Raw genomic sequence first — 288,358 nt, forward strand, 5'->3', positions numbered from 1 at the left:
ACCCTTGTGCAATCATGTTCACACATCTGCAAACAGTTTAGCTCGTTACAGAAGCTACGAAACTAGCTACAAAGCTACAAAATACGCGCACAAAATACACGCACTTGGGGGCCATACATCTTACTGAATTCCATTTTGAGTTGCTGCAATGAAATTTCAGCAAAATGGACTAGTCTGCCGCATAATTTTTTCACTGTAATTTTTGGGGTGTCTTTGAATTTAGCCCTCTGTAGGTTGATAATTATCATTTCCATCAAATGATGGGGCATCCTTTTGTTCCTAACACATCACCCAGTCCATATCAGTATAAATAAACAGCATAATTATTTCCCCATTGAGATCTGATGTGTTTTCAAAGTGTTCCTTTAATTTTTTTAGCAGTGTATATATATACACTATACATATCTTATATATCTTTGGAGTGCTTACATTTCTAGATTTGTTCAAGTAAAGGCAGCTATGTAAATATGACTAAGTAGTACCTAAGTAGTACCTTTCTTTGATTATTATTTATTATTATTAATGTGCTATATTGCTTCTTATTTTTCTACATTTTCAAAATGCAACTTTATCCTCATCATGTGTTTTGATACTTTTTCAAACCTTTTACTTTTGTCCCCTAAGAGTATGGGTTGAAATAGGTAATCATAATGATTATTTAAAATAATCTTTTTATTTAGTAATGTTTTTTTGCATCACTTTGCTTCTTTGGTTACTGTTGTTCAGGATGCTTATAATGTTTGAAATGAGCGTTACAATAAATAGATCAAATAAATAGAGTACACACACACACAAACTCAGGAAAGATGAGTAGACAGGAAACACACTGTGTTTCCTCAGCTTTATGACATCAGATTTTTCTTACACAGCAATAATGCTAATTTCTCTTTGGAAATGTTAAGCAAATATCTCACTCTTATCTGAAATATGCAGTTGATGTGTATGATTAAAAAGGCCATCACTAGAAAGTCTATGTTGAATAGCAACCTTAAAAACATCACCACAACAACAAAAAAGATGATCCTGAAAGCAGCACTGCTTTGTAGATGTTGTGTTTCCTTCTTTGAAGGTATTCATTATCTATATCACCATATTTGTTTATTATTAATTAATTAGTTTTCCATTCCTGCTTCTTTAGAAGAGCTTGTATATCCTAATTTCTAAGAGACTATATAATTTTATCTCCTGAGTCACACTCAAAAGCCTTCAGTCACAGGACCATACTGGACTTATCCATGTTTGGTACTTGGTTGATGCTATTTCTTTGTGTTACTGCAGTTAGAAGTGAAGAGAAAATAATCAGTGGTTCAAACAAAGGCATAGGAAGACTCGTACTTTTAGGGAGTAGGAGCTTGTGACATAAACACAGGAAGGAAGGAGATCCCATGGTTCAACCTAAGTGAGGAAGCCAGATGTTTCTGAAGTAATTTCCATTATAAAAAAATAAAACAGAAACTGGAACTGATGTGCATGTAGCTTGAGCAGACAGTTTGACATTCACACAAACAAGGGGACAAGAACAACAGCCACCCAATCAAGTACGTTAATAGGGCTACATAAAAAGAGCATTTCAAAGAAGTGCTAGGTACAAACAATCGAGTAGGGTATAATGATTCACTTTTTTTTATACACCCGTCTGATAGTGTTTAGAAAATAAGTTACCGTAAACAAGTTCACATGTATTATTCCATAACTCAAATTGTGAGGTTTTAAATATTTTCTTGTTAAATACATTTTGGACACTTGCACCTAAGATATTTTAAATCTGAACCAATGATACATAAGAGATAACCACTTATATTCTTTTTAAAATATACATAGTTGGTAACTTTATTAATTTCCATAATACTTAATCTGTAAGTAAATATTGACTATGACATGAGATGGATTGTCATATAACAGTCCTAACAGGGGCTTGTATCATGCAACCTTGGAGAAAATCAGTTACCTATAATGATTCTTATTTACATTCAGCTAAAATGATACTGAATAGAACAACATTATTCATATTACCTTAGTTAAAATAAGGTAATTTAAATTGAATAATAATAATCTCTTTTTTTTTATTTTGTTAAATGATTTGTCAATATAGCTCTGGGAATAGATGTCCCAGAGCTCAATGACAGCCCAACAGATTTGCTTTCACAAGCAGACAATTACGACTGTTGCCATAAGGTTCTGCTTAGTACTTGTGTTGAAACTTTATTGAAAACTATTTTGGGAGTATAATCGAATACAATGGACACTGAGACGGAAAGGGAAATGAAAAAGAATAAGGGTATAAGAACTAAGGGGAGGGAGAAAAACATAGAGACAGGAAAGTGTGCATTAAAAGAGGGAAAAACAGCAAAAAGAGACAACACAGAAGATATACAGTAACTCCTAGAAGTCTGCTTCCACACCTGTATGAGACGCGAGGAACAGAAAACAGAGAAAATAGCAGCAAAAAGGAGAGAATTGACAACCAAAGTGAAGATAAAAAGCTTCAAAAGCGGGTATGCATTAGATATCCATGTGTGTTGAAGTCAAAACCTATGGTCATTAAACAATATTAGTCAGGATGGTATATACCGGTAGCTGCAGCTTATTATTAGTGTGTATCTGTGAGTACCTGGAACCAAACTCACATGGTATGTATGCTTGGGCGTGCACATGTATATAGGTTTTACAAAGCTTCTTCTGCTTAATAGCAGGTGTGGGTGACCCCAGCTGCGCCCTACAGGGCCCAGGATCAATACATAGGTAAACCTAGCCGCAGATATCTAAAGGCACCCGTGATCACTGGGATACAAGGAGGGCAGACATAGGGATGGCTGCACCTACCTGAGGAGGGCAGATGAGGGCATAAGGAGCAAGACCCCCAAAGGGTTCAAACCCCAAAGCGGCCCAATCCCTGAGGTACTCAACCCCAGAGGCCATAGTGCACAGATCCTAAGGGGCCAAGGCAGCGAGCCCATGGGCTCTCCCTGTGGCTCTCCCTGTGGCTGCTCACACCCAAGGTGGATCCAGATGAGACCCCTGGGTCCAAGATCCGGGGACGCACCACCCCCAAGTGGGGACTTCACAGGGCCAGGAGGTTTAGGCCCTGCCCGCCAGGCACCATGAATGGAACAGCTCCAACCCCGCATTAAGAGAACCATGAGCGCCACAGGCATAGCTTTCTGAAGGTACTGGTGTGGACATGTCTCCACCAGCTTTGGCCTGCTGCTCTGTTTTCAGAGCGTTTTCAGTTTCTGTTTTATTCTATCTCTCCCGCCTATCGTTGTAACAGTCATGTTCAGACATAATACTATTTGCAGTTGCTATTCACTGCGTAAATAGTAGCTATGTGGTTGGAGGACAGACAACAAACCAGTAGCACTCAGTGAATTTTAACCAGCAGCTACATTGATGGATGTTTAAGTAAAAATTAGGAGACTGGTTGGTTAATAAAAAAATAGAGATGCAACCGAAAAATCAGTTTGTTAGACATACAGAGCTTTTTCAGCAAAGAAAAACGGCAACAGAGTGTAATTTTGTACAAGTTAGTATTATGGTGCAATAAGTTCAACAAATCATAGAGTTTAAAGGTTATCTTCTTATTTACTACTTAAAAAAAGCTTGGCTTCATAGAGGACCATGACTCACAGTTACAGATTAGAGAATGAACACCTATCTCCCGTTTTCGTATTGAAATGACATAATAAGACAGCAGAGCTTTTAGATATCTTGAAAATCAGTTTTTTTTGGCATCATTATATTAGTAGACAAATTCATAAAGCTCCTTTTAAGCAGAGAACAGATACACAAGTAGGCACAGCTGCAGATTTAAAGGTGAAACAGATTTACTGGGTACGCAACCTGCAATAATATATATCTCCAAGTTTACCAGAAAGTGTACAAGAAAAAAAAAAACACTATACCTTTTTTAAACAGTAGCATATATTTTTTTCTTTTGTAATCCAGCCTAATTCAGACTCAAAAATAGCCGTGTCAGGCAGCCAAGAGGCAGATGCAGAGTCAGACTCACAGGTGTGACAGACTTAAAACTGAAACGTAGGATACATAAACAAATTTAAGCACAAACATCAGAATAAAATCAGATCATCAATCTTTTTTGATATTCACTGATGCAGCTTAAAGGGAAACCGCCCGTCCCTCAATCCATCCATCCATCCACCAGCATCATAAGCTTAATATACATACATAAATACATAGACATTAGATATGATAGATTAGACATAGATAGATTGAATGAATATTGCCCTTTATAAATTATGTGTTAAAAGGTATCTAACTATCTCTCCTGTGTTTGAAACAATATGAAAGCCTTCAATATAGATATGGTTGGGTATTTTTATACCTAATTTAGGCCTTGTAACTGTAACTCCAACAGCCACCAGCCTTAGAGTGTCCCCACCAACTTTGATCACAAAGTTACCCCTTGATCAGTAGACACAGGTACCTATCATCAGCGAGAAACATAAGAAGGAGGAGGATACAGACCCTGCTCATTCTTGGGGCCCAGGGCCGCTGGAAATAATTTTGATCAGGGTTTTTTTTTGTTTTTCTTTTTTCTTTTTTTGACAAAAGACCCATGAGCCTATAAGCCTATTTAAAATACAACACATAAAAATAAATAAATAGATTGAGATTCACTACTTTATTGTCATATACACTTCAGTGCACGCAACCAGGGTCTGTAATACACAGACATCCTTAATCACATTAATCAGTTCTCGGGTGTATATATGCGCTATTACTTAAACTTCACAATAAAAAAAGACATTCAGTGCCTTAAAGCCAATTTGAAAGCCAGCATTCATGAAGGGATTGTCTCTCTTAAATTTGTCTCTAGGTATGACTTTTTTTTTATGTCTGCTTTCAGACAATCGAAACACATAAAGTAGCCACCTCCATTTAGCAAACCAAGCTGGTGCCACAGAGCTGGAGAATGTTTCATTGCCACAGCGCCATGCAGGAGATTTGAAATAGGATGGCTGGAAGGGCTTTTCTAACCCAATCATACTGATGCTGGGCTGGGCCTGCTGGTGAGACTGCCATCGGAGGCTGGCAGACAGTCTCCTCTCTCCAGCTGCTCTCCGTTGTCATGGTTGCAGTTTTAGTGTTCTTCACTGGTGGTGGTTTTCCAAAAAAATCCGAATGCATTTCTGTCATTACACTCATGTAAATTTACTAGACTGTTGCCAGTGAGTGAGATACCTCAGTAACCACTAGCTTGCTTGATGTAGCCATGATAACGTAACTTCCATGAACTTCTGTTGATTAGGCCTAAAAATAATTAAATTAAAATCCAAATACACATAATAGAAAAATAAAAGAAATTTATTAATTGTTCAAAGTATTAAACATAAAAAAGTATCCCTCTCGCCACTAGGGGGTGCTGCATCACCCCCAGCACCCCCCACTTTCCGCGGCCATGTTGGGGCCTGTAATGTTCCAGCAGGTGGGGGAGACAAACACTTGACAACCTGAAGTAGACAAAGACACATTTATATTCATCTAGTCACATTCCCACCCATACGGACATATACACGCACTCAATGGAGATGCACACAGGGGAAGACACTAAACATCTTAGACAATGACTCACATCCTCTCCACAACATACAGGTCCAGCAGACGAGCTCCATTCAGCAGAAGACTTTTTTTACCCAGATGCAACACACAGGAAATCATTCCTGCATTCCTGCCTGTGGTCATCAATCTCTACACCGCCTCCCTCAAGTGATTCAGACCCCCCCCCCCCCCCCCCCCCCCTGTAATTGACATTTATTCATTCCTTGCAATGTTTTTGAACGTCACTATCACTATATTTGGATATATATATATATATATATATATATATATATATATATATATATATATATATATATATATATATATATATATATATATATATATATATATAAAGTAATTTCCCTCTGGGATTAGATTATTAAAGTATGTCTTATTCTGATTCTGATCATCTTACACTCCTCATACATTCACCATCCTGCATCCTTCCAACTCTACGATCCAATCCTCCAAATGGAAACACACCCACAGACCCAGGATGAGATCCCCAGACCCCCCAGTGTGGGAAGGGGCTGGGATCAGGGGGCTGAGACTGGAAACCACCAAATGGAGGAGAGCAGCAGCCCCAGACCCATCCCAGGGGGGGCACCCCAAACCCATCCATAGCACCCCCCACCTTTACAGATAATAAAAATAATAATAATCTCATATAATTTGGTGAAATTAGATATAGTTTATAAGATTTAATGATTGTTGTTGTTTTATTTCACTGTAAATTGAAAGATCTTTATAAAATATTTATGAAACATCTTAGAACACAAAGACTGGACCTTAAACGTCCCTTATTGGCAGAAGGGTTTGCATTAAGTCTCGTCAGAAGTTATACTTTAATATAAGACTTGATACAAGAGATGTCTAAACGACTACAGAGCAAATGACTGAGAAGAAGGAAGGGGAAGTTCTGCCAGACTGAGGGGGTTTCCCATCAGCCAGCCGCCCCCGTGTGCTCCACGCGCTCTAAACTGCTTCTCTCCAGATGTTGCAGCTCGCAGACATGAGCGGACAGCTCGAGGAAACGCTACTGTCATGACGCGCACGGATTTAAATCCTAATCAAACTTTTTAATTTTGTTTGGACGCTGATCAGCTGTTTCCAGACCGCAGAGATGGAGTACTGGAGGCAATGTGCGATGTGGCTGATCGGCTGCAACGTCCTGCCGGCGAACCACCGGGTCACCGCGGACACGGCTAAGGTGTTCGACCTGGCGCAGACCCTGCGGGACGGGGTCCTGCTGTGCCAGCTGCTCAACAACCTGAAGCCTCACACCATCAACCTGAAGGAGATCAACCTGAGGCCGCAGATGTCCCAGGTACTGTAAGCTGATCTTTACTAGGCTGCTGATTGTAACGCGCGCAAAGGAAGTGTAAGAAACAATCACACTTAAAATAACTGTTTAATTAATTTAAAGTTTTAATGTCAAACATCTTAAGTCACTTTGGATTAGCTTCCCTAATACATTTCATATATGCAGCAAGAAATTTTGTAATTTCTGCAGATGGGGTCAGACAAAAAAGGGCTATTATAAAGAAAAACAACTATAAAACCACTATATATATATATATATATATATATATATATATATATATATATATATATATATATATATATATATATATATATATATATAACATTTTGATTAATTGTTAATTGGAATCATCATCAACTGATTTATTAATCGATTTATCGTCAACTGCAATATAGAAACTCTAAAGCATGTCTATAGCTGACAGATCAACCCACTTAAAGTAGTAATTATGCAAAGATTATAAAAAATAAAGCTTGAATTCTATATTTCAAACATTTTTCTCTGCTAAATTTGAAGGTTGTGACTCAACATCCAAATGAAACCCCAAATTAAGTTGCTCAAAAATATTTGACTATAAAAAGAAATTCAAAACAATTATAAGAGAAATGTAAATGCAGTTATGGGGTCTGTAGATTCATGGAAAATAAGGTTAAATGAGAAATCATGGTCAACTTTCAGTATATAGGGCTGGCTAAAGAGGGATTAGTAAGGGGTTGTCAGTAGTGGCTTTTTAAAGGTCTGTAAGTATGACAGATTTTAAGTGCCTAAATATCATACTGAGATCAGCTGATCTGAAATACTTCCTTTATCCGGGACAAGGTATGAAGGAAGATATGTAGTTTATGATCTAAATAAGGAATCCTTTTATCATCGGAAGGTGGAGACCGGAGGTCACACACATTAAAAAGAGGGGCAGAAAAATAGAAAATACATAATAGAATTATAATAATATTAAAGTACTTTTTATGCAGGTTAACATAAAAAACATCCACATTAAGCTTGGTTAAACAAGAAATACTCATTCATTTACATTTTTTTCCTCAATGTAGCTTTCCTAAATTAGCTGATTTCTTTTGTGTGTTGCTGAACTGTCTTGAGACAGATGCATTAATTATCAGAATTGTTGTTGGGGCTGTTTATAGTGGTTTAAATTTCTAAATCTGTAACAATCATTGAAGTTTATTTTGCAAAAGTCAGATGCAATGAAACTTTCCTTGGCCTTCTTCTTACAGCCACTGGAGAGGTCTGATAAAATCCTGACTTTGATCCACCCCTCAGTCAGGAAACACGTGCCATTTGTGCAGCGGCAACTTGTTTGCTTGAGAAAATGTTTGAAGCCAAATAAAAAATACTTCTTTACATACAGGGTGTGAAGTAAGTTTTAAGCACATTAACATTTATCTAACAACATTTGAAAGCAATTAGGAGTTTATTTGGCTGTTGGTTATGACGGTCTTGTGTCAAGAATTTGCTGTTTTGTTTTCAAGAATGAAGTACGAGATAAATTCCTCTATTTATTCTTCCTTCACATTTATAAAGCCTGACAGTTTTATAAATAAAATGTTTTTATAATAATGTGATGTTTTACCCTCCAAAGTGCCAATAACACAATGATATTAAAAAAGTGTAATTTTGACCAAATTTTCCCAGTATTTCATAGGCTTATCTAAATCCACTTCAGCACACTTTAAAATAGCTTCACAGAAATACCTTCAAAAGAGGAGTCTTGTGCAAAGAGGCAAATGCAACTGAGAACAAAACTGTTTTAGATGTTTAAAAAGCTGGCAGAAATATTATAAGGACTACCTGGTCACACTTTTAAAGGACGCAATCGGCTCCAATAGTAAAATTCAGAGCATAGTGGTGAGGAAAAAAAAAATTTCAGTGTATTCAGATGCGATAATTGATATGTTACTTCATGACCTAATATTAAGGAATGAAGAGGACAGAATTGAGAGGCATATTAGGATGGCACCTGGACAGTTTATTGTGTATAACATATACGTATAACATGAAAAGAAAGAAATTTGTTTCTAGAAATTACTAGATATTTTGGCCTCGTGGTTAGAGCAGTGCATGGGTGCTCTGAGAAGTTTGCAAGTACCCGGTTCGAACCCCCCAGCATAGACTCTAGGTCTCTGAGCAGGACCCTTAACCCCCCAATGCTCCCCGGGCGCCACATAATGGCAGCCCACTGCTCCCCAAGGGGATGGGTTAAATGCAGAGAGGGAATTCATCTAGTGTGAGATCAATAAAGTTCAATTATTATTATTATTTGACAAGATCCATATGCAGGATGTTTTAACTTTAAAGACAATCTTTTTAATTTAAAGAGACAAAAAGCAATATTGTATGTTTTAGCAAGAAGGTGGAAGTAAATGCTATAAATCTGAATCTTGTCAAAGTTGAAAAGCTTAGGTGATTCTAACTAAAAACTATGAAGGATCTGTAATCATTACAAAACATGGAAAATCTAGGATTTTATCTGTGTGTTTTGCAACAGTACTATAGAGCTGGCATAGGCCTTAACACAGCTCTTTGTTTTTTTTTTGTATGTAATGAAAGGGAGAGACTATTTTTGAAACTATCATTTGGGAGTAAATCAGTTGATATTTGTCCTTCACTGTGTTAAAGATTCTTTTCCCTGAAAAGAGATCACTCGGGACAAACTCTTTAAATAACACTTTATAATTTATATTTATTAAATAACCAGGAGACATGACAACAGATTCTGATAGAAATTGGTGATTGGGAGCTGCATTGCATTTTGGATAGTTTCCAATTTCACAAACACTTCTCACTTTTTGCTCTGTATTGGCCATGTTTTCGTCCCAACATGTTCAAAATCAACAAGCAATATAGATGCATGTTCTGACAAACTCAAACAAAGCCAGGTTGTTTAATATGATCCCAACTCATTCAAACATATTGCATTCTTAATATTTGCTAATAGCTTTTAGGGCGCTCTTTGAATTTCCTTCACAGTCACATGAACAGGAAACTTTAGAAGTGGTAAAGGTTTCTAAGAGTATGACACTCTGGTGCAGCAAACATATCATAAGGTATCATAAAAAAGAAATACAAGGAAGTACATCTAATAATAACTTGCGTATGATTAGTTGATAAAAAGAGGCAAAAACAGTTAAGTTTTACATCCAATTAGAACAAATAAAGGGGAAAATAATTAACCGTGAATTCCTTTCTTAGTGGGGTTATATGAGATACTGTTTTCATGACCGAATTGTAATCTTTATAACTATGAATTGCTGTGAGTGGTGTATGACCCGTCTGCTTCATCTAGGTCCTTTATATCTTGTTCACAGGCTTTTAAAGAGAACCCAAAGTAAAAAGAGCCAAACAAAAGTCCTGTGTCCTGCAGCTGTAGGTCATATGAGTGTATAGCTAAGAGAGGCATGTGTGTCATTGAGCTCCAGATTCGCAAATGGCATTTTCATTGTTCTCCCTCCTATTTGGCAACAATTAAATTCAGCAGAAAAGGGGTGGACGGTGTTAAGGACGATGAATCGGTTCAAGTCGATTAGGAAATTAAAATATACTGTGAAGTTAAAGTGTTACTGAGAGGTTTTGGTGAATTATTCGGCGATCAATACATTTCACCAGTCTTTTGTACAAAGAAATCCGAGTAAATTGTAGAAATGCAGAATATAGATATATAGGAAATGCATTGCCTTTGTAAATCACGGCATGCACTGCATACCGATCAGTAGCATTAAATACAGTTGAAACCAACTCTTACATTTTATTTACCCCCTCAATATTTCATCCACAGTGCTAAATATATCAACCCACAGTAGCTTTTTAAAGATAATTCACCAAATAATCTGTAGCTGTTTCTATTTTGTTCTACTGGATTTAGACAACAAACTGCGCAAGAGCTGTGCCTAAACATAGAAGTATGTGGCTGTTGCTTGTGCAAAGACTTTGTGTTTCAAACACTTCCTCTGCAGAATACCAGGGCCCCCAGGGGGTGGTGGAGTGATTACAGGCGTCTCCACGATGAGCCGATGAGATAAAACAGTCTATCTGTACTCAAGAATCTTCTGCTTTTGCATTTGAAGAGATTGAGTAATAACTGTTAGAAAAAAATAAAAAGGCATCAGAAAATGAGTTAATTTTTATATTATCAGAATGAATACAAATATATGTTTTAGCACAATACAAAATGTGTAGATTATTCAAACAAAATGTCAAAATTCCTGAAATTATAAATCATAACCATGACCTGCCTTCTCCGTGACACTTTAGATCCTCGTAGGAAGTGACACCAGAAATGGCTTGAGCTTGAGGTTTCATTTCATGATGATAAACCTTTAGTTTTCACTTTCACTTTGGAGTTCTTGATGCTTTGACGATCTCTATGACAGTTCATTTTATTTTACCAGGGCAGGTCTAACTTCATTTTGTATGTAAGATTATTTGAACCTAATTAGAAAAAGAAAGATTTTTTTTCACTTGAAAGCTGAAAACACTTTATCCAGACAGACTTTTATGTATTTTGTATAACAGAATGACATAAGGTATAAAATAATATTAAAAAAAAAAGGAAAAATAAACACAAAACTGTCTAAATTCAAACAAACTTTGAAAAAAAGCCTTCTTTACTCTAAATATTTGAAATTAAATAGAGTGCATCCAACTGCCTTTATAGGCAACTTAATGAAATTAGGATTAAATAACAGAAATTAATTTTATATGTAAGGATTTTTTTATTCTTAATTGCCTGAAATGAGCACAAAGTTTAATGTGTAGCGATAAACATGAGAAAATTATTGACAGAATGTGGTTTTCACATTGAGTCATGAAAAGCAAGAAGCAGAAGATTTCATTTAATTTTCTAGTCTGATTCATGTTATGAAAACCCAACACCTTCATTGTGGAGTTACAGTGTAAAAGTTTCTCCACCTCAGCCTCAGAAAGTAGAAGTCGCAATTACTAAACAAGTTTAACTTATTAAAATGACAATATTACTATAATTTTTGCTGTATATACGGTTTGTTTTAAACGATATCCAATCTGATTCAGCCTGATGGCATGTATATGTAAATGATTCTGCTGATTTTCTATATAACTCTGTGATAGTTTTAAAAAGTACTGAACATTGATGGAAATGGAAAGTGATCTTTAAAAGCAAGGACACTCACAAAGCAACTGAAACTCGGGTGAAAGAGTTCACTGGAAATGCTGTTGATTCTAATTATGAGAAACTTCAATTTACTCAGAATTTCAGATTTACAGTTTTAAATAAGCATCTAATAAGAATTCGATCCTAGCACGGGTTAAGAAACATGTTTAAGACATTAAAAGAATTTACAATTAAATGCAAGAGTACAGGTGTAATGTGTATTTTCATAATTAATATTGATGGATGTCATTTTCTTCTTCTTGTAGTTCTTGTGCTTGAAGAACATACGGACTTTCCTGTCCTCTTGCTGCGATACGTTTGGGATGAAGAAAAGTGATTTGTTTGAAGCCTTCGATCTTTTTGATGTCAGAGATTTTGGAAAGGTAAGAAAACCACTTATCATTCTATCTGTCTGCTGCTCTATCACTCAGCCGGTCTCTGTCCCATGCATTAGAGGTTCAACCTCTCAGTGATTTAGAGATTTTCCAGTCTTTTACAAGAGAAAAAAATACACAAAGATTTAACAGTAAATCTGTTTCTAAAGTAAATTTGTGATTAAAAGATAAATAAATATATTTAAATTATCGATGTACTGTTATGAGCCTTCGGACACGGTGAAAAACCAACCGCAGTGGTGACATTGCTTCTCACCTTCAGTTGCAACCACAGTTCTGAGCTGCACCACGATCACTGTGATGTGACACGATATTAACGCTGCTGCTATATCGAGTATCTCCATTTAATAAATAAATAAATACCTTTTCAGTGTTTAAAATGTTTGATGTGCTGCTACCAACCAGTTGTGATCTGCTGTTTTTGAGATGCACATGTTCCTGAAGACAAAAAAAAAGACACAAAAGTTTCTGCATTGTTAACTATATTTTGCCAGGCTTCACCTGTCCAAGCCATGGATTAAAAGAGTGTGGGATTTATTGAAGGGAATGCGACATTGACTAAACTATAACATTTTAAAGTTCATATGTTAGACATACAATTAATAAAATGGGATACTTCTTTGGGTGATCATCATAGATCAAGCGTTTAAAAGTTTAAAATTCTGAAATCCCTAACTTTTTTTTTTTTTTGTGGGGGGGGGGGGGGGGGGGGGGGGGGGCGGTTGGGTTAACAAAAACAATTAGGAGAAATTTATTGGTACAATTACTTTGTCTTTGGCAGTCAGACCTCAGCAGGAAATATAGCACTTAAATTTGATAGATATGCATGAACAGGAGCAAACAATAGGGCTGTTCCCCCCAGGCCTGAAACTGGTGGTGGAGTGGAGATAGATGAAGTTGGTCAGTCTGTAGACTGATGGTTAGTGAGATGGTATGCTGAGCTTTATGGGGAGATCCAGTGGATAACAAATGTTGAAAGAACCTGTCCATGATGAGCAAAGCATGAAGCGATAGTGGAGAGGAAAAACTCCCTGTTGGGAAGAAAACCTCTGGCAGAACCAGGCTAAATATGGCGGTCTTCTGCTGGACCGGTTGAGATGACACAGGGAACGCAGTAGGGCTGCAACAACGAATCGATAAAATCAATAAAAATCGACTTTTAAAAAGCGTTGGCAATGAATTTCATCATCGATTAGTTGTGTCGCGCGATTAATGCGTCATCCGCCGCCGTCGACTCCCACAGGAGTCCCTGTCAGAGCCGCCGGATGTTTACCCTCAGCGTCCAGACTGCAAATGAAGCGCGCATGCGCCGGGATTGACGGCGCAAATTGATCACAATAATTAAAATAGCCTGCGCTATGTAAAGCGAAAAAAGTTGTAACATGCAACTTTTGTAAAAACAAATTAACATGGCACGGAAGCACTGTTATGATGCAGCACCTGAAAAGAAAACACGATAGAGCCTTCGATGGCAGTGAAGAGAGCTGATCAGCAGGATGAGTAACCATGTTTGTTTAGTTTTAAAGTGGGGAAACGTAACGTTAGTTTCCCAGGTAGCTCATCTGATGCTTTCCTTACCTTGTTAGTAGGTTACAGACAGGGATAAGGTTGGCTACTTATTTTACTTTTAATTTCATTTGAATTAGCTTAAAGGAAAATTCCGGTTTTTAACACTTTTAGCCCATTTTCTGTAGTGTCCAGGATGAAATCGAATGATCGACACCAAAATTTTGACGATTGGTCCTGTCTGCTATTTGGCTCATGCAGAATCCCCCCCTGGCTGCTTCAGAATGGCTTCCATAGTGCATGTCCGATAATGTCCTTAAAACAACCTTAAACGTTCTTTTTTTAAAATATGCTACTCACCGGGTCGTCAGCGCTGTTCAATGACGTTCCAAAAAAAGTTTCGTGAAGAAAAACCGTTCCTGTCTTGTTTTATTTAGCATTTTGTAAATCCCAGAACAATTTTTTCCGATACATCACAACCGCTTATAAACTTCCGCTTCCCGTTCGAATCTGAAGCGTTGCACACTCCAGACCACTAGTTGGCGACGGTATCCTCTACCGTCAAACTCAAAGTCCAATATGTCCTCCTCAAGAATCCACCTTTCGTATTCCATTTTCAGAGTTTTTTAAAGTGTTTAACAGAGACGTTAGCACCTCGACGTCGGAGTACACAGAGTGAAGCATAAACACTTGGGCCTTGCGAAAAGACTACAACTAAGTGTAAACAGGCCCCATTTCCGTTTCCGGTGGCGGAGGGATATTGACTATTCCAACAGAACTCAATGGGATTTAAAAAATGCTAAATAAAACACTACAGGAACGTTTTTTCTTTACGAAACTTTTTTTGGAACGTCATTGAACAGCGCTGACGACCCGGTGAGTAGCATATTTTAAAAAAAGAACGTTTAAGGTTGTTTTAAGGACATTATCGGACATGCACTATGGAAGCCATTCTGAAGCAGCCAGGGGGGGATTCTGCATGAGCCAAATATCAGAGACAGGACCAATTGTCAAAATTTTGGTGTCGATCATTCGATTTCATCCTGGACACTACAGAATATGGGCTAAAAGTGTTAAAAACTGGAATTTTCCTTTAAGCAGCGTTTATATTTTCGTTATAAATAAATTAACTTGCAAATTATGAGGGCAAGGCTTTTAAAGTTTAAATCTTCTGGCAAAGATAAAGTAAAGAAGATCCTGCAATTTATGGAATTAAAGCAGAATAAAATCCAGCAAGATCAGTAATATGTCAATTAATTATATTTGCCACATTCCCATGTAAATATCTGTCTTTGGACGATGTGTTTTTCAGCACCCCTAGTTCTCTCATTTGTATTCCAAATACAATTTATAATTTGAATCACAGGGCTATTTTTATCTCTTTGGTTAAGTATTTTCTCAAGTAGCAACTTTAACTGCTATACTTTCCTGTGTTAAAAGGCAGAACTCTTCTAGTCTAAAAAAAACTCATTTATTGAAATGCGGGGACCTATTGTTTGAGCCCTTTGGGGGCTTTTAAAAAAAAAAATGCCTGTCTTTTTTTGTGCTTTATGAAACAAAGTACCCTATATTTTGTGGATGTACAGCTACATTTCTCATGTAAGTTTGCGTAGTTTTAACACAAACATTTATTTTTCATATTGCACCAGTACAGTTAATGAGCAACCTGTACTTGTGTGCTTGTTTGTTCCATCTAAAATGTTTATTTTGGAATAAAGAGGTTAATATAAAAAGTATTTTTTGTCCGATTCATCGATTAATCGAAAAATTAATCGGCCAATTCATCGATTTTTAAAATAATCGTTAGTTGCAGCCCTAGAACGCAGTAACAAGTATGGGAGGAATGACACTCTAATGTAGCTTTAGCTACGATGGTGGAGGAGGGGCTGGAGGTGGGTTGAAACTGTGTCATCTGAATGAAGTCACACAAGCGCATCCGCCGCCTGCACACAGGACCAGACAAGATCGGAGGCCTTTTAAGATGAACTTTGGATGCCGATTGGCTTTCATGGAGATGTGGTTCAAAGCTAATTGGCTGTGTCACAGGTGGATGGATGTAGGTGACAATGGGTTTCTTCAGTTGAACTTTCACCTAGACTCCATATGTTATTTTCCTTTGGATTAAGATACATTTTGCATAATTTTTTTTCCCTCTGTCCCCAACTCTCACCCCATAGAAAACTTGGAGAGTTTAAACATATCAAACTTTCATACCAGATTAGACTGCTTACTGAATACGAGTAAAGATTCAAGTTCTGTTTTCAAATTGCAGTTTTTCACAAGAGTATAATTTCATCCTACATACCAATGATCTGCCGTGGCAGATATTAAGACACCCTTCTGATACCTCTTCATTGTCTTAATGGTCTCCCCTTTCCATTTAGCTTTAACGGTGAGCAAGTGGAGCAGGTGGAGAGGCAAAGGGTCATGCAAAAGCTAAATGGAAAAGGGAAAACATTAAGAGAATGCACAGGGACCAGAAAATGCTTAATAGAGTGTGTAAAATAAGGTACAATTTAAAAGGATTAGAAAATGCAAGGTGGGAAAGAAGCGAAAAGGGAAAAGGAATTACATTTATAAATGTTTAATAAGGGAAGGTACCTATAATCAGTTTTATAAATTGTGGTTTTTAAATCTCAATTTAGAAATAGTATTTTAGAATATTTTCTTTAAAGCTGAAGCATTTAATAATGGATTAATAAATACAATTTACAAATCCTCTTTAATATTTTAACTTAAACAGGGGATTTAGAAAATGCTTTTTTAGAATACATATATTAAACCACCTAAATCTATAAAATGGCAAAGCAGATGAGCAAAACTAATCATGCTTTATACATATCTTTACAAATATATATATATATATATATATATATATGACAGGCTAAGATTAAAGTGGGACCTTTTGTGAAAACATTGTCTTTGGCAACAGCAAATAGGTTAAAACACAAGATTCATTTTCCTAATATATTTTCTGTTTTATTTATAGGTGCTTTTTTTTCTCTCTTGATCGTTTTATTTGTAGATACAGTCTGAAGACTGTATTATGTGAACAACAGAGGTATGTGCGGCAATCTACTCATAATGTAGTAATAGTGAAATACAGATATATTGAAACAAATTTTACATTGAAGACTAGAGCTGTTTTTAACCAGTAAGCCCAAATTTATTAATTAAAAGTTCTTTCATACCTGCAAATTTTTATCTTATTTTTGCTCATCACATAAATAAATGTGCATTTTAACCATATTTTCGTGTTAAAGGGAGTCAAAAAACAAACAAAACAGATTTGTAAGCTCTTACATAACAGCTTTAATCATTTAATCCGATGATATAGGATTTAACCATGGTTTTAATTACCCTTTTGTGGTCTTAAGTTTTTACTAGTCATATGTGATTGTAGAAGTTTTGACAGTTGTGCAGTAATTGGCTGCTCATTGTGTGTGTATATATATATATATATATATATATATATATATATATATATATATATATATATATATATATATATATGTATATGTTATTTTTTAAGGTTTACTTTTAAAATATTTTTTCTCTTTTTTTGGTGTTGCCTTATTGTGGTTACTGTTTTCTGAGTGTAAGCACATATTCTGCATGACCAGGTCAGTGAGTTTTTAGTGTCTCTGCCTCGCTAATCGGTGGACTCCCTCTGCAGGAGCCTAATCTAATAATAATCCCTGAGGAAACCACACAGGCCGAGGGCTGCATTGTTGACAGCGTGAGTTCACTTGATGAGTAACTTGTAGTCAGTAGATCTGGAGAGCTCTAAACACGTTTCCGCCAGTGCAAACTGGTTTAAATATTTAGAAATTTTCATTTTTTTGCAGCCGTAAATCTGCCATAAAATGTATTTCCCCATGTGGCTAAGTTTCAGTCATTGCATAAAATCCTGAAACTAATATTATATAGAGTCATTGCACACAGTGTTACTTTTTAAGCATTAACTTGTTTTTGATTTGATGGCAACTTTTTATTCCCCCAAAACCTAGTTTCTTAGAAAAAAAAAAAAAAAGATTGCATAAGGGAGGCTTGGTTTGGTGAACATCATTTCAAAAGAATTCAACATTTCATTTTATCTGAAAAGAGGGCTTTGAATCAGTAAGCAATAAGCTATTGCCCATTCTCCTGAGCCCACTTTAGTATATAGACGTATAGACTTTGTTAGCAGTTGGTTGAAGCTGAATAATCCGTGGTTGGTGAGTTTCCTCCAAGCTCATAGATGTATTTTGTTTCAAAATTTTCCTAAGGCATCTCTTACCCCTGTTAATTGTTTTTCTTTTTGCTCTATTTCTTCCTTTCACTAAACTTTCCGAATAATATACTTGGAAATAAAACTAAGCGGTCAGCTTCTATTGCAGCAGTCCTCCTCATAATTATTTATGCTTCTATAGAGCCATAATACTTATATCTTCGTGTTTTAATGTAAGCCAGTATAATATCTGAAAATACTTATTTATATATTAAAAACTGTGATGAAAATGTTGGTACTGATTAGAGTTCACACAGATCTTTTAAAAAATGTTATTTCTTTTATGACCACAATGTCTGATGTAGTAAACATCAGACATTGATAGTCAGGACAGTTAGTGTCAATCTAAATATTATCTACATGCAGAGCATTGAACCAAATATTGTATCCAAAGAGTTGTTTGCAATTGAACAGTTTTCCTCAAAAAAAAAAAAAAAAAAAAAAAAAGAATTACATCAATAAATAAAATGAGTGTGCAGCTTTGTCATCTCCAACACTGTACTTTTCTAAAGTAATTAATTTGGGGTTTTCATTACCTGTAATAGCCATAGTTATAAGACATATTAAGAGACAACTACAGTTGAACTACATTCTTACACTCCTGGCAGTGTTTCAGTTTCCCTTAAAAAAAAAAACAAACTTTAATGTAATTTAAAGAAGTTAAAATGTAGTTTTATAGCCACGCCTCAGTAATTTAATTTTAGCATGTATTCCTGTTTCTTTCCTTCAGCTCAGTGTGCTGTGACCTAAAGAAGCTTCTAGTTAATCTGGCTTGCTGATAATCCCAAAAGGGAGCTGCTGCCTGCAAATATGTACAGTACATCCAAGCTGGGCCGCGTAATCTCAGTCATGTTCAAGGGTTATCCATCAAGCGGACATGGCTGTGGTGGAGAAGGATTTCTCTGTAACATAAGAAAATAGGTTTCCGCAAGTTGGACTGGGAGATTGAGCTGGATTTGCCCCAGAAATGGCTGTACAGCTGAAAAAGAAGTGGTCAATCTCTTCCTTATTTTGAAGATTCACAAGAGAACATTGTAAATCTCAGGCAGTTTAATCCACTTGGGTTTGAGTTGTGCCAAGGATGCCCCATTGACTGGACATTTGTGCGCTGAATATCTAATGAGAGCTCTCTAACCTACATTCCTCTGAGTTTCTACACGCTTCTGTGAATACATGCAGCCGCCTGAAGGCTAATGGCTACTGAAGAGAATTGAAGAGGCAAAATATTTGTTTTTTCTTCTTTTACTATGGCACACACAAACAAAGAAAACACACATTGAAGCTTATTTTCATTTTAATTCTTCAAATATTTTTTTTTTTGTGTGCAAATTTAAGTAATCTTTATATTAAATTAAAGTGACTTGTTTCTGCACCAAACCTGGCCAATAATAGGTATTCTGATTCTGAAATACCTCTTGGTCTGCCTTTTAATGTTAAATCACCCATTTTGAACATTAAACATTTTTTTTTTCTTCTGTAAAGGGTATTCAGAAAGAGAGACCCCTAGTGTGTTAGATTAATCATATTATTTGACAGGGGAAAATTTTCTATTGTATTTTTCTCTCTTGTCCAATTTCATTCATACAATATCAATAATATGGAGAATTTGGAAGACCTACATTTCTGTTATTCTGTACGACAACAAATTGTCCTGAAACGCATTTAAATGACTCATATAATCCCATTTAAAATTTTCATAATCTTGTTTTTTGTTTTCTTTTTTTGTGTAACAGCCCCATAACTAAAGTGGTCAACCAGTACAAGGAGAGATAGTTTTAGACAAAATATAAATTACCTACCATTGTAAGAAAAAAAAAATCTGAAATGGTCTTTTATTATTTTCAAACATGTTTTTCAGTGAAGAAATAAACCTGCTGGTATTTTAGCATTGAGGGTTTAATTGTATAAATTAAAGTAGCTTTACTGTAGATAAGTGTCTCTCCAGTTACTAAAATCGACGAGATACAAAGCCCGAATTTAACAAAAGCATGAAGTAAATTCAGGCAATTGCTTTAAAGTGGAAACGAGCACCAAACTGCACTGGTATAACTTAATTGACTGTGTTTTACAGGTTGCTTGATGACAGGTAGAGAGTTTTAATGTTATATTGTTGTAACCTTTATCGCACTGCCCTCAGAGTTGGAGACACTTTGACTAAATAGGCCACAGTAACTAAGGTGGTTGAACTGCACTAAGGTTGTGGCTTTGCATTTCAAGTCACATGCGGCTTTAGCAGAAAGACTTTGTGTTTGAGAGCAACTAGTTTTTAAGACATTTAAGAAAAATCAATCAATAATACAGTTTATTTTAATGATCAGATTGCCCTCTACACTTAAGGCTATAATGTTAATACACTAATTCCACTTTAAGTGTTTCTCTTGAATAAGTTTTTATTTTGACGTATGGCAAAAATAAGAGCCCACCTTTGTGGCCTGTCTTTGCTCTCTGTTTCTGAATGATTACAACAGGTTTGTTAGGGCTGTGCATTCATAAAAAACGACAGCACTGCTAATTTAAATCATCTTGCATTCTGAGCAAATATGTATTTAGCTATACCTAGAAAAAACATCCTAGTTACTTTTCTTGCTGTGATGCCGATTTCCTTATTTAAAGGTAGTGTGCAATCTGGTTTCAAGAGTTTTTCAACTTGTCCACCTATGTGAGGCAAAGCCACAGCTTTTAAACAGGAAGAGGAGGTAAACTGCAGCTGCTTGTGTTGTTAGATCGAATCCATCTTCATTTTCTTTTAGTCATGTTTACAAATCCAAACCCTTTGAATAAACCCTTAAACAATGTAAGTTAATTAGATTGCTTTCTCTATATTAGGGAGTACATTGTTAAATAATCAGAATGACAGTAGTAATGGCTGAACTTACTAATTAGAAACACAATTAATTTAGGGCTTAAACTAATGATTATTTTGCCAATTGATTAACCTGTTGATTATTTTTTTGATTTATAATCGGGATAGCAAATGGGTCCTTAAAGAAGACTTTCTACAAATTTAAACCAGGTGAAACTAAAACTTTTCCACTTGAGGAGTTGACAGATGCATATTGGCATTTTTTAAATGCAAAATATTTATATATATATATATATATTTTTACAACCTTGGTAAAATTGCTGCTCAAAGGTGGGTTGCTCTGTCCGCTAAATGCACATTTTACAGCCTTTATACTCCAGTTAATCCAATTAATTGTTTCAGCCCTAGATTAATTACCAAATTGAATTTGATTTAGAAAAAAATGTGGATAATATCACTTAAACAAGATTTTAAGATATTTATAAGGTTATATGTGTTTTTTTGTTGTTATTTTGTGCAAATTAAAACCTTTTATTTCTATTTTTAATGCTTCAATGCACCATTAAAATGCAAGAAAGAAAGGAGGTAATATGACCATATCATTCACTTTTTGCACATATATAAATCTCTATTTTAAAAGCCATTTTTAGACATGTTCCCAGAGGCTGTTATAAGACCTTTAATGTGTGCCACAGACACTTGTGCACCAACCACCATCATACTGACACACATAGTGTGACAGATGGGTATCAGTTAGAGGTAGCATGACCATTTCCTGGAGAGGCTGCATGTCTCTGTGTCGGGGTTTCTTTAGTCACGTTTATGATTTGCGTTTTAATTCACTAACCCAAGGAAAATAATGTAGCTCACGTCTTTTTTTTTTTTATTTTGCAAATTTTCACAACATAGCATAATAGGCAACTTCCCACATTGGTAGCTTTATCTCATTGGGAACAGCTATTAAATGAATTTTTTAATAAATTGGAAAATCAGCATATTGTTCTCAAAGCCGTTTCCTACATCTGAGGGACTTTTAATGTGGCATGGTCTTTGGTGGAATTGTCTGAACATTTGTTGGTTTAACACTGTAGACTGTTATCTGGATATTTTTACACCTATTTCCATCAGATATTTGAAGGGTTAACCTCCAAATAAACATATAAATCACTTTCGTCAGAGGAACTGCGATAAAGTAAGAAATGAAGTAAATAATTGTAATTTTAGCTTTTTTTTCTCCAACTGATGAATCAAGTAAAACTAAACATCAATATACAGGTCATTCTGGCTGAATGACCTGAAAAACGTACTAAACAGTGACTGATATAATTACCAAACTTAAATATGTGTTGTCACACACCTTTGTTTCTAGCTGAAATGTTATATAACTTCTCATCCAACCATCACTGGACAGCACGTCGCAAGAGTCTCATCTTGGTCGATAACCATGTTTCTAATAAGACGCTGCACTAAAACTTCACTTTTTTTTTTAGACATTGACTTCAAAAATTTTCAAATTATCCTAGTCCTTAAATTGCATTTACAATTTCATTGATTTCTAGACACGAAGTCCAGATTTCTTAACCCTTTGTTTTCCTCTGTGCTGTGTTTCACAGAGGTGCCAACTTCGTATACTTTTAAAAAACCACAACCCCATTTTAAATAAAGTTGCCACACCGACCAAACTGTGAATGAGAAGTTTGCAACAGAAAACTGGAGTTTTGACTGAGGGAGATTTGACTTAATTAAAACTACTCAATCATATTTTCAGTAGCAGGAATCAATCAATCAATATTAATTTAAAATCTATTAAAAAACAGTAAGAACACTTTTTTCTGTTCAGGCAGCTTTCTTGTTATATATGTCAGTGAAGGAGTGTGTATTTCCTCCATTAAGGCATAAGTATAGGTAATCAAAGTTAGTTTTATATTAATAATCACTTACATTTACTTACCCTACAAAATTAAGAAGCAGTGTTTTAGAATAAGAAATAAATGTAAAAGATATTTGATCAGATGAAAACCTTAACTTTTAAATAACCTTTTCACTGTTTGCACCATATATATTTGTCTTTGCACTGCTCTGAACTTCCATATCAATGTATTTTGCACCATGCTTTTCTCCCACAATGTTTACTGCTGCACTTTAAAGGTGTTTACAGCACAAGTATGAACTATAATAACTACTGTAATTAATTATGAGAGGATTGTGAAAGAAAAAAAGGAGATATACAATATTTAGACCATTTTGGGAGGCTGGTTAGTCCCTTATCTCCTTATCAGAAGAGGCAAAATTCTTTGCCTCCTGTATGGATCTGATTGTATTTCCTCTCATTGCAGCTCTTTTGTCCCATATTTCACTCCTATGTATTATTTCAGCTTGGATTTAATCCCTATACATAGTTGTTCTTTGGCACGGCGGTTGCTCCTGCGCCTGAAAGCCTTATGACTTGACTTAGGTTTGACAGTCATAAAAAAAGAAAAAACTATTAATATCTTATTAATATCTAATATGTACTCAGGAGTGAAAGCAAGCAAGTATGGAAGTTACAGACGGCAGCAGTTCTCATAGAACACTTGCTGCTAAGATATCTGAATAAAACAATATTTGTTTTTCCTTTTAAAATGTAACTTTATCTCACATTTCCTCATCACACGCCAGGTCTCTCATTATGCTGAGATTTATAGTGTACATCGAAATATCTGCTTTCCAAAAATGATTAAAAGGAAATATACACCTGAATTTATTTACTGTGGAACAGTAAAGGGTGTTTCTATTCTATTCTTTTCTATTCTATTCTATTATATTATATTTCATTCTATTTTATTTCACTCTATTCTATTCGATTCTATTTTATTGTATTTCATTATGTTCTCTTGTATTTCATTCTATTCTATTATATTCTATTTCATTCTATTCTATTTCATTCTATTCTATTCTATTGCATTCTATTCTATTATATTTCCCTCTATTCTATTCTATTCTATTCTATTCTATTCTATTCTATTCTATTCTATTCTATTTCATTCTATTCTATTTTATTCTATTCTACTTCATTCTATTCTATTCTACGAACCAGTTTAAATCTCTGTCTAGTTTTTTTTCTAAGTGAAATACCTATTTCTGTTTATAATGGAAAGAAAATGTGGACTTTTTTAACTTTCGAGAAAATAAAAACTGGAATGCAGCTGTTTCTTACATGCTAAGGCAAATTGACAGTATTTAAATATAGTTGTAAGTCATTATTTAGTTGTATTTTTGTATATTTAGTATATAATTAAACTCCTGAACTACAACATTTAGTGATGGAATGCATTTGATTAGAAACAATTCTTTTAAACTCAGCTTGAGACATGACTCAAACTTTGGGTAAAAGACTTTAGACCTGAATTGGACTTACTGAAATTAGTTGCAACACCTTTTGGTAAAAGAGATTAAAGGCTTTTTAATCATCTTAGTATTTATTTCTTTGAGTTTAAGTTGATTAAAGTGGAACAAATATTTTGTATTATTTGCAGAAACTTTTGCAAATAAATTTGTATTGTATTGTGTTCTCTAAATGTAAGATATGATAAACAAATGAACATATCATTTTCTATCAACAGGTCATGGACACTCTGTCAAAGCTTTCTTATACAGCAGTGGCTCAGCAAGGAGGATTCAAGTAAGTTTTATATATATATATATATATATATATATATATATATATATATATATATATATATATATATATATATATATATATATTTATGTCAGTATTCAAAAGACCTTCTACTTGCACATCTATTTTATTTCCATTCGCTGCCACCTCCACCTCCTCCTTCCCTCCTTACGGAAACTGCAGTGAAATTTACAGCCTGGAGTTACCCATAAATTTCCATTTCGATTCAATATAAGAACTGAAAAAAAAGAATAAAAATATTATTCTAAATAACCAACTTGTTTATTTAACATTTCCTGAGGAGTAAGCAATACAAAAAAAACCCTAACTGCTTTGTTTTCCTCCAGAAAGGTAGAAAAAAACTAAGAGCCAGACAGACCATTAATCAGACCATAAAAACCTATTTATGTTGATTTAAATTTTTACAAATTCATCTCTGTTCAGATTTTATGAAAGCATATATGTTTTGCTAAAGCTTAAATACATTTATAGGTAAAAAAACGCCACTTTTCGACCCTCAATAGATGAGTAAAGTCCTGCTGCTTTTACCTTCCTTCCAGGCCATTTCCAATGGAGGAGAGCCTGAAAGACGAGGAGATTTACAACAACCTCCAGGACTTGATTGAGTGAGTGTAAAGGCTCCTCTCTGTAAGCCCGTTAGCTGTTGATAGAGTGTTTATTTTATTTAGATGCATGGGCAGTTTGACTTTCTCACCATCTTTTTTTGTTAGACGCCAAGGCTGAAGCCTTGGTGGAGTTTCCCTCTTACTGTCAGAGAAATCAAATTAGTAATTTGTCATGTTTTTGCTAAAATTCTTCTGTACAAACCATATTAAGATTCTAGTTGGGAGCTTTTTGCAGAGTGTATTTATATTTTTTTTCCTGCCACATCAGTGTTACAGATCAGTATGTATGAATCCTGAGCTGTCCTGTTAAAGGGTTAAAGATTATTCCTTCATACCTGCATGCTGGTATGATATGAAGTTATGATAAACAGCTGAGCTTTAGAAAAATAAACTTTTTGCTATATTTACAAATATAGCAATTTTTTAATTTTATTCACACAGCTTATATAAGTACAAGGTACCCTACTTGTGATAGATGTTTTGCATGATCAGACCTGTTAATGTTTGTGCATGCATGTGTGTATGTGATAGCGAGAATGTTCCTGAGGATGAAGACGACTTGTATGCAGCGGTATACGGGCTAGAAGACGAGTATGCTGGTGGCGAGATCTATGAAGACCTTATGAAGACTGAGCAGCATGCACCATTGGTACAGCAATGAGTCAGACAAACACACACATGCACCCACACATGAGCACTGGTATGAAAACTTCATATTGGGTTTATCACTAGTGTACATCAACATCAGAGTAACTTTAAACACTGACAGCTCTAAAGTGCTTATTTGTTATTTAACTTCCACGTAGGGAATGTGTTGATTATTTTTTTTGCAGATGTGAAAAGAAAGTACATTCTAACAGGTAAAGTGTTTTACCACTGTTACTGAGTGGGCTTTTTCTGTTGTTTCTTTTTATTTTTTTTTGTTAACCAGAAATCAACTTCCTGGAAGCTTTTCATCTACTGACACTGTGTTTTGTGTGCTTTTTCATTGTGAATCCGAAACCAGGGCCATTTACGTAGATTATGTCCCCTGACACTCAGCAGGTCTTCCTCTTGCAGAAGTGCCACTTCAACGAAGGGACACTACAAAAGAGGCATCCATGATGCTATTAAAAAATAAAATCTGATTATTAAAGCATTCATGACAGGTCCCTTCATAGTGATTATTGTTTAAAAGCCACAGGCTGCCACTAGGTGGAAATGTGTTGATTTTAAAGTGAAGAGTAAAAAATTGGGATCTCAAATAGATATTACAACTTGCTATCTTGCTACGACATCAGTTATTAAAACTTGTGAGATTTGATTCATAGGAACAGAAAGTGCATTCAAACCCCCACCCCACAACACAGACAGACACACATATCAATGGCAATCCCTATGGAAACTTTGCTCTGTTTTTCCATTCATTTGCATAGCCTAACCAAGATCCTAACCATTACCAATACATCCCTCACTCTATCCTAACCTCAATCCATACCTTAACCCCAAACATAACCCCTAACCTAAAAAAATTACTTTTCCTCATCTAAACCAGTCTTTAGTCCTCACAAAGTAGGACAATCATTGGAATTTGGCAGCAAACTGTCCACACAAAGTAGCACATTTGTGTGCGGGTGCACGCAGACACACACAAACCCAGCATTACCGCAGCAACACTTGTATCTAAACTTAAAATACACAAATTATCAATACCATATATTTTCTGAAGGCGTTACGGTAGTTACTATATTAATGCTTATATCTCTACCTCTATATTTCCATAGAAAGACCATTTTTATTCATGGAGCTATTTGAACTAACATTGCAGGATTCTATCAATGTATTTCAAGGCTAAGAGGTAGCATAGTGCTTAGAACGGGGGCACTTGTGTCTGATACATGCACTATATTGTCCAAAGTGTATGTCTGTCTGTATGTACATGAAGTTCGATGCCATCCTGCTCTTAATCTACAGGGTTCAGTTTGTTGATGGACTCTTTTCTCACAGTAGCAGCTTTTAACTATTCTGTAAATGTCTTCCAAAAGTCTAAGGGGAGAACTGCATTCTTCCCACTAATTCATCCCTAAAAAGTTCTTTAGAGTTTAGGTCAGAACTCTGTGCAGACCTGTCAAGTTTTTCCTTACCAAACTGTATTCTTATGCAGCCATGGAAGGGGATTCAAATTCCCTGATATGACTAATCCGATACGTTTGGCTATATATATTCTACTCGATTATCCATTGCCTTCTTGTTTTAGGATCCAAAAGTGATAAAGTTTGTTTGTTATGTATCAAAATGTAAAGACCACCAGAATTCGTTTGTGTGATAAATGTTGATTTAATTGTTTAATCACTTGCAAACTGTTTGGAGTTTTTTTCCCCTCTATATACCCAATAGAAAGTTACATTTCTCTATCACTTGGTGTCATTCAAACAGCGTTTTCTCTTGTGTGTCTTTCTAGAAACAGGCGGAAGTTGATGTTCGTAGCTGCTGTCTTTCAGAGATTAAACAGACAGAAGAGAGATACACAGAGACTCTGGAGTCCATCGAGAAGGTGCTGCACCAACGTATTTATTAAGTTACTTAATAATATCACACATTGAAACAATCACATTATTATTTTTTAATTGTTATGATAATTCTTCATGTCACACTGTCACACTATCGTCAGTCATTAAATGATTAATCTATGTGGTTTTAATTTAAGTATATAATTATTTTGAATTATAAGCAAAAAATGTGAAGCATGGCAAAATAAAATTTTAGTGATGGTTTTATGAAATTTCTTTTTTAGTACTTCCTGAATCCATTAAAGAAATTCTTCTCTGAGGCCGAAATTGACAAAGTTTTTGTCAACATTCCTGTAAGTCAAATTATATATATATATTTTTTTTTACCTCTTAACCAAATAATATGAAAACAATACCCCCTTTTTTAAATGCTCATTGCTTTTTTTCTCCAATGCAGGATTTGGTAAAAGTTCACAAAAGCCTCATGGCCGAACTGCAAGACTCCATCCTCAACAAAAACGCCCTTAATCTCTACCAAATCTTTATCAGCTATAAGGACAGGTACTAAACAAGTCTGACACAAAGATAAAAAAAAAAAATTGGTTTGATTATTAGTTCTTTAGTGGGTGTTAAATGAAGATTCTTAAAAATTCTGAACTGTAGTGATGTGTCCGGTTATACCTCTCACATTCATTAACCACAAAGTTCAGTGAGTTTTACTTAAGGTTTATGTGATGATAAAATTAGAAAAGTGTGACATGGGTTTTTGCTTAAGTTCACCTATCATCGCACCCTACATCTCTTTTTGAAACCACTCTGCATCACTTCTGCCTTATATCTCACTCATCTAGGCATATCTGCAAGCAAGAAATTGCTGTTATTTCTTCAGAACTCAAGTTCAGCCATACCAGGTTGAGCGTATTTATGAATAGTTAATAAGGCCTTTCTGTGTCATAAATCTGTTAGATTTGTATAGATTTTTAAAATAGCTTTTATGTATTTCATCATGGCCTTTGCTATATGTTTAGAGTTGCATTACTCAACAAAAAACTCTGCTTCATGTTTAAGTTCTGGAACCTTCTATGATCTAACCCCGGAGATTCCTAGAACTGAAACCTAGAATATTTTCCAGACACTTAAGTGCCATCCTTTAAAAGTAACCATAGGCCTTCTTGCTGCTTTTTCAATTTATGCTCCTTTTTGCTTACCTGTAAGTTTGTTTTGGTATATTTTCAGTGAAATTTTACTCTTTTAACTCAGATGTTTAGCCTTACTCATGGTCCTCTGTTTGCATACTATTGTTCCCTTAAAGAAAAATCTCTGAGGCGTTCACGTAACAGCTCAAAAGAGGTTGAATCACACAAGGATTTAGTTGATTTACTAATTAGAAACCCCTTAAAAAACGAAATTTGTTGCATCGTAATTTATTTAGTAGTAACAGCGTAAAAATTACTGACTTATTTATAAAAACACTTTAAGGCCAATTATCAATGTATTTTAAAGGTAATCCATATAAACTATCCCACTATTTATTTCATTGTTTGTAATTATAGTATGAAATAAAGACAATTTACTGTAAAAGTAGGATTTCTGTGTCAAAGCACATAGATCTCTGGTGGTTTTCAGGAAGTTTTGGATGCTTTACAATAGTGTCTTTAGTAAATCATCCTTTCTTTCTGATTTTATAGACTTCTCATATATGGGATATACTGCAGTCGGGTGGAGATCGCCATCGCTGTCTTAGACCTTATCTGCAAAGAGAAAGAGGATGTTCGCCTGAAACTAGAGGTGATTTTACTTTTGAAGACCAGTTTTATGAAACTCCTTATGCTCCATGTACTGTACACTAAGCACCATTTATTAACCTGTACTGCCCCCTGATGTGTATTTTCTGCATTACACATACACTGGCTTTTTTTGTTTATCAGGAGGAACAAATCTGAAAAAAAAGATAAACCCTGTTTAGTCTTGTAAAATGAAATTACTCCTGAAAAGAACAGACTTACAAACGTAAACATATACAGCATCTGTCACTGTGCAGCTTGGGCTAAACCAATGTAAATGTTTGTTTTGTGTAATTTTGTAGGAATGCTCCAAAAGGGCCAACAATGGGAAGTTCACCCTGAGGGACCTGTTGGTTGTTCCAATGCAAAGAGTTCTGAAGTACCATCTATTGCTACAGGTAGGCCGGTCTAAAGCACTGATTTGAAGAATTATTAATATAAAAATGGCTGATTTTAAATTTTAAGTATTATTGTGGCCATATTTTTTCAGCTGTTTGGTGTTATACACTTCATTCTCACTATATGCTTTTCCCATTTCAGGTTACTACTTTGTTAACACATTAAGTTACAGCTCAACACTTTGAACTAGAATGACCCCCAACAATAGATCTGTTTTAATCTTAAATGGTGGAATACAAACATTTTATTCTGTATCTTTCTTGCTGTTGATATAACAGTCTGAATTTTGGGTTAAATCAGTGTTTTGTAAAAAAAACAAAACAAAACCTTTGCTCTATGAAACTGTTGACTATGCTTGAAGTCACCAGTACCGGTAAGTAAATATCTATTTCAGAACTGCTAGTAAATGTTTTCTAAATATTATCAATTGCCACTGAATAAATTTTATTGTAATCTAATTTAATTTAAACAAAAAACGGTAGTGTTTCAATTCTCGCTATTTGCACTTGGCTGAAGTTATAAAAGTTTTGTCAAGTTTATTTCAGGTGGTAAAATACTTTTGTTTAAGCATCTAAATAAGCACTAGAGGGCGACATCCTCCACTGTAATTTTCCATTTTGCCATATGACGAAAAATAGTATTTCATAATTACTTTACCATTGAATTGTGATCTTGCAGACCAAAGTTTTGTTATTTCCCTAAAACTTTAACATCGAAAAAAAAAGATTTAAGGGAAAAAGTTCCTGTTATATGACCTAACTGAAAATTATTATACATACATTTCTAAATGATATAATCTATGTTGAAATTTGAGAAACTCCTATTGCGCTCACTTATAAAAATTGAAGATGTTTTTTGTGTATTCTCTCTCCAATGCTCATATTCTCTCCACTATTTGACACCATCTCCTCTGGTTTATATAAATCTAAGGTCAGATTACAGATGGCGGAACAGAAAAGGGCAATACCTAAAGAAAGGTTTTAAATCTTTGTGGAGGGTAAAGGCTTTCATGGTAAATGACGTTGATGCAGAGAGTTTATAGCCATTGCTTTGGGAGAAAATGTGTGATGCTGAGGATGAGGAAAATAAAGGCTAACGACAAAAAGCAAGGCGATATGCTTTTTATATTTGTTCATTACATGTAACAATATTAGAAGAGTTGGCTCTCCTTAAATCAGACCTTAAATTATTCTTACCCCCCTTTAATATTTTTATGTATAATAGACCTACAGAGTATATAATAGTGAAAAATGATATATTATCATGATTATTTTCTGTTATAAATAAATAATCACTGTAAACACAATATTGATAGCTTGTGTGATTAACAGGCAGCATATGCCACTTTAGAAATAACAACTTGGCCTCAATATAAGGCAATACTGTGTTGGAAGGTTCGTGTGGAAACAAGCTTCTTCCATTATACTTGGTTTGCATGACAACTGTCATGTGCTAATTAAAGAAAATGGAAATAATTGGCTGTGATGCCACATTAATAGTCACATACCCACTGTGAACCTTCCATTGTATCCAACTATAGGTGGAATATTCTATTATGCTTTCAAAAGGTGGCAGCATTTCATGTAGCAAAAATAAATCTCTATTTCATATTTTTTAGGCCTATGTAACTTTTTCTTACATTCATGGCAAGCTAGGAAACAGTGTGTCACAGCTTTAAGTTTTCTAGGTTTTGAAAACTGAGCCTCCACAGAGTGTAGGGAGGTAAGCCAAACCTTGCAGGAACTTTTCTTTGAAAAAAAAAAAAAACATGATGCAAAGAAAAACACAATTCATGCAACAAAATCTTTTAAAAGAGTGATTATACCTTTTTCTCACAAGGGCTTGGAGCAGTGGCAGCTCCATAGACATATCCTTACGTAGACATATCTCTGCAGGAGCTAAAGATGGGCTAAGCATAGAACTGAGGATGCAATGAAGTATTCTTTACGCACACGGATGTAAACAAAAGCAAGAGTGTACTCGGTACTCTTAAATCTGCAAAAGTTAACAATAAGGTATATCATGAACATATTGTGTGTAGTATAGTATATAAACTATTAAAATACATTCACTGTGTTTTGTTTCCCCAGACCTGTGAAAACAAACACAGTGAATTCATTGTGAATCCATCAGCAACATCTGGTGAATTAAATAATAATAAGTGTAGAATTACTTTAAATAATTAGTGAAATTACATGTTCTGAATAATTAAATTTACAGTAATTCACAGAAATTGACAGTTTAGTTTAGTTTATTTTCACGAGAGTGAAATACACAATAATAGTTTGTTTTAATAGTACGAATATGAAATAAGGTTACCAAAAGCTGTCAAGGGGCTTAAAAAGTGTTACTCTCCATATAAATGTGTAAATCTTGTGCAGCTACATAATTAGATATAAAAACACAAATATGACCATTTAGGACTTATATTTATTATGGAAAGCTCTCCGCAACAGTTGAATTTCCCCCCACATGATATTTTAAAGTTAAATCAAAGTTTAGAACGCATTGAATTTTATTAAAAAAATAGAAATACTTTGAAATTACAGGAGTGGAAATCATATATGAAATAATGCAAAAAATTGTATAAAACACATTTTCATAAATTTTAACTATTTTCTATTTTCAAAGAACAGTAATTTGGATTGCACAGTTGCACCACATATTTTGACAATCTCAATTATTGAAATAAATTACAAAATAATAAATGCTTTCTTAAAAAAATTCTCAGTGATTGCAACTATAAAGGAGGTACTACTGATATATACTTTTATAAATTTAAATGTTGTTTTTTTTTTAAAACTGCTTATGTTTTGTGAGGAAAGAATTACAATAACCACATGTTTCAGAATATTAACTGATAAAGATTATTAATCTAACCCTTGTTGAGGATGCTATGGGGGGCTGAATTTTACAGGGCTAGCTTTAACCCCTCCTGGCGTCGCCACCAGCTGCAAACATGCCCTTCTGAAGTTGAGATGTCATGACAGACCGGTCAGCCAATCAGACGCGAACTGTGAGAGAGACTCCGCAGAATTATTTTAGAGATGGATTTTCTTATAAAAGACTTTAATGCGTTTTGATCTTCCTTAGATAACTCCTTTTGGAGCAAAAAAACAGAATTCATACTCATACTTTAAGACTTCCCCTGTGTGGATGAGAAGTTTATTTCTTTATACTAGTTTAAAAAAGCACATTTTGAGGCGAGTTAAAGAGGTAAAATGTCTGATAAAATGTCTTTAATGTTTGGCCATAAAACCAAATTAATATTATTATGAACTTCTGTTTTATGATGACAGCTTCCATCAAACATTTGCACACAACTAGTGTAGCAAAAATATAATAATTTTATTTTTTCTCTACCGATATATACTATTTTAATAAGAAAAAGAAGAACAAGTTAAATGTCCAATGATAATTTAATCACTTCTTTTTCCCATGAAAAAACGGATTTAAAATAGCCCTGAACTGTAGATGTGTCTGCAGACAATATTATTAGTCGTGTTTAAATAAACTTAAGCTCAGTGTTATGAAATAATCAATCAGTGCTGATTAACTTGCAATGTAAAGTAATAAACATGAAAACTTTTTTTATTGAACTGGACTAAATCAGATAATCTGTTATTAAAACACAAAATTAGGTGCATTCATTCTACAGTAGAGAAACTACTGCCTGAAATGAGTAAGCCTTCACTGTTCTGTGTACAGCTACCTTAACTTACTACCTTAAGTGCTCTGAAATCAGTTACCGTAATTCATAAGAGCCAAGTCTTTCGAAAGAAAATCAGGACCCTGGAAGGATTTTAAATGTATTTGCTCCTGTAATTGCATTCATCTGGAAAAGGTTCAGCTAAGAGATGTTGGTTATCATTTCTTTCTCTGTCAGGAACTTGTGAAACACACTCATGATGCTGCAGATAAGACCAACCTGAAAATTGCTCTGGATGCCATGAAGGCAAGTGTCTGTTTTGAACGGTTTATAATCACAGATATGAAACAGGTTCTTATTTTGTCAAGTATTTTGTTGCACTAGAATCTTATCAGACACTTGTTTTTTAAGTCATGCAATTCAACACATTTAACTCAGACAAGTTATTTCTATATTTACATGATCAGTTGTGTTAACCTGTGGCAGTTGCTAGACATTGATTCAGTGAAATGTTGTTTTTTGTGTGTGTGTTCCCCACAGGATCTTGCTATGTATGTCAATGAAGTCAAGAGAGATAATGAGACTCTGCGGGAGATTGACCAGTATCAGAGATCTATTGAAAACCTGGTAAACTAAAGAAACTTTTAATGGAACTGTCACTTGATATTTTGTATTGTTTTGTGTGGGATTTTTCTTTGATAGTCTAAACCAGGCACCCCCAAAGTGGGACCTCGAGGGCCGCTGTCCTGCAGGTTTTAGAGGTTTCCCTGCTCCAGCACAGATGATTTACATTGATAGTTGATTAACAGGCTTTTGCTGAACTGCAATCATCAGAATCAGCTGTGCTAAAGCAGAGAAACCTCTAAAACCTGCAGGACAGCGGCCCTCGAGGACCGACTTTTGGGATGCCTGGTCCAAACTCAAATACCTGTATAAATGTTTATGACCTTTCCATACTTAACTCTGAAGCAACAGGTAACCCAGTTTTTTTATTACCATTATCTGGTGATTTAAGCTTTTTGATTTTGGTTCTTTTTCAAAATTATCTTAAAAATGTACATTTATAAGCTAAAACAACAGATTTTAGTGCAGTTAGCTTTTCTAAGATTGTGATGCATCTGTAATTTTTGGAATTTACGGGAAAGTATTGGTAGATGCAGGTTTATATTGCCTAAATGTTGAGATTTTAGGCATATAGAGTTCTCAAGAGAAATCAGTATCAGCTTTATTAGTTTTACAAATTAGTGCTTTAAAAAGACCACAAAATGTCTGATCAAGGTATTTCTGGGATAATCTTAATATGGTTTCTTATTTTCAGCAACAAAAGCCACTCCAACAGTTACAGTACTTGATAATAATTGAACATCATTGATCTCACAATGGAGGAATTCACTTCAGCATTTCACCCATCCCCTTGGGGAGCTGAGGGCTGCCACTGTGGCGCCCTGGGAGCAGTGTAGGGTTAAGGGACTTGCTCAGAGACCCAGAGTGAAGGCTGTGGGGATCGAACTGGGTACTTGCAACCTTCTCAGAGCACAAGCACACTGCTCTAACCACTAGGCCAACACTCCCCATAAAATGTAAAATAAAAATACTCATAATATAGTAAAAAAGTTGACCAAAATACAGACTTTTTGATCCTCATCAGTCATAAAATAAACTCAATAAGTATTGTATGTGTAGAGACAGAGCCAGTGATCAAAAAGCATTTAATATCAGCTGCAGACACTTTCCCACCATGATGAAATAATATACATCCATAAATCATACATAGTTAGGGCATAGAACATATCCCATAGACCAAAAAACATCAAACTTAACCCTTTTCTACATATAGTATACTAAAAAAGATCTGGTATCATTTGTGGTGTAGCCAGCAATGTCTGTGTGCAAGCATTTCAAACATTATTTATGGATTACGGAGTTTTAGATGATGCGTGCAAAGGAAAGACCCCTCAGTAATGGTAAGGCAATATAGTAATGGTGTAGAGGATCTTCGCCTACTGGTGCATTTCTGAATGTAACTTTTGGCTACAGGTAAAACATTCTTTACACAAATCTTCAGTGTGTCCCAAAAAGTGTATCAACGCCAACAGACCAGGCATAGTCACACATCATTATGTATATATCATTATGCTTGAATGTTAAAGAGCCACTGATTAGACATTCTTCTGGCAAATAGCAGATATGGATTTCTCTGTGTCTGACATTTATATTATAATATTAACTGATTCCAGTTTTGTATTCTAAGACAGATTCACAGAAAAGTCAACAGTAAAGTGAGCAGCTGTAAGAATATAGTAATTCAAGTGTCAAAGTATATTCCCAAAATACATCAGTGCCTAACTCCTGTGTATTTTTCTTGCAGAATCAGCCACTCGTGAGTTTTGGTCGACCAAAAGGAGACGGGGAGGTGCGCTTAATCTCCACTGTTGACAAGAGGAAACAGGACAGGTTAGTCTGTTTCAGCATTGCTGTCCTGCAGCGTGAAGCAAATTCTTAGACAGTTTAATTGCTTTTTAAAATTTTGATGAGTGAATAAGATTAAGGAACAGCTAATTATTAGTAAAATAAGGGATATTTTTTATAGTATAGGATAAAGATAGAAAAATGTAATACTGTTTTTTTGTTTTATAGGCATTTATTTTTATTCGATGTAGCAGCCATTATTTGCAAGCGAAGGGGAGACAACTATGAGATGAAGGATATACTGGATCTTAACTACTTCAAAGTCACAAACAATCCCACATCTGACAGAGAAGGCAAAAAGGTCAGTGGAATGGAAAAGGAAGCTCACCCCACAATTGTTCTTGCATTGCAAAATTGAGCTTCAGCTTTTGAAGTTCCGTATTCATAGAGGCTTTAAAGTGATTACATTTGCCTTGCTGCACATTAAAGAAGAGAAAATACTTCTTCTTCCTGACCTTATACCTCCCCATATATATATATATATATATATATATATATATATATATATATATATATATATATATATATATATATATATATATATATATATATATATATATATATATATATATATATATTTGACATGTTTCCCTGCTTAAATACACCTGACTTAGATGATTGAAGGTCAGCAAAAGTTTGTAATTCAGCCATCAATGGAAATCAGCGCTTAAACAGGGAAATCCTTGTTTTTAGTTTGATAAAAAGGTTTGCTGCTTGTTTTTTTTTAAATTGATGGATTAACAATAATCAGTGGGACATTCAAAGTTTGGATGATTTATTTGAACCCCCTCCTATGCACTTGACAGTTCTTAACTGTTTTATCTCTGAGCTGTGTGATCCTTGGGCTTCATGATGAACGAATGTGTTCTCCTTCTAACCTCTGAGAAACAGCTTAGATTTAACAATTTTAATATTAAATACACTATTTGACTCTGTTTACTAATGGGATATTTTAGAAGGCAATTGGTTGCACTTGATTTGGTTTGGGGGCGTAGTGCATAGGGGATTGTACCGTTTTTGTAAATGGAAAATAAATACTAAGTATAATTTTCCCTCCACTATAAATGTTTGTCTTATTACATCAAATCTCAAAAATAAAGATAGAAGGTTGTAACTATATTGGGACTAACTGTAAAAAAAAGCTGAAAGAGTTGCATAACAGCACTCATGGGTTTTAGCCAAATTTCCTTTTTTGCCTTGTGGAAACATTCACGGGCCATATTGTAGTGTCAGAGACTTGCTGATGTTGTGTTGATAGATGCCCACAGATGGTGTCTTCTCACTCTGCTGCTGATTGCTAACATGAAAGCGACAGCTTGCCAAAATATGATGTGCTTTTCATGAACGGCAGCCTATTATCATCATCATTTACTCCAATGAGCCATTGTGAGATGTGAGTTGGTGTGTGGTTTGTTCAGTACAGTGATTGGTATTTAACATGTCATGGCTTTGATGTGCTTTTCAGGATAATTTCATTCTTGTGTGTATTTTTTATTTGCCAATATTTTGAAATTAAACATAAGTGTAGTTTTACTCTATGCCCCTTTTCACCATGTAGCAGTGTGCATTCTATACATCCTTTTAATTGCACAAAGGAACACTAAAGCACATGTAGAGTTGTTTGGGTGTAATTTTAACCAATACCTGGAAGCTTACGGCGTGATGTGTGTTTACTCCTCCACGGCTGCTTAATTGTATGCGTCAGCTTTTTGTTAAATAAAACTTTAACTCTTAAGTGGGATTCTAGAGAGCATCAGACATTCATCTATGATTTAAGACCCTGCAGAGCTCTAAAAGACTTAGGACATTGCAGGTCAGCTTAATGACTGTTGGGCAAACTCTACTACTTTTTTCATTACTGGATATTACACAACCAGCTGAAGCAGATCACTGAGAAAAGCAAGGACATTGAAATAAAAATAGATAAGTCTGATGTGCTACAGTGGAACTTCTGAGAGGTCAATAAATTAAAGAAAATATTTCTTTCCTGAAATTGTTTTATGCCCCAATTTATCTTAGTAGCTATAACTCTTGTATCACTGGAAGATAATATACTTGCAGATAATCATTATGAGTGTATACTTTTAGAAGGAATTTGTTTTTTTTTTAAAGCTGTGAACCCCTTCAGTGCTCTCTAAGCTAAGCTCTGGTTAAACTCATATTATAGTTGCAGCTGTCTTGATGTTGAACAAATTCAGCTGCTAACGCATTTCCCCTGTGCTGCCAGTGACCCAACTGCCTGTAACACCAGAGAGGATTGCTGACAGCTTTATGTCAGGAACCTGCCACTTACTTGCCCTTTATGCCTACCTTGTCGTTATTAGAACTGTATGCCTGGCATGGTTATAACTTTAAGGGTGGCCTAGATTGATTCATATTTATTGAGATTCCTGAATATTTTATCAATGTATTTATTATTAATCCTTCTCTTTGGAGCAATGTGAATAATTATATTTCTATTTAGCTGAAAAATCAAGAAACTGAATAGCTGTCTGCTACAATACATTTTACCGAACAGTAACTGTAAAAAGAGCTATAACCTTTTGCTAAACACGGTTATACATCATTTGCAAAATATATATTTTTTAAATTATACATCACTTTCCTTCTGCATTAAAATGAGGTTATACACTATTTTGTGCTGCTCTTTCATAAACCAAAAAAAAAAGAGTTGCAGTTTATAGCTGTCACATATCAACGTGTGAAAAAGTTTCATTTAGGGGTTATGCATACATCTGCAGGTTACTGTAAGTTGTCTATATAATGTGATCTTTACTTTTTTGAGGCTTTATTTTGCACCAAAAATTGCTTTTTTATTTTCTTTTGTTTTTGACTACAACTCAAATGAAAGAAATAACTAATACACATTAATCATTTTGTCAACATTGGCAAAAATGTTGAATTTTATTTATTTTTATTTTTTTAAAGCAAAAGCCCTCACATAAAAGAGGGTTATTGCCTGCAAATGCTTTTGGAGTTTCTGACTGGCTTTTTCAGCTCGACGTTCTCATCACCAGACAATTTATCTCCCAGCTTAAAATGTTTTGTTAAAAATAATTGGACTATTTCAATTTTCATTTCTCTTCAGTTAGGGCCTGTCACAGCTGCATCTAGACTTGCACCTGTTCTCTGGGATTTGAAAATTAGTTGAAAATTAGAACCTACAATAATACCATATCAACTTGCTGTGTGAGACAAATGAAACATGGAAGGGACACCATTACCTAGATCATACACAAGTAGCTTAAGAGGATTTTACTTCTGTTTTCTATTCTTCTTTCATATCTACAGTGGTGCTACGGCTTCTTCGTCACACATCAGCAGGGCCATACAGGCTTCGAGTTCTTCTTTAAGACCAGAGAGCTGAAGAAGAAGTGGTTGGATCAGTTTGAAATGGCAATGTAAGTAGACAAAGGCCAAACATTATAAGAGGTAATATCTAAGGAGGAAATTTGTTCTTTTACCATTCTAGATTGTGTAGTAATATAGTGGAATCGATTTATTTAACCACATAGGGTTTGTAGCGAGACTGTGTAACAGAAACTATGCACAGAATCAAATGAAGGGTATAAATATTGAAAAAAGAAAAATAATGCTCTAGTTTGGTACATCTTCAAAGAATTAGAAGTATTAATTCAAGTTATGCACTTCCGTACTGTCCCTGAGTTTATTAGTGTGTAACATCAGTCAGACCCAGAGGCAGCAGCTCAAACAACCGGTGTCCCAGCTTTGCACAGTCCCTCTGAGTGCTGCATACTCTCTTAAGCCAGCAAGTTCTGAACAGGTTCTTCGGGGATTGAGGAGGGTGGGGCTTTTTAGGTGTTGATGACCCTCTGTAGTGCCTTCTTGTGTGCTGTGGTGCAGCTTGTGAACTATAAAGATATGCAGCACACTCAGTGGAGCAGCAGTAGACAGTCAGCTACTGCCACCTTACACTAGGTTGAGCCCTCTTCACATTTCTATGGTGTTAGAGCTCAATTGGAGGTCTGCATCCATGTGCTGACCCAGGAACATAATGCTGGCTACCCTCCAAACATTGCCCAATAACGGTGATAGGCTGCAGGACAAAGTTGCTCCCCCGGAAGGCAACAATCACCTCTTTAGTCAACAATCGATTTGCACGAAAAGGTCAGTGTAAGCCTGCCTATACCTAGAATTTATTTACTCTTGTTTGCAACTGTGTTGTTTCTGTGGGAGAGAGCTGTTGACTCTTTCATGTGTGCTGTTTGATCAGGTCTTGGCTGTAACAAGCACACATGGCTGACAAAAGTACAAAAATACACAGATAGTTTACATAGCTATGTGTTGATATAAAGTGAGCTTCAGGGCTACTGTAAACTAACTCTGTGGTGATAATTCTGCAGTCCAGTGCTCTGTGGAGATAAACAGTTTTATTTGTGTTGTTCTGTAACATTTGAAGAAGTTTTTTGCTAGAAATCCTCTTTTTCCTCTTTTGTTGATTGGAAAATACTCTCTTTTATACCTTATAATTGACTTGAATGTGTTTTACCATTCTTCCCCACAAACATTTAAAACTTCGACCCTAATAAATACGTACATAAAAGTGAAATATTTTTTTTAAGTTCTGAAGGGATTTGCCTTAATGTAAATTGCACAGAACTACAAGCCCAACTGAGAGTTGCCCAAAACATAATGTGTGTTTGATAGAGTTTACAAAAAACATGTTTCTTCTCTCTAGGCTCTTAGCTGTTTTCTCAGCTGGGTTTTAGTCAGAAATAAGCTATATGGGCTTATGTGCATTGGGTAATGACACCAGAAGTTCCAATTCTGGATGTGAAAATTGTGCAAAACAAAGAAGATGTGACTTCCTTAAGGGAGCACTTTGGTCTCTAGATTGTTTGCTCAGCTCTGAAAGGGTTTCTGTTTATTTTCATCGTTTTGTTGCTCCTTCTATATTTCAGCCCATACAGAACAACATGTATCTCCACTCATATACTTAGGATTATGTTTTCCTAAGTATGCTGTTTTTCTACTTTGTAACAACACTTAAAAAATACATACTAAAAACAATATAGATGCTTATTAGTTCTGATAGAAATGTACCAATTTGGCTATGTCAAATACAAAGTAAGTCAATGAACAGATGTAACAAATGCTGCTGCAACATTCCTTTTTGTAAGATGCAGAGGAAAAGTGTTTGCTACCTTAAAGTCTTCTTCTTTAACTAAATATCAGAACTAAATGTTTTATGTTTTCATGAAAAAAAAAAAAAATATATATATATATATATATATATATATATATATAGTTTTTATTAAGAGAGAAAAAGCAATACAAAATAATCTTGCTCCATGAGAATTAATCATCCCTAAACTTATTAAATGGTTGTGCCACATTCAGGCAAATATTTGACATTAAATGCAATATGTTTTGGATCCTTTTGATGGAATTCTGGCAGGATAGCTTTAGTCTTTTCATATTTGCAGGGTTTTTCAACGTTTTTGGCCCTCTTCCCCAAGTATCCTAAATAGATTTAATTCCAGACTTTGACTAGGCCACTCCAATTTGTTTTTCTGCTTTTTGTTTTATAGCCATACATATGTGGAATTGCAGGTTTGTTGCGGAGAATTCTTGTGCACAAACTATGTGTGCTTGAATCAAGGTCACAATCTATGTCTGGATCTTCTCCTTTTTTTTAGCTAGTTAGTTGAATTAGATCTTTCATTTACCGGAAGTTATTGAAGTCTTAAAGAAGAAAATCAGCTCCAGATCATTACAGTACTTGTCTTCTTGTAGGAGTGTTGTAGTGGTGTCTAAAATGCTGTTGGATGATTGGATACAAAAATAAAAAGTTTTTGTTGATGTGTAGAGATGTGCACACCCCTCTTTTGTATTAACAGCCCACAGTCTTGGATAGATTGGATGTGATTGAAAATGTTTGTTTCTGTTTAAATGTAAAGCAGGTGTAATTGTCCTTATTAGTTAGCTGGGGATTTCACCTTGTATCGCTCCTTTTTGGTACCTCAGTTTCTATCATATAGATAAATCATGAAAACTGACCTAAACTGTGGGATTTCCAACCTTACAACAGGTTAAAGTGTTTTGTATATCTGATTTCTTTACATTTAAGGATACCACTTGAAAGCTGGTCTGACAATAAAATTGCTGCTAATTTCCAGTCCAAACCTTGGTTGGTCCCATATACATACTTTACTACTGGTGAAAGTACATATAAAAGGCTAACAAGTGTCAGATTTACCTATATAATGAAAATCATTCATATTAGTAGAACTTTGGCAAACACTTAAAAAAAAAAGCTTTTTTTTGTCTTCAAATACTCTATAATACATACAATGTCATATATGGGAATTTAACTTTATTCCCGTCAACACAGAGGGGTTAGAGTTTGCCATACCAGCCTATTTGTAGTAAACAATCATTTTCTTTTTTTGTGTGTGTTTTTTGTTTTTAGCTCAAATATCCGACCAGAAAAGGCCAACCATAACTCCCACCAGTTCCGGATGCACACATTTGAAAGAATCACTTCATGTATTTACTGTCACCTATTGCTCAGGTAAGATTTAGCCACCTCAACAAAACTGATATGATTAATTTTGGACACAAAGGTAGGATTCTGATATACCTAAGTGTACTAAATGCTCAGTCTGGAAGCTATGATTAAATTTTGTTCTAGAGTTAATATGTTTAAAGCAAAGCAGGAAGATAATGACATTTTACAGCTCAGTTTTCTAAATAGCTAAAATCCAAATGAAGTATCTACTTTCATAGAGACCTTTAGCTGTCTCTATCCAGAGCTCACCAGTCCAGCTTCTTACTCTTCTTGAGAGCTGAGGGAGTTTTTAGTGTTATTTATTTTATCTTGACAATGTCATAGAAGGCCAGAAATCTCTAAATGTTAAACTGTTTCTTTGCATCATATATATGCAGTTTTGTTTTTAACTCTCTGCAGGGGCATCTTTAACCAGGGTTATGTGTGTCAAAAATGTGGTCTTGGGGCTCATAAAGAGTGTCTAGGTCGACTGGGAGTCTGTGGGAGAACAGGTGAGATGCAGCACGAAATCAACAGTTATACTTTTATTCAAATTTCACACATGCATATATGGTGAACAGTTATTGTCAGACCTGATAAAGATATATATAGAAGTCTTCAAATAATTATAGAAAAATGTTTTTGTAGAGCCCCAAAGACTAAAATATATATTTTTTTATAGTTTTTACGGCACTACTGGCTCATTTTTTTGACAGTAGGCTGACAGGAAAGGGGGCATGAGACATGCAGCAAAGGATCGCAGGCCAGATTCGAACCATGTCGAGGACTAAGGCCTCTGTACATGGGTTTTGCACACTAACCACTGCTCCACCTGCACACCCCAAAGACTAAACTTTAATAGTAGTTCTACAAAAGTGAGCTTTGGATGATATGTTTACCTGCCTTAATGTTTGATATACACTCAAAAAAGAAAATGCTGCTCCAAATGGAATTTATTGCGTTATCTGGTAACAAGTAATTCTATTAAGTTTGCCCAACTTAATTAATTTATTTAACTTATAAACTCAATAATTTTATTTGATTTAATTACTTTTTACTAATTGAAGCAATTTATTTCAGTTAGAGCCGTATTTTCATTTTATTGGGTGATTTTTCAGCAGGGCTGCTTAGTGCCGCAGTGGGTAGCTAGAAGGTTCCTTGTTCGATTCCCGGCCAGGGGTCTTTCTGCATGGAGTTTGCATGTTCTCCCTGAGCATGTGTGGGTTCTCTCTGGGTACTCTGGCTTCCTCCCGCAGTCCAAAAACATAACTGTTAGGTTAATTGGCTTCTCTAAATTCTCATTAGGTGTGAGCGTGTGTGCGAATGGTTGTTTGTCCCATTTGTCTCTGTATTGCCCTGAGATGGACTGGCGACCAGTCTAGGGTGTACCCCACCTCACACCCGTAGACAGCTGGAGATAGACACCAGCACCCCTTCTGACCCCGCTTAGATAAGCATGACTGAAAATGGATGGATTTTCCAGCATCAGTATCACATTATTATTTTAGCATTTGTAAATTTAACTCAGGGCCAGGGGAATAACATAACAAAACCCCTTGCTTGGCTGTTTGTTTTCAATTTGAAATCATTGCTCTCAGTGTAGATTGAAGGAAGTATCTATTTTCTTTAAGACAGTTCCTGATGTAAGAAGATCTGTCACAACTGAGTGTTATTGTTCTCGTGCCTTTCCAAGTTTCAAGAGTAACTATGAGAAATGAATTATTCTGGCTGCAAATACAGTACATAAAGTTGCTTAAAATAGCAATTTACTTGTAGTTATTTCCTGTCTTCACCTCTTCCTTCTTTAAATAGCAAATTCTGTTGTCTTACCTGTTTTAATAAGCAGCTACAGTAAGACAGAGGATGTTACTTTGACTCTAGTTAACAGCAGGCTTATGCTGGTAGAACATTTCCTATGGCTATTTCCTGACACATGATGATAAATATACAGGTGGTTTACTGGAATGATAAGTGTGTTATTTTTCTTATTTGAACAGCATCAAAGATAAAAAGGTACAATGTTGACTGTATAGTCATTTGACCAGTTGTCCTGTGTTGAAAGTCTGTTTCTCTGTATCCCGTTTTGAAGAGTGCCTTAGAGAAAGTGGCAGAGTCATATCATTTTTATAGCCCAGGGAATTAAGAAGTTAAGGACTTGTAGTTAAAAGTTCCTAGACTTTGTGTCATCAAAACATTTTTACAGCAAAAATTTGACATTTGTCAGGAATTGTTAGCGATGCCTCTAAATATGGAGCAGTGATCTTTTGTGTTGTCATATATATAATATTTATTTATATTAATGCTGCGTTTAGCTTAATGTCTGTGTCACCAGATCGGTGCTTTTAGGTACATTACCCTCCAGCTAAAGCCAGCTCAAGAATCTGAAAAGCTTCTCTTTTTCACAACCACTGTGGTTTTTATGCATTCAGAGGCATGATAAGGGGCCAGCAAAGGTTGACAGTTGAGGTTGGGTGTCAAGAAGCCACCATATTCTAATATTGTATTCCACTCACTGTGTCTGTTTCTCACCTGCCTGCAGATCCTGTCAAGCTGAGGCCCAAGGTAAGACCCGGTCTGTTTCTCTTCTTCAGCTTAAGACATCTTAGCTAACGTAACAATTCAGGCATGAAACAGCAGCTGCACTACTATTTCTGTCTGTGGTTAGAAAGGTAATCAACGCTTTTGTTTTTAATATCAACAAAGCTTTATGTGACCTTGCTATTACAGTTATAACTTCCCTGTTTACTCAAGGATGAAGCTGATATGTGGAGTTTAAATTATAGGAGTTTTTTTTATTGGCTACAACTTTTCTTTTGCTTTAAAGTTTTCTACCTTCCAGACCTTTAAGCATAAAAAGAAAATCAATTAAAATTATCATCTTAGGGACTAGAAATCAACCCTTTAAAATATACCTGGTCAGGATATAGCAGACTTTTTGTGCAGAGGAAGCTTGATTAATGAGCTGTATGAATGTATGAATATTTATATAGGGATAAATGTTTTATGTGATGTGCCTCACCTGTCTGTTGCAATAAAGCATTGGTTCCAATTGGTTTTGGTAAAGACCTAATACCTTCTTTTAAAACGATCTGTCCCTATTTTCCTTTTTGGAATCGGATAACAGAGGGTAATTTAGAGGGTTATCCCTCTCCCCAATGACACATTAAGAGCCTCTTGTGCCTTAGTAGAAAGGGAACACTATTAAGACTTTGCACCAGTGTTTACGCCCCTTAAACTTATTAAATATGTAAACTTAGATATATACTAAAATCCCTCCTTTTTAGGTAAAGATTTACTGCTAAACCAGAAGGACTCATTTGTGTTTTCATATAATGTGCATTTGTGTAGAGCCATGGGGGATAGATATAGTCATCCACAGATATCTTGGTTCCATTATGTGATTAATTCATTATTGAAAAAAACTAGCTGATTAAGTGTAATCACATCCAACTATTTCAAGTATCATTCATTTTTAGCAAAATCGAATATTGAATAAGATTGGGCATAAATATATGTCTATTTGAGTCCAATTATATATTAATTAAGCCCTTGCAGAAAAACAGTTTCCTCTGTTAAAAAAAGAAATTCAGAAAGATTGAAACCTGGAACTTTAATGAGCTCTGTGTGCTTACTACTGTATGTATGTATTAGCTGACAAATCACAGCTTTTTTCAGTGCAATTATAGTCAAATTTCTGATTGAACATACGGTCTACAGAAACCTCTGTGGACAATCAGCCATCAGGTTATAGAGGACTAGCTCAGCCCTGAATAGTTCAGAATCTGTTTAAATAGGGTTCCGTTAAATTGTTATTTTTAATATCGTATCTGTAGTAGGTAATAGTTTTAAATCATGGTTTAGTGACAATAGCACTCAGATCATCCCTATTTATATATCATTCAGCCACAAAAGGAATAAAAGACAGCAGGTATTGGCAGCAAATATTCTGACCAGGTCATCAGCATAAGTTATTGGGCCTGTGAGTTAAGAATTTTATATACATCAAACAGCTTTATACAAGAAGGCTATCATTGTAAAATACAGACAGGTGTGTGTTTACATTGATATCAGATAGAGGAAGAATTCAATTGACCTGCATTGAGAGCAAACATAATAGTTCGTTTATCCAAATGAGGGCAGCGTCACACCAAGCATCAGGTACAAGCACACCTCCTCACTGAAATAAAAGTTCCCTAAGAGCTGTTTTCAGACACCATCGGAATTACTTTCTTGCTAAAACTCTTTAAGTTAAGAAAATGCAATGAAATAACCTACCTAACAGTTCATTAAGCAATAGGAGAAAAAAGGTAGAGAACAGCTCTAAGTGTTTTTCCCAATAAAAAAATTTTAATCCCTTTATTGTCCCATAATAGGGAAATTAACTCCCTAGGGGGCTGCCATTGTGTGGCGCCTGGGTTAAGGGTTTTGCTCAGGAACTCAGATTGCAGCCTGTGGGAATCGAACCGGGTACTTGCAACCTTCTCAGAGCACAAGCACACTGCTCTAACCACTAGACCAACACTCACCTCCAACAAACGGATAAAACATTTCACTTTATTGCCTTTAACTGTTTAATCATTTCAACTGCGTGACTTATCAACATGATTGCATGACTCATTCTTCATTTCACTCTAATTCTAAGCTTTTTGTCTCCCTCTCTGCTTTCCCCCCTTTTTTTGCAATTTACAGGAGACCACAGCAGCAGCAGACTCAGGTCGGTATGATTTGACCACCAAAGCAAGCTTGTTAACGTGCCTAGGGCTTCACATACTTTTTTTTACTAATTTCTTTGCACAGCTGTGTAGCAAAGCCTTCACAGACAGATGGAAATGATAGCTGATATATCTTCAGTCAAAATGTGTGCAGTCATGAGACACAGTCAGAATGTTTTTTTTTTAGAAATACAAAGCCATAACTCATTTCTCCTCTAGAGCAGAATGTCCAATTGAGTGAGACATTTAACAAATTTTAATGACCGGATAAAAGTATGAGCAAGGGATCGTTAACCAGAGCGGGAAAGAAAGCCTCTTTCCTTCAGCTCGCCATGGTGCCTAAGCCCTTGATCGCATTGAGATGAATTGGAGTGGGTGGAATGATTATGAAAGCACGCAGGAGAAATACTGGAAAAGAAATGCAGAATGGCTCCCCGAGCGATCCGTGGTACCTCAGCCTGGGCTGCTGAGCCGAGCAAGCCTTTGTTATAAATCAATTTCCATAAAGGCGTTTATGAGGACGACAGCCAAGCTTATTGTTCTTATTAAAAACATGAATGTGAGCTATTCCATTCATCTGAGGTCACAGCCAGCTAATAGTTTCCTTAGGCTGGTTTGCAGGGGAGTGGGAACTGGAAGGGTGATCTGTCTGAGGCGGGCTAGGTGTGAGTCAGCGGAGAGTAAGTGGCTGTGTCTCCTAAGTTGGCAGGGGTGTTTAGTCTTTGCCTCAGCCTTGTGCTCGTGGCTGTGTTGCTCTGCAGTGAAGGGGAAAGATTGTTGCAGCAATTTTAAGGAATCAAAGAGATAGATTTCCCATGATGGTGAATTGGTGCTTTAAGGGTGGGACCGTTTAAATGCCTTAGATCTTAAAAGACATGGAAGAGTTAGGAAGGAAACCACTCAATTAATAACTAATTAAGTCATTTGATATGTTTGAGAAAAATGAACAGAAAATAACACTCAATGATTGTTTTATTAACATTTGGTGTATAGCCTGGGTGTGTTTATCAGTGGCACATTTTTAGTTGTATAAATATAGTTCTCTAGTAATGTAATGAAGAATTTAGCTTTTAGGCATTTCCTGCTCTAGATCCTGATAAAGATACAAGTCTACAGGCATTAGCAAATTCTTAACTGCATAATATCAGTCTAAATATTCCTAAAAGTAAAACAAATATTGTTGATATGAATATATTTAAAATTCCTATTTGATTTAAGAATAATAACTATAAGCACTTCATCAGTGTTAGACATGCTCATCAATAACCTTTGGGACAATGTAATATGCCTATGCAGTGTTGCTTCATACTGACTTTTGCAGGAAAAAGTAACAGCAATGAAATGTGCTTCATCACAGATTTCTTCAGTATTTGAGTATTTAAAAAATTGTAACATCAGAGATTATCTGACTGCGATCAAAAGCCAGTTTTAAAATGATGGTTTTATTTATTAAAAGAAAAAGTTTAAAAGGATTACTTAATGATTTCCAGAATTAAAAAATCAAGTACTAGTAGGCTAAAAGTAGGCAGAAGTAGGCAAAAAGAGCTGAATAAATAAACACGTAATTATCCCTATCTAACATCATTTTAGGATCAACATCACTGACATCAATCAGTCTTTTTTGTAATAATTGTTTCAGGATTTAAAGGATCTCTGAACGGCTACATTATTATATTTTACTGTATTCTTTTAATGTTCCCTTATCTTGTATATGTTTTCTTTTATAATATTAAAGACTAACCACAAATAATTTAACTGGATTGTTAAGATTTCCTACTAAAATACAGAATTAAATCCATGCAGTAGTATTCCTCTGCTTATCTTTCTCTAATTTTCTAAGCTGAAAGCAGAGAATGTTTAATTTGACTGTGTTCCCTGTCTTGCTGCCAGGTTTACCAAGGATGATTGTGATCAGGGACTACAGCGGTGTCCCCAGTCCCCTGTGTGGTCCTGCTCTAAGCATTCAGGCGGGGGATGTAATTGAGTTGATGTTTGCTGACCTGCACAGCTCCTGGTGGCAGGTGTGTGTCACACACAACTCATTCCTGTTTTATGTCTGCATCTGTGACTTTATGAAAAAGTAATATGTTCAGACTCAGTAGACTGGTAAGACACACGCAATATCTTTTCGACATCACTGGCTTAAATCAATGCTGCATTTTGAGACCAGCAGAACTGGTAGTATTAACAAAATATTGCTGTTCCGACATCAATAATTTATCTTTTTAGAAGCTTTTTGTGGTTGTTCATATACTCTGAGTCCTGCCTAAAGAGGTCAGAAACAATCAGAAATATCAGAGATTTGTATTCACTCGGCTGGTCCCCGGCCACATTAAAAAAGGCACATCTCTCCTCTCTGTCACTGTTCAGATTGAATCAGAGCCAACATGAGATGACCTCACCAATTAGTGAATTCAGTTGATTAACAAGGTGCCACATTGAAACAATAAAGCTCCAAACCTTTAACCTCACCATTGGTTGTTTTACTGCTTATTATCCGCCCTGTTTTCTGACGCATTCAGCAAACCTCACGACATCAGCCCAGCAGTTCGGGGACTTTGACCTTATCTGTTTTTGAAAGGATTGTGTTATCAGAGGTCTGCTGGCAGCCCACCTCACTGCTTCCAACTCTGTTTTATGGTGGCTTCAAAGCGTCATTCTCCTTCCTGCTCCAATCAGAGTGCAGCCTTTGCTAGCAGCCCTGCTAGGAGTGACCATTTGGATTTCTGATATCCCAAGATTCTTTCCGTGTTTCTCTGCACAAATTAGAGGACAACGATATGAATGCCAGGAGACGTGTTGTAAACTGGCTGAATAGCAACCAGAAATGCCATGCCTGAGAACTGCATTGTATGCTACCATGGCAACCGTGCATTATGTAGGAACACATAAAAATTATAATATGGTAAAATATGTTTTATTTATACCTGCTTCATGATGATACTGGAAACAGGTTAAGATAAGTTAGCATTGGTAGAGCTGTGTTTTTCTAGGCAGGATACCGCCATGTGGTGCAGTAGTACTCAAGTAGAATTACACTGACTCCTAAAGGTATTCATACTCCTTTATCACATTTTATCTGCAGAAAATGTGGCATATTATGAACCAAGTAGGTGAGGTAGCAGATATTTAAGGATATGAAAATAAATGAATAGAACCAGGGAAGCTAAAACACAGAAACAAGTTCAAACTGTGAACAGAACTCAATCCAAGACAAAAATGAATTAAGATAACAGCTAAAGAAAAAAACAAGTAAAAACACCAAACTAATGCAATTGGTTTCCAAATATAATAGTAACTAAGATATAAAACATATATCTTAGTTTTGTATATGCCTGTATCTGAATACATTCATACATATACAAAACACAAGTGCTAAGAATTGAAACTAAAAAGATCTAAAGATGAAATACCCAGAGAGATATCCAAATAAATCAGAACACAACCAATGGCCCTAGGATGTCGACACAATTTCAAATTCACTTGAAGATAGGCCTCTGAACATTGGTGTCCAATTTACAGCTGCATTTTTTGCACAGACCTTACTTGAACGATCAAAATGAAGCTTTTGAGATATTGATTTAGCCAGCCTGTGTTAGCTGCAGATTTTTCTGGATAAAAGTTGTATTTAAAACAATGTTATTGTAATTATTGTGAAAGTGCATCAGATGGATTGCATATGGCGACAAAAAAACTCATAGGCATGTAACAATCATGAAAAAGATAGACTCACCTGCTGTGCCTGATGTTTTATGCAATATTGCTAGTAGATTTGCTCAACTAATTTTACTTAAATCAACTTTCAAAACAGAGGAGGACACTAACACAAACATAATAAACAATATACAATATTATAAACAGCACTATGGACTGTGGAGCTATGCAATCTTAAACAGATGAGTTTTTAATCTTGATATAAACAGAGGTATTGCGAATATCAGGAGGGAGTAAATTCCAGGTTTTGGGTTGATTACAGCCCTTTTTCCATTTTATACAACATCAATTTTCCCTGTCTTTTGCAAATATTTCTACTTTAATGTTAACCAATACATAAATCTTGCCATATATTTTGTATGATGCACCGCTATTATCCATAAGGTAGTGTTTCAGTCTAAATGTAGTTGGATGTATGGATGTAGTTATTTTTTATTTTTTTTGCAGCCACCAGAATAATTTTAACCAGATTTTGGTCCCTCCAATTTACATTTTCCTGCGTTGTTACACCACTTTAAAATAAAATGAGGCCCACTGTAGCAAATACCTGACACCTTATTTTTTATTTGCTTTTACATATATCTCACATCACTTATTTTTAAAAAGAAATATCCCTTACAAAGGTATTTTAAAAAACAAAGTCTAACAGCTGTAATATTTCTTCCCCTTGGTGATGATACTCAAGAGCCCGTACCAGTTATGAACAAAAAATATTACAAAGACTAGTGAAACAAAAGATTATCAGCTTCATACAAACTATTTTTGAGAGGTTCTATAGTTGAACACAATACGATTTTGGGAGAAACTGAATCTGAACAGAACCTTGTTTGTTTACAATGAAAACTCCACAGGGTGCCTTTAATCTTCAACGTCCCCAGTGGTGCCAGAGGATGGAATTACAGAACACTGAGAATTCATATCCCCTCTTACCCAGAAGGCAATTATCTCCCATCCCCCTGGCATAACAATACAATCAATCACAGTAATTTCATTTGATCCTCTAGCTGCTGCCTGTTTATGCCAGCAGAGTAATAAGTTTAATCTGTATCATACGCTTATCGAAAGCATAACAAATAGAGAAAGGCTCTCTTAAAAACCTTTGATGAAATGTTATTACACAAAATGAATCATAGAGATGGGTAAAGATTTGCTTTCCAATTCAGTTACTGCTAGGGCTTGCGTGGCTCCAAAATGCACTTTATATCCTAATAAAGAGTAGTGAGGAGTGAAGCACGAAACGGGCAGGAAGCTTAACATGTCTGCACCACTTCTTGTTTTCTCAGGCTCACTCAATGGACTTTAAATTGACCTCAGATTTAAACCTGTTAACCCAGATTATCAGGTCCATGTTAACATGTGTTCCTGCTGATGTCTAAAACATTAGTTACATGACAGTGAATTAAAGCTGTGTTAAAACTCACTTATGTTCAAAATGTCTACATAGAAATGGTAGATTTTGACAAAGAAAAATGAACCCTAGAATTTATTTGTTTTTTTATGGATTTTTTAGCCTTTATAGTGACCTTATTATCTTTTCATTCAAAACAACCACAACTCTAAATATGGGGGGTATAAAAAACTTGGTTGAAACACCGTTACATTTTGTTAACTTTTAGGCACTCTCCTGCTTGTTCTCATAGCTCGCACTCATACTTAAAAAGTTTTTTCTTTTTTACTTTTTCCACCTTACCTGGAGTTGCCATTGGTGTCTGAGTGAAGTTAGATGATGCTCATTTCTGAGTATCCACAAAATCCATCTAGACTATAATGCTTAGATTGTTTGCTAGGTCAGAGCCATGTGACATGGATGCGCTTGACGTGACATCTGTCAAACAGAGTGGGAATTTCCGACACAAAGTAAATTTAGGAGAATAAGCTACAGGCTTAAAGATGCATTGATGCTGAACTACTGAGGTGTCAGTCTGCTTGTCAAACAATGTTTTATCGTAAATGGTAAAATAAAAAGGATTTTTTGAAGATATTTTCAGTAAAAAACGTATATAATGTATTTTTTAAGTACACTGTTCTTTTGTTGTGGTGTTTTATTTGACCTCAGCTGTTGTAATTATGAACTCAAAATTTCTGCTCGCTTTCAGACGCGACCACATTTTTAAAATGCTTTTGAAAGGACTAAAACATGTTTGGATATCTCTCTGTGGAAGGGTGCTCTATTGCCACCCTACCTTAAAGCGCAGACATATTAAGAACTAGGGAGGTTGGTTTCACCTGCAGTACGTGACAAAGCCAGCACTTATTGGAGATTCCTGGAAGTCCTTTGTTGCTGTAGGCCCATTGGAAGGCTTCCTAACCAGTTTTCGTCTTGCCTTTTCATTGTATGGTCTTTCTTGGTAATTTTAATTTTGTACCATTTTATCACAACTTTATGACGAATTTCCTGGCTGCATTATATATTGTGCATATTCCCTTGGAAATGATTATGTTATATGCAGCAGTAGTTCTCTGTGGAGCATTATGCTGTGATGGCTGGTGTATTCTGACTCTTATTTAAAATAATTTTAAATCACATGGATAATTTTGAACCGAGCCACATCAGAGGGTGTGTATGAAATTTCCTAAAGCTTTCTATTTCGTAAACTGAGTTGTAGAGGTTAAAGGTGACATTAAAGGTGAAGAGAAACACTTTAACAGAGATTTGTTATGTTGTAACCCTTGTAGGGAGACTGTATCTGCATTAAAATTCAGACGCTAGTTTTAGCTGTTGGGTTTGTGAAATGCATACATTACTTTTTATTATATTTTTCTTAAATAACTATAAATGAGCATGTATTCCAAATGTAAATGCTTCTAAAATAGTGGTTGCATCGGGAGGGTTTTCTTAAAAAAAAGGAAAAAAAAGAAACAAGCATCTGTTATTCTGTGCTCACACTGTTTGGGTATTAAAAGACCTGAATAAGATCCATTATTTAGTGTTAAACGAGGCTTCTGTTTTGATGCAGTACAAATCTAACTGCCGGCAGAGTTTGAACCGTAATTAACTCAGGCTGCAAATTAGATGCACTGCTTGTTGTGTGCTAATTGCTGAGGATTTACCGAAGCGAGAGTGTGTGTGTGTGTTTGGGGGGGGGGGGATTAGTTGTTGTTGGAAAGAAGAGAAAAAAAACAGAAAGTTCTTCTGAACCCAGGCAAGTATAATGCGATTAACAAGCTGCTGCCATTGCAGGGCAAAATTCTGGCGACAAGCAAAACTGGCTTCTTCCCAAGTGATGCTGTGAGGCCTTGCCCATGTGTAAGTGTTTGTATTTATCCAAATCAATAACACAAAATCTTTTGTTATTACAATGCATTCAGCAGATAATGGCCACTATTGATGTCTTAGCAATGAGATGTAATACTTAGAATTGCCTTTTTTTAACCGCAGAAGGCTTATTTTAGCCATCAGTTGTGCCTTGAATATCACATTTCCACTAATGCGTTGACTCTCTGTATTGATTGTTTTAAAACACAAAATAACCACAACTCTTCTATCTGCCAGGTTCCAAAACCTGTCGATTATTCTTCCCAGCTTTGGTAAGAAAACAAAGATTGTGCATGCTAAGCATAATTCATTTTGAATTTTGATATTGATTGTTATTCTCTGTTCTTATTGTTATGTGATGAATCATGGTATAAATGAAGTACCGGGTAGTTGTTCATTGATTGTTCAGGTTTGCAGGGCTGATGGAGAGATACCAGGCTGAGGTGGAGCTTATGGACAGAGAGAATAGCACTTATCTCGTTCGACACCGGAGCAAAGAGTGCAACGAATATGCCATTAGTATAAAGTGAGTTTCTATGCATTCCTAAGTCTTCTATACTACTTACTACCATCAAAACAAAAAGCTGACCAAAAGCATACTGGAATAGAGGTACTTACTAGATGAATTAGATGGATTAAAATAATGAACACATAAAAAATAAATGTAAATAATAATTGAGAGGGGAAATGTTATCATAGGAATGAATATGATTTAGAATGATAAAACTCAAAATAAAAATTACATCTAATAACGCATTTACAAAAATTCAGTTCAGTTTATTAACATAGCATCAATAAACTACACGCCATCTATTTACAAAGGTGACAAACAGTATTGATTATATAAATTGCATTAAATAGAAAAAATCATATAAGCTGGTCATTTGTACAAATTATTCCTTCTTGCTGAATGCAGAGATGAGAGTTAAGAGCCCCATGGCAACCCTGCACAGGATGCCAGGTGCAGTATGCAGCTCTCTATTCAGAAAGACCCCCACTTACATCCTCTTATGAAAATATTGATTTAGTCTTGTCCTTCAAAGAAAGATTCAATTAAATAGCATTCAGCTCATTTGATTTATGTAGCACCAATTCACAACATATGTCATCTCTGTTTTAAATTTAACAATATGGAGCAATACCAGTGGTAAAGCTAGAGGCACCCTAGTACTTTATTGTTCATGTGCAGTCAACAAAAAGAGATATAAATAAGGAGAGAAATTGAACATTATATGTATGATGCAATGGTCATAAATAGCATTGGTATCAACTGTGGTACATTTTTAATACCGTGTTCCAAAATTGAATATGAACAAGATAAACAAAATAAATAGCATAACAGCTTTACATGGAAATTCTTCGTATTGTAAAGACACAGCATGGTGCAAATGCAATAACTGTGGTTCTGGCATTATGGTAAAAAATCTAATAAATAAATAAACTCAACTGTATTGATCTCACCATGGAGAAATAACCTTTCTGCATTTAACCCATCCCCTTGGGGAGCAGTGGGCTGCCACTGTGCGGCACCTGGGGACCAATCGGTTGAACATCCCAATTGGTGAACACGTGAACATGTATCTGGTTAGTTTTCAACCGATGTTTCAGTGTGATTTTAGAACATGAGCTGGCAGTGTGTTCAATGACTGTGCTCCTCTTATGGATGCAAGCATTTGGCCAGATTTGGTCCTATGCCGCTGAACATACAGTAACAGTCTCCTCTGGTTGCCTGGGTTTGTTTGTGTTACATGCAAAATTTATCTTGAAATAACCACAAAAAGCCCACCCCATATCACACAACTTATTCTATTCCTGGGATGTTTAACATTGTTTGTCTGTACAAGATAAAAAAAAAAAAACCCACTGATACAAAAAAAAAAGACAGATGATGATGAAATATGGAATCTTTATAAAATGTTACTTAAAAAATTCTTAGAACCGAACAAACAAAATACTTTGCAAACAAAGTATATTATAATTAACTTCCACACTAACTTAACCCACATCTTTTTCTGTTTTTTTTAATTTTTTTTTTATATCCTTTTATTAAATAATGTTGTACATTAATGGTCTAGCAGGTACAGAGTTCATTGAATGCACTCCAAAACCAAAGGTTACCAGTGTGGCATGTTAGACTGCCACTTTAGGTCAGTCCACCCTTATGCATTTAGAAGCAGCTAAAATGAATAAAGGAACAAAGCTAACAAAGCACACTTTGTTATGGTTTAAAAAAGGCTTTCACAGAACAGCAGGTCTTATGACTGTTCTACCTACAAAATGAGACCCTTCCAGAAAAAGAACAGGCAATAGGATTCCTACTGTTGCCCAGTGTTCATTGATGTGTAGGCAGCAAAGGTGGTGTGACTCTGTAGATTCCATTATACAGCTATTAAATTGCTGAAATCCTTTATGCCTTCCCTCGTAGAAAGTTGGCAGATGACACAATGTGCTGCTGCTTGCTGATTATTAGACTGTACGACTGCAGACACGTAAGGCCTCCAATACTGAGATTATTCCACAACTGAAACTGTCTGTGATGGACAAGCGAGTGTCAGAACTGGATGAGGCAAAAAAAGTCTGATCTGATGAGTCACCTTTGTTTTATATCATTGTGTAAAACAAAATGAATCATGTCAAAGCAATGCAATACAGGAATATGACAAGCTGGCAGAAACACTACAGTGCACTCTCTGATGATCACCTAGAAAAACATCTCTCATCCTGGAATGTATGGAGATGTTTTGATAACATTTACATCCTGCATAATTGCTGTATTGATTATTTTTTCTTTTTATAAGAACATTTATTTATTCCCAGATGGTGTTCTATAGCAGGAGAGTACACCCTTCTGAAAGTGCCATCCCCTAAAACACCAGACATCCTTAAAAAAATGTTTGTAAGCTAAATGTGGTCTGTCCGTTATAGTCTAATCTGAAAATTATGGCTTTTCACCTTTCATTTTTCAACCACATGTAGACATTGTTTGGACATAAATCATGTTGTCTCTTCAATTAGTTTTTAACCAGTGTTTGGTGTAGTTGATGCATCATTCCACATACAATATTTCTGATGATTAGATGATGATTAGATTTTTTAAATTCCATGGTTACCTTTGTCCTTTAAACGTTACATCTCTCATAAACAAGTTTCAGATTAGTTCTAAACCCTTAATTTGGATTTTTCATATGAATAGCAAACTTTTTTTCACTGTGAATTACCCATTGTCAATTGCTAACTCTACACATCCCTATGCACATACATCTCAACAACAAAATATGGAGTACTGGCATTAAACTGTAAGGATGCTTTCCTTTTAGCATTCATCATGAACATAATGTAACTACTGCCCCCGACATGACCTTCAGCTCCATTATAACACCAGAGGTGATCAAACCCAATGGTGGTCTCTTTTGCAGTCTACTGCTGCATTGAGGGGTATCTTGTCCACCTCAGCTGGGCATCGTTTCAAAACATACAGCAAGGCATGTGGTCCTGTGGTTTGCGAAGCAAGCCACTGCTGTATTATTCCCCTATCTTTTTTCTTAGAAGCCCTCTGTTGGCTTGGAGGCTACACAAATATCTGTTGTTGGATTAACAGGAAACAGACAAGAAATTCCTACATTCTTTCTGAAAATCAACTGAACTGTGGTCTACCCAATTGCTTTGACCAAGCACACTGACTGGACCCATCTTGCTTCCTCTGTTGCTGCCTAAAGCTGTAGATCATAGGAGCCTGCACTTTATCTTTTCAAGCTGAAACTGGGCTGAGCCATGGAGAACTGCAGTGGCCAGCCCAGAATCCTTCTCCCCCATCCTCTGCGCCTTCTAGTGGGAAGCTTCTACAAGTAAAACATTTATTGTTTTTGCTACTCTTAACTCATACCTTGGCAGGTTTATGTAGAAAAAGGTTTTAAAGAAGATATTTGCTTAATTTTTTTCTGTTGGATGTTCTTTTGTGTGATTTAAACGCTGATAAACTGTTACTCCCTTCTTGAATTTTGGTCACAGAATTGCTTGAAATTATACCCGACGAGCCCCCACTTAAATGTTACAACCCAGCTCAGCTTGAGGGAAGGGGAGAATAACATTAGCCAGTTAGAAAATTTAAATGTTTTTTTTTTTTTCAGTTTTTTTTTTTAAGCTAATGTGGAAAAAGGTAAACATGAGTCAATTAAAATTGAATACAGAAATAAATTATGTTAACAAAGGTAAAAATAAGGAATGCTCTGAAGCGGTTTTTAGGTGCCTTTAAATTATTTTTTTTTTATTTAGCCCTAGAAGGCCTGCTTGTCCTCCTCCTTTAACTCCAGCACAGACCCCCGGTCTGTCAATGCCCAGCACTGGTGCTTTCTGCATAGGTAGATTTACAAGGAAGTACCTCCGAATGCAATCAACGTTAAGATGCAGCTCTGGGTGAACCAAAGTGATCTACTTTTTCAGTGTTTCTTGGGTTTTTCCAAAAATTTATCCCCAAGTCGATTCAATATACTAAGAACAATTAAGCAGCAGTCTGTAATGTTATGTTTCACCTATGCTTTTATTGTGAAGTGGCAACAGCATGATCTTGACAGAAAATGCTATGTGCTTGGTCAGGTGATCTAAGAGTCTGATAAGGTACTGAATATGTGAAGCTATCATTACAGCAACTAACTAAGGTAAACAGGCCTACTGCAATATTCAATGCCAAGCCCAGGAATTCCATATCATATTATGCAATATCTTTATATCAGGAAACGAGCGGAACACTAATGTCTGCTGGGATGGCTACTTCATCGGCTCCAATTAAAAATGATTCTATCTTAAAAACCATAAGAGCACAAACGACATTTTACCTGCAAAATATCAAGTAGCACTGAAAAAGTAGATAAATGTTATTCATTTAGGAGCTTAATAATATTTAATATACCTAATCTATCATCTTAACTTTTTTTTTTACTGGAGCTGCTCAGTGGTGCAGTGGGTAGCACTGCTTCCTTGCAGCAAGAAGGTTCTGGGTTTGATTCCCAGCCTGGGGTCTTTCTGCATGGAGATTGCATGTTCTCTCCCTGAGCATGTGTGGGTTCTCTCCAGGTACTCTGGCTTCCTCCCACAGTCCAAAAACATGACTGTTAGGTTGATTAGGTGTGAGTGCGTGCATGATTGGTTGTTTTTCCTGTGTGTCTCTGTTTTGCCCTGCGATGGACTGGCGACCTGTCCAGGGTGTAGCCTGCCTCTTGCCCATTGACTGCTGGAGATAGGCACCAGCCACTCTATCGAACCCACTTGGGACAAGTGTGTAAGAACATGGATGGATCATTTTAACTGTAAAAACCTACACTAAACAATAAGTCTATCTTAAGAGTTTTTTCAAGTCTGTGAGGTATCAGCTTCGTGGATGTGATGTGGGCCGGGGTGTAAACATACTGCGTCTGAAATGCAGAGCGGTGAACTCCATGCAGGGGTCATGGAAATCAACGTATACACCGTGCTCAGACTGAACGCACCTTTAGAGGTTTACAGAGTGTCACACTCATACAAATGTGTTCTAAGTATCAACATATCAACAAACCACCCAGCCAGTGAAAACTCCTTAAACAAAGACAGCCACCCTGTCCATGTGAGAGTGCTGTTTAAATAAAAGCAGCTCCTCATGGACTCACTAGGTTAATTTAAGTCCAGGTTCACATCTGGTTTAAATATCCCCATTTGCTGTTAAATCACAGTTGCATATATATTTTGTGGTGTGACTCTGATCAGAAACTTAGATTATTCATTATAATTTCCAATTATAGTTATCAAAACTATTCATGATTAAATAAGAATAATTTCTCATGACAAAGATGAGCAGAGCTTTATTTAAGTTCCACCTTTGCAACAGTGTAGAAGTGGTAGTTTTATGTTTTAATCTGAGAGGAGTCGTTTCAACAACAGGGTTAAATTGGAGTTGATGGCAAGGTGCATGTAGCTCTACAGCAATCTTTAAACAATATCCCAACCAGGCCTTTTCACATAAAAATGATAAAGCAATGGACCGTCTGCCTTTCATTTTATAGTTATTACCTTGTTTATAACTTAAAATTACCAAAGCTTAGACTGCAATTTGCATTTGTAATGTGGCTATGCTTTAGTGAGGCACTGCTTTTTATGTAAAAATAACACTATTTTATTCTAATCTTTATCAGCCTTTACTTATTTCATATAAATCAGGGTAATATGGAGAAAAACTGGAAATGGATTATCTGTTTCATTACCCAGCTATGACTCCTAGATCTAAGAAATACTTGATAGCATTTGATGGCACCACTTATTGCTCTTTTGCTAAAACCCTTAGAATTCCATTTCAAAAAAGGGTTAACAGCACCTTTGAATTGTAGATCCCACATACAGTCGCACAAAGTCCCAATAAAAAGCAGCTTTATCTACAAGCAAAGTGCCTTCTTGTCTCTCTTTTGAAATACAACTTTGTCTGTTTAACTAGTGAACATCTTTCAAGCAACATCAAAGCATGCTCAGTCTTTTAAAAGAAATAAAGGCTCATCAAGTCTTTCTGACCTGGCTTGACAATTGCATGATTATAATGATGCAGAGAGCACTCTGACACAACGTTTGGGTTTTAAGACTATTTAGCCAGTGACACATAATTCCAGCCCATTTATGTTTGGTCGACTGTTGCAGTTACTTATTCCCTGCTTTGATCTAGTGGGCCAGTTTCTGAACAGTCCAATCCTAATTGCTCATCTCAGTGCTTAAGATCATTATCAGGATGGCAGTTTGAGATAATGGAGCTTTACACAGTGAGCTCTTAGTGCCTAGCTACAACTGTTTAATGTCAAACCCCACTACAAGTGATCAGCCTATAACCATATCTCTGTGTTTACTTCTATTTTTGTATGGGTTGCAGCCTTGGATTTTTAAGAGAGGTTGTCTTTCAGAAAACAGACTTTAAAAGTCTGTTTGGTTCCTTAACAAGAAACCAGAAACAGCTTGCTCAGAATTTTCTTTGCAAGTATATTTTAGCCCAACTTAGAACCCTGTACATTTAGTGGTGTTCCCAATAATTATCTGGATTTATGATATTTAACATTATCAGGAAGGGAAATGATTTGAAGCCGGTCTGTGCCCTCTGAGTGCTTTCTAGTCACAGATTGTATTAAATGATTCCCTCTCTTCAAAGTTACACATGAAATAACAATGTAAGAAAGTTTTTTGAGAAAACAAAACAAAGAATCTCTCATATGAGTATTCACAGCCTAGCCTGCAGATCAGAAGTGATCCGAGGTGCACACTGTTTTCACTGATCATCCTTAAGATGATTCTAAAGTTTAGATTGAGTCCACCTGTTGTAAATTCATTTAATTGGACATAGTGGAATACACAAATCAATCTTTATAAGGTCTGACATTTGGAATTAATGTCATAATCAAAACACCAAACATGAATTTAATGGAATTTTCTTTTGACCTCAGGGACAGGATTTTCCTGAAGCAGATATATGTGGAATTAAATGGAAATAAAAGGTCCCATTGAGCACAGTGGCCTCCATCACTAATAACTGAAAGATATGTGATGTCTCCAAGACCAATACAGAATCACTTCCAACTCATCAAATACTGACGCTTTGTCAAGTCCCCGTCACGCGATGGAGATACCTCTCTCTCGGTATATATATTGACAAACAGGCCAAATTACAAGTTGCGGACATTGTATCAAGTGACACACATGTGACCCATGACAAAAATGATTGTTAGTTGCTTTGGGATTGTATGGTAACATTTGTATGTTTAGGGGTTACGAAACAGGTCAGGAAAAGTCTGGTTCTGCTGGAGGAATTCTTCCTGTTAAAAGGGAGTTTTTTTCTCCTCACTGTCACTATAAGCATGCTTGGTATGAGGGATTGCCTTCAAGTCAATGGGTTGATGCAATCAACTGGTTTTCCTTAGATAAAAAACTGAATTAATTAGACTTTATAATCTAGTTGAATTGTCTCAGTAAAGTGCCTTGAGATGTGTTAAATATTAATATTAATAATTATCATTGAAGATGTGTGAGTTTATTACACCTTGGTATTTGCTGCCTGTTGCGTGTTTTAATCTAATTAGGGCAGTTCCTCTGCCTGGATATACGGTTAAAATCTTCATTCTGTATGTGGCAAATATTTGGAAATGGAATGGGAGCGGCGTCCTTCAGCTAAGAACAAAGTGTAATATTTCGATAAGGCTGGAGCCATGGATGTCTAATCATCTGCTAACGTGTATGATGTAAAAATAAGATGAAGTGGCAGACTGGAGATGTATAAAATGCCTTTTTAACTGTTAATCTGGGCCACTTCCTGAGAGGTGAGCCCGGAGGTGAGGAGCTACCTTCTGTATATTCTAAGCAAGTTCTATGATCTGACTAAGATTACAATTTCTATCAGAATCTGTTGCCATGTCTCTTTTTTATTACATATAAGTAATAAAGAGAGAGATTTAAAGAGTTTGTCCTGAGTGTGCTCCTTTGAGGAAAAAGATCCGCTTCAAGATGCATACAAAGAGCCTATCTTTACAGATGGCATGTGTTGTGAATTTGCGCTATATGAATAAACTGAATTGAAACTCAATTGGATGAAGGTTTTTACTTTACAGTTCATGGAAACTGTTTGAAAGCTCCTACCACAATAATGCCAGCTGATTTAAACGTTTGATTATCTTCTGCATATTTCCCATAATCTTCAAAGGTCTGGTAACCTCAGAAGGGTTGTTGTAAGCCAACACTTGAAGATTAATACCGGTATTTGATAACATAATCGTAGACACCTTGGCTGAAACAGCAACATTTTATTAAAATCTATATTTGTATCTCAAGCTTAGAATCATAAAACAACAAAAAAAATAAAATAAAATAAATAGTGTTTCAACATAAGCTGCAGTAAAAGCCCAATGGCTTGTTGGTATAGATGTATTGAGATATCAAGTAATGCAATAATAATTTTGGTAATTAAAACTACCTGCTGTAATTAAAAAAATGTAAGACATGTATGTATTCATCCAATTTAGTTATTTTTCTTAAATTGCTCTTGAATGGTCTGTGACAATGTATTGTTGTAGTGGAGAAATCCATCTTTTTTCTTTTGTTAGTTATGCAAACATTCCTGATGGCATGACAACCAACTATCTTCCTAGACAGACACTCTTTATGGTTCATCCTAGAAACCAGATGGATGTGAAAGAATGTGTAGTTGATCAGCCTCTGTGTTATTTTTTCCTTCACAGGTTCAATGATAAAGTCAAGCACATTAAGATTTTGACCAAGGATGGATGTTTTTACATCGCTGAGAGTCGGCTATTCAAGAGCGTGCTGGTAAAGGTCTTACTTTGTAGTTTTTTTTTTTTTGGCCTCTCAGAACTCTGTAGCATTGATAGCTAAAACCGTTTGAACATCACTTTTGCTGTTAACTACTGAGGCGTATACATCAGTTATACAGTCAGACATGTTTCCTTTTCCCAGCTGTTTTTACCTTTTTGTATTTATGCTGAAAAAGAGCAGGTAAAACATGCCATTATCAAACACCTCATTCTTATAATATCAACAAATTACATAAATAAAACTGAAAAACTATATTATCACTGGTCAACATAAATATATTTGAAAAGGTAGATAAACAGGATGTTTCTAACTAAGTATAAACTACCATTAATATTACTCAGACCACTCCAAAATATTTTATTTCTTCTTCTTTTACTCATGCTCATACAGGAATTGGTGGAGTACTATAAACAACACTCTCTGAAAGAAGGTTTCAGCAGCCTTGACACCACTCTGCAGATTCCTTACCGAGAACTGACCAATGGAAACATGCCTAAAGCAATTAACAAGGTTTTCAACGGTGAGTCGGCTTCACAAACATCCAGACAGAAAGTTTCCTATCTGAATCTTTCTGCCTGACAGTTGGAAACACAGCAGTGTTAGATCATATATAGAGTCAGTTATGTAAGAGATTCACAGCAAAGCTTTTGTTTTGACCTGAATTAAAGATGAGCATATGTGGCTTTACTATATTTAAAGAAAAACAATGAATTATTTTTTGGAAGGCTGTCCTGCCAAATGTGCTTACCAGGCACAGCCAGGGGTGTATTTTTTTTCATGTCAGTATGTCATAGAACAAAGTGTTTTCCTGAAGATTCTAGTTTTAGTCTCATTGACAAACTGCCTTGATTCTCTTTATTTATTTATTATATCTTTTACTGTGCTTTGAGTACAAAAAGTGTGATGGCAGTGTCCACTTGTATATTAGGAGTCTGGTTAAAAAAAATGAGTAAACTGAAACCTTTTTGTAATTTGTTTTTCATATGTAGGTGGATAGACCTGAGGTTAATTATGCTGTTAAAAGTAGCACTAATCTGTGAATCACTAAAGCAACATGTATTTTCAGCTGTTGTTTCTGAGAACTCCTTCACAGTTGTGGCACATCAAGTCGACCTACTTGTAACACATACGATCGGATATTTCAGTCCAGGGTGATTAGACTACATTCCACAATCCCTCTTCATTTTTCTGGTTTTGCCATGGGAACAGCACTCTTTTTCACTAAATAAAGAGGCTATGCTTCTACTGGTTGGTTGGGATTGCCTTTTAAAAAAATAATTTTAAGGATTCTTCTTTGTCTACATAAGGCATTATTACTTATTCAAGCGTTACGTATTCAAACAGATTTATCATCATTTGAATGTCATAAATTTCCCAGAATTTCTAACATTAAGAACAACACTTGTCACTAGTGGGGGCTTTATTGGGGTACACTCCCTACATCCAAATCTATGAAAGTACTTTAAACCTTAAATCTTTCAAATTGTATTTTATTATACAACCACATTAAAGACATTTATCATTTCAGGTTTGTCTATGAATGAAACAGTCCTGTTTTATGTACATCTCAGAGAGTCCTTGGCCCACTTTCACTCATGGTTACTTTTTGGATTCTCTTGGAACTGATTTTTTGTCATTTTGACTGTTCCTCAATCGACCCAAATGTTTTTTGTAACCCTTTCTTTCACACTTAATTGAGATCATTTCAACTCAGCTGCCTTTTATTTTCTTAACTACTTATTTAGTTTCGCCTCGCTAGTCAATATTGAAATTTAAATATGCTGTTCTTTTAGCAACGTTACCAAGTTTTGTCAGAGTTCTAGAGATCAACACAATATAATCAATATTATTTGCTTTCGCTCCTGTTTAAAAGGCACCTTTTTGTTGATTTTTCATAGATGACTTCAGGAAATTAACTCCATGCAGCATGCATAGTGTATAATTGTTGGGTCTGGTGGTGTTTTGTTATCCTACTATACCTATTCCTACCCCTATTAAACAGTAAATCATCTGTCTACAATTGTAATTCCAAAAAAAAAGAAAAAAAAAAAAGATTGTATTTATGTTGGACTGTTTTTTATATTTTCCACATGTGTTGCTATTTCTTTTATGCATGTTAAAAATATTTTATTGCTTTAAACACACATTTGTGAGTATAAAGATTGAGTAAATAAGAGAATTAGCTCAAAACAATGCAGTGCGTCTAAAACATCTATTACATAAATAAAAAGGAGCCTCTGCGGCTCACTGGCCTTGGCAGGGAGGTCCCAGTTAGAGCTGAGTGCCTCAGGCAACCACCAAGAGCTTGCTACTCCAAAACGTCACACCCTGAACTCTGCTTAGCTGTGAGATGGCTTCACAATCTTACAGACAGGACATGACATTTCACTTGGGCTGACTGCAATAATAAAGAAATGGCCTTCTGACATACACCTGAGCGTGAACCCTCAGTCCATCCGAGGGACCTCGGCATCTTCCACTAAACTGGGAAAAGTTTCCAAATATGATCAAATCTGAAAGAGCAGAAGGTAGATGGAAGTAAACCAGCTTAACTTAAGGAGAGAGGAATGTGTAAACAACCATGAGCCGAGGCGATGAGCGTTGGAACAAAGGTAGTGTTGGCCCTTTGTGTGTGTTTGGATGTAATATTCTGCTGCATCCTCGTCCCTTTGCCTCTTTTGGCAGAGTCGGTCTCAGAGCGCATGAAGCGTCAAAGCGCCTCTGTAAGAGGTGCTTTTGTATTCTGCTGCCACTCACAGCACTACCTTCTCTCAAGAAACCTTGACAGAGCCACGGCTGCCTCTGTACTTTGTGGGATGGATTATTATTGCCTTTAGTCGTCCACCCCCGTAGACAAACTAGTGTGGGCACTGTATTCTCCGTCAGGTAAACAGCCTCTGTGGAAAGATAGATGTCATGCAAAAGAAAAATAGATATAATAAAAAGATTTTAATCCGAAAAGAAGGTGCTGTATAGCAATGAAAAGAGAAAAATGCATGCCCAGTATACAGAGATTTAGAATTTGCAGTAAAGCTAATAGAGATATATGTGTGGTGTGTGTGTTAATGCTGAAGTAAGGAAATTATTTGCTGTGTAATGATAAGTTAATATCTGTCAGCAAAATCTAGATTTCAGCTTCATTTGATCCAAACACCTTATTCCACATTTATGTCTGTCATCCATCTGTCACCACTTATCTTCTTCCTTACACTCTTCCATAAAGCTCACATCTTCACACTCGCCTCAGATTCTCCCACCTGAGCTTGGATCTTTGCAATTCATCCAGAGTCATCCATCCATGAGCCTTTTTTCGCCATTTCTTTGATGAGGGCTGTCCAGATAGGTTTGTGTTTGTGTCATACTATCCATTTTAAGATCATGGATTGAATATATACGACTGGACTTGTGATCTATATGATGAGAAAACAAAAGTGATTTGTAAAGAGCAGTATTAGGGGGTCATTTACACAAAAAAACCTTTGATATCTCCGATGCTATAGATTCTTGTCTTGCTTCACTACTGGACCACAGTCATTAGGTTGGCTTTTCTGGATATAAACGTAAAGGATTGTTAAACCCAATAGATTATCCAGAATTTCCGGGCAGTCTCCAGTAAATCATCAGTCAATAGTTTCCTTTAATATTTACATGTGCTGTGTAAAATAACAATTTTGTCCAATGGCTTCACTGTTTTGCCCACTTCTCTTACAGCACTTCAGCAGTATTTTCTTCTTCCTTGTTTGTTTTTTTGTTCTGACTTTGACAACTTTTCTGCGTTCTCTCTCCTCTCTCCACCATCTCACACATCCTCTTTCTGTCAAACTTGTGTTTACTTTGCTTATGTTTTCTCTCTTTGCTCCCACTACGGACACCTCCCGCGTCCCCACCCTCCCCCGCACACACTTCCACCTCCATTTCTTGTTTTGTTTCTCAGTAGTTCCTCCTGGCGGCTGCAGCTTTGTTCCTCCCTCCTCCTCGCCTTTCTGGTCAGGTATAGGTGCAGATTTTCTGCTCTCCTTTTTCTCTTTCTAGCTGTATGCCCATATTTTTGAGTGTTTGAAGCAGAGTTGTTTCAATTTATTTATTAATAAGCAATGTAAAATATTACTGAAAGAAATACAACATAATCGAGAAGTGTATTTACTTTAGTAATTCAATTTAAAGTGTACAAATTCATTACCTACGTAGTGATTTTGTTTATTTTTAACTACGACATGTAGCAATCAAAATTTCTAAACTTAACCTTCTCAGAAAGGTTAACCTAAACTATAACAACACTAATATAGAGATTTATTTGAAGAATGATACGGCCAACAAAACAACAGGGAAACAAGAGACAGTAATTGTTACCTTAAGAGGTAAACCAAAAAATGTCATTGGTACATAAGACTGAATCTTTATAGTGTGATTTATGCAAACATGTGGATAAAAAATTCAGTATAAGAATGAAGTATTTTTGAAAAACTTGCACAAACAACTGAAATAGCTGAAACCACAGAGCTGGGGATGTTATCTTCAACAGCCACCACATATAAAGTTACCCAGGATATGGCAGACAACTTTAACAGTCCTTGCATTAATCCACACCTGAACGAATGATAACATGAAAAGACTTTAAACTTGTTGCCTCTCTACTCTTCCTTTTGTGTGTAAAATATAGATTTCTAGTTGAATATAAAATATTCTCTGGAAATATTTTAAACCACCATACAGAGGTCAAATCCTTATCATATACAGTTCTGGCTTCTGAGACGAAATTCTATAGTTACAGCTTATAATCTGGATCCAATTGTTTGGTGGTCACAAATATCCACATTGTTTGTTAACCTTTTCTGCCATACTCATAGTTTGTATTATCAGTACAATACAATCAAGATAAATTTAACCATCTTAAAATGTGAATTTAGACATTCTGGATTTCTGGTAGATTAAACAGTCTTATCCCTTGATGGTTGTCTTTAGAATTAAATGGGTAAAAGAAATTCAATGACATAAATGCACTTTTAATGTTAACTGATCGATGATATGTGGCACAATGAAAACAGGTAGAATTAGATTTGAATGTAAATCATGTTGGGAACCATCCAGGAATAATGAAGAAATAGCCATAGTGGAAGCAGCAGGGAAATATTTTTCATTTTCAAACTGCTGATATGATGTAAGTGCTTGGTAATACTGAATATATTACAGTGTGAGTTTTATTTGTTACTTGGTGAGCATGAATACCATATGGTGACATGTATATATATTTGTTTACAAGAACACCTGGCGTTGTATGTTGTGCCTTTGTGGGCACTTGGGAGCAGATACACTCCTTTCATCCAGTGTATCTTCACAGCTCTGTCATCTGTATTTTTACTGATAAGGCAGACAAACCTTTCTACGCCTGGGTTCACTTGTGATATGAGCCCTGACCTGGATGTGTGTGGAATAATATTGTATACCCTGATAAGTGAGGATGCATTGCATGAACTGGATTTAGGATTCACTTTTAATAACTTCAGCACCTAGCCACGATAACCCGACCTCTGATCTTACCCTATGCAGTGGACCTCGTCAGACTTGATTGGTAAAGTTGCTCTCCCCTCAAACCACCAAACCTGAACTTTACTGTTGTTTGTTTGACTTTTAATTTCCCTCTACTTCTAGGATGACTTGAGTCAGTGAGTATTATTAGTACGCGTGTCTGATTCTAGCTTTTAGTCTACAAACATTTGAACTTTTATGGTTGTACTCTATGTAAAAGTAAAACAGGATTTAAAAAAAATAAATTACTGTTAAAATAATTTGGCCTTTCTGCGTCTCAGTTTTTTCTCCTAGGGTAGTTGGTATTGCAGTGGCACGTTACGACTTCAGCTCTAGAGATACCCGAGAGCTGTCTCTACAGCAGGGAGACATTATTAGGATCTACACCAAGATGTCCAATGGTTGGTGGAGGGGAGAGGTCGACGGCCAGGTTAGAATTTTTGTTGCTTTCAAATCAAAGTTTTGGTTTTGTGGCTCTTTTTTCTTTTGCTTTTTTTTTTATTTATCAGAGCTGATAGGAATTTAATATTTTCTTTTCATTTCATTTTTTTTTAGCCATTCTAATAAATCTTATGAGTGAAAGGTATTATGTAAAAGTTAGGGTGAAGTGTCTAGTTTTTACAGGAATGAGCAGATTCTTGAATGAGATAGAGTAAAAAAACCTTATCTTCAGTATGCTACCTGCACCATTAGACTAGAGAAATGTATATTTTCGCTAAATCTTATGTATGCATCTTATTTATAAAAATAAAATATATGTCCAAAACAAAAAAACTGTAACACAGCTATCATAAATTAAAGTAAAAAATAACGGTATTGTAATGATCTCGGAATGTTGGACCCAGAATTCGGCGAGACAGGCAGTCGAAAAGTTCAAAGCATTTATTTAAAACAAACAGGAGAGCGGGGCGGCTCATCAGCTGTGGGGCGGATCTCTGCAGAGATATGAGATACAGTTCAGTGACTGGATTGTTGGGCTCTATCACGACTTTGAGCAAAGTCACTGACCTGATTCAAAGTTTAGTCCGTTCTAGAGGAAAATAGTTGAATCTAAATGGGAGGTTAATCCCCAGTTTGTGGTGGGCACCGCCCCCAGAGTTTCTAGAGAGAGAGCGGAGCAGGCGCTAGCCGACGCCGAGCAGCAACAGTGTACTTGAGGGAGAAATCCAAAGCCGGAGTCAGAAGACAGGTCCAGGTTCAGAAGCCAGTAGAATCCAGGAATCAGTCCACAACAGATCAGACAAACAGAGCAGGCAGGGGCAAGGCAAAACCCTGGATCCACAGGGCAGAAACAGGTCACAATCCGGAAAACAGAACAGACTTCAGAAAGCTAGAGTTAGTCTCACCAAAACGCTCGAATAACCTGGTGCTGTTGGAAGGCAAGCACACAACATAAATAGGAAAGGATCCAGGTGGAAATGACCAGTGTTAATTAGCTGCAGAACCAATTAGACAGGGGAGCAAGGAGCAAAAAAACAAAAACAAACCATCAGCGGCAAGATCATGACAGAACCCCCCCTTCAATGGTGGATTCCAGAAGCCCCAACGGGCTGATCAGGGTGATCCCCATAGAAGACCCTAATAAGGTCCTTATGCCGTAATCCAGGAGCTCTCCTTGGGTCCTTAACCTTCCCAGTCTACCAAATACTGGAGCCCCCTGCTTGTCCTCCTAGACCCTCTCTGAATCGGGTGGGTGGAGGTGAACAGAAGGGAAAAAGGACTCCCCTATCCCCATAAAAAAAAATCCACCAGACCCCACTCAGGAGAAAGGGGAGAAAAGTCATCCGGATCAGGCTCCGGGGGTGCTGGGGCTGTGGTTACTGGAGGATCTGGGGTTCTGGAAGTAACCACATTAGTCTTTGGTAACAGAAGAGCTGAGGAGGCAGAGAGTCTGGTACGTCCCAGCCTACGGTAGTTATACGCCTTGCAGGACAAGACCTCAGTAAATGTCCATTACCGACGTTAATCAGCTGCAGAACCAATTAGACAGGGGAGCAAGGAGCAAAGGTAAAAAACCAAACCATCAGCGCTCATGAGATCATGACAGGTATACTCTCTGGTTAGACTGAAAATATACATTTCAATATACATTTCTCCATAAGGACAAAAAAAACCAATGGCCTAGTTAGCTACTATGACTTAAAAGTTTTCATGCTATTAGCTCAGTCTGGTTGCATATAAATGCTTCCTGATTAAATTTTAGTGACCTTTAGTCTTATCACATTTTACTTCTGTTTCATACTTTGCTTTTGGCCTATTCTTTATTAAATGTAAGCAATTTTAGTATTTACCATATTAGGACAACATGACCAGAGGTATAGTGTTTTGCATGTGTGCCATGAGCAAACAAGAGTATTTTTTAATAGAAGGTGTTGAAATAAAGAGGAAAGGTCCAGATCAAGTGCGAAAAAGCATAAAAAATATAGGATGCTTAGGGAAATAAGACAGGAGTATAGCTCTGAATACAGTATAAATAATGGTGTTAAACAATGTGGAACCTAAAGCTGCATTTATACGGAAACAGCATTGAGCGTTAAAAAGGTGTCTAATGCCGCATCAAGACAGACATGCGTCGAGGGCATCAAAAACGTTCTGGAAACGCATTGAGCAAAGTGTGAACAAAAACACATCTGACATGCGTTGCTGGTTTTTTGTGTACAGTGGAAGATGCAGTGGAGAGAGTGACTTTGCTTAATTTGCTGTGATGAATAGGAAAAAAAAGTAATATTTTTTTTAAATGAAAAAAATACACTTCAAAACATCATCTTTGCAGTCAGTTTTTGAGGACTATACCTACTGTTAGTATTCTGTAGACGGTCCCAGCAGTTGAGACCTACATACCGGTTTCAGTTCATACAACAACATATACAGAGTCCAACAAGAGCAGTGGATGCTCAGTGATTCGGTTCACATCACACAATAAAGTTCAACATGATTCTTCTGGAATATATACATATCAAACCACCCCCGCACCCTTCACCGCCCTGGTCTAACTCTTACTCAGTTCAACTCCCTCGCTCCTTCTGGTCTCCTGCCAGTATCCAGATCCGGCAGGGAGTCATCTTCATTCATAAATCTGCCTATACTATCATCATCATCAGCGGTGCTCAGCTCTATGTCTTCTGCCGGTGTATGAGCACAAAAATACATTTATATTAATTCATGTCAATACACTCTCTTATTGCCTCCTTGTGAGTCTCCCCAAGTCTAAATAATAGTTAGAGAAATTGAATTTATCAGTGATGTTACAGAGACATCAACCGTCCTGTTTATTTTGTTGCTGTGTGACATGATTGCTTGTTAATTTGCATGTAGCTGGATGAATGTGAACTGATTGCTCAGGACAAATTTTAATAACTGGTGTGGATTATCATTGTGAGTCTGTCAACTTACATCACGACTGGTCGGAAAACTCTGATTTATTAATTTCTTCTGTTATATATTGATTTATGCTAATTACTTAATGAAAAGTTTGTTTTTACTCCTAAGATGGCCTAAGATGCATTGATAAAATTATTGATTTAGTTTTTCCAAATGGCAATCTGAGGTTTAGTCCATAAAAAGATTAATTTTTTTAAGTGTTTAAAATGTTTTCTTTGTTTTGGATAAATAACTGTAAGTTTTTTTTTTACACAAAAACTAAAACTTTTCTGGGATTTTGTATATTCCTAGCTGCTACTTAGGAGTTTTCTGTTCTGCTTTTTTTTTAGGTGGGTTGGTTTCCCTCAACTTATGTGGATGAAGAAGACTAGCTGCACACAACAAGAAGGAAACCGGTGACATGCAATCACTGCCACCCTTTGTACCTATACTTAGATCTTTCTGATAAAACAGGAACATGAGATGAAGTGGCTCTACCCTTTAAAATCATCCACTGGTTGCTGACAGACTCTCACAAGAAGAGGAGCAGGGGGTTTAAAAAAAAAAACGGGGTTCCAAAGGTGTCATGCAGTGTTGTGGTTCTGTCTGTCATCTCGGTTCCCTCTCACCTTCTCTTATAATTGATGATTGCTTTGGCTGGGGTAACACATGCCCTGTTGTCATCATGTTTCAACATCTGGACAGCTCAGTCATCTAGTCAAAGCGTAGATCCTGCTGACAGTGCACTGCCCAGGTACTTCCATCGAGGGAATATTAGGTGCTCCAACTCAGATTTTGCTATCCTTGACTCTTTGAGTGATGCTTTTTTTAAATAATGTAAAAAGGTTTCAGCATTACTACTTGATGGACTAAGTGTGACTTAGAGGGGAAGAACGCCTGTTTGGAAAAAGAAGCTCATAAAAAAAGGTGAAAACCCACCCCATGTGAGGCTATGGGTATATATTTCAGTTTTATTGTAATTTCATTTCCCTTTGGGATTAATAAAGTATTTTTTAATTTTAATTGTTTTTTTTCCCTTCATTTTTTCTATTTAATTGCCCTTATAAAACATAGACCTAAATAACATATTTTCAAGCATGTGTAACTGTGTTTTATTTTTCAATCAAACTTTCACATTCCTCTAATGTGCATGGTTTCTGTTTTGATAACATAATTTATAATATTTTTAATAATGGGTTTTAAATCTTCCCCAAGGACATGTTTAAGGATTAGAGGACAATGACACACCTTTCTCTCACAATTTGCTTAATCTCTTACATATGGGACACAGGTAAAAGGTTTAACAAAATGTCATCTTAGATGCTTGTATTAAAAAAAAGCAATGATGCATCAAAACAAAGACAAAATAAAACCAAATAAATGGGCAAAAAAATCTCTACCACACTCTGAGCGTTCACTGTGGAAAACAGTTCTTTGCAGTCCAAACATTTTAATGTTAACTTCAATCCATTTTACTGTGAAAATGAATGATCCAATGCTGATGTAATAGTTGTCCACTGTAGAGCAAGGTAACACAAGGGCACCAGTGATGAGTTATCTTTCAAAGGCCAACACCCCGCTAATCATGAGTGTATTATCAATATTTAATACAACATTTTAATTTTACTTTTGACATTAGCACACTTTGAGAAAAACCCCCCGAATGTATTGCATTTACAATAGCATTGCAGGTATATCACAAACAGCTATGTTGGAGAGCAGTAGGACAGAGTTCTCAAATACACCTAAAAAAGCAGAAAAGACAGACATCTGAAATATGCCATAGGGAGGACGATGCTGCATAGTGTAGTTCCCCTTTCTTATTTGTGGAACCATTATTTTAATTAAGCTATTTAAAAGCTGGGAAATTATGCATCTTAATAAATCAAAATGTCTTCAAAAACAGTATCAGTAATTTAATTCTTAAAATTAAAAACTATTATGTTTATACATTACTCACATAGCGTCATACGGCTTACCTCTGGTTTGGCGTTTTTTTTGGGGGGTTGCTGCTTCCCACTCTGCTCTGCTCCACTCTGTTATTTAAAGTGAGAAAAAATACCAGTCTTTCTGCTAATCACCCTAATTCCTCCCAAATGTTTTCCTGCCTATTAATACCTGCCTCTCACAGTCAATCTCTGTCAGATAGTTTTCTTGCCTGCAGTTCCAGTACTCGTGTTCACTCCCTGCCCTCCTGTGCTTGCCTTGCTCTCATTCACCACCTGGACTGCCACTGCCTGTAACCACCCTATTCAGTCTGCAACCATCCTGTTCTGTTCATCATATCTGCATCTCTATATAGATCTTTTAGGCGAAACATTCAGACTTAATTCTTTAAAAAAATACCAATTGACTGCATCTTCACAAATATATACAGTGAGGAAAATAAGTATTTGAACAGCCCACTATTTACCCACTTAAAAATAATGGAGGGGTCTGAAATTGTCGTCATAGGTGCATGTTCACTGTGAGAGACATAATCTAAAAAAAATCCCAAAATCATATATAGGTTTTTAACAATTAATTGGTATGATACAGCTGCAAATACTTATTTGAACACCTTTTTATCAGCTATAATTTTGACCCACAAATACCTGTTAGTCTGCTTTCAAAATGTCCACCTCCACTCCGTTTATTATCCTAAATTAGATGCACCTGTTTAAGCTCGTTACCTGCACAGAGACACCTGCCCAACCCATACAATTAGCAAGAATCCAACTACTACTATGCCCAAGACCAAAGGGTTGTCCAAAGACACTATAGACAAAATTGTACACCTCCACAAGGCTGTGTGAATTGCCAAGCAGCTTGGTGAAAAAAGGTCCACAGTTGGAGCAATCGTTATAAAATGGAAGAAGCTAAACATGAGTGTCAATCCAAATCAAAGAAGAGCTGCAGATCGGGTAACTTTCTCCATTTTAACATTTCTGACTACCTTGGTGTCCTGCAGAAAACGTAATACTTGTTAAGGAATAGCCACGCTTCTTGTGTATCCACGTCTGTAGAGGCCATACTCAACATTACTCTCTGCATCACCTGGCTGCAGACACTCACTATAAGGAAATCTTTTATTCACTTTACAAGCAGACCGATGCCCTTCATTTGGTTTCCTGTTTTTATTATCTTTAGAAAAATCTTTATCCATCGGCATCTCATCATCCCCCTCCAGAGAACATCCTATCTGAACTGCTTTAGTCTGTGTGTTGATGCTGTCAGCATGTGACTGCTCACTGACTTCTACTACTGAACCAGAAAAAGCAGCATGAGAACCAACAACACCAAAACCTCTGGTATCCAGACTAGGAACCCCAAAGTCATCAGGAAGTGAGAGGGCAGAAACTAAAACTTCAGCAGCTGAAAAATCAACTAATATAAACTAAAATAGTGTAATCAAAGTCATCCACTGCAAAATTCAGCACTAAATTTACCTTGTCAGCGTTATTTTTGAAAACCATTAAGACCTGCCTTCTAAAGGAAACATGTTTAAGGTTGCATTGATTTACAGCCCAAAGGAATCAGTTAAACATTTTGTGACATTAGCTGACTATGCCTGGCCAGCTTTCTTTGTACCTTTTTAATACTAATTAATGGAGGAACTTGGGACCAGGGGATCTTTTTGGCCAGATTAACTAGCAGCACCACCTGAACAAAGGTGCTCTGAGTTACCACACCTTGCTCAACAACCATGTTGAGTTTGTCAACAGAAAGATGATGATTCCATTGTTCATTCTTGGAGCAGACTTCATACTTTCACAGCCAACAATTTGTTTGATTGCTAAACAGCAATCTTCCATGAAACAATTAAAACGTGGACCAAGTTTACCTCTGTGTCATAGTGTGAGCTTCTCCAACCCCACATTACCAACTAGGGCTGGGCGATAATTCAATAACAATATATATCGATCGATAGACGTGTGGCGCAATAGAAAAAAAGAGGGTCGATAAAAGTTTGATAAAAAAGAAACGCAGTTTTCCTTCCTTCTCATTGTAGCCTAGCATGTAGGTTTATGCTAGTCACTACTTCCTCCCAACCAATCACAATCGCGGACCCAGGCATGCCGTCACCAAGCGCCGCCCTCTCAAACCAGAACACAGAGCACATGAAGATGCAGCAAGGAGAGGCAGAGGAAATTGTTTCAAAAAAGGGTTTTTGTAGTTCGGCAGTCTGGCAGTATTTCGGTCATGGCAAGTCGGACCAAAAACAAACCACAGTCATCTGGAAAATGTGTCGGGAACCAGTGAAAACGAAGTCTGATAACGCAACCAACTTTTTTTTTTTATTTTTATTTTTTTATCGTCTCTCTCAGCCGCTCACACCCGCAGGAGTACGAGCTGTGTAGGCCCCGACGCGGCTCTCCTCCGAGGAATCTTCGGAAAATATATATATACTTCAGTTCTGGGCAGTTTCCCACGTAGTTCTAACAATTGAGAGAAAAATGCTGAGGGGCCAGAAACTTCAAAGTAATAACTCAGGTTAAAGCAGGAAACGGGGGCGGCGGCGGCGGGGCATTTATTTATTTGTTATATTTATTTTGGTCACTTTAGTTTATTCTTTGTCAGTATTTAATAACATAACTCGGGTCTCTTAAGTTATTTTAATTTAAAACAATTCTGTTATGGTTAAAAAAGTTGGTTAAATAAAGATTTAATTCGAAGTCTGTGTTTGTGTTTTTTATTAAAATTAAATCATTTAGCAATATTATAAAAGTCAAGGCAGAGCTGCACATAAAATATGGTTTCAAATCTTTTCAATAATTATCGATATCGATCAATATGCATTTTTTTTTATCGATAAGCTTTTTTTTCTATATCGCCCAGCCCTATTACCAACTTCATGGGCCGACATGACCGCGGTGAAAACCAGGAGTCCCCGTTTAGGAAACCAGCTGCAACAAATCACACTATCAGCAAAACCAAAAATAAACAAACAAAAAATAAAAAACGTAGAAAATACACTCACACTGAATTGTGTAAGTGAGAGAGAGGATTAATTGGATGTAAAAAAAAACAAAACTTTTTTTCCACAACAGAACAGCATAACAAACTAAGGTACTAAATGCAAAGAATATATTTTTCAAACAAGGCAATCACTTTAAAAAAAAACTGATTAGTATAGGCAAATTGATTAAATAAGGCAAGACCTAAAGATCATTATAATATAATATGGAAATACCCGAAGATCTTAACACAAAATAAAAATAAAAAACAACCTAGAAATTGTGACACAAAAGACAGAGATAAAAGTAAAGTTAGACACATTATGTCTTCAAAACTAAGTATAACTGGAGATGACAGTTTCCTCACATCCCTGTCCTCTCTGACCACTTTTTAGTTACCATTAAGGAATTAATGGTAACTAAACCTCCTCCATTATAGATGTGACTAATCTATCCCTTTTACAGGAATACCTCAGTCTTTTAAAGTATCTGTAATTAAACCTTTACTGTACTTGAGCAATCATCTCTTGATTAAGACGACTTTGTCATTTATAGACCTACTCTACATCAAGTCTTCCTTTCTTATCTAAAATACTTAACAGAATAGTTGCTAAATGTATGTGACCACTTACACCAAATAAACTTTTTGAAGAGTTTCAATCAGCTCATCATAGCACTGAAAAAACTGGTGAAAGTCACAATGATGTTCTCATAGCCTCAGATACTAGACTTATATCTGTACTTTTCCTGTCAGATTTCAGTGCAGCATTTGATACAGCTGATCAAATATTCTTTTAGAAAGACTTGAATATTTTCTAGGAATTAAGGGGACAGCAGTAGGCTGGTTTAAATCTTAATTATCTGACAGATTTAATTTTGTTCACTTTAATGATAAATCTTCTTCATGCTCCAGGGTTACGTCTAGGGTGCCACAGGGATCAGTGCTAGGACCAGTTCTCTTTACTCCATAGCTTTTTTTACTTCAAGGCTTCATTTTTTTATTATTTTCAGGATGCCCACAAACTGTAGCTAAAAGCCTTTGGCTGATCCAAAACGAATGGGGCCTTCCTGTATGTCTGCTTCTGTCTCCTGGAACCCCAGTCGGCCTCGGCAGATGGCCGCTCACACTGAGCCTAGTTCTGCTGGCGGTTTTCCTCTGGTTAAAAGGGAGTTTTCCTTTCCACTGTCGCTAAAAGTATGCTTGGTGTGAGTGATTGGTGTCGAGTCAATGAGTCGATTGAATCGGCTGCTTTTCCTTAGATAGAAAACTTTGTACCAGTCTGACTGTATGATCTGCTTGAATTGTCTTTGTAAAGTGCCTTGAGATGACCTGTGGTGTGAATTTGGTCTATAGAAATCAACAGAATTGTAATTAATTGTATCCTGTTTTGAGTACAACTGAGAGTAAAGTCCAACACTGTAACTTTTTAGCCTGACGTAGTCCTACTCAATTCTAGTCAGAATATGAGTCTGATACTGCTCCATAGAGCTGTGATTATGGGGCGTGTTTTGAACGGACCAGGAAAAAAAATGCCTCTGAACTCAATTTGATAGACCTACAACCAATAAGAGCAACGGAGTGCGTGACGTTTGTTAAGCGAGGCATAGTTGTTGTCAACAAAAATCAAAGCGTGCAGTTGCACGCCTAGAATAAGAAGATGAGCCTTGATCGCGTTTCTCTGTTCCTCTTTTAAAATTAATTTGCTGTCGATATCTTCTAGAACAGACCTAATAGCAGAATCTACTCACCTCAACTCTCCAGCGGCAGCCATTGTTGTTGTCGCCCAAGCGCGCTTTGGTCACGTGGTTGATTACATTACTGTTGATCATCTGTCCATCATCGTATAAAGCCCGCCCTGACAATTTGATTGGATCGCCAGAGGGTGGGCGATCATACTCGCGCTACTATGGAGCAGAGCCAGACCAAACTTCCCGACCTCAAACCTTGTGGGCGGGACTAAGTTCGGAATGGCACCCAGGCTAGTAACTTTTAAAACACTGCTGAAATAAAACTGTAAAGTAAAAAAAAGAAATTGATCAAATGTACAAATCAGTCTTGTATATCATCATTAAAAATGTGTCTAGTATTAATTCCTTAGTACAGGGGACAAAAGAAGGGCCAGGACAGGTTCTACTGGCGCACTGGTCACTCCTGGCCCCTATCTAGAACTATCCATGTATGGAGAGCTTCATGATGACAAGACTTAAGGATATGCTGTATTCATATTGGTAATGCTGTGTATACTCATTTAACTTTGATTTTATTCCAGTGCTGTACTTGTATAGTCTAAAAACTTTCTTTATGGCAGAGGCTTTCATAAATAAAAAAGGCATAAGGCAAAGTCATAAATTCAATTCATCAGTATAACTAACTCTCTTTTGTTTGTTTTTTTAGTAGAGAGACTGAAACTTCTCAGGATTATTGTTCTTGTAATGTTTACTGCCCCTCAGGTGTATGTTTCACTCTTCTCTTCTACTACCTTCCTAATGACCACACTCTGCAGAGGGAGCTCCGTTGTGCCGTAACATTAAAAGCTGTCATTACAGGGAATAAGATTGGCTCATCTTGTACTTTTTCCTAAATCTCTGTTTCTGTCTTAACCAAAGAAGAGGATAGACTATAATAAAGATCTTTAAGATAAACGGCTTTATAAGTTTGCATGAACAGTGTTCATCAGAAGAGATGCTTTTGTAAACGAATGTATTTAAAATAGATAAAAGCAAAGGAGAGAAAGGTGGTCTGGCATCTTTTTCATCTCTCTGAATTATATTCTTAGCATCAGTCTCTGTCAGTCATACCCCTGAATCTTTGCACAGATATTAAAAAGGGATTTAAAGCAAACTGAAGCTGCCCTTAAATACTCTTTCTCCTCCCATAGAGCTTGCTTTTGGAAAAACATAACTTTCATATTTATATTCAACTGCTGACTTGTGAACACCAGTCACTTTGCTAAATCTGAAAAGCAAATCTGAAAATCAAAAATATTGTATTAAGGTTATACGGTTAAATGCTTGAATAACACATGTACTTCCTAGTGACCTGTATACTTTAAGCTGCTGCAGAAAAGCCTCCCTCAAGGATCACTCTCCCACCACCATGTTTCACAGGGATGATATGTGTTTGGGGTAACTGGAAAACTGAAAATTTCTGTATTATGAGTTTAATGTTAAAATGTTCAAAGCAAAGGAGCCACTGTTTTATGACTTATCCCAGCTTTAAGCATCTAAGCATATCCACTGTTGTATTTAGCCTGAGACTGAACTCTGAACAGTGAAATAACATTTTCTTTGCAATTATAAGGTAAACATTTTTTTTGCCAATATCTATATTTCTGTTACTATACATCTATTCTGTAGATGTTTAAATGATAAAGAGTATTTAACTTTTAAGGTTGTGTTAATGCTAAGTTTTTATTTAAGGGGTCGTAACCTAATATGTCACCAAATTAATGTTTAATCATCTTTAGAGAGAGATTTTTTTTAATTTTCAAAATCTTATGCTACAGTGGCCTTTTTTTATCTAGAGTGATTCCTTAAAAGGAATAACTAATTCAAAAATGTGTTAATGCAACAAACTTACATTTTAATGTTGAAATTGTTGCCTATTTGTTGGGCTTTAAGTGACAACTTTCTGAACAGTTTTTAAAGGGAACAAGTAGAAAAACCTATCATGTTTGTCCCCTCTGTTGCTGTTGTAAATGCTGAGCCTCTTCCTTTTTTTTTTTTTTTTTTTTTACTTGTGCAGGATCATGGAGAATGAAGTATATCCATACAACTTTTATTTATTTGGCCTTCTTTGTATAACAAGATCAGAGAGATTAAAGCATATCACTGGGTGAATCTACACACAGTAATGAGGTTTTGCTCTTTAAATCACTTACTGAAAAATCTTTTCTGTAGTACTTACATTTACTCATATGCACATAAATGTAGAGGCTGCTTTTACTGTCCAAACTACCTTTTATGGTCAGTTTATATCCAGATAAAAGGGGTTAGGACGAGAAGCAAAACTCAACCATTCTTCATCCTTTGGGTGTTCCTGAATCTTCAAGGCTCTAACAGGGCTGTTCAGCAATTAAGATTTCCCAGATCAAAGCAGCCTAAATGAGCTAATCCTCAGAGAAATACTGGTCTATCTTCCTCCATCTTCTTATTTCCCCTTCTATCTCTTCCTCACCCTATTTTCCCCCTCTTGACTTATGGCAGAATGTGATGTTTTTTTAACTTGCCAGAAGTAGGTCCTTTAAACATGAAATGTGCATAAACACAAATTAATGCATTTCACTTCATATTCTTAATCACAATTTGCCTTAGTCGGAGAGCATGTTTTTAGAGTTCTTAATAAGTAATCGGAGATCAAACATCTGGAGGCACTAAATGTGAAGCCCACTGTGGTAAATTACAAGAGACTTCTTATTCCACAGGAAGGTGGTTTATTTTTATAACATGAACAGCATACAGCTTCACACAGACTTTTCTTTTCTACTCTCTACTGCCCGCACTCTTCTTCTACGGTCCATAACAATACCAACAAGTAACAGCGCTTCCTAGTGGGCATGTATGTATTACACTTAAACTCCACAGTTACTACACCCCTCCCCTCTTAAGCATTAACAACCAAAACAACTATTCCACTAACAAGCTTATCTTTCATTTAGCTAACTGGAAATCTTTAAGGTAACTAGGCAACCTTATTTGCCTTTTCGATTGTCTCTTAACTGGAGTTACACTCTTTTCAGTTCCTTGTTCAGTCTCTGGGTTTTTCACAGCTTCCACAGCCGTTGGCTCCTCCAACTTCTCCCCACCGAGAACGACCTCCTCAGCTTCCAGCCATTCTTCATTTTTTTCTTCAGACCCACTAGAATTAACAGGGTCAACCGGTTGGTTGCTGTTGCATTTTTCTGGTTTCGGGTAGTGAGTGTGAATCTGATCCACATGTCTCCTCACTATCCTCCCATCCCCAAGCATCACTTTGTAGGACACCGGTCCAGTCACCGACTCAATGATTCCTGGGATCCACTTTGGGCCTAAACTGAAGTTCTGGGTCAACACTGAGTCTCCTGTTTTGAACCAACGTCCCTTCGCTTTTTTATTGTGATCTTTCATCTGTCTTTCTTGGTTTCCTCTCACTCTTTTGCTCAGATCTGGGTGAATGGAATCTAATGTACAACGTAGTTTCCTCCCAAGAAGTAACTCTGCTGGAGATAAACCAGTTGTAGTGTGAGGAGTAACCCTGTAGCTAAATAACACTCTGGCTACTTTGGTTGTCAGGGTGCCCTCTGGACATTTCTTCATCATTCTCTTGAATGTTTGTACACCTCTCTCTGCTAACCCATTACTCGCTGCATGATAAGGAGCAGAGGTTACATGGCGAATGCCATTTTTGTTCAGGAAGTCCTTGAATTCCATGCTTGTGAAACAAGTGCCATTATCCGATACCAACAACTCAGGCAAACCATGGTTACTAAAACTGGTTCGCAGGCACTCAATTGTAGTGGCTGAAGTAGCGGAGCTTACTGGATACACATCCATCCACTTTGAATAGGCGTCAACCAGCACAAAAAACATTTTCTCCATAAACGGTCCTGCATAATCCACATGTATGCGGCTCCAAGGCCTATCAGGCCAATCCCATGGATGCAATGGAGCGGGTGCAGGAATGTTGCGGTGCTCTTGGCATGTGGGACAGCTCTTTACAGTGTCCTCCACATTTTTGTCCAACCCGGGCCACCATACATAGCTCCTAGCCAATGCCTTCATTCTGGACACTCCTGGGTGGCACTGATGAAGCTGCCTCATAACCTGTTCTTGACCTGGTTTCGGCACAATCACCCTCGAGCCCCACAACACACACTCGTTCTGTATACTGAGTTCATGCTTCCTTACTTCGTAGGGGGCAAACTCCTCCCCTTCCCGCTTTGATGTCCATCCATTTCGCACCATCTCCCGCACCCTCGAGAGCACCGGGTCTCTGTCCGTCCATTCTTTTACTTGATCAGATGTCACCAATGTTATGCCAGCGCTCTCCAGCATGAGTACTGTCTCTTCCCGTCTCTCTACTTCTGCTTTCACGGGCAAAGGAAGGCGGCTTAGGGCATCAGCATTACAGTGATTTTTTCCTTCCTTATACACTATTGTGTATTCATAGGCTCTCAATGTTACTGCCCACCTTTGGATTCTAGGGGAGGCCATCTGTGGTACGGCTCGCATCTCACTGAACAGAGACAACAAAGGTTTGTGATCTGTTACTATAGTGAATTTACGTCCATAAATATACTTATGGAACCGTTTTATTCCGAACATCACAGCTAGTCCCTCCTTATCCAGTTGTGAATAGTTTTTTTCCGCTGCGTTCAATGTTCGTGAGGTGAATCCTATGGGCCTCTCAGTTCCATCTGGCATGTGATGTGACAGCACCGCACCTACTCCATAAGGTGAGGCATCACATGACAGCACAATGTCTTTCTCTGGGTCGTAAAGCACTAGTACTTGTGCAGACTGCATCATTTCCTTTGATTTTTCAAAAGCAACTTGCTGTGCTTCTCCCCACTGCCACCTCTTGTCTTTTTGAAGCAGTTTATGCACTGGAGCAAGAATTGTTGACAGATTGGGCAGGAACTTGTTGTAGTAGTTTAACAGTCCTAAATATGCCTTCAACTCTGTCACATTCGAAGGTGTAGGTGCCTCTTGGATTGCTTGCACCTTCTCATGAACTGGGTGCAATCCGGTTGCATCCACTTTATGACCCAGGAACATCACCTCCTCATTCATAAACAAACATTTTTCTCTTTTGAGACGTAGACCAGCCTCCTCCAGCCGTTCCAGCACCATGGCCAGCGTCCGCAGGTGATCTTGGTCATCTTTCCCTGTGAGCAGGATGTCATCCAGGAAAATTGCCACCTGGGGAATGCCCTGCAGCAATCCCTCCATTATCCGTTGGAATATCGCTGGGCTGGATGATACCCCAAAAGGTAGTACTTTGTATGTGAACAATCCCTTGTGCGTGTTTATGGTCACATACCTCTTTGCTTCCTCATCCAGTGGAATCTGGTGATAGGCGTGACTCAGATCCAACTTTGTGAACTTTTGTCCACCCGCCAGCGTAGCGAACAGGTCCTCAATTCTGGGAATTGGGTACTGCTCCAACTTGGATATTTGATTTACTGTCAGTTTGTAGTCTCCGCACAGTCTTACTGTCTCATCTGGTTTTAACACAGGAACAACAGGCGCCGCCCACTCTGCATGTTTTACTGGTTCAATGATCTCTTGGGCAAGGAGACGATCCAGTTCCGCCTCCACTCTTCCTCTCATGGCATAAGGAACAGGCCCAGCTTTAAAAAATCTGGGGACTGCTTCCTTGTCTATGTATATTTTTGCTGGGGGGCCTTTAAATTTCCCTAGTTCTTTATTAAACACCTCCCCGTATTTTCCCAAAACCTCCTCTAAAGTTTCCTTTCTAACATGGTGGATTTTGGTTTCTGGACTCCCCTGTACCTCTACTAGGTTTCCCTCCAGGATGTGGTGGACTTGGGGGGTTGATCTCCACTGTAGGCCTAACTTTTGAATCCAATAACGACCAATCAGACTGGGGCCTGACCCTGCTACGACTACTACCGGTAAGTCATGCACTCGTCCCTTATGATGCACCTTAACTAGTGCTGCTCCCACAACTTTTACTCTATGACCAGTGTAGGTTTTGAGTTGCACTTTACATGGGTGTAGCTTTGGTGCCTCTTTCCCCCTCAAGGTATTGAATACGGAGTGGTTCATTACTGTTACTCCGCATCCTGAGTCCACTTCGAACTGAGCGTCCGTCTCATTAACTGTTAGTGTCTCTATGAATGGAGCTACCGCTGGTACGTCAAGTTCATCTATTTTGTACAATGTGAACATGACTTCCTCTGCATCCATGCTCTCTTTGTCGTCCTCCCTCTGGCTGACATAATGGGCTCCCTGCGTTCTCCCTTGTCTACTTGTCTGCCCACCACCCCCTCTAGTCTTCGACTGACCAGCTGGGCCTTTGGACCTACATACTTTCTTAATGTGGCCAATTTTTCCACATTTGTGACAGGTTTCTTTAATAAACCTACATTCACCCGCTGTATGGTGCTCACCACCACATCTGTAGCAACCTTTATGCTGGAGCTGCTGCCGACTTGGGGTCTGTTTTGATGAAATTTTATGCACCACTTGCGGCGTCCTCCCATGTGATGCTGAAAAATCCAAAGATTGTAAGTCTTTTACATCTTTGCTGGCTGTTTCAATCGCCTGAGCTAACTTCAACGCCTTGTCAAAGCTCAAATCTGGTTCGGACAACAGTCGGCGCTGAATGCGGTCATCTCCGATGCCACAGACCAGTCTGTCCCGTATCATCTCCGACAACTTATCTCCATAATTGCAGTCTTGCGCCAATTTCCTCAGGACAGCAACATATTCCATGACTGTTTCACCATTTTTCCTGTTTCTGGAATTAAACTTGAAACGTTGCACAATCTCACTGGGTTTTGGGTTGAAATGGTCCTTTAATAACTTGACCAGCTCATCGAACGTCTTGTCTCCTGGCTTGGCGGGGCTTACCAGATTTCTCATTAGGCTGTACGTCTGACTGCCCACTGCACTGAGCAAAATAGCTTTCTGCCGACCTGCATCATCGATCTCATTAGCTTCAAAACAATGGTGGAGCACCTCACAATATTCCTCCCACGTCTGGGTTTGGGAATCAAAAGGAGCGGTACTTCCTACCATGCCCGCCGCCATGGTCCTCTGTTGATTTCCACGTCCGTTCTTCTTTTTTTTTTTTAAACTTTGCAATTTAGCCGAGAGGCTTGCTCATTTGTCTGCCGAGGAATCCGCTGTGCCTTTATCCTCGGCTTGACTTTATCCTCGTCGCCATTTATGTGGTAAATTACAAGAGACTTCTTATTCCACAGGAAGGTGGTTTATTTTTATAACATGAACAGCATACAGCTTCACACGGACTTTTCTTTTCTACTCTCTACTGCCCGCACTCTTCTTCTACGGTCCATAACAATACCAACAAGTAACAGCGCTTCCTAGTGGGCATGTATGTATTACACTTAAACTCCACAGTTACTACACCCACATATGGAGAAGCTCGGGGAAATTGCACAAACCATTGGGGGTCGTTTCAGCAGTGAGGCATTTAGGAAACTGTTTGGTGTTGATATGACTTGGCCTGTATTAAAGCAAATGATGAATTAAGCTTCTTTTAAATGAGCTAAGTTGGACTTGCAGTGGTGTCAGAGCAAGCCACAGCTTTAAGGTCAGTACTCATTCAAAGGCAGTCACACTGCTGCCTACTTACCATGTCTGACATTATCATAGAAAAGCAGAGCATCTGCCTGCGGCTCTTGGGGACAGCTCTAACAAGGTGGTGTTGCTTGTCCTCTTTGGCAGGAGGCTCTCTTCTGCGAAACCACCTGCTTGGGTTCTCTTTCCAAATAATACCATTCTCCACCTTTGCCAAACAGGAATGTTATTGTTTGTCGCTGCCACTTTATTTAAAAAACATTTTCTTCATTGCAGCCTTTCGTTGTAAAGATTCTGTTCTGGCTCTGTGGATGTCCTGCAGGATTTTGTGCCAATCACCAGTACCTGATGAAAAACAAATGCACCATCCTCATAACACAATGATTATAATTCTTCTCTAATGAAGTTAAGAAACATATTACATTTCTAATAGATTTTTGTGAGCTAATGGTTGCAAACATATTATCAAACAATACATTCTTCTACAATCAAACAGTATCTAAGGAGCCAATTCATGTTGTCCACAAAAGGTATTGACCAAAATGGTGTGTTTTGGCGATTTTACGCTTTTGATAAAGAAAAGGAGTATTTAAAAAAAATAAAGTAAAGAGAATTCCTCTTATTTCATTTAGAGCTTAAACCAAATGTTTAAGTATGCTGAGTACAAAGACACATTTGACATTAAACCTGACCAGACCTTTACGGTTTTTTATAAGTTAGGACTGCCAGAAGGATTTGTATTTCAGTCAAATCCAGACCATTAGATAATATTCATGTCATTATTATTTGGCAGAATGTGCTCACGCATAAATCTTTAGTTTTGTCCATATAGTATCCTTGTCATCCCTACTGTATGCCTACACATTGACTTTGTTATCGTTAAATTACTTTATAACAATGTTGGTAGTATAATAAGGGTCACTAACCCTTTGGGAGAGCCAATTTTCCCCAGTTTTATACTAAGTCCGATTATGTATTGGGATCCTGTTCCAATTTTTCTCAGTAACGATCTTTCTGGAGGATATCACCTGTTTTGTGTACCAGTCCTTTTTTGCAGCTTTTTTATTGTCATTACACTCTCAAGAAATTAACTCTCTGCTTTTAACCCATCCCCTTGGAGAGCATTGGGCTGCCATTGTGCAGTGCCCAGGGAGCAGTGTGGGGGGTTAAGGGTCTTGCTCAGGGATCCAGAGTGTCAGTACATGGGAGTGGGGCTTGAACTCAGAACCTCTGGATTCCAAGCGCAGTGCCCAGAACACTAGGCCACCAAAGGCAATGGGTTGGGAATCGAACCTCTGGCAACCTGCATTCGGGACTGTTGTTTTGGCTAATAATGCTGGGTGTATGCAGCATACACCCATATGAAATAATGTTGCCACACCAATACTTCACTGTTGGGATAGTGCTGTTAGGATGGAATGTTTTCCGACTCTTTCTTTTTCAAATGTAACAATGGTCAATATCACCAAGCACTTCAATGTTAGTTAAATTGGATTAAAAGGTTCCTTTCAAGATCTATGGTCTCTCTTTCTGTTTCAGTTTATGCATTTTAACCAGCAATTTCATGTTAGTTTTGGAATAATGGCTTCCTTGTTGCTCAGTGTCTTCTCCGCCAATATTATTACAGGATTTATTTCCCCTTGGATACGATAAACAACCATCATCAACACAGTTCTCGTAGCTGTTATTATTGTAATCACTAGACATTTATGGACAACAGAGCTAGCAAGCTTAGATAAGATTTTTACATATGAAACAGTAACCATGGTGTAGTTGTAACATTTCTAAAGGATCTCAGACAAAACAAAGATTAGAAGACCAGATTGGCAAAGACGTCTTCCGCGGTGTTCAGCTGCTCCCTTTAATTTTTACAGCTGCAAAGACTTTCCAGAATCCCACCATGCAAAAATGTAATTCATCTTTCACATTTACAGCATTTGTATAATTATGACAGACCATGGCAAAATGAAGCACAAGTCTACCCTGGACATTTTCAATTATTTACAGATCTTGAATAAGTGGATCTGTAAATTTTCACTAGCCTTCTAATGATGTCAAACTTGTAAAAATTAAAATAAATAATCAAAGATATGACAATTTGAACAAAGGGACTCTGTAAAGAAAATTAAGAGAAAATTGGCTCAAAAAATATTTGACAGATTGAAACAGGCGACATTATTTCAATATGAGGGAAAACAGGATGAAAGATAAAAATGAGGCAGTAACACAAAGCACAGAAAAGATGCAGTATTATCACACAATACGTAGTGTAACCTGCACCAGAATATGTTTGTAAATTTCAGCAAACTCTAAGGCTGAAGTTATCTTGTGCAATTGCACCACATGAAATGCAGACATATAGGAGCAAAATATTTATGAGTTTTGATCCCAATATAATGCTTAAGCCTAAATACAGCTAAAGCTGCTGTTGAATGTTTTTATTGGAGCTCTGTTATGATTCTCCTGTCTCATTTTATTTGCCACTAGTCCTTCATAAACTTATCCTTTCCAAAACAAAGTTTGAAGAATTATATTCATGTTAACCATTTTGGATGTTCAATTTAATAGTGAAACAATAACTTATAAGATCAACTGTTTTTACGTAACAAATTTGGAAAAAGCATGAAGAAAAATAAGAAAAAAACATGAAGAAAAATAGCCAATGTTGCAGCCCACATGTTTCTTCAGTCTTGCTTCTAATTGATAGGACAAATGGAATTCACAGACTAGTTAAAAGCTATTTGATACGAAAAGACCAAAGAGGGGTTTAGTTTTAAAAGTCAAACTTACCCCATGGAAAACTGAAAGGTAATAACTTCAATTTCAATTATGTTGTTTTTTCTTTGTTGATGTCCTCCTGGTTGATGTTTTATGGCTAAAGTTTTGACTGTTACTGTTTGCTACAAGAAGTCAGGTCACTTTCATTTCCTGCCACTCCCTTTATACTGTTAGACAATTCCTCTGTATGTTGTACATCTGCTTTGGAGACAATTTGTGGCCACAGGACTGTGTATCATTTAAAGTCAAAGTTACGGGGCTTGTCCCCTTCAGGTTGGAGGAGAGTTTCTGCCTCAAGTGGAGGAGTTCAAGTATCTAAGGGTCCAGTTCATGAGTGAGGGGAGAATTGAGCGGGAGATCAATAGACAGATTGGTGCGGTGAAGAGAGAGCTGAACAAAAAAAGACAAAGCTTTCGATTTACTGGTCGGTCTAAATTCCTACCCTCAGATATGGTCATGAAATCACAATCATGAGTGAAAAAACGAGATCACAGATACAACCAGCTGAAATTAGCTTTCTCAACAGGGTGGCAGGGAACTCCCTTAGAGATAAAGTGAGTAGCTCTTTTATTCAGGAGAGGCTCGGAGTAGAGCCGCTTCTCTTCCACATTTACTTTATCCAGCTGAGGTGGCTCGCACATCTTTTCCAGGCACTTTCAACTGGGATAGGCCCAGAGGATGATCCAGGACAAACTGAAGGGACTATGTCTCTCAGCTGGCCTGGCAGTGCCTCGGGCTTGACCCAGCAGAGTGGAAGGACGTGTCAGCAGAGAGGGAAGTCTGGGAATCTCTGCTGAGACTGCTGGCCCTGTGAGCCCGGCCCCGGATAAAGTGGAAGACAACTATTAGTACTAGTTATGTGTCTTCTCCAAATGTCTTATATACCTTAGGTTCTTCCTGCCAGTCCGAAGCTTTTTTCGTGTCCAGTTAGCTTCAGCTCAAAACTAGGAGTATGTAAAAAGTTATGCAGTTGCTATAATAATTTTTTTCCCACTTCATCTTCTCCATTCTGTTTGGGTTTATTTTAGTTTCTTTGTGTTCTGTCTCTTTGTAGTTGATTTCTAGCAGTGTTGAGTTCTTTAGTTTCCCCTTTATTGCCCCCTTGTGCTTGTTTCCTTTCCCCTTGGCTTGCTCCTAGTTGGTCTTGCCCACACCTGCTCCCAATCTGCTGATTCGCCATACACCCTCTCTGCTGTCGCTCGGTGCTGTTTTGTGGTTTTGTAGTTCCCTCGTCTCTTGGTTGCCATGTGAATTTTCCCTGATGTAATCTTAGTTTTGGTTCTCAGTATTTTGGATTTTTGAATTTTTGCCTGAGTTGCCTATTAAATCTGCAAGACTCACCTCTGCCTTCTGATTTCTGCATTTGGGTCCTCAAAAACCTCCACCCAACCTTGACAGCATTCCCTAAGCCAAGCGCTATAATAACCAACATTTAGTTCATGGTTCACTGTTGAGCTATGACTTCAGCCCGGCAATATCTGATAGCAGCAGGTTTAAGTAGACATTTACTTTCGTCACAAATGTTTGTTATTGGCAGACACCTAACAAAAGCCAGCATCCAGCAAAAGAAATGCTGTATATGAAACAACAGGCTTGCTGCTTCCAGTCATGAAAATGTAATAAATTCTGTGCCCCATCATATTTTGTGACTCAAGGAGATGCTGTGATGGATTCTCTTTAGTGTACAATGAGTCACAAAATAACATGGACACAGGATGTGGTACAACACTGGTCAGCTGGGGAAATGGGCTTAGTTTAAAACACAAAATTTACAATTTTTAAACCTCAGAAAATGGTTATGTAGAGCATTAAGCAGTTTCTTCATATTATAAAAATAAAATAACCTTTTTCTTATAAATTTTTGTTATTTTTTTCCTGTTTTTCTCCATTTGTGCTCTGCCCAATTGTTCCTACATTGCTCATGTTACATCTGAGTAAGGGCAAACAGCAAGAAATTTACATTTTCTAGGTTTGTAATTTTGGTTTTCCATATCAGAGATGATCATGATGTAATCTCCAATAACAAAGCACAGCCTTCCTCCCAGCAAGCATTGAAAAAGGAGAGATACACACACCCAGATTCTCTGACTGTTACAGTATGAATGGCATATTTATATTATTCCATGTTGTTGTGCTGTGTAACCTTTTTCCCCCTTTACTGTTGCGAAGGCACTCTGTGCCAAAGCCAGTTTGGGCTGAGTTGCAATTTAGTTTTGGAAATAACATCTGAGTTAAATCCATGATAAATTTAACATTAAGGGGAAAAAATAACATCAAGACCTGTAATCTTGTCTGAGAATGAATAAGATTGTCATCTGAGGCTGGACAATGACTAAATTACTGCCCACCAGTTATGTTAAAATTAGGAAAGATTTATTTAGTTTTGGTGGATTTACAAGAAACAAAATTGTTTAAAAGTTAAAAGTATATCTCATTTTATCAAGTTGTTATTCTAGTTGTAATTCACTGCCTTGTTATTTACAACTTGTTTAGACTCTTCTGATGCCTACTGTAACTACATCGTTGTAGATTTAAAATATTTAAACATGTGTTTTTTACAATCTCCTTTGTTTCTTGGTAAGATTAAGGGAAAAGAGCCGTAACATAACCCTCTTGAAAATCTAGTGCCAGAACTTAAATATTGAGAAAGAAGGGGAAAATCATTTTAAGCATGCTCCAGAAAGGCAGCTTAACTCGGTCTTTGTTCTGTCTATTGATTCTGGTGTAGTCTTTGCTCTCGGTGCCAAGCCAGCAAACCACCCACCAGCTGTCCTTGCAATGTCAGAGATGTGAATAGCACTGTGATAAAGCCACATATGGCTTGCTGCTGCAACCTTTCCATAAGTGCCATTTCTTTATTTTGTGGTGTTGCAATGATAGGGTCAAAACACTTTCTAAAGCTTTAACAGAAAAATAAATCTATTCGAAAGGAGAAGTCAGATTTTTTTTTATGATAATAATATAAAATTTCTACATCACAAACAACTAAATGAACAATTTATTTTTTAATATGAAATCCACATTTGAGAAGATCTGATGTCAACTTTATAATATTAAACATGAATAATTTTATTTCAGACAATCCAGTAAAATTACAAATTTAAAACATACAAACAATAATATATATAATTTTATTAATAGTATAATTTAGTGCTTATGTGTGAAAAGAGGTATTAATAACTAAAACTTATTCAATTACACCCTTTCTCCCTCCCTGTAGTCCTTATCACCAGCAATCTTCCTGATTCCTACTTAACTTATGAGTCCATACTATTCCAAAATCTACTAAGTAAGCAGATAGAATACTTTTTTGTACATATAAAAGTACATATACTTTTTTTAATAGAATTATTATCCATAGCCCAAACAACCATCGCAAAAACCTGTACATACCCACATACTGAGACTAAGAATAGCCCTTGATATTCACCAGCACCTCCTCCATCTCATTTCTTTTTTTTTTTTAACAAATTCAGTTTGAGGCTTATTCTAATTCAAGTTTGTCCAAAGTTGGTCCTTGAGGGCCGCTTTCCTGCAGGATTTAGAGGTTTCTCTGTTTCAGCACAGCTGATTTCCATTGATAGTTGATTAAAAGGCATTTGATGAACTACAATCACCTGAATTAGCCGTGCTGAAGCCTAGAAACAATGAGAACCCACAGGACAGCGGCCCTCAAGGACCAATTTTAGATATGTCTGTTGTAATCAGTTAAATGCTTGGACATTTCTTGATTTCTTATGTTCACACCATTTATTGAAATGAACATTATTTTTATGTGTTCCAGCATGCAAGTTTGTTTGTCTGTTTTTATTATCCCTGTAACTGTACTCTCCTTCTCTCTCAACAAAAATAAAAATATTCTAGCTTTTTACATCAAATGTGAAGTTTGAAATTCTACTTGAATTTGTAACAGATCATTTAAGACAGCAGGAATTAATTAATTATAGATTAATGTGGTCACAATAAGCAGCCTTATGTGTTATTCTGATGTCTCGTTTCTGCAGTGTGCATAGTGGTTGAAATGATGTCCTGTAAGTGTTACTGCCAACTATTGCACAATAGCTCAGGTATGGTGAAATCAGTGACCAGTAGAGAACATGTAATGATTTATATTTTAGAAAATGTTTTGCTTCACTAAGATTTGCAAACTTTCTAAATCATTTAGTCCGAGCATGATGTGAGGCTTACAGCAGAGCTATTTGTCAGTTCACACCTAAGAAATGTATTTCATTTACTTGTTCCATGTCTACACCATCTATACAACTATATTTCATTTATAGTTTTAAGTTGACATTTTCTTCAAATTCAAGGACAGTTTGTTATTGCAAGATTGGTTTCTTAGTATGTTCACTGTGACGGGGTTCTATTATGACTTGGTCAAACACATAAATGACTGGCCAATGCCGGAGATAAGTTTAGTGATTGTTTTTTTTATTCAGTGATTTTTTCTTCTGGTGAACAAAGACGGTTGGTGCAAAAATATTTACATGGACATCCAAGGCAGGTTAAAATCAGAAAAAGAGCAGTACCTTCAAAAAAATCAGAATCCATCACCTTCAGTGTGACATCTCAGGAGTCCAACCACAGACTGACTCCCTGTGGAACAGAGGCCTGCTTTTAAAGCTATAGGCTCCACCCACAGAAAAAAAGAGAAAAAAAATAAATAAATAAATAAAATAAAAATAAAAACTAGACAATTACTTCTAATTCACTAAGTAAACAAAAATAATGATTTTGATAATGATGACAATAATAATAATAATACCATACTAAAGAGAGAAAAAAAAATAATAATAAACTTGTAATCAAAAATACAACACTCAATTTAATACAACACACTCTGTACGTTCTGATGACATCACTACGTCATCACGTGACTGCCTCCCGGCGCGCTACAATCCGGAAATAAACCTGTTTGAAAAATAGACGCAGAAAATATACTTGGTTGAAAATAAGCAGGTTAGAATAAATGTTAAATGAAAACCGGACCATCGCGTGTGCACCCACGATGAACGGCGCCAGCCCAACCTGCAACAAAAGTAAGTGATTGCGTACGTGTATGTATGCGTGTGTGTGTGTGTATGTTTGTGCGCATGCTGACACTGACTTATTCCTAAGTCCCAGCTGATGACGGCTCTTCCGTCACATTCACCTTAGGTGTCATCCAACAGCTGCTTTAAGCTCTGTCCTGTAAAAGAAATATTTGTATCATATGCAAACAAAACAAACAGGAATACATTTGAAACACACGCACAAGAAATAAAACAACGTGACTGGCTGTAAGAGGACACTCCGAGTTTACTGAAGAAAACCTGCCACTGACCAGGTTAGCTCTGAGGAGAATGTTACTACGGTGACTGAAACAGGTTGAATAAACTCTCTTTGTGAACCGGAAAACTCAGAGATTCCCTGTTTTCAGGTTTAAACAACTTAAGGTTTTCAGTTGACCTGTTTCGTGAAATGGACCCCTGGTGAATCATTTAATTCAATGAAAGCCTTGCATTTTGTCCTCCAAGTTGCCTGAATTTTTCCCTCACTTTTATATGATCCTGGCCTTCCTGGTGAAGTGGGTGTCCCTCATCGTCAGATGCTCATTTATATCACTATGCAAAGAAATATTTCTCTGATTTTAACAATTGCTCTACTTTCCACCAAAATCTGCTTTATCATGCAGAAAAGCTGCTAAATATAGCCTAAATATTAAAGTGAAAGTTTGAGGTAAATTGCAATTCTTAAGCAACAACAAAAAAAAAAAAAAAAAAACCACACACACTGCATCAATTTTAACACAAATAAAGCGAAATTCGGAGACAATTATGAATTTATTTATTAAACTAAACATCAAAAATTTAGACTGAGATCAATGTTGGACAGCACATTAATAAACCCCTCAATAACCAGTGATCTGAAGCAACTGCTAAACAAGAAAAGAAGAGCCTTCAAGAAGGGAGAATTCTTGAGGAGCATTCAGAATAGTTCTAAGGTCAAAATAAGAAAAAAACAAGAAGCTATAGTGGAAGAGTCTGAAAAGCACATTTAGGCAGGACCATATCAGAGGCATGTAATCAGGGATGAACAAGATCAGAAGCTTCAAACAGAAGGATTATTGGACAGAAATATTCTGGACAGAGCCAAAAGACTGGATACATTCTACAATAGGTTCAGTCCAAGAACAAGCATCCTTCTCTCCTGCCCTCAGCCAAGTAGATATCCCATACACTTTTAACCCAGAGATTCTTCGTTACACCTGAAATGTTATATATCCCCCCTCTGCCATGGACCCTTCCTCTGCTACACGTTTGTTATCAGCTAAATCAGAAGAATGTGCTGATCTCTCCACCTTCCACCTGCCTCTCTCTAAAAGTAAAGAGAAGAAGTAATTGGAGAGATTGAATCTCAAAAAGTCACCAGACAACCACATAGTATTAAAAGCCTGTGCAGAGAAGCTAGTTGGGATTCTGCAGCACCCAATCAACCTTTGGCTGGCTCAGAATATGGTTCCATTACTGTGGAGGACTTTCTGCCTTATTACTGTATCAAGGATATGTACTCAGCCAAGAGTGCTCAGTGACTATAGGTCTGTTGCCCTGAAATCCCACTTCATGAAGGTCTTGGAGGGACTTCTGTTGGTTCACCCAACTAAGCAAACAAGCAGCAATCAGAAAACCCTAACTTTTATTCATAAACATGGATTTGGAGTTAAAGATGTCTCCATACCTGCTTCAACAAAGTCACTATCATTTAGATAAGGCAGACAGCACTGTGAGGGTCATGTTTTTTTATTCTCCAGTGCATTTAAAACAATTCAAGTTGACTTACTTTGTCTGAAACTTCAGAAACTCAGGTGGAGGCTTCAACAATCGCCTCAATCAAAGGGTCAAATTTTTAATGAAGTAGTCAGCAGCACAGGAGCACCACAGGGGATGATACTCTCACCATTCCTTTTAACTCAGCACATGTCTGACTTTCAGTATCAGACAGTCCTGTAATCGGCAGAAATACTAAGATGTCTCTGCAGCCATGTGGTGCATCAAAGATGGACAAGAAGCTGAATACAGGGACCTGGTGAAATTATATATGGCATTATGTGGAAACAACAATCTGATCCTTAATGTGAACAAAAAAGGGAGATGATTGTGGATTTCAGAAGAAACAGGAACAAGATGAATCATATTAACATCATGGTAAAAGAATGAGCAGTGGAAAATACACTGGTGTTAATCTGGACAACAAATTTGTCCAGAGACACAACAGTGAAGTTATCTACAGCACAAAAAGGGACTGAGCAAACTGTATTGAGGAAGTTTATGTCACTCGGTGTTGCAAGATGCTGCAGATCATCTATGTCTGTTGTGCAGAATGTGATCTCTTCTGCTTTCATCTGCTGGGGTACACAACATGACAACAGCTCCACAAGCTGATAAAGGACACCGGCTCAGTTCTGCCAACTCTAGAGCCTCTCAAGATGAGTTCACAAAGAAGAATACTTCATAAAATAAAGATAATTTTGGACAACAGGGATCCTTCCATGCAGAAGAACATACAACATAGCATCTTCAGTCAGTCTTCTCTCGACCAGGTGCAAGACTGTATATCCTTCCTGCCCACAGCAATCAACATCTACAACAGCTCAAAAAGCTATTGAGTTACAACAAAATGCTATTTCCCTTCTGGATTATAAAGTACTTTTTAAATGAATTTTAATTTTAAATTCTTTTACTACTGAGACTCTGAACAGTTAATCTGTGATGACATTACAACCTGGGGCGATTCTAGGATCAGAGGTTTAGGGGTGCTGAACACCAAAAATTCCACAGTTTTCTACATACATTTTCTACATTTTTGAAACATGCTGAGTACCAATTACTGACTCTATTATACAATAATGCATCGTATCCGGGTCTTTTGCCAAATACCGGACAAACAATGTGGACACAGAATTTCTTTTATAAGAATATTGGGATGGATGGATTTATGGATGGATGGATTGAATAATATTCTAACCATTTAAACCAGTTTTCATGAAAGGCTCTTTTTTGTGTGCCAAACTGAGTGAGTGAGTACTAGAACAGTTCTAACTATTTTGGACCAGTAGTGTTATCCCTTAAAACAAAAGGCAGATTTTATGATCCTTTGGCCTGGTGGCTGCTATGCTGCTCTCTGTGTCTTCTTTTCTTTCCCTGTTCCGCTTTGTTTCATCCCCCTGTTCTTCCCCTCATTGTACAGTAAAATTAACCCAGCAGTAAAGCATATAGATGAATAGGAAAATGTGATAAAGATGTCTTGTTTAGACAGAGTTCCACTGATATGTTAAGTTTTTGGAAAGCATTTAATATGGGGCGATCACATAACTTCCATGACATATGTAAAATCATCCACTAAATGGATTTTTTTTTTTTTGCCAGATTTTTTATTTTTTTTGGGCAGGCCAAATGCTGCCAATGTTCTGATTGTTTTCCTGACCTTGTACGTTGCACATACCTTGCTCCTCTCCTACCTTTTTAGCACCTGTCCCTCTTTGGACTGCCAATCATAAAATGGATTGTATTTAACTGGATTAATATAAGCAGGTGTGCTTAAATGTTTAGACACTCTCCCATTAAAGAAAAGGCTAAATTCACAACAACAATTCAAAAAGCAAAAATTGAAAAAAAAAAAAAAAAAGATAAATAAAAAGAAATTACTAAACTAAAGAAAAAATATGAATGTGAAAAATTAATATATTTTCTGACCAGCCATTAAACTGTAATTTTATTACTCACAACCAGTTACTGTTGGCTATAACAAAGCTTCACCAAAAAAGATACAAACCTTTCCAGTAAAGTCACAGCATTTAAGAAAAAGCTGGAGCGATGGACTGTGCGATTTGAATGGAGAAATGTTAAAATGTTTCCACAACTTGAGACCTTTATGCAGAGTTATGACATAACCATTCAAACTATGAAATAAATTATTGCCTCTCACTTCAGGAGCCTGATTGATAGTTTCAATAGTGAAGAAGAATATTAGTAAAATATAATTTTTTAAACCAAATACTGTACAGTTTTTATGCTTTTATAGTTTAGTGCATACAGTATAATAATAATAATAAAAAAAAAAAAAAAAATCAAATTTTAGGGATTCATTAAACCAGGCAGGTGGACCTAGAATTCAGGCGAGTCAGACAGTTTCAAAACGTTTAATGACAGAAATGAAAACAGAACTGAACAGAAACGCGGGCTTCTGTGGATAAGCAGACATGCAGCAGCTGCAGGACGGGGGGGTGGGGCAACACCCCATCACTGACACTCTGGAGGGAGAAACACAGGTAAGTGACCATGATCTCTGATGCAAAATCATTATGCCTGTGAGTCACTTACCTGGTTAAACAGTTCAGTCCATCCTCTCTGAGAAAGGTAGAAATTGGTCTCAACATAGGAGCCAGGCTTACAGGACTAAACCTGATCTCCCTCACATTCCGAGCCAAAAGTCTGAGGGCTCCGCGGAGAAGAGCCGAGACACGATAAGAAGACATCAGACAAACACTAACGCCCTCTTAATCAACTGGCCTCCAAGAGTCAGGACATGAACCGGGGACTTCACTAAACTCAAAAAACAAACATGAATAACAAACTAAGAATAATGATCTAGCCCCAATAGCTGGGCTGAACCATGTATATATAGCAGAGGGAGCAGGTAAATAAGATATATGATAATTAGAGAGTGGGGCAGGAACAGCAGGTGAATTAAGTGAGTACTCATATCAGCTACCAGGGATGCGATCATGATACAGGGAGCTTTGATTTAATTTAGCGGGGCTTAAGCACCCCCCAAAATGGGCTGACAGTGCCTATGGTTATAACATTCAAATCTTTACCCAGTCAGCCTTAAACCCCAGTGGTTTAAAATTAACTGAACTGAATATGCAATAAATTTACTTCTTACTCACACAACAAAGAATGAAACATTTTAAAGTAGAAGTTGATTCATGAATAATTACAATGTAGATTAAAGTTTATGAGGGCTAGAATAAATACATTATTCTTCAAAAACAAGTTATTGCAACATATACCTTTTATTTTTATTTAGTTCTAATGTTATTTATGCACAGAATGCAATCAATTGAAATTTTGTTTTAAAGCAAAAGAGATGTCTGTCTGATCCACCTACATAGCCATGTCATCTGTTCACACTATTTTGCATGTGTTCTTCTATGTATTACAAAATATGCACATCATGCTTTGATCTCGAAGTTATTCATTCTTGCAAAGGAACATAATTCCCATATTACGTATTTTTTGGAATTAACTTTAATTATTACTTCAAAAAGGTTTTACATAGTTCTCATTTATACATACATAATACTTTGAAAAATTAAAGTGTAAAAAAAACCTTCAAAAGTTGGATCAAAGTGTGGGTTATACTCTGCTATGTAAAGCTTACAAATTGATTATGAGGTAAAAAGGGCAGAAATTGCGTCTTTCAAAAAGAATGAAAGCAAATAATGAGATTCTCTGCACAAAATGTTTCCAGTCAAACTTGGTCTCCTTATTCCAAAAGTTCTATACGATTTTAATTTTGTGGATACAAATACTGTGCAGCAGTATATACCTTCTTCTAGCCTAAGTTGATGGTAGAATTTGTAAAGAAACTTTCTGAACAAACAAACTGACAAGCAAAAAACAACAACAAAAAACTTTTATTCCCAGGCAGCGTTGAGTGTTTGAGAACAAGCACAGCGAACAGAAAGAAAGTCTTTCTAACAACAGCAGCTCTCCATATGGAACCAGTCTGCCTTTATTTCTTGTCTTTCAGCAACCAATAGGAAAAGTTTTCTTGGTGACAGGGTCATGGACAACTTCTTGTTGGGTGAAAAATGAAATATGAAAACCTCCAGAACCACGGATTGATTTCTTGAGTAGTTAACACATAAACATCCTGTCGTTCATAACTTCAAAAGAAAATCATTATTATTTTACTTTCAGTCCCTTGTTTTATCAGGTGTTGAAAGTTTTTTTAAAGCGGACTTTAATAACTATTTCAAGCATTAAATCATTATTTACGTTTTAAAGAAATCTAGCAAAATATGGAACCTGGATATACTAGCACTTATTACACATGCATTACAGTAGTGCTATTTACAAGGCTGAATGATGGAACGGTTTAGCTTCTGTCCCAAAAGAGATCTCAGGTCTGCTGCTGGCCATCCTCACCCAGGCTGAATATTGTTATTGATTTGCAAATGAGCTGAGTGCTCTAGTCATGTTGCTGAGCCTCCTCTTTCACCGACACTGAATACCCCTGAATGTCTTTCGTTACGCAACTTTTGTGCTGGTGCCACCATCGCTGACAGCGGCAGAACACAAGGACTGCCTGTGTCTAAAAGTGTCCTCTCGATACCCCCTCCGGGGTCTCAGATGTGAAAAGAGGAAGGACAAGGAACTGCTGCAACACAAATCAGTTGGGAATATAAGAGGTAAACAGAATCTGTTTTTTGTTTGAATATAACCACTCTTAAAATAGCTCTTGCTGCATCTGCAAAAACAACATACAAAAAATTAGCAAACACAAGACAAATTTTCAGTGCTGGCACAAGCATTCTTTGAAGGAAATGCTAAAAGTACAAGTTTTTACAATAGTCAGTGGTAATAGTCAGTGGTAATAAAAACTAAAGCAACCATTTAAGGTCACATTATACCTAACACATATATACCTAATTCACTGACTAAGACCGGCTAGATTTGAGGTGATGTGTTTTCTCTAATTTAATTTAGAACAGTGGTTGGCATGTAAAACAACATACTATAACTATCTATGTTGAGTAATCTCTGTGAAAACCATCCACTTGTTAACATCCACTATACAAATAACCAATCATTGTGGGTTTAAGTGTAGCAGACCAATAACAAACAGAAGAAATGTTTAAAAGGGAACATAAAAAATTATATACCGTTTGGATAATTCTTCTTCTGCTTCAAAATTCTGTAATTTATAATAAAGTTTTTTAAGTTAAACACTTTTTGTGAGGCATTGTAATTTAACCAGTATAGGTTTGCAATCTGCAACCTAAATAATAAAGTTAATCCTCAATATATTAGTATTTCCACTCTCAAAGCTGAAGATTTCCAAAATGCTAGAGTAGATTGTCTACATATTCCTGTTATCTATCTCTTGTAGTCAACCCACAGGAAATTTACAGAACAATTTAAAATCTTTAATTCAGATGTCCCTGAGGTTTTTTCTCTGTTAAACTTAAAGGGATAGTTCGGTATTTTTGACATGAATCTGTATGGCATCCTCATCACCAGCGGCATGCAATCACACTGACTTACCCCTGGCAGCGTCCTGTGAGCAGAGTTATCGTCCACTTTTGGTCAAGCCGAAAGTAGTCCTGCAGGTTTTTAGGTACAGCGAAATAAAACTTTTCTCTTCCCAAAACATTATGTGTTCAAAAGAGCGATATTTTTGCATCCCAAAAACATTGTAGTTGAAAAAGTCACACGTCGTTATCAATTGGTCCTATTTTCTCTCTGTTCGTATCAGTGCGCGCGTCATTCAGACAGCGAGCCCAACAACAGCCATGTCTCCCTCCGCCGCGGATACCGAACTATCCCTTTAAGCAATTCACCTTTGCTTTGGGGTCACTGATGGGCAGTAAGCAGTTCATATAATATCCGTCTCAAACTCCTAAAAAATAAAAAAAAACAAACCACTGGACTTTGTTTCCAAGTTTGAAGACATTTCGCTTCCCATCCAGGAGGTTTTTGCAATTCAAATGTCAGAAATAGCATTGAGTTGCTTTATACAGTAGCTCAACAGAGCCTTGTTTTTGTTTAGAAAACATGCAAATTGAAACGGAAGAACAGGTCCACCCCTTTGGAATGGGGCTCGTTTTGCTTCTTATGTTAGCCTGCAAAGCCCCATACCTGTCTATGTCTCTGAAAAGGGGGGGTCGACTCTACCTTGTTTGTTTAAGGTAGGGCTGGGCGATAATTCAATAACGATATATATCGATCGATAGACGTGTGGCGCAATAGAAAAAAAGAGGGTCGATAAAAGTTCGATAAAAAAGAAACGTAGTTTTCCTTCCTTCTCATTGTAGCCTAGCATGTAGGTTTATGCTAGTCACTGCTTCCTCCCAACCAATCACATTCGCGGACCCAGGCACGCCGTCACCAAGCGCCGCCCTCTCAAACCACAACACAGAGCACATGAAGCTGTGCAGCAAGGAGAGGCGGAGGAAACTGTTTCAAAGAAAGGTTTTTGTAGTTCGGCAGTCTGGCAGTATTTCGGTCATGGCAAGTCAGACCAAAAACAAACCACAGTCATCTGTAAAATGTGTAGGGAACCAGTGAAAACCAAGTCTGATAACACAACCAACTTTTTTTTTTTTTTTATCATCTTAGCCGCTCACAGCCGCAGGAGTACGAGCTGTGTAGGCCCCGGCGCGGCTCTCCTCCGAGGAATCTTCGGGAATTTCGGGAAAATATATATATATATTATCAGTTCTGGGCAGTTTCCCACGTAGTTCTACCAATTGAGATAAAAATGCTGAGGGGCCAGAAACTTCAAAGTAATAACTCAGGTTAAAGCAGGAAACGGGGGGGGGGCAGCGGCGGTGGGGGGGCATTTATTTATTTGTTATATTTATTTTGGTCACTTTTCTGGTCACTTTAGTTTATTCTTTGTCAGTATTTAATAACTCAGGTCTCTTAAGTTATTTTTCTTTAAAACAATTCTGTTATGGTTAAAAAAGTTGGTTAAATAAAGATTTAATTGGAAGTCTGTGTTTGTGTTTTTTATTAAAATTAAATGATTTAGCAATATTATAAAAAGTCCAGGCAGAGCTGCACATAAAATATGGTTTCAAATCTTTTCAATAATTATCGATATCGATCAATATGCATTTGCATTTTTTTTTATCGATAAGCTTTTTTTCTATATCGCCCAGCCCTAGTTTAAGGTTAGTTTTTCTTTCTCCTATGCCATCTATGTTGAGAAAGAAAAAACAACCTTAAACAGAGGGGGTGAATTTCAGCTTTCAAAAACCTCCAGCAATTGAGTTAATCCCTTCCTGCTATCATTGCAACCGCAACCCCTTTACAAGGAAACAGAAGACCCCACCTATTCATCCAGGCCAACAATTCCCTTTAATTACCCCCCCCACTTTCAGAAAATAGACAGGTAATAGACCAGTGGATTGTTTTTTTTTACTTTTTTGAAATGACTATGACCTGGATGACTGAGAATCTTCACCACCCTCTGAAAAATTAAAAACATCCAAGATCACACAAGTATGGGTGTTGATCATTTATTTTTTTTCTAAATAAAAATGAAAAACACACATTTATACTTATCCTTTGTCCATTTATCTGCATCACCAACTCTTTTTTTGATTTTTTTTTCACAAAAAACATTGTTTTTTTTCTTAAGAAATAACCCTTTTTAAGTGTTTTTATACAGCGGATTAACCCATCACAAACAAAATCTCCTTATTTCCAGAGTCTTATTCACAAAAAAGGCTACTGCTTTCTATTAGAGACAGCGACATTTAATGAGAGGCACTTACATTAAACTCTAGCACAATTAGGCATTTCATGACAACCTCAGGAGTAAAATTAATCCCTCCGATGAAATTGGTCTCAGTTCTCAATGTGTCACCCGGTGGGTTGCGACTTCATTTCTATTCATTGACCCTTCATGAATTAAAGCTCATTTCCTGAGCATGCTGCTTTGTGGCAGCTCCCGCAGCAGGATGCTTGGCTTTCATCTGCAGCAGCTCGGAAAACCTTTCCTTTTATTCTCATTTGATTCGAGGATTAGATCTGATTACAGATTTGAGCCGAACAACCTCTGCAACAGCCACACAATCTTCCTTTCCCCTCTTGCTAAATTTACATAAAATTGATGGGATTTCAGCCCAAGATTCCTTCACAAGCACAACAGAGATGTGTTACAGAACAGCCTGCTGTGTTATTATCAGCAACTAATGTTTCAGTGAAATGGTCAAAGAGGATTAAAAACTTAAAATGACATTCAGCTTTTGTCCTTTGTCTGTACTTATCAATCAACATTAAAAATTTTTTTTTTCACATCTTGTCTCAAATTTCATGTTTCTACCTAATATGATTACTACTGTTAACAACAAGACAAAAACATGTTTTTTTTCTTTTGCGCTTTGGTGGAGGTGTATTGTGTGTCCTTGTATGTAAACATATTTTCACAGCAGTTTTCAATCAAAGAGAACCATGTGTCCCATAAGCAACAAAAGCTAATGGCTTCACAACCAATTTCCTTTCCTACTTTTAGTCCGCAACTACTGAAGGACAGGTCAGCAGCAGTAGAAAACAAGAAATACATCTTTTCTTTGTGGGAACAATCATGAAAATATCTGTTTTATACAAAATTAAATACACTTACAGTATTGTACAGTTTTTCTTTTTTTCTGATACAGGTGAGCTCAAGCAATACTTCAAAGCCTCTGAAAATGAGAGGGTCTTAAAACTGTAAGGAAAGATGGATTGTGATACAGCTGGAGCTTTTGGCAAAACAACAGATACCCTGCAGCAGCAAAGTAAAATTACTCATGTCACTAAAGCACAGAAAAAGGTCATGGATGTGTAGAATGTGGTTGGGGTGGGCTAGAGATCAGTTGGAATTGGGTGGCAGTGAAGATAGAGACCTTATAGCAGTAGTTTGTTTTTTCTAAATTGAGGTGCTGTGAAGGTATTACAAGTAGCAGCCCCCTTACTTGTTTTAAACACATGTCATGTTACAATAATCTTCTGAGAGCTTGTCAGAACAGAAAACCTAAAGGTACATTGACTCTGAACATGAATGAGGCGAGTTCTCTGCATGGTTCACCTTCCGTTAGCCGCATGACGCTTCAGCTCCATTTTACAAATGATCTGTGTATTTAATTTGTAAGTTTGAATATCATACATATCTACATGTCATTCGGAAAATTTTAAACTGCAGTTACAGATAAATGTAATTCAGTTTTAACCAAACAAAATCTAACTCCAGCTATCTTGAATAAGACTTTTGAACAGGCAAAATTTAGTGTCACATATAACAGTAATAAATCAAATTTATTGATTATATCTAAAAACACCTTGCCACACAACGGAAACAGCTGTAAATTCCACCCAGCTAGTTTCACTGAATGATCAAGCAGAAGGAGCAACAATCTGCTTGCCTTTATTGCATATTATGTGCCCCATAGATCAGTATATAAATCCAAACAGCAGTGCCTGCCTACTTAAAAATGCTTTGTTACATCTATGCAACTCAACCTCAGGTCACAACATTAAGTCCGTGATTGGTTATTCAGATGTGAATTAACAGAGAAGTTTAGATTTTTAAACTGCAAAAGTTTGCTACGCTCTTTCCATGAGATCACGCACCAGTACTTGCAGTGTCAAAATCGCTAAATTTGCATTTGATATGCATCCCTCATATGGTCCAGGTATGTCCAAAGACGGTCCTTGAGGGCCGCTGTCCTACAGGTTTTCAATGTTTCCCGGGTTCAGCACAGCTGATTCTGCTTATTACAGCTCAGCAAAAGACTGATAATTAGCTGGCAATGGAAATCAGCTGTGCTGAAGCAGAGAAACCTCTAAAACCTACAGGAAAGCAACCCTAAAGGACCGACTTTGGGCCTGCCTTGTTTATGACCCTTGAACAGAGATGGGAAGTAACGACGTACAAATACTTCGTTACTGTACTCAAGTAGATTTTTCTGATATTTTTACTTTACTTTACTACTTATTTTTATGGCGACTTTTTACTTCTACTCCTTACATTTTTACACAAATATCTGTACTTTCTACTCCTTACATTTTAAAAAATTGGCTCGTTACTTTAGTTTTGAATCATTTCAATGGAGTTACTGTTATTATTTTTCACGTCATCAATACCAAATTCAATCTAATTGGATGGGAATCTATGTTGCATTTGATGCACCACTACAAGATGAATCGACAGATTCGGCAGTATTCATTCGCGGCAAATCATTGCAGCTTGGTGGCGGTGGCGTTAGCATAGTAGTAGGGGTGGGTATTGCCAAAGAAGTCACGATTCGATTCGAATCACGATTCACAGGCCACGATGCGATTCTATCACGATGCATCACGATACTTGAATTATTGCGATGCATTGCAATATTTTCTCCTCCATGTTTTGTTTTTGAATGACTCGGCACAGTATCCCGCGGCCGGAAATGCTTGTGACACAAGGCAGCGTGCGTCAACACATTTGCAGCGACATCTACTGGACTGAAAGTTGTATTACACTTGTTTTTGGCTGATGTTCGCCAACCATTCATGCAATTTTATTTATTCATTTTTTTAAATTAATAATGATTAGCCTTCATTTTCTACTCACCCCCATGCTGAACAACACTCTGGAGTACTTTTTTGATATCTCAAATGCATCTGGAGATCTGGGAGGCTTCTTGCTGTCTGCTGACATTCAAATAATGGAAGTCTATGGTGCCCGAGACAGAAAGGTCCATAAAAGTCCACAAAAAACGTGTCAATATTCCTCCATACTGCTCGTCCAATGTATTCCAAGTGTCCTGAGTGGGTAGCATCCAGAATTTACTCGAAACGAAGTCATTTAGAATGTTTTTAGAGCATAAACAGTAGTGTATAGGATTTCCTGAAAGCGCGCGCCTGCGAGTTCACGACGCTACGGAAACCGCGGCAGACCAAACCAGATGAAAGTGCGCATTCAGCTCGGCAAATAACTCATGCTCTTCCTCAACACTGAAGTCCTCAGACATTTTTCTTTCGTTGTTTCTTTCTTTGCACAGGTAAACAGCACATTTCTTCTTCTACGCTTGCATTATCGGCAGAGCAGACGCTGAATGCGCACTTTCATCTGGTTTGGTCTGCCGGCTTCCGTAGCGTCGTGAACGCGCAGGCGCGCGCTTTCAGGAAATCCTATACACTACTGTTTATGCTCTAAAAACATTCTAAATGACTTTGTTTCGAGTAAATTCTGGATGCTACCCACTCAGGACACTTGGAATACATTGGACGAGCAGTATGGAGGAATATTGACACGTTTTTTGTGGACTTTTATGGACCTTTCTGCCTCGGGCACCATAGACCTCCATTATTTGAATGTCAGCAGACAGCAAGAAGCCTCCCAGATCTCCAGATGCATTTGAGATATCAAAAAAGTACTCCAAAGTGTTGTTCAGCATGGGGGTGAGTAGAAAATGAAGGGTAATCATGTTTTGGGTGTACTATTCCTTTAATGGGATTTACTATGCGGTGAATTTGGTTTTCTGTCTGAAAAGGTACTAGCCTTCAACCTGAGAGATTAATCACCATTAATCAAACTCTATGACATAAGTCTTAAACAGGTAAGGATCCTACTACTCATATATCTGTATATCCTCGCTCCAAAAAATTCAAAAATCATTTTAAGAGGTCTCTCTTCACAATAAATATTTTTTCAGAATACTTAAATTGATAACAAGAAAACTTGTGTCTAGTTCTGCAGAGCTTTTCATCACAATCTGGATAGATTTTGCCTAAGGAGAGAATGTCCAGTCTTTATATGAAGAGGCAAAAGAGAAAGACATTTTTACAAAGCAATGGCATCTACAGTCTTTTCCTGTGAGGTAAAAAAGTCTTTCTTTCACTGTGCCTTTCAAGAAACTGCTTGCCCATCTCTTTTCTTCACCCCACAACTTGGTCTTGGAATAAAAAAAATGGTTATACTGAGGACAAACACTTCGTTTTTTCATGTTCATAAAGTTGAAAGGACTGTCTCAGCATTTCTTGTCTTGGGGGTTGATTTCAGGGATTTTGGTTCAAGCTTCTCAGCAAAGAGAAACAATTGAAAGTAGGACTGTTAAAAGGGGAAGGAAAAGTGGATGGTCTACAGAGTGATGATGGAGGGCTGCCCGTCCAGATAGCTGGTCATCACACTCTCCAGGACCCTGGCATCTAGCCCTTTCACACAGGACGCCTGTGAAGCCAGGGGCACAGTGGCACTGCTGATGGTGGTGGCATTTTCCACCATTCTGACAGCGCAGCATCGCATTGTCACATACCCGAGCTGCAGAGACAAAGCAAAAAGGGCAGGGGAAATAGAAAGGAAGGCCTGATTAATAGAACGCTCAGTGAAAGGGGCAGATCAGAACATCAACAAACAGGTTTACAAGGCACAAGTTGCCTCTTCCTCCTCCGTCTTCATGGGTCAGCATCCTTACTGAGTAGCAGGCATATCAGTGAGGACCAAACTAAGAACAGCGATCAGCATTAAGAAAGGTAGAACCATCAGCTGAAAAAAATATATTTTCATTAAACAGCTGTACTGTGAGTAAATGTATACAGTAAGAGACAGTAAGAGAAGAAGACATCTTTCCAAAAAAAGGGTAGCTTTACATATTAAACAAAATAATAATAATAAAACATTTTATTTAAAGCACATTTTAAGACACTTAAGGTCACTGTACAAGAAAACAGTCAAAAATACACAATATAACACATTATACACTATATTAAAAACAGTGGAGGCAGTTAGTGTAGGTATGCAGTCTTGAACAGATCATTATCTGGTACACAGATTTAAACAGAAGTAAATTGTCAAGATTACAAATATCATATGTGAGTGAATTCCAGAGTTTGGGAGCAGAATGGGAGAAAGCTGCTTCCCATGGTGACAATATCGGCAGGAGCTCAACATGTATGTTCTTTTATGTGTGTATGGAAAACTGTGAGTTGAAAGTATTCTAAAAAGGATAAAAAATATTTTTCTCTTTTTTTATTTTCTGTACCCTAATGGTCACATTTATAAATACTAACTGATAGGACAGAACTTCTATTATGTATTTATATTTATTTAGAAATGTATTGCTACTTTATTGTTACCTAATGGGCTACCTTTAAATAACATCAGTATTTTGGTAGACTTTCCTAGAACTCACTGGCTATTGGTGGATGTAACAGCTGTTGCCCAATATTCAGGAAATACCTTGAAAGTTTTGAGAAAGTTCAAAGAGAAGACCTAGTAAGGTTTTAATAATGTTTCAGAGACCAGTAAACTGTTTTAGGAAAAGATCTGGGAAAAAAATGTATAATTTCTGAAAAGTTCAGTTACAAGTCTAAGGCTACGTTCACACTGCAGCCTGAAGTGACCCAAATCCGATTTATTTGCCCATATGCGACCTGGATCTGATCTTTTAATGGCTGTCTGAACAACACAGATCCGATTTTTTCCTATCTGACCCAGGCCACTTGGCTATGTGGTCCTGAACCCGATACGAATCTGATCTTCTCAAATGCGACATGTGTGTGAATGGCCAGGTCGGATTCATCCGACCTGATTGTCATTAATACCCAACAAAGGTCACTATTCTGCGTCTTGATATGCAGAAGCTGCAAGAAAAACAACAATGGCAGACGATGATGCGGAGAGCAGTATTTATGTTTAACCATATTGAAAAGTTTGTGTTTAGATGGTTGGAAAAGACCGCTAGATGTGTGCCGGCACTACCATCCATGTTTACTTCCGTAAACATAGAGCACGCTGGCCTGTGATGTCATTGCGTCCTCTACAGTGCATGCGGGACACTTGCGTTGTATGACTGCAGTTCACACAGGAGATCACTTACAAGCAGCATATATTTAGAAATATGAACGGCAATGCAAAAAGAATCGGATTTCACAAAAAAAATCGGAACGAGCATTAAGGCCTGCAGTGTGAACGTAGCCTAAGAGTGTTATTAGTGGCTTCTAGCAAATTAGCTGCTATTTGTCGTAAATAAGCTTAAGGACTTAACTGGGGAGATTATATTTGACATAGTGATGCTTCACATGCAGTGTTTAAAATAAACAGGTTGTAAATCTAAAATTCTGAATATTACTTTTTTATATAGAATAGAAAATAATTGCCTGTCTGCATGTTGTTTGTCAAAAAATGTTTTTTTTTGTTTCTCTATAAGCTATAAGTGAACAGTCAAACTAGATTTTTGCTCTGTTACTGAAGTGATTAAATCTGTTCTTCTGTTGAATTATGTTAAAAAAATGGTTTGATTCTTTTTTCCCCTGGTTTTAGAAGGACAGGTGACGTCTAAAGGACTGCAGCTGCATTTGAAATTGATAGAATTATTTTAAAAACTGCTAATATTGTGTTGCCATTAGAAACCTAAATATTTCTTGAGTCGATTTCAACCAGCCTCAAGGATAATAAAAAATGATAAAGATGTCTTGATTTATTTATGTGACGATCTCAAGTTATGACAACTTTTCAGATGAAAAAAGCTGTTGTTATTTTCACCTTTCTGGACTAGTTTTTAATAAACAATACTTTATTGTCCATAAATCATATCTTTGCAGTAATGGATAGTCTTAGTACCTGTGAAATCTTTATTTATTTGAATATAGAGTGATGGGTATTACATAAGATGATATTCACCTTATTCTAGGTACCACCTCATAACTCAATTATCTCAGTGAGCCTTTCTTCTGGCAGCAGTGAAATCCAGGAAGAGGTAATGTTTGCTCAAAGATTTCTGTGTAATTGGATATCTCCTCCTGCATAAATAGTAATTATACTTTTTGGTTTTCACTATTGTGGCTTCAAAAAAAAAATTAATAAGGCTGTGGCATTGCGTCTGACTCAATCGTTCGCTTTCATAATCTCTGGTGTTGTTTTTCTTTTTGTGTGTGATGATAAATGCAGTTTCCTGTTTTTAAGTGTATAAAAACGTTATATATAAAGGAATTCTAAGGTTAAATATTTCACCATATTAACTAAGTTGTTTTACCTAAAATGCATCATGCTGCTCTGAACAGCTTCTTCCCAGGTGTCAGCCGTAAATAGAGGTTTGAAATAATGAGGCTGCCATGAAACATTTATATGAGACAATGTAAAATCTGAAAAATATTTTATCGATGACTAAAACCATTTATTTTAATAGTGGATCTGAACTGATAAGAGGAATGTTCTTTAGTGATTCACTTTGGAGAAAATCGCACAGAGAGAAGCCAGCAAAGAGAAAGCTTTATTGACATGAAGAAATTATGACTTTTGATGCTCAGACCCTGGCAAAAAAAGTCAGAGCTGAATGCAAAAGATCTGAGTAAGTATTCTGACACTGGTGATGAATGGAGGCTAGAGAACGAAGGCGTTGAAGGGGTGGAGGAGGGTAGCAGTGCAGGTAAGCGAGGATGTTATTGAATCTGGAGCCTTAAAAGCAGAGATCTGAATGATCATTGGTTGATATGTAGGGATGAAGTTGCACCTGTAGGCTGGAGCTTCCCAACATGATGTGGAGAGGAGTGGCAGCTTGAAATTATGTCTAGGCTTCATTATGCATTTTCAATTTTATATTGGTCTGATGTTTTGTTTAGTATTTTTATTTAGTTATTGAGAGTTTCTGGTGTTGCTCTTGTTTTCTCATGCTTTTTTTGTGCATTTTTTGTCTGGTGAGTACACTAAAGGTATTTCTATTTTTTGAGTACCAGTAGCTGCAGTTTGATTTTGGCTAAATCTTTTAGTTTTAACACTGTATTCAGCTATCCTTCACAAGCCTGAAACAAATACATATTTAAATATACAGCAAAATCAAATAAATTAGATTTCCAGTGTTGATGTTGTATGTAGAAAGTACAGTGTTAATTCAGCACATATTAAGTCCAACCTCGACCCTGCAAACATTAGTTCTACCACATAGTTGGGGTTAATTGAGTTAAATTCAACCAAATCTGTCAAGTGTTGCTTTTAATATAAATTATCATTTTAAAAGTGTTTATATTGGTTGGCTCTAGTTCAAGCTAAAATAACACTTTTGGAAGTATTAAACAGTTAACAGACATTATAGCAACACTCGTAATAGTTGTAATTTAACTCTGAGCAGGACATAATTATCTAATTTGCTGTGTAATATGGCTATTTATTTGCTGTGTTTAGTCTCTTTAAAAATGACCAGGATATAGCCATCCCTTTTTTCTTTCCAAAAAAAAAGCTCTAAGGTATATTTTCATAACCTCAGATTTACATCACCTCCTGAGAAAGGAACCCAGTCTTTGTCTTAACTTTTTTTTTAAATCAAAATACATAAACAAAGACAGCATATTTACTTGATTACACCTTACATACAGAGAAGGTTAAAGCAAGCTTACTTTCATGATGCAGGATAAAATACAGTGGCATTCTGTCTTTAAACTAACATTAATGCCTCAGTTTAAAGAAATTGCTTTATATGACATCATTCACTCCTGAACTCAAGCTGACAACAAGAAAAGACACAGCCAGAGCTAGCTATGTACCATGCAGCACACCCTCTGCAGATATGTGTGCCACACACCTTTGTTATATGTGTGACATTTTAAAAGTGTAAGTGTTATGACAGATCTGTCCTCAGGCCTCAATGGTACATGAAGCAACAGGGAGAAAAACTCTGCAGCAGCCACACAACAGTGACACAAAGGACAAACATCTGATGCAATTTGAGGGTGTTAGTTTTTTATGTCATTTCATCTTGTACAGCTTTCCAATATTTATTCATTGAATGAGAGATTGGAGGCTAATTAGTGTAAACTTCATCTATTAGTAATGTAGATGCATAGTGACTTTAGTAGACCAATGCTTTGAACATGTCCAATTTTTTTATCGTCTAATCTCTCTGAGCTCTTTCAGTCCTCCAGATACTCTACAGCTGAAGTCAGAGAGAGATACAGAGTATCTTAGCATGATAAGAGGCTGGGAGTCACAAATCAATGCCCTTGATCTTATCTCCTACTTCTATACTTTTTTGCAAAAGATCAAGATCAAGGTTCTACTGCATGTGACCAAGGAGGTCTGGTTATTTACATGTATATATGTGTTTAACCTTGTTAAATATTCTATGCAAAAGCAGAACCCCCCACCCCTACCCCATATTATAACAGATAAAAAATATATATTATAAGATTAAAATATTATTCAAGAAGTTTGATAAGAATAATCAGAATACCAAGGTGCCAGAGTCAGAAAGAACTTCTATTTATTTACACATATAAGCCAAACTTAAAGATATCCACTGTGATGTATTTAATACTTTTAAAATGTGTCTATAATAATAGATTAAACAGTGCATTAATCATAATTAGAGAAATTTATTAAATGCAGGATATGCTAATTATATGCTTGGAGCAAAAATAGTGTTGCCTCAATTACAATCGGTCAATATCTTTTGCCATGATGTCAGTGTAAGCTGAAACATTGCATTCAGTCGTGCCTGCTCTTATCATATTAACACACAGGCCTCATCATTAGTCAGTGATTCAAGGCACTGAAGTTCAATATGCACTGCCATTTATGATATACCCCTTGACTGTAGAGGAGATATGATATTATCTCGGAAGAGAGAATAGCAAATCATTTCCATTTTACAGGAGAGCTTTACAGGTAAATGCTTTCTAATCCGAAAACCTGCATAAGTAGGACTGATGTTTGATTTATTTGTTTTTACATGGGATTTTAGTTTCAATATATTTTTTCTAAATAGTAATTTTAGTTAATTGTAAAATATCTCATGGACAAGGTTAACTTTCACTCTCAAAAAAATAAATAAAATCCAGCTCTTGAAAGAACCTGTAACCCTGTTTATTGCGATTCATTTAATATATTTACTGACAACTGGATAATTTTGAAACTAATACATTTGCAAAGTTTCATATTTGCATCATACCCAGCATTTAAATGATGACAAGGTAAAACCTCCATATGTATTAATATGTTAAGCTAGTTAACAACCATTTAAAAGGTTGCTACCTATGTAACATTAGCTAGTTAGTTAATTCCTGAAATAAACCCAATCATCTTTCATTTCTAGGCAGACTTTGTGTTCACAATTGCTCTTCACATATAGGTATTTTGGTCACAAAATCATGGGGGGAGATACATACAGATGACTTTAAAATGACTTTAAAGTAAAATTCCACAGCACTGTTTACTGCTTCTCTTCCTAATTCTATCAAACAGATTTAGTTTTACACATTTCTTTTTATCTTTATTGCCATGATAGAAAAAAAGCAGAGTCAGTTAGGAGATTGAGCAGAGACCAGCAGCAAAGTCCAACATGCAAGGTCTGCACAGGTTAATAAAGAATAAAAGTAGCTGTAGAAATAAACAACAACACAGCCATTGGTTTTTAGTGTAAAGTTAAATTCCACTTAAATTTTTACTCTTCTTGATGCTATTTTAAAAATGTTGCTCTCCACATTTTATTTTATGCTTATTGCAATAACAGAGCAGAGTCAGCAGCAGGGAGAATGATATAGGGTCTTTCAGGTAACGAGAAATTATAACTTCCTGAGAATAACTATTGTAGGGAGAAACCAAGTACATTTTAGCGAAAAGATATACACAGATATTTTACAGGAACGGTGAAACTGAATGTTAGAGACTGATAAATTACTCTCAAAATTTTGCCCCCTCACTTCTACGATGGTGGTTACGCCCTCTGGAATATGGTGTTGATTTAGTCAATTATGTTATTTTTGTTGAGAATGTTATTTTTATTTATCTAAATGTTGTTAAATCAAATTATTAGACTTGTCTTGAAAATGAAAATAAATATAATGTGTACAAAATTAAAAAATAAAATGTTTATATCAATTTAATGTAAAAATAAAAAACAAAAAAAGAGTTAAACTTGGATTTCAACAGTGACAGAGAATCAGTTATATGTTCATTAGATTTACAGCTGGATGTTAACTAAGTAACTGAGACCATCAGTGAAATGATTGGCCATTTTAATTTCTGTCATTTTCTACACTAAATGCTAGTCACACCAGGTCAGATACAGTTTTCATTTTGTAGGTCTAGTCATAAATCAGATTAAGTTGGATAATAGTAATAGTAATAGTGATTTGCCCATTTTCAAATATTTTTGTCATACTTAAATAGAATAAATTCTGTTAACACTTAAAAATGTTTTTTTTTCTTGTATTTCCTAGAGATTACTCCTCTTTATTTCTGATTCTGTGATTGTAATGTGTTTGTTGATAGCTTCTGTCCGCTGCTGCTTTGTGTTTTTTGTTCTTGTTTTATGGTTACAAATAAAGAGTCGAAAAAAAAATAAACACATTTTAGTTGTTTTGTCAGATGCTATTCATCACTGGCTGATAGTAAGATGCATTTGCAACTGTGTCAGTAATCAGTTTGCTCTAACTGTACTGTAAGCCTTCAGATTTTGCTTGAGTAATTCAAATGACTTTAATGGATTGTGGCTGAGGTCACTAACCCATTTTACACACTTCTAGTCTCCAGTTGTACCTTCTCTAACACTGTGAGATGTTTTGACAAGCTCACCCTGCCAACTGAATGCAACTACTGCAGAATTTTTGTAACTGGCAATAAAGGGTTAAATCAGTGGTTCTCAACCCTGGTCAAGGACCCGCTGCCTTGCATGTTTTAGATATGTCTGTTCCAGCACACCTGATTCAAGTCATAGCTCCTCCTCTGCAATGAAATGCTGCAGAAGCTTGTTAATCATCCATTCTTTTCTGCTATGGTGCAACAAGGAAACAAGTAAAACATGCAGGGCAGGGGTCCTTGAGAAACTGGGTTTGGGGACCACTGGGTTAAATCAAGTATAGAAATATAATTAGGTGCAACACTTGTCCGACATAAATGTCTAAAGAGCTGAATGCCATGGTAACAGGATTGAACCATTTGATTCAGGAATGTTGGATTCAGTATTGCATTCAGTGAAAAAAATGTGGGGGGTTGTACCTTTAAGGACTCTGTAAGACTCATTACTGTACCAATACTGCTAATTTGGATTTTCACACTAATTTACTGTCATGATCCTGGCACTGATGACTGGCTTAATTAGTCATTCCATTCAGCTATCTAACTCTGTCTGGTTTCTCATCACTGCTCATCTGATCCACCTGCTCTTGCCTCTATATACACTATATTGCCAAAAGTATTTGCTCACCCATCCAAATTATTGGAATCAGGTGTTCCAATCACTTCCATGGCCACAGGTGTATAAATTCAAGCACCTAGGCATGCAGACTGTTTTTACAAACATTTGTGAAAGAATGGGTCGCTCTCAGGAGCTCAGTGAATTCCAGCGTGGAACTGTGATAGGATGCCACCTGTGCAACAAATCCAGTCGTGAAATTTCCTCGCTCCTAAATATTCCACAGTCAACTGTCAGCTGTATTATAAGAAAATGGAAGTGTTTGGGAACGACAGCAACTCAGCCACGAAGTGGTAGGCCACGTAAACTGACGGAGCGGGGTCAGCGGATGCTGACGCGCATAGTGCGAAGAGGTCGCCAACTTTCTGCAGAGTCAATCACTACAGACCTCCAAACTTCATGTGGCCTTCAGATTAGCTCAAGAACAGTGCGCAGAGAGCTTCATGGAATGGGTTTCCATGGTCGAGCAGCTGCATCCAAGCCATACATCACCAAGTGCAATGCAAAGCGTCGGATGCGGTGGTGTAAAGCACGCCGCCACTGGACTCTAGAGCAGTGGAGACGCGTTCTCTGGAGTGACGAATCGCGCTTCTCCATCTGGCAATCTGATGGACGGGTCTGGGTTTGGCGGTTGCCAGGAGAACGGTACTTGTCTGACTGCATTGTGCCAAGTGTAAAGTTTGGTGGAGGGGGGATTATGGTGTGGGGTTGTTTTTCAGGAGCTGGGCTTGGCCCCTTAGTTCCAGTGAAAGGAACTCTGAATGCTTCAGCATACCAAGACATTTTGGACAATTCCATGCTCCCAACTTTGTGGGAACAGTTTGGAGCTGGCCCCTTCCTCTTCCAACATGACTGTGCACCAGTGCACAAAGCAAGGTCCATAAAGACATGGATGACAGAGTCTGGTGTGGATGAACTTGACTGGCCTGCACAGAGTCCTGACCTCAACCCGATAGAACACCTTTGGGATGAATTAGAGCGGAGACTGAGAGCCAGGCCTTCTCGTCCAACATCAGTGTGCGACCTCACAAATGCGCTTCTGGAAGAATGGTCAAAAATTCCCATAAACACACTCCTAAACCTTGTGGACAGCCTTCCCAGAAGAGTTGAAGCTGTTCTAGCTGCAAAGGGTGGACCGACGTCATATTGAACCCTATGGATTAGGAACGGGATGTCACTTAAGCTCATATGTGAGTCAAGGCAGGTGAGCAAATACTTTTGGCAATATAGTGTAAGATGCTTGCATCCAGTCATCAGGGCCAGATTATTCTTGTTCTCCCTAGCCAGTGGTGAGAGTGTTTTTAAAGTTCCTTGGTGTTTCTGATTTGCTGATACTGACCTTTTTTGCCTCTCAATCACTGACCCTCCCTGTTCCCATCTGATCTTAGTGGTGAGAGCATTTTTAGCATAACCTTAGTGTTTCTGATTACCTGATCCTGACCTGCTCTGCCTCTCAATCACTGAGCCTGCCTGTTCCTGTTCTGATCCATTTGTCTGACCTGTCTTCGGACACCGGTTTGCTCTCCAGGACTGCAGCATCTGGGACACGCTGGGCGGTGCAAGTTGTATCTTGTTGGCAGCCCACTGGCTTCATCCTACCTTGTTCTCTGGACTGAACTTGCTAACTTGTTAGTGACTCACTAACAATAATCTTCCTCCGTTAGATTTACATGGTCACTAACCTGTGTTTCGTCTCTTTAGAGTTTCCTACCTCAGACGTTCTAGCCGCTTTTTCTGAAGACCCATTTGTTTTTAGTAAATGCTTTTTTAATAATCCCACTGTCTGTCTGGCTGTGAATACTGGGTCCTCTCTTTTGAGTCGTGACAATTACAGAGATCAGGTAAGGTTGGTGTACCATAGTGATGTGTTAATTAGGCATTATTAACACTGTTTAACGTGACAGTCATTAGCAACAGCTCCCATATCAACGTGATCAAAAACATGGGTTTTTGATCTATGAACTTGAGAAGTGCCAATGCATAGGTGTTGTTGGACCAATCACTAGTGAGCCCTCTGTCTATCGGTGCGTCTATCTGAGATCTTATGCACAGAAGCTCACACCTTTAGGAGCTGTTCATAATTTTTTGAAGGTGTGCTAGTTTCCCTGGTTTAATGACTCAATGACTTAATATCTGGAATACAAATAAAAAGATTAGCTGTTCTTGTTTGATTTGCTATTAACATATATCAGTATTCACCATGGCCCCTTTGTCCTATCTGAAGTTTTTTATTCATCTTTTTTTTAGAATAACGAATACAAAAAGCGTATTGTAGTTCAATCAGATTATTCTGTGTCAACTTATATAGATAAAAGAAATAAAAATGTCTCACTGTGGCAAACACTCCATTGGGTTATCTTTAAAAGTGAGATAAAAACTGAACCCTTATCTTAAAAATCCTTCAAGTCTAACTTAAAATTTTTACCCCGTTGTAGTTTTGAAAGCAGTGATGCAGGCACGACTTAAGACTCACTACACAGGATATGTGGGCCTGCGGATTAGCAACAGATCAATCTACATAAACCCCCCTGGAGCCTGTTCCCTCTGTCCCTCTCTGCTATTCCTTTTTCCAGCTTCCTTTTCCTTCCTTAAGAAGAAGGCAGAAAGGGTGCACCCCCAGAGAGCACTCTGGGTAATTAAAAAGAGGGCATGATCAAAGAGGTTAGAAGGTTGTGAACTCCGTGATCCTGAGGCACGTGGCCTATTCCCTGCAGTATACTCATAACAGAACGGTATGCCTTGTAAAGACTAGTGTTTCGACAGGTTGAAAGTGAGGTTTGGTCAAGACAGCCTACTGAATGCTACAATTAACATACTAACAATAGGGCTGTTTTTGTTTTCGTTTTTTTTTTTGGCAGCCAATCAATAAGCAGTAAAGTAGTGTTGAGTTGGCAATGTCATGCTGAAGTTACAAAAACCTATGAGCCTACCTTGGTTGCGATTTGCAACACCGAGAGATGAAGCATTTGCTCGATCTGTGTGAAAATGGAAAGGGTATTTGTTACATCAGTTGTCAAATATCTCAGCCTTTTATGTATTTAAAGTGAGGGAGTAGCATGCATAGTCCATTTTTTATAACTGTATTCTATATCTCATCTTATTTAGATCAGAGTTCTTTGAAAGCCATTGCAGGACATTCAGGGACATAAATTAGTTAATGCATAGACAAAGTAGCGCGCATGCAGACCAAGTGTATTTTTCACAACAGAAAGATAGGGAAGTTTATGCATGGAAGTGCCTGTTGTTATTCAGCGCATGGAGTCACCTTCAGGCATCAACATGCGGAGGGATGCGCGGCTGGAGCCACGTCTTCATAAAGAATGGGTTTTTCTTCCCTTTCGCTTTGGGCACATCTTTTTGTGTCTTTGTGTGTGGTTGAGCAAATATTCAGGAGCGTAAAGCAGAGATATTTCTTTGTTGTGCTAATATATTGGGTAAATTTGCAGGGTTCTTACAACATCAAATAAAATAAATTGTAAGCATGAACATTTTATTTTAGAACACTATGTGAAAGTACTTCTCATTTAATAAAATATAGGGTAAACGTGACATGCAACTTGCAGTGCCTTCTAAAAGTATCCAAACCTCTTTAATTTGCATTTGTACAACAATATTTTATTGGGTTTAAAGCAACACATATTTCAGTTTTGACTCAAGTGCTAGCTTAATTTGAGATGACAATTGTGCATATTAAATGCTGGGAGCATATTGATGCGCCATGAGGGAAAGACTTTTCAAAAACTCCCATATGTAACTAAAGCGAGTGAAATCCATCAGTATATAAGCCATGTGACCTTAAGCACCGATTTACGGCTTCCCCTTTAAAAGGAGAGCTAACCATAAATAGTTGCTGTTAAGCAACAAAACAGATATGACAAATACCTTATCAGACATATTTTTGGTTCACAGATGTGGGAGTTAATCTAGAGGGGTAAATGTGACCTTTCCTTTACAAGTAACTTCCTCACTTCTCAATCTGTTGGTCAAAAGTGGTTTGCTGTCAGGTTGCACAACATATGGGAGACCATTTAGATTTACCACAGTGCTGTGTTGCTAATTGCTTCCAGAAAGTTGCATGTCAAGCACCCCTAGTGGCTTAAAGTTACAGTGTTGCTTTAAAACAATAGACCAAGTCAAACTAGTATCTGAAAAATGTGACACGGCCCCACTGAGTGCTGAGCTTTTATTTGCATCAGCTTTTTAGATTGCCCAAAGCTATTACTTCGAATTGGATTTGGGCTGCATCATTTCAAAACATAAAAAGGCATATAAACCATTTCATCTAACAAACATATGTTTGGCGCTGTGTTCAGTTAATGTCCTGCTGAACATTAAATCTTCTATGTGGTCTTTTTTTTAAACAATTAATTGGTTAGTCTACCAGAATGCTCCATTTGTCTCCCCAATAACTCTGACTACCTTAACCGACTCTTCTCAAAAAAAAAAAAAAATCTCCATATAATGATGTTGCTGCCAATAATGTAGCGGTAGTGGAACATTCAGAGAGTCGGCTTGAACTTTCATCATCTTAACATTTTCCATGTTGGTTGCAAAGTTCCTCTTTGGTCTTGACTGGCCGGAGCACTTTTTTACACTTTTTATAACGTCTTGGAATGCACACCCAAAAGTTGTGCTGTTAAAAACCATAAAAAATTGCATTCTGTTATAAAATTGTTTAATAGTGCCAATGATACTACTTTGTAATCATACTTGATACTACTTTTGTCTAACACATACATTCTGGATGCCATACATTTTAACCTTTAGATGAAACAAAAAAAATCTTTTATTTAAGTGAACAGCTATAAACACTTGTTTGATGCACTAAAACCCTCTTTTGTTAATTTGTACAGCAAAAAAAACTATGAAAATCCATAAAGATTTCTAATGTCATCATTTACATGCTATTTTTTAAGCTTAATAACATTTCAGGTATTTAACTATGTAATTGTTTTGTGTTCATCCTAAAGAGTGCGCAGGTGAAAATTATGTTAAGCATAAAAGTAGGTGTGTTTGCAGGAATGTTGCATATGTTTTTATTGCTTTGCAATACAAGTTCGGCATCATTTGTGAAAATTTTGGAAATAAGGAAACTCTCTTTTTATCCTATTTGTTACTTATCTCAAAATTGTCAAGACTTATAATAGTGTGCTCTAATTGAAATGCACAAAGATGTGTAGTTTTTTCTTTATGCATTGGTCCACTTTGATGACCAAGAATACAAAATTACTGTTCTACATGTACACCCAGTCTAAATGAGTGTTATTCAGTGAAAGACATGCTGATCACTGCTTTATATGTACCACAGTCTCTCACACCAACATCATCAGTCGAACAAGAGTTAGTCATGGCTGGGGGAGGAAACCCATTAGTCAGCATGCCAATTAAAAAGCTTAAACAACTTACGCACTGTTCCATGATTGCTGGGAATGCCTGTGGAAAAAGAAGAGGGGGGAAATGTTTCAATCAAGTGTCAGCTTGTTTCACTTTGATACATGAGTCACACAGTTGAAAGAGAACCAGTTGGATGTTTTTTTTTCTTTTTACCTTGAAAAGCCCAATGTCAGAACAGTTATTAGTTTGTCCATAGTTTGTGAATCTTGTCCAAACTTTTACTTTTTACTAATTATAATAAGTGTTTGGCCAGAGACAACATGTCAAAGAATTAAAATGCTTAATACTAAACATACATTTTTTCTCCTATTCATAATTAAAGGGTGAGGTATTTCGTCTAAGCTGGATCTTGCTCTGCTCTCCCTGCAGCAACCGTTTTCCCATATGTATTATCAATATCTGGCTGTGGTTCTATTATCTTTGTACTGAATAATCGCCATCAGTGAAGGGTTCTGATGTCCACAATTAGTTTAATCCCTGACCTTTTTTCCCCTGTCTTCTATGATTATGTTCAGGAGTTTCTCAACTGCTGGAAGCAGAAAACCAGCACAGAGGCTAGAAATGTTTAGAATTTAAGTTTTAGTTTACCAGTTATTAAGTGAGGCCAAACAATAAAACACTTGTTCTATGTCAGGAATGGAGGGCATACAACCTTGCCCTTTGGAGGCATTCTACAATTTGATCAAACTCCCTCAAACACCTCTTAACCTCTGTACCTGCTCGGCGGCAAAACGAGATAAAACTGCTGGCAAAGTGGACTGTCGAAAAAAAAATGGTGTAGTGAGTTTTCTTCTACAACAGCAATATTCTCTTTGAGAAGAAAAGTTATAGTTAAATTAATACCAACATGATGTATGATATGTTGGGGTTCAAGCACACAGATGCAGACAGTTAAAGGAACAGGGAAGCATTGATCCATAAATAATTTCTATGTTACAAAAAGTAAAGGTACACAAGCTCTACAGGTAGCTCTATGTAGGATGCTCAGATTTCAACGAGCAGTTTGCATGTCAACCGGACAAAAAGAGAGCACATAAAGTTAGTCACAGTAAAAGCTGAGCCTATAGCTATGTCAAGGTGAGACAGGAAAAACAATAAAAAACAGGCCCAATAGGTCAACTGAGTAAGTCTCAGCTGTTTTGCAGAGATGAATGGAGAAAGACTTAAACCTTTAAATGTGCAAAGTAGCTATCTTAAATACAGGTGTGACTCTAGCAAAGAATGGTTCTACAAAGTGTTCTCTTTGTGGTGGTGATAAAGGATTGTTTAAAAACATGGATGTGTGCTGATTAAAATTGAAAGGCTTTGTGGAACGTTCACACCAAAGGCATTTTGGGCATCAAAAACACTTAAATTTAGACACTTGGTCACCTACACTGGTCTGCATGCTTTGACGTTGTGGATGCTCTGCACTCTAGCCGCTCTGTTCTTTCGCTACAACCTAGAGAGCAGCTTGGCTTTATTCACTTAAAAGAGATTGAAAAATAGTTTTAACACATTTTTAAGTGAAATAGTTCACCTCAAAACATCATCTGTGCAGGCAGATCATCAGGATTATCATCCTACAAAAATATTCAGTTCTTGTTCAGCGTGCTAGATCCTTCGGATATAGGGGTGCAACAGCGTTGGGCGTCCCCCAGTGAAAGCTCTCTGAAGCTGAGCAGGCTGTTGGGGATTACCCGCTACATTCGGAGTGGCTGGAAGTAAATAAGAAGTGTTTTTAAGGTTTGTGGTAAAACCTGCAAGTACCAGAATATACAATTGAATATTTTTCACCGACAGATTTTAACATTTTTAGTTTAATGATAAACTGTTTCGCTATAGTTGATAAAAAATATTTTAGTGCACTTAGGATTATCCGAACTCGCCCTGTGTCAAGTTCAACCCCTTTGTATTTATTTATTTTTGATATGCACACAGCAGCGATCATGGCTTGCAGTGATCGCTTGCTAGTTTCTGTTTCCCCAAAAACTCCTGGATTAGCTTTTATGATTTGTTGATGATATGCGTCAAGCTGAAAAGGTTCTGATTTATGAACTCCAGCTTTGAAAGCTCAGAGGCTGGGACGCTAGGATGCTCTGACACTAATAACAATAAGATGGGCCGCTCTAGATGATCAGCCGCAGTGCAGGACCTCTTGACACTGCTTGACGCGGTCCTCGAACACTTTGCATGTAAATCGGATGCTTTGATGCCCAGAATGCATTTGTGGGTAAACGTACCTTTAACCTTTCTGATTTTATTGTGTAAAAAAATTAAATAAAACAATCAAAACCTCCTTATGAATTTTTTTCCTGATATATATCGTGTTCATTCCAATTTGTACCTATTCTTCTTCCTTGCATGGACTAGAAAATTTTTAATGCATTAAATTAATAAATGTTTCAGTTTTGAGCACCTGATTACTGATCAGAGTTAATCAAGGAAGATTTGGGCTAATTCCAATCTCTAACTAATCAAACTATGTTAGTCATAATCTTTTTAAAGCCTTACAAATAAATGCCCTCAACCTGGGCTTTAATCATGGAGTATATGGATGGCGTCATCATATTTATGATTTAGCAAGTAAATTGAAAAATAAATGTATTTCATAAGTTCAAAACCTAGCACGGGGAATTTAGACATACATCATATGTTTAAGGCATAACTTAAAATGAAACTTTTTTTGTTTTACTTTTTAGTACATTGCAGAACCACTTAATATTTAATTCCAGTCTTTCTTAGTCACTTCCTGTTCCTGAACATTACGTTCTTAATACAGAACAAGACTCCTTTTTTTCTAAAAGCTCAGCTTCATTTTATACCAGGTCTCCATGCACTAGGATATAAATATGTAATAGACCCTACCCAGAGATTAATGATTGTCATGATAAAAGAGGAAGACTTGCTGACAGATGAAACCTATTAAACCATAATTACACGTTGCATGTTCAACAGATTTGTCCTCACAGAGACTCTTTACATTTAATATCTTTATAAGAAGCAATTCATGTAATAGATATGGGCATGTTAAGGGTCTACATCTGTACTCAAGAGAAAAATAAGCATAATTCAAGACAAAATGTGCACATTCAACACCTGGGGGAGCAATATTGTTGCGTCACTTCCATAATATTGCATTTCATGCCACAGCCAAACAAGCGCTAATATTGCTTTTGATATGGCAAGACCTTAGTTTCATCAGTTCAGGGCAGATGCGTCCTGGTGGTGGATTTTTTAATAATCGCCTGTCAATCTGACGTTGGGCCTCACATTGCAGGAAAGCACATAAGACTGAGGTTGTATGGGGGTAAATCCAGCAATATCTCCTTAGAGTTCACAGAGTTTCTAATAAACAGACTCCCACATGCAGTCAGATATAAGTGCATATTCATAACAACACTTAAATACCAGTGCACAAACATGCAGATGATTCATGAAACACATATTCATACAAATCACTAGATAATTATCTAATTAATCAACAGCAGATTTGAAAACAATAATAGGAAAAGCGGGGTTACAGCAAGGGATCAATAGTAATATAAAATACCCTTCAAATCTAATCAGAATTCAAGTCAGATAGTCAAAATTAGCAACTGGAGAACCTGCAATAAATCTATGAGGACTGCTGCTGTGAGGTTTTCAGACTTCAAGGCTGTAAAAAGGCGAAATCAGGGACTATCCGGCTAGATTTTCAACCATCTGGCCACGCCTGGCCATCTACCTCCGCAACCCTGCAAAGCTGTGTTAGATTTATCGAGGCAATGAGCCTCCCTACCCCCTGGCATAGGATTTGATAAATGTGACTCAACTCCTGTCTAACATCATAATGGAGATAATGCTAAAGAGCACTTTCTGCCTCTGAGATGCCTTGCAATATTGTATTCTGAAGTTTGACCTTTTTATTGTAATGATTAAATAAACAGTTGACCAAAGTTCGAAAAGGCAAATCAAATTTGTACAATGCTATTACGATTTAATAAAAAGGATAGGAAGTAATTCTATTAAGAGGTGAATATTCAGATATTTACCGGCCTAGTAAAACTCTTCCTCATCTTATTGACCTTAGCAATACAGAGGGAAACCATATAGTTTTAAAAGGAATAGTGGAACCAATTTTAACTACTCGGTTTCTGCCACTTAACCACTGTTGGCTAGATCAATAGAGATAAAATATCTGCCTTAACCCAGATGATTTGGCAGATATTTATATGTGCCAGATATATACAGTATATCACAGGTTGTTTAAATAAATACAAGCCTTATTGCGTACAAACTCTCAAATTACTGACATTAAAGATTCTCAAAGATTCTTAAACCATTTCTCCCATTAATCTGGCAAGAATAGTATAGGTTGATTAGCTAACAAACACTTTAAAATCAGTCATAAGTTGTTTTGTTACCAGCCTAAAACTTCATGGTTTTTAAAACTAACTGCTGTAAAGGTTTCTTGTATCATGTGGCTTGGGATGTCTTTCACTGCATTGCATTATCATATGAAATTATATATTGATATTTTATGTGTAAGATAAGTCGATGTCCAAAATTTGTAAAAGACAGCTTTGATTTTCTACTTACATATATTTGCGGTTCCTTTGGGTATTGGGAGATAGGAGCCCACACTCCAGGCTCTTCCGTGATAGTGCCTCTTGCAGCGACTGCAGTCTGGCCCTGTGGTGTTGTGTTCACACTCACAGCCCAGCTTCCCCTTGTCAAACACACAGCTGTTGGCATGCAGGTTGCACTTGCATCTAAGACAAAGGGAAAGCAATAAAAGACAAAGGCTTGAATAGGCTTTGAGCTGCATTCACACAATCAATACCTTCTACAGGGAATATACAGTCAGCCCTCACGGCAATTTTTATTTATGCCTTTCAGAAATTGGGTAAATTGAAATCCTCATGGGTTATCTGAGATAAATCATGCCTTCTCAAAGCTTCATTATACTCTGTTTAAAAAAAGAAAACGAGGCATAATCTGTTGGCACCCCTGTGGAGGGAACCGTATTATGAATAAGGTCACTTTTTTGAGGGCGGAATGAAAGACACTCTGTAAGATTCAATAACTTAACTTAAAAAGGGGCCTGTTAGAAAGATAACAATAAAAATGCTGTGTATACTGGGAGTTTTTGTTTCTGTGTCTTTAAAGTAGTGTTGTTTATGAAAGCCAGCCTTTGCTTTAAAACTCTGATGGCAAAGCTAGTTTATAGACTGAATCGTAACATAGCTGACAGATGCTTTTGACAGCAGAAGAGAGAAGGCCTGACGGTTTTCTACATCGCTTTTGGCCAGGTTTTGAGAAAAAAAAAAAGGTTAGCTGGTGCTTTATTTTGAAAGACCTCAACCATCAGTAGGTGCAAAGAGTAAATTCCATTTGTTCAAAATATAACTTTTCTTCAGTGTTTTCATTCCCACTGTAAAGATCTAGGAGATGGAAAGAATTGTATGCTTGTTGTAATAAGAAATATTACAGTTTATATTTTAGAGATATAGAGAGATTTTAGAGATTATAGTTTTCTGGATTTGGTGTAACTCCCAGTTGGGTAACAAGTTACAACTAGTGACCTCAGCTTCTTGTGAGGTGAAAGGAGAGGGAATCAGATGGGAGGAGAGCATGAAGTGGATCTGACACTGTAGACCTCCCAGAAGGTTTAGGGAGCTTGTAGTTTTGCATTGAGTCTATGTTTGTTTTTACAAACTGCTTCCGAGGGAAAACTCTTCCTGTTTGAACCCATGAAGGTTTTTTTTTTTGCGTCAACTGCAAGTGAACATGAGACAGAGTAACGACAGAAAATATCCATTCTAATTGAATTCCTGGCCTTGCTTTGACATCCAGATGTATTAATGGATAACAGGGATGAGGCAGTACATAATTCATCTCTGCTACAGGTAACAGCAAAACAAAGGAAGTTTAAAATGCTCTCTCTTACTTACTATAGGCCTGCATTGTCAGTGATTAAATAAATTACTGGGCTTTATTAACCGAGGCTGTTATCACCTTAACATTCTAATTATTCTGGAAATATCTTCTAGCTAGAGCTAACCAGAGTACTATGCCATACTTAGGCAGGACCCGTGGTGTTGAGGGTTGCAAAAGAATTTAATTAGCTGAAATTCTTTTAAACGTAAAGGGATGTTACCTATAAGTGATGTTAGGTATGTCCTTTATCATATTACATGTAAACAAGTGTCTATGATAAATTCCGATATTATTCTTGATGTAATGTTTAATTCAATAAGCCTTCCTTGGCTGTAGGCATCATGATATGACACAGAATTATTCATTCATGGCCAAAACAGAAGATCGTCAATCAACAAATGCTTTTAAATATCTAAATTTCAATAAAAAAGGGGGCCTGTGGCAGATATTTCATTGGAGTTCACCTTTTTCTTTTGAAAAAGATTTTGATCTACAGTATTCTTATTTACAAAAGCACTATGACACGCCTACTTTTTTGATGTCTTAAATTACTTAAACCAACATTATAACATTTAAAATAGAACATAAACATTTTAATCCAGAGGTATTCAGTTTGAGATGGAAAATAAAAGACATTTATTTTAGATTTAAAATGTTAGGTAAGATATAAGATATTTCTTTAAGCCCATTTTTTGTTTTACCCAAAATCTTTGCTAAACAGACTTTAAATAAAACTTGGCAAAAACAGGTTTTTAAAATAGTTTTAGTTTTTGAAAAACAACAAAATGGAAAATATTTAAACCAAAATGGACAGACACTGGACATATATTTTTAAACATCCAAGATCCAGCCTTACAATATGTGGTTATTTTAATCATTTATGACAAACTTTGAATAAAGTAATGCCTTCAGTTTATTGCAGAGCAGATGAATTATTATTTTTTTGATCTTTAAAAAAAAAGAAGCGCCTTAGTCCATTTAGCTTGATGATAGCCTTTTCTTCAAAAGGTTTGAACAATCAGGTCTAAATATGTTTCTATGTGCAGTAGAGCAGATCAAAACTGGGATTTTTTTCTCTCCTTTGATTTAATAAAACACAAGTGTGTGTAGAGCACCGTAATGTTTTATTTTATTTTACTTTTGCCAGTGAGATGGACTAAAAGGTGCATGATAATTCTTATTACTACCTCTATCTTCAAGGGTTCAAACCTCATATTTCTTTTACAGCCCGTCTCAAACTGCCAGTAGAACTTGCCATGCTAATGGACGGACCAGAGTTAGTTTACGTCATTTGTACAGTGACCACTGTAGATCACTAGCAGATAAACAACAATTATGTAAATACTGAAAAAAGATTGTATGTTCAATTTAGTGCCTCTTATTTAGACTCTTTGAAGATTAAGCCCTAAAAGTATTGTTCTATTTGAAAACAAGCAAATAGGCACTAAATGACTTATCACAGATATCACATGTATCATATTATTTTCTTATTTTAGATTTTTATCTTTCATGAATCAAATGATGAAGCATTATTATTGATTGAAGCTGCTCAGTGGTGCAGTGGGTGGCACTGCTGACTTGCAGCAAGAAGGTTCTGGATTTGATTCCTGGCCCGGCGTCTTTCTGCATGGAGTTTGCATGTTCTCATGAGCATACGTGGGTTCTCTCTTCCTCCCACAGTCAAAAAACATGACTGTTAGGTTAATTGGCTTCTCTAGATTCTCCTTGGGTGTGAGTGTGTGTGTGTGAATGGTTGTTTGTCCTGTGTGTCTGTTGCCCTGCGATGAACTGGCGACCTCTCCAGGGCATACCCTGCCAATTGACTGCTGGAGATATTCCCCAGCACCCCTTGGGACAAGTGTGTCAGAATGGATGGATGAAAAAGTAAGAAGAAAATATGAAGTGGAAGAAAAATAAAATATGTCTCAACTATTTTGGAAATCAAAATCTGAGATTGTTTACAGTCCCCAAAAGTCAAGTCTTTGTCCAATTCCCCTTTTCTTAAGCTAAGATATATTTCTTAGGGGCACACAAGCTGGTGACAAAAAAAAAAAAAAAAGCCAAATATTTTTTCAGCAAGAAGAAATATAGGTTTCTTCTTGCTGAAAATGAGTTTTCCTCTCCACTATCGCTCTAAGCATGTTTGGCATGAGGGATTGCTCTTGAGTCAATACAATCTGCTGGTTTTCTTTAAATAGAAAACTTTTTACAGAAATTTTTTCTGTAAAGTGCCCTGAGATGGCATGTGTTGTGAATTGTTGCTATATAAATAAACTGAATTGAACTGAATTGTTTCCCTGTATGTTTAGGGCCATTGTCCTAATAGTTGACCCAATCCTCTTTTGCTACTTTTAAAAAAATTGTTCTCCATAATTATCCTGGATTTAGATTCATCAATCTTAAAATCAGCCCTGACCAGCTTCCTTTTCTCTTTTAAGAACACCACCACCTAAGCATGATGTTCCCTCCAACATCTTTAACTGTGGACATGTTGTTTTCTGTCACATACAGTCTTTTCTCTGCAGAATAAAACAATGCCATTGTTTTCTATCAAAATTAGCTAGCTTCTTTCCAATCTCTCATTAAATCAAGGTGTAGGACTTAAAATTGTCCTGACAAGCCCCTCCAGAGGTCATCACAGTCCTATTGGCTCCTTGACTAGTCTGTTAGTTCAGGCTGACAGCCATGTTTTGGTAGATTTACTGTTGTGCCAAACTCCTTTAATGGATGATGGATTGAACAGCGTACGGTCAGACAACCTGCTGACTCTGCTTTATATTTCCCTGACCTGGGTGTTCTTCTCATTTTGTCTTTATAAAACTTGTTGTTCAGTAATGCTCTAAGGGTTAAATTATTGGGGTATTAGAGTTAAAGGTTTGAGTTGTGAAAGTTTCCCAAATATAAGGAACTTCAGTGATCACACTGAAATAGTTAAATATTTGATGATAAAAAACAACAACAAAAAACATTTTTTTAAACAGTATTTAAGTCCTAAATTATATACATTGCAAGTAAAAATGGATAACATTTATAAGCAGTCCAGATCCTCACACCAACAAAACACTCTTTCACCTCAAATTTCCCCATTGTCCCTAACTTTTTAATCAATTAAAGTCCTCGCTCTATAAAATTAATGACTGGGTGTAGCTCCTCTGCCATGCAGACAGCAGTGACTCCCTGAAGTCAAGAGCAATGAGATTTGACCTTCCACTTAATTAAAAACCAGCAAAATCTGGATCATCAGCCCCAACCGGCATGGCAAGCAGGCTGATAGAGGAGAGGATGTGGACTCAGGAGAGCTCTGGGATGCAATGCTTTTGCCGCCGGCATTGTCATATTGAAATCGAAGAACTTTTCGGTAGCTTTGGATATTGGTCACAGGAGGGGAGAAACAGAGAGAGGAAAAAAGGTAGCTCCTGCCAATTCTAGCTTACCTAGACCTTTATTTGAAGATTAGCTGTTAAAAAAAAAAAATAATGAGATTGTAACTACACTGAAGGCATAATCTTTATTTTTCTTTACGATACAGACTGCAGAGATCATTTAAGCCCTTGTGAAACTGCAATTTAATTAAAGTCTAGACACATGTTGTGTTCTGCAAATAAGGGTGGTTATGCAGTAAGTTAGCTTAGGTTATGGAGCAAAGTGTATCTTTTGTACAACAAAAATGTTTGTGATGTTTGAGTGATTCTTTTTTTTTTTTTTAGAGTTTTTACGGCATTAGTGGCTCGTTTTTCCGACAGTAGGCTGACAGGAAAGGGGGCATATGAAAGAGGATACAGTTTAAGTGATTCTAGACAAAAGCAAACCGGCCAAAATTAAATTATTTTTTAAATTGTAAAAATTACCCAAATAAAGTATAGTGATACATTACTATCAGCTATAGCGATATAATTTGTGTGAAGTCTGGTGTGTTTTATTGAAGTCAAAGGTCATAAAACAACACATTTTCCATAAAGCATAAAGCAAAATGGAAATTGGAACCTCCTTGGAGGTGTGGGGGACTGCAACATGGTTTTTACAATCATTGTGATGTGATGTGATGCCTGGTTTATGTGGAGTGCATAAACATATTACTAAATACTACTATCAATATTGACATAAGTAGATATAACATTTATTTATCTAAACCATACCATAATATTTTAAAATGCATAACATTTTAAAATGCACTGTCAACTTTAATTAATTAACTTTAATTAACTTTAAAGCATTCAAATGAATAAAATAATGCAATATTTTTGATAAAAAGGAAGTTATGTAGAAATTAATATATAGTGAATTTTCTGTTAATATATATATATATATATATATATATATATATATATATATATATATATATATATATATATATATATATATATATATATATATATATATATATATACACAAACCAAAATGTTTGGGAAACCCTGCCATAAAATTTAGGGATACATTGTTCTAAAATTGTATAAGGAAAAGAGAAAATTTCTAGCAACCAAAACCAAAATATACCTGCCAAAATCACATAATTGGTAAGTAGAGTCCACCTGCGTGTAAATCAAGCTTTGTGTGTGGTATAATAAGACTACACATCATCCTGGTAATACTAGTCCCATCTGCTGAATCATCCTTAAAGGGAGGTTTTTCTTTACAAAGGACAAGAATGCTGGTTGGAGCATGTGGGAAAGTTACTGGAGTTAAATACTTGTCTCAAGTCTGTTAAAGACTTCAGACTGAGATGAAAGTTCACCTCCAAGCAAGAGTGACAAAAGCATCAAACCCGAGCTACAATGGCCTAGTCAAAGTCCAACCTAGATCAGAGAATCCAAAGCAAGACTTGTTATATTAATGTGCTCTCCATAGTATCTGACAATCCCTTATCTATTAAATAAGAAAGAAAAATGCAATGATTTCGAGGACTAGATGCACAATGCTGCATGAAACATTCTTCAAAAGCTAAACTTTAAGCTTTAGCATCAGTGAAAAGAGGTTATACAAATTATTGATTCAAAGATCTCAACACAAACAAAGCTGCACTTATCAGAGAGATGAGAGAGCTCTGAACAATTTTACAAACCATTTTACAATGCATTGTATTCTGTAAAATATTAGTGTATCTCAAGCATCAATAAGCAAAGGGGTTAAAGCCATAAAAAAACAAAAAGGAAATCTGTGTCCATTAAACAGAAGAGAAATATGAGGCCTCATCGTGATCGGTATTTTTTAATCATCTAATGGAAGAGAAGGATGCAATACAACTTACTTTTTTTGTAATTTCTAGCTTATTTCTAGCCTATTTCTAGCCTGTTAGTCTTAGTGCTACTGTAAATTTGAACAAAATAATTTAGACATCCGAGGTGATATTTGCATTGAGTTGGTGAAGCTATATTTCTAGCTATTATAAGCACTTTCTTTTGCCGCCTAATTCAATTTAATCCAGTTTATTTATATAGTGCTAATTTACAACACGTCATCTCAAAGCACTTTACAGAGACAATTCAACTAGATCATACAGTCAAATTGATTCAAAGTTTTCTATTTAAGGAAAACCAGTTGATTGCATCGACCAGCTGCCTGTTGGCTATTTAGCAGTGTGTTGAATGGCTTAAAGAATCAAACAAAGGATTCTGTCCTTGTGATAGACCACAGCCTTCCTGATATATCACATTGCAAAAATGTCATTGTAATAAAATAAAAAAGAATTCCGGCAGAAAAAACTCAGAGAACTGGCAAATCTGGTGCTACAGGAAAACTATTTTGTGCCAATCTTTACAATGAGTTCCTAAAAAAAAAAGAGGATATTAATAAAAAACATAGACACCAGTGCTTTACAGTAATAAAATCTTTTAAATTTGTTGAATAAACTATGATTTTATATTTTTTCAAGATCAGATCTTAAGCAATATGGCCATAGGATTGTGGAATAAATCCCAGAAGAGTCAAGCAACACAAAAGACAGATCAGTTGGCAAGATACATTTTTCATTTAATCATAAAATAGCTTTATATAATGACATTGTGTATTCTTTTTTATCTCATTCCTTTAATAAATGCCTTGCTGAAAACAATGGGCCCAGAGCCGTGCTTCTTAAATGTCTTTCTCTAAGTACTATTTCAAACTAATATTAGATCTTCAATTACAGTAATAGAGTACAAATGAAACAGGGACACAGTTGTTGATTATGTATAGTTTGAACATTGTTTATCAGGTTTTCACTTCCACAGCTAATATTATTTAACGTTTTAAGTATCAATATAAAATAGCCATTATTCAAAGCATTACTTAGCAACCAAAAATTATTACTGTTATTAAGAGAAATACATGTGGTACGTTCGCCAGTAGAGAGGAACGACAGAAGGAGTTGTCCTGGGCCAAGCTTAGATCAGGGCCCGAGAGCTACTGTAGATCTAAATATCAACTTGTAGACTTGTAAGGTTTTTCTTTTTTACAAATCCTGCTTGTGAGACGCTTGATTAAAATCACAGTCTTAAGCAAACAGTGGCCCAAATCATGTCCATCCTGTCCAGATGTGCATGCATGCAGGTCATAGGCAGGGTTCAGAAGAGCAGAGCCAACTCTGATGCGATACCAGCTGCATGATGGGCTCCATCATGCTGACTCTCTCATTAACATCCAAATCAAGTGTGATGTTAATGAGAGAAATTGATGGACATGATTATGTGTGTGCTACATGTATGCTCCGCTCCTGTTTAATCACCTGCAGTATCTTTCTCTCTTTTCAAAAATGAAAACAACAAATGTGTTGATTCCACCACATTCCACAATGTGTTAAACCACATTTTGTATCCACTAAACCTAAAATACTAAGATTATATTGCATAAGAACTCCCCCCAACAAAACCTAGAGTTTGACACAAACCTGACTGGCATTTTATGACATGTAGCACAGTCGTATAGTCCAACTAAGCTACATGCCATACAGTAAAACCCAATAAGAAATCCATGCCCTAATGAGAAGCATTTATTACACAGATACATTGTTGTAAAAGGCAACAGAAAGCGCACTGCTTTGTAGAAAGGGCAGGGTACTCAGTTATCTCTCCATCCAGAAGTCCTCCATAGTTTGTCTGCACACAGCTAACTGCTAAGCTTAAGTTTCCCTCAAAACAGAAAACAAATCCACTCGATTTGCTATTGTTTTTCTCTACTTTTTCTTTTTTTGAAACACAAAACATCAAACAGACTCCGACTTGCCAGTTGCCAGACTACCCTGGCTTGTCTAAGGAAACACACTGATTCTCTAAAACATGCAGCAAGGTCAAAGTTGTGCTCAACAGCCTTGATCTCTTCATATCTTTCAAAGCAATCACTGTTTAGCATATCTGCTCCTCTGCGGAGTGCCTTGTTAAGAAAAGTTTTAGGAAAACTCAGTATGTATTTATTCAGGATGGAGGCACATTACAATCTCTAACCATGGGTGACTTGTTCCAAGGAGCAGGTGAGATATGAACCTAAGGGAGGCAGCTTTGCTTATTCTTATCAGTCAAAGGGAATCTTCTCTTTAACAGAAGAAAAAAAAATACCATGCCAAAATAGCCTAATTTCTTTTATAAGAAAGTGTTAACATAAACATTGTAGCCTTAAGACCAAAGTTCTGATACAAATCATTGTAGTCAATATAATGCAATATTGCCTCTTTATTATTAATGGTACAGTTTTTAGTTTTCATTACCTATGAGGAGTTTAAGAAAAACAAAACAGACAATTTTCCATCATGTATGATTCGTCTCCAAGAAATTGTAGGCACGTTAATCTTCAAACACTTATAAAAAGAAAGAAATTAACAGAAAATTCTACAAGCAGAGGTAGATAATCCAAGCTAAGTTCAGACAAAAATCAATCGTAGAACTTTAATTTGTTGAGACAAAAGCATAAAAGGTCAAAAAGTAGCGAGAACTGCTGAGTCTTTATTTCAAGCTCTCTATGGGTAATCCTGTAATCACATTTATTAACAGTTTGGAGAGAAGATACATCACTGGTTATATTTCTTTCCTTATGTCATTAGACAGTGGGATTTCTATGGCACCCTAGCTTGCACCTACTGCTGCATCAGACATCCATTTTTTTTTTACAGCATTTCATTGAACATATTAAATAGCTTATTAAACTGTTCTTTTCTTTTTTCCACATAATAAGTTTAATGTAGTTCAAAAAATCTTGTTTGTTGTGCATGTGAATGAACTTATTCAATATATTTTGGTCTATAAGTAGAAAATGTAGGTCACATAAATTATGTCAGTTTTACATCAAATTAGCTTAATAAATTAGCACCTGTTGACAAGACATGTCATCTCAAAGCACTTTACATATCAAATTATAAATCTCTGGAAAATAATATGTGTGATTTTAATGGGATATACTGCAAATGTCCAATGTTCTTATGGCAGCTGGTGTCTTTACAGTTCTGTGCTAACTACGTCCATTCCCGATCGATGTGACCACTGTATGATTAGATATCCAGCATTCCTTCCTTGCCTTGCCTGCATGCTTGATCTCTTCTTCTTCTGTTTCCTGGTTACCTCATCGTGCCTTCCCCCTATTGGATTCTTTTGTCTGCTTTGTGATATCCTGGACCACCAGCCTCTTTCTGACTACTCACTACCCACCTCAAGTCTCAACCCTTCAGATTTGTTTGCCTGAATCTGCTTCCACAGTTATGACCCTGCTTCTGTTTTCTGACAACCGATTCAAGCCTCATCCCCAGACCTGTTTGCCCATGAGTTCAAGTAAGTTGTTAAACCTGTTTTTCAGAAACTGACCACTCAAACTTGCCTAGCCCCAAGGCTTTTTCTGTTCCTGTCACTGGAATTGTGCTGTTATACAAAAAGACTTTAGTCTTTAAGTTTAATACATATTTTACACATTCACATTTGTGTTAGGTTGGATTATCTGGTCCTCGCCCTGTCTGACCATACAGAAAGATCTGGCCAAATATGGACCTATAACCAGTGCAACAGTGGTGTTCTAACATGGATGACTTTTTGACGCAGGGATAAATCATTTCAGAGGAAATAATCTCCTTGTTGCATAACCTGTCTGGTCCTTGCTCTGCTCATGTCCGGTCTCAGCCTGACCATGGCCACCATGCCTGTTCCTGACTTCTGTGAATCATGTCTGACTCCCCCAGAGCTGTTTTAAGAAAACCTTGAACATTATACACCTTTTTCACCCAGTGCGAGATACATTTTGAGTTACCACCTTCCTCCTTCCCACATGAAATATCTAAGGTACCTTTCATTATTACATTATTATCATCTAAACTAATCAGAGTATTTTATCCTCTTTTTCCCAACAGAGATGCTGTTGGGAAAAAAATGCTACTGCTTAAATAATTGATTTCATTCGTTTGCAGCAACATATACATATATATATAAATATATATATATATATATATATTTCTATATTTCTATATATAAATATACATATATATAAATAAAGATCCTGTGGGACTTCCAGATACAGACGGATCGACCGACCCCCAAACTTTGGGAGTGGTTACAGCAGCTCCCAGGAAATACATCAGACATCTCGGTCCAGAAAAGTACAGTTCTGGGAACAGCAAAGATACTGTGCAGAACCCTCAAGCTTTAGCAGCATCATAATTAAGGAATTATTTTCTTTAGCAGATAGTGGGAATCTGGTAGGTCATTTCATATCTATATTTTCAAAATAAATATGAAGACCGCATTTTCTTTTTTCTAACACATAATTGATTCTTTGTATTAGTCTTTTCCATAATCCATGTCAAATACAGAATAATACAAATAAGTTGTAAGGTGACAAGTTGATCGCTGAAAGTTTTAAAATACTTTTGCAAGCCAACAAAAGTATTTTTTTGTCATTGTGCCTGTTTAAGGATTTTCATCATCAAATAAATGAATTTGGGATAGAAAAAAACCCACATTCACAAAAATCTTGACAGCTCATTTCTATTGCCTCCTTTCACTTTGCAGATGGTGTTGAGACGAGGGAAGAAAGTCACCTCATTATAGCAAGGTCTGTTACCGTGAAATTGAAGAGTCCGATTAGGTTTGTTTTCTTTGCTCCGTGTTGTGGCCAATTTTATTATCCTAGGTGGTGTAAAGTAATATCAAACAAATTGTTTGTGTCCCCAGTTGACATATAAAGTAGCCCACCAAAACTCCTCAAATTATTGGAGAAATATTAGGAATGAATCACAAGTTAATTCCCCCTGCTCCAGTTTTCTACTACAGCAAAATGACATCTAAATGTGCACAGCCTGGGGTGCTGGCCCTTAAATCCTGTCATTTGTTTCATTAACAGGAGTTATTATTGAGTGACGAATTCATCTAGTTGTCAAGTATTCTAATGTCTAAAACCCTAATCTTGCCCCAGTGGTGGGCTGTATTATTGGAGAGTTTATGCAGGCAACTGAGAAGAGATGGAAGCCCAGCAGAAATCACCAATACTAAGAGATAGTATATTAAGATGAAATTCAGAGATTACCTGAATGCAGTACTGCCCACAGTCACATTTGTCAGCAGCCTGACCAAAAAACACAAGCTACAAGAAAAGTATTTCAATTTACTAACAAGATGGGAAAACTGTCACTTCATTAGCAAGTAAACACCCTCGTAAACTCATGCAGGGAAATGCAGCAATAACAGTTAACAAGCCTCAACATGCTTGTCTGCTTCACTTCGTGAAAACCTTGATCACAGAATAACTACAGCCAACAAACGACATGATGATTTTACTATTCATGGCTGCTTCCTCTCCAGAGACAGCTTATGTTGATGTACTTTCTCTAGCACCCATATATTATTTACAAAGAAAGCCCAGTCCTTAATGAGCACTAATTAAACACCGGAGACTGGGAGATGACTGGCAGAAAACATTTCAGCATATGACAGACATCTGGTGGAAGATAAGTGATCAGATGACGAAGGAGCGACAGAGAAACCTTATGGTGGATGCAGAGAAACACTGGAGTTGTGTGAACCTGCACTTGAACCTGACTTTGAAACTCTGTCAATCACGCTGGCTACAGCTGTCATGGTTCATAGGGCACGAGCTTAGAGGATTGGGAGACTAAATCTGTGCCTCATGTGAGAACTTGAATAAGAGCCAAAGAGTTGTGTGTGTTTACAGTCTCTGTTTTCCTTCAGTTACGCTGTAAAGGGCAAGTCTAAAAGCGAAAAGAAGAGAACCTAAAAGAGTGTAGCCTATCGTATTGTAACCTGTGAGCGCACTCGTTTTTAAAACTTATTTTATACTTTAAAATCTAATTTCACTTTATTCTAAAGGTTTTGTTCCATTGAATTCCATTACCCCAGCTTCAAAGTTACAAACAAAACTTGAGCATTTCAAAATTTTTAGAGAAATAAAAAAAATTAGGTTCTGATTTTATTTTAGATGATGTTAAAAATTTTTTAAACTAAAACTACCTTCTGGTTAAAAAATGTTAACTCAGCTAAAACCTGCTTAACTGAACAGTTTTCAGAGATTTTTAAGTTTTTAAGCCAGGTTATTACTGTATATCAGCCAATTTTCCTGACAATTTTAGGTTGTACAGCAGGTGAGAATTTTTCAAATCAAGCTTTGATCCTTTAAACACATGCATATCTTGGTAAATTCAACTTTTAAAGCTACAGTGTGTAATTTTCAGCGACATCTAACGTTCAGACTGCAGACCGCAGCAACATGAACATCTCACCCCCACCGCTTCTCCCCCCCAACAGTACGGCGAGCGTTACGGGACAAAATGTCTTCTATGACGTCCGCATCACCTACCTTCTCAAGTGATGAGGTTTGTTTACATAGATAATTTTACAGATAGTATTTCATTAGTCTGTGTAGGGTATAGATTTCAGTACCGTCTCAGTTCATCTCTCTCAACTTGCCGTAGTTACTTTTGAGCGTAATGGGCGATCTCGCAATCGCTAGTTTGTTGGCTCTGCGCTGCCGTAGCGCAAAGATGTCTGCCTCCATGGCTGCGAGACCCGCTCCTATGTAATTATAAATAACAAATTCTAAGGCAACGCAAATATTAAGGTTAAGAGGCTGAGCTCGTAGATGATGATAAATAACATAGTTATGTGTAATATATTACATTTCTGACTGTATATCCCTGTAATTATTACACACTGTAGCTTTAAAAGTAAGTATATTATTTTAAACCTAATTAATAAGGTTTAAACAAAACTATTGCATTTTAGTTTCATTTGAAACAGAGTAATATATTTAAAGTATATAATTTTTTTATTCATTATTGCTATAATGGGTAATATGAGAATAGAAATTCGTCTAAAATTAGCTAATACATTTTTTACATATAAATGTCATGTTACAGCCTGTGCAGTCATGGACTGCAAACTTTAGAGTAATCCAGAGGAACCACTGACACCCCTTACTAAGAAGGGTAGGACACAAAACAAAGCCAAAAAAGTCAACTCCATACAGAGGGCTATAGCCATGCCTATTAATGTTAGATAAGTACAAGCAAAAGGTGTTAGGAGAAGTTGTACAAGTAATGGGCATAATGCAGCACTGAAAGGATTGTGAATACAAGGCAATACACGAGTTAGGAACACCTGAACCAGAAACAATGTCAGAGACCTCTCACTGCAAGAAGACCAAGAAGAAAAAGGACTGGGATGAGGATCAGTGGTCTGAGGGACACTGTTAAATAGACGTAAAGAGTTTGTATTTCATTTTAAAAACCAACATTAAAGGCTCTGAAGAAGCACAGAATCCAAGTTGCATGAAAATATAAAAGCATTGTCTTGAAAGTCTCCCTGGGGGAAAGTGTGGACAAATCTAATTTGTAGGCAAAGCAAGGGCTCCTAGCTTAATTGTCTATTGAACACCTTTAAATCAAGTGTCTAAAGGTATTTTCTGATTTTTTCCAACCACTAGAAAGGATTTAAAAAATAAATTCAAACTAAAAATACTTTTTTTTTAAAGTTAAGAATTCAATATCTAGCTATTTCAGGTAAGTATAGCATTCAATGCATAGTTTGAAAAATGTCCAGAAGAAGACACAAAAAAAGCCACTTGCTTCAAATGTTTCTCTTAGACAACTAGACATTCATGTGAAGCCATTGTTGACTCTGAAGATTTCATGTCATATTTGCATTCCATATATTCATTACACATTTACTCTGCTTTTATCTCTCCTTGTGTATGCAGGTTGTTGTTTTTTTTTTGCAGTGGATCTAAATAGCTTGTCAGGGATGCATCACTGTATCGGAGGCCAAATATAATCCAGCTTTATAAACATAAATTAATATTCAAGGCAAGGCTAAACCATTTTTTTTTTATGTCTGAGCTTTATGTTTTGGAAGAAAACTTGTCTAAGACTAACAGAATTTCCTTTAAGCTGCTAAACAATATCCTTTAGAAAGACTCAGAAGGAAGATTGATTCCTTATTAAAATGCATATCATAATGCATTATAAACTAACAAGCTTGTAAGGAAGGATAAGGAAGTCCTGTAACTCTACAATACATAGGTTATATAAATGTCAGTAGATAAAAAGGGAAAGAAATGCTTGAGCACATAACACGAGATATGTGCTGAATGTCATCGTGCTGAGGTTTCTGAAATTCTGACAATATGTAAATACCCTCAGCATCCATAGGCTGTGTCAGGCCGCATGTAAATTCTCATGAGCAGCAATGCATAAATCCAGTTTTGTTTTGAAGTGCAACAATGAGCTGAAATCTGCAGTGAGATACTATCAGGATACTGAGAATGCCGTCAAGGTGTTAGATGCAAAGTTTGTGCCCTGAGAGAAAAAGAGAGGCACATAAATAAAAGTAAAATGTTTTAAGAAACATTTTTTTAAATGCTTTCAAAATTGTCTTTGAAAAATTATCATGTTTGCAAAAAGTGAGAAATTAAAAATGAAATGACTTGTTTGGTCTTTAGGCCAATTTTCTGTTAAACACATGAGATTGCAAAAGTCAGAAGGGAATAAAAAGTCCTTAAATTTATTCAAGCCTGAAGTTATGTTGACATTAAATAAATCAGCAATTATTGAAATGACCAGAAAACAGAAGACCCAGAATTAAGCCACATGCAAACATTTATGCTTAAATTACTAATTGAAATATGAAACTGCTGCAGGTCGGCAGGGATTCAATAGAATCAGAAATTGAAGCGTCTGGAAGGAGGTTGGATAGTTGAACAGACCAGGCAGAAACAGAGGGCAATGTTTTTAATGTTGAAATATGGTTCACCAACCTTCTTAGAGTTTGGGGACAAACTTTCAGAGTTTCTGAAGAATCCAGTTGGCATGTGACGTCATTGATGAATCTCTGATCTGATTCACCTCTGAATCTTCTGATTCTGTCCAGTTTAGTTTGTAGGAATCCATCTTTGACAGTTACTTGTTGGCCAAGGCTAATGCACTGGGTCAGAACAGTGGGAGCAGAGACAGGCAGAATGATCAAGGGGGCAAACCAGGGGACAGAAGCCGAGAGTTGGTCCAGCATATCTTGCAGCGAGGTCAGGGGGACAGAAAACATGTTACAGATCCAAAAATGCACTATGATAGGGTTCAGCCATGGTCAGACTATTAACCAGGCAGACAGGTGACAGAAAAGCTGGATTAAACTCACTGATGATTCGTATTATTCTGGCACTAATGACTGGTCTGAAAGCTGGTTATTTATTCAGGTGAGCTGATATTACATATGAATCCAGTAGGATTTAGGTGTCCTAATGTTGGACAAATTAGATAATACAATTAAGGTAGAAACCAAAACTCATTTAATTTATAGCTCTTAGTCATGGTTATGACATGGAAAGTACCATCAATATTTCCACCAAGGTTTAGGGATACTCCATCAGGCAGGTGGCAATAAAGGAATAAAGAAGACCAGCATGCTCAGAAACAGTTTCTACCATGCAGCTGTTGCTACTGAACCAAAGCCAAACTTACTTCAGATTAATTCTCATCATTCTTTTTCATAAATGTTAAGCTTCTTGGTCTTGGACATGAGTCCAAATCTCATGCCACAATGCATGCACAATGCAACGCGCAAAACCATCATTTAAATAGGGCGTCTCCAACAGTTTTGCACCTGCCACCAGTTACGCAATCGCTCTTGTTAAATCACCCGCAAACCATGGTCCAGCCCCTCGCGCAAAATTCCAGTTTGCGAGCGCAAATTACAGCACGCAAAATTGGATCTTGATAAATCCGGCCCATTATTGTTGCCTTGATTTTTTCTCTTTCGTCTTACCTAAGTCCATAACCTCATCGGTTTTTGCCTTCTGGAAATCAATGGGTTTTCTTTCCCATTGATTCCTCTACCTCCCTGTGTATGACCCTTGCCTGTACCTTGGATTTCACTTTGATCTCAGAGACTCAGCACACCATTGAAGTTAAAGCTACCTGCTTCTACCACGTCTCTTTCTGCAGTGATTTTGACTGTTGTTCCCTAGATCCATTTGGAACCCAAGAAACTAATCATCAGACACCCGACATCCACCTGGACTCTGAGAAGGTTAGTAACTTCCTTTAAGAGATTTATGTCATCCACTGAATCCTCAGCAACCATTAACCTGTGTCCCTCCATTCCAGCTATTCCTGAAATTGCTCATAGTTAAGTGTTTCTATTAGAGTGTTTATTTTAATAAATGCTTTGAGAAATGTAGCTTTTGAGAATTGATTTGTAGGTAGTATATAACGTATTTCTCAGCATTTTTGGAGATTTAAACCATTTAAACGTGTGAGTTTCTAAATATAAATAAATACAAAGCATCAGATGTTTATAAAAAAAAAAATGACTTCAACTGCAGTTTTGTGCATATGAAGCAGCCATGCAGGACAGTCATATCAAGGCCAAACATATTATTCAACCTTGATTGTCCTTTATAGAATTCCAGTTTTTAGGGGATTTTTCAATGGATGTTTCTTACTAAGGTATGAGAAATTGTGACATCCAAGTTTAAATGATACAAATTATTAAAAAAATACAATTTTAGCTTGGTTATGGAGCATACTTTCATTGTTAAACCTTTACCTTTACAAATGTAAGTTCTGATCAAGTCAAATGATTTTGACACAAAAGGTATGATCTTTTTATGCTAATAGACCAGTATATAGGAATCATTTTCAGTAGATACATGCAAGTGTCAAGTCTCCATACCAGCTAAATTTCCTATTTAATTTTCTTTACCAGTTTTAATTCAAATCTTACTAATGAGAGCAATCTTTATTGATCTTTGTAGCTATTGTTTTATGCATAGCGGGACAGAAAGTCTAAATACCAGATTAAAAGAAGGAAAAGGAAGGCTGATTTGTAAAAAAAAAAAAAAAAAAAGTAAAAAATGACATTGGGGAGGGGGAGACAAATAGCACATTAGCACTTATAGATTAACTGCCTCCTATTCCCAGGCTCTGCTGCAGCCCTGCAGATGTGCAGCACTGACCGCACAACTACCCGGCAGCGGTCATGTCTTAATTAACAAGCCGACATCTGATCAATAATTGAGGAACAATGAAGGAGGGATGTGAGCGTCGTGACAGACTGCAGGGTTCAAGGTTTTTGGTTTTCTGTTAATGTGAAATAACACCAGCAATCAATTGCACAGTCAGACCCAACACCCATTCCATTCTAGAACAGACATCAAAAAGTGAACATCAAATCATATTCTTTTTTTCCCCCTGATTTCATCCAAAAAAAAGATACTTTTCAGCCTGGAGAGACTCACACAGGGAAAGCTGCTAACATAACTTTTTTATTCAATTAAATATATTTATACAGGTAACACAGGCAGATTGGTAAACATTTTTACAGCTGATCTGCAATCCCGCAGACCGAGCATGCATGTAGTGACAGTGGAGAGGATAACTCCCTTTTAACAGAAAGAAACCTCCAGCAGAACCAGGGTTAGTGTGAGCGGCGATCTGATTAGGCTGACAAGATTTATAGGAGATAGGAGCAGATATGCAGATTGGCATCAATTTTATAAGTTCTTTGGTGCTCAGGCCCCAGCAGGAGATTTTGATGCTGTGAATCAACTTACTTTAATTAGTCTTCCCCCTTGGCTCGCACACTGGTGGTGGAATAAGCCAGAGGGTGAGTGGGACTGAGAATAGTCTGAGAACGAGGGAGGAGATGGGGCGAAGGTGGGGGAAGGTTCGCTTACATGTAGGAGAGAGAAGCTAGGCAAGGAGCTAAATAAAGGGGATCTTGAAAGATGATTGGCTGTGTAGGAGGGGTAGACCCGAGATGGTTGGCTGATGCTGAATGAGGGATATCGCAGGTCAAAAATAGGTCAGAATTTTCTGGCCTATTTTTGATCTTCAGTTTTTGTGAAACTGAAACTGATTTAACCTAATTTAAACCAACTTTAAATTATAACATGAGCAAATTATATTTGTCTTGTGTTTTGTAGTATTGTCACTTGGAAGTTTCTATTCATGTTCTATTCAAGATAATATTATCTTGTAGATCAAATTTGAACATGGTATTCTTTAAATAAAGCATATATTATCATAGCGGCGCTTTAGAACATACTTTAGCATGGTTGGCATTTCCAAAACAGCTGTCTGTTTGTGTACTCTCTTGGTAATAAAACCCTCGATACAACTAGATAATGAAAGGATACAACATTTTTTAATTGGAAACACCCAGAACTAGAAAGAGTAGATAAAATATTTAATGACATTTAAAATTAATGAAAGTAAAGTTACTAAAACAACTGGACAAATAAAGATATTATAAAGGTAAACTTTATTCATATAGCACCTTTCACAGGATATAATTGACAAGGTGCTTTACAATAGAGCAATTCTAAAAGACAAGACATGTAAAACTAGTTGAACTAATCTCATTAAATTTGTTTTCAGCTGCTTTTTAAAACCATGAACAGTGTCAAGACGGCGCAAACATGAAGGCAGTGCCTTCCACAATTTTGGAACCATCATTCTAAAGAGACCAAAACTGGAGTGAAGTGTTATCCTTTTTTGTGCAATAGTTAAAAGCCTTGGAGCATCAGTTTGAACTTTGAAGGTCAAAGTGTTTCTTCTTTTAAACATTTAAAAGCTGTTATAAGTCAAGACAAAATGAAATAAGAATGTGAATAATCATTTTTAACTCATTTTAGAGACCAAAGTGCAAAGCTTTGAAATATCAAAACTAAAACCATGATTTAGAAGGTTTGGTTTGACAAAGGAAGCCAGCATTCAAAAAAATTGCTTGAATTCAGCCTTTCTGGTTCTCAGGGGAGATTATTATTGTTTCAGTCTTATCAGAGTTTACATGAAAGAAGTTGTCTCTTAGTGACTTTTTTATGGCTACTAGAAGACTTAAAAGAACAATAGACTAGATTGTCATTAACATAGAATTGATGACATATGCCAGATAACTGCATGGTTACCTGGCCAGGAGGGGGGAATATATAACAGAAAAAGATTAGGTCCCAAGACAGAGCCCAGGGGGTACCCCACATTTCAGAATAGGATCGGGGCCCCAGGCCCCCGATCCAATGGCTGGCCTGGTTAAGAACTGAATCTTACGACAAACAATCAGAGGGGCCATTTAAATTCAGTGATTGTCACTGCAGAAACATACAGTGACACCATGATTGGAAAACACCTCAAGGGAGCTCTCTCCCCTTGCATCTGTCTAATCAGCTGGCAGCGAAGGGTCAAGGATCGGATCCATCACTGTAGGTGTCCACTTTCGTTCTGCAGGATAATTCCACACAAGTGAATTTATTTATATATTTATGGTTTCATTTATTAGCAGCTAGGTTAGCAGTGAAACTAGTGGTGGCCCCACCAGCCCAGTGACATTGATTAAGATATAAAAAATAAGTTAAAATTAAAGTATAAAATTCATATTTTATTATTTATATGTATAAAAAATATTTCCAAATATATTGATATATATTTTTTAGATGTGCAAGATAGATATTTTTACTTAAATTACGAGTAAAGCGCCATTTAACTTTTTGGTGACATATCTCTGCCTAGGGCACAAAATGTCTCCCCCTTAACTCTCGTTAAAAGTTGCACATGCGCAGTAACTCCAACACAGAAGTATAGGAGAGCTCTGGGCGAACCAAAGCTATGCCCTGAGGTGATAGAAACTGTTGCACAGTTGTTGTGCGGGTCACTGATAGGCCGAGTCGAGGAAGGGAAGCAAACTTACCAAGAGAAGAGGAGGTGAAACCTTTTGGACCTGAACAGCTGAACATCAAAATGATCAGCTGTCCAAAAGACAGATGGGGACGGCACACTCTGTCTTTTTCCAGGACCTGGTTTAGCTACAAGCCTTGGCTAACTGTATGGAGTGTAGCTATTGCTTTATACTGCTGCCTTGACTGCCTGTCTTCCTTTTTCAAATGTCAGGATCTTATCCAGCATGGATAAAGATAGGTAGGACTGATTTAAAGCACTTTTTAGAAAAGGCAAAGAAGCATGAACAATTTGGGATTCACATGGAAAATAATATAATATAGGGTACTTTTTATAGATGTATGTTAATTTGCATAGTTGCTCTTAAACACATTCTCAGAAAACCAGAAAACCCTGAGGGATCAGCTGAGAAGAGCAGGACACGACCAGGAGACAGAAGATAAACACCAAACCCTCTCAAGCCACTGGTCTCCAAGACTCAGGACATAAACCAGGAACTTCACTCTCATAAAACAAACATGTATACCTGACAAGAAAACATAACACGAATAAATTAAGAATACATGAACAAACTCAGAATAGATCAATAATTATCTGGCCCTGATAGCTGGGCTGAACCATATATATAGCAAGGGAGCAGGTAAATAAGATTAATAATAATTAGAGAACGGGAAGGGAACAGCAGATGAATGAAGTGAGTAATCAAATCAGCCACCGGGGCTGCGATCATGACAAAACCTGTACATAAAATTATTTTTATAACATTTTTATTCAATAATTTTTCTTTTATAAAGTGTTTTTATAATGTTTTTTGTTGTTGGCATTCATATAAATATCCTGGTGTGATAACTTAGTATACGTTTGATTGGTTTTGGGTATACGTCTATTTTGATTTTATAGCCCCCCCCCCGGAAAAAACTCCACCAGCAGCCACTGACGGAAACAACTTGTTAACTAAGCGTGGCAGGTATAGCTAACTTAAACAAGCAGAACATATGACTACAGCAATAGCCATAAGCTTTTTTTATTTGGTTTTGATGAAAGTGGCAAAACTGTTCCTCCCTGCCAATTTTTCACAGTGATAATCTAAGTATCTACAAAATGGCGAGTACTGTGGATGATTCTATGCCTGCTGGCTTATTTACATTATATCGGGTAGGAAAACTTAATGTAGTGCCCATAAAAGCAGTACATTAAGAACAACTTCAATTTTAAGAGGAATTAAAGCACTATTGTGCTTACTTTGAAAAGCCACTATCTTAAGCTACATCAAAAATGAAAAAAGCTTAAGTTATAAGTTTTATTAGGGTTTTTTGTTTACTTTTTTACACCTGCAACTTTGTCCTGTTTGGGTTGAAACAAGGATATAATTATATATAAGGGACATAAATGACTTTGTAGTTGCTATCTTTGCCAGATTTTGATCTCACTTTGCTTGGGATCCGTAAATGGTGAAATGGTCCTGCCTATAACACAACAGTTAATGGACACCCTGCAGAGTAAAGATCTACACAGGTGTTGCGTCAAGATCAGGCAATGAGAATAAATAGTGTAATTTTGTTCTTGCAGCTGTGACAGTCAGAAAAAATTCTGTCTTCTTGTGCATTTATTAAAACTTAATGAACTTTAACAACCTTTACCGCTGGCAAAAGTATTGCCAAAGCTATCTGCCTCAACTGCTTAAAACACATGCTTCATCAAAAATGATGCAAACAATGGTAGGGCTATAATTATTCTATATAACTTAGCTCTGACTCTTGAACAACTTGTAAAGGGCACAAAAGGAGAAAACGATCTTTACTTATTTGCCTACACTAAATTTCAGGTTGGAAAAAAATCATTTTTAAACATGTATATTTGTATATTCCAAACCCATACACTTTCATAGTTCAGCCATTAGAATATGATATGATGATTCTTATTCTTATTTTATTGCCACATTGCCAGACAGGACACTGTTAAAAAAAAAAAAAAGAATATGATATGCGAATTCATACAGTAAAGGTACAACCGCAAAAAAGTGTACCTGTGCTGTTCATCTCATTTTACACACTGAAAAAGACTAAAGAAAACAATTGCACATCATCCCGAACACAGAGTAACTATAACTTTATCATGATAATGTAAATGTGGGTGGAGATAAAGTAAAGCCAGTCATTAGAGAAGCCCAGTCTTGGAACAGGAAAAGGCAGGGTTTGTCTCAAAGTGGAATAACAACCCTACACTGTCAAAGTAAGAACAGGTCTATCTGATAAACCCATGTTTAATAGTGACAATGGCTTAAACAATTTACATTTAAAAATTCAATTAAGAATTTGTTGTATGACTAGAAATTTAATATTAAAGATATTTCCACACAAAATGACCAAGCTTGAGCTGTTTTTATTAAAAAAGTGTCAAAACATTCAATCTCTAGATGTTTTCCTCAATGAATTAGATTAATGAAATTAATCAATATTTTATGAAACTTTGACCAGTTTCCCCTTTACCACTAAGAAAAGTATCCCCATTACATATGGCTATATTTCTAAAATAATTTTAGTTAGGAGTGTCAGGGTTAAAGAGGTCTAAATCAAAATAAATGAAACACTTTTTAGATTCTTATTTGTAAAAATGGAAATATTAATGTCCTTGCACTATGCATGTACTGTATGCACTACTTTGTGTTGATCCATTGCTGAGTCAGAGTAAAACACATTACCTTTAGCATTTATCTTCTTGCCTTAGACTTAATGGATTGTCCCCTTTCAAATATTTGGAGCCCTGATCCAAAACCTGAAACCATCTCCAACGAAACTGAACCTCTAAATATTTTAATGTGTTTGTGAGGAACATGTTGTCATCGTTGGTTTATTCGGGTTTTTTTCAGACTGAATGGCCATTCTGTGATAAGTCTTTCACAATCAGAAGTAGCCACAAGGCTACTGAGGCTGCTGAAAACTCTAAACAGTCTTTGCTCAACTGCCTCTGTCCTGCTCCCTCCAAGTGAGTAAACTATCCTATTCTGGACAAAAATGATACGTTTATTTCCTTTTCTTGCATATTGCAAACGTTCGCTCAAAAATTGAATTTGATGCCCTGCAGCAGGATGGAAATTTAGCAGAATAACTTGTTTCCCCAACCTTTTTCTACCTTAATGAATGGCAAAATAAGATAACTGTAGGAGATACAGCCAACCATCTCTTTCATTTACAGCTCATCACTTCATGCTAACAGTACAAAGTTCAAGGCTCGTAGATAGTGTGTGAATGCAAGAACATGAATATCTAATAAAATATTGCCCTGTACCATTATGCAACATTTCTCAAGGCATTAGATCAAATACATCAAATACTGTGAGGCCTTACCAGATGTTGCTGATCTTAACAACTCATTTTCACAGTGCAATCTGCCCAAAAGAAAACATTTATTCTTTAAGAGCCTGTAGAAAAAAGAGCATCAGTGATTAAATCATATATCCACTCTTTATTCACGAGGGCAATGATAAATTTGGAATGTCAGCCTGGCAGTTTTAATATTGTCATTGATGTGTCCCAGATGATTAGCGGTTAATCAGCTGCAAATATACCTAATTACTAGATTAATCTCCAACTAATTAGCCAACCTGATAATGGGTTTGATCTACCAGTGAAGTCTACTGAATTCTAATTAGTTAATAACAGCCTCGATTTACCAAGAGGCCCATCTTATGGGTCATTAACAAACTAGTTACTCTCTGTATAAACTGAATGCAGCAAGCAACACAAATCCCACCAGGAGAGCAGCTGTGAAGGCTTAATGGCCATGGTGTGAGGCATTTTCATGCATCATGAAAAACAATGTATGCTCTGTAAATAATAAAGTCACACAGACGATTTACTTATGAACACCAATGTTCAGCAACTATGCAAGATCTGTAATATAAAAGAAACATTAGCTTTTGTCTTATGGTTTGGGTTACTTTTACTTTCTGAAATTGTTAAAATGCAATATATTGAATAAATTACCATGACTTAACAAGAAGTAGTTTTTATGAAAATCAGTTAATTAATTTTATATAACCATTAGATTTCCTCTAATAAAAATCATACATAATGGTTTGCAAACATAAATTAACCTCACTACTATAAGGTAAAATGTCACTTTCTAAGTTAAATAACAACCCCATGCTTTTAATGAAAGAAAAAAATTAATTTGGCTTAATTAGCCTTATCTCCTTGTATTAAGTTAAGTGAAAAAATAAAGAACAGGGGTCTCCTTTATAAAAGGGGCATACACACAAAAAAAAAAACCTGAAACCATCATGTGTAACTATCAAAGCGGAGGTTTTGTTATACAGAACATAAAAAGCTAATTTTAAGATAGAATGTGCAGTCTCTTAAACAAACTTGAGCCCATGCAGTTGTGCCCGCTGGTCTCCGAAACATGGGAGTTGTAGTGGTGTTAATTAAATCCAATTGTAGAGTATTGCATTAACAAATGTTGAAACACATTAAACAATTTACTACAACTAGTAAAAATTGCTGTTTTGAAGTTGTCTGATATAAAAAACTCCAGAAACCTCAACAGGAGTTTAGCACAAAATGACTATTCTAACTGAATGATTGCCCCTCCCTCGCTTGTCTGAGTCTCATTTGAAAAACCTCCCCTCTGTTGGGTCACTGTCAGTCAAAAATAATTAGGCATTTTCTGCCAATCAGCATCGAGCAGCCAGCTTCATGACCTGCCTCTGGCCCTGCCCCTGCTTTATAGACCCCATAAGAGCCTCAGCCTCACTGGAAGTGACTATTTTTGCTTATTACCCAATCAGGGTCCTGCTTTCCCAGTACTTTCTAAAATATTTTTTTAAATACACAGAGGCTCAGGCAAAATTCCTTTACAAAATTACACCTGAGGTTTTGCCTTCCTAGTATTCAATCAGAAAAACAGATAATGTTGACCTAGATGTTGAGGTGGGGAGTTCAATTCCCCCTACATTATGATTCCTCTGACATTCATGGTCACTCTTTGTCAAACTTGAATCATCCATGAACTTTATCATAAGCATTCAAAACCACAGTGTGAAACACAACTGTGCTACTTAGTCATATGGAGTGTTTGACAAAAATAAAAAAGGCCCTACAAGCTAGCTACAATATTTAAACTTTTTCCTCATCATCTCATTCATCTCCTCGGTTATCACTAAGGTGAGTTCTACTAAAGATTATCACTTTAATTGTTACAAGATGTAAGGCAATCAAATTAATTGCTGCCAGAAGAGTACATCTATTACATTTAAATACAGTTTTAATACAAGTGTGAAATGCTCTATGAAGATGCATTGGCACTGCTGGATTACTTTGCAAATTGGAGACTAAGGAGGAAATGTCTTTCTAGGGATCAATTATATTTCATGGCCCATGATGATGAGTGCCTTATAAGCAAATATCCACTTCCTATGGTATGGCTTTTGGATTGTTAAGTACAGAGTTGGTGTGAGTCACCTGCCAATCAACCATGGAGTCTGGTCTACAACTGAACAATCCGCAATTGTGTTATCCTCAAGTGAAATGGCACTCTCCTGCAGGAGCAACTGCTTTTGTTTCTCTTTAAAGTTTCAGAGGAATTGGAAGGCATAGCAAAAATGGGAATTTAGTAAATAAAGACCTTTAAAGTCAAAAGGGAAATGGCTGTTCCAACCGTGGCATTTCCGAAATCTCCAGAGTGGTGCATGACTTTACATGAGTAAATAAAGTGAATATAATTGGTCAAGAGGGCGGGATTGTTCCGGCGGAAGGTTCGCAAACAAGTTTGATTGTGGCAGATTTCTCGGAAACATCTTGCTAGCCAGTTAGCAACTTGGTGCTAGTAGGTTCCCAATGTAAATTACATTGGGACCAAGTAGCACTAAATTGCTGACTTAGAAACGACACTGTCAAGGAACGCCATGGACAGCGGAAACATGCAAGAAGAGGAGAGTTTTGTGTTGGAGGTTGTGGATGAGTCTCCTCTGTCATACATTTTTTATTTAGAGGAGGAAAGCAGGGATGGAGTTATTGTGGAAGAGGACGCCAGGGCAGCAGAAGCTTGGTTTGGTTTAGAAGGCTTACAGCCGTACATGTTTGAGCCCTTGCCTCGCAACACTGCCAGTTCTGCTCTACGCCTGACGAAGACTCAGATGTCCATCCCCATGAACACTGGGCCGTAACTCAATGGTAAAGTAAATAATACTTATTTCTTATTGCAACCATTGCGTATATTAGCTAAAACATATGAATCAAGATGGTATGACCAAAAAAATAGACTGACAGATGATCGTTGATATATGAATGGCCGAATTTAGGTGTACAGGCTGACATATAACTAACTGGCCTGCATAATATAACGGAAAAAAAAACCCAGATTTTAAGACAGGATTTTAAGATAGGAAATTTGTCTTCATTTTGGGACAATATCATCTAATAAAGAGTACATTTATATACATGATTAAGCCAGAATAATTTGACATTTAAATATGATTTCCCTACGACTTTGAATATTCCGTTTAGAAATACAAGGCATTCAAGGCATTGTGCTGGCATCGGCTGAAAATAATTAAACACAGCCTAATCATACTTTTTTTTTTTTTTTTTTTACTTCCTTTAAATAACTTTACTGACTTTATGTAAAAAAAAAAAAGCCTCCCTTTGTATTGTCTTTGCTGATCAGTCAAAATGCCTCAATACCTCAGGTATCGTGCATTACTATGTTCTCATTAAAGCTATCCTGAGTTTTTTTGAGGCTTTGTTTAAGCTGGCTAGCATTCCTATGTAGACAAAGCAATATTGCAGTTGAATGCCACCTGGTTGAACTGTTTGGGAAACCATCTTATGAGAACCATTGACTATCCCTGTCCAATTATTTTAATCAACTTTTATATGTCCCCTTACTTTATAACAAAGCAAAATATATACACAATACCCCCATACATTTTAATTCTGGCAGCTTTTTTTTTGCAACAATCAGCAGAAAGGAGGAGGATAAAGCTAAACAATTTCACCCATGCACTTAAGATTTAAAACATCCAAAAATACAGCTGTTTATAGGTCTTTTTTTTTTTTTTTTTATCAAATGAAGATCTATTTAGCACACCAAACAACAAGCATCAGCATGAAAGTGTGTCATTTTAAAAGCATTTATTCATGTATAATCAAAGTAGATTTTTTCTAAAAAGGGCATCTAATTAAAAATGACCCTGCAGCTGACTGGCAACCTGTCCAGGGTGTCTTGTCTATCTTTTGCATGTAGACAGCTGGAGATAGGCAAGAGCATTCCTTGCGACTCCAGTTGGGATAAAGCATGATGGAAAATGAATGGATGGCTGGATAATAAAAAAACGAACCAATAAGCAAAATAGGTGTAAGTTCCAAATAAATAAAATTGAGCCTTACCTGCCCTGTACCTTGATATCAGATATAGCGTAGAAGTATCTGGATAGATTGTTCTCATCCACCATGGTGGCTCCAGTAGCTGGCTTTAGAAGTCTAATCCTTAGATCTGTGATTGTAAAGAAATCTCTCAGATTTTTAGTAGTATCAAGCTGGCCGTAGAGTGAAGCCATATTGTGTAGCCGAGGTCCGGCAAATAAAGCGAAGCGGTCCTTTATCTCAAAGCGTACGGTCTTGTCGTTCTTCCACACATAGCCTCGAGAGTATTCCTCAGTACAAATGATGTCCAGCAGTGTGCGCTGGGACAGTTCATTCACTGTCTTGGGTTCCATGGTGAAAGCATCCAGGCAGTCAGTGGCATAGAACTGGTAAGGGGTCCAGGTACGTCCATAGTCAAGTGACTTCTCTAGGACCATCTGCTCTGGGCGGCCTGACTCAAATGTAATAACAATGTCATCAGTTAGCTCGATAGTCTTGTTCCAGGAGAGCGTAATGTTGACCTGCAGAGGTTTTGGGTATTTTTTCCATGATGTTGATTGCCAGAAAGTAGTAGGATTTCGACCTTCAAAGTCAAACATCAGCTCAGGAGGATGAGCAAGCTCCTCTGTTGCAGCATCACATTCATTGTTGCACATATAAGGATTCTCCTGAATGAAAACAGAACAAGAACAAAAGTGAATTATATCTCAATAAAAGATGGATCAGAATTAACCAAAGCAGCAGTGAATACAACAAAAAAAAAGTTGAAAAGGTGAAACTTTTTCAACAATCCCCCAAAATATGTTGTCTATAGGAAAGAATGCTTTAAATGTAATTATGCAAAACATGTTTAGGACTCTAGAACTCTTGTCAACACAATTCCTATTATAAGCCACTGTGTATGTCAGAATCTAGTAATGTCATTTCAAAGGCTGAGGGAGATGGTGACCCTTTTATTGTGATAACACTGTGAATACCATTTTTCTTATGAGCACCATTCCAACTCTGACTTTCCATCCAAATTGCCTATATAATTGATATTCTTGTGTGGTATTTCAGCAGGGATAAGAATGGAATCTTGATGAGCATTTCTTATGAAACACGCACAAGGACATGCATTTTTCATGGGCCCATGTTTGCTTTCTGCCGTAGACATCCAGAAAGTTCGGTTGTTTGTCTGAGCAAGTTTGTGGAGAGAAAGTAAGGCGTATTTCATGTGTTTGTGTTTGTGACAGGATAGAGTGCCTTGAATGTGTTTGCCCATACATATCCGTGTGCACATGCAAAGTTGGTATTTGTGTGTGAGGAGGTGTAAGCAGGATAGTAAAGAAAGAGAAATGAAGTGAGAGGGAGATATGAGTTAAGGCAATAGAACACAAGGCTTCCTAAAAATCACATTTCTTTTATTTTTTCTCCACAAACAATAAGGTTAAATGCTGAATAAAATCATATCTGAAAAATGTCTAAACAGGAGAAAGGCACTGCCTACCACTTTAGTCAACCCTTCTTACAGTGGATTAATCCCAAACTATGACTTTATTAAGGAATGTTCCATATTTCCTGTGCTCCGGTAAAAATCTCACATCAGAATTCTTACAGAATATTGGAATAATTTAATAACAAAGTGACCAAATATCCACTTTTAAAAAGTCTAAATTCCTCTATGGGAAATAATAATCACTGAAAAGGGCAAATAATCATGTTTAGTATCCCACAGATTTGGCAAATGAGATGACGTAAACATTTTTGTTTGAAAGTAAAATATGAAAGTCTTTAAGATTTAATAAATGTTGCAAAAGTCAGAAATCTAATCCTGAATGATAATATAATATTGTACATAAGAGGACTTTAGGATTTATAAGAAATATTTTGCAGTAAATGATTTGAATATGTTATAATGTAAGTGCTTTCTGTGCAATTCCTATGCAGCCTTGTTTTGAGTATACATTGTTAAACCAACACTTCAACCGTCATAAAATAAGTGTGGCAGTAACCCTGCCACACAAAACAACTACAAATGTGCAAACTGCTTTACAGCATAAGTCACTTCCCCCTTTGCCCATTCATTATACAGATGGAAGTTGATGCGACTTAGTTTATCTGAGAGACTGCATATTCTTGCAAATTGTGCAGGATTGATATTCATCCAATGCATCCTTCCTGCCGGGATCTATACATGTGTTTACTGTCAAATTATTGAGCATAACAGTTTCAGGCTCTGAACACATCAGAACATCTGTTGCTGATTGTGGAGGGATGGGGTATGGATGAGGTTGCGAGGCTGCAGAAATACGGTTCAAAACCAAAGTTAAATTTTTTTTTTTTTTTCAACGTGATAGGAAATGTTTCCGCCGAATTTGAATCATTACCTTATCGCTATTCATTTTGCACAGAGCCACTGAAAACAGAAATGTACTGTAGATCTATCCAACCATGCTGGTCCTCACGGAAAATGTTATGTTCCCTCATGGAAAACAATACCGAATTTTTGCCACTGGAGCCAAAATCTGTGACAATAATGATTCTGATACAAGTGTGTCTGCCGCTTTTGATGGAAACCTGTTCTAGTTAGCTCTGGTTATTTGGAATGACGAGTGTTGAGATCAAAATTCAGTGATATTAAAGGAGCGACTCTTCTCTGACGTCTCACCTCTTCAACAAGTTTATCAAAGGAGACAAGTCCTATTCAACTTCCTGTTGAATAGGACTGTGTACCCTAACAAACCAAAAACAGAAAAAAAGAGATTTTAAATGTGTGAGGAAAGGGCAACAGGGAAAATGGTGGCCCTCTGAGTTTTGCCACAATGACAATAAATTGAACTCAAGTCTTTATTTTACTGACAAGTCTCTAAGGGTCATTGTACTCCCACCTTTAGGTCTGTTAGAGACCTTCATGGTACAGAAAACAAGGAAGACCTTGACATTTTGAGAAGCACTGATTTCCGTGTTGTTATTCAGGAGCATGCATTTTCATTCATTTGTTTCATTGAGTTAGGTTAGGTTTTGCAAAAACAGTGGGGTGGCTGCATTTCTATCAGCCAAGCAAGGACTCTCATTCACTGATGCTATAAAGTGAGTGACAACAACATCAACGGATAATAGGTAAACACTTTTCTAACAAAACACTGAGAAGAATAAAATGCAGCATGAAGCAACAAATTTTCACATAAAATGTCATGTTTGTAAAAAAAAAAAACTAAAAAAAAAAACTAAAAAGAAGACATGGGTTTCTGTATTTAACATCTTCTTTTTGCTGTCGCCTACATTACCTTTAAAACTGAAAACAACATATTTTTATAATAGAACTTTCAATGCATGGTACCTATTTGCTACTTCCAGCTTAAACATATATTTTTTTATTCGTTATGAAGTCCAGTTTAGGTGAAATTGGAGATTTAGTGAAATGTCAGTACCTTTTAGCAGATATCCTGTGGCGGTTATTTAACAACAAAAATAGTGCCCTATAAAGATCAATATCTTCTATGGTCATTTAAGACCAAGACCTTCAGTGCTCTGCCAGGGGGCAGCTATTGGAAAACAATAAACCCTCTCAACTTGATCCTTTACCTGTGATCATGGCTGTGGGAGATGGAAAATCAGCAGAGGATGTGAAAGAACCTAGAATTTTGGACCGAAATGAAATATCGACCTACGGAAAAATAGACTTGACCTTATAAATAAAGAGCTGGCATGTTTCGGACTGCTGCTGAAGGATTAGGTAAGCATTTCTTAACACCAAGCAACATGTTTATGATGTTATTTTGTTATTGTGAAATAAACCTAATAAAATGTTCAGGGTTTCCTGTGAACATATTTATACTCGTTAATTCTTTTTATCTTATGTAGGAAGGTTTATCTTTTTTTATGTAAGAACCTTAAATAAGAAAATCTAAAAGCATTTCATGATGATGTTTTAGCATTGATCAACTAAAACCTCAGTCCTATTTAATACATTAGAATAAAAGTTCAGATCAGGCTGGTTTTTTAAAATAGCCTCAATTCAAATAACCTTTTAGCAGGTATTAACTATACTTTGATGAAGCTCATGTCTGTATTATTAAAGGTTTATTTCTATGTTTAATATTAAATGTTGTTTTTTCACCATCTGAAGCAGGAAATCCTAATAACTAACAGAAAAAAGTTTTGAAAACATCAGTATGTGTGAAATTAATCCACATATTGTTTTGTTTGGTGAATCGAGCTACATAAATAAATAATCTATTAAATAATATTATAAATTGATAAATATCATAAACTGCATTACCAGATGTTCCTCCCATCATGCACCGAATTCCTTTAACTCTTCATATGTTGAGCGACGTTGTTCATATTGTATTTTTAAGTGGATTTACTGATATTTATTAAATAGTGTAGCATCACATTTTAATAATATAATTGTAAAAGTAAATTGTTTACATTTTTTTTGTTTTGTTGTTTGTTGTACTGGTTTTCTCAATGTGATCACTAGCATATCATTTACAAAAACAAATAAAAGGAAAATAAAGTTGCAAAGTAACTGATTAGAACATATACCTAAAATCCCTAAATAATTAAAATAAAATCTAGAAACATAGCAGGTCTGATAGAAGTAATGTCAAAGCAGTGATGACCTGGTATTTTACATATAGAGTTATCCTAAAAACCGCTTTATATTCATGTTTGATAATATTTACAATAACACTTTTTAGGTTAGAGCTTATTCAGACCCTTTTTCAAACCCATTTTTTCTACCACTGAGGGTATGTAAATGAATAGAAATTATGCAAATGTATTTACATCTTGGAATAGTTGATCTATCAGAGACAAATGATGAAGACGTTTAATCCGTATGTATCATCTGTTGTCTGCAAATACTTGAATGGGCCATTGGAATAAAAACAGTAGCAATTAAGTCACCTAAAAGACATAAATAGCAGGAAAAAAAATCCATTACCTGTTGTAGTTACCTGTGGTTGTAATAAAATAGTGAATATAGTACCAGATAGAGAATAGTTACCAACTTATTAAGATAGGAATCCTTGTCACAAAATATTTTCCTGGAGGTTTTCCATAACATTATTTTCAGAAAATTATCACAGATGACAAAAATATCTTATAATGATATGTTATGATAAAAAAGGCTGCAACTTAAAGCAACTTGATTAAGAATGTGTTTTAAGAATTATATGAAAAGAGTCCAGTACCTTACATAAGCACAACATATGTGTAAGGTGCACGAAATTACTAAAACAATCTTTCGGCACAATGCACCTTCTGAAACTGTTAGAGGAGCTGAGGACCAAAACAACACAATAGACTGTACTGTGGGCATATTTGCACGTGTAGTTATAGTAGCTAAGTCTGCGCTTTATGCTCCACAGTAATGATTAGCTCTCAAGAGTATGTCTGTTCCTGCTCTTGCTACTTAATAAACTATATGTGTCTGATCATCCTCTGCCAAGCATAAAAAATCCTTTGTTTAACCATCAAGATTTTATTTCTTCCAGCTCACAAGAGGTGGTACTGAACATTCTTTCATTTCTAGTAAAAGGAATCCCTGAATTATATCCAAAGAAAATATTTAATTATACTATTTATTTTTGGATAAAGACCCAGATGAAAAGGTGCATAGATCTTCATCTCTCATTGTTCTCGTTTCTATCTATTTAAATATGATGTAAATTTTTCCTTGTATTGTCATTAAAACATTTTCTATGGTTCCTTTGAATATGTCAACATTTTAGTTAACATATTCATTCAAATTAAGTCTGGATTGGCATGGCATTACAAGGCAATTATGTAGGTTCTCTTTGTATTTTTTTTTTTAAACCCTGTGAATTTAAGAAATAAAGAAGAAAGTTTTTGTACTTTGCTTTTTTGTATTAATGAAAATTTACCCATCTGTGTGCAATGCATAATTCATAGAAGATCAGGAAGTGTTTGCTTTGGGATGGAAACCTTATATGTCTGAAACCGTTAATTTATTGTACATTTTGTTAGCTTGTCTGTCTGCCATATTAACCAATATGATGTGTTGAACTAGATCTGTTATTTTCACAGCTTTGGTGAGAAACTGTTTTATAAAGTAGATCCATTAATTCGTAAAAACGTTTATTTGACTGCTATAAATCAAAGTTTTCTGCCCAACAGCAATGACGAACTGCACAGAAGCATTCTATAATCAGCAATAGTACGTAGTATTTAGGCAAGAGCTGTCAGTCTGGTAAGGAATCCGGTTTTTATTCAAATCCTTAAAGGCTAACTGTTTTTTGCAACATATAACTGACTAAACCAAGACTAAAACTATCATATATCGTAATGACTAAAATGTGACTCAGACTAATAATAGTTTTCGACCTGAAGACCAGGACTAAATCTAAGATGGCTGTCAAAAACAAAACTGTAGACAAGGATATTCTGATCATGTTTTATTTTAGGGCTGTGATGAGGTACAAAGACATTCTGAAAACCCCGGAATTGGAAGGCATTGTATTAATGTCCCTCAAATGAACTGGGTAACATTCTAAAAAACTCTTAACAAATATCTAACAGGCCCTTTTTCTAAATTTAAAGAAAGCAGAGCAGCTTTTATTGTCACAGAGAAACACAAAGACTGTCAATCATAATACTTACTCTCCTCTTAGATTGGACAGCTATGCAGACTATGCATCTAAATAACACGCACTACAGCCCTATTGAGATGTTTGTCTTAAAGATAGTGTGTGCATTTCAGCAACATCTAATGGTCAGGCTACAGACTGCTTCTTCCCCTCTAACAATAAAGAGGCTGTCATGGTACAAAATGGCTTCCACAACGTCTGCATCACCTCTTGTCAAGTGATGACAAAGTTTGTTTATATAGATAATTTCCTAAACAGTATTTTATTAGTCTCGGTAGGATAAAGACTTTATATAGGCCTAACTTGCCGCAGCCATGTTCAAGCCTAATGGTGATCTCTATGGTCACTAGTTTGTCAGCTCTGCGCTGCTGTGGCTCAAAGATGTCTGCCTCCATACGCGTGCGCCCTTGTCCTATTTAATTAAAACAACAATTTCTAAAGCGATATAAACACAGATTCAGACTTTCAGTTCATAGATGATAATAAATATACTTATGTATAATATATTACATTTCTGTAAGTAAACCCCGGTATTTATTACACACTGAAGCTTTAAAAACCTTATACTTCAACACAAAGTCATATTCTTGGAGGAGAGGATGCAAATATGTTTATTTATATTTGCTGGGGTTGCACCATCAGACCATATGTCCTAGAAAAGTTCAACAAGCTGATAAAGAAGATGAGCTTTGTTCTAGGTAGAACCTATAGAGAAGATTTCACAAAGAAAATGTCATTGTAAAAAAAAAATATTGTTTTTGGACAACAATGAGCATCCTCTTCAGAAGACTGTTAAACACAAATAGAGTGTCTCTGTTTAAGACTTCTCCAGATCCACCTTAAAAAAAAAAAACAACAGCATGTCCCCACTCTCTATAGCTATCAACATCTACTATGATATGTTGTAAAAAAAAAAAAAAAAAACCCTATTAGTTATGACAAAATTTCATTTCCCTTTTGGGTCAACAAAGCATGTTCAAAATGAATTGAAATGAATTGCATCACTCTTGAACCAGCAACAGATATTTATAATTTTTTTGTTTCTGTTATCTTGCTCTTCTATATTGTTACAGTTTGTAACCTTTGTGATTATTATTCTAAGCAGTAGGTTTGTATTCTGAGCCTCTGTGTTACTTGGTTGTGAAGAATGCCTCTGTGCATATCGTTAACTCAGAAAACTCACTGTTAAAGCTCTCAACTTAATTTGTTTCCTATGGCTGAAGAAAAAGCGCATTATGGGTGCTCAGTACCAGTATACTTTTCTCAATGAAACCAAGGCGGTGCATCCGTTTCTTACCGATATGCAGATGCAGGCCAGCTGAGATATTAGAAAAGTTGAAACAGAACGTTAACTATTTGAAGAACACAAAAACTGTCATTTAGAGCATTGAGTGGTTTCAATATATCTTTGACTTTGCAATACATTTAAAAACAATTTTCTCAGTGCTTTGCTGTCCTCTTCCTACTTTTCTCACATTTTCCCCTAAATAAATTAATTTCTAAAAATTCAAACAAACAGACATAGCTTTGTCATTGAAATAACTCGGGTCTAACCAACATCTTGTTGACATGCCTTTTGAAAGATAACATGGGTTTTCAAATGGCAACCATTGAAACACGGACACAGGCTATCCAAATCATCAGTTTAGTTGACATACTTTTGACCTGGAGCTCTGAGAACAGCTTCAATTCACAACAGTATTCATCTCTAGATGTTTCTTTAAAATACAATTTCGAAACAAGAACAACCCAAAACAAAAACTATTTTTTTTTGTAAAAGATATGACTATCGGTAGTCAATGGTTATTCTGTGATTTCTCTGTGACTGAGAGTGGTCTTTTCCTCCAAATCAGAGGTGCTGTTGAATTAATCAGCCCATCATCTTGCTCAGCTTTCACATTCTAACCTGCCATATGACACCTACTGACCTGTCTGCTGCCCACACTTTCTCAATCACACTTCTAGATTCTTGTTCTCATTCGTCTCATTCTGATGTAAAAAATTGTGTAATTCAAGCAGCTTCACCACCATCAGTTGTGAGCACTTCCAGTTCTAGAGTAGTATCTTGCAACTTTTAGTCTCATCCTTGGTCCAAAAGACCTGAATCAAATGGCTAAATCAGCGTCTTATTGTGCTGTCAATTTCTCCAGTTTCTTTATCATCTACATGATTTGGATCTTGGGACTAAATAATCATAAGTATTCAATGGGGACCCAGCACCTAAAATACAGAAAAAGATACTATCCCAGAAGACGTAGTAATACTCTTAGAGGAAGGTATAGTAAACAATAATAGATCAGAAACACTTGTTTCCAGTACATTATTAAATAAAACAGACATCAAGAACAGGCCATGGTTGTCATAACTGGTTGGTTAATGGTTTTAGTCAGTTTTACATGAGGGGATGTTGGTGGCTAGAGAGAAGCTAACTTCTGCCCATTAGAAAAGAAGCATCTATAAGACTACAAGACGGAATAACAGCAATTTAGTCCTTAGGTACTCACTTTATTGCCAATCATAAGTTATCCCTTTTAAGCGAAAGTTAGAGGCCCATTTAAAATCCTACTTCAGCTGTCAGATCAAAATGATCTATTGTCAACACTGAGGTGTAGGAAATCAACAAAGCTTTGCAATGATTTAAAAAAAAATCCTAATTCACTCAAGAGTGTAATAAGGACTTGGTGGTTTGGGTTTTTTGTTTGATATTGGAAAATGTTGGGGTAATTGCACTTACTGACATTTTACAGACTGGCAGGCTAAAAACTTGAGAATCAGATTGCAAAATGCACCAGCAAAATTTCCGGGCATTATGAAGCTTGTTGTGTCTTTGTTGGAGGGCTGTGGTATATATCTAGATGATGTGGTGGTCTTTAGTAATACGTGAAAACAACATTTGGCTTGTATTACTGTTTCACTCAACCTGCTGAAGCACACCTGACAAAAATTTATTGTGAGTTTACCGGAGCCACTGTTAGCTACTTGGGTAAGGTGGTGGGCCAAGGGAACGTGTGTTTAGTGGAAGTGACTGTAGTTGCTCAGTATCGTATTCTGGCAATTAAAAAAGAACTCCAGTTATTTCTTGGCCTTGTGGGGTATGTTGTTAAAATGTATTAAAAGTCAGGCTATAAAACTTTTAGAACCTGCTTGGTTGGGCCTCCAGACTAGATCTGGTTGTGGCAGGGAGCAGCATTCACTTTCCTCAGACTGGCTGTTGGTGATTCTCACATTGTCATATGTCTGTAAAAAATTATTTTTTAGCATAAAATCTGCTTGTCAGTCTCCCAGTTTTGTCATAGCTTTTGAGCTGGTTGCTTCATCAGTTCACTGTACTCAGCTTCTTGTCTATCTCTAAAGCATACAACCGCAGAGTAATTAAGGTATTTCTGTAGATGAGCAAGTAAAAAAAACTTATATTCCTAAGACATTTCCTAGTTTTGTAAGTGTTAATTGTCTCTTCTGTTTATGTATAATTTGTATTTTTTTTAAGGACTCAATATAGTTATATACAGTATAGATATATTAAATACAATAAATATATGTTTTACTGTGCTCATGTGGTTAATTATTAGATGCCAACAATGGATTTCTTCTTCCAAATCGCCGAGTCCGACCAGCGGCATCTCTCTATGCTGAGTCCGACTTGTGGATTTTGGACATACAGTGTCAGCAGTTAAATTGCATCAGAGCGTCGGCCCGTACAGTGTAAGATCACACATCGTGAGCTGTGAACTTTTAATCCCATCCTACAGTTTGAGCTGTAGCTGAGTACTACGATTGAAAGTATCAGACAGTATCTGCCCGGCATAAGGCACTTTAATATAATCTAGTCGATGTGTTGTACATTATTTTCATATGTAGCGATGTTATACAATATATTTTCTATTGCTAAATAGCACTTGTTCCTTGAACACCACTTTACTAAAAACAGCAGAGTCCATACTCCACAATGACATCTGGGGGACTCAGGCCTTAGATGTCCCTTATTTATATTCGTGAAAGGTAGTAATCCTACTAACCAGGTGAATGGGCACCACACCTTTGCAATTACCCAGTAAATACTGTATGAACTAAATCGCTGTCTCATAAACTTAATGGAATAATTTAAATTTAATGCACTTTATTCATATTTAACAACAATGCAGTCTCAAAGTAACTGCATTGTTTTAATTAACATAGGTGTAGTAATGATAAAGTTCATGTCAGAAGTAAAAGATTAGAAATTTCTGTCATAAAATATGAAGTAACCTAAAAAAGAAACATATAGTATCTATTTATTGTTAGACTAAAATGTACTGATTATGAGTGTAGTGCTGGAGACTGAATATAGAAAAACTGAAATACATGCAAAGGTCAGGCCTTTATCAGAGGGGTTGATGTAATTTCTGTAAGCAGATATTTAAAATGCGGATATTTAAAATAAACTGATGTTTGATCAAAGAGAAAAGACAAATTACTTAAAGCATTCACATTTCAGTTTGCCTCATGCCAAACACTCTGCCCTTTGCAACACAACATTCACCAAAGCACTCCCTTTGAGGGCTGCAGCACAGCCTGTCTGGCCTTTTGAAGTGCATCACTTGGCAGTTCGAACGCACCAAGATGCAAGGCCCTAGCCTTGATTTGGATTCACAGGGCGTCAGCAAATGAGAGGAAACGCACTCCACATTAATTAACACCTGGCCTCATTATCTGTCCCATGTGGCAGAACTCCACTGGGGTAAATTTAACACTCATTTATTAAGAAAGGGAGTGCTGAGCTTTCATTAGTATATGCACTTAATTATGTGCATGAAATTTCTTTCTTCATGCATGTAGCCCTGAATCAAAGATCTTTTGTTTGTTGTTGTCATCTGTTCATCTTGGTATTCTTTTTTTTTAACTGACATAATTTATTTAGGGATGCTTGCATATAGGATTAGATTTCCTTTTCTGCCAGCATCAAATAACAAATGTCATAAAATTGCAATAAAATGTCAGCATTGGGACGTGAAAGTGAACATTTTTTTTTCCTTTGCAAACTCCTTTTAATTGCAGTTTAGGAGAAGTTTCAGTTGTCTTTAGTCAAGCTCTTGCAAGCTTCTTAGGATGGTTTCACAGGATTCACTGTATAAACAATTGTATATTGGAGCATCAAATTATTATGTGGCTGATAAAATATCCTGCACTAAAAACTTGCAATGTAGGTGTCCATGTTTAAAAGAGGAAGAACTCTGATGTGAGAGCCTTTAATTTTACTGAGTATACAGCTGTCCTCGATCATACGTCTAAATATGATCTATTGTAAATGTCACTTACCTTACCTGAGTTAAATATAAGCATTTCCAGAACAACACAGCACAAAAGTAGTAAAGTGGGTTGTTCCTAAAGGTATGAGTGTGGGTAATTCTAGCTAGGCTTCAAATTTAATCAAATATAGATTTTTGTTAGTTTTATTAAAGAAAAAGTAGTTTTACTAAAAATTATTAAAAGATATGATATGTAATACTGTATTTGCCTTTATCCTATTATTCTAAGTAAATCCAGCTTTTCAGTCATCTATGGTTTATAGCTACTTCCTCAGTGTGGGGAGGAGGTTTAGGGGGGTGGTACTGGTTATTATCCTTGAGCCCTCCTTCCAACCACCCTTTATTTTAACAACAACTCCATAAAACTGAGTGACTGGTTTTGAGTAATCTTTAACTGGTCAGTCCACAATTCCATCTAGAGACTGCCTCCATACGTGTGCGAGATGATACAACTAGATAGGCTCCTTAATGTTACTGTTCTAGATGGTAGTGGTCTCCCTAGTAGCACAGATCAAACGAAGCCTTAAAAACTTGTTTTTTTCTGGCAACCATCATAGGAAAATATCATTTATTTTCTCTTCTTCTCAACCCACTTTGATTATAGGCCCCGACTGGCTCAGGATAAATAACCCTCATATCAGTTGGAGAGCTAGGGAGACAGTAACTTGGTCCCCAGAGTGCCTCTCTTCTTGCTTTCAAGCAGCCGTTCCTGGCCAAATTTAACTGGAGTGCGAGCCCTTCATTGACTCCCAAGATCTCAGCAATGTTACTTAGGAGTACATGGACCTGAAACAGGTATTTAACAAGATAAAGACTTCCTCACTCCACCCTCACCATCCATATAATTTTGCTATAGATCTTCTTCCTGGAGCTCCACTGTGTACCAGCATTCTTCTGGCTGCATTCTTTTTAAAATCTTTGATATTTATTTTTTCAGATGTTTGTGCCAAGCTTTGGTACAGATTTATTTCTTTTTTCAGTTTCATTACATCTTGACCCTATAGTTAAAAACTAAATTAAAATCTAAGCATAATCCATCTAATCACATATATATTCTTTCTAACTACACGCTAAAGAGAAAACTTTCAATAAATGTGATATTGATTTTGACTTGTTAGTTTCATTTAGATGTATTTGAATCACAAAAATGCTTCGCTGATTCTGGACACATTGTCTTTCAGAAGAAAATCAGAGGACACCCACTCAGTTCAGAGCTGCTTGACATGCATGGGTCACCTCATATAAATTGACAGAAACTGGTATGAAATTGAGAGAGCGAAAGAAAAAAACAAGAGAGCATGAGGAAGAAATTGCTGTATTGTTCGTCAATGCAGCAGCTCACAGTGTGTCAACTCATCCTCCATCTTTTCAATCTGCATAGTTATTAGAGACTTTTTATTAATTTGAAATGCCAAAGTGAGAAATAAAGCATTGCTGAAATGTCACCCATTCACTGAGAATGATAAAATCACACCATCACCCCCTAAAGCAATGAACATTCTTCCTCTGCTGTGTTTTCATCCCAACCTCTTTGGCTTCTCTCCCTTCTAAAACACAGAATCTTTCACTCTTTCTCAGAAATCAATGTGGCCTGACAGCATGATGGCCAGGTTTCCTAAGGGTAGGTGGGTTGCAACAGTTGCCTGTCATCTTACAATATATTTTCTTTGATATGTCTTTCCCCTTTTACTAAGCGCATGATTAAAAATAAATAAAGAAAAATCTAGTATTAGCCAATCATTTTAACCCTTTTTGATTAGATCTGGATTTGTTTGGGAATTTCAATGCAAGTAATCTTTCCTTTTTATCATTATAATGTAGCCTGATAAACCAGACTAAATGTGAGATTAATGTGTAATTTAGTTTGGCCCCAAAGAATGAGACATCAGAAGATTGTTGATGAGAACAACCCGTTGTTTTTCAAACCATGTCTGAGCCTATTGGCCAACGCTCTGACCAATGACCAATGTGCGCAACTGACTGACTGATGAGCGCGACAGAAAGCTGATGGGGGAGTGTAAACAAACAGCCAGTCAGTAAAACTGCGAATATGTTCTTCTTAGAAAAAAATGCGCGTAGAGCCTCTTCCTGCTCACGTTTCAACGAAAACCCCAAGTCTAATCCTTCCAAAACTGATTCCAAAGCTCGGCCATTTCTCAATTCACTAGAACGCGAGTACGGACTCGTGTTCTCGCCAGATATGTTCTTGAGAAGAACACAGGAAAGTATGGACTTTGTGAGAAAGGGAGCGTGCAGCATAAATATGGATCAATTAGAACAGAAGCGTACTTGTGACGTCACCACATCCCTGGCTAGTCTAGAGCTGCATTTCACTTCTTGTTATTAATAGTCTCTAGATAACAATAAATTATTACTTTTTTCATTTTGTGGGGTAATAATGATGGACACAGTCAGATAAACAAAAATCAAATGAACATTTTGCCAAATAAAACAGAAAAACTGCCATCTTAGCCAGCGGTCTTTCACACACGACTATGTCGAGGGAGGGCTGCTGGCATCCAGAGCTATGGTTAGCCCTGGATGCTGTTATCTTCGGAGGTCCGCTGGTTGACGTGGTGCTCTCAACTACGGAAATTGTTTTTTTAAATTAAACATTAAATTGGTAAATGGGCCATTTAGTGACGCTTTAAAGTATAATATGTGATGCTTTTGTTGTATATTATATGTTCTTTCTTATGTATGTGCCTGCCTAGGGACTACGGATGAAAACTAGCTTTGTAGCTATAATCCGGCATATTTACATTTTTTTTTTATACTGATCTTTATTAATGTGCTTTGTCCCGATTCAAATAAATAAAATAAATAAAAATAATATTCTCAAATCTTAAAAAGTACTTTTATTGAACAACAGCTTTTAACTGTTGTTCAACAGAATTTAACTTTCAAAGGAGTGCTCCATTGTCAAGAAATTCAAAACACATGTCTGCGTTGTGATTAGCCCGCCAGTTCTAGGGCCTGGGGCATTGATTCAAGGCTAGACCAAACTCGCAGGCAAAAATGATTTTGGCCGCTGGCGGGTGGGGCTAGTTTACTAGGCTATTGATAATGAACAGCTCTAAATGACACAAAGCTAATATGGGTGACTAGAACATGATGTAATAACATATATTAAAGGGGCCAATGTAAAAAAAAAAAAAAAAAAAAAAGATGGTGTTGCCCTTTAAGATAGATATTGTATTTAAAACTATATTACACTATATCTACTCAGAAAAAATATCTTGGTAGTTTCCCCATTGGACTGTTGGTATCATAAAAACAAATAGGGGGTAAGAGACAAAAAAACTGCTGATGCCGACAGAGGTAAGATACGGTATCTTGCCAGTATTTACACTCATACCCATTTACAACTTTTTTGAGCGACCATCAGGTCAGACACAGATTCAATGATGCTACTACCATGGATAAAGTGTGTGCACCATTCTTCACACCAAATAAGTAAAATCTCTGATCAGGGCTTATGAGGAAAAAAAGAACATTATACTCAAGAAAGAGTAGCTACTAATATAAAGGAGCGATATAGGGCAAGGCAAACAACAGAAGATTGACTGAAAGCCAAAAAGCTTAAAATATACATTCCTAAACCACTGCTCTTAACAGAAAAGGTCCTAATTTTACCATTTGAGGGGTCACATGTTTTCCCTAAAAGAATAACGTAAAAAATGAACAGTGGAAGAGAATATTGTACTATCTGACAAGTGTTTAATTTATGTTATGTTTTGGTGTGAGTAATAACTTATCATTCTAATCACAGGCTTCCCTCAGGGCTGCGTCCTGAGCACCCTGCTGTTCACCCTGATGACTCATGACTGTATCCCCAGGTTCACCAGCAATCGCATTGTGAAGTTTGCAGACAACACCACAGTGGTGGGCCTCATCAGAGACGACAACAACCTGGACTACAGAGCGGAGGTGGAGCAGCTGGTAGACTGGTGCAGAGAAAACAGCCTGATCCTGAAACTGGAGAAGACGAAGGAGATCCTCTTGGACTTCAGGAAAAACCGTCCTAACCACGCTCCACTGGTCATCAACAGCTCAGCTCTAGAGGTGGTCAACAGCACCAAATTCCTGGGGGTGCACATCACAGACACCCTCACCTGGAATGTAAACACCACCTCACTGGTCAAAAGGGCACAAAAGCATATTTACTTCTTGCTGAGGATGAGGAGAGATCACCTGCCCCCACCCATCCTCACCAAATTCTACAGAAGCACCATAGAGAGCATTCTGACCAGCTGTCTCACAAGAAATGGAGGAGAGTGGTGAGAACAGCAGAGAAGATCATTGGGGCTCCTCTTCCCTCCATAAAAGACATTTCTCCCTGCTGCCCTCTGGGAAGAAGCTTTGAAGCATCTGATGCAGGTCCAGCAGATTCCACAACAGTATTGTATTGTATTGTATTATATTTATTATATTTTATGATTATATAAAAAAAAGTTAGAACTGTAAACTGGATATGTTTATATTACTGTTTTGATATATATATATATATATTTTTTTTTTTTTTTTCAAAACTATTTTTCAAGGCACCAGTTTTAAAAAGATGAAATTGTCCAGAGAGCTTTTCCAAATGAAATGTCCTTTTTTTTTTTTACACTTGTGTAAACAAAATGACAAATAAAATCTGTCTAAGTCTAACTTGCTGTCAGCGTTTTGGATATTAGATTAATTATTCATCAAAGTTAAAGGTGCTGTAGCAGATCCTGGAAAAACGGTTCCAGCAAGCTATATTTTTTTAACATACACAACCATGCCTCTCCCTTCAGATTAACCCTCGAAACCATGCCTTCAAAACATGTGAATGCACATGCTGTCTGTCAAGAGGTCCTGGAGCCTGTCTAGAGCAGCAGGAGCACCGCGTCTGAGCAGCTGAAGCAGCACGTCGCTGATCTGGGAGCTGGCAGGGAGACAGACATCGCTGATGATGCAGATCACTATGATCACTCCTCTGAAACAGTTTATTAATGCCTAAAATAATTTAAAATGTGGGCCAGAGAATGCTGTTGAATGGGATTCCTTGTGACAGTGCACCGCCGGTGTACGGGAGTCTGAGTGGCTCCGACAGAAATAATATTTGAAGGCAGGATGGTAATCTGGATGAACTGACTGTACTGATGATGTTTTCAGGTGGACTTTCTCATTTCAAAATAGCTTTAAACTTTTTTCCCACTGATCACAGCAAATATAGCTGCCATTGTTAAAGGCAAAGAAAGGAAAGTGTAGCTCTGCCCAACACGCATCAGACCCACTTTTTCCACTGTGCAGGTAGAGCAGAACTAAACTTGTACAAGCATCAAAAATGAAGCGGCAATTGCGTTTTTGCTGCTCTTGCTGTTTTAGGTGTGAACATAGCATAACAAGCAGACGACCATAACTGACGTGCCAGGAACCAATAGTGTACAACGGACCGTGTTCTATGATTGGTGGACGTTATTCATTGATTTCACACTGTAGCAGGGACCATTTATTTTAGTTTCATTTCCAGACCTTCTATTTCACTGCTTGCTACGCGACTGTGTGGAGATCTTCAAGCCACATGGTAAAAAGTTCTGAAATAGATTTGACTTAAAGTTAAATTATTTTTGTTAGTAAATCCTTATATTTTGAATCAAAGTTGTGAATTTATTCAGTGGATGTGTGTGAGTTAACAGTCTGACCACGATTTGAGCTCTATATATATGTTTATTTGTTGTCCCAACAGCCATTTCAGCATGATTTCACGAAACAACATACAGTAGCAGCCTTTTTAAAATGGCCCTTTGCAGTCAAATGCCAACCAAATGGCAGCCCACTTCCCTCTAACTCTAAGCATAATCCCTTCAAATTTCCAGCCACCGGAGTGACCCCCTCTTGGATATTTTTTTACTCTGACTCTACCCTTTCACTCAATTACAGGCTCTGATCAGGAGATGACACTTCTCTTAAGATCTTAATGTCTACATATTTAGAGTATTTTAGTACAAATACAAATGCTTAAGAAGGAATTGTAGGGGACCAGCTAAGTACCAGCCAAGGGCCTATCAAGGAAAGTGGGGAAATTTTGAATGGCTGCTACTGTATCACAGTTAGAAAGTTATTTTGATAGCAAGAGATGGCATCCCCCAGGATGTGCATAGAATATCAATTTATTGTAAAACACCCATTTCACCAATATCAAAGATAAAATTTATGCTTAAATTAAAAACAGCTTTAAATCTTAGTATGCTGATGTTAAAATATTTTTTGGCGTATGACTAAAGTACAAGTATTATTATAGCTAGTAATCTTTTTCAATTTCAGTCTGTAATAAGTAAAACACTTAAACATGCACTTGTGCAATGTTGTGTTATTATTTTATTTGTGCTGTAAGTAATAAACACTTTAGAAGATTAGTGGACAACATCATATTTCATGCTGAGAAAGGAAAATGATTACTAAAGCTTGCCTTAGAAAGTAAAACTCTTTTTAATAACCTGAATTGTATCTCAGTAGTAAACATGTTGAATGTTAATCTTTCCTTAAAGGCAGAGCTTATCTCTTTCTGTTATATGAGCATGCATAATTCCTTTCTTCGTATTTACAACCTTTAGAGAATTAACCTGTCACAGATCCCAGAAAAGAAATGCAGGCATATCTTTATCTGTCAAATGCTCAGCTCATAGAGGAGGGAACCTCAACATATTCGAACAACACTTGGATATTATGCACCATCAGCTGGCAGAAAACAAGAGAGTGGGAAATTAAAAAGCCAAGAGACAAAGAAGGTGGCAGTAAGTGAAAGAATAAATGATGAATCCCCCCTCTTCCTAGAGTCAGGGGACATGTTGCATGTCATCTTGCTGTCTTGATACGCAGTGGTGCGGTAATGATGTGCTGGGCAGGGCCAGTTCACAACAGAGTCAAGGGCACAGAGGTGATGGCAAGTTAAATGCTCCAACTGTTCTCTGTCTCCAAACAAATACATGGATGAGTGAATATCCTAGCAGCAGGAAAGGGTGCAGAGATCAAAGAGGGGCAATGACAGTTCCGCATTTAACCTCTGACCTGTTTGACATTTCAGCAGCATGAGCTAAACACAAAGGTCAACATATAGATTGTCAACCTGGGTTAAGGTAGAAATCTGTGAAAGATAGCATGGCCTCGCAAAATTATTAATAATATCTGTTAAACTTTTCAATACTTTGAAATGTTACAACCAGATTATTGCGACTTTATCACCAATATAAAGTAGTGTATAACTGTAGGGTAAAAGCTTTTGAAAGCTTAAGAATACTCAGTCATCTTGGTCATAGCATCCACAAAACAGGCTTAAACTGGAGGCAACCAAACTTTGTCTCAGTTTTCCTGAAAGAATTTTAACACCAATCCAAGATAGGTGTTGAAGTGTTTATTGAAAATGTGCTAATTTTAGTTGTCTATTTTTAGTGTAGTGTAATACAAACAACTGAAAGTTCACATAGACTCATAATCATCAGAGATGAGTTGTTTACACAGATGGCCAGTAATGTGTCATCTTGGAGCATGTTGGAAGGGCTCTCTCAGTTGGAACATTTGGAGTGAACAGACAACTTTTTAAATCCATTTTCAGACAAGTGAGTCAAGTTTAGAATAATTATAGGAATTTACTTGGTTATAACCAGAGTATCTGGCATAAACATTATTGCGTAATCCGTCTTAGTAATGTTTACACAGCACATTCAATGACGTAAGTCAATTTGTCAGTGAGTCAAGGAAAACAAATTAGAAAATAATGCTTGAATTTGTACTCCAGTTAATTAATTCAGTGATTCATTCATTGATGCTTTTATTTATTCATTCAGATCAACTGTGATACAGGAGGATACAAATTGGATAGAAATGTCTCATTTTAAATATAATTCAGCAGGGAATTATGAGGGGAAATAATTGGATAACCTTTTTGCAAACGGTAATTCATGTGTGTCTAATAGCACTATTACTAATTATGAATATTTAAATATCAATTTCATTTACGTGCATTAAAATGATAATGTTTTACATTTAAATAGAAAGTATAAAAATGCACATTTTGGCGTTTTAAATACAGTAGTGTGTAACTTCAGCACTGCAGATAAGAAATATTTTCCCATACTATACCTAAGATGTTACAGTCATGTTTATTGGTCAAAAAGTAATTGAGCAAGTAAAATTTTTTGAATAATTACTTAAGTTCTTCATTTAAAAAAAAACAATGAAAAAGCAAACACTAAGCTTTTTACTTTCTTGATGCAGAACATCTCTCTTCAACTTTGCCATCCTGGTGTCCATTTATCTTAAGCCAGCACATAAAGTTCAGTGCGTAATGCTTCTTTATGCTTTAATTTTCTTGGTGTGCATTGCAACCATCTGTGTTCCTTGGGTTTTTCCAAGACATGTCAAATTACAACCATAAACAACTGTGTATTTAACTTGGATTGTATGTTACAAACCAATGATAGTACACTATAGTTCTGAAATGGATGGATAATTATAGATAATTTTCTTTTCTTATTTTGTAAAGGAACGTCTGAAACTATAAAATGACTTGATATTAATTAATGTTACGAATACGCCACATCTTCCTTACCTCTATGAAAGACTGGAAGAATGAGGAACGAAAAGAACATACTTTTTAAGGCCCACATTTGTGTGAGTACTTTTGCTATAATCTTTTGTTGTTATAACACCACAATTTCCCCGTTGTGGGACAATAAAGGGATTTATATTCTATTTCTTTCTATCTAAAAGTCATAATTGCAGCTTACAAGCCATGCACACAACACATACGGTATGGGAAATACAACGCTGGGCTTATACAAAACCAAAGCTGGTATTTTGTCTTGGTCTGTAATATAAAATATTATTATTATTATTATTATTATTATTATTATTATTATTATTATTATTATTATTATTATTATTATTATTATTATTATTATGATTATTATTATTATTATTATTTAAATAACCAATATAGATGGTGGATATTAGAATAAAGTAGATAGTCTAGTAGAAGACTTTCATATGAAGATCTGGACATATAACTTTGTGTCAGTCTTACAGTTAGTGAGCTACAAGCTTTTTATTGTTGCAAAAGAGTTGTGGCCCCCTTGAAATAGGGTACTTGTGCTTAACTCACAACAACGGAAAACATCCTGTTTAACAGCAAACACTTTCAGTTCAAAAGTTATATATCATAGACTGAAGTGGACCCACAGCTAGCATCCATATCATCGAAATGGGAGGTGTTGATTTGGATAATAATCATAGAAAATCCGCTATCAAATAATCTTCACTCTCCTTTTCCTCCTCCCACCCCTTGTAAATTTACCTGTACCTGTCCCTCTGTTTACTCTTATGTTTCCCAAAATTATATGTATTCTCATGATGAAGATGAATGAAATCACAAACTTATAGCACAGAACTAAAAGAATGAGATCCAGAAGTTAGCATCCCCAGGAGCCAGGAAACAAAAGACCAGAAGATTAGTACCTTGAGAATTTAATAAGTAACATAAAAAGATGAGAACAAGGAACGAAATACAGAGCAGGGGATCTGGTTCTGCTGTCTTATAAAATGCCTTAGTATTACATTTGATTGAGCCATGTGCCCCCACCAATTTATTTTTTCATGTATTTATGTATTATATTGTTTATTTATTTATTTGTTGTTGTTGTTTGTTTGTTTGTTTTTTGGGGGGGGGTATGTACTGTGAAAATAGAGGTTTAGGACATAAATGGAATATTTTTTGTTTTCTAAAGATTGTTTATTGTCAGTTTATAAAACAAAACAAAAAAATAGACAGTCAGCAGATATGAGAACAATGAGAACACTAATCCAAAGCACAGTTGGTGGGGGTAGCAGCCACCTACATTTCTTTGACCGGTCTCTAAAAGGCAAATGAGCTTCTGGCCAAACTGATTAGACCAGACTCAAAATTGTAGGCAACTTAGTGATCGGCTGAAAGAGCTCATTTGCATGCTTTTCTCATCCCCGACAAACTCTGAGGGAGCACCAATGGATAAGGTCACTGGTGCCTGTCTGCCAGCCAAGTGAACAAACAGATCAAACAAGCAGCATCCATTTAAGCCAGTCCGGAGTGCTGTGTTCCTAATCATTGGGTCAATGATAACCTCAAATCCATGGCTGGATTACTCTACAGCTATTGCCATATTTTACTAATTTTAGCTTATTTTCATTGGATAGAATTGAAAATGTTCTTTCCTACATTCCATCCATCAGTCCATTTTCTTCCACTTTATCTGGGGCCAGGTCGTGGAGGCAGCAATCTTAGCAGAGATGCCCAGATATCCCAAACCCCACACAGCTCCTCCAGCTGCTCTGGGGGGACCCTGAGTTGACACCAGGCCAGCCCAGAGTCCCTCCAGCGTGTCCTGGGCCTTCCACAAGGCCTCCTCCCAATAGAACAAGCCTGGAACAACTCCCGAGGGAGGCAACCAGGAGGCATCTAGAACAGATGCCCGAGCCACCTCAGCTGGCTCCTTTTGACGTGGATGAGCAACGACTTTACTTTGAGCTCCTCCCGGATAACTGAGCTCCAATCCCGATCTCAAAGGCTGCTCCCAGCCACCCTGCGACAGAAGCTCATTTTGGCCGCTTGTATTCACAATCTTGTCCTTTCGGTCATTACCCAGATCTCATGACCACAGGTGAGGGTGGGAATGTAGATCGATCGGTAAATCGAGAGCTTTGCCCCCCCGCCAACTCAGTTTCCTCCTTACCACGACAGTCCGATACAGCGACCGCATCACTGCCAATGCTGCACCAATCCGTCTATCGGTCTCATGTTCCATCCGTCCCTCAGTCTGGAACAAGGCCCTGAGTTTGAAATCAAACTTGGAAACAAAGACCAGTGGATTGTTTTTTTACCTTTTTGGAATTAACAGATATTTCAATTCCTACACTGCAGGATTTCTAAAAAAAAAGACAAAATGTCAGAAAAAAGATGACAAAGAATATATATATATATATATATATATATATATATATATATATATATATATATATATATATATATATTCTTTGTCACAAGCTCATGTTCTCTACCAGAGGCCTGAGAACTTCAGGGTTCTTTTAAGTATTTTAGCTATACCTACTGGAGCCACTTCCCTAAAATTGTTACATATATAATAATTTTTCAAGTCAGGAAAGCTCTACAAAGTGCTCTGCTCTACATTTAATGATTCACCCATCTCACACACTGATAGTGGCAAGCTACAATGTAGCCAGAGCTGCCTTGGGGCTAACTCACAGAAGTTAGGCTGCAGTACACAAGAGCCCTCTGACCACCATTAGTAGGCAATGAAAAGGGTAGTCAGATTTCTTATGTGCACACACAGCTTTGTTTTCATACCATACGGGGACATTGACTTTAAAAATAAATGTTTTTTTAAAAAAGCCACCCAAAATTTTAAGAACAACCAAAAGCCACAGTGCAGTCTGAGTGCATATTCCACTCAAATTATTTCTTCTTGACTCTAGGTGGCAGTGAACACAGTGAACGATGTATAACAGCAGTGTTATGTAACGCGGGACCTCAAGTTCATCTTAAGAAGTAAAAGCCAGAGTTAAGATGGCCAACGGCAAGTATTGACTCAAAGCTAATGCTGTGATGGTAGATCTATGTGAATGTGCTTGGAGTTGCTTATGATGCTCCTGCTCCTGCACAAGTACTGTATACCCCTCAACACCATCCAGGATGTAGTCATAATCCTAGGGGTGAAGTTGCACCAAAGATCTGTATGCCAATTTTATAAATGACCCAGTGTCCCAGACATTGCTCTGAGAGTGCCTATATGGTGTCCCTTCTACTATGACAGATGAACAACTGGTCTGACTACTGGACAGCAACTGTAGTTAAAATGCAGAGCTGTAATACAGCTAGGCACAGAAAATTCAGCAATTCCGGTTGTAAGTTAGGAAGGGGGAGTGCAGTATCCTCCCACCTCATTGGGTAGATTCACATAATTTGGGGGTAGCAACTGATGTAGGAAATAAATGTTGAGCCACAATGTCATCTAGACTAAGTGACCATCACAAGCAACTAGGTTTCGAATAGTAGGTGTCATGATTCTGCCCTTTGTGGACTTCTGTTTGTTTCTTTTTGAGTGTTCAGTTATTTCTGCCATTGTGTTTTGTTGGTAATTGGTTTCCTTTGCATTTTTTGTTATATTTAAAGCTTAAGTGTGTAATTTTCAGCGACATCTAACGTCCAGACTGCAGACCGCAGCAACATGAACATCTCCCCCCCACCGTTTCTCCCCCCCAACCGTACGGCGAGCGTTACGGGACAAAATGTCTTCCACGACGTCCGCATCACCTACCTTCTCAAGTGATGAGGTTTGTTTACATAGATAATTTTACAGATAGTATTTCATTAGTCTGTGTAGGGTATAGATTTCATGTAGACTTACTGTAAGATAATAAATATACCCGTTATTTTTTCTACATCGTTGTGACGTTTTGGTGAGCTGCTTCATTAGTTTGTTGGCTCTGCGCTGCCGTAGTGCAAAGATGTCTGCCTCCATGGCTGGGAGACCCGCTCCTATGTAATTATAAATAACGAATACTAATGCAAATATTAAGGTTAAGAGGCTGAGCTCGTAGATGATGATAAATAACATAGTTATGTATATTACATTTCTGACTGTATATCCCTGTAATTATTACACACTGTAGCTTTAAGCATGTGTGTATGTTTTATATTTAAGTTACTCTGTGTTGCTCCCTTGTAATTAGTTCTATCCACAACAGTTGGTAACAGTCATGCTATTCAACATGCACAAAATTTAAGATCCAGACAACAAAGAATATCCTTGAGATACCCAAATCCTAATGCTTTTTTTTTCTTTTCATGGGAGAGCCAGAGCACTGTTCTAAGACTGCAGAACATCTCTGCTCGAGGCTTTTTTGTTGCTCAGTGTCAAAATAAAGAATAAGAATAGAAGAACTTCAATTAAATTTCATTTCAGTTTATTTATATAGTGCCAACACGTCATCTCGAGGCCTTTTTACAGAGACAATACTGTAAGTTTCGTGAGGAAAAACAGTTGATTACATCCAGTCATTGGCCTGCAAGACATGTTCCTACTGGGTCAGCTTGCAAGTTTCTGTTGATGGCACAGATGTCTATTGATGGCAGGTTTCAAAATAAAACACACATCCTTCTCTCTCTCCCTTTTTCGCTTCTGTTTGAAACAAAAACTACTTTTATTCTCACTGATTCTCTCCTTCCAGCCTGCCTTTACTCTCACAGGTTGGTCAGTGCCTGCTTATTCATAAACGGGGTAGAGGAAGGGACACATGCAGGTAACCATGGTTACCACAATTGGGCCTGAAAAATCATACAGGTTTTTTTTGTGTCTTTCTTAGTATCAGCAATAGCATGTATTATTGGTTATTGCTTGCCATATATGAATAAGGCTGCATAGCCCCCGTGGCCCGTGCCTGTAATGCCCATTGTATAAATTGGCCTTGACACAATTTTAATTTTGACCTTTCTATTACTTTCCAGATTCTTTTGAAATGCATTTCTTTAAATCTTCTGGTTATGTTGTTAGGTTCTGAAAAAATATACATTTTCTAAATCTACAATCTTCCACTCACCAGTCCTCTGCCAACCCAGAATTATACAAGATGCACACACACACACACACAGTAGTAGGACACATGAAGCCATGGTGTAAACTCAATCTTGAAGGCTCTCACCTGCAACCAATCTCCTAATCATGAGCCTCTGCTCTAGTTTGTTAACACAGCTCTATGGCTTCATATAAGCCAATCAATGCCCAGGACATCCTTGCTTCCTGCTCAACAGAATCCATCTGGCCCTTCCCCACCTTCCTCTTGCTGGACTCCCCCAGGCTAGCTCATTCTCTAGCCTCCATTCCACCACCAGTGTCAGACTTCAGGGTGGATAAATGTCTCTAACTTACAGTAGATGTATCTCGTTAAGCAGAACTACATTTAGCATTGACAACTTTTGCCAGGGTTTGATTGCTCAAGACAAATTATTTTCTTAATGTTAATAAGGCGTTATAATTGTCGTTTTTCTCTGTGGGAGTCACTCTAGTTTGAAATGTGATACAACACAAATGTAAATTCTTTTGGAGCATATTCACAAAATATTTTGTTTCCAAGTCATTCAAGTATTAAGCCCCCACATGTTGATCTATTTCTTGTGACCATATAACATGGACTCTAACGAAAACATAAATAAAATGAAAAAGTAGCAGCTAGAGTGACGCACAGTGGGAATATTTTTTTTAACAAAACCCAACATTATATTCAAGAGTAATCAAAGTCAATATATGATTTAAGCACTTTGTGGTGGGGAAGGGTAATATCTGGATAGGTATCCTATCTGTCTTGACTTAACGACTGTTATATTGGCACATTCAAGAAGAATATGGTGCTACTGCACAATACAGTTCTCATTACAGAATATGCAAATGTGGTCTTTCCCATCTACCTCTCTCTGTATCAACCAGTAGTCTTTGTGATTCTGTCAGAAGATAACAGCTTGTGGTTGCCACTGGTTTTTATGCAAAGGATACTTTACAACAAAAACCTGCAAGAAGAAATTTCATATAGTTCTTCTATATATAGCTATCTAGTTGTGTATATACTGGAGTACATTTAACAAAGAAGGTTTTCTCAACCTCTGTCTCTATTATCGTAGTAACATTCTCCCCAAAGCTAACCTGGTCGGGGGCAGGCTTTGTTCAGTTAACCCAATGTGTCCTCTGTCTCCGCTCTCCTTAGAACTAATCCCGTTGTTTTATTTCCTGATTTAGTCTGCAGATGTGTGTCATATAAATAAAAGATCATGGGGGAGTCGTGGCCTAGTGGTTAGGGCATTGTGCTTGGCCCCCAGAGGTTCTGAGTTGAAGCCCCACTCCCACAGACTGCCACTGTGGGTGCCTGAGCAAGACCCTTAACCCAACACTGCTCCCTGGGCGCTGCACAGTGGCAGCCCACTGCTCACCAAGGTGATTTCAACAGTGTGAGATTAATAAAATGCAATTACCATTATAACTGTGTGAGCTATTGCTGTTTCTGGGATATTAAAGATTAATTTTAAGGTGATCCAGAGGTCAACTATGCCCTCCATTGAGCTCCAAATTGAATAAAAATCATCTACTTTTTATACTTACTTGAATATTTACTTGAACTGTGCAGGTAAAAATAGCATTTGTGCAGATTAGATTTTTAAGAAAGAATAATGTTCAGTTTCAGCAGATGACATCACCATCCCAGCAGTTATGCTGCACTAATTTCCTGATGTATATAAAGGTATTGCATAACATTCTGGTATTGAATATATTTGGTGGGGGGGATGATTTTTTAACATTTAGCAAATCATTGCATGACATGACTTTCCCTGTCAAGAACTTGCTGTCGGCATACAATTACAATAAGAGCAGTAAGCACAGGTGAAACATCACAGACTGCTACAATAGTATCTGTTCACAACTTTCGAATCACCTTTGGAGTACCATACATTTTTTGGAAAAGCCAAGGAAGTGCTAAAAAAAAAAAGAAAAAAATAAGAGTCACTTTGGTTTATCCAGAGATGCGTCTTGAAATTGGTTGGATTTAGTGGTACTTCCTTCTAAATCTATCCATGCAGACAAAGTACTGATGGTGGCCAGACAGTCTGTGTTGGAGGTAAGGGAGGATGACAAACAATGCTTCTAGGACTAAATTAAAACAGCTTTTTTCTAAAGCCAACTAAAAGCCACTTGAGAGCTTTGTTTATTTGTATTTTTGCTGATATTATTTAAAGCATCTCTGGTAACTCCTTCAAGACTGTTGGAAGACCATTTCAGGTGACTACCTCTCGAAGCTCATCAAGAGAATGCCAAGAGTGTGCGAAGCAGTAATCAAGGCAGAAATGCAAACAGAAACTTAAAAACAACAGGCAGAAATAAATAGCATTGAACAAATAAATAGGGTAAAAAATACAAAGGAAGAATTAAAAACAGACAAAAATATTATCCCATGCACATAAATAAACACTTAAAAAATAAGTAATAAATAAATAAAGTTGAGGATTATAATGGACCATAAACAAATAAGGTAATTATTACAAAGGAGAATAAATAAAGAAGCTAATTAAAAGAGATTTATACATTTATGTCTCACTGACTAATAAAATTTTTACCTACATTTATTTGTTTATTGTATTTTTGGGGACAATTAATTGTATCTTTATTTATTTATTGACCATTTATTTATTTCAGTTTTTATTTTTAAATATGGCAGAGTTGGTCCTCTATAGTTTTCTTCCTAATGACACTGTGAAAATTATATTACTTTTAAACTTGTACACATTTTTTTCATACTGAGCATGACAGTCTTGTTTTCAAGAGTAAATCTTAAAGTTTAAAAATTTGGGATTTTTAACTTTTTTTTTTTTTAAGTTTATGAAGCGCACCGCATTTAAAGAATGATCCAAAGTAATTTTCCCCATAATGTTATCGTGACTACAACAGGTTTTGGCTGTTTTGATATGTATTAGTTTGACTATGTATTTCTCATTTTTTTCTTTTCCACATTTGTTTTTTTTTTTAACTTTCTGGTTTTCAGTTTCATCTGCAAAAAATCTATCTTTTGGTATTCCATTTTCTGACAAGGAAAATGATTTTGACCAACAATAATCAGAATTTAATGATCTATAAATTGAACAACAGATATGAGAGTTCTTTTAATACATGTCAAAACATTTCCCTGTCATAGAGGACTGCAATCTTCTCCTTTGCCATCTTCCTTTCTTTTGCAACTTTAAAGCTGCTTCTCTGTCTTTTATATACAGTCTGCATGTTTTTTTCATTCCTGCCTTAAAAATCTCTAATTCCACTGATGTTAAATTGGCACTTCCTGTTTCCTGATGTCACAGTGACTCGCTGAATCGGAGCTCCATGGATAATCACTTTGGTATACATACTCAGAGTTTATTAAAGTAACTCACAGCAGCCGTCGTGAGTTACTTCCTCATTGGGGAAATGGGTCTGAGTTTGTTAAACCTGTTTTGTGAAGTGGACTCCTGGTCTTAAAATCTCTGTTCAACAGTCATTTTGTTCAAGCCGAATTCAAGTTTGCCTCTACGCAAAGAGACAAACAATTTCTGCCTATGCTGTTAGAAAAGGCTGTGTGTTTGAATAGCAATTTTCAATATTTTGACTAATCTAAAATTAGCTTTTAATTCCAGCTAGATTAGTTTTAATTTATCTGGAATATTGTAAAACTTCGTTATGTGTTGATGCTTTTATGCCTTCATATCACTGGTTGTGTTTAGAGTTGTTTTTTTTGACTGAAAGGTACATTTTCTCTTGCCTGCATTAATTTTTTTCCAAAGCTGCCCTGCTGTGTATTTTTGCTCAACCTACAGTTTTATTATTCCATAATTAACTTCCCAATGTCTGCATGAAAAGCATTTTAAGAGTATGATGCTTCAAATTATGCTTTTTAACTTTGTGGTATAGGATTAAACAAGGGTGAATACAAATTGACTGTTTCTTTTCACTTCAATGTTAACTAGCCCCTGTTTTTTTGTTTGTAACAAACATCCCTTCAAATCCCTTCAAAGATTATTTTATTAATTACTCAAATTTTCAATGAAGATATATTTTACATGTACACAACAATGCTTTTACAAATACTTAAAATTTCCAAATAAAGGAACAATTACCCTGAATGCTTTGAATAATTTGTATATTGAAGCATGAGGTATTGTTTTTTTTTTTAAACTTTGCAGTCATCTTCATCTTTGTTTTGTTCATCCTGCTTCTTGTTTAGCGTTAATGTTGAATATTTAGAGGGACTTACTGGGATGATAAAGGTTACACAGCTTGTTTTGACACAAGGCTCTGAAGAATATCACACATTGATACACCAGACTAACGTCGTCTTTTATCCTATAGTGGCATTAAATGTCTCACTGCCATCTGGCAAAGCATAAATAAAAAAATATACACTTTTAAGAAAGTCCATCTTAATTGTTAAATGTTTACTTACTACAGCTCTCAGTAGGCAGGCACACAGCTTTTAATGAGTCACAAAAGCCTATGGGCTCTTTAAGCTTACTTTAAGTGTGTTTCCAAACAAACCAAGCCCGGGAATGAACTGTCGATAATGGCTTGTATGGGCCAAAACAACACTGACTGATTAGGCAAATGATAAAGTTACCCTTGCACTACCATTGTGTGTAAGTGTGCTCACACTTCTGGGGAGTTACAAAAACAACATGTCCTTGTGGATTTTTTTTAATGGTTTCTGCTAAGTAAAGTAAAGTAAAAAATATTTTCATCAAATTAATGTTACCATATTATCATATCAACTTGTATAAATCATTGTCGGTTTTACAGCACTCAGAAAAAATAAAATACGGTACATCAGATGTGGGAAAAGGGCAGTCTTATTAATCATGGGAAAATATGTGAATTAAAGGATACTAATACAAAATTTGAACATACAAAATGTTGAAGTTTGAGTGGATTTTTTTTAGAGTCTGTATTTTTCAGATTTTTATAAGCACAAGTAACAGATTTCATGCAGTCTTGAAAAATTTGGAAGTGTAAAGAACATGATTTATCATTTTGGATGATTTGAAAACTAAAGTCTAGAATAAACCAATGTTTGAATTGGCTTCTCAGCCTCAACTCTCTGGGAAACACTTATAGCATATCTCAGGGCACAGATTACTTCTCACTGTGTTCAAGTGTAGGTATATTGAAGAATTTTCCTCAGAGATTAAGGCTCTGGACTAATTCACATCTGGTTCTTAGACCCCTGATTTTTTTTAGGAAGAAAGTAAGCTTATAAACTAAAATTAATCTATTAACTACCAAATAAGCATAGGGGATTCTTAAATCACAGAGTAAGTTCTTTGAATATGGGTATAAACTTTCTAATCTATTGGCTAGTGAAAGCAACTTTCCTTATTTTTTCACAAATCATGTTACCTGATGGCTCCTCAAGTCATTAATCACTGCTTCAGAGACTTTTATCCTAAATTATATATATATTATATATGATATATCCCTCCTTACATATCTTGTAGTATCTGACTAGGTTTGTCTCCATCAGACATTCTTACTTAACTTGAGAGAACTTTTCATTATCGTTTACATTACATCTAACACTTCACGCCCAGAGACGGCAATATTGCTTGATGCTGAAAATGCATTCAACCAAGTTGGGTGGAATACCCTGAGCTGTTTTGGTATAGGCCCTAACTTAATTTAACTTGTCAAGCTCATTTACACTGATCAAGATGTCTGAGTTTATACCACTTATCTCTATCTATTCACTGGATTGCTGATAGCCCAAAAAAACTGCCGCCATATTGGTACTCCCCAATCCCATGGAGATGTGTAATAAGCATACCTACGTGTGCAGCATTTGGCTGCAAAAACAAGCAGTTTGCTGTGTCTGGGAAGACATTTCACAGGTTATTTCACACTCAGTGGATGTGCTAACCGAGAAAATCCATATATACGCCGATGTATCCTATAGTACAGAATGTAGGATAACACTAGTCTATTTTTAATACAAATTTAAACCACAAATAATAATAGCATACAATACAGCCTTTAAATATATATATTAGAATTATGCATATTCACAATGGGTTCATATCGCACACTATAACCATTTTAATTGAAGACATCATAACTTTTCATGCATTCCATTGCAAAAAATTTGACAGCCTGTGGGAGTTCTAGTAGTATCAGAATTCTGGGAGTCCTAGTGTTAAATGCTAATGCACAGGCACAGCATAAAATTATAGGGCATCATTCATGCACAATTAGCAAATAGGAAAATACTTTAGCATTAACAGACATGTACTTGTAATTCAGTCTTGATTTGAAATCTTAAAATTACATGTAATATGTTATTACCATAACAATTAAATAAATACATGTCTATTACATCTAAATCATCAATTTAGAACTTTTGGCACATGTGTATTATTATCCTCCATTAACACATGAATTTTGTTGTGATGACCTTGTATAATATGTTATGTTATATGTTTTATAGGCTTCATACTGACTATCCAATGAGATGTGCCTATTTTTCTATTATGATTTAAAGTAATCTACTTGTGCTATGAAACACCATGTGTGTGTCAAAATGATGAATTTATCTTTGTTTAAAAAGGCTTACGCCTGCCGGAAAATGACAAAATCATCGTTGTTCGATGCTGTAGTGCACATGTTGTTAACATTGAGACCGGTCTAACTAGGGAAATATGGCAGCTGGTGGCTTTATTTCAACCCCATACTACCAACGGGCTACCAGCAATCCAGTGAATAAATAGAGTTTAGTGGTTTATACCAGCAGTATCTCATCTGAGTATTTTTCTTTTCACAGTAGAACTGTTAAATATGGAAGTTAGGTCCCCTTGAAGGCAGCTGCACCTCAGAACTTCCCTACGGGTTCTTTACCTGGGAGCAAGTTCTTTACTGCTCTTAACTCAAACTGGGTAAAACCATTTAAAAAGGACTATAAAACAGAAGTGAAAAAGTAACAGCTTTATTCTATGTCAGGTAATTACAGGACAGAGAAATGGCTTGGAGTTTGCACAGGTGTGGACTCAAAAAATTGCTTTTCATTCTAGCAATAGGGACTCTTGCCTTTGCTTTTAGAGTTAACAATAGTGTACAAGGTATCTCACATGATGGCCTAACTAACACTGCTTCACATTATATGGACAATGTTTCATTTTATGTTTTATTTTATTTTTATAGGAGAGTGTTGCCTAGTGGTTAGGGCATTGTGCTTGTATTTCAGAGGTTCTGAGTTCAAGCCCCACTCCCACGGACTGATACTCTGGCTCCCTGAGCAAGACCCTTAACCCCACACTGGGTGCTGCACAGTCCCGGGTGCTGCATAGGCAGGTATCAGGTGTCGGTTTTGGGGCCAAAAAATGGCATTGGATCAACAATAATCTTAGATAGTTGCTGCCCCTTCAATTTAAGATATTTAAGAAAAAGTTAAAAATTACTGTCAGATGAAGAGCAGGATATTGCTCCTCCTAGAATCCACTGTCCTTCCTCATTTTCCAGACATGCTTTTTGATACAGTTTAAAGTGATACATAGGCTTTTGAAAAGCTTGCAAGAATATTCCCTGATGTGGACCACTATAGTGAGAAACATGGCATTAGAGAGACGCAGGCCAGAATGGCTTACATCAAACTCTACCTGAAACTGTCTGGTAATCATAATGCTAAATAAAGTGAGATTGCTATCACTCTAGTGGTAATGAAAGCCGCTTACGCTAATCAGAGGTCACTAAAACTAGTATTGTTCCAGTGTGCAAGTTCGCCTAAACAGTGTGGTAATCTTCTTTGGCCCCTCAATAATCTGACTATTAAAGACAGTTTAGACTCATGTCACCATTCAACGAATGGTTGTCAAGAAAAAACAGCTTGGGCTACGTTGACATTTGGCAGACTTTTATTTTAATTTAGCAAAATGTATTGAAATCCTTAAGCAATATTAAACAAAATGCATTTTATCTCAGAAAAGTGATTGGTATTTATCTTTATATCAGCAGTTATGTAAAAACATTATGAGTTTAGAGCTTAATGCATTCTTCCATATTGTTTTTTAAAAAACATTTATTGATTTATACTGATGTACTTGCTTTTATATAAAAAGGTCCTATGATTTGTACAAATGCCAATCAATCTATCTAAATTCATCTTTAATATCTGTGTTTACTCATGAGGAAACATTTTCAAGTGCATGTTTCAGCTGTAGTTAGAACTTGTCTTCTGTTGCTCACTGGGTTTATGCACATTAATCTCTGCCTTGATGGCCTCACAAGCTCTGCTTTGTATCCATGACCCAATATGCTGTGTGATCCTGCCTACACCCTCATTTGTCTCCATCAGGGGACAAGCGAGGCTACGACTTACCAATGCGCAGTACGTCTCGGGCGGATCTCCACACGTGATGTTTGAGGGGTCAAGGGCCACTCGCAGGTACTTTGTCATGTCGGTGGCTTCTGGCTGACAGGCCATGTAGTCCCATGCAAGGCCCTCCTCAGTATAGATCTGGGACTTGCACACGTCATAGTGTCCCCAGGCTGCAGGGTAATGTTGCATAGCATGTGACACAACGGTGCACACAGCCTGAAGGGTGAGTAATATAGGCCAAAACATTGCTGATCTTTTGATTATGGTTTCTGTAGAACACCCTGTCTATGTTGCTGTCTTTAAATATGCAACTGCCTCTTGCTATATCAAAGATAGGATTTTAAATCACTCGAAGTTCTGCACAGTGTAATGAGGTATTGATGAACAGGGACAGCATCTAGAGATTATATGTGAGCAAAGTTAGGGAAATTTTAGCCTCCCGCCTGTTATTCTGCCTTTGATTGATAGCACATCTGACTGGCAGATGAGACGTGCCAAAGAGTGAGTTTTTTCAACAGTGCCGATGGTTGATGGAAAGGTCAAAAATCCTTCCAAAGTGGATTTGAGATAGAAACGACATTCCTCATATTCCAGCAGATTTTGATCTTGATTTCTTGTCAATGGTATAGCTCGGCACTGCCAGCATCCTAAAAGACAAGAGAAAAAGAGGGTTTGTGTAATGTATGCTAACTAGAATAATAAAATTCACAAAAGTTTCATTGTGCATCCTCATATGCACATGCAACAACAGGGTAGAAAAACAGAATACACAATGCAAGATATTTCTCTTTGTATGCTTAGAAATAACCATGTTGAAATCATTGCATACAATTCAAACTGAGCACACTTCATAGGGCATAACCTCATTTATATTTTCATCCAAACAGCCTTATTTCCAACTTTAAGTTGAGTTTTTTCCCCCCAACTCCTTAGATAGCCTTTTGTGAAATTTATCATATGTCTAACCCATTTTCGAACAATTCAGAAACAATAAAGTAAATCAGAGAGACAGAATTGAGCTTTTAAGATAATGTTTCTTAAAACTCTCACAAGTCATAAATCTGATGATATAACTTATCAAACAAAAATGACTCATTCCAAATGTCTGAGACCTATATAATCACAAAATGACAAGTGTTTTAAAAAGAACAGATGTCTCTAAAAAATAATGGGTTTAGGTTAATTGAGTTCCCGTCAGTATTTATATCAGGCTTGTTTTTTTGCTGTGGTGACAATAATTTTTAGTAAATATTAGGATGGTAAAATGGATAGAATAATCTTTATAACAGTTGCAAGGGGAGAGTCCTAGGGTCACTTTAGGGCAGGGGTAACCAATTAAAAATTCAGCAGGGTCCGAATAAAGAAAATCATCAACCAGTAAAGGTCCCGAGACATTTTTAAATATAATCTCTTACTTTAAACAGAATTTAACACTGAAATAAAATTAGGTGTTTATGCATCCATGTTAAACATCAAATTTTTAAATAAATGAAAATAGAAAATTTTTCCATTTTAAAATCTAAAGTGTTTTTTGAAGAAGAAAACAACAATCTTTCAGTTAGGTAAATAGACGATTGCCTGTTTCACCTATTTTATAAAACACCTGAACTGACTGTTTATTTATTTATTTTTCTTTTTTCTGTCTTAATGAGAGCAGTGGGCTTTAGGCTGCCCTGCAAGGCTTTAAACCTGGGTTTGAATGGGGACAAAGCCATTCTCAAGCACATATCTAGGCGCTCATTCCTGAGCCTGGATACATATTTATTTTTGATTATTTTCATGGTGGAAAATCCTGCTTCACAGAAGCAGGTTGAGCCACACATACTCAAAATGTGCAGGTTCCGCTCCGGTCTGATCAGGTCAGGATCCGCTCTTTCAATCGCACCAAACAGGAAAAAGAACAGCGAGGAGATCCGATTTGTCAAATTAAAATATAGTAATAATAGACTGGTAACTACAAATTAAAGCATAATTTGTATATATTTCAGAAAACTAACACTGTTTATTTCAAAGATTGGATGCAAACTATTGGTACTTCAACATACCAGGAAGCAGATTTCTCATCTCCATCAGAAACCGCACAGATGCTGGATGCTGATTGGGATTATTTTATATGTCATACTAAATTAAGTGTTCATTTCTGCATGTTTTGCTCCTACAAATTTAATGATAATATCATGCATGCTCTCCTCGAGCTCCGAGGATAAGTTGGAGCGCAGCAATACGGGAGGAACAGGTACAGCGGAGATGGAGGATGTGGGATTTCAGGGTAACAGGAGAAGTGGCACAAGTGACGTTTAGACACTGTCGTCAGACAACATGTGGTAATTTATAATTGTTTTAAATCAAGCTGGGTCTGGATCAGGACCACGGTCCGCTAATCCATGATCCCTGCTTTAGGGTCATAGAGACTATTAGATGTCATCTACTGTACATCAAAGCAAGTTGCCATCCCAAAAAAAAAACTAAAAAAATTTTGCTCTTACAAACACAAATTTAATAAAATTTGTCAAATCGTATTAAAACCATTTGCTTTGGTCAGATTAGACCAAGATAAAAGTTTAACAAACACTCTAGGTTAGTCTACATGAAATAAAGATTATCACGTGTAAAAGCATCTCATCCCCACTGTTAGGTATGGTATGTAATGATTGAAGCTTGTGGCTATTTTTTCTTTTTTTATTCCTACATAGTCCATATTGTGGATTTTGTTTTTCTGTCTTTTTATTCAAAAGTGTCTCTAACTCTTGGAAATATCCAGGCAAGGAATTTGAATAGAAGAATAAAAGATTTGGTGATATATTTTACATCTCAAAATCTGCAAATTACAAAGTCTCAAGGTATGTCAAAGATCCAGAATATGGCCAAACCAAACAATTCATTAGACACAAATCATCTTTCTCTCATGGTCGGCCTCTGGCAGGTTCTTTCCAGGTTTTCCCTGTATTTAGATTTAATTGGTCCTCCAATCCACCCAGATCAGCTTTTCCGTGCTTGTTATAGAAAAGAAATCCTCACAGCCAGATTTTGCCAACCCCATGATTCATCTTCATGTTGTGTTTTGTAATTATGTACCGTGTTATTTTCATTCACCACAGAGCATGTTGCATGTTTCCCACAACTGTAGTTTTGTTGCTTCGACCAGAGTACCTTCTTTCACATCTTTGAGGAACTTCTGTCTTTACACTAAGCATAATCCAAACACTTGTTTAGGACTATTCATGCACTTGATATAAGTACAAGACTTTTTTTCTGAGTAAAGTTAAACTCAGTTTAAAACTGTTTACAAATGACATTTGGTCCATCTGTTAAAAGGGAATTAAATGGCTCAAAAGATCACTCTTTTTGAGGAAAATATTGTAAGTTTTTTGTGTGTGAAATTCTTACTTGATGCTCTGCATCAAAATAGGCATTAGCTGTCAGTAGTGGGGTCAGCCATTTTATCTTATTCAACACAGAACATTTATGCAACCAGGGCAACCTAACCCTAACATGTAGCTTCAGCATAGGAAGTTGGGATAATAAAATCTTTACCTTCTACTTTCACAAAATCAGGGGTGTTAAAAAATATCTAAAATATAACACATATTAAACCCACATTATCTTAAAATACAGAAAAATCTGGAGGTTGAGTGTGATAAAGTTACATTTATTTTGGAAACACAACACAACTAACTAAAGGCCTTGTTATTAGAGAGAGATATTAGCTAACATTTTTTTAACATCCATTTTCCATTTTTTCCTCACATGTCTGCCTCAGTGACACTACTCAAAATGCAGGGGATAGCAAGCGGAGGCCATGATTTCACTGGGAATAATACAAGGTCAGATTCTATATTAAAAGTAATAAATATTTAAGCACCTCTCCATATGCAGAGAGGAAGAGCCATTTCACCTCAATCCCTTGCCCACCCTTCCCTTAGTCTCTTTCCCTTTACTTTTTCTTAAACCCTGAAACACCCCCTTGTGTCTGCTTGCATCCTGTCCCCTGGGCAGCTCAAGCATAGCAAAGTGTTTTAAAAGTCAGGAGACAGCCTGCCATGCCCCGTGGCTTGTAATGGTTCCAAGCTCTCTTTGCAAGACTCTTTAAAATCATACTGGGTGGGTTTTATTCATTTCATAGTAATCCTGCTTAAGTAATGCTTTGGCCCCTGACATTGCTTTCTGATCTTTGTTGGACTCTTTATAGGGGTCAGCGTAAAAGACAAGATATAGCTCAGTACGTGACACTACCTACAATAGTTTAAAAGAAAAAGACATACAAAAAAATAATAAACACGTAAATTAAAGAGCCTGACGACTTTCCATCTGGTAAGAATTTTGTAATGTGTGCATGCATGTACTCAGACATATACTCACACGCATACAACCACACTCCCTTCTTTCTAAATGTACTGAGGAACATGTAATGACTCCCAGTGGTTTTCTATCATTTTCAACACTTTTTATGTCTTAAACCTGACAAAACCCTAAACATGACTATAACTAACTCTTAACAATAAACTCAATTCAAACCTTGGGCCTTAATCAACCATTAGCAAAGAAACCAAAAAAACAAAACAAAATGATAACCAAGAAATTATCTCACTTTGGGGAAAACTGTAAACGACATCTCAGTTTGACAGTGAAATAAGAAAAATTAAATGAATTCTGATGGCCAAAATCAGGGTACACACTCACAGTTAATTTATATTCTGTTTATTGATTGCATTGACTTTGAAGCATAGATCCTGATCTGCAGACGTAGGCAGACTAATGTTGTTGTTTGCTTTGGGTGATGAGAGCAACAATAAATGGATAAGTTCTCCTAACATCCTCCGAGCCAAAAGCCAACCTCTCAATATGAGTCACAGTGGGATCCACTGGCAAGCAGAAGCAGGTCTGTGTGGGAACATGTTTTTCTTATTTTCCTCACTTCTTTATAAGTCCTTCATTCAAGATCTCATCAGTACTTGTTTTTGTCACCTAACTGTTTTTCTGTGTGCTTTCCCCCAAAATGCGAGCAGACTACTGCACTCAACTCCATGCAGAAAAAAAAGCACTTTTGGTGCCCCACCTTTAAATTCACCAACAACGCATGTCACATTAGGCTGTTATTTGAAGAGAGGATGTTTCCTCCAGCAATATCCTGCAAAAGATACTCAATTTTCCTAAGGTGGTGTGAGTGAAGTGGGGACAGTGTGATGGTCCTGCAGCCACAGCCAAACTCAGCTCAGCTATGTAATATACCACCATGTATAATTCAACTTTTTTCTTCTAGTTGTCTAATATACAAAATAAACACAGAGCATATTGGCATCAGTGGGGGGTGGAGGGTCACATTCAGGGGGAGGCTTGAACAGGCAGTTAGTGGTGGACTTTTTAATTGCTTTGCATTAAAAATTATTATAATGTGTACAGCGGAATAATAAATATGCAATTCAGTGAATGCTTTTTTGAAGCTTGTCGCTTCCTTTCTAAAATGTTATACATATAATAATAGTTATAATAATAATAATAATATTATGTTTTATTTGTAATGCACTTTACATTGAAGAAATAAATATGTTTAAAATTGTCATTTGGGAATGTAAATGATAAAATAGTTAAATAAGACAAATAATGTTCCACAAAAGAATATTCTTCCCTTTCTTAGACTGAATACAATGCAAATATTTAATACTGATATATTTTATTGTGCATGCAACACTAACTCTTTATGTAATAAATAAGTGATGGTAAATGATTTGTAATTTATGAAAACTATGATGAGCATTTCAAATTAGCATGCGATAACCAAACAAATGGTCTATTTATTTATTTTCAAAACTGACATATTTATGGGGTGCTCTTGTTCCTCCTTGGGGGCTCCACTGGTTGTCAAGAATAGCAATCACAAAGTCAGTCAAATTTTTAAAAGGCATGTTTCTAGATTGGCCATAACATTTTATCTAAAATAATGTAATGATTAATAGATAAATGTTGGGTCAACCTGGCTGCATCTTGAGTTGTTTTATGCCCCTTGTTGTGCAGAGGCTAGGTTTAAAAGGAAAAAAAACAAACAAAAAAAAAAAAACAAGAAAAAATAATCATGAAGAGGGAATGCTCAGTGAACGCCATTACCAAACATTATCATAGATTTTCGGGGACCTTCAATTAAGGTCATTTGAACTAGATGGCTGATCACCATTATATCTTTACAAGCATTTGTGCAACAGGTTTTATAATATAATTTTTTAAACAAAAGTATCACTTAGTAGGTGCATAATACTTTAGCAAACTTGGACAGTAATGGTGATAATCTTTTAAAGAATAGATCAATACACTTATTTCAGGAGATTTTTTAAAGCATATCACAACTGCAACTTCAACTACAACATAATGATTAAGCTATTTAAAAAGCAACCCATAAAATTACTCTAAATTAAAACCAATCACATCCATCTGGTGCCTTATTAGCCTCAAAATCCAAAAGCGAACAAAACATGCTCACAATTAATTGCGCACTCGGGAAAAGCTGATAGTTCTAAACCTTTTAAAGCATTTTCATGTGAATTCTCATTCAAATTTCTGAGTATTTTCTATAGGGTCTATGTCTCTCTAAAGGGGCAAAATTACCCCGTGCAAAAAGGCAAGTTTTGCGCATGCCATGTAAATACGCACGGAGACCTTCGGAGACAATTTGCTCCAACTGACTCTCAACTTTTCTGTCTCACTAACTAAGCGCAGCCTTTTTCTTTTTCGATCACCGGATCTTTTCTCTCGTTCACATTTAACCAAACATCCACTCTCATCTACACAAGACTTTACAGAGCAGGTTTATATGAGTCCATCCCTACAGAGAGCGACGATTGGAACATATGATTTCTCAGCCAAGGCTAGTTGTGAACAGAAGAGACAGGAGTATGGAGATAACGTCTCCTTGAAATGGAGCCACTATGTCAAGTTTAACACGAAAGCTCCGCCGGGTCCTAAAGATAATAGCGCTAACATAATCTATCCTTAACTTCAGCTGGTTTTCCAAAAGAATATTGCGTTTGGTTTTAATGTCTGTGCAAAATAAGTTAAGAGCATTCCTCGCGTAAAATATGAAACTTTTTTTGACAATTATCTTTAGCTTGACCTGTTATGTGTTTTTAATAGCAGTATTGGATTCAAATTGCATTAGGTATGTGAAGCATATAGGTCTTGCAAACATAATTAACTGCAAAGGTAGAATTCCATGTGTGATTATTACTATAAATAGTGTGAATCCCCATGCAGGGGAGTACAACTCTAGCAACTCAGACAAGTCGAAACAGTCTAGCACTATGAGCTGGTCAGCACATAGCAGTTTATGACTCATTGTTATAAATAGGGTGTTATCGTGGGTTTCTGACCTATGAGTAACCTGTAACCGAGTCTGGTTTATTTTGCAAATATATATTTATTGAAAATAAATAAATACAGTGTGAAGCTATATCCAGAATAATGTGAGCGTCTTAAACTTGAAATGCAATGTGTACATTTCCAAAAACGATTGAGAAGTGTGTTAAGAAAAAAATAATAAAGAATTTCAAATCTACCTGAAGAGTAAAATCAGATTCATCCGTTCCTTTTAGATTACAAACATTCATTTCTTTGCCTTAGAACCAGATGCCTTCCATAACAAGCAACTCGGAGAAAAAAAAAGAAAAGAAAAAAAGATCTTACCTTGCATGTGAGAATATACGGATTGAAGTTGAAAAAAAAAAATCGTATGAAGAGCGAGTGAAAAAATATTGTCCTGAATGAGTGGAGTAATTATTCGCTGTAAGGTTTTTGTTTTGGAAGCAGCGCTGAAAGAAAGAACAAGTAGACGCGCCTACCGGGCTCCCTTGGCGCGGAGTCACAGATGTCACCCACTACAGGGTGCCTAACAGTGCGGCGAACAGCCATGCTGACAACTCGCTTGGAATACGCATTTTAATTGTGCTGTAATGCCAAACTGCTGCAGATTGCCACACGATAAGAGCAGCCGCGCCCAGCTGAAGGTCATCTCAGGAACTGAAGAGATCCGTATTTCACTCTTTGGTGATGCAGCACACACTTCCTAACTGTAAGGCTGCTTAGTAGAAAAAGCCTCCCCCTTTTATTTCCTAAAAGTTTTCATTTTTGCGACTCTAATGAGTGTGGATTCGCACTTAGGTGAACAGAATGTTTTATAATAACACCAAGTGTTTTGTAAAAAGGGAATAACAAAGAAAATGCATTCAAGCTTATCCTTTGACTTCAGCACCACGGACAGCTTCATTAAGCCTAAAAGCGTTACAGTCTCTTGAGGAGAATTTATAAAATTGTTCATTAATCAAATAATAAAGTGTAAAACTGTTATTTGTTTTTACATTGAATTTAATAGTAATTTTAAACTTTATTCATTATTGTTTAATTTTTTTTTTTTTTAAATCCTCTTGTATTTTTTGGTGAATTAACTTCTGAATTAATTGTTTTATTATGCTTGGTCGTTTGTGCACAATTGCTGTTGTGCAGGAAAAAAAAGTAACTTTTTTCAATTGAACCTAATGGCTTGACCAACGCTCTTGATATACTGACTTGTTAACTCGGTAAACTTCACTTTGGTCATGGCGCTGAGTCTGGGCTGAGATGGTTTCAGGGGCTTCATTTTCCTGATGGGGCACGGTTCAGAGCTACAGTATCTAATCAAAGTAAGTCAACAGAATCTGTAAACCCCTATATTGTTCACTCTCTGCATTAATCCATGCCATTTTTTGGGGAGCAGTGGGTTGCCACTGTGCAATGCTCTAACCACTAGGCCACCACTCCCCCAAATAGCAATGACACCAAGGTGATTTGAACCTTGGTGATCTGGAGTCACACTACCGCCACAAGGCCTAAAAGCAATAGTCATAAATATAGTCATGTTCATTATATTCCATATGTCCTGAGGAAGCTGGAGAGTATGGTTGAGCAGAGGAATGTCAGGGCCTTCCTTTATGGACCAGTTTTAACCATCACTCTGACTTCTATGACATAAGATCACCACCTTTTCACTGCATGAAAAGATCAAAGTCTGAAATAGTGTAGCAGAAAATCTTCTTGAATAAAAAAAATGAAGTTAATTTATGTTGCCCTGCAGGATGTTCTTCTGCAGACAGGGTGAAAAGTTTTCCTTTACCATACTTGTTTACAAGATGTGTCACATAACAATAATTCTAAGGACTTTCAGGTGTCTGACAACCTTCAGAATAGCTTGGATGAGCCTTGCTATAACTTTATGCAAGAACACTGGCTGCAAAAACAAGACTTTAAACCTTAGACAGAGTTTCATCCCTGTCTGGGTCCTGCACTACCCTACACCATTGGCATCTCCTTGAGACAAAGCAGTTGAGTACAAGGTTTCAAAGAACTTACTTGATACCCGTAGGTTAATTTGTTTTGCAGTCTGGAAAGGATTTCATACTTGCACAGTACAAGTATAACTGAGCTGCTGAGGGAAGGGAGTTAAAACTGTTATTAAGTCATATACTAAAAGTAACAAATACATCTACTTTCCAAATTTCCTGCAACAATAGCCAGATAGATACATGGGCAAATGGCACATTAGTTTTGATATCTTTAAGGTTGCATTATCAATTATATTTTCCAGAGTGTAAAGGTTTTGGCTCCACTTATACTTATCAAACTGTATTTGTTTCAAAATCACTTTAGTACTTGTCATGATCTTGCTTAATTAATAATTTCATTCACCTGTCAAACTCTCTGCTCACTGCTCATCTGATCCACCTGCTCCTGCCTCTATTTAAGTTGCTTGCATCCAGTCATCAGGGCTGGATTATTCTTGTTCTCTCTAGCCAGTGGTGAGAGTCATTTTAGAGTATCCATCAGGCATGCACAAAACAAAACAGGTCCAATATTTTTTGAGTAATTCTATAATTTCTATGAACATGCCTCGTTAAAATAACAACAAATAATATAGCAGCCATATAAATTGTCTATAATCATTCAACCCTACTGTATAAATTGAACAGTTTATATGAATTTTAAAAGTTGCCAAATTAATTGTCAGTGATGACTGTATGCAAACTTCTGACCAGAATGTTAATGGACAAAAGGATCTACCTTTAAATGCAAAAGGAATCCCTCTATAACTCCATTACACTTTAACCATTTTTTTTCTAGCTGAACACTACAGTGGATGACAAGGACCCAAAGTTGGAGTCTGCCCTCTCACCCTCTGCATATCCTATCTCTCTGTGCCATACAGACCTCGGAGCTGATGGAAATAGAGGGTTTGCTGTTTCATTCTGCTCCCAGGAGTCTATTGATGATTTCAAAGTGGAGTCCACCTGCCGCAGCTTTAATCATCTGTGACCCTAGCTGAATGTTGGAAGATCAACAGACATTGGTGAGGATGGGATCATGCCGTACCTTTCTTTGATTTGTGAGCAGTCAAAAAAAATTTAACATGACATATATATAGGGATTATGAAGAGCGATTTTGTACCAGCAGAGCTATTTATATGTTAATTGAGCTACATGTTTATAGAGGTTTGAAATAACATGTTTAGATACCAGTTATATTTGGATCATTGGTGTACTTACTTTTAATCAAAAGATGTACAATGAGAAACAGCATTTAGGCATGTCTTATGGGTGCCAAATTTAAAAGTCTGTATTACGATGAGGGTTGTAATAGTGGCTTGCAATTAGGTGGACATAGCTATTAGTTTACTTCACTTTGGAAAAACCATGTAAAAGCAATTCCAAATGTTATTCAACCTTTTGTTGATAAAGGTGTCAGAAACTTGTGGCTATATGTAAAGAAGAATCTACTTTTGGTACAATGCAAAAGTCTTTTGGCTTGTCTAGGGTCTCCATACTTAGCTTATAATAGAGCATTTTAATGTAGTCTTCAAAACAATCTTGAGCAAAAAAAATTTAATTTATTTCTAGGGTTTTTTCAAAATTTGTTTCATTTTAGTGTACTTTTAGTCAGGCAGAGGGAGATTGACAGTATCAAGGCAGGAGCTGTGTGGATGTATTTATTTCCCAACAGTTTTTAATTCTTATGAACACTAAAAGGTTTTACATAATTTAACACAGAAAACCCAGAAAAATACAAAACATATTTTCCATGCAGATACACTGGCTTCAACGAGTTGTGATTATTCCCTGAAATGTTAAATGAAAAGACAATTTTAATCAAATCTGCTTTACAAAAGGAAGAAGGCTAAAAATGCATTCAAAAAGCAACAAATCATGCACCAATCTAAAAAAAAAAATAAATAAATAAAAACAGAATATTTCAGAATAGCAAAGTCAGTTAAATCTATCATTTACTGCAAGGGTTAAAAGATCCTTTGTTATTTCAGTGGACCACAGTAAGAAAACATGGAACAGTAGATAACCTTCCTAAGGTTTTATTTTCCCCATTTCCTGTAGAACATAATTTTTTATCATTTATTTGTGTGAAACTATTTTGTGGAATAGAAGGAGAATAAATATTTTTCTTAAGGCGGGGGACTTGTTAAGAATATTAACATATTAAAAGTCAAATATGGTATACCTCACTACATGGGCATAGTAGGGGGAAAAAGGGTACCTGACTATCCAGTGTCCTGAAAGTGAGGGATGTCCATTACTTTTTTTGAGTGATGTTTTTACTTAGAAAGAATTGGGCCCTTAAATTAGTTAAATTAGTGCTTCAATTTTTTTCAAATATTTTGATAAAAATCAACTGAGTAAGAACTTTATGAACAGTCTAGCTGACATATTGGACATCCCTACTTCCTGTTGGAGTTGCAAAATTGATGAGTCCTGCAGACAGCAACAAGTGTAAAGTCCATGAACCCAGATTAGGTGATAGATATGCTGCCTAAAATGCATAAAAATAAAATCAAAAGAAGAGAAGGAAAAGAAGAAGAAAACAGAACCAGAGCATGAAGGTTTAGACTGCTGTCTTTTCCAAAGGCAAACTGTGCTTGCTTGTTATGCATATTCCAATAAAGTCAACGTAGCTCACTCCAGAGAGATACTGAGGAAGCTTGTATACTCACGAAAAGTCTATATTTAGCTAGTTGTTGACCAGGCTGCTTGTGAACTAAAGTATGAAGACAATAATAGGCCATCTATTGTTAGTTTTCAACATCAGTTTCACAGGCTGCTAGTTTTGCTGCCCCAACCACACCAGCTATTAAACCCCTCCTTTCCGCTGGGGTGAACTTCCTCAACTCTTTAAAGCTGTTCTATTAAAGCAACATTAAATTGAGGCTATGTTACCAAAGGGATTTGGAATGTATTAAATAATTTTTCCAAGAAACACTCAGGGAAAATGAAATTTCCTCAGTTTTTTTGTAAATAACAAGAAAAATTTTAAGGGACATTAATGACGTTGTTCATAATTTAAAAAAAATATATATTATTTGATTGTGGGATCCAAACTGGCAGAAAAATTACCAGATCCTATAGAGATCTGAATGAAAGATTAATCAGCAGAAATCCTTATTCAATGTTTCTTACTGCTGTGTGAGAAAGGGAAACTATAGATATTGTTAATAAAGGTAATAACAAGAGGTCAACTGACTGTGATGGCATTGATATGACAGTAATTAAGAAGGTAATTGAGGAAATTATTCAACCTCTGACTTACATCTGTAATCTGTCATTACAGTTGGGTAAATTTCCAGAAAAGGGAAAAATGCCAAAGTTATTCCTCTTTACAAATCTGGGGACAGACACCATTTCACAAATTACAGGCTTGTTTCTCTACTTCCACAGTTTTCCAAAAATTTGATAAGTTGTTTGTGGCTAGATTGGATACATTCATTAATAAACATATGTTGCTTTCCAAAAGTCAGTATGGATTTAGATCACAAAGATCTACATCAATGGCCATCATTGAATTGTCACCAGCGCCTTAGATAATAAGAAATCTTCAGTTGGTGTATTTATTGATCTCAGAAAAGCTTTTGACATAATAAATCATCCATCAATTCATTTTCTGACACGCTTAATCCCAATTGTGGTCACGAGGGGTGCTGGTGCCTATCTCCCGCTGGCTACGGGCGAGAGGCGGGGTACACCCTGGACAGGTCGCCAGTCACAATAAATTACAAAGTATTAATTAAGAAACTTGGAGCGTTATGGCATCCAGGGAGCAGTACTTGTCTGGAAGACAAGTTATTTAAGGAACAGGCAACAATTTGTGCAAATGGGTGACTGCCAGTCATCGTGCTTGGACATTGTTTGTGGTATGCCCTGGTAGCAGGACCGGTATCTGCTCCTTTGTGCAAAGAGGAGCAGGAGGAGCACTGCCAGAGCCCTACAAAATCACCTCCAATAGGCCGCTGGTGTGAATGTCTATGACCAAACAATCAGAAAGAGACTTCAGGAGGGTGGCCTGAGGGCCCGACGTCCTCTAGTGGGCCCTGTGCTCACAGCCCGCCATATTGGAGCTCGATTGGCATTTGCCACAGAACACCGGTATTGGCAAGTCCGCCAATGGCGCCCTGTGCTTTTCACAGATGAGAGCAGGTTCACCCTGAGCACATATGACTGATGTAAAAGGGTCTGGAGAAGCCATGGAAAACATTATGCTGCCTGTAACATCGTTCAGCATGACCGGTTTGGTGGTGGGTCAGTGATGGTCTGGGGAGGTATATCCATGGAGGGACGCCGAGACCTATACAGGCTAGACAACGTCACCCTGACTGCCATTAGGTATCGGGATGAAATCCTTGCATTTGTTGTCAGACCCTATGCTGGGGGTCCTGGGTTCCTCCTGATGCACAACAATGTGTGGCCTCATGTGGCGAGAGTATACAGCCAGTTCCTGGAGGATGAAGGAATCGATACGATTGATTGGCCCCCACCTAAATCCAATAGAAAACCTCTGGGACATTATGTTTCCATCCATCCGACGCCACCAGGTTCCACCTCAGACTGTCCAGGAGCTCAGTGATGCCCTGGTCCAGATCTGGGAGGAGATACCCCAGGACGCCATCCGTCGTCTCATTAGGAACAAATTAATGAATACCATTTTGAGTTGCTGCAATGAAATTTCAGCAAAATGGACTAGCCTGCCACATCATTTTTTCACTGTAATTTTTGGGGTCTCTTTGAATTCAGCCCTCTGTAGGTTGATCATTTTCATTTGGGGCATCCTTTTGTTCCTAACACATCACCCAGTCCAGATCAGTATAAATAAACAGCATCTTTTTTCCCCCCATTGAGATCTGATGTGTTTTCAAAGTGTTTTATATATATAAATAAATATATATATATATATATATATATATATATATATATATATATATATATATATATATATATATATATATATATATATATATATATATATATATATATATATATATAGAATGTGTGTATGTGTATGTATTAAATTGTGTATACATGTATACCGTATATGTATTTTTTGTGTGTGTGAATATAAAAAAAAAAAAACAAGTTTTGGAGGATGGTTACTCTATTTTAAGTTAATTTAAGCACAATCAGAGGGAGAGGATATGAATAGTGGGTTTTACTTCTTCAAACCCCTTTTAAGACAATGTACCTAAATCAAAGTCATTACTCTGGCGGTATAAACCGACAGATTTATTTGGGAGAGGGTTTTATTTTTATTTATGTTCAGGCTAATTTAGTGTGGAAATTGGTTTTTTGTTTGGTTGATGTTAACTTGTCTCTTTTGTATATTTGGTTGATTCATTTATTGTTGTTTGTCAAAATGTTTGTCTGAAATTGTCTGAAATACATTTTTAGTCAATTCAATTCAATAAAAAAAAGCTTCAGAGTGATGGAGCAAGTAACACAGTATGCAGGCAGAAAAGTGGAGAGTGAATCTAAGGGAAGTACTATGAAAAAAACTATCTGGAGATACGATCAGGTTAAATATTGTTTGAACGAGGATGGTAGTTGATGGTCAAATTGTAATGAGGGAAAAACAAGGACCGTCTTTATTGGTGGGGATTCAATCGATTAGTGTAGGGGTAACCAATAAAAAAATCAGCGAGGTCCGAATAAAGAAAATAAACAACCAGTAAAGGTCTAGAGACATTTTTTAAATATAATCTGTTACTTTAAACATAATTTAAACCTAAAATAAAATGCCGGTGTTTATGCATCCATGTTATACATTACATTTTTAAATAAAAAAAAATACATATATATGTTGGGATCTGGAGATTCTCCACCTTCTCCAGCAGAGTGCGCTGTGGATCCTCCTGGGCTGGAGCCCTCCAGCACAGCTGACGTTCATCAGCTCATTAGGAGACCGGCCTTTATAAGCAGCTGCCAGACCTTCCTTCGACGCTGCAGTGTCAGCCAAGTTTGGTTAGCGAACCTGAGCCTCTGAATTTACTAATCGTTATCTTCTTAGAGAAACCTAATTCTAATTGCCTCTGTCTTCTTGCTCCTAGGAAACCAGTCTCTTGAGAGAAGCTCTGGATGAGCTTAACCTGTAACCTGCCTGCCTGCCCTAGAGAGCCAAACCTGAAGTCCTCACTCTTGAATCCACGAGCTGCTCTTAGGAAAGAGCTAATCACTCCAACCAAGGTCTTTTCACTGGAGTTCAGAAGCTAGACGCTGCTGCTGCCTAAGCACTCTGCTGAACCAACAGGCTCTGGACCCAACCGGTTCCCTCTCTCAGAACTAGCCTGGACCTCTTCAAGGTATCCACTGAAATATCTGAATACCCATTTAACTCATCTGCATACCAAGCTAACCAACTATCCGTCTCTGCAGACGCCATAGAATCCTGCCCGGACCAGAACCTGAATCTTGTTCTTGTCATTTGTGTGAAACTTTAATAAACTCTGTTAAATCTTTTACCAAGTCTCCAGTGGTGTTCTGCATGTGGGTTTATCTCTAAACCGATCATGACAATATAAAAACATAAAATTTTTCCATTTTAAAACCTAAAGTGTTTTTTGAAGTAGAGAGTCCAATCGTTCAGTTTGGTATATAGACAATTTCCTGATTCACATATTTTACAAAACACCTGAATTAACAGTTATTATTGTTATTTTTCTTTCTTTTTATGGCCTAATGAGAGAAGTGGGTGCTGGGATCTGGAGGTTTGTCCACTTTCTCCACCAGAGGGCGTACAAGATCTCCTGGAGCCTGAGCCGACCACACCACCTGTCTCCCATCTGCTCATCAGGAGATCTGTACTTAAGGAGGCGGAGGGCTTCACTCCAGTGCCAGAGTGTTTGCCAGTAATGGTTAGCAAGCCTGAGCCAACCTGCCTGTCTGTGATCTCTGACTTTGGTGAACCAAACCTGATCCTGTTTTCTCCTCTCTGCTTCCCAGGTTGATCCTGCCTGAATACCTGAAACTCTGGAGAGTTTCTCTGCCGGTGATCTGTCTGCTCGTTCTCAGTAGAACTCTGGAGAGCTGTCTCTGTCAAGTATCTGCCTGCCTGCTCTCAGAAGATTACTGGAAGGAAACTCAATCTGTGATCTGCCTGCACTCTGTAAGCTCTGCCTCCGCCGCTGCCCTCAGCCTGCCGACAACCTCTGGACCCTCAAGGTTCCCCCCCTCTGCAGCTCTGCTCCATTCCTGAACAGGTACTGACCTGAACACTCTCAACCTGTAAAACACCTGGACCTCCACTAATCTGACTGTCCTCCTCAGCAGTGAACCCACTCGTGACCAGTCAAGCCCCCTCTTGGATATGATCAAACTGTGTACATTTATTGAACCCCCTCGTGACCAGTCAAGTCCCCTCCTGGATCTGATCAAACTTTGTACATTTATTGTAAATAAATCTTTGAATTTTTCTTCTGCCTCCGAGTGTTCTGCATGTGGGTTAGACACCTTAATCCGAACATGACAGTGGGCTTTAGGCTGCCCTGAAAGGCTTTAAACTTAGGTTTGACAAAGCCATTCTCAAGCACATGTCAATGAGCTCATTTTGAGCCTGGATCCATATCTATTTTTGATTATGTTTATGGCGGGGAATCCTGCTTCACAGCAGTAGGTTGAGCCAAACATACTCAAAATGTGTAAGGTCATCTCTGAGCCCGCCGTTTCCCTTTTCTTTCACCAGTTCACTGCTCTTCTTCAAGCAGTCCACATGTTCTCTGCTCTCTTTTCCTCATCATCTTCTCTTTCTTTCTAATCGCCCGGCTTGCCACAGGTTTGCCTGCTGTGTCTAAAAGTAGCTAGCAGCAGCAACCCAGACTGACGCAGCTCATTGGCTAATTTGTATCACTTGCAGCAGCCTGGTCCCGGACGCTCGTGATGGCTTTACCATATTAACAGGAGAAGCAGTGCAAGTGAAGTTAGACTCTGTCGTTGGACAGTATTTTTTATATGTTTTAAATCAGGTTGGGTCCGGATTCGCTAGGAGGGGACCTTTGTTTTAGTGGTTTGAAGGTAGGCAATGTTTTTATAAGCGGTCCAAATAATGGCTGGGAGCTCAGTACTGTCAAGAAAGTGCCTTCACTCTTCAAGGGCGAGCTTGATAGCTAAAAATTCATGATCCCCACTGTAATCATTTTTCTCAGTGGGGGTGATCTTACAAACAAAGGCACATGGGAGAAGTTTGTTGTTTGCCGGGATCTCTCAGGTAGTATTGCGCCAACTGCGGTGTCAGATGCATCCATCTCTACATGAACTGATTAGTATGTCAAAGGTGAATACGAACTGGAGCATCTTTTTGTCTTGCTATTATAATTATTAATATTACTTACGAAATATACCCTAGCTAAACTATGATAATCTGTGAGAATTTTTTATGTCATGATTTTGGCACTGATGCCTGCTCTCATCACTCTTCACACACCTGCTTAGCTCTGCCCAGTTCTCTTTACCCGCTTATCTGATCCATCTGCATCAGTCTCTATTTCGCCAGCCTTCAAACCAGTCATCAGTGCCAGATTATTTCGAGTGGTGTGGTGAGACTTACTCTAGGTACATGTGTTCTGACCACCTGATCCTGATCCATTCTGCCTCTCGACCTCTGAGTCTGCCTTTTCCAGGTGGGATCGGTTTGCCTGATCTGTCTTCTGACTCCCGCCTGATCTCTGCCTGCTTGTGTAACGACTGGGACCATTTCCAGACCGCTGAGTCTACCTGCCCTTGTCCAACCTATGAACCCAATTGTGTATAGAACCTGGAACTGTTACATGACTCAGTCTTGAAACCTCTTTCGGCGCATCACCGTATCTCTGACTTCCTGGCTCTTACATCTGACCACGTTTCCAACATCAACTTTGACTTTGCCCTATGAATTTTTTTGCCTATTTTACATTCAGCTGCTTGGTTCTGATCTCCTGCCTGTCTTCTGACCTCAGATACACCTGCATCTTGGACTCGCTGTGCAGAAACCACTCAATTGCACTCAATTGGGAACATCCACTTCCAGAAAGATGTGGTCGCTAACCTGCTGTCTCAAACCGCAAAGGTTCGTACCTTAGATTAACTTAAAAAAACGTTTCTTTTAAGTTAAAAACTTGAATAGAGAAAGATAATATTTCCCTTGTGATTGATGAATAATTACTGTGGTTGAAATTATATTAAAAGTAATTGATATTTACTATTGGTGAAGACATATTGGGTTTTAAAAGCCAATACAGATATCTAGCCTCACAGGTAAGTCAGTTAAAAACACCTGGTAATTGAGAAAATTGTCAGTTATAGTTATTAAGACAAAACTCTTATTATTGGTTACCCTTGATTGGAACAGAAAAATTATTAAATAATATCTCCAGCTATAGTTATTAATAAATTCCTAATCAAACCTGAAAAGTTGCATAACAAAGGACACATTAGCTTTTGAAACTCTCTGAATCAATTTTCTTTAAAGCACTGACCAACAGACCAAAATCTGCAGGCGCTGTGCTTAACATCAAAACTTTATGAATGTCACAAGCTATTTCTTTTTTTTTTTTTACCTGTAACAATTGTCATGGTCCTGGCAATGGTGGCTTGCTTGCTTATTCCACCCTCATTGACAACAATGAATCCAATCCTCAACAACCCTTATTAATATGTGAGAGGAGACAGAGTTTTTTTTTAAGACCAAACATAATGAGTCCATATATCTGCTTCCATCTAAGTAATCAGTTAAATTACAGGTTTTCCTCAGTTTTTACTAGAATGAGATAGGAAAAGATGACATCTAGTACCTAAATTAACATATATGGAATATGAACTGTTTTTTTCTTGCCACTGGCTTATTTAAAGTTTCATTATAAATGACCTTGATATGACCTTCATTTATAGTGACTACTTGTAGGTAATTTTAATCAAGTGATTGAGATTTCCAAGAACAAAGCTACAAAAAGAGAAAAATAAAAGCTATTGATATGAAAGGAAAATTCTCCAAACAGTTCACATCCTTAAATCCTCTTATTTCATTGATTACTTAATGTTTGGACTCCCACCTAAACAGGTCCACGTGACCCTGATGTTTTTATTTGGAATAGTATGCAAAAAAATTCAAATACTCCTTATATTTCCAGAATTTTTTTTTTTTGCAGTACCTCTACAAAGTTTTGACTTTTCATGTGAAGCAAATTGAGCTTAAGACATGCTAATTAGTAGTTTTGTCTTCTGTAGCATATTACCTTATGCATAGATGGATGAATAGATAGAAATGCTATTTTTATTGGTCCTCTGGTGACAAACCCTAAAAAGCACAACTGCCTATAAGTGATCTATTTAAAGAAAAGACAAACAATAACTGACTTGATCTATGTTTGAATCCTTTCCAAAAAATTACATAGATAAGTAGATGGATAGATATAGATATAATTAAGGAAAAACTAATGTTTTTTTTTGGATATTGCTGCTGCAGGTGTAACCAGTAGCAAACTTCCCAGAAGGCAAGTTAAATTGATTGCGTATCACAATCAATAATCTATAAATTTGATCCTTAACAGCAGAGTTAAGTATGACTTGTGGAGGAAAGCAGGAGATATTCACCAGAGTGCAACCACCCAGAACAAGAGCATATATTAACACAGCTTCGGACATACAAAATCTTGTCATTGTAACTAATTAATTTCATCAGTCGTTCATTTTTTTTTACTCTAGGACAACACATAGCACTCTCTTTTACTGGCAGACCTGTGTGTGCGCTCAGTCTTGTGAACAGCATTAATTGATTAGTGTTTCTTGTGTCCTGACTTATTCATTATCTGACTATCAATTAGGCCTCTGCTGCCTGTAGGTCTCATATATCATGCAATTTGTGTCTGTCTTGTTGTTAGCAGTTCATTATTTTGTAAATGGAGCATTGGCAGCCGACAAGGTAGTCACTGACCCCTTTCTAATGGAGTTTTTATGAAGATATTATTTGATAATACAGTCTATCTTGTAATGTTTAGATGTTATAAAGTGTATTGAATTATCACAAAATATGCTGTCTTCATTTATAATTGTAAAAGGTTGACTGAGTGCTCACTGGACTATGTCTTATTTAATTTTATCAGCTTAAAAGGCTGGGAGGTTAAGAACCAAAGGGAGACTCCCTGCCTTTACCAAATTCACAATCTTAATCTTTAACTAAGTGGAGCAAACATAAATACATGTCTCTCATTTTGAGGACATTGCCTTGCAAAAATGTAAACACATCTTTTCAATGATTTTGAAGTTCAGTAAATTTAATATTGCTTTGGTGTTTAAGTTTGACAGAAGAATGGTGGATTCTGTGATTTCCCTTGTTCCACCTTGGATTTAACCAGTGCAGACACGTTTAGCTGCATGCTGTCATTTGATCACTGTTAGTTTCTATTATGGTGGCGATCTGAAAATGATGTTAGCTACATTGATAATTTGTGGGTTTTGGGGGGGAAACCTAGCCTTATCCAGAGAGTCAGCATCCATTCCACTTTGGGCAAAGCAGCTCCTTTCTAAGAATATGGCTAAATGTTAATGGATGAGCATGTGATGACAACAATGGCTTGCATTGTGTCGTTAACTCTGCAGAAATCTGTCACACTATCTATGCAGTGAAAGTGGAGAGGAAAAAACTCCCTTTTTAACACAAAGAAACCTCCAGCAGAACCAGGCTTAGTGTGACTGCACAAAGTGAGGAATAACGAGCTGATTGGGAGCAGGTGTGAACTGAGGCTTCTAGGAAAAGAGCTAGGGAAAAGGAAACCAATAAAAGAGGGCAACAGAGAAAAGGCTAAGAACTAGTGATGGGTTGATGAGGCGTCATGAAACGTTTCGACACATTACCAAACTGTATTGATACTGTGTCGATACTGTGTCACTGAATACTGACACCTGCTGGACATTAAAAATCCCTACAGGCAACCTAGTTGACAGAGTTAACCGACACTGATTTGATGACCTATTATATACACTAATATGATGCAATTCATTGTATGATGCATTGTATTATTATTAAAACATATTTGATATTTTAGAAACAGTCAATGAATAATGAGAACCTGCATCATAATTTAATAATCTCTAATCTGTATTTATTTGTCTATCCTCATCCCCCAATACATCTTCCTACACCTTATTTAATTGATTTTATTTTTCTATTGTATATACTGTGTCTAAACATCCTCTATTTTCTTGTATGTGCAATTTTTCCTGCTACTGGAAATACAATTTCCCGAAGGGAGTAATCCCAAGGGATTAATAAAGTGAAGTCTAAGTCTAAGTCTAAGTAAACATGTAGTAAATGAAGATGCTTGTTCACTGGTATTTTTTTTTTACAAATTTTTATTAAAAAAAATAAGTTTTGAAATTCAGTCTGTTGCGCTTTTTTGATATTAGTTCTCCAGCTGTGGAAAACACCCGGTCACACGGCACAGATGAAGCTGGAGTGCACAAAAATTTTAAGGCGAGGCGGAAGAGGTTTGGATAAACCGTCCTTTAGTTTTTCCAATATACAAGAGGATCCTGGGACCTCGCAATATTGCCCTCTGCCATGTATCTCTGCACCTCAAGGATGGCATCAGCTGTGGCACTTTTGGTCTGCCTCCCCACTTCGAGATCAAAATGTTCCCAAAGGTCATCTTAAAAAAAAAAAATAGTATTTTAGTACATGAATCAAGTGGAAACTCTGAGAGGAACAGGATGAAACAAGGAAATTAAAACAAATACCTTATTTTCCGAAATGACATCAAAGTGGTCCCACACGGCAGAAACCTTTCTTTTTGCTTGAGGAAGCTCCATAATTTTTGATGAATTTTATATTCGCAAAACACGCAAGATTGTTTTGGCAGATGCATCTCGTTGGCAGATGCGCATCCTTATAAAGGCTTGTCAATCAGTTCGAAACATCGGTCACGTGACCAATACAGGAACTGTTTCGGTCACGTGACTTTTCCGTAGCGATACACACGTCGACACAGGTTTCGCTCTATGAGACAGACACATGCGCCGACGCATCGGTGTTGCCCTACCCATCACTACTAAGAACTCATATACATCCAGATACAACAAAACACACAAACTCAACAAACTAGGAATTAAACAGATAAAATTAGAAAACAGAAAAAAACATGAATCAACATGAGACTGAAAACTCAAAGAAATACAAGGCCATAACATAGTTTTTTCACTGTCCAACTGAGTTTGCATTGAAAGCTCTAGAGTGCTGTTTATCTTCTACAGATCTGTGTGTGTGGTATAGAGCCATATGCTTTCTTATAATCAACCCATGCAGTGCACAGGTTTGTTTCTTTTTGGTTATGCAGTCTGAGACTGTTAGATTGATAAGTATTTTAGCCACTTTGCATCATTGTTATGTGATGCTTCTTTCCCCTGTATATCTTTCCAGTATTGTTGAGTATCCAGCCTGGGTGGGTTGGCTCATGTGTGTTATTACCTTGCCATTGGGATTATACCTAATGTGTTCAGTGGAGAGCAGTCTGTTAATTTGTCTGGGTTCCATCTCTTTGGTGTACCACTTCAGTTGGGCAGCAAAGGCTTGGAAGCAGTTTTCAAGGCATTGGGTATGCAAATCTGTTTTTAATTCTGCAGAATTCCTATATGATGACCAGCTTTTGAGTTGACTGATTTCTTTTTGCGTTGCTGCATTTTGACTGCCCATCTCCTCTTGATTTGGTAACATTGTTCTCTGTGGATGCTCTTAACGATATCTTCGTCAAGCATATCAAGGATCACTAATGCTGTACTGTCATTGGCTCATTGGTTTTTGTAACAGCAAGAGTAGGAATTGTACTTAGTCCTGTACTTACATACACCAGGAGATCATCTGGTAGAACCTTACTTAACTTTGCTAGCCAATATGGGGGTTGACAAGTTCTCATCAAAGAAAAGAAAAAAAAAACTGTCAAAATTTATTTGCATACACAGAGTGTATACAAAACACAAGTTAAATTGTTTTCCAAATCGAGCGCTTCACGCCCCTCAGATGCTCAGAAGCTCATGAGGTGCTGCTTCAGATGCTTCAGCTGCTTAGATGCATCAAGATGTGCTGCTCCAACTGCTTGAAACACGCTGCATGACATTTTGATGCGCCGTAATGCACGTCAACCATTAACTTTGCATGTCAACCATCTGCTTTTGCTGTTTTAAGCACATTTGGTCTGAACATAGTATTAGAGACTATGATCATTATAAGCTATATGCTACGATCTTCAAGTAAAAAGATGCTACGATGAAGAAAAGCATCCTTTCCACAGCCCCTTGGAATGACAGAGGTGCCCTGTCCTTGTTGGTCCTCCCTGCACACCTGCGGCTCGTTGGCTCATTACTGGAGGAGTACTTGAGCAGTGGGCTGCTCGACACCAGAGTGTTTGCCAGTTTTGGATACTCTAGCAAAGCTGAGATTAGCTGAGTCTAACCTGGATTTACTGAGTACACACTGAGCAGGGGAAAACCTCCACATGATCTGTTCAAGTTCCCATTACTCCTCCGGGTCCAACGTACAGTATGTCTACCTGTCCGCTCTCCAATGAGTTCCGTCTTCTCTGGATAAACCCATACAGACTGGATTCAAGGATTGACAAGAGCCCCCTCAAGCGTGAGTCCCATTCCAGCATAATCCAAGCCGCATCCTCTTTTCTCATGGTCCCTGAGCTGATCTCTGTGATCTCCCCTTCAGACTTTCCAGTTCCGGTTCACCAGTTATCTGAGTTCCAGATCCAACCTCCGTTCACATTGCTACAAATAAACCTGTTAAACTTTTCTCTGTTTTCTCTGAGTGGTTTCTCTGCATGTGGGTCAGATTCCTTGAACCGATCATGACAAAAGTCAGGTTTAATGGCTACAATGAGCATGTTTTGCAGTGCACAGCTTTTCTGCCACTTCATACTTGTGCTCCTGCTCCAAAAACACTCTTATTTGCTCTCAGAGCTCAAAAACTTGGGACAAGACTTTTCCTTGATTTTCAGCTCCCATCTCCTCACAGATGGCAGAAAATACTCTTGTTTTTAGTGGTCTGCTCTTTATAAAATTGACTACACCTATGATGTCAGTCAAAACCTCACTTAATTCAGGTGAAAGTTGCCTGAATGCAATTGTTTCTCTGTGTATAATACAGTGTGTCCACTCAGCATGAGGTAAGGCTGTCTTGATGAGTGCCCTAAGTCCTTTTCTCTTCCCTGCCATGGTTTTTGCACCATCACTGCAAACACCAATGCAGTTCTCCCACTTTAGCCGGATTTTTCAATAGCTCTTCAGCTGTGGCTGTTTCTCTGACATATTTACAAAAAAGTAGATCCTCACACAGGGAGTTTGACTTTTCAAAACGTACATAAGCCATAAACAGACAGTCTTTGTTGCTGTCAGTTGCTTCATCAAATTGTAAGGCAAAACGTTTGTCTTTGAGTTTATCTATAAGCTGTTGTTGAAGATCATTAGCAATGTCATCTATATGTCTGGCGACCGTGTCATTGGACAGAGGGATAGTTTTTAGTTTTGCTGCACTGGCGTCGTCCAGCATGACAGAGACCATTTCTAATGCTGCAAGCAGTAAAAGCTCCTCTGCTATGGTATGGGGAATTTTGCACTGCGCAATTTGGTACGCCTCCTTATATAATGCTTACAGCGCTCGATGGTTTACTGAAGTAGCCTTCACAAAGCAGGATGACTGTTGGAAATATTCAGCACGTTTTCGCTGAAAAAACTCTAGCGGCTTATCTGTATGATTGGGGTGTAACATATTTAATTGATTTAATTGCGCTAATTTATTTGGCTTCATGCTGTGCGCTGCGAGCATTTTTAGACACACCAAACACACCGGTCTTTCCTCTTCTCCAACTGTAGTCACAATGAAGCCAAGAGCTAAATACGCTTCGTCGTATTTGCTTGTCTTAGCTTTCGGGTGACTTTCTTTTGTCTCATTATCTTTGTCTCTCTCTGCTTTTCTTTTCATCCCTGTTAAAATCTTTTTCATGTTGTGGGTTGTTATGTTGAATAACGGAGGCTATAGACAACGTAGTCAGAGCTTTCTGTTGACTCAACACTGCTAACCAAGGCAAACCTCCACATGAGGTTACTGCCGTGGAACTGGAGACCAGACTGGGGTTTGGTCATGTATGCTTAATTAATCTGAAGTAGTTTAGCATGAGTGAGAGAGATATGGAAGGTAAGAGAGAAAGAGAGAAAAAGAGAGTGCTCACCTAGGAACAGTCTTCCAGAACATCCGAAGACCAGTCTGGGCTTCAAAACAGTTTCAGAAATAATCCCACTGTCAAGCACAGAACAAAAGGATCTAGTATTCAAGGTGTACAAACAAATTTCTCAAAAGTGAGTGGCATCTAAGGCAGAAATCTCTAGTCTATTAGTTCAGTCGGAATCCAGATAGTGAGGATGGTCCGCATCAGGCGGCATCCAGAGGGTCCTATAGGCTGATGTCTTGGCGGTCAGAGGATAGGCAGTAGATAAGAACCGAGCTGACGAATGTAGGCAGGATAATCCTGTCAGAGCCAGGAGATCAGAGATCTGGTGAAATGCTGAGGAAGAATACGGGACAGAGTCGGTTCACAGTTCCAGTTCGGTACACAAACAGACAGAGATCAGGTCAGGATCAGGTAATGAGGTCAAAGGAACGCAAGAATAAGTCTCCCCAAAGGCTTGAAATAATCTGGCACTCATGACTCGTCTGAAGGATGGTTAAATAGAGACTAATACAGGTGGATTGGATAAGCGGGTAAAGAGAACAGGGGATCAGTGCCAAGATCATAACAGAACTGCCTCCCCAACCCCCAGAGGAGGTCTGGAGGTGGGCACAAACCTAGAAGTTAGAATGGGTTAAAAAAGGACAGATGAAAAATTGGGTGAATTCTCATAGAACGAGGGAGCTGGTGGCGGACGGCCACTGGGTTCACCAACTTATCAATAGGGAATGGCCTGATGAACCGAGGTGTCAGCTTCCTGCTTTCCACCCTCAAGGGCAGGTCCTTGGTGAAGATCCTAACCGGCGGTTAGCAGCCTTGGTTTGGCTCTCCAATGCATTAAAGATTGCTTTCCTAGCCCTCCTCCAGGCTTGCTTGCATCTCAATGCAGATAACCGGGCCGAAGGAACCTTTTAATCTTTCTGCTGGATGGTGAACACCGCAGGCTGAAAACCAAAAACAACATAAAACGGAGAAAGTCCAGTGGTGCTGGAAGGAGCAGAATTAAAAGCATGTTCGATCCAGGGAAGTTGGCTGGATCACTTAGTAGAATCTGACTCACATAAAACACAAAGCTTGGTCTCCACCTCTTGGCTGTCATCAGCTAATAAAAATGTCATTTATAGAGTTTCATAATGTAATATAATGTAGCGTTATAAAATTGACAATTACTTCTAATTAACAACAAATATTGGCATTTAGGGAAAAGCTAGGCTTGGACAACAGCTGAATGATTCCGCTAGAGTCCTCTGTCAAGTCCGGAGAACTTGTGAAATTTGTTAATACCTGAGAGAAGAATAAAAATAGGATAAAAATGGTGAATGTCATATAAGAAATTTTTCAAGAATGAATTTGTTTGTGAAAACACGTCCTGCATGAGGCCTAGTGATCAAATACTCAATACATACTCCAGACACATATTTCTTCTAAACAGTACCCTTTTAATTATTCTTTACTGATTGAGATTCTAATGTTATCCAAACCTGTTACAAAAATCTTAGCAACTTACTATCTTTAGAATAACTGCTGAAACATATTTTAAGAATATTTAATCAATTACCCTTTTAAAGATTCACTAGGTTTATTTATTTCACATGGACACTGCATCTATCACTTAATGTCTGGCTTACATTTGTTTGCGTTTTTTTCTTTCTTTTTGTATACCAGTCTACAGAGGAATAAGCTTGTCTGTGCTTCCAGTATTAAAAGCCTCGATTTCCCACCAGCAAAGGTATTTCATCAGAAACCTGGCGATTAAAAGTTGAGGGGAGGTAGAATTTCGATTGATGGAATGTCTCATCCACAAGTTTTCTAGTGCGCAGTGTGAGACCGCTTTTATGTGCAAGATAGATGTCATTGCATATTTCTTTCTCTGTCAGTCACATCTCGCCTTCTCCCAAAGATATATTTTTGGGGATAGGAGTCTTGTACAAGCTAGGGCATCTACCTCTAGAGTGTTTTTCTGTCTATAGTACCTCATACATTAATTGCACCATTATTTATTCCACCCACATGAACTGCAGCATATGGAGAAGAGCATCATGACCCACACCCCCCCACAACCCCCTACACACACACACATATACATTTCTAGCAACCACACACATATTTGTTGACAGCTCAATTAGACAGAGGCTTCCATGTCAAATAACTCCTGTTGTTTTATTTTTCTGCATGGCTGTGCTCCTTTAGGACACATTTTTTATTGGTAAAATCTGCTGTGCAGGCTCAATTCATTTAGGTGTTTCCAGGTTGGGCAGGGTGGTGACTGCATAGTTTGTCATGCTAGTGATAGGCACCAAACAGACATTAGAACAGCCCCTCATATTAGAGTGTAGCAATCAAACACAGTCCCTGTCGCTATTAGGGATGCTTTGCAACAGCTCTTTTCATTTTAAACATAAAACATTGCACCCATCTCCTGCTGAAAGCCTCAGACAGAACAAAAATAAGAGGCTTAAAAATTTGGAGTCCTAAGGGAGCTTGGTGGGATGTCATGCCCATCCAAATGTTGGTTTAAAACAGCTGTTAGAAATAGGAAAGGAGCGAGTGGGGCTCATGACAATACCTTTCCCTTGATGAAGAATGACACGTCTACATCTGCCCCTCGTCTTAGGAGAAGCATCATTTTCCAAAGATACAAAAACCACATTACCACGAAAGAAGTCTCCTACATAGACAGATCAAATACATTTGTATTACAGTGGAAATAGTAGCAGCCTATTATCACCCGCTAATGAATCATCTTTACTTGTACATTATTCTTCGAATTAGAGAAGTGACCGACATGTAAAGCTAATTAGTTGTGATGTTCATGTTATTGAAGATGAAAAAGGTATGTAGATGATGTATTTGGTGCAGACCGTGCTGTTCAGCGGGCAGATTGGAGACTGCTTAAAGGTTGGTGTAGGATATATATGCAAGAAAATTTGCAACAAAAAACGATCAAATATCTATACATTTAATATTATTAGAAAACCTAGACTTTCTATTTGATAGATAGTTTGTTGATCTTTTCATTCCCTGAATTGACTTCAATCCCCAAAATGGATGTGGTGTTTTTCTTGAGGCCCAATGGTGCCCTCATTTCCTGATCAAAAGAGCTCTGTGTTCCTGTCTGGGACAGATCTGGGATTAAAAGGCTATCTTTGATGACTCTCTTTACAAAATTACTACCCTGTCTCCTAAGATTACCCTCCCCCACTGCTATCCTACTCTCTTAATTTTCTTATTGAAAGGCTTAATTTGGATATATCAAAGTTACTTGGAAGACTTGTGACATAATCTTAAACATTACATATATGATACCACCAAAGAGAATACAGCAACTTTTTTTTCCTACTTGTTATCAAATAATACTTTTCTAAATGTGTTGCAAGGATGTTTTCATTTAGATATCAGCCCTATATACCATTTTTGAAATTCTTAGTGACAAAAAAAGAAAACATAAATAAACCATACAAGTGTATCTCAGTAACTTAAAATATAACTTAAAAGTTAGTTTTGAAATGAAAACAGCATTATATGGTTTAATTACATAAATGGTTTTTAAATAGCATTTTAAAAAAAGTATTTTGGTTAGTTTTAATTACTGGATTATCACTATGTTAGCTTTTTATTTACACAATCACTGCCGATTGCAATTTGAGAATCTCTGAAAAGCTGGGATTTAGCCAGGTACAAGTACACATTTATAAAAGTTTATTTAATGCAGTTAGTTATGAATGTTGAAGAATGCAGACAGGAAAACTGATACGCTTACAGAAGCAGATGAGGGTAGCTACTGCTACTGACAGGCTTAACTGACTGATAGAAAACCTGAGAAGGCAGATGATGACTAAACAGAGTGGAGACAGGCTTTGAGCAGACTGGCTCCAGGTAGAACAAACTGACAGGCTGAAACAGTCCGGAATGTTACAAGAGTCTAAAGCTGAAGAGAATCCAGTTAGAGCAGAGCAAGCTGAAGTAACTCATAATGGCAGTAGACACTGATACTGGAGTGAAGAGTCAGTAAGGGCAGTTAGAGCATATCACTGACACTGAAATAAGTCTTATTTAGACTATTAGGCTTTCTGTTTCATTGCTTCGTGACTGCCAGGGACAGAAAACAAAGTGGTATTAACTCCTCACGGTCCATGTATAGTAGTTTACCATTAAATATAATCAGTCATCCATCTCATTGGTTTTACATGGTGTGTTGAAAACAGTTTTTAGTCTTTTCTGCTCTTAGTTGGTTTCTGATTTTACATTTTTTGTATGAAATGAAAAAAACATTGTTTGAAGAAAACATGCTATTCCAATACAGAATATTAATATTGTTGATACCTGCTTAAATTTTCCAGCTATGGTGACTCAAATAGGAAGTTTCCTAAAGGGAACTGTATATTTATAAAAGGAAGTGAAGAATATATCCTTTAGCTGGAAAGTCCAAAAATGTACCCTCCAAAGTCTACATCAGATGTGTGCTTGAAAATTAATCCTATTTGAGGTCCAATTGTCAATGTAACAAAATAGTGATAGGCCATAAAACCTTCTCTCAGGTTGGATTGTAGTGGTAACAAGTTCCAACAGGACATTGTAAAGGAGCATTTGTAATGTTAGTCTTATGTCATCCTTTTGCCTTAGAGCTGTGAATAGCAGTCAGAAAGGTCATAACAGGGAATTTCCTCCCGCTCTCTGATGAGAGGTGAGCTGAGACATGTGCACCTCTGTCAAGGACGACCAGAGCATGTCTAACGGATAACTGATACCTGGGCTTTAAAAGAAATGAGAGCAAGAGCAAGTCTAGGGCATCATAATCCCCTTGGAAAGGCTTTCCATCTCTCACAAAGGCTGGTTACTGGGCTTGGGTAATTTCCCCACAGGATTTAGAGAGAACATAAAAAAAAAAGAGCCATGTAATATTTGACCTACCTCAGTGAGGCTGAAAGGTACGGAGCTGAACTGCTGCCAGTTTAGGATTGATATTGGGTGCAGCCTCCTTTATTTCACACTAAAAGCCCAATTCTACAGAGCTCTTTATAAGTGTCCATGTCTTTTCAGATCTTTCACACTTATGCAAGTCACAGCCACAACATTTAAAGTAATGTTTTTCTAATTACATTCAATTAATTTATTTAGTGTGTTTACTAGCAGACAATGAATCTATTAAGTGATAGGTAACTGGGACTGAAATAGGTAATTTTAATCAAGGGTAAAATCAATTTATTACTCACCAAGATTCTTTGGTTTCTACCCAAGGTTCAACCTCTGAATTGGTTGTTAAGAACCAGTTGTCCTTCACAATTTAGTAATTTAGACTGTGGTTGTTTGCAGAGTTGTTAATCATCAACCATAGAGTTATGGTTAGGGTTCTGTGCCCTATAAACCAATTGTGGATCTGAAGACATTAAAAAAATTGCCTAATTTATATATTTCAAAGGCTGTATTATATGCTATTATTATTTGTTGTCTAAATTTGTATCAAAAATAAATCACTATAATAAATAAGACTGTTTTACTACACCCGTTCAAAGTTTAAAATTAGAATATTATTTATCTTTTCACATTTATGACAAACATCATGTGAGTAGTGAGTAGCACCTGGCACTGTTTTGTTTGCCTTGCCAAAGCTGGTGGAGGAGTTGGTACCTTGAAGATCCCTGGAGTGCATGTAGATAGTATGCACTGTTTTACCAGTTCAAGGATTAAATCTCTGCATGATATGGTAACGTTTAAACAGCTCATGAACAAAACCAAACTGTTTATAGATGCTATGTCCAGGAGATAGTAAAAGACAGCCACAGGCCACCTGTGGAGCTTTTACAAAATACTTTGTAATCATCTGATCATGCCAACCTTTGTGTGATTATAGTAGACCATGGGCTCTGGTTTGGCTTTTGGGCCACTGAGTGTACCGGCTGAAGTGCAGGCAGTGCTATCCAAACCTTGAACAAAAGTTTTCCTATTGTCTGATAAGTCACTAATACTTCGGCATTTTGCTGGGGGTGGTTGATCATCCTCAGACTCGCTGTCAGAAATCACTGACAGCCCTAATCGCTATCATCAATATTTTGAAGCATTTCTAAAGCCAGTTTCGCTGTTAGATTTCTTCTGAAAAGCGAAAGAGTTTCTGAGTTTTGTAGGTAGAATGTTGGTTACCAGGCAACAATACCAAACATCAATCAACGGCGGGAAGAATTTACGATGCAAATAATAGAGGTGTCAAAATGATGGCTGTAGGAGATTGAGGTAAAACTAAACATATTTATTTTTTACGTTTTTATTTAATTTAAAAAGCATTGTGAAAATGAAGGAAATATAGAAACAGAAAAAGTCAGTTATTGTGCCCAACATAAGATTAATGTAAATAAAGTTTTTTCACCTCAGAATGTCAGAACTGTCCAGAATGACTCCCTTGGGAGATCTATCACATTTGGGCTGCTTTAGACACATTTGTGTAAACAAAACTTTGACTCAGCAAGTGAAGCCTGAGTTCTTTGAGAAGACTTATAGCTTCTGCTATTACCAAAATGGAAATGTTCTACAAATTTCACTGTGTTGATACCATACTTCAGGACACCCATGTAGATTGCTTTCTACAGACCCTAAATGGCTATAGCAGGAGAAGGTGAATAGCCAAAGACATGAACCCTCATGCCAAAATCAATAAATGGGTGTTTGAGGTCATTATCCTTGTGCTACAGAAAACGGAGAAAGTTTCGATGAATTTCTTGCAATAAAAAAACAATGCAATATTTGTTGAATGTCAGCAAGGATAGCAACTCTCTCTTTCAGGAAGCATAGGTGTAAGAACAGAGAAGGGAGTTGTGTGATGATCTTGGTGCTGATGACTGTCTAAATTACTCATCTCATTTACCTGTCTAACTCTGCCTAAGTTCCCTTCAATAATCAGCTGATGCACCTGCTCCTGTCTCTATTTAAGCAGCTTGCATCCAGTCATCAGGTGCAGATTATTCTTGTTCTCTCATGCCAGTGGCAAGAGTGTTTTCAGCATACCTTAGTGTTTCTGATTTCCTGATCCTGACCTGTTCTACCTCTAAACCACTGCCTGTTCCTGTTATGGTCCGTTTGCCTAACCTGGCTCCAGATTCCTGGACCTCCGAGCCTGTCTGTTATGGTACTGTTCTGTTTTCCTGACCTGCCTCTAGACTCCTGCTTGTTCTCTGTTCTCCAGGGCTTCAGCATCTGGGACATTTTGTGGGGCGCTCGCCACATCTTGTTGGCAGCCCACCAGTTGGATCCTACCTTGTTCTGTGGGCATGTAATGAACTTGCAAACCAGGAAAGTGACCCAGGAAAGTTGACCCTCTAAGACACAGCCCTACCTCATTTGCATAATGAGGCAGAAATGCATACAGAAATGTAAATTTAGATAGAAATTAACTTATACAGTGAGACATAAATGTGTATATCTTTTTAATTAGCTTCTTTATTTATTTGCCTTTGTAATGATTAGCTTATTTATTTATTATACATTATAATCTTCAACTTTATTTATTAACTACTTATTTTTTTAAGTATTTATTTATGTGCATGTTATAATATTTTTTTCTGTTTTATTCTTCCTCTGTATTTTTTTACCCTATTTATTTCTTCAATGCTATTTTTTTTATGCCTGTCATTTTTTACATTTCTGTATGCATTTCTGCCTCATTATGCAAATGAGGAAGGGCTGTGTCTTAGAGGGTCAACTTCTTCCCATTGGTTGGTTAGCATTTTACTGCATTGGACAAATCTACAGAAGGAAAGGGGAGTCTTAAGTCAATTAATGTCTCACTGTATAATTTAATTTCTACCTATGTTTGTTTGTTTGTTGTATTTTGGGGGGGGCAATTAATTGCACGCTTATTTATTTATTGAGCATTTATTTATTTATGTTTTTATTTTTAAATATGGTAGAGCTAGTCCTCCATACGTTTACCATCAGAAATAAAACAGTATAAATATAAAGAGGTTGCAGTAAAAAATGTATTTAGGTGTGCAAATGTACAGCTAAATGGTAAGTACTTATATAGCACCTTTATTCAAGTTAGGAGACTTGACCAAAGCGCTTTACACTACATTCATTCACCCATTCACGCACACACTCACACCCTGATGGTGGCAAGCTACATTGTAGCCACAGCTGCCCTGGGGCTCACTGACAGAGGTCTTGCCCAAGGACACAACGAAACCGAAAGTCGGAGTCGGGGCTTGAACCGTCAACCCTTCGATTTCAGGGCAAACTCCTACATCCAACGCTACTGTCGCCCCATTTACAGCTAAAGTAAGTTGATGATTTCATTTCCAGTTTTTCCGCTTTTTTGTCAAAAAATGGAGCAGTCATGCTGAGAAACAAGCTACGACCTATGAGTGGAGGTGGATGGAGAGACGGAAAGACGTGTGGTTCTAAGTTGCTAGTGGAGAAATATCCTGGCTCGTGAGTAGCAAGGAACAAGAAGCGATTCTTGTGGGATGGAAGAGGGAAATAGTGAAAACGTTGAAGACTGGAATAGAGCAGAGCCAAAAAATGAAAAAGCGGAAAAAGCAAAGGCCAATAAAAGAGCAGTCCAGAACAGAACAATCAAGTGATGAACAATCTAGAAATTCCATGGAAAAACAAAATAAAGATTACAAAGTAATATTAAAACAAGTTAATCAACGAGAATCTTTTGAACATTGGAATCCTGTTCAGTTAACAAAAACAATGAACAAACTAATAGGAGAAGTCAAATCGCCCAAATATTTGTATACTAGACTTGTTAATCCACTGCATAGACAGCTTTCAACAAGGCAGATCAATACGCATTAAAAAGATTAAATGGAAAGAGTTCAGTGCTGCTTGCTGGACAACAAAAGGATAAGCAGGAGAGACACTGGAGGCGTGTCTCTTAAGGTAACTCACAAAGAAATTCTAGAAAATATAAGTGGTACAAAAGTAAAGGAGATGAAATGGTTAGAAACAACAAGAAATTGAGAAGGTGTGATAGCTTATGAGTTTTAATCAAATTCGAAGAGAAGCATATACTGAGTACTGTTTTTTATTGGTTATATGAGCTACAATGTGCAAATGTACAATCCTCCGCCTCTGAGATGGCCAAAAATTTGGTCATGTAGCAACTATGTGGAAAGGAAAACAACGATGTGGAAGGGGTACTGGAGAGCATGAATATTGAGAATATGGGATATTATTAAAAATTAAATGCTGTAACCGTTGTGGAGAATAAAAACTGCTGCATATTGTGGATGTGAAGCGAGTAAAAGATCAGAAGAGATACAAAATGTGAAATTAGAGTTCAGAATAACTTATGCTGAAGCTGCAAAAAGAATTTCATCCCAGTCTGATAGACCCAAATAAACAGTGGCACAAATGACAAGTGCTAAACCCTTGGAGGAGTGCCCCAAATTGCAAAAGACTCATTAATTGTAAAAAGTAAGGATTTTGTACTTTTCATGGTAAAAGTTATCAATTGCACTGCTTAAACAACAAAGAAAAACTAAAAATTATATTGAAAGCTGCAGAAAAGTACCTTGAGGTGAAAGATTTAAACTTGAAAGTATGATGGGAAAATGAGTAGGACCATTAGAAACTATCAGAGTGACAATAACATAAAGACAAATTAGAAATGATGAGAACAATTTTTTTTTTTAGAATTTGTCATTTACTATGTTGGGCTAATTTAAACAGTTTTTTATATTATCATTATTATTTTCATTTTATATTATCTTTGTTTTTCTTTTCTGGGGATGAGTCTTGCTTCCTGTTTTCTTGTTTATCTCCATTTCAGTTGGTAGCGGTAATGCACTACAATTAGTTTGCCAACTGCCATAAAATAGTACAAGAAGAAGAAAAAGAGATCAAATCTATTGCCATCCACTATGAGATATCAACTGTTATTGTAATTATGTTGAGGAAATTCAACACACTTATTCCAGGAGAAAAAAAAAAAACCTGTCAATGTTAGTTATTAAGGGTTGGTGGCTTTGGTGGCGCTGTGGTTAGCACACATGACCTATGTACGGAGGCCTTACTCCTCGAAGCTCGAATTCGGCCTGTGGTCCTTTGCTGCATGTCTCTCTCCCTCTCTCGTAGCCCCTTTCCTGTCAGCCTACTGTCCAAAAAAATGGGCCACTAGAGCCAAAAAAAACCCCAAAAACTTAGTTGTTAATATATTATGAACCAGTTAATTAATTATTAATAACATGCTTACTTACTCTAATTAAGGGACCCTTACTGTAAAGTCCTAACCAGAATTTTTGCAAGTTTTGTTTGCTTTTACTCAGTTTGAATTTGCCTGGTCAGCGACAATAATATGCTTGGTAGGCGAAAGGCTCCTGTGTCATGGAGTCTACTGGTTATTGGTTATTTCACCTCAACATAGCGTACATGGATTTATGCAGTGACTGGCAATGATTTTTTCATTTTTGAAGTCTGGGGAAACTCCCCACCAGAAAAGGGACAGAAGGCAATGGCTTGCCAGGGCTAGCTCAGGAAGACAGCAAAGAAGCACAACGATAGATTGCAGGTGAAACAGTGCTAGCAAGCTGACTGGGCTAGCTATATAGGATAACTGAGGATCACAGGAGCTCGGTGGTAGATTAGATAAGGTAGAAAGAACGCTGCAAGTAGGGGAGAGGCTACGGCTGGCAGTTACTGTAGTAGGACGATGGACCACCCTTCCTCATTTACTGAATGAGGATGAAATACATACAATAAAAGAAAAAGAGGAGAGAGGAAAATAGGAGACAGAGATCTAAAGGCTGAAGTAAAAAGAAGAGGCAGAAAAACAGGGCTCAGAAATTCAAAAAGTAAATATATATGTTTCTTAATGAAAAATGCCTGCATAAGGAAAAGAAAAAAAAAGATAATTCTTCTTTTGATTTTAATTTTGCTTTTCCATATCAAACATCCTTCAACTTATTTAAACAAAGCAATTAAATGTTTAGGGGAAAATTGGCAAAAAAAAAAGATTTATGAACCTTCTAGATTTCTGTTGACATAAAATATTCTATCCTTGTTCATGTTTTTATACATTTATTTTGCTATGTGTTAAATATTTGTTCATGTTTCTGTATGCTACTGGCCTGTTCACATGGGGTGAAATTATTGTCAGATAAGATTTAATAATGTAAAAAAAAGATTTATTCAAAAAAGTTTACCACTTCACAATGTCTGAATTTCATGTAATGAATTCAACGAGATTTGTTCTTTAAAAAATAAAAGAAAATTCAAACTTTGCTCACTTTGCCTTTCCAAAATGTTTCTTTGTATTAGGTTCATTTATCGTTATTGATACAGAATAAACATATATTCAAAATACCAGACTTTTTTAAAATATAAGATTCTTATATCCAATTTTTGCACATAAATGCAAATTTTCAAAAGTATTCTGCATAAACTATGTAAAGAAAAAAAAATATATCATATTTTGTGTGCAAATACTTTGTTTGCATGTGCGAATAAAATTCTGCATTCGTGCATCACTCAAGGAGTGAAGATATTTCTGAGACTCTTGTTCCACATTTTGATACTCTTGCATGCACAGACGGATCCTTGCTGATTAAAGTGTTTTCCATGGCCACCACTAGAGGGCAGTTTATGTAAAGCCCTGCAGTACATCAACCAGTTAGAGCTTTTGTAGTTTCAACATGAAGCATCAGCCTGAGCCTACTGATGGAGCGTTGTCTTCAACAGTAAAAACACATGACTTATTAGTAATTTTATTTACAGTAACGTATATCAGTCAAGGAATGGCTTCTGCTTGTGTCTGAAGGGGTCCAATTGAGGCCTAGTTTGTGTTCCAGTGGCTGTTAGTCAAGACAGAGGTACTGGTTAGTGTATGTGGTTTTCCTGTAGACTTCTATGTTGAGTTGTCTGTCTTCCATGATATGAACCGTGCAGTGCAGGAAGAGAAGGCTGTCATCTTTCAGATCTTCCCTGGTGAATGTGGTGTTGATGTGGTCTGTGAAAGTTGTGATATCCTTGGTCTTTTTTTTGGACATATTCCACCAGCAATAGAGGGAAGATAAAAGAATATGGACATATAAGGACAGTCCTGAAGAACTAGGGTTATTCCAGAGGGACTTTTCTAAAAACCAACAAGAAGAGACTTGCTCAGAGGGAAGAAAGCAGAAGACGGAACATCGTCATTTCATATGTTGCTGGAGTCTCAGAAAACCTGGTCAGAAAAAAAGGTTTTTCGACCCTCATCCATGTGCCCTTCAAACCATGTAACACCTGAGACAAAAAATTGTTCACCTCAAAGGCAAGACACCTAGAAACAAGTCCAACAACGTGGTTTATGCCATTGAGTGTAGGTAGGAGTGCACAGACCTGCACATTGGAAAGACGAAACAACCGCTACAAAGGAGGACATAGTCCTCAGGACAGGACTTACCTACACCTGCTCACCTACACCTGAAGGCTAAAGTACATTTATACATATTATAAACAATAAAATTAAAGTACAGTTTTTGACTTTAAAGCATAATTTTATCCTCAATCACAGATATAGCTGCAAACTGTGTAATATTAAAATGAAATGATGAAAAATGACTTAGATTCTTCAGCCTGGTACAGAGCTTGTCTTCCTGGCTGTGTTTCCTGGACAGGGTTGCCTGTGGAGCTGGTTTATAGTTTGGCCTCTACAGATGGCCGCTCACACTGAGCCTGGTTCTGCTGGATGTTTTTTTTCCTGTTAAAAGAAAGTTTTTCCATTCCACTGTCGCTACAAATATGCTTAGTGTGAAGGATTGCCTTCGAGTCAATGGAATCACCTGGTTTTCCTTAGATAGAAAACTTTTAATCAATTTGATCAGTATGATCTGCCTGAATAATAAAGTCGCAGGGAAGTCATATTTAAATGTCTATTCTTCTTCTTATAATTATTAAATCATTCTGGCTTAAATATTTATATAAATGTACTCTTTATCAGACGATATTGTACCTAAAGTTAGAAACTTTAGATTTTTTTTTAAATCCTTTTTTTTTTGTATCTTATACAGTTAGTTGTACATCAGCTTTGGCCAATCATATATTAACTGCAGGGGTGTCAAAAGTACACACATTTGTTAATTCAGTAGAAGTATAGATACTGCAGTTTAAAAACACTCTGGTAAAAGTTGAAGTACCAACCTGACCTCTTTAATAAAGTAAAAGTGAAAAAGTATGTGCTCCAAAAACTACTTAGTGTTGGGATCCTGAGGCTTGCCCACCAGAGGGCGCCGAGGATCCTCTTCTGTTTTTTGTTTTCTTTTAGGGACTGGGTTACTGTTGGGATCTGGGGATGTTCCACCTTTCTCCAGCAGAGTGCGCCATGGGTCTCCTGAGCTGGAGCCCTCCTGCACACCTGGAGCTCGTCTGCTCATCAGGAACCTTCCCTACATAAGCAGCTGCCAGACCTTCCTTCAACGCCGCAGTGTTGACCTAGTTTGGTTAACAAACCTGAGCCTCTGTTACCTGATTGAATCTTTGTTATCTCAGAGAGAGAAACCCGATTCTAATCTGCCTCTGTCTTTGCTCACAGGAAACCTGTCTCAAGTCTGAAGCTCTGGATGAGCTTAACCTGCCTGCAAGCGCTGGTGAGCCAAACCTGAAGATTCCAATCTGGATTTTCTCCTGCTGCTCTCAGAGAAGAGCTGGAAACTCTGATCAAGGTCTGCCATTCAAAGTCAGAAGCTAGACGCTACTGCTGCTTGTGCACTCTGCTGAACCAACAGTCTCTGGACCCAACAGTTCCCTCTCTCACAAGTCCAGCCTGGACTTCTTCAAGGTAGACTCTGAATTATCCAAAGACTCAATTAATCATCTGACTCCCTGGCTAATCAATACTGCCCTCTTGATAATCGACCAATCACATTCACTTTATTCACTTGCGTAAAGTCGGGCGAATTCAGAAATGCAACGGTAGGAACAGCCCTTTCCCTACTATTTTAAAGTGAAATGACATGTGTTGTGAAATGGCGCAATATAAATAAACTGAAATGAACCTATACATATCTAAAATAAAACATCTGACAAATATACAAGTAAAACCCAATAAAAAACCAAATGCCATAACAATGATGTATGTGGTTGTAATAATGTAAAGCTGTAACAGTTATTTACCAATGTCTCTGGAAGCCCTTTTCTTTGAACTGAGGTGTTTTCTGATGGAGTTTTTAAGTGCTTTCTAGTAGTGAAATCAACTTGATTGGCCTTTGTAATTCATCCCCTTTTTGATAATACTAATTAATGCTTTTTTATAATCAACAATAAGTACCATGTTTTTGTCATTTGTTTGGGAAAATTCCTCTCAGATTAGGCAGTCAGCATGAACCAGAAACCTCCTAATTTAGCCCTCTTCTGGATGAGCTGTTTTTGCTTTTCATACACCTTACCTTCCAATGGCCATGCCCCCACAACCCACAACCATGACAACCAGTCAAGGTTGGCGGCTAGGGGCGCAGAATAATACACGATGATGGCCAAACCTTAGTTGAGGGGCTGCTACAGACATTTGACAACAAGACAAATATGAGCAGTTTGGCCAGATAACTAGTGCCAGTCATTTATATTATTGACATCAATAATATACATTTTTATTAAATCAAAAGTACAGAAAAATCTCTCTACAGATCATAGAACATTTCTGCTAAATACAGAGAGATTCTTCATGGGACAGCTGGAAACCAGTGGTGTCTGGCCATTAGAGGGCGCTACCCCACCAGCACAATGACCTTAATTAAGACATAAAAAAAAATAGTTAAATTATAAAATAAAAATATTTTCAAATATTTTGATATATATTTTTTAGATGTGCAAGATAAAAATGTAATCTTTAATGATGAGTAAAGTGTCATTTCATTTTTCGTCTGATTGGTGATATATTTCTGCCCTAGGGCGCAAAAATGTTTGCCAACTGACTCTCGTTAAAGCTGAAGTCTGTAAGTTTTTAAAAATCACTTTTTTGTCATATTGGCTAAAACTGTCCCTATGCCCAGACATCAGTACATGTGATATGTAACCTGTGAAAAAAACTGCTTCAATTGGTCCTGCCTACTGCCTGTATTGCAATCTGGAAAGAATATTTCGGGACAAGAGAAAACAACCAATCACAGCCAGAGGAGCGTCTGATGGAGTGTCAATCACAGCTCACACACGCTGAATCCGCCCCCTCCCTCTCACCGCTGAACCTGCCGCTGCCGCCTGGCTGCTGCAGTCACGAGGACGCGCGTGGAATTCATGGCGGAACGACAGCCACCAGCGAAAGAGAAACTGCCCCTGCCGACAACTGCTTACACGGCAAAGACTTCAAAAAAGAAGATGTCAATGGAAGAGCTGCCGCGTACGCTGCTTGGACGCTTCTGGTCGCATGCGGTAGCCGCGCAGATGCTGTGAGAGGGGTGGAGCTTGGAGGTGGGGCATGAGTGAAGCAGAGAGGGTGGGGGAGTGGCGTGAAACCTGTTTTTCTTCAAATTTTCAGTCGAAGTCTGCTCTCTTCTCAATGGGACAGACTGCAGCTTTAAAAGGTGTACATGAGCAGTAGCTCCTCTGCAATACAGAAGTATAGGAGAGCTAAGGGCGCAACTCTGGTGCTTCTTGACATGACAGGAACTGTCACCACATTTGTTGTGTGGGTGATTGACAGGCCAAGTTGCAGGAGGGACGCCAACTTACCAAGAGGAGCTGGGGTTGAAACAGTTTAAACCTGATCAGCTGAACATCAAAATTAATCAAAAGTCCAAAAGATGGATAGAGACGGACACTCTGTCTTTTTCCAGGACCTGGTTCAGCTACAAGGCTTGGCTAACTGCATACAGTGAGGGTAACGCTTTATTGAATAAATTGCTCTGCTTACCTGCCTCCTTTTTCAAATGTCAGGATCTGACAAAGTAGGAATAAAGATAGGTAAGACTGATTTAAAGCACTTTTTAGAAAAGGCTAAATAATCTTGGATTCACATGGAAAATAATATAAAGTAGATTGCTTTTTCTAGATGTTTGTTAATTTGCAAAGTTGCTCTTAAATAAACATATTCTCAGGAATAAATAGTTTTTATATGTTGAAAAAATAAAAGCTGACTAATTGCTTCTCCATTATTAATTTGGTACATTATTTTCTTAGGTTTGCTACACAATATTGGACCATGTAAAACACATGCTCTTCACAAAGCCTTAGAAGAGCAAGATTTATATACAAAAATAAACATCTACATCAAATTATGTGTTGTTTTTATAAAGTGTTTTTATAAAGTTTTTTTGTTGTGGGCATTCATATAAATTTTATTGGTTTTTGGTATACATCAATTTTGAATTTATAGCCCCCCTATCAACCTATCAACAGGTACACCAGCAACTCGCAAAAGCTTAAGAAGTTTTGCTGGTAGATTTCCTTCGAAAACAATATCAATCCAATGAATCTGCAGTGGCTCAGAGAAAGGCAGTAATAGACTTTGTTTTAGTTGATGCAGTCATTAACAGAGCAGTAGTCTGGATGCTCTGTGTTGGTGAGAATAAATAGCAAGCTAGAGGGCTGGCTCAGATGTGGTGGAGTCCCCGCACCCCCCAGATGATGTCATAAAGGGCATGTTTTTCAGGCAGACTATTTTGAGAACACATTAGCTGAGAGAGGTGGTGGAAAAAGGCAATTAAAGAGGTGAAAGTGTTTTTTTCTCATTTGTGAACCTTACACAGTTTTCAGGACACACATGACTGTTAGAAAAATGTTTATAATGTGAATTGTGAATAATTTGGGACCTCTTTAATAAAGAACAATGCCTGTTTTTGTTGGGATCCTCAGGCTTGCCCACCAGAGGGCGCCGAGGATCCTTTGTTTTTCCCTTAGGGTTGGAGTTACTGTGGGGATCTGGAGTTTACCCTCTGTCTCCAGCAGGATGCGCTGTGGGTCTTCTGGAGCTGGAACCTTCCTGCACACCTGTTCCTAATCCTCTTATCAGAAGACCTCTCCTTTATAAGCTCCTGCCTGTCCTTGATTCCATGCCGCAGTGTTGATCTTGGGATCCTGTCTCTTCGTGAAAGCTCTGGATGAGCTTAACCTCCTGTCCCTTCGTGAAGCTCTGGTAGAGCTGTCTCCCTGGCAACCTGTCTCTGGTCTGCAGCTCTGGGAGAGCTGCATCACAGGAAACCAGTCTCAAGCCTGAAGCTCTTGGAAAACCTAACCTGCTAAGCTGCCCTGGTGAGCCAACCCTAAGATTCCTACGTGGTTGAAACCTGACGACCCCTATGTGGAGTTTCCCTAGAGGTTCCCATGTGGATTTCCCGTGTCTTCCCTGTTGTTCTCTGAGTTGAGCTGGAAGCTCAGATCTTACTTAGCTTTGCTAAGCTAACAGCTAGAGGCTTACCCCCTCATGAACTCTGAAACCAACCATCACCCTTTCCCTGCTCGGACCGCAGTGAACCAGCCCCCCGGACTGAACTGTACCTGTTCATTTCATTGTGCTTGTGCCTTAAATAAACTCTTTGGACTTTTTACCAGTGTCTCTGTATGTGTTCTGCATCTTGAGCTTACTCTCTGTGACACCCATCATGACAGTTTTGTTAGGTCTTTATTAATAATGGAATCCTTAATACTGCCCATCGATTTCAAGTATGCTTTTCTTCAACTTTCTTCGTTTAATGGATAAGTGTCACATACACTATCACAATGACTGATCCTTCAAAATAAAATTACGGGGTCACAGAACCATGATCTTCATTACTAAGTGTTTTTTGTAAAAAACAAAACAAAGAGTTTACCTTTCAACATTTAAACTATTTGTTGTTAAACAGTGTAATTGTAAATGTTCAAAGGTTACATACTTTGTAAAACTATTCTTCTTTTGCATTGTTCATTTTTCAGTCAAAAGATACAGCTCATTATCTTGAGGATTTCTTATAAAATTAAAAAAGACCCCATTGTTGCATTGATCCAACACTTAAGCTGCTCTTTTTTTATTATTTAACTAAACAGGTAAATATGGCTTAGAATAGCAATGGGAGTAACAGTGCGTGACCCTGAAATTATGCCTGTCTGAGCTCACCCCTGAGACACAGTTGAACAGTTCAGTGCTGAAGCAGAGCACAGCAGCGTGAATGAATATGCACTTTGACTGGTGGTGTGGAAACCATAACCCCCTCAGCCCAGCAGTCTGACAGCCTCCTGCTGTTCAGCACTTGACTTCTGGCAGCTTACAAAGTTGTTTTTTTCATTGTGAATCGCAACTTTGCTCATCTTAGATAGGATAAGCAAAACTTTATTAAGACTTTATTAAGAGATATTGAATATATATGTGGTGAATGTTCAGGCTCTCCATTGTCATATTTTGGTGTAAATTTTATATATATATATATATATATATATATATATATATATATATATATATATATATATATATATAACTGGGGTGAAACATACTGGACCAAAATGTGTGTAATTCCTGTATTATTCAGGGCCCTCAGTGCCTGACTGTTGAGCCCCACAGAGATCTTCCTTAATTGATTCATTGCTCCAATATTTTGATTCTCTTTCCTGGGCACAAAACACATCTGGGACAACGTAGCAGCATTTTAAAGACACCTAGGTTTAATATGATCTTCCTGTCAACATAACTAACAAGTGGGGGTTTTCCTTTGAATTTTTGAGCCAAATCTGGCTTTTACAGGCAGCTTACCCACAGCTGAAGCTGGCTGGGCTAAAGATTGTTGGTGGCCCTCCTTTTTGGAGCTTTGAAAAGCCCAAGAGTTCTTCCTCCTCACAGCCAAAAACACATCAGCCAGTTCAGCAGCCTCCTTTGCAGTCTTTAGATTATGTCCTTTTATCCAGATCTGAAGTTCTGGTGACAACATTTTCAGATATTGTTCAAGAATCATTATTTCATTGATTTGTTCAACTGTTTTACCATTAGGTTGCACCCATTTGCAGAGATGGCAAAAGTACTCACTTTCCGTACTTGAGTAAAAGTACAGATACTTGTGTTAAAAAATACTCTGGTAAAAGTGGAAGTACTGATTAAACTTCTTTACTCAAGTAAAAGTAACAAAGTACAGGCTTGTAAATTTACTTAAAGTATAAAAGTAAAAGTAGAAACAACTTTTTTCATGCCGTTGCCTACATTTTAAATGGATGTCTGCCAATAGGACTAGATCTCCGTTGTGTTCATTTTCAATCATCTCGTCGTCCATGCTACTATGCTAACGCCACCGCCACCAAGCTGCAATGATTTGCCGCGAATGAATACCGCCGAATATGTCGATTCATCTTGTAGTGGTGCGTCAAATGCAACGTAGATTCCCATCCAATTAGATTGAATTTGGTATTGATGACGTGAAAAATAATAACGGTAACTCCATTGAAATGATTCAAAACTAAAGTAACGAGCCAATTTTTTAAAATGTAAGGAGTAGAAAGTACAGATATTTGTGTAAAAATGTAAGGAGTAGAAGTAAAAAGTCGCCATAAAAATAAGTAGTAAAGTAAAGTAAAAATATTAGAAAAATCTACTTGAGTACAGTAATGAAGTATTTGTACTTCGTTACTTCCCATCTCTGCCCATTTGACATACAGCTCCTTCAGCCTTATGTAGAGCTCCTTGGGAGTTTCTTCTGGCTCCACCTGAAGCGAGCAGAATCTTTGCCTGTAGGTTTCTCTGTTAATGTCATACCTTTGCAACACACCCAGTTAAACTTGATCATAGTTCATGGACAAATCAAAATCCATATGCACAAAGGTACTTCTAGCTTTGCCTGTTAGCAGAGGTATTAAATGGAAAGCCCAGTCAGTTCTCAGCCACCCTCAGGCAAAAGCTATTCTTTCAAAAGTAATGAAAAAATGTTTAATGTCATTTTTTTTCACTTAATTTTTGTAACTTATGTGCATGAGAAACATATGACTGTGAATATAGGTCATCTGATTGACTATGTTGAGGTGAACCTGTCACTCCAGGATATGGTGGTTGTGTCGGCCGGACTGGTGATGATCTCTGTGGAGCAGTGGGAGTGGTCTCAGGTTGGCTCTCCCTTTTTAACAATCTGAACTGTTGCTGTAGTACCTCAAATTTCTGTTGTTGCTCAGCCTTTTCTTCGGTCCAGTTATCCCCTTTGGCCTTCTGATGACCTATGTGGGCTCTGAGTAGGTTGGCCAAGTCTGCTAGTCTTCTTTCCTCTTCCATGTCAAACATTCCAACAGCGCCACCTTCCTCAACAACCTCTCTTTCATCCAGCTCAAAACTGGGTCCTCCTCTGAGTTTCCTAGATCATCAATATTTCGGGACTTTCCTTTTATTTTAGGATTTTTGAGAAAAAGATCTTTCTTTTAAAGACAGTGCTCATCAAATTTCTTCAGTACTTCCTGAAATTTGTCTTCTATTGCCTCTGGTCCCACAATGGTAAGCAAGAGGGCTAATTTTTTTTCATCCACACAGCGATCCATTCCAACTGCAGCGATGTATTTCTGAAACACCATTAGTGTCCTGTCCAATATTTCCAACATTCTTCAGCAGAGTTGGTTTCTTTACCGCATCCATATTACCTCAGCTTATTTTGTGACCAAGATCCTGGTACCATGTAATCTTTTTCTTCTTTTTTTTTTATTAAAGCACTCGTTTACCTTTTTGTGGCACTTATTTGCTGCTGCATTATAAAAATAAATAGCAAAAAAATCACATATTGTGATTTCTGGATTTTTCTTTTCAGATTATGTCTCTCACAGTGGACATGAACCTACGATGAAAATTTCAGTGTCAGGCTTCTACCTCACAGACTGTTTGCAAGGGGAGTACACAGATAAGAGCCCACCTTGTCTAGACTCCTCCAAGGCATATTTGGGCAGGTCTTTAGGCCTAATCACACAAGAAAAGTAGCTCAAAAAGTCTATTATCATGTCTAGCTATGCAATAATGAATGAAAACTTGTTGATTGTCTCCTTGGTAATGGTTCAATCAGAGAGTGGGTGATCCTTAGAACCAATATGCTAGGGAAGCAATGAAGCTGTAATGGAGGAGGCAGTGTTCCACTGGGTGGACAGGTAAAAACAACCATTCACTGATTTGACTGTATTTTAAACGGCCTCACATTATATTATATTTGTTTTCTTTTGTAATACACTATCAGGCAGTTAATATCACAAAAGCAGTACAAAAAAATATTTTTAAGACATCAAGGTTTTACTCACAGAAAGTAAATATATACAATAACAAACTAAAAAAAAACATGATGCAAGACACTATGCCAGCTGCCATACAGTCCAGCACAGGACATGTTTAAAACAGACACACTATGAAACAATCCTAAGGAAAAAGGGTTATCAGATATATACTTAGTTAAATTGCATAACTCTGGTGAGGATTCTCAGTCATCTAGGTCACAGTCATTAAAGTTAAAAAACAAACAACTGGACCGGAAGACTTTTCACTTCCCATCCTCAAGATACTAAAGGAACAAGATGCCACAGCCCACAGAGCTACTGGAAAGAGTGGTGAAAGTAATGAAAATGTTTTAGATGGCCAAAAAGCCCAATAAAATCCCTTTGTTTAAGCCATCCATGTTTAAGACATGGCACATACAATGAGTCTATAAAGTATTCTTTGTGGACTCTTGAGTGACCAAGAGCTTTCCAAGGGAGTAATGTACAGGTATGGGGGAACCCTTCATCTTAACCATATGCCTGGTGAAGATGCAATGGTTCCCATTTGGAAAATCCTGCCAAAAATCCACCAGGATTCTCCAATAAGTGAGAACGCTTTATATGTTTTCATTAAATGTAGGAATTATTATTAATACACTGAGATTACTTCCTTTTCTTTGTTTCAGAGACTTCACACTAGGGGTGTAAATAATAATCGTTTTGTATCGATGCATCGATCCAAAAGCCGACAATCCGATGCATCGACACGTCCGCAAGATAATCGATTCGTGTTTTTTTTTTCCTCCGGTCTATTTTTATCCATTTGCTCCTGGGCGTAATTCTCCCTCCCGTGCTGCGGTTCCGCTAAACCTATTTTGCCCTCCTACCGCGCTTCCTGGTTATACTCTTACAGCAGTGTGTTGCAGTAAGCTTGACACACACAGACATTTTTAAATTATGCTCAGTATTGAAGCGTGGTCTGACCTACACACTGTTGGTCTAGATATGGCCGAGGCGGTGAGGAAGTGGGGGCGAGTTTTGTACGACGGCGGAGGGACATGAGGGCCAAAAAGAGCGGAGATCCAGGTGGAAAAAGGGTCCCAGCGTTCTCGCGCACCTCGCTCTTCTAGCGGGTCAAACTTCACGAGTTGTTTTCCGCAATTTCGGTCATAAAAACAAAACAAGCCGGCCTCCTGTCTGCTGCACTGTTTGCGGTCAGCTACAATCTGGGAGAGGTGCAGCGGAGCGTCTCTAAAGGGGGCGGTGACGTCGACACTCTGGAGCCTTCTTCTTCTTCTTTTTTTTAATGGCGGTTGGCAAACAACTTATAGGTGCATTGATGCCACCTTCCAGAATGGAGTATGGACCAGACAAACTATTATATTCTCCCTAAAATACCCGTTCTTCTTAGAAAATTAAAAATACTACCAAAAACTACATCCCCAGATGACCTTTGAAACAATTCCCTTATATCTAGTTTATTTTTATTCCTGTCTAACTCTCCACACAACATATCTCTTTCCTGAGTATATTTATTACATTCTAAAAAAATATGTTGGACAGTTTCTTTGGAGCCGAGGTATTGCATTGAACATCAATACATTTACATATTACTACTACATACCAGGGACAGGGTATGTGTGGGGAAATTAGTTTACTTCCACTGAGGTAATCATATGGTAGTTTCATTATTGGTTGATATGCATGTTTTATAATGTATATATTACTTTGTTCAGTTTTAAAATCCTGAATGCACTGTAAATAAGTTAGAGTATATGTATGTGTATATATCTAACCAAAGAAATACAGATAAAAAAGAAAAAAGATGCTTAAAAATGTTAATTTCTTTATTTTAAAGCAATTAAAACATAGAGCTGTTTGTTCATTGTATAAAAATATTCATGCTAGTTGAGCCTCTTATTTAAATATTACAGGAGTATGCAACTGGCCCCGCCAGGTGGAGAGAACCTTCTTGTGAGCAGCTTTTCAGCTACCACTCATAATATGAATTGAGGCTGCATCAAACCAGAACACACTTCTCATATCATAATTTCTCCTGTTTATTTAGGTAGTTTTATACAAAATGCATACAAAATTACATGTACCTGGACTGTATGTTATTTCTGTGCTTAATAGCCATAAATTTAGTGGTTTTGCTCTGCTATTTTGCTCATGGAGCTAGAATAGCAGTGTCTGGATGTAGGTTTCGACCTCACAACCTCAGGATTCCAAGCTCTATGCCCAAACCACTAGGCCACAACTGCCCTGTACTTCTAACTGTAATATTTGAAAATTCTCTTACTGGAAAGTGTAAGCAGAACATGTATAATTGGGACTTTAACTGCTTTCCATAAAAACAAGGGGAAGGGGAAAGAAACACCATGCTTTTTACACACTTGCTGTGAAACAAGTTAAAGTCATCTTTAGATACAAAACACTAAATCTTTGTGCATATTAGGTACATTTGTGAGAGAACATTATAGTAGCTTCAACAATATTACTTCATATACTGCAAGTTAGGTAAACTTTCATGCAAAAGTTTGGCTGCAATTGAGACATTTTTTATGCCATTCCTTATTAAACTTGTGGCACACTTTTCGACACTGGCAGCTCTGCTAGTCTCTAAGCCTAAATGTAAAGCCCTTTCAGCAAGTGGGGTCTTCACGGCATGAACCAAAACCATGAGCCGATGTTCAGCAGTGAATGGATAGTGAAACTCAGAGGTATGTTAGTAGGAGAACTAAGTATTATGCAGAGATAGGAGAGCTCATGGAAAAGGAACAAACTCTCACAGTTCATGAATTGGCTCCAGATGGGAAGTGGCAAGTGGAAAAAGCAGAAGAGAATTGTATCGACAGGTTATGCGGGAGACGGGGCCTGAGCCGAAGCCATTAGCCATGTTGTCGAGTCACCGGGGGAAAGCTCAGTCATTTTGAATTTTCACTTCACCTGTGTGTTGATTGGAGCACTTCAAAGTCAATCTGAATGGCAGCTGAGCAGCGACTCAGAACACAGACAAAGATATTGATGATTATAGCCTAACAACGCTTAAGTAATAAATAACTTTAATGAGGGGAAGACATGGGATAGTTGCCTTGTCCCTGAGATCATCTCTTTCTTTTTAATGAGATTATTACAAGATCTTATTACCAAAATGAATTCCCCTATCCCTCTTTAACATTTAATTTGCACCATTTATGGCTGGTAAGTGAAAGTTAGAAGCCTATTAAAACCAGAGAGCTCAGCAGGACAGCAGTTTGTGCTGTGTAAGTTTCTCTCTGTTGACGTTTACAGAGGAGAAACGAATGGTTACAAAGAACCATTTGATTTACTGACAACTTTGGTGAAAATAAAGTTGAAAAATAAATCTGGGCAAAGAATTAACCGGCCTTGATGAAACACAGTGTGCTGTGCAGAGCTCTTTTCTTAAATCAAAGAAGTACAGAGTTTCAATGTAATGAGCCATCAGCCAAAATAAAAATAAATAAATAAATAAAATATCATATTCTACTATGGTTTTTACTTGGATTTAAACATTGATTTATAGCTGTTTATAATAAAGTATATTTATATGTAAACTGCATTATGTATTAAAAAACCATATTTTTTTATTCAAAACATGAAAAAAATTACTGAAATATTGATTGTGATATATGTATATTAATAAGAGTATATATTTATAATTTAGAGTCTGTATGGATTGCATTTAATTTCTGTTATGGCAATTTTGGTTATTTCTAAAACATGAATAAAGGTTTTGCTACGATTGTTGAAAATATAAAAAAGAACCTTGAAAAGGCATATAATTACTAGTATACATAACTTCCTAAATGTTTAACTTATCGGAACTTTTAATCAAAATACATAAAAATATATTAACATCATAATTCCAGGTGTTGAGAACATTGTTTTTGAACAATATAAAATAAAGAACTATTTACAAAGAACTATTATAACCTTTATCTCAAATATAACATCTGACAGATTTTACTAACCCTAACTTGCCCATCTTGCCAGAATATTCTTAATCAAGCAAAAAAAACTTTTTAGCATTAAATTATATTTTAGCATATTTAATTTCAACGTTTCCAACTATCTAGCCTCCAGTCCAGATAAGGGCTTTTTTACAAATAATTTCTTAATGGTCTTTTTGTGAGCAAAGGATTATGTTTGAAATACTGTCGGTATAATAATGATATACTTATAATCTGCCAACTCCTGGAAAGTCTGTAGTGCAACATGAGGTTGGTGGATGGTTTGAGACATGATGTCCCAGATGTGCTCCAACTGAGGTTTGGGGAACGTGTGAGCCAGTCCATAGCTTCAATGCCTTCATCTTGCAGGAACGGCTGACACACTCCAACCACATGAGATTTAGCATTGTCCTGCATTAGGAGAAACACAGGGGTAACCACACCAGCATATAGTCTCATAAGGGGTCTGAGGATCTCATGTTTGTACCTAATGGCAGTCATGTTACCTCTGACGAGTACATGGATGGCTGTGCTGCCCTACAAAGAAATGCCACCTCCACACCATTACTAACCCACTTTCAAACCCAGTCATGCTGAAGGATGATGCAGGCAGCAGAACGCTCTCCAAGGATTCTCCAGAGTCTGTCTCATGCTCAGTGTGAACCTGCTTTTTTGAAGCACAGGGAACCATTGCAAATCCTGGTGTTCTCTGTTAGATGCCAAGCACCCTGCACGATGTTGGGCTATGAGAACAACCCCATCTAACATCGGGCCCTCATACAGTTCTCATGGAGTCGTTTTCTGGCTGCCAAGGTTTCATTTTGCAGGGCTCTAGCATTGCTCCTTCTGTTCCTCCGTTCAAAAAGGCAGAGGTAGCACTCCTGCTTCTGAGTTATTGCCTTCTTAAGTCCTCATCCACGTCTCTTGGTGTATTGGTCTGTTTGCTGGTAGCGTCCAGCCTCTGGATACTATGCTGAAAGAAATATTCGCTGCCTGTGCATAGAGTTAATTTTAAGATTCTTTTATTGGAGGCTGTGGAGATTGAACCAGTTACTTGCAACCTAGCACACTGCTCTTAACCACTAGGCCAAAATTCCCCAGCGGTATTAATAACTACTATGAGTCATTCGAAGCATTGACAAAACACAAGTGGTTTTCTTATACGGATTTATTGAAAGCTTTAAGTTCTTCTTCCTGCATCAAGTTCACAGTGAAAACTAAAATTAACCAATAGAAATTAATTCAACAAACGACTGCACATATAGCACAAAAATTGAGTGTACAAAAGGTCAATATAACAAAAACATATATATACCTCTTTGGCTGCATGCTCCGAAGGAACAAGTGTTTGTTGGTCTTAAACATTTGAATCCAGTCTCCAAAATACATTCCTTCAAAATATGTCGCTCTTTTGCATATGAAATAAATTAATTAAATAAATATCCACTAAAAAAAAAATAGAATCATGCAAAATATTTTCTGCACTTACAATTAGGATGTATCTAAGGATGGCTATTAGATATTTGAGAACAAGACGGGAAAGTGCATAAATTCAGCTAGTGAATGAAAGAAGCACTTATAAATATAATCTGATCCGGTTGTATCTCAAAACCCTACTGTATGCTTCATGTACTGGCACACATAAAGGGTGATTGATCAGGAGAATCCAGCCAGGGAGAATAAGCAGCGGCAGGCAATGGCTAGCTGAGCCTAACTTCTAGAGGATAACTGCTGGAGGTAGAAGAATGATACCGGGGGATCAGAGGAGCCTGCGGCCAGACAGAGGGGCAGAGTAGGGAGAGAAGGTGACTGCTGGTTAGTGTCTCTAGTGGAGGTAGGATAATTAAACTGTCTTTATAAAGCTGAATTAAAACGGATTATTCAAACACCACCGACAATCCTCTTAAGAGCATTTGTTTCTCGTTCTTTGTCAACATTATTTTCTCTCTTTCATTCTGAATATAAAATTTTTGTCTCTGTTGCCTCATTCACTTGGCACTGTCAAACCAGGTTAGTGACTTCACTTTCTTAATCATCTTTTGTCAGATTGTTGTAGTCACTAACCTTTTTTTTTTCTGATAGATGTTTTAGCCTCAAACACACTAGCCACTACAGGCGCTGCAGATCTGCTTCCGTCATGTTTGAATAAACACTTTTTAAATATTCCATTGTCTGTCTTGCCTGAATTCTGGGTCCCACTTTTTGAGCCATTACCATCACTGGTGCAATAAAGCACTGCAGCTGTGCACAAACCACATCTCAAATACCAACAAAGTACTGGGTCTTTTGACGGTCCAAAGCAACAGGAAAGTAAAGAACCAGGAAAGGGAATTTTCCTGGGTAAATGAGTATGGAAACATCAACTGGGCTTTCAAATGCCTTAAGGCTTTTGAGTGGCAATGAAAAAGGGCCAATACAATTCACACATCAGTAAGAAACTAAAACTTTTTTCTTTTTCAATGAAAAAGGGGGCAAATTGGAGTTGTATCTATAATGGAGTAATTAGCCTTCATCTAGCTATGTTCTCCACAAAGATAATAATTTGACAATTCAATCAAATATGAAACAGTTCTATTCAAAATAACTTCATTATTTAGGACCTTCTTACCTTAGGAGACAAGCCTACAAAACAAAATATATACAGTTTCGGTGGCAAAGACTTTTCTTCCTCTCCCAAATGCTATGCTCTTAAAATATTAACCTAATAAGCACAGAAAAAAAAACAACAACTCCACAATGCAGTGCTATTCCTTCCCTTGCTTAACACTTTCTGTGAAGCCTAATCGTTTATGGCATTTCTACAACACTTAAAAGAAGATTATTGGTTTGCCACCAGCCTCATCTACAATAGATACAGGGCAAGATAACCAGATCACAGGTGCACTACATCAATCTCTGCCGATGTCAATAGGATTACCTGTCCTCTGCAGTCTGAGCTGAACAGAAGGAATGATATAGCAAGCAGGATGGGGAAATAGGTCAAGTACACTGATATGGGCAGGTGTTCTTTTGAAGATGTCTCTACAGTCGCCAGGGAACCCACCACAGCAAAATATACTGCTGCATTGTAAAATCTGGAGTTCCTGCTAAAAACAAAGGAGGTAAAACAGCTTCCGATACTAATACTGTATTTGGTTTAACTTGGTGTATGTCTGGGATTATGGTAAAATAACTGAAAGACAAACATTCTTTTTTCTAGAAAATATAGTCCATTTTATGATAGAGGGCTGAGGAATGTAACATGTTTCATGGTAACTTGATTTACGTATACATTTTGTTTATAATTTTGCACATATCTTCAGCATATAAACATATTTTTGTGCAATGATTATTGTTTTGTTTATCAGTATAAACTCTTTGTGGTGCTTAATTTCGTACATGAGCTATAAAAAATAGAGCATCAACTGGCAGAGTAAATCAAAATAAAAAAGATTGTATAAAAACTCCTTTACAAACATATTTTGAGTTTACCACAGAGTGCAACTTATTGGTTTATGTTATAACAAAAAGTGGTTCTAATTGTTACAACAAAAATAGGGCATTAACAAACTGCCCAGTGTTTCATAGTGAAAGTCCAGATGATGTGTGATGTCATGGAGAGCCAGTCTTACTACCTTCAGGGTTAAAAGGACAGCAATACCAGCCATTAGCCATGTACAAACTAGCGAGGGATTATAGATATTCTCTGTTGGTAAGCAATATCAAGGCCAATAAACAAATTCTGTTATTTCACAGCCAAAGCTTTCTCCACAATATTCCAAGAACCATAATCTTTCAACTGCGACAACCTATGAGAGTCATGTTCTTTCTACTTTTCAAGCGCTTTCAACACCAACAGATCTGAGCTGCTGGGGGAAGCTGGAGGACGCTGGATTGGACAGACATTTTGCTGCCTGGACCATCAACTACCTCACCTAACGCCCTCAGTATGCCTGACCGACAGCCAGTGGCTGCATGTCTGTCAGTCAAAGGTGGCAGTCTGTAGTGCCGTAGCCCAACAGGGCATGGTTTTGTCTCCATTCCTCTTCATCCATTACACCTCAGACTTCAACTAACACACAGACAGCTGCCATCTCCAGAATTTCTCCCATTTCCTGGCCATTGTATCGATTGTTCATCATGTGGACTGGTGTAAGGAGAACCACGTGTGTCTCAAAACCAGTAAGACCAGGAGATGGTGATCGACTAAAGGAGAAGACTCCCACCTCACTCCCCCAAGAACATCCAGGGGCAGGACATAGAAAATGTGGAGAGTTTCAAATACCTGGGTGTTCACGTCAATAATAAACTGAACTGGACTCATAACACTGACGCCCTGTATAAGAAGGGCCAGAGCCACCTCCACCTCCTGAGGAGGCTGAGGTCCTTTGGAGTGAGTAGGCCCCTGCTTAAAACTTTCTATGACTCTGTGGTGGTATCAGCCCTCTTATATGCTGTTGTCTACAGGGCCCCTGGCAGTGCAGGGCGGGACAGAAAGAGACCGAACAAACTGGTGAGAAAGGCAGCTCCTTTACTGAAAGACTTTTACACCCTGTTTTTAAAAAGGAGTGCTACCGCAGGTCATTAATCCCTGCTGCCACCAGACTCTACAATGCAACACTACAACAGCAATAATTAGTGCAATGTATAATGTGCTATTACTATTTATTACCCTGTAAAATAACCTGTTTCTTTTTATTTGACATCCATTGCAATAGCTATATATATATATATATATATATATATATATATATATATATATATGTATATATGTATATCCACCTATATTGTTGGGTTCAGAACACTTAAATAAAAATGAGACTCAAAGGAGGCACTCAGACACGGCTTCCGCTTTTATGCTTCTGCAGAAGGGCGAGAGCAAATTACTCATGCAATCACCATAGGCAATAACCCTTTATAATACTGCTCAGAAAAAAGAAAAAAAAAAAAGGTATGTATATTTATATATATATATGTATATATGATGCTATTGACATAATATTTTCAGCTGCTGCTGACATAATATTTTCACCGTACAAAGAAATCAAACCATAATACAATTATTTATGAAAAAGACTATATCTGAGGTCTTCAAGACAACTTTGCCAAAAGAGTTGTTGCCAAGTCAAAAATCAATTGGAAAGAGAATGCTTGGATACTGGTTATTCGTTTACAGAGCTATGAGTAGATATAAAACCTAACTATACTTGAAAATAGTATAAAATCTTACCGTACAATAGTAAACCATGCAATTTTAAGGTTTCTTATGAACATGGATGGGACTAACGGCGTTGAAAGTAACGGCGTTACTAATGCCGTTACCTTGTTTTAGTAACGAGTAATCTGACTAATTACTTTGACTGTAACTATAACGCAGTTACCATTGCAGACACCCCGTTACTGCGCGTTACTCAGGTCGCACAATGAACCTTTTTTCATGATAGGACTCATGCGCAGCTGCGTGAAGCTGACACCCCACCCACGTCAAAAAAAAAACTCTGCAAATAGACTGAATGGTTAGTGCAACGTTAGTGCAGATTTGTGCAGAAAAAAATATTGTTTGTGCTACTTTTGTTTAAGAGATATTAAAGATTATTTTTAGGTCATCCAGAGGTGCGCGCCTTGTCATGAGAGAGGGGAGGATGAGAATGGCTGATGTATAGTGAGATTCCGTCTGTCAGTTGGGTAGGCGGGTGTCTCCGCTGGTGGTTGTTAACGTACAGATACACAGAGAGATGGAGAGTGAGGATGACTTCAGCAGCAAAACAGCGTTTTCCAGATGGAAATACCGGTGTTACGTCGAGCTCCGTTTCCCCATCAGATACGGTTTCCCCTGCATCTCCGCACAGCGCAGGCGGCACGATTCACCGCGCACGCGACAGGAAACGCGCATGCTCGCTAAAGGCGCGCAACAGTCGCCCTGTGCTCGCGCCACAGGAGAACTATGGAGAGCGTGAACGATCAAATGATAGCCTATATGGAGAAAGGGAGAAATCTGGATGGATGGATGGATGGATGGATGGATACTCTGCCTTTTCAACCTACTGTATTTTTTATTTTAAACATTATTTGATGGCCTTTGTGGCAGGGATGGAGATCCATATTTTATGTCACACACAGAGTATAGATTTAGATAGATAGATAGATAGATAGATAGATAGATAGATAGATAGATAGATAGATAGATAGATAGATAGATAGATAGATAGATAGATAGATAGATAGATATACACTATATTGCCAAAAGTATTTGCTCACCCATCCAAATTATTGGAATCAGGTGTTCCAATCACTTCCATGGCCACAGGTGTATAAATTCAAGCACCTAGGCATGCAGACTGTTTTTACAAACATTTGTGAAAGAATGGGTCGCTCTCAGGAGCTCAGTGAATTCCAGCGTGGAACTGTGATAGGATGCCACCTGTGCAACAAATCCAGTCGTGAAATTTCCTCGCTCCTAAATATTCCACAGTCAACTGTCAGCTGTATTATAAGAAAATGGAAGTGTTTGGGAACGACAGCAACTCAGCCACGAAGTGGTAGGCCACGTAAACTGACGGAGCGGGGTCAGCGGATGCTGACGCGCATAGTGCGAAGAGGTCGCCAACTTTCTGCAGAGTCAATCACTACAGACCTCCAAACTTCATGTGGCCTTCAGATTAGCTCAAGAACAGTGCGCAGAGAGCTTCATGGAATGGGTTTCATGGTCGAGCAGCTGCATCCAAGCCATACATCACCAAGTGCAATGCAAAGCGTCGGATGCGGTGGTGTAAAGCACGCCGCCACTGGACTCTAGAGCAGTGGAGACGCGTTCTCTGGAGTGACGAATCGCGCTTCTCCATCTGGCAATCTGATGGACGGGTCTGGGTTTGGCGGTTGCCAGGAGAACGGTACTTGTCTGACTGCATTGTGCCAAGTGTAAAGTTTGGTGGAGGGGGGATTATGGTGTGGGGTTGTTTTTCAGGAGCTGGGCTTGGCCCCTTAGTTCCAGTGAAAGGAACTCTGAATGCTTCAGCATACCAAGACATTTTGGACAATTCCATGCTCCCAACTTTGTGGGAACAGTTTGGAGCTGGCCCCTTCCTCTTCCAACATGACTGTGCACCAGTGCACAAAGCAAGGTCCATAAAGACATGGATGACAGAGTCTGGTGTGGATGAACTTGACTGGCCTGCACAGAGTCCTGACCTCAACCCGATAGAACACCTTTGGGATGAATTAGAGCGGAGACTGAGAGCCAGGCCTTCTCGTCCAACATCAGTGTGCGACCTCACAAATGCGCTTCTGGAAGAATGGTCAAAAATTCCCATAAACACACTCCTAAACCTTGTGGACAGCCTTCCCAGAAGAGTTGAAGCTGTTCTAGCTGCAAAGGGTGGACCGACGTCATATTGAACCCTATGGATTAGGAACGGGATGTCACTTAAGCTCATATGTGAGTCAAGGCAGGTGCGCAAATACTTTTGGCAATATAGTGTATGTTGCAGTACACAGGATTTCAGAATTAGACATCCCCAGTTATTAATTTCATATACTCACCAGATCTGAATGCCCTGTTAAAAAACTTCATAGCGCGTTCCCCCCGATGTCATTTACGTTGAGTTGTAATAAATGCAAAACTCTCTGCAGGTTCTTGTCTTTGTCGTTCGCTCTATTCAGCTGGCTTTGGAAACACACCGCGAGAAGGTGGGGGCTGGGTGGTGAGGGTTACGGGGGCGAGAAACGCAAAAGTAACGCAATAGTTACTTTTACTAGTAACTAGTTACTTTTATTGTGGAGTAACTCAGTTAGTAACTCAGTTACTTTTTGGGAGAAGTAACTAGTAACTATAACTAATTACTTTTTCAAAGTAACGTGCCCAACACTGCTTATGAAGCACTCTTTGTGTTATGTCCCATTTAGAGCAAAACATATACACCTAAGTTTTCTTAAAGGTGCCTTAGACCATCCTTAACAAAACAAGTTCCCAGGTGTTGTCAGAGGGATGATGTCACTCATATGAAACACAAATTGGTCATGCATTTCATGTTTAAAATCTCTGTATTAAATAACAGATGAAGTACCTAAAGAGAAAAAAGGCTTGTCACACTGGATTAAAAACAACAAAACTAATCCTCCAAACAAGATTTAAAGGATAGATGGCCTCCTAAATCTACCATAAGAATGAAGCTGCCGACCCTTCCATCATCTCGGGAAGCAGCTTTGACCTTGGTGATGGATCTTGCATTTGATATCCATTTGACTTTCCTTCAATTCGAACATGAAATAGAATCAAGTTCCTTTGAAGCTAGGTGTCAAAATACAACTCCTCACATAATAGTGAATAAGTTATGACAGAACCTCCTATGGTCAAAGTTTGACTCTTCAAGGTTTGTTTGTTTTGAAGATCTTAAAGCAAATACTATGGAATACAGTTGTTAAGAATCCGTACATCATTTACTGATTATTCATTGTAATTTTGTATTCTGTGTTGAAAATCTTTATTTCAGTACGGTTTAGAAAGAAGAACATAACAACTTCATACGTTAAAATGTTCCATCATATGGGAAAACATGATATATGAAATGATAAAGACTAGAGTAAATTTTGCATTTTTCATGTAATCTTGTAGAAAACATTCATATTTGTAGGTTAACTTATCTGTGTTTCACCCATTAACACTCCTATTCACACTAAATATAATCTTAAGGTCCTTTGTCATCATTTTAATAAAGCAATTATTGATCACAAATGGAACCATAGTACCTGTGTTGTACTGTTTTTTTTTTCTTGATATGTGTGTACATTTGCTTTCTGTACAGATATCATTCACAAATGTGAACAAATTACACAACTTCATTTTACATGGAGAATGTTGTATGGTACTGCATCCTGTTACATAAAAAAAAAAATCATAGTTTTATGTATAAGCATGAAATCATATAGAGTCCAAGTTATGTACAAATTCTTTTGTTAATAACTTTAAATTTTATTTCAAGCAACCAATTGCTTTTTTGTATAATAGTTTAGTTTAGTAAAATATATTTCTCCATCCATTCAGAGCCAGTTATTGTTGCTTGTTTGCTACACTCTCCCTTTTTACTGCATTACTATATTCTTCCCATCCTCTTCATGAATGGAATCATTTTGTGAGATTCTTTAAAGCTGAGGTCTGTAAGTTTTTAAAAATCACTTTTTTGTCATATTGGCTAAAACTGTCCCTATGCCCAGACAGCAGTACATGTGATATGTAACCTGTGAAAAAAACTGCTTCAATTGGTACCGCCTACTGCCTGTATTTCAATCTGGAAAGAATATTTCGGGACGAGTCAAAACAACCAATCACAGCCAGAGGAGCGTCTGATGGAGTGTCAATCACAGCTCACACACGCTGAATATCGTAAATTAATGGGTATGGGTAATGAATCCTAATAAACACCTCTAGCACAAATAGAAGCTTGAGGAAAGCTTAATATCTACATAAAAACCCAAAACACACCCTTTCTGAATTCAAGTCAAAGTATTTTCAAATGTAATAAATGTAGCAAAGTTTGCATTCACCAACCTCAGGTGGGATAGTTAGCTCTGTGTTTTTCAGGAGAACTAAAAATGGTTGGTCCTCAGCGGGAGCCAATATTGAGTCTGAGAGCTGTTGTCTATCTTCATTCAATAAGGTAAACTCTCCCTGGAAATATCACATATTGTTCCAGTATTGTTTCATTTCACAGAGGAACACTTACCTGAGGTCAAGCACAATATCTGAAACAAAGCCTCAAAGGGGCTTTAATGTTGTAGAATTTACTTCATAATTTATTTTCATTAATATTCATAATTATATTTTATTTATTTTTTTAGAATATCTAATTTTTTAGATCATATATCAAATAAATTATTGTTTATTTTTATTTTTTTTTGTTTTTTATAGTTTTTTTTTTTTTTTTGCTTCAATAATTAGCTTACAGACAATTATTTGATATAGTACCAATCAAAAATCCTTTATGGTTTTTTTAGAAGTGCTGGCTAGAAGACTGAGCAAAACCGACAGACCATTTTAACACATCAGCTGTGACATGGGCTTTCCGTCAGCTTTCTTAAAAGTTTTCATCAGCAGAGCATCAAACAGTCCAAGGCTATGTCAAAATCAAATCAAATCTCTGTGCACCAGAGCCTGAATGATTTATGCATTTGTCATTTCTTATTTGTTGAAACAAGGTGTCAACATTTTTGTTTCACTGTACTAACCAAGCCCATAAATACAAAGATATAACTATGCGGAAGATGTCCTTGATGAGAAAGGTAAAGTCAAATGGACAATGGCGTTGGATGTGTTTCATTATTTTCTCAATAATCTTTGAAGATGCAACTAGCCTCCCACATATTTCTAAAGCTGCCCTGAAAAAGTCAGTGTAGGTTATAAATGTGAGAGGTGTTTTGAGTAGGAAAAAATCCTTTAAGTATTCCCACGATAGCTGAATAACTCAATGCTTTCTTCCACTCACTTCTCCATCAATACTTTCAATATTGGTTCAGAAAAAAAGGTTTAAGACATCTATTGGTTAAAGAATGTTTTTTGAGTATCAGAAGTACATTGATACATTTGTTGTTGAGATTAAGTAATAAACTATTTTCACCACAATCTTATGTACATTAAATATGAATGAATTACTACACATTTATTAGTAAGAGCCTCTCAACATGGAGCATATTTATCTTCCAATATTACCCCCTTGTCTTTGTGAAAACACTTAAAATATGTTATATTTTACCACCGTTATCAAGTCACATCTAAATATTTTAATCACATTTAGGTCTGGTATCTGATAGGATCATTCCAAATCTTTAACCTTTCCCTTTTGTACTGCTATGGACGTATGTTTGTGTCACTACTGTAGAAGTTAAAGTTCCACTTCATGTTCAGCTTTCAAGAAAGGTTAAAATTATTCATCTTCAGTTACTGTATTTCATAATATTTAGAAAAGTTCCCCTCTGCATGCAGGTTAAGATCTAGAAAGGCAAATCACAAACAGGCTTAGAAGCTTGACACTTGTCTCTCGCTATAAATTGTGACAGCTTTTGAATAATGGGGGCATTTGTTCAACTATACAAACTCTATACAGCTGTTTTTGTTATTTAAACTTTTTAAAGTGACAATGTTCTGAATATTACTTTAAAAAATTGAAGAACAAAACCTGAATACAGTTTGTATTGTTGAAATGTTACAATGTTCTGAATGAGGGCTGCACAGTGACACAGTGAGTAGCACTACTGCTTTGCAGCAAGAAGGTCCTGGTTTCAAGTCGGGTCTTTCTGCATGGAGTTTGCATTTTCTTCCTGTGCATGTGTCGGTTCTCTGTGGGTACTCTGGCTTCCTCCCACAGTTCAAATACATGATTGTTGGGTTAAATAACTTCTCTAAATTGTCCTTACGTGTGAGTTGTTTGTCCTGATTGTCTAACTGTTGCCCTGCGAAAGACTGGCAACATGTCCAGGGTGCACTCCGCCTCTCGCCCAGTGAAAGCTGGAGATAGGCACCAGCACCCCTCACAACTCTAGCAGGGGTACGATGGATGTTCTGCATGGATGAGTATCTTACCAGCATTTTTTATTTTCCAGCTGAAACGTGAAGGGTTTGTGTCAGTATTAACAGTTTATCTGAACTATACTTATAGTTACCTCCACCATGACTAAGATAGGGTTAGAGCTGAAGAAATCCAAAAAATAATTCTACTACCACCATGCTTTTTTGTGGGTACTGTATTTTTCTTCCTTTAAAGTTCATCACTTGTCACTTCACAGAGATATGTGTTATTAATCACCCAGCCCAATCTGAATGATTAACAACACCACTAAGCTTGTAAAATTTGTTTTGAAAATAAAAAGAATACATCCATTTCCTCTGCTCCAAAATGCCCCCACTCACAGTGTTTCTGCCTTTGGGTCCTGTGCAATGCTCCAGAAGGCTGACAGTCTTATTTGACTTCTTAGGTCCTACTCATATGAGCCACAGACTTCAATTCAGACACTGACCATTGTTTCTTTACAGCCTGCATGAGACTTCTGCAGTTCCTCAGTGCTAACTTTGTCTACTCCGTCTTACTGTGTCTTACCTCGTCATGATTGTTTTCCCCTGAAGTCTCCATGGTGCTGGGTTGTTTTACCTTTTTTCATGTTTAATTTTTGGATTCCTGCCTCAGTTGTTTGTTAACCTTTCATTACATCTTTAAAAACTCACCTCTCCCTCCCTGCCTCTATATTTGGGTCCTCAAACCCCGACCAAACCCTGACAACACCCACCCGAAGGCCACACCGACCATAACAACCATCAAATTATTTTTAATTTATTTTTTTATTTATTTTTAATAACTTTTCATAGAGTGTCCCAGTCAAATGTGGGAAATTGTTGAAAACGGATCAAAGATTAAAACAATGCAACCTGTGTGACTCAGGTTTTAAGCTTCCAGTTTATTAGAGGCCTGCGCCCTAGTGTTCTTGGGTTTTCCCTGAATATACTGACCAATTTCCTTTTAGCTGGATGTCAGAGTTTGGGTTATATGGTCTCTTCCTATTTGGCTGTGACACCAACGTGGAGATAACTATCAGTTGTGCCGCTATCATCAACAACTTTGTTTATAGATGGTGGAGCTTGGCCTGTTTTTCTGTGTAGCCCTGGTTCTCCAACTGTGACTAACTGTAGATGCTCTCTTTCATCAAATTGTTTGGTGCCATCCTTGGTCTTTGATGCTTGCAGACGAGAAGAAGTCATCTTCATCCGAGGAACTCGACCTGGTCACATCAACAGGCTGCATGGAGGGATCCTCAAGATGCTGCTTGATGTAATCGATACCTGAAATACCGAAATATAGAAGTGTTGTAGCACTTAAATGCTGCAGCTTTCTGCTATGCTGTTGCCATGGTCTAAAGTAGTGAAAAAGCATCTCCTTTTTCTTGCCTGCATTCATTATTTTGCGTTAAAAAGCAAAATCTGTTGATACTACGAACTGTCAAGACAAATTTATAGAAAGTTTGATACATCTGTTTAGCTTATAAAAGCAAAATGTTAACTTCTTAAATAATCTTTCCATTTTTCTGAAATTATGGTGGTGCAAATTACATTTTTCTTTATGTTGTCCCTGTTAATTTTGTAATAGAGGTCACTAGGATTATACAGAATTGTCTAGTATGAACTCAGCATATCTTCATCCATTCCTGTGATGAGAAGTTTCTTTTGAAGTTGTGGGATGAACTCTTGAAAGTTGTTGTGACTGGATTTGATTAAACTTTTAAGCCTCTTGGTATAAAATAAATGTTTTGATCGAGATGAGAAATCTGGTTGCTAGTATGTTGAAGTACCAATAGTTTTCATCCAATAACTTAATTAAACAGTCTTAGTTTTTTGGAATATATATAATAATCATGCTCTAATTTTGTAGTTACTTGGCAAACGTTGGCATGGTGCAGCTTCCGCATAACCACACTCCAGAACTTTGTTGATAGCCTTCTTAGAAGGGTTGAAGCTGTTCTAGGTGCTTGTTTTTGTTTTTTTGTTTTTTTTTTCTTCCAAGGGAATCCTGGCTGAGAGTCGGCAAAATTTACACAATAAATAAAAAGACATTCATATTGCCTTAAAATGATGGGTACATAAAAAAAGCATATCAAGTAAAACTATTAAAGATATGTCTCACATATGGTCAGTTCAACTTAAAAGCATTTAAGGATAAAAACTGGTCTCCATCAGCTAAGGTATACTCCCAGTGCCAGGGTGATAAAACAGAAGGCTGGAGACTGAACAATACGGGAAAATATTTGGGAGAAAACAGCATAACACAACAGTGGCTAAAACAGCTATGAGCTGAACATGCTAACCTCCTTGAGCATGCCCGGTGAACATCACTATGGCAGACCTCCAACAAAGACCGTCGGGTATGAGGAACTGTACAAGCACCAGCCCAGACACGATTCGTATCTGCTGGCTAAAGAAGTTGACTTGTCTTCATGAAAACCTTGTCTTCATGAACCCCTTGCTGTTGAATTTTTCATTTTCTCTTGCTCACCTGTCCCATTGGCCTGGCGGCTAATTAACACCAATCATTTCCATCATGCTCAGCTATTTATATTTTTCGCCAGCCTTCCATCAGCGCCAGATTATTCTTGCTGTTGTGAGAATAACCCATAGAATTTTATTTGAAAGGTTCAGACAACTGAAAAACTGCATTTTTATATATGTCATTGAACAATTGTTTATTTTGTTGGTTTTTGTTCGTTTAAAAGTTCAATATTCTAGAGTTTTATCCTGTGTTATCTGGCAATTTCTAAGTAAACATTTTCCCAATGACACTTAAAAAAAATATATATATTTTTTTATAATTCTTGTAAATTGAGTTAAGGGACATTAGAGAACTCAGGGGCCTTTATCTACTTCAGATGGGTGTAGATAGGCTACACTTGCATACTTACTCCATTTTCCTGCAAATTTGAAAATGGCAATCATGGGAGAACACTTTTTAGAAATAAGGGAAACTGTCTAGTTTCCTCAAGTGGAAATTAAATGTTTTTTTTTTAGATACTGCTTAATGACATTGCAGTTATATTGGAGTGAAACAAAAAACATTGCTTTCCTCAGGTTATGCCTGTATACCTGTCTAGGCTCCAAGATTGTCCACTTTGTGTACCTCTAATCACACTTTCCCCATGACGATTGGCTTAAGGAAAATCTTTTAAATTCTTCCTCGTTGCTCTCAATTTTCCTCTTGCTGTCCATCAGCAATGTTTTTCTTTATGTTGTCTTTTAGATTTGGGATCCTACTTTAGCTATTAACAGGCTTTTAAAAGCTCAATCAGTTGCTCCCACATGTAAACAACTCTTAATGTTATGGTAGTTGCACATTAGAAAAAAATTTAAAAAGTCAACTAGCTGCTGGAAAACACTGGCAGCAAAGCGTACAAGCCAATTGGGGAAATGTATTTATTTATTTATTTTCTTTCATTATAGTTTAGGTTGAACTGATGGCAAACTCGGCTGCTCAGTGACACGGTGGGTAGTGCTGCCTTGCAGCAAGAAGGTTCTGGGTCCGAGCTTTTTATACACTTCTTAACAAAGAGAGGGAGATGACACTGGATTACTTGATTCTTTAAGGGAATATATAACATGTTTATACAAATGGGGAATGATACAGGATAACTAGATTATTTAAAGGGTTTTTTTCTTTTTTTTTTTCTTTTTTGGTATCAGATAAAATATAAAAAAAAACACTTTATTTGATTATTTGGTGTCTACAGCAATGTAATATGAGAATACACATAAATGCAAAATGAAGACAATAATATAGCATAGTAAATAGAACATTTTCGAAAAATAAATCTAATAAGCATTGTTATGGTACAAAATGGCTTTTTAATTTAAGTGATAACGAGTCTTATGTACATGCCTAATTTTATAAATAGTATTTTATTATTCTGCGGGGCATGTAGATTTTATGTCGGTTTTTGTTATTCTGAGGGTGATAAAGATTTTATATACCCCTAACTTACCACAGACACATTTAAGCGTAATGGCAAACTCTACAGTTAATTTTGTCAGGTCTGTGCTGCCTTTGTGCCAAGGTGTCTGCCTCCATAAATGTGAGACCCAATCTGTTCGCCATCCCAAAAGTGGACATTTCTATAGAAAGACATAATGACTATTGAGCACCAAGTGATGCCACTTCTATGTGTGTAATGTATGAATAATACTGCTACATATTTTCTCAATCTAAATTTAATTTGTCAATAAAATTATAATGATGTTAATGTATGTATTTGGATTATATTCAATAATAGAACATATCACATGTGTATGTAGGCAATATCTTAAACTAGGGCATAAGATAGTTGTATACAAAAGATGTCGTATACCAAATTAGGATGTAGAAGTTCTCCTAAATAAGATCTGTTATAGATGTGTATACAAAGAGATCCAAAACAAGCAGGTATCACATATGTGTTGCTGGATAATACCCTAGGATTTGGAGTAGATGTGTATTCTGAAGGCATCCTATACTAGCATCTGTTATAGATGTTATTCTTCTGCATATTCCTGGAAACATTTCACGTATAATGCAGATGCACAAACATCAATATTGTTGGATCTCTATGGATACTAGTACTTTTTGTCTTGTGTGTATAATTATGATATCACATATTTATATAAAATTGCAGTATCAACTGTAAGAAAATACATTGTGTAGTGATAGAAACATTTATAATCAATATAAATGTTGGCATCCAAACCACCATCAGGGGTATTTAAAACCATTTAAAAAAAACATGGTTGTAGCTAAAATTATTTAAAGCATAGAACAGTTGGCATACATTACAAGAAGGAGACTTTGCATTGTTTCTTATCCATTTGTCCCCAACTGCAGTATTCAACTAGGGAATTCCTAAATGTCCAAATGTGTTAGTCTTATTAAAACCAAAGCTTTATGCTACGTTCACACCGGACGCAGAAGGCGCGACAGAAGCAGCGAGTTTACATGCAAAGTCAATGGTTGACGCGCGTCAAGACGCAGCAAAAGGCCCCGCGGCGCGTTTTGAGCAGCAGGCGCAGCGCGTCTGAGCAGCTGAAGCAGCGCGTCAGGCGCGTTTAAGCATCTGACTTGCGTGACGCGCCGCAAACGCGCTGCTGCTCGAGATGGAAAAGTTAAATTTTTGCTGCTCGACGCGCCGCATCAACCAATCAGAGAAGCTGATCTGGGAGCTGGCAGGGAGAGAGACACAGCGCTGATGACACAGACCGCTCTGATCACTCCTCTGAAACAGTTTATTAACGCAAAATTAACTTAAAATGCAGAAACCTGCTGGCAGAATATGTTCGCTTTTATTATTCTGGTGCCTGCAGTTTAGATCATTTAGATGAAAAACACCTACCAGCCGCCGCGGTGAACCGCGAGGAGGCGACCAGGCCAGAGGCTGCTGTTGAAGGGATTCCTTCTGTCGGCGCACCGCTGGTATGTGGGGGTCTGAGCGGCTTTACTAGGAGTCTCTGTAAAACCAGGCGAACATGTTTCTTGTGTTCAGAAAGATCCTTGGAGTAAATGAGAATATCATCGATGTAGACAAAAACAAACACGTTCAAAAAATCTCTGAGGACGTCGTTGACTAAAGCTTGAAAACATGCAGGGGCGTTCATTAGACCAAAAGGCATGACTAAATACTCGAATTGACCTAGAGGGGTCTTAAAGGCTGTCTTCCATTCATCGCCCTCTCTGATTCTGAGAAGGTGATAGGAGTTCCTTAAGTCGAGCTTAGTAAAAACGGTTGCACCCTGAACTGGTTCGAAAGCTGAAGCGAGTAGAGGAAGTGGGTACTTATTTTTAACTGTGATCTGGTTTAAACCTCTGTAGTCGATACATGGTCTAAGCGATCCGTCCTTTTTACCCACAAAAAAGAAGCCTGCCCCCAAAGGAGAAGATGAAGGACGAATTATTCCAGCAGCAAGAGATTCATTAATGTACTTTTCCATCGTTTCTCGTTCAGGCTTGGAGATATTGTATAGCCTACTGCCGGGTAGAGGGGCCCCTGGTAATAATTCAATGGCACAGTCATATGGTCTGTGAGGTGGAAGGGACGTAGCACTGACCTTACTGAAGACAGGGGCTAGATCCTGGTACTCTGGAGGAACAGAAGAAAGGTCAGGAGCGTCCATCTCCCCCCCACCCCTAGGAGATCTTACAGCGGGGGCCGCTGAACGAAGACATGTTTCGTGGCATGAGGTTGACCATGACTCGATGTGGTGATCGGTCCAATTTATGTGGGGGTTATGTCGTTCCAGCCATTCAAAACCCAGAACCAAAGGAGAACATGCGGAGGGAAATACAAAAAAAGATAAGGTTTCTCGATGGTTACCTGAGACCAACAGCTCGAGGGGTTGAGTTTGGTGGGTAACTTGATGAAGTTCTTTTCCATCGATCGCCGAGACACAGAGAGGCTGGGTTAGGGGAACAGTTTCAATCTTTAATTGTTCCACCAGATTGGAATCAATTAAGTTTCTCTCACAACCTGATTCGATGAAAACAGATAAGGTGAGGTTTTGGTCGGCAAAAAACAACGTAGCAGGAAGTAATAGGCGAGGAGATTTTTTTGAAATGACATGGCCCGTCAGACTCCTCAGATCCTCTGACGGGCCCCGGCTTTTGATTTGGCTGGGCATGAGGCAATGAAATGTCCACTCTCACCACAGTAGATGCACAGCTTGCTCCTGACACGCCTTAGCCTCTCCTCTGGGGTTAGCCTTGTATGCCCAACCTGCATGGGTTCGGTCACCATTTCAACCGTATGGGAGGCCTGAACAGGCAACGGGAGAGATTGGGTTTTAGATCCCGGCTTAGAAAAAGGTTCTGTGGAAGAGGAGAAGGCAGGTGCATTGTTAGAGGCAGAAACAGAACTTAAGGGACCATGATTCTTTGGTTTAGAGCTATTTCTGGCTCGAATCCTATTATCCAGCCTGATTGTCAGGCAAATTAATTCCTCAAGAGTGGCGGGTACGTCAAGGGTAGCGAGCTCATCCTTTATGATTTCATTGAGAGCCTCAAAAAATGCAGTCTTTAGAGCACACTGGTTCCAACCGGAAGCTGCGGCTTTAACCCGGAAGTTAATGGAGAATTCAGTCGAAACTCAGACGATGACGTCACCACCGGTGACCTCGGAGGAGGAACTGGACCCGGAAATGGTTGTTCAGGCGGCGTGGCGTTAGCATAGCTCAATCTGTTAGAGAGGCTTTGAATCTCTTGATTTTGATACAGAACCATTCTGTGTAACTCACGTAGGGTTTGGGTTTGTCCCATAATCTGGGCATCTTGTTCCTCCAACCGACGATGAAGTAGGTCTGCTGGGCCCTGTGTTTGGCCGCAGTGTTCTGTCATGATTGGTTCTGGTTGGCCCAATATGCAGAACACCACGGAGGCGGAAACTGGAGTAAAAGTTTAACAATGTTTATTGAACAATGATACAATGACTGGAGTCAGGTACTGGTTCACATCTGGGGATCTGGTTCACAGGTGACTGGAAGGGAGACAGTTCAGTTAGCCACGTAGCTGGAGAATGTGGAAATGTTATCTTCAGAGATCTACCTTGAAGAATCCGGGTTTGGCTTTGAGAGAGGCACTGTTGGTTCCAGAGACTGTTTGATTCAGCAGAGTTCAGTTTCAGCTTCAGCGTCTTGCATCTAACGTTAGGACAGACCTTGGTTTTCCAGCTCTTAGTCCAGAGCTGCATGGGAATCCAGAGATGGGTCTTCAGGTTTGGCTCAGAGGGCAGGCTCGACAGGTTAAGCTCATCCAGAGCTTACAGGACAAAAACAGGTTTCCTGTAGGCAGAGACAAAAGGTAATTAGTTTCCAGCTAGGAGACTAGAGGCAACAAAGATTTCACAGAGGAAGTGAGGCTCAGGTGCTAACCAAACTGGATAAACACTGCGGCGTTGATGCAAGGTCTGAGGGCAGCTTATATAGTGGAGGATCCTCCTGATGACGAGATGGGCTTCAGGTGTGTCGAAGGCTCAGCTCAGGAGGATCCACAGCGAACTCTGCTGGAGACAGGTGGTACAGCTCCAGATCCCAACAAAAGGATAGAGTAGCTCCGCCCAACGCACGTCAGAGCCACTTTTGCACCGCGCAGGCAGAGCAGCAAAGCTGCTTCAGCCGCGCGTCAGAACTAACTGGTACAAGCAGCAAAAATTAAGCAGCAGACGCGATTTTGCTGCTTTTGCTGCGTCCGGTCTGAACGTAGCATTAGTGATCTTATCTTAACAAAAAGTATATGTTGTGGTATTAGTAGTAGTTATTGGCTTTTTTCTCCCAAAATATGCTATTCACCCTTTATTCATGTCAAATTGAGCTTCAGATAACTCATCTCTCAGATATCGACCACCCGGTACTCTGAAACACTTGTAGGCTACGTGATGGAAAAACAGTACATAAAAGCTACTTTTGGTTCTCAATATGAGAAAAGCGATGATAATAAAAACAATTAGGACATTTTCTATAAAAACTAATTGCCCATTCAACACATATTTACATTACCTTTTATAATCATTTGTTATTCTTTTCCTCTTTATTTGTTTATCTCTCAGAATTTCTACATGTGCAACAACTGCTGTTTAACAAAAATTGTTATACAATTTTGAAAATATCCCTAAAAATGATCTGCCATGAAAGCAAATTAGCATGCAACACAACCATCTGTATAACTGAGAACCACATCAAGAGGTTTTTGTATATGTTGTCACTCATTATGCAGGACAATGAGTCTGCATACTAGCAACCTTCAAGGGAGTTGTCACATTCCCCATCATATATTAATAAGATTTTTGGAATTTTAATCTGCATGGAAGATGACCACGACAGGCAACTGGTCTTTCCAAGGTGAAGTGCAAGGAATATTTTATTTATACTAAGCCCCCCCACACACACACAACCCACCCCCTGCACACAAACATACACCCTCTCTGCCTTCTTTGTCTTGTCTCCCTGGGGAGTCATGGTGAGTGTGACCCAGAAAGCTGACATGCCTAGACTGAGGGGAGCTGGAGCGACAAGGTGAAGCTGCCCACTTTCATAGCCACCTAGACAGTGCAGCTAATAAACACAAACTGTGCTTTTTATTCTCTGCATCAACACACATTTTCCTTGAATGCTTGTTGACCTTCATGGAAAACAAGGCATTCTGATGAGCAGAAAGAAAACCGGAAAAGAAGTGATGTTGGCAATAAAGGAATACACATTTTATTGCTACTTGAATAATTAAGGTTTAAGGTTTTCAAAGTTTCTTTTTTACTTTCTGCTATTGATAAAAAAAGGTAATAGGATAAGTGAAGGGTTTTTTCCTCTGTCTTCTACTTTTCTATCAAGGGTTGACATGTTGAGGGTGAGACTGACGTGTCAATGACAGCTACCCTGCACAGGGAGATCTGTTTGGTCCCTACAAACTGACGGTTCACTGACAACCCCATTTTCCAGCTAGGATGCCCCTACTGGCTGTTTTAAAAAGAAGCTTAAGAAATATTCTACACCATTCTTTTCTGATCATCATCATCTTTCTTTTTTTTTCATCACTTACCACTTGATTACGCAGTTATTACATGGTTATTCACATTTTCATATCAGTATGCAGGAGAAAACAAATCTGTGATTGAGTGATTATTTATGGGGACTCTGACCCATGCAGAATGCACTCAGTATGATTACATGCATGCTGACTGTATCAAAAGAAAAAACAGATAAGCTTAAATAGTCTTAAGTGACACGGAATATATGAAATACATTAAATGAATAGACAGCAATGAGCATAAAATAACAGTTTATGATTTTAAAATAAGCAGTCAACTTCTCAAAATATGCAAAATGCTTCTAAAAATATGTATATCTGAAATAGTTGAGGCATATCAGACATTTAACGTGAGGTAATTCCTCAACCTTGGAGCCCCTACTCCAAAAGCAAGATCTGCTCTTAGTTTCTGCTTGGGTTTAGGGACAATAATAAGCTGGTCTTTAGCAGACCTAAAGCCGGGCATACACTGTTCAATATTTTGAAAATATCGCACAGCATACGCCGGGCTTAGGGAGTGGGAAGATGTATGGGAGTGCAGCAGCTCAGAAAGGTAGGTATTTATTTTTTGGGTGGGTTGGGTGGTTCAAATTTGATTTAAAAAGCTCTTTCTCCCAAAAGAAAATTAAATGTTGATGAAACCAACACTGCTCTCCAAAGACGCATTGCTCAAGACAGATGGGATACCTCATCCGCCAAGATTTGGCTGTCCATCTACACCTCATGGACAAAGGACATTCTTTTGAAGACGAGATGTTCACATTTTGAACAAAGAAGACAGGTGGTTTGAAAGGGGTGTGAAGGAAGGCATTTATGTTAAGAGAGAAAATCCAACCTTAAATGGAGGTGGTGTACTCAGGTTTCAGCTCTCAAAAACCTACAATGCAGTGATAGAGTTGATTCCTTCCCTCTATCATCTCAATGCTCATAACCATTAAGGGGAACAAGACATCTCGCCTGGTCAGCCAGGCAGAGAATGACCCTAACGAATACCCTTTTCATAGGCATTGGTCAATATTGGGTATTGCAGGCTAACAAAGACCTCAACCACTTCCCATTACTAAGGAGTTAGCCTGTTCTTCCGGTTCAATTTGCATGTACAGGGTACAGGGTTGTGCATGTGCTTTTTTTTAAGTGTAGAGGGCGGGTTATTTATAATACTCGCAAAAATCCTCTACAAGTTACCTCTTATTATTGCAAAGGGATCAATCCAAATCTCTTTGAGAGCTGCTGATGGACGAACGGACTGGACTGAAGATGGGGCTTGCAGAAAAACAAACCGAGGCGAAGGCTTTCATTCCACAAAATCAAAACAGTAACATCATCTTTCCCCCCTTTCCATCTAATGCCTAACAAGTGCTCTGCTTGGGGGAACTAGGTAGAATAGATAGTCGATAGTGTGCTAATGCACACTGCACAGACAGAACGAGCCACGTGTGTCTGAAGCTAATGCTCACTTGGCTGGCTAGTATTTTTACGTAGGTCTCAAGTAGCTTATACCGGACACGTTGTAGAGGAGTGTGAGCTACCGTTCAATTGTTTTCACTGGACCCATCTGGACCAGACCCTTTGGGACCAGCTAAGCTACCCCATTTCTCTTTCAACCTTATTACAGTTTAATGCATTCCTGAGTCATTCACTGTTCACCTTATAACCAAATGAAACTGCACTGTTTTGACTGCAATTAACATATTTGTGTCAGGATTTATTCACATTCATCTGCTACTATTTTAAAAGACACTTTCAATGCATTAAGCTTTTTAAACATGAACATTGCTCAGACTTTTAAAACCCTCCTCGCTTTTTATTTGTTATACTATAACTTCCAGTTCTAGTTATTTAATATATTCATAATCTTCCGGTATACTTTCAGAAGAAATGTAAACATAAATGAGCATAAAAAAAAAAAGAATGGGTCTAGTATATGGATTTCCATCATCCATCCATCCCTCTTCTAACACGCTTAATCCCAAGTGGGGTCGAGAGGGGTGCTGGTGCCTATCTACATCTGTCAATGGGTGAGAGGCGGGGTATATCCTGGACAGATCGCCAGTCCATCACAGGGAAACACAGAGACAAACAGGACAAACAACCATTCACGCACACACTCACACCTAAGGAGAATTTGGAGAGGCCAATTAACCTAACAGTCATGTTTTTTTGGACTGTGGGAGGAACCCGGAGTATCCGGAGAGAACCCATGCATGCTCAGGGAGAACATGCAAACTCTATACAGAAAGACCCAGGGCGGGGAAGGATTTCCATCATGTTAAGAAATTTACCAAAGAAAAAGTGTATGCAAAAAAATTGGTGGAAATTGATTAAAAGAAAATCATTCGGAAAAAAAAAAAAAAACACCCAAACATTTGGTATTATTTCAGTTTCAGAAACCTCGTTAAAGTATAGTAATATTATTGTATTGCAGTTTGTGGTCTGGTAAAAATGAATAAGTTACATTTATAGGGAAAAAGTACTTATACAAATGGATGTTTAAAATTAAGAACTAAAGAAGATAAAGATAAATAGAAGAAATTTACAAATAAGTTAATTTATATTCCACACACACTTAAAAAAGACTACCTTAGTAAAAACAGAAATTGCCAAATTTCTCCTTTCAACTAACATATTGTGACCTCAACCTTAAACCTAATACCTGTATTCACAGACTTTCAAAAAAATTCCTGGATCCAGATGGTAATCTTATTTGAAAATGTAAGCTAAATCCATTCATTTTTAGTTATTTTCTTAAATAGACTAACACAGACAAAGCAATGCCAATGAAGACAAAAACCCCTTGTCGAAGGTAACAAAAAGACTCAAGGGAGAATAATGTATAATGTAAAAAGTTATAAAGGAAAGTAGATGCTTTCAAATTATGTTGTTAAAGGCAGCTTTCAGATTAAAAAAAAGATAATATATCTGTGTTTCTGTCTGTCTGTCTGTCTGAAAAGTAAAATCAATAATTGAGGTTTTAACTAAAGCTGTTTAGACAATATATTTCAAAAAAACAAAACAAAAAGACAAACAACAAATGACAGACATAAAAAAAACTAAAAAAGTCAGCTGGCAGTCTATTAAGGCAAGTGCCAGGATTGTTTGTAAACATGGGTTCTACTTACAAAATGTGTTTCTGTTAGATTTATTTATGACATTCTTTAGGAAAAAAACATGTTCTACCCTCTGTATTTAATTTGTGATTAAAATTACTTGAGTAATTTAAAATTTCTTAAAATGATTACACAGTGTCTTTTAGAAATGTGAGTTAAAGATCTATTCCTACTAGTATTATGCTATGCTTCAAAAAAGTGTATTTTGAATACAGTGAAATCAGTTGCAACTAAGCACAATAACATCAAAACAAAGTTTGTAGCTCAGATGCTAAAATAGATTAAGTTTTTTTTTTTATATGTCCATTTCTAAAAATGTTGCTGCTTTGTACAATGTTACACTTTAACAGCTGAATGGATGTGGCCACTTCAAAAGTAGATTTTATTTAATTCACACTGGGGATCATTCTCACTCGCCACCTCCAGTCCTCAGTGATCTGGAGATGAGTCTGTGCTGGTTATTGGAAGCCATTTGAAATGATGGATGGAGTAATACCGCTCTTTGTCCTCCTCTACAGACTTCAGTTTTATGCTGGTCTTTAGATTTGCTTATGTTATGGAGTCCTTGTTATCTCCCTTTATGTGCTAAGCACCACCTCAGAAATGCTCTTTGGATGCATTTGTGCTAAATAAAGAAATAGAAAACATGGTTGTGTCCTTTTAAATTAATTGTTATTCAAACCAGTGCCCATTAAATTCTATGGGACAATTTTAATGCAATATAAAACTCAAATACAGTTTTGAAATCATAGTGATTTCTGAAAACCTAAATGTTTCCACATCTGATTGTAAATTAAGGGGAAATATAAAACTAGTCTTAGATTAAAAACTGTCATCTTCAAGTGAATAAAAGACTTTAACCTTAAAACACTATTATAAAATGATGCTTTGCAATATGTTTTGCTCTGCGTTTTTCATGTTTTGACAAAAAAATTCCACTGTCACAGCTGATCATAGCATAAATTTTTTTTGCCTTCTTATCTAACTCAGCAAACTGAGCCATTGACGATGTGAGTTGCAATACCTTTGCTTTGGTTTAAACATCTGTGTTTGATGATTGTCAATATTTTGCCAGTTGTCCTTGCTTTCTACTGCCAGCTCAAACAAGCAATTGGTACAAATCGAGGTGGCTGTTAATTTTCATTCTGTCTGTCCTTTTAATCTGACAGTATTTCAAAAGTATGTCTCAACACCTGGCATGTATATCTGGATCAAAGTATTGCTGGCAATTACATTCAAGTTCTTGGCTTTGATTAGTGTTTTGTGAGGAACTTTGTATATGAGAGAGGAATGTCTCTCATGTGTATTGCAATGACTTCACAGGTAAAATGAAAACAAAAAAATTGTTTGCAATAAGGGGAAACTCAATAGCTTAGAATATTGATGAAATATTAGCTCATTTCCTAACTTGAATAAAGATTTTTTCATGGTTTTGGTTCTGTTCAAGTTTTGTCTGGGAGTGTTCATTAGTCTTATTTCCATTTTTGTGTTGTAGTTATTCTTGTTTGCCCTCTTGTTTCAGTCTCCTTTTCCCTAGCTCCCTTCTTGCCTCTGTTCACACCTGCTCCTAATCTGCTAATTAGCGTTGGCTTTGGCTACTTTCACACTGCAGGCGTTGATTTTTTTTACGTTGCCGTTCATATTTCCAAATATATAAGCAGTGGCGGCCGGCCCATAGGGGGCGCTGGGGCACCGCCCTCCCTGATAAGAAGAGAGAAACGTAAAATATATTTTTAGAAATTAACTCATAAATGTCAGTTTTACTCTCTAGAGTGTTTACCTATAAGCAAAACAAATTATATAAACTACATTTCCCTACCTACTGTCATTCATTTGTGGATTTCCACAGACAGACTCCTACCGTATCTGTCTTGGGGCTGTGATCAGACTGCGCCACATTTGCAGAGAATCTGCCAATCATGTACTATTGCTAGGTGAATTTAATAATTTAATGGCCAATCAGCGTCTCAAAAATTTATGGTCTTGGGGCTCTAAAAATACTGTGCTTTAACAGGCTTCTGCACCCAATGCGCAGGTGCAGACAATTAGAGGGATGATGGCGAACGTAACGAGCGAGATGCAGCTTCCACCAAATTCGGTGAGATCCTTATTTATCTACCCGTTTGACAGAAGAACATCCCTGTTGTAGGATATGAAAATTTCCTGTCATGGTTATTGTGACTGTGACGAATCCACCTCGTCATTTAAAATAACCTCTCTAACTTTGCACACCACACACATTCCTGTTATGCTGTGTTTGTGAGGACCAATACACTCGCGCTAAGACCAGTAGCTCCATGAACTTAAAACACACAAGCTGTTCCTGGTTACCTGCTGGCGTATTGAGGGTGCACACTTAATATTTCAGTGGGGTTAGCCGTGTGTGTGTGTGTGTGTGTGTGTGTGTGTGTGTGTGTGTGTGTGTGTGTGTGTGTGTGTGTGTGTGTGTGTGTGTGTGGGTGTGTATGTGTGGGGGTGTGTGTGTACGTGTTTATGCTACGGGGACTTGTCATCTTCAGTCTGGCGGCATATTTGCTGGGTTCAAACTGTTGGGATCCTCAGGCTTGCCCACCAGAGGGCGCCATCATGACACAAACCCAGTATGGTGTAATTGAATAAGTCAATGAATCTGTGTAAAGGAATTAAGTTGTAAAAATTATTTTTTTTTGTGCATCAATTGTTTGTGGAGGTAATATATGGACAAAACTGATTTATGAGAAGAAATCAGAAATAAGAGAGCCTGAGGGTAGGGGCTTAAACTATTTAATGAGGGCTGTGGGAAGAAGAGCGGCCATTTCTGTTTTCTGTTTCTTTGTTACATTGCTGGTAACTGGAGGGAGGCTAAGGCCCAGAGTATCTTGTATATGTTTAGTTTCTTTTGCACCCTGTTTTGAGTTTTTGAGCACAATAAATCACCAACGCCGGTAACCCGACTGAGCCTGGATTCTTGGAGGCCAAAGAACCCCGTTACAGTGACTGTTACGGTAAAATCATCACTGTTACTGTTATTATATAGTAAATTAAATCATTACTGTTAGATTGTATTTCATTTCCAATTGTTTATTTGAATTCTTATTCTGGATTAGTTGGAGACATACACTAGGCTATATCAGCCCCACCAAAAATATTTTTCACCAGCCGCCACTGTATATAAGGCTTATATGTTATCTCCTGTGTGAGCTGCAGTCATACAACGCAAGTGTCCCACATGCGCAGTAGAGGACGCAATGACGTCACAGGCCAGCATGCTCTTTTTCCGGAAGTAAACATGGATGGTAATGGCGGCGCGCATCTAGCGGTCTTTTCCACCATAAAAACACATTCTTTACCATATGGGTAAACATAAATACTGCTCTCCGCATCATCATCTGCCATGGTTGTTGTTTTTCTTGCCGCTTCTGGGTAGCAATACGCATAATAGTGACCTATGTCGGGTATTAATGACGTTCAGGTCGGATGAATGCAACCTGGCCTTTCAGACACAGGTCGCATTTAAAAAAGATCAGATTCGTATTGGATTCAGGACCACATAGCCAAGTGGCCTGGGTCGAATTGGAAAAAATCGGATCTGCGTTGTTCAGACTGCCATGAAAAGATCAGATCCAGGTCACATATGGGCAAAAAAAATTTTTGTCACTTCAGGCTGCAGTGTGAACGTAGCCTTTGTTTTTCTCTCCCATGTATTGTCCTCCTGTTCAGTCACTCTTGGCTGGTTTGTCGTCATTTCTTTGCCCCCTTTTGTAAGTTTTCCTGATTCTCAGTTTTTGTGGATTTTGAGGATTTATGTTTTGGATTTTTGCTTCTGTTGAACTTTTTTGGATAATAAATCTTCAAGTAACCTCCTTTAGCTTATATGTCTGCATTTAGGTTCTGTCAAACCAACACGTGACAGTACAAACCAGCCAAGAGTGACTACGTTTCACCCGTCTATTCCATTTGCACAAAGCATGTGAAATTTATTGTTAATCGGTGTTGCTTCCCAAGTGGGCAGTTTGAATTCACTGAAGTTGTATTTGACTTAAGTTTTAGTGGTACAAGTATACACACAACACTTCTTGGTAAAATGTGTCTAGACTAGTGGCATGTATCGCAAAGATAGTTTCCCATTGGCACTTAAGTCAAGACAACCTACATCTCTGATTTCTGAAAATCTGCAAATTAACATATTATTCACGAAAAAACACCAAGGCAGGCAAGTTGAATATATTAGATGTAGCCGTTTCTTGCATACCTAAAATGTAGATGATGTATTTAATTCTTTAGCTCCAATTTTTTATGTAAATCCCTTTATTGTCCCACAATGGGGAAACCCCTCACTGCCCCCCAAGGAGATGGGCACCAAACAAGGTGCTTGACACTTAAAGGTATAGTGGAGGATTTTCGCAAATTTTAAAAAAGACACGCCCTCTCCACTTTTAAAAAACAATTCACACATACAACCCCGTACCCGCACCCCAGAGGGAACGCCTAAAGCAAACGAGCCCATTTTTGCTTGTGCACACTCTGTTTAATTGTTAATGTTTGCATTATTCATACAAGCTTACTTTCCAAAAGATTTGCCATTTTTCCACTTTGTCAGATTCACTGCCAGAAAGTTAAAATGGGTTTGGGCACGTAGGATAGCCTTATGTCAACATATCACCAGAATATTTGACATTTAGAAGGTGTTAAGGAAGAAAATATTCTAAATAGTTAACTTTGGAAAAAGGTTGGGTGTTTCTCTTCCTCTCCCAGGTGCGCTCAGTGAGCTGCGTGTGGCCCCCAAGGAAAACCAGCAAGATATGCGAACGTCACAGAATCACAGAATTTAATCCAACAAAAAACAGCTTATGAGTTAACAACAAAACTGCAGAACAACAGAAACATACATTCAGTTACCTGAGGTAAAGAAAAATAGAAAAAGAGAGGCAAAGACGCGTCTTTGGAGAGAGCTGGTGCAAAAGCAAAAAAGTGGCAGCTATCTGAATTTTTGCCCCTGCGCCCAAAATTTTATAATGTAGATAAGTCCTTCCCTTTAGTATAAGGTCGTCCAGCTTGACCAATTGGAAGCTACTTTGGACACTCAGAAAAACTAATTTACGGCCGGGCCCCCCACTAGATTCTAAGGTCATCTGGCTGTCATGAGATAAAGTTTAACAGAATCGATGTGGAATGTTGAGGGCCCCTTTCCTGCCATAAATTTCAAGAACAAACTTAAATTCAGTATTTTGGTTCAGGGAAAGGTTATCTTCACAGCTCAATCTTGCTCTTTTGCACCATTCCACCCCAAAAGATTGAATCCTGCCTTAAACCACATAGAATCAACAGAACATAAAATACAATTCCTTTTTCTCACATATAAAACATAATATTCAATCTAACATATTCAATTACCCCATTAAACCTATATCCTGAGCAATTTTCTAATAGTAAACAAAACATTTTCATTCAAACAATTTCAATTTGATTCTGATATTCACACAGATAGTACAACTTTCAATTAAAAAACATGATATTAATACTTAGAAAAATGTCTTAAAAACTAAATGTTAATGTTTTAACATTCTACATTTTATTCAGTATTACAGCATCTCAGATGTTTATTCTGGAAGACCTTTGATCTTCTGTAACCCAAGGAGACCTCTCCCCTGAGGCTCAACTGTTATTCACCCCCCAGGAGATACTCATTTTAAGGCCTCCTGTGCTTTGAATACTTACCCATTAGTAGTTTTAAATCATTAACACAGCCTTGTTCAAAATTCAGAAATATGGTCAAAATGAAAGTGTTCAACATACCTTTTACACACGCCATAAGATTAACTGTTTTAAAAACTAAAATAATCATTTTTCTTTAACAGTCCCCGTTTTGAGGTCTGAGACACACAGACCTCACAAATCTAATTGATTAAGCCTTCTAATAGAGGAACCAAAACACTATTTAGTATACTAAGAAACTAAAACATTATCCTAATTATATAACAGTCCCCGTTTATTAAACAGAACCTACCAGCTCCACAACCCCCTCATCAGCAGCACCGCGAAAAAGCATCTGATAGGGAGACGGAGCAGACGGGCCACTGCTTCCCTTCTCAATTGAAACTGTAATAAGCCTAATGATAAGCGACCGGATGCACGGTACACAACAGCATCCACAGGTGACCACTATGGCTACAAAAGTAGCCACAGAAACTAGCAGTGACATGACGATCCCTTTCCATTTACCAAACATAGTAGAAAACCACCTGTCCAAACCACCATTAATACCCGAATTTTCATGCATAGATTTACTCAAAATTCTCAAACCTTCTAACGCTCTAGTGACAGATCCATCAGGGGCTGTATTATTAGGTATAAACGTACAGCAGCTGTCTTGGAACATAAAGCAGACCCCTCCTTTTTCAGACAAAAGCATGTCCAGGGCCATCCGATTTTGAATTGTCATTAAAGAAGTCGGGGCTAACTGGTCCTTCAAACCTCCAACAGCATCCCTGGTCAGATTTGCTAGCCTCAAAAGATTATAATGGACATAATTAATCCTATCAACATTTTTATTCGGGGTGATAGGAAAGAAAGCTGATACCACAGGTAAATTCTCAAACCCTGCTGCAATTTGATCCGCCAATTTATATTGATCCGGAACCCCTCTCGGCACACCGATGGCATTGATATAAGTAGGAGAATTAGTAGTCAAATCAAATGCAGTATCCAAATGTGTATGACGCACCTGTCGCTTATTTCTCTGTGTCAGTAAGTTAAACACCTGCGCCGGACCTACAGGATCAAGTCTTTCTCCTACAACCATAAGCGGGACTGCAAGGCGAGTCATAGCACATACTCCGACAGTCTTAGGAGGAATTCGCACATATAATCTATCACCTCTACAAAAATAATAAAGTCCAGCTCTGGCCCAATTCCCGATTCTGGTTGCTATCAAAGTAACACTACACCAATCACTAGGAATCTGTCCAAAATTGAAATCAGACTCAAGATGAGTGAAATTAAAACAGACATACAATCCCGTACCCTTATCCGGAAGAAAAGTTCCCGTTTGAGTATAGTTATTAATAGGCGGATATATTGTGGCAAACACAGTACAATTCATGGGATTCGCCTCACGTGTTAATCTCAGCATGCAATCAAAACCCCAGCTATCCCCCAAGTGTAATGGGGCAGGTTCCGTATAAAGATGAGGTCTAGCTGTTGCACATGCAATGCAGTTCCCAATATTAGTTTCTATAGCTGTTTGAACCATCCAATTCAACCATAAATTCCTGTCCTTATACCCAGTCACTGTTTGAATGATGTCCAATGGTGTGACTGCAGTGTAGTCAATTTTAGCCGCATACTGATCAGGAACCTCAATTCCCACTTCTTCCTCTTGGGGCCTGATCAGATTAATTTTAATAATTCCGAGTGGATCTTTCTCATCAATTGAAGCTCCCAAAGTTAAATAAACAGCTGAATCCGCCGGATATTTTTTAAAGAAAGCATTATGCATTGAGGAAATGGTTAACACAAGAGGATTTTGACCCTTCGCTGGAGAATTTCCTATAGTCCCTTGTTTTATGGTTACCTTGTCATATTCAGTGACATATTTATAAGCATAAGGTGGACTCCAACTTGATCCCACCCATCTGAAAGCCGAATTCCAAGTGGGACACAAATGTCGAACCCCATTCTCCTGAGTAATACAATGTCGCTGTAAAGTGAGATCTCCACACAAATACAAAGGAGTCTTCTGCCAGGATCGAGGAGTCGACCAGCAGCGACGAGTTACCTCACACAGGTCAATTTGGAAATCAGTCAAAGTACCCACACTATAATTCAATTCCATTCCATGATATTTAGTGAGGCACTTATCAACAGGAGATCTCAAAGAACGCTTCACACGAGCAGTCACATTTCCACCAGAGACTCCACGTTCAACAAAAATCGGTCGGAAATCAGATGTCTGATAGGAATTTAGTCCGCTGGTAGACCCTCCTAAAGCCCATACTCCCAGCAGAATGAGTCCGAAAAATACACATAGCAAAAGCTTCCACTGCCAGATCACGTGTTTTAAGCTGAACTCCATTATCTGCAACAATTTAATACTCACCTGATGAACCACAAAATTTTAACCAGTAAAAACTAAAACCAAAAATACATTTCACTTATCAAATATGAAAAATCATAAAACTCAGTTATCTGAAAGAGAAGCAAACACACAATAGGAATATCAGCCCAGAATATGAAATAAAAAATAAAAAATAACAGTAAGATATCTCAAAATTACTAAAAAATGCTCAGCAGACTTAAAAGACAATATTCACCACAAAAACTACAATTTGTCAATAAAAAACAATAACAACATCAAAAAATACATCATAAACACATAAAAATGACAAAATAGCATAAACACATGAAAATTACAAAATAACTTTTTTTTTTTCACAATTCAATAATAAGAACTTAGAGTTCGTCTCTATGCTCTTTCAATAGTCCTCCAAAAATGAATATGAATTCTTCGTAAGGAAACGATCCAAAAATACGCGCAAAAAGAAACGAATGTTCTTAAAGAGTTCGCAAAAAACGAAAACACGCAATAAAAAGAAGATAAGTTAATGATGATCTTGTAGCCTGCTCCTTCACGTGTTCCTCCTCGGTTGTAAACCTCAGGTTTTCCACCTGAGTGTCCGTTGCTCACTGAAAATTGGAGTATTATGCCAATTTAACAGTGAGTTTAAGGAGAGGGTGCGATCTCCTTTTCTCAATGGAAGGACACCAGAACAGGATTATTGTGCCTGTCTGGGCCTTTTAAGCCTTGTGATTCAGGAAAATGAAGAAATCTTAGCAGGAATCCCTGCTACACTTCTGCCTGGAAATGCAGATCCTCCTCCGCGTTGGGATGTGCCTGCAGACACTCCTCGACCGCAGGTTGAGACTGCAGATTCTCCTGTATGCTTTGTAGCGTGCGTTGTGGCTCCTCAGCTGCTGTGCACTGACTCCAATGGAACCACGTGTCTCCTTTCCCTTGTAGACGGACAGCATGAGATGTCCTCTCCACGACTCGGTATGGTCCGGTGAAGCGAGGTTCAGACCACTTTCTTTTGATGACCTTTAGGCGCACCCAGTCGATTCCTGGAACTGCTCCCGAGCCTGGACGTTCCTCTGTTGTCTGGTATTTTGTGAATTCTGCTGCCAGGACCTGTAACTCATTGAAGAAATCTTTATGAGATAAATGTGCAAGTTCACCTTTCCATCCTGGGATACGGGTAGCAGGTCCTGGAAACATCCGTCCTGTCTGGAGCTCATATGGAGAGAACCCTGTTGATTGGTTAATAGACATTCGGACAGACATCAAAGCAATAGGCAAAGCATCTACCCAATTTAATTTGGTATGTGCATATACTTTAGCCAATTTTTGTTTAATAGTTTGGTTTAATCTCTCAACCTTACCCTGTGATCTTGGATGATATACTGTACCGAATGAATGCTTCAATCCGAGCATCTGCTCCACTTTCTGCAGATCTTGGTTCCTAAAATGAGTGCCGTTGTCTGATCTTACCTTCTCTGGGAATCCATGGGTCGGAATGTAATGATTGATCAGACACTTTATAACAGTTTTGCTGTCCTCCTTTTTTGCTGGCTACGCCTCAGGCCAACCAGAGTATGCATCAACACACATTAATACATACCTGTATCCTCTAACGGGCGTTATCATGTCTGTAAAATCAATAATAATTTCCTTACCTGGTTGTGTAGTGCAAGGGAAATGTCCCCTTGGTGGTCTGATAGTTGGTTTTGCATTGTGTTGTCCACAAATTTCACATTTTTTCACATGATCCTTGACCATGTCCCTCAAAAATGGATGCCACCAGTGCTCTAGGTTTTTTAATATCTGTGTAACGCCCACATGTCCAAGTCCATGAGCTTCCTGAAGAACCTGGATTCTCATATTAGGAGGAAGAATTACTTTACCATTCGGTCCCCGCCAGAGTCCCTCCATGCAGACGGCACCTCTTGCTTTCCAGACTGATCGTTCTTCAGGTGACACGCTTTTCTGATGAGAAATAATTTTCTCCAGGTAATTTTGTTCCATCTTCTCAATTTCAGTACTTACCATTAAAAGAGATGGCAGGTATCCAGCTGCCCTTTTAGCGGCCTCATCCGCGGCCGCATTTCCTGCTGCAACTCTGGTCTTGCTTTGATCATGTCCCTTGCATTTAATCACCGCAACAGATTGAGGCAGCAGTAATGCCTCCGCCAATTCTTTCATTTCAGTTTCATGTTTTATGGGCTTTTGTGCTGCTGTTATAAATCCTGCTCTAAGCCACTGAGGAAGTTCCACGTGTACGGCACTAGCCGCATAGGCTGAATCACTGTATAGATTCACCCTCAATCCTTCAGCTAATTTCAGGGCCTCAACCATCGCTTTCACTTCTGCTCTCTGTGCTGATTGGGCACCCTGTAACCTTTCTGCCTTTAAAACCTGAAACTCACTGCCCACATCTTCCACTACAGCATATGCTGCTCTCAATCCGTCTGTGTCATGTTTAAAACAGCAACCATCTGTGTAAAAATTTCTCACATCTTTACCTCCTAAAGGAGAAGCTTGTAGGTCAGGTCTTATTTTTTCTTCCTTTTGTACTAACTCCTCACAGTTATGTGGCTGTCCTTCTTGCATCCTGTCAGCCATATTCACTCCGTTATGTACAAAAGTTATATTAGGTGATTCCAGAATTTTGCTCAATTTTTGTTGTCTCAATGTTGTCAATGTGAAGTGTTGTGAATTCACATATGCTACCACACTGTGTGATGTCATAATCTGCAATGGATGACCCATCACAATGTGTGCTGTTTTTTGAATAATTTTTCCTACACCTGCTGCATGTCTTGTACATGCAGGATGCCTTTTCTCCATAGGATCTAACATTGCACTGACATATTGGAGAATTCTCCTCTCACCCCCTTTTTTCTGAAACAGAACTGCATTAACTGTCAGCTCTGTTACAGAAACATCCAAATAGAACTGTGAAGTATAGTCAGGAATGGCCAACTGCACTGCAGCAGCCAATTGTTGTTTCAGAAAAATGAATGCATCTTCTGCCTCCATAGTCCAATTCAGAGCATGGCTGAGATTACGAATCCCATGCTCTCTGACTAACGCCCGTAAGTGGTCCGTCAGTCCAGTATAGTTAGGAATGTAATTCCTACTATATCCAGTCAGTCCAAGAAAAGACAACATCTCCTTCACAGTACATGGTTTGGGGTGATTCAAAATCGCAGATTTATGACTGGGAGACATCTGAGTGCCTGTCCCAGTGATAATCCGTCCCAAAAAGGAAACTTGTTTCCTTGCAATTTGCAATTTAGATTTGCTGACTTTAAAACCTCTGTCAGCGAGATGTGACAACAGTCGTCGTGTGGCTTCAACACAAGACTCCAACGTTTGTGCTGCCAGCATGAGATCATCAACATACTGAATCAAGGTCACACCCTCTGGTAACACACAGTCCGATAACTGCTGTTTCAAAATCTGATTAAAAAGCCCCGGGGAGAGAGCAAAACCCTGTGGCAGACGCGTATATCTCAGCTGCTGACCTCTGTAGGTGAAAGAAAACACATCTCTACATTCCTCAGCCAACGGGAGACAAAAGAAAGCGTTAGCAAGGTCCACACATGAGAACCAAGTTTGAGAGGGATCAAGGTTAGTTAGTGCAACATGGGGATTGGGCACAGGCACCGTAGGGGTCAATAAAACAGAATTAATCGCCCTAAGATCATGTGCCATGCGGTATTTACCTATCCCCTTCTTTTCCACAGGTAAAATAGGAGTGTTCCAGGAGGAGGTGGAAGATTCTAGCACACCTGCCTCTAAAAGACCCCTAATAGTTTCTGCTATCCCCTCCTCTGCCGCCCGCTTGTGAGAATACTGTGACCTCCAAATAGGAGGACCCGGTTGTAAATCAAAGGTGACAGGTGTGACATCAACAAGCCCCACATCAGTGGGACCTGTAGCCCACAAACACTCCGGCAAAGAAGACAACATTGCCGCAGCAGTTGGATGATCAGTCAACTCCCTGCCATGGTGCCTAGGAAGTTGAACATGTTCACAACCTTTCAACTCCGGGTTTTTTCTCATCAAGGCAGCGACAGAGGGAGGGACACCATCCAAAACAGCTTGACGGAAATGTTCCCTCATTAATGTAGCACCAGTTGGATGAACCCCAGTTTGCCGTCTCCAGATGTCTAGGGCTTTATCTAAAAATATTTTTGGGTGCTCTTTGGAGTCCCATAAAAATTTAGGAATAAGTGAAAGAGACACAGGGGGAAACATGTCCCTCAGGGCCGCACCCACAGGAGTCAGAACAGCTGAAAGAGGCGTATGGTCAGGCTGATTTGTAGTTCCAGCAGACAGTTCAACATCACGACCATTTGTTGTTGTTGTTGAACGACTTAAAATAGCTCTGAAATCTCCCAAAGCTAAGGTTAACCCTCCTGTTAGGGAATCCAACGCCTGTAACCAAGGAATAGCACCATCCACCAGAGAGGGTAACTTATCAATAAGGGTCTGCAGATCCCCAAAGGAGAAAGGCTTATATCTCTGACCCTGTTGTGTTACTAATAAGGGCATAACGTGATTAGATGAGCTCTCAGAATGTACTGATGTAGCCTCTGAATGACTCGATAAAGTAGAAATGCATGTGGTCAAATCATCAATATCACGCCGCAGACTCTCCTCCATTTGCAAAAAGCGCTCAGGAAAAGAATCTACGCCAGAGGGGGCAACCACAAACTAAGGTGTGTCAATGTCACAAGGGGAGGGACTAGCCTCCCTACTCTGCAGATCAATTAGATTGGCCCCCTCCCCATGCAACCTAGGGGTGGAGGTAAACCTCACAGCACCCCTCACGTGTGGGTGAAAAGATGAGGAGTGTCCTAGAGAAGGCGGAGCTTCCTCTCCAAGACGTCCCACCAGTTTCATATCCATGCTCAGTTGCACCTCCCCCTGTTCCTCCTCCTTAGAGGAAGGGGCTAAGGTGGGGGGGGTGCTGCATGGTTGATGTGTAATACGAGTCATACTTGGTAAAGTCGCAGAAGGAGGCAGGGAAAAACAGAGTTTTTCACGCTGGACGCGATCTGCCATAGGAAGACTATCAGAAACAGGGCAAAAATGTATAAGGGATGTCGGGGATAGAGTCGTTGACTCGGGTGCCTCCTTTACCGGTGGAGCACCAGAAACAATCGGAGGAGGAGCTCCCACAATATCCCATTCTGCCGTACCCATACGAACATCCAAAACTGGATACAATCCCGTGTAAAAGGGATTGGTATTATTATATGGAGGCGGGAGTGGAGCATCAGATGGACTATGTAGCTGTTTAGGTTGTTCAGAACACACCTCCGGACGATCTACCCGAGCGTGAAATGAGTCCGAAGTCTGTGTAACTGACCCCTTTTTATAAAGGTGATCCGTTCCCTGCCAACCCACCAGAAGGTTAGCCCACAACTGTCTATCCTGTTCCGCGTTCTCTAGCTTTTTAATTAGTCTTTTCTTGCCAAACAGACTAGCTTCATCCTTCTGTAATCGCACTGCATCCCTGACAGCTAAGGCTTGTTTTAAACAATCATTCAAAATCAAACCCAAAGGCTTTGTCGCAGTAAGAAGTTCATTCTGTTTGCGAACCGCATTTTCCAACATGATTTTCAGATCAGCCGCCTTCAGATGAAGCGAAGCCAAACCAAGCTGCTGATCATAAATACCAATTAAGTCATCAATCTGTTCCCGCAAAGTTTCCCACGGACCTAAACCATAGGAATGGCCAATAACATCTTTTTGCAACTCGGAGTCCATCCTATCGTTACAATAAAAATGCGGCAAAAATCAACTCAAATCAGCACAAACAGCGGTTTTCAGCGTTCCACTCAGCAATCCGCACACAGACACACACACACAGAGCTCTGCAGATTCAGACACCACACACCACAGCAGCAGTCTCAAAAATTGCCACAAACATAGAAATACAGACAACACAAAACACAGTGTCAGACAAGCGGAAAAGACAGAGAAGAAAAAATAAAAATTAAAAATTAGGCGCCGGCTACAAAATATATATGATGCATCAATCTCAGTCCCTCACTTCAGAGCTGGGTCAAGCTCGAGGCGAAAATAAGCCTCAATTTAGTTTATTCGATCAATCAATCCACCCAGTGACAAAAGGTTTTTTTCTTTTCCAGCTGGGGAGAGCGATTTAACCCTTATTAAATCAAATAATTTATCTTAGTCCTTTATACTATAAGCAACCCGATTAAGGGTGCCAAACAAAGGTGATCCAACCTGCTATTAGTCCTTTATTTTCCACGAGTGATACAACTCGGTCCAATTAACCCAAATAATTATAAGTCCACTGGAGATGAGTCGAAATCTCCGGGCTGATACAAGCCCCTGCTAATTAATACACAGACACCCGAAATTCTTTTTTAGAGGCACAGGGATTGCTCCTCAGGGTAAAGAATAAATTAATCTTTATTAATTAATCAATTAATTAATTAATCAATCAATAAAACCTTCTTTTAAAAAACCCAGCTTAAGTCAGAGTTAACGTAAAGGCTCTGTTTGAACTAGCCACAGTTCCCTGTAATGTGTATTTATCCAAATCCTTAAACAACCGACTCTTTTAAGAGAGATTCTATCTATTTCTGCAGCTTCTGAATTCTGTGAGGCCGCACACAGCAAATCAGCCCCGGTCCGACCACACGGCGCTTCAGACAACTAAAAAATAATCAAATACGGTCTTACCACACCGAAGCGTCGGGCCGAGACGGATCAATCAGGACCAAACAGCCGCTCGCCGAGACTCCAGAACCGGCACGAGCCCCCAATTTGTTAAGGAAGAAAATATTCTAAATAGTTAACTTTGGAAAAAGGTTGGGTGTTTCTCTTCCTCTCCCAGGTGCGCTCAGCGAGCTGCGTGTGGCCCCCAAGGAAAACCAGCAAGATATGCGAACGTCACAGAATCACAGAATTTAATCCAACAAAAAACAGCTTATGAGTTAACAACAAAACTGCAGAACAACAGAAACATACATTCAGTTACCTGAGGTAAAGAAAAATAGAAAAAGAGAGGCAAAGACGCGTCTTTGGAGAGAGCTGGTGCAAAAGCAAAAAAGTGGCAGCTATCTGAATTTTTGCCCCTGCGCCCAAAATTTTATAATGTAGATAAGTCCTTCCCTTTAGTATAAGGTCGTCCAGCTTGACCAATTGGAAGCTACTTTGGACACTCAGAAAAACGAATTTACGGCCGGGCCCCCCACTAGATTCTAAGGTCATCTGGCTGTCATGAGATAAAGTTTAACAGAATCGATGTGTAATGTTGAGGGCCCCTTTCCTGCCATAAATTTCAAGAATAAACTTAAATTCAGTATTTTGGTTCAGGGAAAGGTTATCTTCACAGCTCCATCTTGCTCTTTTGCACCATTCCACCCCAAAAGATTGAATCCTGCCTTAAACCACATAGAATCAACAGAACATAAAATACAATTCCTTTTTCTCACATATAAAACATAATATTCAATCTAACATATTCAATTACCCCATTAAACCTATATCCTGAGCAATTTTCTAATAGTAAACAAAACATTTTCATTCAAACAATTTCAATTTGATTCTGATATTCACACAGATAGTACAACTTTCAATTAAAAAACATGATATTAATACTTAGAAAAATGTCTTAAAAACTAAATGTTAATGTTTTAACATTCTACATTTTATTCAGTATTACAGCATCTCAGATGTTTATTCTGGAAGACCTTTGATCTTCTGTAACCCAAGGAGACCTCTCCCCTGAGGCTCAAATGTTATTCACCCCCCAGGAGATACTCATTTTAAGGCCTCCTGTGCTTTGAATACTTACCCATTAGTAGTTTTAAATCATTAACACAGCCTTGTTCAAAATTCAGAAATATGGTCAAAATGAAAGTGTTCAACATACCTTTTACACACGCCATAAGATTAACTGTTTTAAAAACTAAAATAATCATTTTTCTTTAACAAAGGACCACTTATTTTGATGATCCATCTGGAAAAAGAACATCCTCCACTTTACCTTTGATTAAAGAAATCAGTCATTTTAACCTCTTGAATGGAAGAGATAACTCCACATTTACTATTTGATGTATCAAATTTTTTGCTGTCTAAAGAACTGTGAGAGTAAATAACAGAAATCCTTTTTACTAAATAATTTGACTACCTAAGCATCAGTATTGTCACTGTTAATTTAGGCAGTTTTAAACATCACCACATGCCATTTTTATGATGCCTGAATAGGATATTTAAAAGCTTGGGAGCGTTTCAGTCTATTTCTAATTTGGCATAATGTTAATTAATGACAGTGCAATTCTGCTGTACATTGTAGTGCCCTACCTGTCATTTATCAGAGACCCCTAAATTAATAACAACTTGGGCAGCTTGTTTTTAGTATCTACAAAACAGCCTACTGTATGAGGCCTAGACTGCCTGCATGTTGAACAGTTATATCAGGCTTAACCTTATGCAGATGCATTACAATTTTCACACTCTCTCTATGATAGACTTGAAGTGAGGAAAGCTCCTCCAAACCAAAATGAAAATTACTCTATTTAGGACTGAACAAAAGCTATAAACTGCAATTCTTTACCTTGAGTGAAAACTGCAGCAGAATGGTCAGACATTGCTAATGTCTCTCTGTCTTTGTGGGAATAGACACAACTCAGCTCCTATTCAGAAAGTCAAAGCTGCCTCACCCATTACTTTAACTCATGACTAATATTTAATCTTCAGTCTATGCATATACTTAAGGTGCGTTGAAACTGTAGCAAACTTTTTTTTGCATTTTGTTGCTACAGGTTCCAAATAGGTTTGCAGCTACAGCAGGGGATAAGCAGATGGACAAAACCTGTAGCTGAAGGCATCCTGTCACTTTCTGTACAGGTAGTGAAATAGGAGAACAAATGTAATAAGATCATTTTATGTCACTGATGAATTTGTTTACCCTTAAACTGATGATGCCTTCATATAAAACCAGATAACTCATTACTCTGTACAAAATGACACAAAATTATTTTCTAATTTCTATCAAACTTAATAATTCCTGTTGCGTATCAAAAAGCATTATAACCTTGTATTTAAAGATGCAAGAATAAGAACAGGGACACATCTATTTTTTTTTTTCAACACTTTTAATAACACTTAGATTACTGTATCTTTAGAAAAAAACATTAGATGATGTCATGGATTTTTTTTCATCAGATATTGATGTCATGGCTTTTTAATTCATACCTTTTGAGTTATACAGATGCCAGTATAAGTTCACTCCCTAATGCTTAAGGGCAGGGGAATTTTTTTAAGATCTTAAAGCATTGTTGGTTTTAGTCAAGCCTCCAAAAAGTAAAATATAAATGGCACCATTTATATTATTATTAATTATTCCCCTCTGCTTGGGTTTTACTAGTCCTTTAATTTAGCTGCTCAGCTCTTTATCAGCAGAACCTTAATCTCAGAACTGGTAAAGTATCTCTTCTTCATCTTTAATGCCAGTTTTGTTAATGAAAACTGTCATAAACGCACAGGAAGTCCTAGCCTTACATAGAATTACTGAGGTAGTAATTGTACATTTAAGAACATTTATCAAATCTTATGTAGTTAACTTGTAGGAGCCCAGCGTTGGAGAGATAGTAAGTGAAAGTTACATACAACAAGAATACGAAAATGTTGCATGAAACACACTATGTTCCATAACTATGTAAACTATGCATTCTTCCAGGTCAATTTCACAAATGTTTCCATCCATACTGTATATATTATTATACTGTTTAATTCCCTTAAATTTACAAGTTTCACCTCAGTTGCAGAAAGGATCACTTTTTTGCTTTGAAAACGTCCTTGTCAGTGTTGACTATGTAAAATGAGAAAAATTCACAGAAACAAGTTTGATTGTACAATACCTGCCAGACAGGATATCATTATCTCTGGGAAGTTTCACACAGTGAGCAGCTGGTAAATTGTCAAAAACCATCCTGTTGTGGATGCAAATGAAACTCTTTGAACTGTAATTTATGTATGTTGGTGTTTATAGCTGTCAATCAAGAATAGAAATTTTAGACTTAAGCAAATAGTGTTATAAATTATCTTTCTGGTCACTCTGTGTTTCTATGCGGCAGTGTTTTAAAGAGACTTAATATTTAGTTAGACCTGCCTTAATAGTATGAAAAAATTTTATAAACTTGTAGCATCACATGAAGAAAGGGAATTTAGATCAAAACAAAGCAGTTACCCAGTCATTAATTACAATAAAAAAAAGTTTAAAAGGCTAATATTTTGTAAGCATTTAAACAAGACACTCATAATGCTTTCTAAAGATTGAACAAACACAGATAATCCATGTAGTTAAAGGACATACTAACACAGGTTGCTATGTTATAAATGTGGACTGCCTACGTCTGCTAAATTGAATATGTAATCAAATAAGAAAATCACTCAATCTATAACTTGAGATATCCTTTTTGTACAGGAAAAATGCCCTGGAACATGTAGGCTATGGAGGACCTGGAGTCACTGAAAAGCAACCAGCCATTTAAATGTACCATTTAAACCATGCAAATCGAAATCCAATTTGAAAGGCATTTTCTAATTGAAGATTTAAAATTTAATTATAAACAAGAAATTATAAATTACATTTAATAATTAATTGGAATTTAAAAATAATCCGTGTATCATTCGTTCTTTCTATTTTCAATTGCCAATCAAAAAACAAAAAATAAAAAATTGACTGGTTATTTTGTTTTTTATCGTTAAACCAAAAACGAAAAAAGGATTGGTTTTTCATATTTCAATTCTAAGCTCAGATCAAGAATACGAAATGGAAAAACGGACAGCAACGCAGAATTTGATTTTAATATTTAATCGGTACAGTTTACATGACCCGGAAGTTTGGTGGAGCGTTAGCTAAAAAAACAATTGGCTTACTCCCACCACGTTCGATCAAACTGCACCAGATAAGGCAGTCGGACCTATCAGCCATGGACAGTTACGTTTTATTTCGAGGATCCAAGCGTGTGACTCTTGAGGAGGACATGACAACGGAGAAAATTTGCAGGATTTTCCAGGTATAACTTTTTTCTTGAAACTTTTCTGTGCACTGTACTTTTAACTAGCAACAACAAACAGCTTCTCGATCAACATAGCGTCGCCATGGTAGCCACTTCATTACCCCAACTGCTGCGCAAAGAGCTATTTCCGGGTCACGTAAACTGTACCGATTAAATATTAAAAACAAATTCTGCGTTGCTGTCCGTTTTTCCATTTCGTATTCTTGATCTGAGCTTAGAATTGATATATGAAAAACAAATCCTTTTTTCGTTTTTGGTTTAACCATAAAAAACAAATAACAAAATAACCAGTCAATTTTTTATTTTTTGTTTTTTGATTGGCAATTGAAAATAGAAAGAACGAATGATACACGGATTAAAAATGTATTTTCAAATCCTATTACTAAATTTGGAATTAAAAACCAACATTCATAAATAATCCGTGTCTCAATTTAAAATTAATACCAAAAATAAAAAATGCAAAAATACACTTGTTTTCTCACTATTTGTTTTTCACACAAAAAGGAAAAAACAGATAATGAGCCGTTATCCATATTCCAATTTTGTGCATAAAATGAAAAAATGAATAAAGCTCATCATCCTTTTTTCAATTTTATTTTTTCATCTTAAGCAAGTTGAATGACCTGGATATGATTTGGAAAAGTTTGCTTGGAGACACCGGTGTAACCTTGGTAAAACAACAAACCACTATAATTTAATGACTAATGGAGGAGCACTGTTATATGATTGAAGCACTGTTTAAGGAAGATAAAGTGCTGCAGCAGTTAGTGCTCAGAAATGCTCGGAGATGTCAGTGAGAAGATTCTACGCCGACTCAGGAGAAAAAGACTTGTGTACAGAAAACTTGTGACCTGGAAACAGCGATCCTATCATCAATAGACAAGATAACTTTAAGTGTTCATATTTTTAAAACTTTTAACTACTGAATAAATAATTAAAGTTAAAGTTTGTTTACTTTCAGAAGTTCATACGCACATAACCATACCAAAGTGTTGTATGCACTCATTCTTGCTCAAAGCTTTGGAATATTTAATAATTTACACTTGGGTCACTGAACGCCCACATTTGCACATTGTTCTGCTTTAACTGATGAACATCTTAATTGGTGTCTGTCATGTAAATGCTCCCCATGGTTTCTCTAAAATGATATACACTCACCGGTCACTTTATTAGGTACACCTGTCCAACTGCTCGTTAACACTTAATTTCTAAGTAGCCAATCACATGGCAGCAACTCAGTGCATTTAGGCATGTAGACATGGTTAAGACAATCTCCTGCAGTTCAAACCGAGCATCAGTATGGGGAAGAAACGTGATTTGAGTGACTTTGAACGTGGCATGATTGTTGGTGCCAGAAGGGCTGGTCTGAGTATTTCAGAAACTGCTGATCTACTGGGATTTTCACGCACAACCATCTCTAGGGTTTACAGAGAATGGTCCGAAAAAGAAAAAACATCCAGTGAGCGGCAGTTCTGTGGGCAGAAATGCCTTGTTGATGCCAGAGGTCAGAGGAGAATGGCCAGACTGGTTCGAGCTGATAGAAGGGCAACAGTGACTCAAATAACCACCCGTTACAACCAGGGTGGGCAGAAGAGCATCTCTGAATGCACAGTATGTCGAACTTTGAGGCAGATGGGCTACAGCAGCAGAAGACCACACCGGGTGCCACTCCTTTCAGCTAAGAACAGGAAACTGAGGCTACAATTTGCACAAGCTCATCGAAATTGGACAATAGAAGATCGGAAAAACGTTGCCTGGTCTGATGAGTCTCGATTTCTGCTGCGACATTCGGATGGTAGGGTCAGAATTTGGCGTCTACAACATGAAAGCATGGATCCATCCTGCCTTGTATCAACGGTTCAGGCTGGTGGTGGTGATGTCATGGTGTGGGGAATATTTTCTTGGCACTCTTTGGGCCCCTTGGTACCAATTGAGCATCGCTGCAACGCCACACCCTACCTGAGTATTGTTGCTGACCATGTCCATCCCTTTATGACCACAATGTACCCAACTTCTGATGGCTACTTTCAGCAGGATAATGCGCCATGTCATAAAGCTGGAATCATCTCAGACTGGTTTCTTGAACATGACAATGAGTTCACTGTACTCAAATGGCCTCCACAGTCACCAGATCTCAATCCAATAGAGCATCTTTGGGATGTGGTGGAACAGGAGATTCGCATCATGGATGTGCAGCCGACAAATCTGCGGCAACTGTGTGATGCCATCATGTCAATATGGACCAAACTCCCTGAGGAATGCTTCCAGCACCTTGTTGAATCTATGCCACGAAGAATTGAGGCAGTTCTGAAGGCAAAAGGGGATCCAACCCGTTACTAGCATGGGGTACCTAATAAAGTGGCCGGTGAGTGTAGCTTTTTTAATGAATTATCTACATTAAATAGTTCTCTATGTCCTGGATTGATTTCCTCATAGAGAAAAGGATTTATCATTTTTTATTTTTAGATTCAGACTTCTAAAAATTGTATTAATGCATAATAAATAGGTTTGATTTGAATAATTTTGTTGTTTTTTTCTATCTATACCAAAGAGGCATATTTTAATATTCAAATGATAAGACATCTTTGATTAATCTGTCATCTGAAGGCAGGGCCATGTTTCCCCTTCTCCTCTTGTTTTAACGTGGTAACCCAATACACTGTGCCTAATATTTGTCATGGTTATAGATTATGATGTGTGAAATTTACATTATATTTCTATTTTCACATAAATTATGTGTTTCTGTTGTAAAATATTTTATTAGTCATAGTTACATGACTTGGTTTAAAATTTTTCAGTACATTTTTTTCTTCACAGACAGGGCCCAAGTTATGGAAGAAAAGCCATGACAGGATTCCTGTCATCAGTGGGAGACACTGTATGTGAGGCTCAAGTGGGAAAGATTCTCAGAGAGGTGCATCAGCCATATTAATGAACTACATCGCCAGGTAAGTTACATTAATCATATTCATAAACATCCATCCATTGATTGTCTGACATGCTTTATCCCAAGCAGGGTCACAAGAGGTGCTGGTGCCTATCTCCAGCTGTCTACAGGCAAGAGGCAGGGTACACCCTGGACAGGTCACCAGTCCATCACAGAGCAACACAGAGACAAACAACCACTCACACAAACACACTCACACCTAAGGAGAATTTAGGGAAGCCAATTAACCTAACAATCATGTTATTGGACTGTGGGAGGAAGCCAGAGTACCCTGAGAGAACCCATGCATGCTAAGGGAGAATATGCAAACTCCAACCAAAAAGACCCCAGGCCGGGAATCAAACCTTCTTGCTGCAACCTTCTTGCTGCAAGGCAGTAGTGCTTCCCACTGCGCCACATATTGTATAATCCGGTGAACTGTAAAGTGACTAAAGATGACATGTGCTGTGAATTGTTGCTATATAAATGAAGTGAATTGAAATTTAAGGAGAAAAAAAATGTTGGTTAGATTTCTACAGTAAGTCTTTTTTTTTTGTCCTCAAAAATACCTTACTAGTGATAGGTGCACCGGCGAACCGGTGTTGCTGTACCCATCACTAATATATATATATATATATATATATATATATATATATATATATATATATATATATATATATATATACATACAGACATATATAATTTGGTCCTCATCAGTAGGTACAGGGTTGATATCACTGTCAGAATCAAGTGATATGTAGGGATTTGGTGAAGCAGCATCCTCAATTTCAGACTCAGACTGTTGTCTTCCACTTCTTATTTGCAGTACCTCTACTGCACATTCCTTTTCAGGCTCATCAGCTTTTCCAGTTCAAAATATCAGAAAAAGTGTTGAGTTCAAGGCTTTATAGAGTGGACCAAGAACAAAGCCAAGGCTGTGTCTGACATTTTGATATGAAAACGTTTCCTGGATGGAAAGCGAAACTTCATCAAACTTGGAAACAAAGTCCAGTAGAATCTTCACCACTATCTATTTGCATTAAACAGCTGAGAATAGGTGTTTGAACACCTGTCTATTAGCTGGAATTCTGACCCTCAAAGACCTGTAAGTCTGCCTTCAAAATGTTCACCTCCACTCCAATTATTTTTCTAAATTCGATGCCCCTATTTATGTTGTTAGCTGCATAAATTCACCTGCCAGCCGATACAATCAGTAATAATCTGACTACTAACATGACCAGGACCAAAGAGCTGTGTAAAGACACTACAGTGGCATTCTGCTTTTCATAGGTCCAGAGAAGTAAAGTGCAAGCAAAGTCCTCAAAATGTTTTTTTTCAACCAAAACTGTAGAATTGTAAATAACTGCTGCATGCTGGATCTTGAAGAAATGTTTACCTACTGTTTGAATAAATGTTATGCAGGAAGGGAAGGTGCTGTAAATAAAAACTCAAGAGTACAGCTGCTACCCTGAAGTTCAGCTGCAATTTTACATGACAAATACTGTCAATAATCTTGCATTTCATGCAGTGGTTGTTTGGTGTCCATATCTTTTGAAGAAGCCCAAGAAACAGCATTACAGTGCAGCAAGCATCTTAGTAAAAGAAATGACGGTGCAGTGAATATGTTAATAATGTCAGCTGTAATGTCCTAATGATTCTGCCACTCAGCAAAGTCCAGTCATGAAGGGACTATGCCAGCACATCAATTATGAGGAGCGTTAGTTGAAGTAATGTGTTGCACGCAAGGCAAAGGGACAGGGTGGACACGGCCTGCTGCACTATTCATGTAACAATATGCTCCCTTTAAGAAGCTTTTCTTCAGAGGTTGGAGGACGCCAAGCGTTATGCCTTGTTCATGACTAATACCTCCGGTAAAGCTATAAGTTACATGGGAAAAAATATCATTTAGACTAGTTATGTTGCTTCCATTATTCTGTCCTAAATACTTGCTCTCAGTCCCCAAACAATAAACAGGGCACATATGTACTGGAATTTGGTGGTATGAGGAGAACAAAAGCAGCAGATGTCGTTCACGTCTTTCACAGCAGTAACAGTTATCCATAAAGAAAATACAAAGGCCAGAGCGAGCAGTTTTATTAAGTAAGGTCTCAAGGCCAGCACATAAGAAACATACGACGCTGAAATGGGCCAACTACAAAGGATGTTTTGAGATTTGTTCTGCTCTCTGCTCTATTCTAGAAACTAAATATTTATTTTTTAATCATAAAAACAAGACAGGAAGCTTTGACCTCCAGCCATTTGGATTTTAATGGTGATTACAACCTGTCAATGGCCTAACAAAAGTTCTTATTGTGAGCTGAGTTCGAAGAGAAAATCTGTGTTGTCATTACAGGATATATCCTGTAATGTATATATATATATATCAGAAAAATATCTGTAAGCAAAGGGTATGCAATGCCATGGAGGCATCTTATCAGTATACAAATTGGACAGCTTACTTTGCTCATTATATTAAATGAGTCGTGATTGAATGAGTTTGTCTTAATAATTTCAAAGTTGTGTTCTGCGCTAGTTGTATTTCAGATTCATATTAAAGCCTAGGTCAGAGACTCAGTGCTAAGTTGTCACAGACTCTGCACTTACCTTGCCTGATATCAAAATTGGCAACAAGGACAGTGATTAAAAACTTCTGAAGACATTTAAAACTAAAGGAGTATTTTTTTTAAAACAATATTTTACCTGAACCGAAACTACATAAATCAATCTTATGTTATCAAATGTACATTAAGAACAGAGGCACACAGTGTATGAGGGTTTGCATGGATTATGGATTATATTACAATAATGCAACAGTTTAAGAGGAAAAACATTATAAATATTAAATTTATGTCTTACTTTTTAATTTAAGCCAATAAGAGAAACAGCAAATGACCGCTTCTCTCCCCGCCAGCTGCAGTGGATGCAGAACTATGTTTGACTCCCTGTCACTGCCTGTGGGGGAGAGAGGGGCTCAATCCTTCACTGCTCGCTGAAGACGACCTTTGAATTCAGAACAATTGGTGTCTGAAAAATGACAAAATATTTAGATAAAGTTGCTAAGTTCTCAACAATGCGTTAAACAGCTTTTTTTCTGTCTTCGTTTTTTTTGTTGTATCTTTTTTTTCTTCTGCGGACTGCAGGTTTGAATGTACCGGGACAGCTTTACTTTGCTCTCCACAGGAAGCCTTTCTAAACTGACATCAGTGACGAAAAGATCAATGAGGAAACATTGTGCACAGGCGGTGCCCATGAGAGATGTAGTGTTGCAGTCACATTTAGATTTCCTTATAATTTCAGATGAGGCTGAAAAGAATACAATTAAAATAGTAACCTGAATCCCTCCAGCCAGAGTGGCTGCTACCAGCCATAACTGAAACCTACCCACATTTGGTGGGTTAGGAGGTGTTAATGTCAAGCCCTGCTTGTGCAAATCAAATTGAGATGGTACTTTGCTTTCTGACATTTGCTATGAATTGATCCTGAACATAGCTGAATAAGTTAATACAGTATGAATTATCAAGATGTTAAATTTAAACATAAAAGCATGGGGATTTATTATTAAAAGGAAAAACTTTTGCGAATAAATATTTTTTATCATTGATA

The 288,358-nt window shown here is 37.4% G+C and overlaps 3 protein-coding genes and 1 long non-coding RNA gene across 7 annotated transcripts; 1 reads left to right on the top strand and 3 right to left on the bottom strand.

Annotated features, from left to right (window-relative positions):
• The first annotated feature begins 6,500 nt into the window (after positions 1-6,500).
• Positions 6,501-73,045, top strand: LOC119787163 (guanine nucleotide exchange factor VAV3-like). 3 transcript variants are annotated; one of them, XM_038290809.1, is made up of 28 exons: positions 6,501-6,886; positions 12,293-12,409; positions 24,603-24,661; positions 25,219-25,284; positions 25,816-25,933; positions 27,725-27,817; positions 28,058-28,126; positions 28,231-28,334; positions 29,462-29,561; positions 29,860-29,955; positions 33,843-33,911; positions 34,146-34,232; positions 35,974-36,059; positions 36,243-36,375; positions 39,366-39,475; positions 42,508-42,609; positions 43,006-43,097; positions 45,125-45,147; positions 47,275-47,299; positions 49,188-49,318; positions 54,193-54,258; positions 54,505-54,539; positions 54,677-54,793; positions 63,498-63,585; positions 63,982-64,111; positions 67,526-67,582; positions 69,399-69,547; positions 72,828-73,045. In XM_038290809.1, exons 1-28 carry the CDS (start codon positions 6,683-6,685, stop codon positions 72,867-72,869), a joined length of 2,568 nt encoding a protein of 855 aa, XP_038146737.1. In that variant the 5' UTR covers positions 6,501-6,682; the 3' UTR covers positions 72,870-73,045. The 3 variants fall into 3 exon arrangements, with proteins under 3 accessions (XP_038146737.1, XP_038146738.1, XP_038146739.1); XM_038290810.1 differs by lacking the exon at positions 67,526-67,582; XM_038290811.1 differs by lacking the exons at positions 67,526-67,582; positions 69,399-69,547.
• A 9,019-nt stretch (positions 73,046-82,064) lies between these two features.
• Positions 82,065-84,725, bottom strand: LOC119787180 (uncharacterized protein K02A2.6-like). The gene has a single exon (XM_038290839.1). It carries the CDS (start codon positions 84,723-84,725, stop codon positions 82,065-82,067), a length of 2,661 nt encoding a protein of 886 aa, XP_038146767.1.
• Positions 84,726-107,685: 22,960 nt separating this feature from the next.
• LOC119787176 (netrin-G1-like) lies at positions 107,686-196,015 on the bottom strand. 2 transcript variants are annotated; one of them, XM_038290832.1, is made up of 7 exons: positions 195,662-196,015; positions 187,991-188,637; positions 154,186-154,829; positions 126,334-126,506; positions 121,786-121,812; positions 119,310-119,354; positions 107,686-108,515 (listed from the first exon to the last, which is right to left on the bottom strand). In XM_038290832.1, exons 2-7 carry the CDS (start codon positions 188,234-188,236, stop codon positions 108,277-108,279), a joined length of 1,374 nt encoding a protein of 457 aa, XP_038146760.1. In that variant the 5' UTR covers positions 188,237-188,637; positions 195,662-196,015; the 3' UTR covers positions 107,686-108,276. The 2 variants fall into 2 exon arrangements, with proteins under 2 accessions (XP_038146760.1, XP_038146761.1); XM_038290833.1 differs by lacking the exon at positions 119,310-119,354.
• Positions 196,016-209,821: 13,806 nt separating this feature from the next.
• On the bottom strand, positions 209,822-210,190 carry LOC119787168. Its single transcript, XR_005281299.1, has 2 exons — positions 210,038-210,190; positions 209,822-209,949 (listed from the first exon to the last, which is right to left on the bottom strand). It is a non-coding gene; the product is annotated as an uncharacterized LOC119787168 (long non-coding RNA).
• Between the last annotated feature and the right edge of the window lie 78,168 nt (positions 210,191-288,358).

This window comes from Cyprinodon tularosa, unplaced genomic scaffold (assembly GCF_016077235.1).
Source record: "Cyprinodon tularosa strain WSP-4 unplaced genomic scaffold, ASM1607723v1 ctg29, whole genome shotgun sequence".
Classification (NCBI taxonomy): domain Eukaryota; kingdom Metazoa; phylum Chordata; class Actinopteri; order Cyprinodontiformes; family Cyprinodontidae; genus Cyprinodon; species Cyprinodon tularosa.

Bases quoted from the DNA above. Each gene is read 5' to 3' on its own strand.
- LOC119787163 (XM_038290809.1), top strand. From the start codon at position 6,683: ATGGAGTACTGGAGGCAATGTGCGATGTGGCTGATCGGCTGCAACGTC. The intron at 45,148-47,274 runs GTAAGACCCGGT...TGCAATTTACAG, and splicing joins CTGTCAAGCTGAGGCCCAAG to GAGACCACAGCAGCAGCAGA. The intron at 64,112-67,525 runs GTGAGTCGGCTT...TTTGTTTCTCAG, and splicing joins AATTAACAAGGTTTTCAACG to TAGTTCCTCCTGGCGGCTGC.
- LOC119787180 (XM_038290839.1), bottom strand. From the start codon at position 84,725: ATGAGAGGAAGAGTGGAGGCGGAACTGGATCGTCTCCTTGCCCAAGAG.
- LOC119787176 (XM_038290832.1), bottom strand. From the start codon at position 188,236: ATGTTTTGGCCTATATTACTCACCCTTCAGGCTGTGTGCACCGTTGTG. The intron at 119,355-121,785 runs GTAAGTTGTTTA...ATTTTCACACAG, and splicing joins CAGCAATCATGGAACAGTGC to ATCGAGCAAATGCTTCATCT. The intron at 108,516-119,309 runs GTAGGCTCATAG...TTGTCTCTGCAG, and splicing joins TGTTGCAAATCGCAACCAAG to CTCGGGTATGTGACAATGCG.